At 43.7% G+C, this 251,903-nt stretch overlaps 1 protein-coding gene across 1 annotated transcript; it reads left to right on the forward strand.

Moving 5' to 3' along the window:
• Positions 1 to 44,946: 44,946 nt before the first annotated feature.
• Positions 44,947 to 237,232, forward strand: HS6ST1 (heparan sulfate 6-O-sulfotransferase 1). The gene is made up of 2 exons (XM_066193996.1): positions 44,947 to 45,787; positions 230,940 to 237,232. The coding sequence occupies exons 1-2, from the start codon at positions 45,270 to 45,272 to the stop codon at positions 231,646 to 231,648; spliced, it is 1,227 nt and encodes a 408-aa protein (XP_066050093.1). The 5' UTR covers positions 44,947 to 45,269; the 3' UTR covers positions 231,649 to 237,232.
• Positions 237,233 to 251,903: the final 14,671 nt, after the last annotated feature.

Genomic DNA, 251,903 nt, shown 5'->3' on the forward strand with positions numbered 1-251,903 from the left:
GCAAAATGTGTGTAATGTGTGCACAGTGGTTTGCCACATGTCACTGGCCACGTTTTCTAGAAACACTTTTCATTCTGCTTAATAAGATTACTCAGGCACAAAACAAAAAATACCTGTGCATCAACAAAATATTTTAGAAAATGGACTTTGTACTTTCTCACTACCCAAAGAATACAAACCCATATATTGGAGTGTCTGTAAAGTTATGCCTTTGTGCCTTGGCAACAAAATTTGTGACTCAAATGAAGTGAGGTGGCTAAATACAAATTAAAATCTTAGGGTAAACCTTGCAGTATATTACACTACATATAATATATTCAAATATTATATTTTCCACCATATCTCTACAAATATATATATATTATATTTCCAGCTAAGCAAGGCCCCCAGCAGCAGCTAAAAGTGAATTGGTGTGATAGGGATAAAAAGGATGCCTTCTTTAAGCCTGTCTTCACTACCAGGCCATGAATTTCATGGTAGAACTGAGACGTGATACTAAAACCAGTTGCTTTAGCTATAGAGAATTTTACAACTGTTTCTGGTTTTAACATCTTCATTCAGCCTTTCCAGCTACATATCTTAGTGAAAAACAGGAGTACCAAATAGAGTTTTGTTATTGTATTTAGCCATCTTAGGTTTCCTAATGATTATTATAATTTCTAATTTTAATGAGTTTTTTTAGAATTTTGCTTTTGATTCTGCTATCCACTGTATTTTTAGTTTTTAATCGATTTTTAGGTTTGACCCATTTTAAGGTTTGCTGTTAAGGATCCAATGGTTTCATGTAGAAAGGGAAAGAAAAGCATAAGAGTGCCACCTCACTGCCCTAGAAACAATTTTTTTTTAGTTCTCTACACACTGAGTCCTTAAATTATCTCAACAACCATGCTGACTTTGTACACTGAACTAATGAAACTCTGTTTAACCTGCAAATTTTATAACTGGCAAAGCCAGGTTTTATTTTCTTTGCCAACACAGAATTTCATTAAACTACTGTTCCATAATTCACTCTTAAGCCACAGTAGCTCAAATCCTGTGGAACTGTAAAATATGATATGACTTAGGTTCAATAAAACCAAGTGAATGAAGTGTTAATTTGATAACTGCGTGGTTCATCTGAGCACTAAAACACAATAAAGCACACTTTTGTTCCGTCACACCAGGCTACCTCAGGTGGGTTCTGATGGTCTCAGGCCTTTTACCACCCCAGCAGCATCACAACCTCCACCAAAGTGTGCCCAAAGGGCTGCACTGCAGCTGCAGGGCAGGTTTCTGACAGCTGCTTTCATTCTAAGAGATGGACCATGCTTTGAAAAGTATTTTCTGCAAACACAAATCTAGTTTAATGTAGCTGGATAAGTATATATGTAATATATGTAAGGACAGCATACATGTGATCAAATTTGAGACCTGTGGTTTGTGTTTAGCATTCTTTCTAAAGGTTCTGACTTTGTTCTGATACAAAGAAAAATGAAAAGAGGGGTTCAGGAATAAGGCCATGTGCTCTCCAGTGAATCAGGGAAAGGTGGATGACACAGGGATGATAGCATTCCCTCCTCTTTATGCCCAATGTCCTCATTGGGGTGAGAAGATACACAAGTCCAATATTCTCACATGAGACTTTTGTTGTACAGAGAAAGAGGGAGAAGGGTGTATCCAACAGTACCTGCAACTGTTTGGAATCCAGCCATGCACAGCTCCTGCTGTAAATGAGTCTTTGGCCTCAAAACCAGGCTAGAGTCTGAAACACGTGGCACCATCTCTTGTTTCAAGACCTCTCTTCTTCACCTACCTTAGTAGCTGTGCTGCTGCCAGCTGACCAAATGCCTTTTTCAATTACTTTAATAATTGTGAAGCCTGGTCTATCATGTTCTAACAGTTTGAGTTCTCAGCCATAATTACACCACTGTTACCATCAGGCTTGTTTCTTCAGTGCTGGAAATGGCATCTTCTAATTGCATAGCAAGGCTCAACAAGGCAACGTGTGTGCTGGCAAACTGTGAAAACTCTGATCTCGTGATTCCTCCAGTCCCAAGATGAATATCTTCTCTGAGATTGCTTTGATGCTGTTGTTGAAATATATAACTGTGAGAAATCTGGCAAGAGGAATTTAGTTTATGTTGCTAAGCAATGAAGTCAACCTTCGGCTGACGAATTTAGACTCTTGAGTATTTCCCCTCACAGTATTTTGTGGAGGCTACTAGTGTCTTTTGTAAGGCAGATTACTTGTCCTACAGCTCCCATCAGACAGAGAATTGCTCCAAAACTCAGAGTAATTGCTCCTTTTTCAGGAGACTGTTAATCCCAGTATGTAATGTCTTCACTGCACTTTTGGCAGAATTAGAATCTGATTTTGCAGCTGCTTTGATGCTACTGGAACTCTACTGTTCCTGAAATTGCATTGACTCTAACATTTATTTAAATTAATTATTTATTTTATTTATGCTATAATATCTAGAATCATCACTGTGGACAAGCCCATTGTGTCAGACACGTTGCAGACAGAATAAAAGGATTCTCCCCAAGGGTTCACTTTGGCTCTTATGGAACAAAACCCCTTGGAAAGATCCACAGACCCAACTCTGGCTGTTTTAACACTACTGAAGTAGTTCAATGTTTCATTGCTGCAAAAGGCTGAAAGGGCCTTTCTCGGCTGTGAAAAGGTGAAGAATACCCAGGCTGAATAATGTGTTTGAACTGGAAAGAATTGTTTTTGCACACTCAACAGAGTACGCAACAGAAGGCAGTGATAACACAAACACCCTGTGTTGTTTTCAGTATTTATAGGAGGCTGTGCACCTACACAGAAAATTATTTCCTTAGTGATGAGACCCTTGCAAGCCAAATGCCACCTACATACTATTGTATTAAAGTGACTGGCATGAAACTGTATTTACAGAGCAAGGAAGTGATTTGCTTGTCAAGTATCCATCTCTTCAACTAGAGGTTTCCTGGTGCACGGAATTGCCCCCAGGGCTGTAACCGTCACCAGGAATTCTAGCTGCAAGTAATTCTGGAAACAAGTGTTTAAGCTTTAAAATCCCAAGAGGCAACAAAACCTATGGTTTAGTCATTAGAGCTTCTACCAGTCACTGAGGCACCCAAACCATCTGTATTGTGATATACAGCACAACATGCATGGCCATCAGCTAATGCCTGTAACAAATTTTGTGTCAAAATCAGTCTGAGGCACTGACCAGATTGAGGGCAATGGGGGGAGAAAAAGAGAAAGCACCAGTTTGCTTTTAAAAGGAAACAACCCGGTTCGTTAAGATGCTGGACCAAAAAAAAAAACCAAAAAAAAAACCTAAATTAATTTGAAATTATTTCCAGCTCACCTGCAAGATGATTGAGCTTTTTCTGCACTCACTAGTGAGTCCTCTGTACTAGCTCGAAGTAGGATTTCTTTCCAGGGACGCTTTTAGGACCCTGCAGAGTGAGGCAGGGATGGCAGTCACAGTGCACCACGTGTGCACACCAACTGTGTCTGAGGTTTGTGGCTGTTCTGGGCAGGTGTGAGTTGAACCCTGACCTTTTTTGTTAGTGCTGGAAGCTTGTTCACTGATAATTTCTTGCTGGTTGACACACGTCTGTGTCAGGCGTTGTCAGGAAATAGTTCTGAGGAGTGCTTTGGAATATGTGCATATACACATTGTTCAACTGGGCCTTTCAAAAAGGGGAGGAAGTTGTGTTTAAGTTGTACATCAAACACAGGAAAAATAGAAGGAATGAGTTGGATGCTGGCCAGCCTGTTTCCTATTACCAACATCCACTTTCCAGTCTTCTGCAAGAAGTGAAGCAGAGGCATGAAACACTCCTAATTTTGTTCTTTAAGGCAATTCTTCTCAGGCGTTGCCAACAAACAAGGTCAGGCTGCAATCTCTTTAACGTTTGAATTATGTCAGCAGATAAAACAATTTATAACAGAACTTCTCAAATGAGAAGGCCTTTGTCCAAAGTCTATTCCAATGTGAAGTCTGTGGATTTGGGAACTCAGTGGGGTGGTTTTTTTAAAAAGCATGGGTTTACAGCTGCCTGAAGCAAACAGGAACCCATGGCACTGGTGCAACACTAGAATTTTTAAATCAGCTAAAAATTACTTGACATTTAACTTTAAAAATAGAGCAAAACCATTAGTTCTTTAATTGCTTTCTTAACATGATATGTTTGATATAAAGCTCATTGGCATTAGCATGTCCTTCTGTTAAAAAATTAGTTTCTGATTGGGAGTTAGAAGTATTTAAGCATAACTAAAATGGAATTAAAAGATAAAAGAAAGTCAGGAAAGATTTAGATTCTAGTCTTTTATTACTTATAATGTGGGATGGAGGTGTTAAAAAAAATCAGCATAGCAAGTAATAACAGGAATACAGAATCAGCCAAAACAAAATTATGAAAGTAGTCCTTTTTGGCATTTCCTTTTTATATTTTGATAGCAGAAATATTCTGTAGATTCTAAGTATAAGGAACAAAAAGGATGTTAAGGAGCTAGGACGTTACTACAAGTATTGCAAACTTGCAACAAATTTTATAAAAAACTTCTGAAACTGATTTTTAAATGTGAATTTGAAGGCAGCCAGCAGAGGTAGCACTTAATTTGTCAGCCTCTCTGTGGTCAATGGGAGTTACAGCACATAAGAGCAAATGGGCTGAAAAGTGATCCACACCTTGGGACACTTACCTCCTTTCCCAAAACAGATGGGGGAGTGATTGTTGTGAGAAGAATCATTCCTTTTATGCAGCCTTTTAGAATCAGTAGGCTAAGTATTTCATTAGAAAAGTTGAGTGGTACTTGGTTGCAATTTGCCTTTTTTTCCCCCCACAAATCTATAACAATATTCAATAATCTTAACTGAGATAGAAACACAGGAAAGAAATTTTTGCACAGTTGTGATATATTGTTTCACACTTTGCTTTACTCCAACCTAAGCTGTCAAAGAGCATGTCAATGACAAGTTCCATTGCACAGAGAACTCAGTTTCTGCTGTAAAGTATCATCAACCTTTTAATGCCTTACAAGAAAACCTTTTTGAAGAAGATCAAAGTAGGTATGTCTTGGGTTCTCTCCATAGTTTCACTGTGAATATCTGCAGTGAAATCTCATGGGTCACTTCACATGTTCTGGTCATTTCTCCTGCTGCGTATTGGTGAGGCTGATTCACACCCATTGTTTCTGCCTCTGTATCTGCACTGTTTCTGGTACTTTTCCTGGCCCTTCCCATGCTGAAATGATCTTGTGTTCATCCTAATTCCCACAAAATTCAAGTGTAAAATGGTGAAAACCAGCAATCCTGTTAAATGCACAGCTGTTTGTTCACTGGAGCACTGATGTATGTAGCCTTAAGCTGGTCTGAGGTACTAGTTCCTAATTAAATATTCTGTTGTCTTTGTAAGAAGTGCTGCTTGTAATGAATTGCATATAGAGGCAAACTTCTAATAACCTAAATTATCTGTAACAGCACTAGTTAACAAACAGCTTTACTCTGATATTCTATTATCTTTCCAAAGGAGCACCTTCTCTGGACTGCTGAATTTGAGATGGAGCATCTAATGGGACAACCTGAAAATCCATCCATATTAAATTTTGAGCATCTGTAGAGCACACTATGCCACATCACCAGGATTCTTCTCTGTGTTGCTTTCCTGCTCATCATGCTTTAGAGCCACAGCTCCAGCTTTGATGCTGCAGCGTTTGGATGAAATAACTGGGTGAAAGAGTGCAAGTATCATTTCCTTATCAAAGGAGACAATGTCAGCTTTAGACAAGATACCAAGTGGAGGTAAAATTCACCTTCCAACACTGACACGTTCTGGGAAGCATTTCCTGGGTTTTTTGGTTTTTTGTTTTTGTTTTTTTTTACTTCTTGTGTCATTTCCTCTCACATGAGCTTGAGAGATGTATCTGGCTGCTCAAACCTGTCAAACTGTCTCACCATGCCAGGAGAGAGACCTCAGGGTCTCTGCTGCAAGGGGAGCATCACACTTTCCTCAAACCCCGAGCCCTTTGTAAAACTGCACACAGCATTAGAAGAACCAAACTCCGCTCATTCCCCAGTCTTTAACAGGGACAGCTTTTAGGCTGCTGTTTTCTGTCAGAATATTTTGTGATGAACCTACATGAAATTAAACAGCTTTTTCATCGTTTAATCACTTTTTTAAAACATTATTCTGGTTAGAACTATATGAGTGAATTGCTCATGGTCTTTCAATTGGCAAATAGATAAGGGAGTTGATTATTCAAATTATGAAAATAATCTTTACAGCCTGTAGTATGAAATCTCATGTTGGTATTTCAAGACTTTGCTTTAAGGCTGTTTCACCGAATAGCTGAAGAAAAAACCTTTAAAAACAAAATGCAGACAGACAAGACTTAATTCATGCAGAAGGGTGAATTACTGTGATATCAAAAAATAAATGTAAGTACTGTGAGATATGAAAATTTAATTAGCATCTCAAACTGGTGATATAACAAAAATTAGAATAGATGGTCAAGTGATTGGTGTACAATGCAATGCTTGTGGTGAGAGCTGAGCTTCAAGGTGTGCAGCACAGCCACTGAAAAAAATTGAAAGAGGCCTTTTTGCAGCTGAAATAGATGAAACAAGTGTGATTTTTGTGTATCATATGTTCACCTTGGAATCATTTTGCCAAAGCCCTATAATTTCTCCAAAGGCCATCTTTCACCTAAGGCCTTGTTGCATTTCTTGGGAAGTTCTTGGAAAAACCTTGAGATGGCTTTAGAAGTCCAAGATTTCAAATAAGTGATTTATTTGCCTGACTTTTAAATTATACTGCATGTAAACTTCAACCTCTTTTCCAAAGCTACAAATGCTGGAAATGTACATAAAATAAAATGTAATCTGATTATGCCCTAGCTCTTGGCATCAAGGAATATCTCACAAAAAATTCAAGAATCCTTCTAGAACTGGGAAGTTACTGTTAATCTGATTAATTTTCCATCTCTATAACAGTAGAAATAGAAAGCCTAGATGAAGAGAAAAGACTTGGAAGTGTGTAGGGTAGACACAGGAAGAGCTGTGTAAGGATTCCTGCTTCTTTGGGCCACGCTCCTGATTTGTCAGGCACAGATGACTGATGCTGCATGGACAGCTCAGCTGTGATTTTGAATAACCTGATTTTCCTCTGCTATGGTAAAAGACTAAAAAAAACCAGATGCAATTGAAATAATTTGGAAATAGTTATCTACCGAATAGCGAAATCAGTGTAATTTCTTGTTTGGGTTCTGGCTGAGCACAAATCCTTTGTTCTGGGTCAATCAGTGGGAAGAGGAGCTTGTACAGTCTGCAGGAGCCGTGAATGCCCACACAAAATAGATGGGACACACTGGTAGAGTAAAACATTGAAATTAAACCACATACAGGAAGTATTGTGTTTTCATCTTAATGGTTACACATTATCCTGTGAATTTCAAGCTATTTTATCCAGGGAAAATAATAATAATCCTAAGCAAGCTTGGAAAGAGCTTAGAGAAACCAAAACTTGAGTATTGATCGAGATCTTTGAAGAAACACAAGAAGTAAAATGAAGTTTGTGACCTGGTCCTAAGAGCACTTAAGTATAGTTCAGCTCTTCTATGTAATCCCTTTGAAAGTCACTCTGAAATCACTGAGCTGGAACACAGCTTATTAGGCAATTAAATCCCACTTTTTAAGAGGATTAGAACATGCAAACTACGACTTGTGTTCTAGGCTGGTAACTGTGGGGTTTAGGTAGATTGTCCAAGTTTTGATTTCATGGCTCCTGAATGTGTGGGGTAATTGTCAATTCTAAATATGTTGTTGCCCTTATTGCAATTAAAACTCTCTTGCTAACTATCTTCCAGGTATTTTTAGCTTTCCTACCAATGCTTTTCAGAATAAATCAAGAAGAGGTTTTCAGGAGGAAAGACAGCAAGCAAAGTCCTCTTGGACAATCCTTTGGACAAGGTAACTCGTTGAAACCAAGGTAAAAGATTGTATTTAACATCTTGACAATTTGTGGAAGTTAATTAAAGCAAACAAAGCACATCCATTGAGAAGCAGCAAGCTAGATCAGATGAACTAAAGCACATTACAGCAAGCTGTGGGAAATTGTGAGCTGCTTCTCCAGGAGATTTTGCTCCTTGTACCTTTCTCAGTAATGCTTTCCTGGGTAGGAAGCATTCATTGGATTGTACGTGTACAAACACCCCTCAGTGGATGCTTCCCTACAGGCTGAGGTTCGTGGGGTTTTTTACAAAAAGAATTTTGTGTTTCTGTCCATACTCTGGTTATCTTTAAGTTTCCAGCCATTGCTGTGTCTTGTATTTTCAGTCCTTCTGTGTGCAGTTACCAGGATCCTGACACTGCAGTGACCCTCAGCCCCTTTTAGGGCTGTGGTGACTGGCCTGGCAGAGCCACGTGAAGAAACAAACCTTTTTTTTGTGTTTACAGGAGCAGAACTGGAAGCAGGCACCGCCCAGCCTCAGTGCAGCATGCTCCTAATGATGGGACTGCTCTCCAACACACTGCAGTAACTGACAGGAAAAGCTTTATCTTCTCTTTCACAAGAACCTTTAAACCTCCCTCTAAATAAAAGCTTATCTGCTAATTGTTTTGACCCCCAATTCACCTGTTCAATAAAGGAATTCATCACTTTTGCCCAATCTGATGGTTAAAGGTATTGGTAACTCTCACCTGGGAGTGTGAATGAGGTTTGGTTTTTTTATTCCAGCCACCCTGCTGTTAGTTTTATTGGGAAACCCCTACAATACCATTTATAAAGACTTTTTAAAGCCTCATAAATCAAACAGTGACTTATGTGATACTTAATGACAAGTCAAGGATATTAAAGTATCACTGAATATAGTCATTTAAAAAAGAAAAAAACAAAACCAGCTGTGCTTGCTGGAAGACTTGCAGAAAGGATTGATAATTATCCTGGCATTTTGACAGGTTTATTTCTACAAGGTTTGCATCTCTTCATTTTATATTACTTTGCATATATGACTTTGAGGTATTAGTTTTTGGCTAATTTTTTAAATAGATTTCAGAACCTCATACTACTTGATGACAAGACTGTACAAGCCTAAATAGGGTTGCAGTTCCCAAGGGGAGACCTGTTAAAAAAGAATTTATGAGGCACAATCTTAACTGGAATATTCACCTCATCTGCATCTTACAGAAACCTCTGGAGCCTGTCATGCACAAGCTGCACTCTTACCAATCCACAGGAATGATGCTTGACAGAATTAACTCTTTGGATTAAATTAATTCTCAAAAGATGAGACAATTTATGTTGACTGTGACACCGTATCAATAAAGACAGTAAACCTGGAAGAGCAGACCTCAGCTGCAATCAAAGGTCAGTGTCTTGCAACACTGGACAGTGACAGTTGGATAAAAAGAGAGAGATGGTGTCTGTGCATGTGTGTGAGGGTGTGTAGGCTCATAAAATGGAATCAAAATGAAAAATCAGTTAAGTGGCCTGGAAACAAAATCCCAATTTTTGTTTTCCATTGTCCTGTAGAAGTTCAGCTCTGTAGAGAAAATATATACCTACACCCTGCAGGGATAAATAGTGATGTTCACTTTACCCTGCCCAAGTCAGGACTGAAGACTAACACAGCTGGAAATGTTTTGTTTCTTCCTGAGAAGAAACAGCCTTCAATTTCAAAGTTCTGACAAGTCTGAAGGAAATGAGTGGAGATTCAGACTTACAGTTCTACAGAGCTTTTCAGATTAATGTTCATCTTCTCTGACCTTTGGTAAAGCTAAAAGTTCTCAAGGCTCCAGCTACTGTTCTTTAGCGCTCAGAGCTTTCCAGCCACTCTGAAATAAACTTGGTTTCTTGCTAAGTTGGTCCCAATTCTTTGCCCTGTATTGTCTCCATGGAGAATGGCAAATTTAACTGGCTGATAAATGCAGTAAACCCTTGCATGGCAATTCTTCAAATTACTGCTGAAAAATCTCCCTCATTAGAAGCCAACCATAGCAGTAAACAACCCTGGGAACCTTTTGTGTGAGGTGGTACAATGTTTTTGTACAGAAACACAGAGCAGGGCTGGCACTCCAGACCAGGACTGGAAAGCTTTCCCCATTACCTGTTACATCAAATCCCACATGAAAGCATTCATTAGCACAGCTGCAAGTCCAGCTCTCAGAGCTGTAGGAGCTCACACTGATGACAGAAATCTCATGCCGTTAATGCACAGCACAGGCTTACAACACTGCGTGAGGAAGTACAAGCACTCATTTAACTGCAGCAACCTTCCAGCTCCTAATGTCATCCACACCCTTTGGGATATCTTTCCTCTATATCAGCTGCTCCCAGAGCTGATGTAAGAAAAGCAAATTTCCCATAAACATGATTATTCAGGAATTTGGAGACAACTGGTCATGCCATTACAAGATGCCTTGTAATTCTCCCATAGTTTTGTTTTCATTTTTGTGCTTTGGGCATGAAATGACTCATTTTTCCAAGTTCTCTGAGCATGTTTTCAACCCCAAAGCAGGTGGAAGACTGGACAAGTGACATTTCCTAGGCTTGCAGCTACCAACACATGGACGCAAGCCCTTTGTGAGTTGAGATGTGAGTGAGAACTGCACCTACAATCTCCCGTGTGCTTCCTATAGTAGTGGATGCATCCCAGAGAGAGGAACAGGATTTGGTGTGTCAGGCCTTATCAGCTGCTGGGCAATTACAATGAGGATGAAGTTCATCTGACTTCCTTACCAGAGCAGGACAATGTAGTGTTTTCATAACCAAAAATGCCATTAAGGAGCCAAACCAGGGAAATGTGGAAGCTGCCTCAGTGCTCAGGGCATGCCCTGGAGCTGCCCCTTGTTGGAAAAACCCAGTTCCACAGAGACAGGGCAACTGAGAGGTGTTTTTAAAGATTTTATTCCATTATCAATCTCATAGAAGGGTGAGACACAAGAGATGTAAAACTCAACGCCATTCTATCAGAAGCCAAACTATTTCTTGTTTACAATACCTTTTAAATGCTTTTCAGCCTATCAGCTTTTGCCACACAATGCTGCTAATGCTTCTGACACCAACCACCGATTATTTTACCCCACATGGTCTTGCTACAATGCATCTTTCACAGTCTTAATTCTCCAAAATATCTGATCTGTTTGCAAGGCCAGTGTTTGAAATTTGTTTCCAGTTCAATTTCTCTCTCAACAATGTCTGTCCTACTCCATGGCCTTTCTAAATCAGCATATTTTATCTCAGAGTTTGCATACAGATGTACAAGACTATGTAAGCTTTCAGCCAGGCTTTGGGAATCCTCTACAAATCCATTTCTCACACCCCTGCAGAGCTGACAGTGGGGTCACAAACCTGCAGGGTGTCTCTTGCCGTGTTCTAGGAGCTTCTTTTTGTCCAATTCCCTGCACAGCTCTGGCATGTGCCAAGACTTTTCACTTGCTGAAGGAGCCTCTCCTGTCATTCCTACAGCTCCTCTCTTTCCTGATGAAAAAAAAGAAAAACTCAGGAGAGAGAAGAGCCTTGGGATCCTTCCAGGGGTGACTGCCTGTGTCTTTATGAGCCGGTTACTGAGGTTGGGCTGTTGTCAGAGTACTTTGGTGCTGGATTACTATGATGGCATCAAACACTTTCCAAGGAATTTTCAGTTCATTTTGCCCCATCGTGCTCATGTTCAGAACCCCAATGTCACAAAGTAATGGCACAAAGGAGGCAAAGTGCATGTTCAAGTGCAGTAAAACTCATGAGTTTGCTCCTCCTGGGTACAGGAACTCTCTCACAGCTAGGCTGTGCTTTGGCAGGACTCACAAACACCTAACCAAAGGTACCTGACTACGAGTTGCTTACACTGATAAATTATCCTAGATGGTGAAAGGATAAGTATTGCTGTTGAGGTCCTTCCTTTGTACTAGCCCTGCTCACTCCTTTTTAGCCAACTAATTCCTGTTTTTAAAAAGTGCCTCAGTCAGGAAACAAGAACTGTAGGATTTTTATAACCAAGGGGAAGTCATCCCAATCCTTCACCCACACTCAGTAAAGAGACAAGGAATTCAGGGCAGGGTATCTTTCCAGGAACACTGTCTGATCTTTTCTCCCATCTACTCTCCCTGCTTCTTGCTCCACCGCTGCTGCTGGGCTTACGATTGTCTGCCGTGTGAGGTTTGAATTCCGAGCTCATGGAACGCTCCGGGGTGTGGGAAGCAGGGCCGGGCCGCCCGCGGGCTGAGCCGGGGCTCTCTGCTGCCATCTCCTGCCTCCGCCTCCCCGCTGGCACCGGCACCCAGCCCGGAGAACCGCAGCAAAGAACTTCAGCCGCGATACCGAGCCGCCGGCGTCCTCACTTAGGACAGTAACCAGCAAAGGCACATTAATGTCGCTGAGCCAGAAAGGGGAATTTAAATTGTTTTTCCAGTGCTCCCTTAAGTTACCGGGCTGGAAGAGTCATTTCCAGCCGTACTCGCAGCTGTGTGTAAGAGCACAGGGAGTGATGCAGTGGCAGACGGAGGAGAAGCTGCTGTGTTTCCACAGCCTGGAGTGGTGCCTGGTTGCTGATGCCCTGGGCTGAGTGATGCAGGTGAGTGCTGGCAGCAAGCCCCGGGCGCAGCACTCGTGGCAGTACCAGGCGTGTGCCACCACTGGAGCATGTGAAAAAACAGGCCAAGGATTTTTCCAAAGACATTGCAGGGTTACATAAACATACAATATAAATATTTTTTTTTTTATCGTATTTACCCAGATTACCCAATAATATCCTTACTGTAACTTTGTAAATTGTATTTATTTACACTTGCATGCTGAACCAGCAGCAGAGGCTTGCAGCATCGCTGTGGTTACTGAAGGAGGATATTATGTTTCCTATGTTATTGGGAAAAAAGCCTGAATGTTTTCCCTGCCTTCTCCCCCCACAGTGTAGAGTTTCAGTAGACTTGAGTCCTCTCAATTGTTTACATTGACCAAATTGGTTGTATTCAGGGAAAAAAAAATTGTGTTCCAGCTTTAGGAGGAAAACTCTTTTACCAAGAAACTGCTCAGCAGAGTTAAGCAGCTGAAGATAAGTGAAAAACTGAAAAGCAACACCAAAGGACTGCTGTGAGAAAGAGGTTAACAGCAAGGAATGAAGAATGTTCAGAAGTATGAGAACCATGAAGTGAAATGAGTGTGGGGGTCCAGCAGCAGTGGAGCAAGAAGCAAAGAGAGGAGATGGGAGAAAAGATCAGACAGTGTTCCTGGAAAGATACCCTGCCCTGCATTCCTTCTCTCTTTACTGAGTGTGGGTGAAGGATTGGGATGACTTCCCCTTGGTTATAAAAATGCTACAGTTCTTGTTTCCTAACTGAGGCACTTTTTAAAAACAGGAATTAGTTGGCTAAAAAAGGAGTGAGCAGGGCTAGTACAAAGGAAGGACCTCAACAGCAATACTTATCCTTTTACCATCTAGGATAATTTATCAGTATAAGCAACTCATAGTCAGGTACCTTTGGTTAGGTGTTTGTGAGTCCTGTCAAAGCACAGCCTCATTGACAAGAAAAAACCAACCACTCTTTAGAATGTTTTCTTTCCTATCTGCTCAACACCCTTCATTATCCCAGTAACTCACACGGAAATCACTAAGGCTCCCACTGAGAACCTCCCTCCAACAGGTAACTAACATTTGAATTTCTAAACACAAATGAACTATTTAAATATGGTGAGTAGGCTATTTCCACCCAGTCCGCTGTGTGTCTATGCATTGCTGCACCTAAACCCTGGTCACCCTTTGGGAGAGAAAAATGTGAATACTATCTTTCTCTGCAGTGAGAAAAAAAGTATCTCACTATACAAAAACAGTGTATCTCACCAGATAGATAAAAAATAGTATCTCTGCAGTGAGAGAGTTCACTGTGCCCAGGAAGAGCAAACTTAGGAGTTTTACTGCACTTGAACATGCACTTTGCTTCCTCTGTGCCATTACTTTGTGACATCTGTCACTGTAGGGGTTCTGGACATGAGCATGATGTGGTAAACTTAACTGCAAGTTCTTTGGAAAGTGTTTTATGTCATCACAGTTTTAACTCTCAGTTGTAGTGGACAATTGTACTAAAACCCTTCTGTTAGGTCTTATGCTCTTACTTCCAGACTTGGGACATGGAAATCGTAGGACCTCAAATTCCTGTAAAACAGGAATACAAAACTAGTCAGGGAAGGAGCAATGGAGGCTTGGGACTTCAAACATATTTCTTGCATGTTCCTCTCTTATGGGAGGAGAGAAGTGGAAATAGCAGAATTTCTCCCTAAATTTGTTGGTTCTCATTGCACATACGTAAACTGGAAGTGGCTTTGTCATTAGGTACAGATTGGCTCAGCAGAATGTCCTTGTCAGGTGCAGAAGACAGCACTGACCCTCCAGATCTCCAACATGGAAACTGCTATTAGATGTCATGTCGGGATTTTGCTGGAGATACTTGCACCCCAAGCTCATCAGTAAACAAAACGGTACTTCAGTCTAAAGGATAAAATATAGGTAACTAATCACTGAGGCACTGAAAGATGCTGTGACCTGGAGTTGCTTCTCTAGGAACACAGTTAATGCCTTGTGTCCCTGCTGCAAAGGCCTGAGCTTTTTGTAAGATCAGTGTCCCAAGTGTGTTCTTCTTTTGGTATAAAGTCACAGAAGAGCATTAGATCTATTCTGGTGAAAGGTCTAAAGGACAAGTCTGAGGAGGAGCAGCTGAGGGAGCTGAGGAAAGAGCTGGAAGCTGTTTAGCCTCAAGAAAAGGAGGTTTGGGAAAACCTGCTCATCCTCTTACATCTGCCTGAAAGGAGGTTGCAGTGAGGGGACAGTCAGTCTCTTTTCCCAAATAAGTGATAGGACAAGAAGAAATTACCTCAAGTTGCACCTGGGGAAGTTTGGATTGGATATTAGGAAAAATTTCTTCACTGAAAGAATGGTCAGGCATTGGAAAAGGCTGCCCAGGACAGTGGTGGAGTCCCCATCCCCGAGGGGATTTAGAAGATGTGAGATGTGCCACTTGGGGGACACTTGAGGTTTATTGACAGACATGGCAGCGCTGGGGTAACTGTTGGACTTGATAATCTTAGAGGTCTTTATCAACCTAAACCATTCTATGATTCTTTTCAACAGCAATTGGACAGTTTTAAGCAAGTAAAATCACTCTGAATTTGCAGAATTAAATAGGACAGAAAATGTTGTATCTGGGAGAAGTTCAGCTTAATGGTGCAAAGAATACAAAGGGTTACCTGGTGGTATTTTGAGATTCGTTTCAGGTTCCCCCAAACCACCATATTTTGCCAAGACAAGAAGAAAGAAAATTCAATAGCATGAGAATTGGATAGGATTAATATTTTCTGTGTTTTTCTCTGGCTGCCCTGATTGCTGAGGGTACAGCTGGGCTTTTGATGGCACATGGGAACCTAACTTCGCATTTGAAGCTCAAGCAAATTTTGCCTAGCTAATAATTAAGTTTAAAGCTAAGCTCTGTAGGCACAAAATTTGGACTTGCCATTAGAAAACACTGTACCAGAAAAACCTTCCAAACAAGTTATAGCACTTTCTTCCTTGGTAAAGCTTACTGTGTGAACTGAAAGACAATCCTGTAATCTTTAAGAAATTGCATTTTTTTTGTGCTTTTGGATTACTGCTGCTGGGAGGTTTTAGCCCTGAAGACAGATTGGACATTCTAATCTATTCAAGCACTGAACTTGGGGGTTTGGTGGTCACTGGATTGTTGTGAATCAACCCTATGAGGAGATCACATCCACAGGAGGTGCATTCCAAGTGTGCTGCGCCATCTCAGACAACCTGAAACAAGGACGTGATTAGGACAATTAGGTTTGATGGTGATCATGTTTGATGATCAAGTTCTTCTACTTGCATTTTCTCTTTTCACCTTCTTTAGTCTCTGGGATATTGACTTGGAATTTAAACTTGTGTTTTTAGCAAAATATAGTCTGTATATGGAAAAAGCAACAATTTTACCCTTGTCTAGTGTAATTTTCTCTCTTTTTTTTTTTACTTTCTCTATCCTGCCCATTTTGTTTAATCGTCTTTCCTTTCTTGTTGGCGCATAAAATGCCTCCAGTGATTAATGAAGGGGTGCCAGGGCAACCAAACCCCTCTGCCAGGACACCAATCACTGGCATCTTCTAAGTCAGACAACCTTTCAAGGTCTGGGCAGATGTTTCCAAATTAAGTGGAAACTTGCTTCCACAAGAAAGACACAGTATTATTAGAAATGCAGTTGTAGGTACCTTTTATGGCTGCAGTAATGGACTTACAAATGGAAATGAGATTCGTGATGATTTATTGACTGAAGAAGTAGTGAAATAAAAGAAAAGCTGCCAAGAGCCTCAGGAAATACTCTGATGTAAAGTATAAAATGGGCACAGTTAGAAGGATATTTACATTTTCTTGAAAAAAAAAAAGCCTACTCCAGCATATGTTCAGGCACTTTTTACTGGGAGAAGATAGAAGTTTTTCCAAGGGCATTGCACCATTACTGTGACTTCAGCAAAGCTGATGGTGAGATACAGCTTCCCTTCTCTCAAAAAATAAGAAGCAGGAAATTGTTCCCTTACTGAGGCTAGGGCTATGTACAGAAAGGCCAAGCAGGACTAAGCAGACCCTATGCAGGAGAACAGTAGGGAAGAGGTAAAGACATCTGAAGGAAAAAACCCCAATCCTTTCCCCACCTTATTGGTGCCACTGTGATGTTCTCACCTCTCTACATTCACCACTCAGCATCTCTGATACTTTGAAAAGTTGTTGTGAAGGTGGTGTTCGTTTTCCATTGCTCCCCCAAGGATTCCAGTGTCCCCTGCCTCACAGCAGACACAGGAGTGTTCTCAGGAGAGCTCTCCACACCTGCAGGGAAATCCCTGTCTTCTGAGGTGAAAGGAACAGGATGCTCCTCTGAGCATTTTGCAGTCTTCAGTCTTTTCCAAACTCTCAAAAACTCGGTTTGAAATCTGTTTTCCCCACATCCTTATGACAATCCATCACCCCCCCCCCCCCCCATGATGCCGGGAAAGGCCTGCTTGTTCTCTGCTGAGCACAGTGCTGAAGTGCGCAGCACCAGCAGAAAGCATGGCAACGTGTCAGAAACAGCAGGAGCTGAGGAGATGTGCTCTCACTGAACAAGGACAGAACCTTCACACGACCTCTGTGCTCCCTGCAACCCCTGTGGCCAGTGCTACAACCTCCCTTTTCCTTTTTGAAGGCATTTGGTTGGAATAACAGTCCCCAGCTCTGGTCAGCTGACAAGTTTAGGTTCATGTCTGTGGTGCAGAACCGTGCAGGCGGAGGAAGAGATAACACAAATCTACAAGTCAAGCTTATAATGGAAAATCCATTTATCATGAATATAGCATCACAGTAAAAATGTCCTTCTGTCTCGTTTGCTTGCCTCACCTGACTCCTTTTCTCCTCTATTTTCTTTCTCGCTCTGCTCTTAACCATGCAAGAAGAAAGGTGGGTGCAGGCCCCAGAATCCTTAGTGGGCTGTTGAAATCAGCATCTCTAACTAAAGGGATTGCTTCTTTGAAGTGCTGCGACACCAACAGCTCCAGCAAAGCTACCCTTGCACTCTAGGAAATAATTCATCCATGCCCTGGAATTCAAGGAGGAAGGAAAAAGCAGTTCAGTTTCCCTTGACTGCACAGACATTATTGCACCAGATATGAAGACAAGGCTGGCTCCCACTATCCATTGTGTCATATGGATTTACTGCTAATGCCCTTCTTGCCTGCCCTCAGTAGTGGGATAAGACATTTGCAAATAGGGCATGATGGGTTAACAGGAATCTTTCCCAATTCCTGTAAAGAAAACCTTTTATCCTCTCATAAACTTTATAACCTTTATAACTTTATACTAACGTATCCTGTAGGAGAACTTGATGGCATCAGTTCCCAACAAATTCAGATGCTGAGTTACAGACATGTCAAGGCAAAATTAGATGGTACTCTGGTGCCATTTGTACTGCAGGTGAGGCTGCCAGTGAGTTTGAATCAGAACTTGAGAAATATGCTAAGAGCCATCATCTCTAAGAGGGTTTCCTGTTGCTAATTGCAACATTTTCCTGCGCAAGGTCCCCTTCAGCCTCTGAGACTGGTATTGCAAGCCTCTGAGTGGGGCTGGGCTGAGAATTTTTGTGGTCTGTGCAGGGAGTCCCAGAGAGAAGGTGGTGGATGCATTTCAGCTTTTGGCTGCTAAAACCATTAGCCTGGATGAAGGGTTTGTTTTTGTTGTGTACCTGCCAAATGTGGTAGCCAAGAGAAGTCAAAGGACACTAAGTTGGGGAATATCTTTAACCACACATCCATCACTGGTCTTTTTAATTGGATTATTGTTTATTCATCAAAAAACCTCTCAGAAATCACCTACCTCTTCCATAAGGTCGTGGTTTCACTTTTGTATTGCAGCAGCATGAGGCTGAATAGTTGGCAGAAACTCTGCTTTGTAGAGATGGAAAGGATGATTTTATATAGGAAAAATGTGTGTGGCACAGTGTGGTCACTTCATTGCTGCAAAATTTGCTGGCTGCAAAGATTCTGCTTGCGGTGGAAGGATTTTTCTGTCAGCAGACCTCTCAAATAAATATTCATTGCTTTGGTGGAGGGACCTTGCCTGCACATCTAGTCATTTGAAAATGAAAGAGCTGTCTTGCAAGTGCAGATGGTACCTCCCAGCACAGCTGCTTCCAATTGGATATTCCTTGGGCAGCACACCATCCAACACTGCTGAAGTATTTTCGTTTTCCTTCTTCAGGATATTGCGAAGGGCACGCAGTGGGTGACAGAGGAGGCTGGGTGGGCCCTTCCAGCGTGTAGCCTCAGAGACCGCTGTGGTCAGTGCCAAATGAGATTGGACAGGCTGTGCTGGAATGCACAGGCGTTGGAGGTTTCACAAGCCTCTGTCTTGAGCATCTCCTTTGCTACTCTGAGGCTCCACTCACAAGGGTCTGGGAAAGGGGCAACTCAGACATTTGAGATACTGTCCAGAAAAGTTCATGGAGAGTAGATTTGATTGTGTTCTCCTCGGAGAGAGTGGAGATATTGGAAGGAAGTTGCTCTGTGCTCTTCTTCCCTCTCACCACCGGGAGGAGCTGGGAGAACGGGCTCCCCAAATGCCCCGGTGCCTTCCCCCGGGCTGGCTCCAGAGGCAGGGGGAGCAGGGATGCCTGAGAAATGTGCCGGGGTAGGGGAGGGTCTGTGTGTGCAGGATAAGGAGAAGTTCCCTTGGTACATTAGGGGAAGATACTCCTTTCAGCTCAAGGCTCTGTTTAAATATTGCATTGGATTAGGTGCCATGGAACAGCCAGGAGCCAACCTACTCCAAGTGGTACGGAAATATCAGAGACATGGCAATGCCATCCAAAAGCAAAATTTTGTTTCCAATCAAGAGGCAAATGCCTCCAGCAAATGCCTCCAGCCTGATCAGGTTGGTACCTTGGGAAGGCTGACCTGAAATAGAGACGGGACAGAGCTGGAGAATAAAGTAGATAGGTATTGAAAGGCCTCCAGGATCCACCTTGGGCAGGACAAGAGCCTGGCCAGGGTTACACCCAAGGTGGACCCAAATGCTCACATTTTGGTCACAAAGTCTTACATTTTTATAAGTGTTGGTCCATTTGTATATTGGGGTTTAATTGTCCAATTACAGCTTCAGGTTGTGAGGTCCCATCTTTCTTGTTTTCTCTCTTCAGCCAACCCTTGTTTGTGCTTTTGGGCCTGAAAGTTGTCCTTGGTCTCCAGCAGGAAAAGGATTTGTTTTGTCTCCTTGCTCTGTGAAGAGAGCTCACCAGCACTGAATATGAGGCTGAGAACTACACACCTAGGCAGCACAGAATCTGAAATACATGAAAGGTCAAACTTAAGGCATCAAGATGCCTCAGGCAATGTTCCTGCCCACCTGGCAGGCACAACTGCACCCGGTAGAGTGGGCAAGAGCACCTCAGAGAAGGGAGCCAGAATATGGAGACCTTTTCCAAAATGTCATGGCTCAATTGTCTTCTCAGCTGAGGCAGTGAAGAGTTTCTGGGTCTAGAAGTTTAAAAAGCAAAATAAGGTTTGAAGAGTGTCGTAGATGTGGACTCTTACCTCTCAAGACAGGAACTGGCTGTAACAATGGGCTTGTCTGTGGCTCTGTAAATCAGTCCAGCAATTCTTCCTAGCTTGCATCTTTTTAAGTTTGCTGAATTATTTCTGTGCAGCACAAATGAAACACATGGTAATTTTGGTCTTTGGCTTGGGACACAGATGACAAACATTGTGCAGCCCCTCCAGAGCTGTCTGGGGATGAGGCAATCACATGCACCTCACTTCAGCATCTCCTGGAACAGGCCAAGGAACACGGATACCTTCAGCTGTGGGAAGAAAAAGGGGAGAGTGCCAAGAGCATTTTCCTGAGCTAGAATTTGAGACGATATTCTGATACAATTCTTACGGTATTACAGTGTCTTTTTGCCTTCCTGTTTGCCCTGAAGATTTTCAGGCTGCCCAGAGTAGGTGCTCCCCAGGAACAGCATGAATATATGCTACAACTCTGAAAGGCTAGAACAGGTCATGAACTTCCACCTCTGCTTAGACACTGAGAGACTGCAGGAGTTAATTTAAAGAGACCACATCGTAAGCCACACATCCTGACATTTAGCAGGGCATTTCACACATACTGTGTCATGTATGGATAGCTAATGGTGGGATAGGATTTGGTGAGCACCTCTCAAGCAAATACATGAGCTATTTGAGTGAAGCAAGAGCATGGAAGCAATTTGAATATTTTCCGTCTCAGATGATGAATTTGGGACTTTTAGCTAATCATTTAAACTGCAGAGTATCCAAAGTCCTTGAAAGTCTTTAAGATAAGAAGGAGAGGAAAAATAGGTAGCCATGAAGCATTTATTTTCTTGGCTCCTCACACATTGCCTTCTGCCAATTTTCACTGCTCCGCACACAGAAAGCTATTTGTCTCTTAATGCTAAATCCCATCCTGGGATTCACAAACAGTTCTTCCATGTGTCTGCAGGGATCAAGCAGATAGATAGAATTGCAATCAAGGAAGCTGAGTGCTTTGGAAGGAGAGAGAATGGGACCAAATGTTTGATGTTACTATTCTGCGTTCAGCTGTGGAAGTAATCCCAATATTAGGGCAGAAGTAGATCTGCAAATGGAGTCTGCAGTTCAGTGCTGTCTCTGCCCAAGAAAGCTTCAAAATTCAGCAGTGAGGCAATGTCATGGATGAGAACAGCCCAAAGAGCTTGAAAACCCAAATCACCTCCATAAGAAAGCAAGTACTGTTCCACAGTGGCTGTCACTGGAGGTTCAAGGCTGCTGAACTAGGCCAAGATATTTTTTTTTCATATGTCAATCTAATTTTTCCAATCCAATACCTCATAGCAGCCCTTTGCAGTAGGGCTCATACCATATCTCATAGAGCTGAACCCTTTGACAAACCAAAGGCATTTTCTCAAAAATAATGTAGGCAGAGTTGCAAACATCACCCAGGAACTCCTTGACACCTGGAGTCCTGCAGTTTGCTGTCCCTGGGAGGATCTGGGGTTATGACTTTTGGTTGTGGTTGCACTGATTGATATGTTTTCTATTTGGGTTTCATTGTTTGTTTTGTTTTCCATAAAGGAGTTGTATATTTCACTGCTACACCCATGAAACTTGACCAGATAGTAAAGGTTATCAATGAGTGTGATCTGGGAAAAAAGAATCTTCACAAAGTAAAAGGAGATGTAGATACACCAAAGCAAGTCTGAGTTTCTCATATGTTGAGAAGTTCCTTGTAAATGGTTCACATTTAAAGATTGCTAATAAATAAACCTTAATAAACAAGCTAAACTAAGCAAAATTGCAGGACACATTTCACATGCCCAATCATTTGAAAGGAGAGACATCAGTTTTGGAAACTTCTGGCTCCCCTTGTCCCTTCACACACTTATAAAAATATTAGCACTTCTGTATTCTGCTGCTGCTCCTACATTTTCAATAAATATCCAAAGCATGAGCTTGAGAATCTACCAGCAAATGTTTAAGAGGGATAATGTGCTTTTATACCAATCCATCAGAGTATCACAGGTTCTATGTTCCATGAAGTCTTTACTGTAGAGGTGGCAGTTGCTCACAAGATCCTCCAGAAGTGACTGAGGGTGTAGAGTAGCAAACCCAGCATGCTGAAATATTCACTGTGCTCACTTCAGGCTGCATGTTCAGCTCTGGTTAAAATCCTCTCAACAAACACCACGTCTTCAATTCTGGAAACCAGGATGAGCAGATTGCAGTATGGCAAACGGATACATCACAAAACACATGACACCATTCTGAGAAGTGACCCAAAAGGAAAAATTATTTAATTCCAGAATTAATGAAGGCTTGATTTTACATCTGACCAGCAATGCGAAAGTATCCCATAAGTGATATTCTAGTGTTTATTCTGGTTTGCCTTTTGCCACTTTAATGATCATTCTGGCAGAAAGTAAATTCTGGAAGAACACTAGAACCACACTGCAATTGAGCAGGACTTGCACCACAATTAAATGAATTTGGAGAAAGGTGTCTGCCTTCCTGAGCTCCCTTGTAGAAATAACAGTTAAGATAGTGAGATTTTTCTATTTTGCCCCTATGCTTTTATGTCTAAATATTCACAGCTGTGGGCCTGAGAGCTTTTAGCCTGCTAGCAGCTGATAACTTTTTCCCAAGGAAAAATTTCTCAAGAAAGTTTCTTCTCAAAACAATCTTGGCAAACAACTCTCCTTTCTCAAAACAATCTTTTTCCAGGTGGTGTCTTGTTGTTTCTCTGGTTTAACCAATAGCATTAGAGAGGTGTCGTTCCTATTCACCAATCATGTTAAGTCTGTATGGGAACATCTTATAAAAGGTAGTAAGAATTAGAAAACAAAGCCTTCTTTTTCTATGCTCTTTGCCTTCTGAAATATTTGGAGTCTTTCTTTCGTGTCCTACAGTGGCACACAGCCACCACACCAATGGACTTGCAATTGAGGAACAAACTGCATGACCCAGGAAGAATACCTCCAAGCAGGTTTAAAATCGGCCAAACAGGTATTTGTTATAAAGGAAGGAATGTGTCATCTCTTGCCTTTAAATTTGGACAATTCAAAAGGCCAGGAGAAGTTCTTCATGCCATTGTTCTGTGTCAGCCCTTTCTGATTGCCTTATATTGATTTAGGGTTTTAGGTTATATATACACTTTAGATCTAAGTTGAGGTTAGAAGAGGACAAGTGATCTTTTCTTTCTATTCAGTGTTTGGTAGAAGGAGGAATGAAATGTCTCTGTTTAATTGGAGAATACTTTATTTATGGAATGCATTGCAGTGCTACCATTATACTTAAGCAGAAATTCATTATGTGACTGTGTTTTCTTTCAGTCAAAATAGCTTCCATTTTTCTCTGTGATTGGTGGAAAATTTAAATCTTCAAAGTAATGGTCTAATCCACCTAAATTGCAAAAATGTTAATGTTTCCTGTCTCTTCCTTTTCCCACTGTGCCTCTTTTCCTCTCATTTTCTGTGAGCTTCCATCCTAAGTTATTTGCTACAGCCAGGAATGCTGCTTTTTCTTGGCCATGTTCTTTCCCTTTCTTCAGGGCTGCGTGCAGCATTAATCCAAAAAATGCCTGCCAACAGTGGCTTGGAGTACTGTAACTTCAACAAACCTTGGCCTTTCTTGTCCACGTACTGTTTAGTATAATTTGAGTTCAATGCTCTCTCACGTTTCTGCAACACAAGAAAAGCAGTGGTTTAGGAAATTGAAGTGTGAGGAAACTTTATTCTGCAAGTGACTCTCAGTAGTGATCAAGGCTGTGGTTTGGAGATGTTTGTTTTAAAAAATAAAAATTAAAGGAAAATAAAGCAGTGGCATGCACAGGGAGATGACCTAGAAAGCCTGAGCTGATAGCTTTGGGAATACATTACATGGAGGCAGAATGAATAGATATTAGTCACAAGTGGTAAAGGGAATAAAGACCCTTGTCTGTATCTCAAGAAAATTCTCTGTCTTAAGAACTGCTCAAGTTTACTAAGTGGCAGTTCTGTATTTATATCCCTCCCAAAGCTTAGGAACATGAAAGTAAAGAAACAAACAAGAATATCACAAATCTAAGCTTCACATGTAACAAATGCTTCTCCAGTCAAATAGGAAGAAATGTCCTTCGTGACAGCCTAAATATTACTGGTACATAACAAAAATATTAATTTTTTTTATGTACTTTAAATCTTCAACTACTTCCACTGTCAAATGTGAAGCTTGAGAGCCCTCTCTGTTCAGAGCACAGGAGGATGTGTGACATATGGAGGCCACAGCCTGGCCCGTTGTCCAGCTTTCTGAGGGTACCAGTTTGGAGTGTTAGCTGTGCAGAAACCACCAGATTTTCATAACACCTGAAAGCTGCTCTTAACTTATGGAGAAAATACAGGTTAAAAAGCTGATTCACGACAAGCAGAGAATTGATGTAGCAGGTATTTATGCTCTAAATCCATAAGATAGTGGTTTTTTTCCCCATAATCAAGGGACAAACCAGTGGACTCTTTAAAACCTTTAGATTCCTGTGTCCAGTGAAGAAGACCTCTCCTAGTGTGCCAAATTTTTTTACATTTGTTTTCAATTCTTCTGAACAAGAAAGACAGAATTACCCATCTTATTGACCCTCTGAAGTTGTCCTTTGGTCCTTGACATGATGAGAACCATCCAGCTCTCCTTGCAAGATACCTCCAATGAAACAACATGGAAATTATAGCAAAGGAAGGGAAAGGATGGTGAGCTGGTTGCTTCAGCGCCTTCATGTAGCAACCTGAGGATTTCAGTTGCTTCCCCTCATTCAAGGTACAGCTCTATAATTCAGGAGCTCTTCAAGTAAAGGAAATATCAGTGCCAATATCCAGGTAATGGCACAGAGCATTTATGGCCCAGCGTTGTGTAGCAGGTGCAGCAACCTCTTGTACCAGACGAGTTTGTGCAGGTTTGTGTCTGTTTTGAGACATGCCTCAGAATAAACCACCAATGTTACGGAAGTACCTCAAGCAGGGAGTTGACACCGGGCTGTTTCTTTTTGCCTCTGTTGCTGCCCTGTTAACTTTTAGAAATGAAGAATATTTTCAAAGGCATGGAGCTCCCGTGTTTTCTTTGAAAAATCCTCATGTGTACATAGGAAAGAAACGAGCTACCAAATTCCGTGAGAAAGCTGGGTGGGCTGAATCTTACTGTCCCAATATATGAAGATTTTTAAATAGGATATTAAATATTCTGATATATGCAGTTATATATAGATATATGCACACATATTCTTATCTATTCTGATATATTTAGTAGCTAAAGATGATGAGTCACCCCTGGAAGAGTTTGAGTGTTGTATAACTGCAGATCCAGGATGTGGGGGAGGCAGTGAGCATTGGGAGCGTGGTAAAAACATGGGAGTTCTGCAGAGCAGGGGGTGAATTCAGGAACACAGTGCACAAATCTGTGCAGACCGAGACTTTGGGAGTTTTGCTACTCACAGTACAAAAAAAAGTTGTTTTTTTCTCCAGGGAAATTTTCGCCTGGTATAGGAATATATGCAAACTGTGAGCGGAATAACACCAACCATTAGCTCCTGGTGACAAATTTAAAAGCAAACCTTCCTTTAGCTTTCATCACTTTTTTCGGGTCAGGCAGTTACTGTGAATCCATGGCAACTTTTCCTTTAGACTGTTAGATTAGTACTTAAGTGAGCAACTAAAGGGACCAACAAGAGACTTTATTATCAGTGCATCTTCAACAGGAACTGCACAAAGGTCAGAGGTAATAAAGGGAGTATTTTCTTAAGAAGCCATATCTGGGTTTTTCCTATTCCTTTCTAAAGCCACTAAACACGGCAGAGGTTCTCATCCTTGAGGAACAGAATGAACAAAGCCTTTTATTTTCACAGGTCATGGTTGAATCAGCAATGGTAACTTCTTGTCTTGTTGCCTGCCTTCAGCCAGTCAGTGGCAAAGTCAAATTCATGCACCTCACATCAAGATAACTGGGCAAGAAGGAAAAAGAGACAAAAGCCCTGTTCATATAGATTTACTCCTAATTGCTTTCTAATCAGTTTACATTCCATTTGTAATCAGAGAAGGCAGATCAATATTCAGCCAGGCAGGTGTGCCATGGGGGCAACATTCCCTGATGCCAAATATGAAAATAATGCCAGCTTGCAGTGTTACAGCCTTTCTAATCTCACTGTATTAACAATGCTGAATCTTCAGTTTCACAATTTCCAGGTTATTACAGCACCCCTCACGGTGAGGATGGTTTATCGTAACCTGACAGGACCTTACCTACCTCAATAATTTTGATAACATTTCTTCTTCATAATGCTTGCAACATTTTTTTTGAAGTAAGCAATTCCTATTTTACTAATAGTAAAACCAAGGAGTGAGAGAGAGAGAGAGGTTAAATTAGTTACTCATGGAAAAAATGTAACCAAGTTGCAAGAATTACAGTATGCTCTTCTTTTTTTTTATTACATTTATTGATTGATTGTTTCGGGGACAATGTGAATATTTTCCAGACAGTTTACTTTTCCATGAATGTGTTCATCTAAAGAAAAGGTCTTAGGAATCTTTGTTAATATTTTGTTTTTAATCATATTTATCATTATCTTTATTAATGTCTTAAGCCAAAATACTAACAGTCACAGTACTGATATATATGTATGTATATGTGATATACAATTTTTAATTCTTTAAGATTTGTGATGTATTAAAATATGGAAATTCTCCAAAGTTTTCCTAGTATAGGTCTGTCTAAAGTCCCAGAATTGATGAGCATATAAATAACTAATTTATGTTATATCTTTGGACCCAGAATCTGTATTATTTCAGGCATTTTTGGTCAGTAGTATAATATTTGTAGTTGCTAAACTTGCAAACCTACACCAAGGGGAAGCAAAGCTTACCCAGTGCATATTTACAACTAATACCATGGCCATGAAGTCCAGAAACAAAAGAAGATATTTGGGACAGGAGGCTGACAAAGTTGTAAACAACTGCATGAACCTACTCAGCCATTGCGTGATTTAATTTCATTTTTCTGCTCAGCCCCTTGGGGCTAGAATTGTTCTATTTTGAAGTAAAAAAATACATGTGTAGTGATGTAATTCAATATTGCATCCTTCACAGAAAAAAAAATAAATGGGGGCAAATTGAGATGAGACAAGCACCTTTACTTCTGGTATTTTTAAGTTTCAAATTTTTTTGACAAGTAAGCCCCTGTCCTCTCCCTTCCTCAAATTTCATCATCTGTGTACTGACATAACCAATGAGCAGGGTTAGAGCATTTATCACTCCAGCCTGAGCTTTATGAAGGGAAGGGAAGGGAAGGGAAGGGAAGGGAAGGGAAGGGAAGGGAAGGGAAGGGAAGGGAAGGGAAGGGAAGGGAAGGGAAGGGAAGGGAAGGGAAGGGAAGGGAAGGGAAGGGAAGGGAAGGGAAGGGAAGGGAAGGGAAGGGAAGGGAAGGGAAGGGAAGGGAAGGGAAGGGAAGGGAAGGGAAGGGAAGGGAAGGGAAGGGAAGGGAAGGGGGGTTGTCTTACCTTTAGAAATCTTTGCTTTCCTAAGAGAAATGATTATTTCAGAGAACACCATGTGTCGTTGCAGGCTGTGGAAGTGCTGCTCTGCTTTAGTGACCAGAGCCTTGTAAGCTGCAGCAACTTCTCCTTCATCTCCTCAGACCTGTTGTTGTCCAGGTTCCAATCTCTCAGACACTTTTGTCTCCAGGCTCCAGCTTGTGCTGTTCTGCTGCTTTGCCCCTCCTCAATCCCAGCCTTTTTCTGTGAGGGTGGCCCTCGAGGAAGATCAACAGAAAACTGAGAGTGGTTTGTGCATGAACAAGGAGGAAAAAAATCATCAAGACCCTTACCTGCTCTCCACTGACACCCAGGTGTTGTGACCTTCACACATTTCTGTGTTTTCCTTCCTTCTCCAGCAAAAATGTGATAATTTTAGGGGGCAGACAAGTGGCTTATTCCTCATAAGCCAGGAAGCACAAGGATATAATCATCACAACTAAGAAATGAGCTTTGGTAGATTGCAGTGCCTTTGATTAGCTGCAGTTAGCACAGGAGCAGAGACTCTTTTCTAAAGAGAATTACAAAACCACCAGATTGTGGTTTTGTAATTCTCTTTATTGAACTCTGGTAAATATAAAGATAACCTAGCTGCCTGCTTGCTGCAAAAATACAGTTACAAGTCAAAAGTATTACCTTTTTAAATTTAGGCTTTTCCATGCATTAGAAAGACACTCCCCAAAACTCCCATTCAAGAAATTGTCATGATGAAAACTGCATTTTTCCCTGCATCATAGCAAACTATGAAGAATGCTGTACTGGCCTTCTTTCTTGTCTTCCACCAAACCTTCAACATAAAAAATATTTCTTGAATTGCCTGCCATTACTCCTGAGGGTAACTCCCAACCCCAAGCACTAAAATGCAGTGTAACAAACCGTGGTACTGTGAGTTGGCTGTTCATAATTAGCTTGGGACAGGAGCCCAATAAAGTACCCCCCGTCCATGTAAAACACTTCTAGAATTCTAGCTAATATGAACCAAAAAACCTTTGACTGAAACCAAAAATAAACCCTTGAGGCGGGGCTGGGGGCAAGGAAGAAACCATGGATTATGGATAAGGAAATTCTGTGCTTTTAAAACTGCCATTAAATCAACAAAACTCCCATAAATAGACTGTTACCACCTTCTTTATGGCAGCAAGAGTTAAGATTAGAAGCTGTGCCAGGTGTAAGGAGAGGTTTGTTCCTCAAAAAAAAAAAAGTATTCTGTTTTGCCTTTTTAATTTTTTGGCAAGAGTATCTTTTGGGACAAGAAAATGGGAAAAAAAACATTGGAGAAAATAGGAGGGAATCCAAAATTGGCTGATCGCAGCAGGGATCACACCTCTGTGCCTTGGTTCCTCAGTCAGAGTGCACAACTATTTTTTTTCTGTGAAGTCCTTAAGGCCACGGTGCCAGCTCCTGTCCCAGGTACCCTCTGTGCCCACTGCAGTGCAGTTCAAAATGCAGAACAAGGAGTTAATTTTGCTTTCTACTGAGTAACATCATGGGCATGCCTTTCAGCTTCTCCTCTCTTCTGAAGGGCCTTTTCCATCTGCCATGTCTTGGTTACAGGTGTACTTCAGGCAGTTAAAGCACCAGGTTTAAATTGCGGGAGTTAGGATGCAGCCTGAAACACAACTGGTTGATGTGTGGGAGAGGTAATTTCTTTATCTGTTTTACGTTGTTGATGTATCTCAGCAGCAGCTGGCAGCGTCTCTGCTCAGACACCTAAGTTTATGATACAGTCAGAATAGAAATTCCAGAGCAACATGCCTACTGGATCTCTAGTCAGAGAGACTAAATGTCTCCTACTCTAGACTATTTCATTTGAAAACATTTTTAAAAGACAGGTAAATCAATCAATCATATTAATTATTATTATATATGCACAAAAAAACCCTGATGGGTTTGTATTATTTTAACAATAGAATAATACCATTTATTCTGGACATCCTTCCAGTTCAGCCTTGTCCCCAAAGCAGGGCCAACCTCACAGGTAGAGCTGTTTGTTCAGTGTCAGCCCAGTCAAGTTTTCTGCACCTCCAAGGACGGAGAGTCGACAATCACCAGCCTACTCCGGTGTTCCACCATGCTTGTTTCAGTTTTTACACAATATCCTGTTGGAAACTTTATCTTCAAAACCTACGCCTCAGTTTTATTCCCAGCTGTTGTTGTAGATCTATCAGAGCCTGCTTTAAATGAGCTGGGTTTGGTATCAGAGCAGCTGGTCACAGCAGTGTGGAGCTAAGAAGAGCCTGCAAAAACCACCTGAGAACCATGGAGCGAACATGGAAGCAAAGGACTGAAAAATCTCTTTATCAGGAGGGTATAATGGGACTAAATGGATACAATTCAATAATAAGGAATTGTAGGAGGACATTTGGTATTTCAAACACTGTGTTAATAGTCTCTGTTAAGTCACACCTAATTGGCATTTTATTGCCAAGTTTTCTACTTCCTCAAACTGCTGCCTCCCAAATTGCATGAAGTGTGAATGAAAGTCATATTCCATCCACCAAAGCGCTGCTAAAAGGCCAGCCTGGAAATGATTGCCCTTCCAAGTGAGCAAGGGATGGCTGAGGCTGAGCTGCCGCATTCAGATGTGGGCATGGAGGGAGTTTGGTAAATCAGCAATGCCGAGGCAAGGCTGAAGTGTTGTCTGGGGGAAGGGATGTAAGAGTCACACGTTTGTGGTAAAGAAATATGATTTGATTAGCAAAAACTCCCAAAGTATGGTGGCATCGGGAAAAGAAGGAGCTTCCAGTGTTGAAAACAAAGATGCAGTGCACTTTTCCAGCAGGACTCTGTTCAATGCTAGCAATACTGGAGAGCAGGAAGGAAGTAGCTGTGTGTAAATGAATGCAGGCAACAAGTGACCAACAGCTGCACAGGTTTAAATAAATGAATTTAAAAATTTGGCCAGCAAAGCGAAAGGGCACCCAGGATTTGAGAGGGCTCCGAAGTGGTGGAATTTTGGAGCCCTGTCAAATCCTGAGTGCCCTTTTTCTTTGCTGGTCAAATGTTCCTGAAGAGGTTGACAAAAACCCCCAGATGCTCACAGGCTGCAACCTCAGGAAACGGAGTTTTGAAGGTACTTCAGAGCAGCCCCTTGGCAGCAGGGTCCTGCTTCAGTGAGGGTAAGAAAAAGAGTGGTGCCAAGGATGCTCAGCAGGGTTTGCGGCCGAGCCTAGTGGCACAGCTGAAGAAAGTTGAAGGGCCCAAAAATCCAGTGTGATGAGTCCCAAAAACAGCTTGTTAAGAGCTCAGCTTTCTCAACAATACATAATATTTTGAAACAATTAAGTTGACACTTCTAGTTATCATCATTACATCTTTACCTGAGGTCTGTGACAGGAGGACTTATCGTTTTAATGAAACACAAGGCAGAGCATTAAAAGTAAGCAGCATATAAAAACTTGTCTCAGTGACTCAGACCAGTGTCCAAAATCACATGAGCCTCTGAGAAACCGTTGAGAACATTCAGATATTAACTGATTCATGAGATCAGCTTAATTATCTACAGGATGCACTGTGAAAAATTAGTTGTGATGCAAAATTCGAGATAACAAAACTCTGCAGTTTTAAGAGAGACTTGAAAAGAAATTTAGAACAAGGATGAGTTTTTAAAGAGTGAAACATAATTACTTACGAAGAAAAAATATTAAAAACTAAGTCAATAAATTTGCTGAAATTATATGATTGTCAAACAGCTTAATTTTTAGTTTGTTTTGGTTTATTTTTTGTGTGTTTTGTTTTTGTTGGGTTCTTTGGGGGGTTTTTTGGTTGGTTGGTTGGTTGGTTTTTTTTGTGGCTGTAGTCACACGGATCTGTTAATTTGGGATAGCTTCATTTTCCTTTTTTAGAAAAAAAATGGTTGGTATGATAATCTTAAGAACTGAAAGGGGACACAAGCTTTCTGCATCTTGAATTAGACACAGGAAAAATAAATTTGTCTTCAAGAACACGAGCTCAAAGAGCATTTGCCTCTAATGGTTTAGCTTAGCATACTGTAAAGATCAGGGCAATTTATAGAACACTGCTCTGTCTTGTTATAGCCTAAATTTCATGTGTGTTCAGTTTAGGCTCTGGCAAAGATACAATTCCATTTTGACCAGAGTTAATCCTCTTCAAAAGATGCCTGAGACTCCTCCACTCTCTCCATCTTCAGTGAATTACATTGTTGTCAACTCAAAAGATGGGATGAACTCAAATTTGAATGCACTGGATCATCTTACATATTTTTACTGCAGTAACAGATTTAGAGGTAGCTGTTTGCAGGGAAACAATAAACACAAATTAACCTTTCCCTTTTTCTCTCCCATTATAGTATCTGTAAGAAGATAAAAGTAAATTTGAGTAGAATATGGTCAAGATAGGGTATTCAAGTGTCCTAAGCCACATCTGTGTAGATGTGTCTGCATGTTCCATCCACACGGTGCAGGGAGCACAGGACTGTGCTTTGTGCAGAACTAGGGCAAGATGGCACAAATTCTGGGACTTAGGCGGTTGTTCGGACTAAATATTGTTCATGGCTCATGGCCTGAAGTTCACAGAATTTACCAAGTTAGTAAACTGAAGAGCACAAGGTCCAGTGATTATCAAACCTACCACAGTGCAAATAAACCATACAGGAGGTGGCAACGCACTGTGATACGGCTTTAGTTCAAATGTTTTTCTCAAAAACTTTCTCAAACTTCCCTGGCAGTGTGATTATCTTTCTTTATCTAAAGTCATCAGGCACTGATAAATAGATCTCTGTGCACAGGAACACAGATTTTTGATCTGGGAGATCAAAAGATCTTAGAGAGGGTGGTTTCACACTCTCCTATCAACAGCTTCAAAATGTTCCGTATCCACGTGACTCAAGCTGTAGATTTTTAAGAAGGCCACAAGTTGTTTACTGCTGAGAATTGTCTACAATGTGAATCTACAAGATTCACAAGCAAGATCATTTTTTATAGTTGAATGTATAGCTATCTCCCTCAGCAGTAGTGGACAAAGGGAAATGTGTTGCAGAGTATCAAAACCCTCATCCTGGTCTGGGGAAAGATAAAGTGGCACAGAACAGGCACAAGTTGTTCTTCCCACGGAGGTTAATGCCCAGAACCAAGACACTGTTTCTTCTTCCCTCCAGATCCACTGAAGTGGGAGGATGATGCTCATTTTCCTTTCCACTTCTTTTCTCCTGCATGCCCCAAAAGTTATCTCTGAACTCTTTTTCCCAGAGACAAATTACTGCAGGTTTTAGGCTTATTTTGGGGCTATAATTCTTAGGGGTGGCCTACATGGGGAGGTCTGGTATTTTCTACTCTCAGCTAGCCCACATTATCTTTTCTACTGAGGTGCCTGCCCCACTCCAGTGCAGGAAGGCTCACTTATCTGAAGATCTCCCAAATCATTGTAAATTATAGCTGACATAATGGGGAAAGCTAAAATCAATGCCAGTTTACCATTCTGTAAGTTCTTACGGTTCAGCTCATACTCTTTAAAATCTCAGGGAGCAGCAAGCCAGCTGTGCATGGAAACCATAACTGCTATTCCTCCCCCTCAGGTCTGTGTGTTTCCTGCGTCAGACCCTTTCCCAAAATGACAGTCATTCGTAGGAAGCAATCTTGAGGAACCTGAGCAGGGAGATAATGAAAGAATATTCTGCTTTTCCCATTCTGACCTCCCCCTCCACAGTGTTGTGCAGTTCAGCAGTGCAAGGGCACCACAAAATAGCCCATCTTCCTGCTGTGACTGCTGCCCGAGAGCTCTGCTGGTCAGGGTGCACACAAGCTGCACTCTGGTTGCTGCTCAGAGCTGCCCTTCCCAAGCTGTTGGCAGTGCAATTCCCATAAAACCTGCTCTGAGCTCAAGCCAGAGACACTCCAATGGTCAGGCTCCCACTGTGCCTGCATCAGTGCTAGTAAAGGTGGCATTTTTGTGATAAAACCAATATTCTTAGCAAAGAAACCACACTCATTTTGCTGATTTCCACTTACTGGTGCTGCTCTGCTGCTGGGATAGGTGCACCTTTAGCTACTTTTTGTAGAGTTGAGCATCTTTTCCAGAGGTTGTACTGGCAAAGCAGTCAGGCACTAGCAGTCCAGAGCTTACAGCTGCTGTGTTAACAGCAACCAGGAAAAGCTGTGGGAACAAAAATTTTCCTTCTCTGTAGATCAGAATATCCAAACAAACACAGCCTGCTGATACATATTCATTTGCCGTTTTGTTTCTACAGTTCGGCGTGTGGAATTGTTGACTTTCTTGAACTTATTTAAAGGAATTCTTGCCAGTCCAGTGGCAACAAATGTTAGACAGAGGCTTGACCTTATCAGAAGGTAGTTGTTTGCTCCTTGAAGCCATGAAGAGTGAAGTGCTAACCCCATTATACTTGAGGTTCTGCAAAATCAGCACAAAACCTTCTCCAGGATTTATCTCCAGGAATGATGTGGAATTTTTTCTAGTATATCTGGCTGGATTGTCTGAAGAACAACAATGAAGTTCCCATAACTTCTTTTGGTTTCAACTTTACTAGGGACATTCAGATCCTTTTCGTAGGTGGAAGCAAGAGATGCTGTAGTGTCTTGGTTTAGGAATACAGGTGTGTGCCAGGGAAAGCCAGAGCTTCCCTTGGAATTGAGAATGTAAACCCCCTCCCTCCAATTATTATAATTTTGAAATTAAGGGGCTCTCAGGCAAAGATATGGGAATAGGAAGAACAGTTCTTTACTAGGAATATTAAAAATTAAAAAAATGTAGTAGTACAAACAAAAAAAAGAAAACCCTGACAGGGTCAGAATACAACTGACACCCTGCTGGTCAGGGTGTTGGTGTCAGTCCGATCAAGTCCTCCTGCAGTGACAGATGTGGTTCTGTTGGAGCAGAGATGATCCTGTAGAAGGGTGCAGATTTCCTCTGAAGGTCCAGTGGTGATGAGATGGGTCCAGTCTTTCTCTGGGAATCCAGTGCAAACAGGCTGTGCTGCTGTTCTGAATCCCAGGTTTTATCCAGGTAAGAATGCTGGGCTCCTCCCCCTGGGTGGAGCCTCTCCCACTGGGATGATGGAATTGTATCAGCCCTGCAGTGAGCCTGTATGGCCCATGAACAGCAGATATGCCCTGGAGGGAGGATGGGTGGTGGAAGAGATAAAGAACACTGCCCCGCCTGGTTTTAACAGATGGTGATAGAATGCATACTGCTGGTTATGTCTTGCATTGCAACCCAAGACCTGTAGTTACCAGCAAGATTTGTGTACTCCTGCAAGGGATGTCATAGACTGCTTTGTTACAGCTTTTGTTTCAATGAAACATACATTTTTCCAATTTCAATTTCTCTTTCATGGACAAAGTCTAAACACCGTCCTTCCTACACCTTCTTCACTGAAGAAAATGCCCCCTCTTAACCCAGCAGCAGGAGCAGAGGAAACTCTGAATTAAGTCTCCAATGCATTACAATTACTCAGCCTGGCTTTTGCTTTTCAACAGTAATTTTCCTGTTATTTAATAACACAAGTATCTACCTAGCTGACACATCCGTCCTGAAATGATGCAACACTTCAACATTGATACAAAGCCCCAAATTCGGGGCTGTATTTCTTACAACAGAAGCCGTGTGTCACTCATACAGTCAGGTTCTCCCTTAAAAGAAAGACTTCCATAATCCCTTCCACAAGCTCACAGCATGTCTCTATTAGGTAGTAAATGACCTCAATAAGAATTCCAGAATAGTTCTCTGTACGGACACTGCTCTAGAAAATCGCCTCTGTGTGTGTATTATACTAAAAAACCTACATTACATTTGAATCAAACTTATTATTCCAAAATAAATAATTTTCATTATAGAACAGTGTCCACCCTGGGAACTATTATTATACATTTCACTATATTGTGAAGCACAAACTAGAAAGAATAATAGCTTTATTTTAAACAATATCCAGTCTGTGAGAACTCATTCTTTTTCAGGCTATTTCCATTGTAAAAATAGTATTAAACAGTCTGTTTCTGTTCAGAGATTCTTATCTCAGTGTTCTCAAAAGCTGTTTTTCAAAAGGTTACCAGCATGACAAATATGTGGGTTTGTTTAATATTCTGGCTGGAGAGAGAAATTTTTCTTCCTCCATTTCTTAGACAGTACAGCTTTCCCTTGAGTTTGTTCTGTGAAACAAACACTCGTGTCTGAGCCAGGGAAAATGATCTCTCACCTCTGGCTTCGGTAAGCAGCCTTGTCATGAAACTTCTCATCAAATCTAGGAGACAAAGTCTGAGATAATCATTATTCTTATAAATAATGTCCCATGAGCCCACAAATTCAGCATTTTTTCCATTTTTAACTAAGACTATTCCTCCAACAGTTTTCCAAGGAAGAAGAAATTATCAAGTAGGACTTTTCAGTTAGGGATAGCAACATTAGAGCCAGTTTTCATCACAGTATGGGCACATCAGCTCCACCTGAGGGGAGGGCAGAGACAAGGATTCTGTGTTCCAGCAGCATGTGGAATTCTGTGTCATTGGTACAGACCCGTTTCTGTCAGTGACAAAGCCTCAGCAAGGTGCCCTCTGTTACATTTCAACCCTCTCTGCAGTGTAAGTAAGGCAGACAATTGCTGATAAACAAAACTTTGCCAGCTTGGAGGAAAAAAAGGAGATAAAATGGCTAATTAAAAGAAAAAGCCCTGGTGATAATGAAATTTCAAGCGTTTTAACTGTGTAATAAATATTTCAGAGGGAGAGATGAAAACTTCTGAAATCAAGGGGAAGTTGCTGTCTGTACATTAAGTTTCCTTCCTTTCCTGTGATACATAATGTAAGGGAAATAAGTTGCTGGGCATCCTACAGCAGTGTGCATGTGTTCTGTGTTTTTCTTTAGAACGTGCAAAATCTGTCAGGGCTGGCTGGTCTTGCTTAGGTCCTATTTTATTATCAGTGATAAAGAATTCTTGGGATTCCTCTTGTTTCCACTCAGCATCATCCAGTGGTTAGAATGTGGTACAATAAGGGAGGTAACACTGCATCCTCCCAGGGAATGATGTGGAATTCTCTCTTGGAATTCTGGCTGTGAAGAGTTGTTAACCATAACCTCTCTTCCTCCTGACAGAGAACAGGGCAGGGGTTTTTCTTATTGCAGCAGATATAAATGGAAGTACAACCTGGATGAAGTGTAGGGGCAGAGAGAAGGGATCAGTTAACTGAAATTGTCAGTACCTAGGAATGAAACCTAGGTTGTTTTTTAACCATAGAGGGTTTTATGCTTACCTGGCTTGTGAGAGTAGGTGACAGGGTAGTTGGGATTTCTATGTTTACACCAAAATTAAAAATGAAATAATACATTTTAATGTGGGGGGTTTTAAGTTTAATCCTCTATTTCTGCTATGGATGGTCTAGTAGGCTCAAATTTATTTGTTTTTTCCTCTTATTGTTCTTATGAGTCCTTAATCCCAACTGACTGTAATACCAGTGTGCTTCATCTGTGCATATTAAGCCAATTTCTAGGACTTCATATCAAAATTGAAGAGGCAGGCAAGCCTGTGCCACCAGCTATCACTGATGGTCAGGGTAGAAATCAAGAAAAAGAATTAAGAGATTCACATACTATGGATAATGCCTTAAGTAGATCAAGCTTAAAATACATAAGCTCTCAGAGCAGAAACTGCTGGGTCTACATTTATTTTCCCTGTGCTCCCATATCAGGCTTAGCTGATGATCCCCTCTGGAGCTGGTCACTCCTTCATCTGGTGCAATTTTAAGTCACCACTAGGTATTGTTTGGGTCTTGTCTCTCTGCCAAGTCACCCTGTGGCAAGGGTCACAAAGGGACTGAAGTGCCACCTCTGACAGAACAGCCCAGGAAAAAATGTGAAATTCAGGCTGGGGAAGCAGCCTGGCCCTGCAGCCTGAATGTTCTACACAGAGCCCTCTGTTTTCATTGAACAGGCTTGCCTCGTGGCAGTTCGGCCTTTTCTCCCTATTTTCTTGTTGCTGTAGCCTAAAAATGTTCAACCCCCGAAAGCTCCTCTTTGCAGTAGTTCTCCCTTAGTTATAAATGTTGTGAATTTCATTTTAGTCTTGCTATCTCCAAGAGATTCCTTTTCCTTGCGCTCTCAAGTGTTGATTTGGTATCACTAGTAAGGACTGTTTTGATAAGATGCTGATAGTCACAATCCCTGTGATAAAACCAACTGTGGAAAATCCCTTCTGTTCACACCATCAGCAGGTCTGTGAGTGCCCAGATCCATGGCCTGGTGGGTGGGCAGCAGTGCAGGAAAATTCTCCATCTCTTGGTTCTGGCAGCTCCTACTACACAGAGGCAGCTGGAATGTGAACCTTTTGCTTTGCCTTTGAAATAATTTTACAGTGCTTCAAATATTGCAAAAATGAAGGGGGAAAGAGAGAAGGGGGCAATATATCCACAATATTTTCACTCTAAGGGATTTTTAAACCAGTGGCTTTTATTTGATGAGAAAATATTCAAATTTTCACTGGTCAACTCTACAGCTCCTCTGCTCCATTGCTGGTAGAAGCAACATAATTGAAAGAGCTGGTGCTGTGAACAAAAGGCAGAGGCTGTGATTATTCACAGTTTGGCTTTGCCAGTCAAATTCTTTTGTAAAAAATACATTAAACAGTGCACTTCGAATTCCTTGCACTTTTCAGGTGGTTGACTTCTGTCTAAAAGCCTTCTAAGGTCTGAATCGTGCACATTACCAGTTTAATTGCACATCTCTAAGCCTAATTGCTGCATAGCCAGTTTATTTTATAGCTTTCAGCTTATTCACTTTGTTACATAACTTCTTAATTTGAGGATTAAATGGGAAAGTGATTAGTCACTTTTTTGTGTGTAACTCCATTCTCATGAACTTTAGCATCCCTCCTTTGTCCGTTCACTAATTATCAGCAAGGAAGGATGAATGTAGGTTCAATTTTTTTTCCCAGAGAATCACACAGATATGGAAAGGCAAATTTCTGTAAGCACATATGCCTTAGAATGCAATTTCCAAACTGGGGTTTTTTACAAAAGGGTGGGGTTTTTTTACAAAGATCAAGGAAATGATGGTGTAAAACATTAAAACCCAGTGCATGTGCTAACAGGACATCCATATGTTTATGTAAGTCCCAATGGCAAAGAGACAAGGATCTTCCTCGTGCATTGCAGCATTTACTGAAGACTGTAAAGATAAAACAATTGTATTTCCAATAATATTTAGATTAATACAGATGATACAAAAAACCCATGACAGCCAGCTTGGGCAAAAAACAGTCTTATGCTTCAGGCCACTGCAGAAACTTACTAAACTGTTGTACAGAAACTTTCCAGCACCATTTTCTGACTGTAGAAATGCATGTTACACGTGTGGAGAGAGCCAAAAAACTTTGCTGCCAGCCTTCCGCGCCGAGGGTATCTTGGTGTTTCTAAACACATCACACTGCTGTCCCTGCCAGGAGCCAAGGATTTGTGTTCTGGGGGGTTTTACAGAGCAAGGCTGAAAGGGCTACACTTGTTCCCTGCTAACAGGCATGTCCTAGTGGACAGCTGCTGCATGAGAGAGACCAGGGGGAAGTGAAATCTTGTAGAAGCCAAGCTCCCTTTAGGTTTATTTAATACCCATGAACGGATGGGGAATAATGCTAATAATATGCCACTGCCAAATAGGCCTGTCCTTTCCATCAAGCCCAGACAGCATCATCTTGCAGCTGTTGTAGTACAAGTAAGAAAAAAGAGTCTGAATGGGGAACAGCTGGCACCTTGTGCCTTCTCTGTGGACACACAAACTCCTTCCTTACAAGGATTAATACCTCAGAAACTATATATGCTTCAGCTGCAGCTTTCTGCTTAAACTTGTAGGCATTTGAGAGATCAGTTAAGGTCTTTCCAACGTCACACAGTCAAATCTGGCATCTGCAGTCACTGCAGCAACACGTACTTGTGGCTTTGAGAAGTTCCACTGCTGCTTATCGTGTGAGGTCTCAGAGCACTGATCTGCACATGAAGGCTTTTGCAGTGGGTCTGTTTCAATCACCTTCCCTTTGCAAAAGAGAAAATACAATTTTCAGGTGACTGGCTCTGTCTCAGCAGTCACGAGCTGACATCCTGCTAAGTCAAGTGTGTATGGATCCACGGCATCCATGTGAAAGGAGGGAGCAGGATCATACCATAAACACGCAGTCTGTGAAGGAAGTCTGAAAACACAGATTTGATCTCTGTTCTTGTTGAAGCTACACTTTCCTTCATGTAGGGCAGCTGTTAGTGCCTTCACTGTCTTGGTTTCTGCCAGGGTTTCTGAGAGTGTCTCTGGTACCTTACAAACAGCAGAACTTTCCCAAAGGTCCCCAAAAGCAGTGCAGGAGTCTGAAATCAGAACCAGGTTTGCTGAGTTTAACAGATTTTGGCATCGTTCAATACCTGCTTCCCTTAATTAAGTGGAACCATGCTGTGCTCGGGCATCAGTGATCACCTTGCTGGCTGTGAGAGCTCTGTGGGGTTGTGACCAACCTACAGCATTAGTAGTGGAGCCACAGAGTATTTACACTAGAGTTTACAAACTGCTACAGGTTTCCAACTAGGAGTGCAAGTATCACAGGAAAATGGTGTGTGAGTGCTGCCACTCTGTGCAAATGTGCAGGGCTGGTAACTGCTGCTGATGCTGCAGCAGCAGTGGCCAAGCAAAACCAGTTTATATCAGAAAAACAAGAGTTCTACACTTTGCTGTAGGTCTGAATGTTGATATTACAGGTGAAGGGCTGCAATTCATGGCCCCTCACGATTCACTCAGTATATTGTGTACATACATCAGGAGAGTAAAGGGGTATCACAAGCCCACTCTTCATAAAGGAGCTGGGTTATAAACCCACACAGCTAAATTGGGGTAACAAGTGGTTTCTTTCAACCTATTTGGTTTAAGTGGGAGTTTATCCTCCAGAAACAAAGTAAACACTTTTTTTTTCTTAAAGATGAGTAGTAGAACTTTATTTCTTGAGGTATTTCTTGGGGTTTGCAAGTGTTTAGAGAGGATTTTTTGTAATGTTTTCGTTAACTAAGTTATATTAGCTCACAGCAAACTATTGTATCTTCAGAGTCAAGAAACCTTTAGACTTCTCTTGTCTAGTAAAGCCACTTTTTATTTATGAAGCTTTGAGATGAGTATTTCGTTGAGGTTTTGGTGGCAGAGGTGGTGTGTGGTTTACACATTTCTTACTGTTGTTTTCTCATGGGAGGTTTCCTGTAGTAAGCTGTACTTGGACATACCCGAGTTTGTCCTCCCCTCAGTGTCAACTCACGTGTTAATATTTTATTGGGTTAGGTTAGAATATTTTAGTAGATTTAACATAAATATTTAGGCATCCTATGGCCAGCAGCAAGCTATGATAAAATACTTTTCAACTGCTTGTTCAAAATTTGTGTCTGTTTATTGTTATCCCTAAGACCTCTAATCCTTTTACCTGACTCCTTGCAAGGCTTTACCGTGAATAAATCATGAGTGCTGGCTTACCTAGCTAGGACAGCCAGGAAAGGGGCTTAGGCAGACCAAGCTTAGGTCACTTAGCTAGTATAAACCTGACATCAGTCTGAATTATTTTGTAGTGAGAATTCAAAGGTAATTCCTTCACAAACACAGGTTAGTGTTGGGGCGTGTACAAAAACACCTTTCAAATGTACCTGAAGGAACTTAGTCATGTGAAAATCACTGAAAATCAATCCAGCTTATCCTCCAAGATCAACTAGATTCCTACAAAAGTGTCAAACATGATATTTCAGTTTGCTGGTGTAAGAGGGCTCTGCTCAGTCTGTCACGGTTCTGGAATGGAAGGATGCAAAGGATTGGATGGACGCTAAAATGTCAGAGACCTTTTTCAGTGGGCTATGGAGGGAGTCTTCTGTTTGCATTTGCCCAGGAGAATGTGGAGAGAAAATCTGAAATGCAGCTCCTCTAGTCCACAGGTTAGAGAGAAAAATACAACTTCCCCCCTGCCCCCAACATGCTTTTTACGTAAATATTTAGATTTTAGGCATCTCGATGATTGCAGATTGTCAGTCTCGCTGCTTCACAGGAAACAGAGCTTTGCCTTGGAGCTAGTCATACCTAGGGTGGTGAATTCCAGATAAGGTGTAGGAAAACCTAGGGAGTTCTGGCCTGAGAGTGGAAGATTCAGCTTGGAAAGATGGATAATGGCTAAATTCATGGTGGAGGTAAACTCAGAGAATAAACAGGCAGTTACAGTACCTAACAGGAGGCAGCAGGAACAACTTGCATTTGTCAGATTTCTCATCTCTTTGCATTGTTGTTTTCAATGCAGGAGCCAGGGGAAGTGTTGATCTTGCTATCCTAACTCTACTTGGATTTCTCTTGTCCAAGAAATGTGCTAATCTAAATTAGCACTGATCTGAACTAGCACTGATGTGGTACGTGATGTTTAACTCCCCATGCAGTGACAACCTATTCTAGCATTGTCTTCAGTGGAATTTTGAGTTTAAGTAGAGATTGATTTAAGTGTTTGCTTAAGTGATCATTTTAGGTGTCACACCTGTAAGGACCTTTAAAATACCAATATTTCAGAGCAGCATATAGAATTATCAGGGAAAGATTCCAAAGCACTTCATAAAAATAAAAGCATTGACCGCAGAGCTTTGGTTTTGCATTGTCTCCAAGGCAGGGTGGCAGGTAATTGTGTAAATCAGAAGGGAATAGGCCTTCCCTGTGCTTCCAGCACAACCCCCCGCTTTCAGATGAAGGTGCTGCAGTAAAGAAAACAGCACATTTTCAGCCATAACTCTGTATTTTCCTTTGTGGTCTGTTTATCTTACCTGAATTGAATTTTAGTATATTCTTTCACAAATCAACAGGCACTATATTTTCCACAAATATAAATCTGTAACAATGTATCTCCATCTGTATAACTAATGAAAAGGGCAAAAGATATATACTCTATATAGTTTAGAGTTTAAAACAATTCATTAGCAGTTGCTCATGTAACTGGAAAATAATTTAATGGCTGATTTCTCCACAGTTCTGGCATTTCTAAACACTTACACGTTTAGAACTGTAGGCAAACACATTGTATCAAAAAAATCTGCTCTGTGTTTTTCATCCTGCAATGTATAGTGCAACTATGTATGTAAACATCATGCATATGCTTGTATTTCCCAAATCATAACATAAATTTCAAACCTGTGAATTAGGTTTGTGCTATGCTTCTCAGTGTAGCTGAACTCTGTGCATAGGAATGACATCATTGTTTCTGGAGTAACTAACTTACATGAGAAGAGGGGAATTAGAAGCAGACTTTTAAGAGGAAAATATCAAACAGAATGAATGGTTTGAACACAACATATGATGCTTTTGGGCGCTATAAACATTTTATTGTTACTTGTTTAGGAAGAACTGCATAACTCACTGGGGCTCCATAACTTGTGAGTAATGCAGCCATCTCAAAATGTAGCAGATTTATCTGTCAGGCTGTTCAAATGAAAATCCAGGATCTCATTTCCTCTTTGGCCGTTATAAATTTGATCCATTTTAACAATGACCCATCAGCACGAATTCCTTTACATTTACATAAGGCATTTGAATTAAAATGTAACCTGATTTGAATTAAAATGTAACCTAAAGCTTGGATTTAAAAACATGTAACCTGACGGAATGTTTCAGTGCTAGAGCGTTAAAATCTAGTTGTAACTTCTATTTTTAAAAAAGCACCAGAAATTTAAGGAAACGTTCTCCAACAGCAGTAACGACAGGACAACAGGGTACTTCAGCTAGACTCTTTTTTTTTTTTTTTTTTTTTTTTGGCTAGAAATTAACAATATCATGTATCGTTTATTCCGCACAGACAACAACTCAGGTCTCGGTGGCAGCATGACTGCCGCTACATTTTGGCCTCACTCTTTGACATGGGGGCCACGTTTCATGCCCCGTTTACAGTCCGAGAGGCAGCAAATGGTGCTTTCCAGGGATTCCCTGGATACTCGGCGGCGGTGACGCCTTGCGGTCCGGGGCTGACCGAGGAGCCGCGGGTCCTGCCTGCCCCTCACTGCTCCGGGAAGGGGATGCCCGGCTCCGAGCACACCGGCCGGGCTCTGCGGGACAGGATCGCACCGATCCCCGCAGAAACATCCTCCCCTGCTGAGTGCTGCCCTGCAGAGATCGCTGTAAGCCGGCTCCGTGCCGGCCACTTCCTGGCGTCCCCAGCGCTTTGCTTCGTTTTGGGAGACTTAAGATTGCGAACAAACCCTGCAGCAGCCCCGCTGCCGGATGGAGTCCGCCTGGCTGAGCAGCACAAAGCATTTCGCTGGGGAAGTTTGCTATAAATAACACCCCTGCCGGGTTTTGCCTCAGCTTCACCTAGTACTATCGTTATCATTATTATTTACACATTCTGTGGCTGATGGTGTGCCCAGACTTCTTCCAGCTCACAACCACCATCACGCTCTGTGTGGCCGGAGCATTTTCCTCTTCCACCCAGTTGCGGCGTCGCAACCAGAGGCTTGCGGCGCCCCATGAGGCGGCCGCAGCGGGAGCAGACATGCGGGAAGACCCGCTCCTATTCCCATGCAAACGTCCTCGTTACTAATAACTAATAACCTTGCCTCAAAGCGGGAGCAGAAATCTAGCCCCCGAGGAGAGCCGAGCTCCTCTTTTCGGGATTAATTTTAAGGCGGCACATAAAGGAAGCGCTAAGAGCCGAGCGCTCCGGGGATCCGCAGCGGCGGTGCGGGGCCGGGCAGCGGAGCCCGGGGAAGGCTGGCCGGGGAAGGGTGCTGGGGAGCGGTGCCCGGAGCAGAGCTGGGGAGCAGAACCGGGGAGAGGAATCCGGGGAAGGGTGCCCGGGGAAGGGTGCCCGGAACAGAGCTGGGGAGAGGAGCCCGGGGAAGGGTGGCCGGGGAGGGTGCCCAGAGCGCGGAGCGGGGAACCAGTGCTCGGAGCGGGTTCGGGAAGCAAAGCCGGGGAGCAGAGCCCGGAGCGGCGCCGGGGACCGGTGCCCGAAGCGGTGCCCGGGGAACGGAGCTGGGGAGCAGAGCCAGGGAGCGGTGCCCGGGGCAGAGCCGGGGAGCGGTGTCCAGATCAGCGCGAAGCTGAGCCCGGAGCGGAGCCGGGGAGCGGTGCCCAGAGCAGTGCCCGGAGCGGAGCCGGGGAGCGGAGCCGGGGAGCGGAGCCCGGGCGGGGCCGCCGCCGGTGTGAGCGTGGCCGCGGGCGCGGGGCGGCGCGGGCGGCGCTGTGCATGCCGGGCGGGGCGGCGCGGCCAGGAAGCGCTCGCTGCCGGCCGAGCCGAGCCGAGCCGAGCCGAGCCGAGCCCGGGCGCAGCCGGCGGCGGGGGCGGGCGCAGCCGCGCCGGTGCCGCGGGGGCTGGGGCACGGCGGAGGCAGCGCCGGAATGGGGGTGGCTTCCTGAAGCGCGGGGAAGGGAGGGAGGGCGGGAGGAGGCTGGTTCTAGCCTTTCGGTCCCTCTCCGCCCCCCTCCTGCCCCTCTCTCTCTCTCGCAAGTTTGCCGCTGTGCCGCGGCGCCTCCGGAGCGGCTGGCTGCGGGCTGCTCCTGCCCCGCTCCCGGCGCTGCCCGCGGCCGGCCGGGCGGGCGGGGACGGCGGCGAGCCGAGGCGACCCAGGGAGCGGCCCGCCGCCCCCAGGGAAGGCTCTGCTCCGGGGAGCAGCGGGGGGAGGCGGCTGGCACAGACGCCGAAGCTCCGCCGCCCACCCCCCGGCACCGCCGCAGTCTGCCCAGCGCCGGCAGCCCCGGGAGATGGTGACACATGAAGCGTGCGGGAAGGACCATGGTTGAGAGGACCAGCAAGTTCTTGCTGATCGTGGCCGTCTCGGTGTGCTTCATGCTTATCCTGTACCAGTACGTGGGGCCGGGGCTGAGCCTGGGTTCCCCCAGCGGCCGCTCCTACTCGGAGGAGCTGGACCTCTTTCCCACGCCGGACCCGCACTACGTGAAGAAGTATTACTTCCCCGTGCGGGAGCTGGAGCGGGAGCTCGCGTTCGACATGAAGGGCGAGGACGTGATCGTCTTTCTGCACATCCAGAAGACCGGCGGCACCACCTTCGGCCGCCACCTGGTGCAGAACGTGCGGCTTGAGGTGCCCTGCGACTGCCGGCCCGGGCAGAAGAAGTGCACCTGCTACCGGCCCAACCGCAGGGAGACCTGGCTCTTCTCTCGCTTCTCCACGGGCTGGAGCTGCGGGCTGCACGCCGACTGGACCGAGCTCACCAACTGCGTGCCCGGCGTGCTGGACCGCCGGGAGAGCGCCGCGGCCAAGACGCCCAGGTAGGTGCCGGCCCTCGGCCCTGCGCCGTGCCCCGCCTGCCCCGGCCCTTGCCCTGCCGAGCCCCCGCCAAGCGCTGCCGGTGTGCTGTGCCTCAACCTGCCCCGAGCCTTCCCTCGGCGGGTTCACCTGTCCTCCCCTCCCGTCCTCCAGGCTGTGCCCTGCACCTTCCTCCTGCAAATTTCCTGCTCGTTGCCTCCCACGCACCTCGCACACTGCACCCTCAAGCCCGTGGTCTTCTGCTCCAGCAGCCTCTGTGGACCCTTTACCGAGAGCATCTTTGTGCTGTATGCTCTCTCTTCCAAACATTTAGCCTTTGCCTCAGACATCACTTGCCACCTTTTAAGAACCCTTTGTACCCTACCCCTAGTCTCGAGCTTGTCTTTGTAACCGGCTTTGCCCTAACCTGCGCACTCCTCTTCCTCCGGCTGAAATTGTTCTCCATGCAGCCGAGGAGAGGCACACGAGCCTACCAGCGCTCATGCTTCCCTCCTTGGTTTACCACCCCTAGTCTGCACGCAGTTTTCTGCTCATTGCAGGAAACACTCCTTAAACATCCTTTTTATGTTCCTTGCTGTTGGTCTGGATGGGAGACCTGAGGTGAACTCTTTTGGGGAAAGCAGCTGCCTTGTTCGTGTTCCTTGAGTGGCCTTCCTATGTGCACCAGGAGAGAGGGAGAGCCATCCTAAAGCACCCCTCGGTGCATCCAAGTGGAACACCCGATGTATTTCTGCCCTGTTAGCCCATCATTTCTCTGCCTTGGTCCCTTCATGAATTATAAGCTTCAGGGGAATATTCTGTTTGAAGCACTGTAGTAAAGACAGTGGTATATATTAAGACCTCCAAAAGACTGTGTTCTTTTAGCTCAATATATTGCTGTCTTTCATTTCACGAGGCAGTTTTTAAAATTATTGCTATTTTTTAACACTGTGTGCATGCCTTTGACATATTCGTCGTTCTATTACAACACTTTGTAATCTGTTTGCCTTAAAGTTTCATTCTTTAAAGTGATCTTATGCTAATATTTGCTTATGCCATATATTTTATTTGTGCATGTGTTGTTATTATCACACGTAATCCTTCCAATGAAAAGTGGCCTTTAAGAAAGTATGTTTGGGCATCACGACCGCGTTTTCCCTGCGTTTTTTAAAAGAGATTCTCCATGATTTTTCTTTCCTCGGAGCTGTGTGCGATTGCTGGGGCTCTTTATTGTCTCTGTCATGATTGCTGCTGTTTTCAGCCCGTTTCGGTGTTAGTCATCCAAGTCTGCTCAGACTGCTGTCGTGCTGCCTGACCCGGCACTGGCAAACTGAAATGTGCAACTGAGGGTTTGAGGCTTTCCTGTGCCCTCTTATTGATAAGGTGTTGGAGAACACCTCCGAGTAAAATATCCTCTGCCCATCTAGGCTGCTGCTGAGATTTTATTGAAGTGTTGTTAGGAGAAAATGCGCTAAGTTCAAACCTGATTTTAAAAAAAGAAACAAAAATTACCCGTTTTGTGAACCTTGGCACTTGGCTAGCAAACCATTAACCTTATATAAAGACCTGTGTGGGTTTATGAATTGTCTCAGAGTCTTGTGTGCTTCCGTTGGCAGTTTTGTATTTAAATCTGTCGCGTGTTCAGTATTCAGCTTTCCTCTATTCAGCAGCTGGGTTTTTGTACAGGTAGCTGAGAACGGGGCACGTCAGGTTGTGAGGTGGCAATTAAATTCCTTACAGCAGCTCATAGGAAGCTGAGAATCAGAAGTCTATTGCTTCATCCCACATGCTTGTAAATAAGATTTTCCTTGCCATTTGTTTTGGGACATCAGGAGCTGTATGCTTCTACATGCTTCTTAATTGTCTTGATTTTCAGATGTGCAGGAAAAATCATTAAGCCTGTCCCACTCCCTCATGTCTGTGTACATCAAGAAATAGTTGTGCCCAACGTTGTCACTTGACTTCCTTTAAATCTAAGTTGGAACTTATTTTCCAGGAGTTCAAGGACTATGATGTGGAAGCTTTAGATAATCCGTGGTTTATCACCTTGGTCTATTAAACAAAACTCAGAATTCACTGATCATTGTATCCTGGGGGTGGTTGTAGTGCAACCAGCTGCTGGCTTTTTTATAATACTGTCCTAGGGTCCAGCTCTGTTGTACTGCAGTCCAGTTCAGTTGGCACCTTATCCAAAACGTGTTTTATTTTGTTCTTAAGGAAATTGCAAGTAAGAGACAGGCAATGCTTGTTTAAAATAAACATTTGATGGGTTTTCTTTGTTGAAATACAGATAGTCTTGTACTATGTCCATTACAGTAAGAGCAATGTCACTTTGTTTGTCCACTGTGAGAGTTGGATCTCTTATGTTGAAACGGGACATGTTTTAGATAAGGTATATGCTAGAGAGGCTCCTGTTTTGTAATGGAACTGAACTATAAACATATCTCTCTCAAAGGGAGGAGAAAAAGGAGCAGCAAACAACCATTCTGTCCAGGTTCTCTCAGATTCTAATATTATCCAATCTGGATTTTGGAGTGTAGTCTTCAAATTCAGCCTTTAAAGCTAATGTATTGGCTTCTGCATTTGCTGCTTAATACCAAGTTTAAACCTTTGCTCTTCCAAATATACGCTTGTCCCCAAAAACAAAACAGCTGACTTGTGATTACAAATAAATCTGCCTTCTAGTGAATGCTGGAAAGCATGAAGGTCATTCAGGATTGCCCACATGCACAAATCATGAGGTTCAAACTGTTCCCTTTGTAAGGAATGCAGTTTTGTAGCTGCCCAGTGCCCTATTGCTCTGCATTCCATAACCTGGGCATGGAACATAAATTTGCAATGCAATTCAACTTTCTTCATTGTTCAGTTGTTCTGTGTTAGACTTAATGATTAGGAGCCCTAGATTGCCAAAGGCTGCATTTTTTTTCTCTCTATTTCTTTCTTTCTTACTTACTTTCCGTCTTTTTTTTCTGCATTGATGCAGTGTTAGGGATGGGTGTGTTAGCTCTTATGGGTCAGCACTCAAAAAAAGTACTGGTTCTCACCCCCTCCTGGTGACTTTCCTGTTTTGTATTCAAAAGGCTTCTGGACTTCTTGAAGCAAATGTTATGTTTTATACACAGCCAGTAAAAGAAAGATTGATTTGTTTGGGGGTTGTAAAACTTGGCACTCCAAGGAACTCTGAAGTTGGCTGTGCTTATCAGTTCAGTCACTTAGCTGCAGTTCCCTTCATGGCTTTAGGAGAAGGCAAATGCCAAGATTTGGGGAATGGAGGCCTAATTATTCCTTGTGCTGTTGGGCATAAATAATGGTTGCAAAAGACTTTTCTTAAAAAGAAGAAATATTGGGATGCATTACTTGAGTCACCACGCCGATATTTCAGCAGGCAGAAACTTTGAACTGCTCCCTCCAGTTTGTTTCACTTAAAACTTCAGAGATGAAATCTCTTCAGCTGATTCTGGGAAAAAAAAAAAAAAATTCAACTTCTTTAATTTGACTTTCTGAATTAGAAAAAAAATCTGTGAATTGACCCACTAGTGGCTTGTTTGTCCTCCCTGCCAAAGGAGGAGTGAATGCAAGCCCTTGGAGGGTTGGGAGCCTCTAGAGGAAATGTGTTCCAGTGCCCTTGTGCTGCCCTGCGCCCAACACAGCAGCACAGCCCTGGGTGTTCTGAACTTGCTCTTGGAGGACACTTCAGGCGTGAACTCGACTCTAATGTGCTGCAGAAGCAATAAAACAAATATATTACACCAAAGGAATTCTCTGTGTGTTTCCCCTCCTGCCTGTTCCCAAAAAAACCCCCCTGAATCAACCCCAGACAACCCAGGCTTTGTTGCTGTCCTGCTGGTTTCTGGTGAAAACAAGAGCATCGGAGCTGGCATTTTCCTGGAGCTGCATTATTCACGTGGAAAGGATTCAAGGCACACAGCTCCTTTAAAACTGCATTTCTGGAAGCTCCCTGTTGCTGGGGAGAACCCGTGGAAGTGGTGGAGTGTTGGTTGGGCATTGCTGGCTCTGTGCTCCCCCAGCTCACACACAAGCCCTACCTTCTGTTAGCACTGTGTAGATTTTTTAATTTATTTTTTTTATGAGCTGCCTCGAGACACGAGCTTAGCCTCAGCTTTCTGTATGGGTTTCTCTGCTAGTCTGTCATAGAAGTTTGGTTTCTGAGTTCATCTGTGGACAAAAATGGCAAAAGTTTGTGCGTGCTTCTGATTGCAGGATTTTTTCTCGAGGTTTCATACGTGTAGAAAGAAAAAGGAATTACAATCCACATGCTTTTATGTAAGAAATCCATGGCAGGTTTGTAAAACCTGCTGTTATGCAGATCAGTCAAGAATCTCTCTGATTAGCTATTTACAGCTTATGTTTTGGGTTGGGGTTTTTTTTAAAGAAACAATTAACAGGGCTCAGCAGTTTGTTAGTTTGATTTTTCTGAAGTGTGAACTTTCACAGCTTCCAACTACATATCTGTCCCATTGCAGGGATCTGTTCTTGATGAGGGTTTTATTATATGTGTGCTTGGGAGCTGCAGAGACACATTGTCAAGAAACCAACTGTTTGAGAATGAAAAGCTTTACCAAATCATTTTTTATAATATTAGCACTTTTTTAAAAGCTTGGGCTTGTCATTCTTTTTGGAGCTGTGTGTGTTGGGGGTTGAATAATACCTGTCTGCAGGGAGCAAGAGGCATATTTTTCCACTTACCAGTTCAACTCCGACTTGTTTATCGTCAAGACCAGTGGAAAAATATCAATACAAAGCTATTTTCAGTACCCTCGTTCATTTCTCAAACCTCTAGCATGTGCGCAGTATTTTAAACCCTACTAGTCTGATAGGCAACTTTTTGCACCTGGTTGTGCTCACCCACAAAGCCAGGCTGGTCTTTCACAGCCAAACAATCCGAAAGGGTCAGGTGGTTTTGTAGGGAAAATCTTTAAATTTGATACAGTTACCAAAAGTAGCTGAAAATTGGAACTCTTCAAATAGCTGCCTTAGGTTTGAGGTATTGTATTTATCTAAGCTTGAGACTTTTGGCTAGTTATGCCAGGTTTAATCACTCTTACTGGTTTTTGTTGCTGTTGTTGTCAAGGCAAAAGGATGTGCGTGTATTTGTACTGACCTGGTTTCTCAAAATGAGACATTTGGCTGTTTTGCATTAATCTTTAAACAAAAGTTGCATCATTACCTAGTAATTTTGTTTTGCTTGCTTAGAAGTTTGCAAATACTCTTTGCCTAGACCTCAGATTTTGCCTTTTTCTGGTTATCATTTCCTGCTCTACAAATAAAAGTGTACAGTATCCGGAGTAAACCCTTGGATAACCCTCTTCCCTTTTTTTTTTGTTTGTTTTGTTTTGTTTTGTTTTGTTTAATGATTTTGAAATAATTACTTTAGAAGAGTTGGCTTGAATTTTATTCGTATCTGAACTGGATGGTTTATTAGATACTCCCATTATCAGGGGAGTCATTAAGGGCTGGTCCTCTGTAGATGCACAGCTGATGGGTTCCACCATGCCAGTGCAGGCAAACATTTTGGCAGTTAATTACTTAGCTGTTAGTTTGTACCACTTTGTTTGACACTTCTTGGCCCAAGCGATGCCAAGCCAAGTTGCCAGGGCTCTGCTGAAGGGCCCTGGTTTGTCCGTGCCAGATGGGGAACATTCACCAAGAAACGAAAGAAGATGTGATCTCCACCAATGCCACTGTTGGAGCTTTATGCTGCACCTTGGAAGGAATCTGTGATGGAAGGAATTTGGATTTCATTGGGGTTGTAGGGGCTGTAGGTGAAAAATAGGGTGTGATCTACAAACATGTGAATTTGGTGTTGCCTGGTAGAATTACCTGCAAGAATTAGCTGCAGAACTACCTGGTGTGACTGGGGGAGTGTGGTGAGGACTCTTCCCTGCAGGAGGCTGGGGCAGGTCGTTAGTTGGGTATTAGAAGGTGAACTGGAGCAGGTCGTGGTACCCCTCGAGAAAGCACTGCTAGAGAAGATTAAGTTACAACTGGAGATCATTGCAATGCTGCCCTGTCCCTGGCCTCTGCTCCTTCTAGGAAGGAGGAGGAGATCAGCTCCTCTTGTGGCCCCTTCCCTCACTGATCTGCAAGGCAAGGCTTCATGGGCTTGTCCAGCAGTCAAGCAGAAGCTTTTGGCTGCCTGTTGTAGGAATTGAAGGAGCGTAATGTGGGACTCATTTACCAGAAAGTAACTGGGGACATGCAGGCCTGGAGTTACTTGAGAAAACTAAAACTTCCTCATGAGTTCCTCCCATGGATGGGATTGATGTGCCTTACCTGAGTCATGTTTGTCCACAGTGCCCACCCTTCTGGCTGGCACCAGAGCCCTTGATGACTCCTTGCCAGCGTGTTCCTACCCCAGATGTTACTCACGGCAGTGAAGAGCAGAGCCCCAGAAGAATCAAGATAAAGCTTAACAGGATAAAGCTAATCAAGAGGGGTTGTGGCTGTGCTCTTCTAGTTACTTTGGCCCGGAAGCAGAGTGACTGTAATGACAGAACACACCTGATATTACATTTGCTTAGAAATACCTGTCTTATCAAGTGTATGTCATCCATTTAGAGTGTCTCTACTCCACATCCGGCTGTCTTTTACAGATTATGGCTTTTGTAAATCTTGGGAAGCGGGGAAGCAGCATGGACACTTGCCTTCGGCCAGTCAGAGAACCAAAATCGCTGGTTTATGCCTCTTTATTTGAAACTTCCAGTTATTTGGAAGCAATTTTTCCTAATTTGTGGTAGGAATGCTTTAAATAGGTAGTATTTTGTCAGTGAACACTTGGGATTATGTTTGCTTTAGAAAGCCAAAGTGACATAGGCTAACTCCACAAAGCTTTATTTATGCTTATATTTCCACAGAGTACTAGAACAGAGAGGAATTTTCTGTTGTTGACTGAAATTATACTTTGTCAAGTAAAGAGAGGAAGCATAGTCTTTAATTCCTAATAATCATGATAGTGCTAGCTGCCAAGTCAAGATTTTTTGATGAAATTTTGCTTGATGTGGACAAAAGGGAATGATACTTATACATCAGAAGCAAAGACCTTCATAAACTGAGATGTTACTGTGCTTGGAGAATAAACAAAGTACAGGAAGAACACGGAGCTGAAGTAGCCCATTAGAAATTTGCTTATTTCCCCAGTGATGGTTGACCTTAAAAGCAAACAACCAAGCGAAAGAAAAACACCCTCTGCTTTTTCTAAAGGAATTGAAGTAGAATGATGAGGGAAATATACCCCCCAGCACACACCTGAGGCAGCACAGTTTCTGTAATCACTGTTTGATGTAGTTTTGTTTCCCTAACAGAGTACTCCGCAGGAAATCCAGGCTTGAGAATCTCTCTGAAGAGTCCTTTGGAGGTGGCTGTCACAAAGGCACGGAGAGCCTTACACACCCCTGTACTGTAGCATGTCAAGGCTGAGATCTGAACAGGATGCTTCAGCCAGTCCTGTGTGGGACTGCCAAAGGAGGAGCTGTTTCCCTGCATGTCTGGGAGAGCCTGAGATCTCCTGTGAGAGGGAAAAGGGATTTCAGGAGAGGTCCACGCAGGGAGAGGTCGGCAGGTGAAAAGCACGATGGATGTTAGTAGGGTTTCGTTGTTCCTACATCCATTAAAAGGTGTAAATCTGTGTCATTTTCCCTGCTTAGCCTCACAGTGTATTGTACTATTCTGGATGTGTTTCATCCCTTCAAACTGCTGAATAAGGCTAAGGATATGAGATATTCTGGGGCATCTCTTTTTCAGTGGTGTGTCCAGAAAGGGTTAAGAAGGTCTCGTTGTCCACCTTTAGCTGTAACCTGACCTTTTTAGCGGTACTAATTGTATCGTTCTTTCACCTGTGCATCTCAAAGCCTCTTCAAAATTTATGGTAAATAGCAGCTGGTGGTGTATTAATTTCAGACCTCAGGTCTGTGCCTTCATTTCTACCTAAAGACTCTTCAGGGGTCTGTCTTAAAGCTGGCTTTGACCATAAATCTCAGACTTTGATGCTAGTGTACAGACTTTCCTGCCCCATCACTTTGTCTATTTCAGAAGCAACTGGGTTCTTCACTTGTTGTTACTGTTTGGCTCTGTTTTTCCCTTTCTTCCAGCCTTTTAGTGGTAAATTCTACATTGTAGCTCACCTGTGTTTTTCTAAAGAAATTATTTCACAATTTCCTGCCAATTTAAACAAGAAAACAGTTATTTGCAATTAACTTTTTATGCTCTGACTCTGTGTTTTATTTCATGACTAATCTCCATCCTATTAAGCAGAGATTCTTTGATTAGACCTCACTGCAGATTGGAATACTATGATCACTTTTATGGAGCTGTTCTACATGGGGGGGGAACCTCAGAGCTTCCTGAGCAGCCTTTGCATTTTTGTTTTTAAAATAGACAAAATTTCCTTTTGCTTAATGCTAATCTTTAAGTACTAAGAAGATTTGAGATTTTTTTGCCAAGCAGCATTCCTTAGAGTTTGAGAATGCACGGTGACTTTGCGCTAATTTCAGATATGTTGAAATGGACCTTGTTTCTGGACAGGTGCTAAAGATTTAAAAGTGCTGCTTCTTCCACATATTGGAGTTACTCTACATTTTAGCCTTAGTTCTTGTGTTAATTATACACACATATAAGATACCTGATTACAGTGAAATGCTCAGTGACTTTTAAAAGGTTTTCTGAAAAGCACTGCTCATTCCTTTTTTTTTTTTTTAAATCTTAAACAGCTTAAATAGAAAAGAGGGGCTTGTATTTTTTCCTCTCAACTCTCTGGGAAAATTTAAACATCCAAACAAATTCTGTAAAGACAGAATCGACTTTTTTGTTTAAACTAACAGCTCTTGCTGCCGTGACCGCCTTGCTCTCATCAAAGATTTTAGTTCAGGTACCCGTGACCCTATATCAAAGCATCAGGAAAAAAATCAATGCCTCACAGCTAAGACAAACAGCAGCAGCATGCTGACTCACCAATTTCCTGACAGGTTTTGCTCTCCTGGTGGAGACAGACAAAAGTACAAGCAGAACAGGAATCGCCGAGCATAACCATAATCAGTAAACCATCCCTTCTGTTAACATGGCTTAAATCACAAAAGACAGGATTACCTTCTTCTGTTCTCTGCCTCTTTCTCTGCTCTTGCCACCTGTGCCTTTTTTTTAGGCCTTTGAAGGAGAAAAGACAGATGTGATGTGGGTAGTTGTGCGAGGAAGAAGATTGAACAGCTTTATTCTGGCTGCTGAGGCGAGTACAGCAGGGGTCATTTAGATTAAACCCCCCATTAAGGGGAATGCTTCATCCATGGTGTACTGCACAGGAAAGAGAGATACAAATGCATAGGAGCCCTTTCAGGTAAGGAAATGCCTTGGCATCTCTCCTAGGGGGGCAAAACTGGAACTTCTTGTTCTGACCACCTGAGTGAAATTTCCCCCATGGGTTATACTCCTCTGGCTGGTGTTAATATTTGCACCATATCCAAAATAAATAATCTAAAGTATTTTTTCCCCACTGAAGTTTTTTTTAATTATTATTATTTATTTGGCTGCGTTCACAAATGTGTTTAAAAATGCCACCATCTTTCTGTGTGTACATAACCTGACTCCAGTGGAGCCTCAGACCTGGCCAAAGGCAGCATAGTGAGGTCCTGTATTTTTAACAACCATATTGTGTTACACAGATCATGTCGCTGACTGCTGCTGCCGGTGGCTTTGATTTGGAAGTGTAATATTACACTGAATGCTAATGACTCAATATTGCCCTTCATTATTAAAACCATTATTTGGGCCCAGCATTTAATTGTGCTCTTTTGCTTGTACTTTGCAAATAGGCTTTTCTGAGTGATGTGTTTTTTCTTTATAATACCTGAGCAATTTTATTTTGCATTCCCTGAACTCTAATACTTTCTTCCAGGTTTTCATCCTCTTGTACCTTGATTGCTTCAATCTGTGTTTCTGAGCTTGATAAATTAAACCTTCTTTCCCTTTAGAGATCTTTCACTGCTTACCCTTCTCACTCTCATAAGTTACCAGATTTTTACTGGAGGGGCTATTTTTGTTCTGATTTTTGAAGAGCCCCTTTTGTAATAGGTCGGAAAGTTTTTGTCGTACAAAATATAACTGTGCCACCATCAGAAACAGCTGTTAATCTGAACAATCAAATTTAATACAGTCAATACACTTAAATATTTTTGGTGAGATACTTCTAACACTACTCAGAAAGGGTTGTTTTCATGACTTTGACTAAATTGGATGAAGCTGACACCTGTTTATGGGGTCAGCCATCCATAACAAACACATGCCTTATAGAAACCCTAAAGTAGCCAATTGCTATTTTCAGCAGTTCCACTTCACAGTTCCCAGTTCTCAACCCTGACTGTTCACAATTCAGGCAGGCTCCAGGCAGACAGTGTGCCAGCAGTTTATATGAGCTTCATTTTCTGTTTTTAAGAAGAAATGACACTCCAAATATTGAAAGGGTGCAACAAAAATCACTGAATGATACATGAGTTTGAATTTAGAAAATAACCCTGTAGCTGACTGTTTCTATTAACACAGGCTTGGCTGGAGGTGATCTCCTGTGTGTGACTTGGATGTGTCAAGGAGGGACTGAAAAACAGCTGCCACAATTGTATGAGAATGAGCTCTGGTTTGATTGTATGTCATGAGGACTAATGTGGCTCCCACCAAAAACGGAGTTTCAGGGAGTCACTCAATGACAGGAGGAGCTGTAGTTAACTTTGGGGTGTAAAAGGAGAGTCTGAGGTTTGGGATACAGGAAAAAAATATAAGAAGGGAATAAGAAGGAATCATACATGACTTGTGTTGACTAGGATTTTCAGGTATTAGATGGTTTGTTAGTTACCAATAAAGCTTTTTTTTTAAGTAACCATAAAGTCTTTGATCTTAGTGAAGACATAGTTTCAATCATAGTTTCAATTTCTTGCCTTGCTTTCCACCTAATTTCTTTGCCTTGGGACTTGCTGCCAAAACCGTGTGCAATTCTTTAAACAGATAATATTGGACTACAACATGCAAGAAAAATACTGGAAAAGTCTGGTGTGAATCAATACAGTTTGTGACACAACCAGCCTAGAGAATTTTCAAGACATTTGTCCCTCACTTCTAAAACATATTTAGATTTTCTAGCTGCTATCTGCAAAGAATGTATTTTTAAAATATGACTTAGGCAAGTCCTCGGAAGAATAATTTGGCAAGTTCTGTGTAACTTTCCAACCTTTTTTTCTTTGTGTTAGCTGCCTTGAGATGACTGAAGAGATCATGAATTTGCCTTCAGCTAGTCTGAATGTTTCCCATGCTGTGACATGCTGCTTGTAGCAGCTTCTCTGAACAGCAGTGCATGAAAAAGAGAGATGCCTTTCCCTGAAAACGCAATCAAAGCTCAAGGGAGCTCTCAAAAACCAGGATTAGTGCCTGGAAATGGATGAATTTGTGGTGGCTGATAGAGAAGCTTTGCACGTTCCTTTGAGCGGCTTCAGTTTGGGAAGCAGGTTCCTGTGTGGGGGCCACAGGTCTTCCTGGGACATCTCTTTCCCAGAAACATTACTGAAGATTTTTCTGGACTATGCTTGTGCCAGCAGTTCTTATCTAGATGTTAACCTGCCTAAGACAGCAGTTCCTGGGAAGAGATATTGCCAGAGCTGGCTGAAATGTTTCCACGGTGTGTGTAGCAGTAGCTGGCAGCAGCAGCAATACAATTGTTTGGAAGGGGCTGATGGAAATAGTTGTGCTTCCCAGGATTTCACTGGCTGGAAAGCAAACAGGAAATAGTCCATCCCATTTCCATCCCAGCAGAAGGCCCAGCCAGGGGTGTGGAAGCTGGGCATGACAAAAGCTGGATGGCTGCCCGTGTTGTGATGTTCTTTAGGGAAGTGAGCAGAGTGAGAAGTGAGACACCTGAGCCTGGTGTCTGTCCCAGCTTGCCCGAGCAAGTTTCATGTTTGTTTGACAATGCCAAAACTGGGTTATGCGCACTGTTTGCACAGCCAGCTTTGATGGGGCTGATGCCTTGGGAAGGCTGACCTGGAACAGAGACTGCACAGAGCTGAGAATGAAGTAGGTGTTTATTGGAAGGCCTTTAGGGTACACCTTGGGCAGGACAAGAGCCTGACCAGGGCTACACCCAAGGTGGACCCAAAATGGGCACAAAATGGACCACAGGTCACAAGATCTCACATTTTATAAGTGTTGGTCCATTTGCATATTGGGGTTAATTGTCCAATTACAGCTTCAGGTTGTGAGGTCCCATCCTTCTTGTTTCTCTCTTCAGTCCACTGTTGGTTTTGCTTTTGGGCCTGAAAGTTGTCCTTGGTCTCCAGCAGGAAAAAGGATTTGTTTTGTCTCCCTGCTCTGTGAAGTGAGCTGACTGGCACTTAAATGAGGGTCAGAACTGCACACCTAGGCAGCACAGAATCTGGAAAGCATGAAAGCTGAAACTTGAGGCATCAGTGCTAGGCTGTAAGGTGATCCTTCAGGTGAGGAGCTGCTGGGCCATGTTCAGCACAGGTTTTGTGCTCCTCCCAGACAGATGAGCTCACAGGTGCGGGGGTTGCTCCTCTCGTGGTGTCTGGGGCAGCCAGGCACTGCTCCCACCTTCTGTCACCAGAGCTCTTCAGAGGCATCTGCCCTGTGACTGAGCCAGCACAGCAGTGTGTGAAGGAAGCAGCAGCACCACCAAACTCGTTTGTTACACGAGGAGTGAAGATTCTTGCTCTACTTGTGAACCTGTATTTGTGAATAGCCCAGGTATCATCTCTGAAAGGCACCGGAGAACTTGGACTAGTTTTCATACTCAGGGAAAATGCTCCTTGCCGTCTGACCTGAAGTATTTCAGCAATGGTTATTTTGTATTGCCTGTTAAGTGGTGTCACCTTGGAGCTCTTCTGAAATAGTTTCCTGCACAAGAAATGGGGAAATGTTTGTATCCCAATCTTGAAACCACAAATGAAAACCTGGCAAAGGTGTGCAAGGGCTGTTGTTCTTGAGGACCATATTCACAGTATGTGAGTGTGGACACTCTGTTTCTTCAAATTCCTCTGCAGTGGAACTGGTAATCCATGTGCCACTCTGAGGGGGGATATTGTTGATATGATTTGTACCTTTTAGAAATGCAGAAACTGAGGCATAGGCTCGATTGCTCACCATGGGATGTGGCAGGACACCAAATCTATGGCAACGTGTGTTTGTTGAGTGCTCATCCATGTGCTGTTGTACAGCATGATGGACTTTCCTGTCTCAGGATCTGCTGGGGGAGTGAGCTTGCATTGCACTGTGTAACCAGGTAACTGAGGTTTAACCAGGTAACTGTGAGATTTCCTGTCGTTCAGTCAGACACTAGGACTAAAGATCTTCTAAATCAGTCTTCTCAATGCCTTGAAACAAATGCAGAAGTAAATCTTTCTGCAGATTGTCCATGGTATGACTGCTTCCATTTGGAAATAACTTTCCCCGAAGGCTTTCTGTCAGAAGGCCTTCTTGGGGAGAGCATTTTCTTCCTTGTGCTCTAGCTGGTATTGGAAGGGGATGACTTAACACTTGAGGTGTAGTTGGGCTGTAATGACAATATAAATCACAGCAGCAGGGGTGCAGCTGCAATTTATAAAATGTGCTGGATGATCAGCAGTCTGTCCTGACTGTGCATGGGTCGTGGTGAGCCGTGATGAAGCACTGCCTGTCAGGGTATCACTCAGCTGGAAACCTCGCCGAAATTGAAGGATGGATTCTTTGAACATTCTGGAGATGTGGGATGCTTGGTCTGCCAAATCCTTCAGGCAGGATGAATTGACCCCTTTCCTAATTTGGATATTTCCTGATTCTTCTGAACTTCTGAAGTTATTTGGGGATTGTCATGAAAAGTCTGTTTTCTGGATTGAAGCCCAGCCAATCCCAAATCTGGAAATAACTGCTCATGAGAACAGCAAGAACAGTTATATTTGTCAACTCTACCACTGTGGGTAAGCCAGACTTAGAGACTCTTGCCTAGTGCAGAAAGGATCTGAGAACAGTTTTCTCTTGGTGAAATAAGTAGAATTACTTGCACGCCAAGGAATTTATGTGGTACTTTACTCCTTTTCATGGGAATCTGCTCTTGTGTTGGCATGTTTGTGAAAGTTTAAACTAAACCAAGTTAAAATAGATGCATTAAACTCATGCTGGATGCTCTACCTGTATGAACCATGACATGTTGAATTATTCTGAGAATCATCATGTAACATGTGCAAAAAACACCCAAAATGGTATAGACAGGAGCCAGTGCGGGCAAATTCCAAAGGTGTCAGCTGTAAAGTTCTTGGATGCTTCAGGATTTACTGTACCATGTATACTGCTGTAGTATTCCTGTCTCGAGGAAAACTCTTTTTCATGTGCAGTGGTCCCTCTGGGGTCAGTGAGGAGAGAATACAAGGGGGAAACAACTGGGCGTTAACAGCTTCCCACAGGATAAGGCACAAATTGTCCTTCCTTCAGGCAAATCCAGTTACTGGGTGTGAGCAGGAACTCGGAGTCTTAGTGGATTTCTGCAGTTAAGAATACAGGCCTCTTGCTCCAGAAAATAGTTCAGCAGCTGTTTATAGTGGTGAGGGAGCTCAGAGGAGGAGCTGGTTATATTGATTCACTCTGGTTATTGGCTTTTCTTCCCCCTTCCTAGTTATAAGTAATTTAACTGTGACTAACGGCTAAAGCTGGGACCGCTCTGCATGTCACATAATCCTTTTTTATTTTCCACTCTGCTTGATGATGCAAGTTGAAACAAAGGCCTGGCTGTTTAAGCTCCCTTTAAGCTCTATAAAAAAAGTTCACGTGCTTCCAAGCCGTGCTTTTAAATCACACCTCCAAGCCTGTGTGGAAAAGCTACAGACAAGTTTGGAGCAATCCGTCCTTCATTCTGTTCAGCACACAGCTGATGGCATCACAGGAGGGGCAGGAGGAGTATCAGCATGCAGATGGTTCTTTTAAATGCTCTGCCTGGTTAGAGATGGAGGTGGGACCAGTGCTTGGAGGTCAGGTAAGGAGATACCTGGAGCTTTCACCCCCAAGGTCACAGGATGCATGCTTAGTGTGCTAAAAGCTCACATCCTCCTGGGCTGTATTTTCAGTGCTGCTCTTGGGTGACAGATGTTCTCTCTAAGATGTGACTATCCATCCATATGGGACCAAGCAGACCCCTGTTTCTTTTGAAGCCTTACTTGAGCAAAAGTAAGATGGGATGACATGGAGGAACTGAGCTATGCAAATGGCCAAGTCATTTGTGATGTTCTGACACTTCCACTGATGGGTTCTGATTTCTCCAGGTAGCCTCTCTGGCATGCCAGAGTGCTCCTCTGCTCTTTGGAAATAGAAGAGTGGTGGCAGAATGGGACACAGGTACAGAGCTTGTCACTGCTCTTGAAGCATATTTATAAGTGTCAAAACTGCCATCCTGACATCCATCAATCATCTCAGTTAATTCTGTGGTTCAAGGACTATCCAGACTTATATCCAAGCGCTCCTCGGACAAAAGGACCAAAAATGTTCTGCTTACTCAGGTTAGAAAAATTGTTTCAAAGGCACACAATATGGAAGGTAGGAGGAACCTGGCCTTTAAAATGAGATTTTTGGACATAGTCACAGTGGCCATCACCTCAGTGCCTTGGGCATGTACCGGATGTTCTTGTTCTTCCTTTCCTTTTTAATGGCGCTGGACAGCTCTGAAGAAGTTTTTAGAAAGACAGTGAATTGTAAGCTAACCCAGGAGACAGGAGCAGTTTTCCCATGGTGTGTGAAGGCAGAAAGAGACACAGTGTTAGTACCAGGAATAAACACGGATCCAGGCTTTAAATACAGAGTTCAGCTTTCTCAACATTTGTGTGGTTTCGTAGTTTTGATTCCTCCTATGGCTTCTCAGAGTTCTCTTTGCTTGTGAGGAGGGAGGTGTCTCAAGAACAAGCTGTTTTGGGGTATGGCTCCATCCTCTGCATTAACTCTCTTTTTCACACACAGGAGCAATCACAATTTTTCAATTTTTTTTTGTTTTAACCATTTTGTGCCACCATCCCTTACCTCCTTATGTCAGTTCCTCTACATGAGGAAAAAAAGAATTGTAGATGCCAGCACTCCCTGTCTCTCAATCTGAGAAAGATGAAATTAATTCTGAAAGCCACAGAATTAAGTGAACCTGTCACAGGATTCTGAGCCACTTCTGAAAAAAGGCTGGATTTAGTTTCAACACTTTAGTAATGAAATCAAATCATGAGTAACAGCCTCAGGAGAGGTTCACTAACTAAAGGTCTTGGTTTGCAGCTCTCTCCTGAGAGCTCAGAGCTGAAATGGGGATAAGGTGTCACACTGAAGATGTTATTGATCTAACCCGGAGTGGACAAAGAAGGGCTCATGTCTGACAGAAGGAAGGATTGGGCTGTCTGTGCAGACTTGTAGCTCAGCACAGTTGGTTTCAGTGGCAACCAGAGAGAGATTTTGGTGCTATTAATCCTCTTCTGGCCTTGCATGGCAGCACTCCTTGGGTTTATGTGCTGTGTCCAATTGCATCCTGCTGGGAAAGGAAGGCATGACGAGGACACTGGAAGGCACCTTAGCTTGCTGGCCAAGAATCCCCACTTGCCTTCAACCCTTTTCTGGCTTCAGGCTTTCTGGCATGCCTCCAGTGAGAGTGCACGTTTATTCAATTAATTTGTAGGGTGCAGCCTCAGACAGGTTGTTTTCTGGGCTGGACTAGTCCACATCCAACTTTTGGTTTCCATGAACAGAGAGATATGGGGGTGTTGTAATAGATTAGCTGAGACTTTATTATTTTTATGTAGGGAAAAGCTCATTTTTTTACTTTTACAACTCATTTTATATCGTTTTTACAGACCTTGTGTGTAACTTTAATTGGTTAATAGCTTTTTTGTTAATTACTTTATTGGTTAGTAACAGGTATTTTACTTGTTTATCAGATCTCTCTATTCTTGTATTGTTTACATATTTTCTTTACTGATTCTTATGGAACAAATTCCTTGTGGTTGCCAGGTGTATTTGTTTTTTAACTTAAGAATAGGTTGTTATGCTAATGAGTTTGTATACCAAGATTGTTTTTGTATGGGAACTTGCAAATTGCTTAACTACGCTTAGAAGAGATGACAGGCTGGCTATTAATTTAATAGAGCAGGCCTGATTTTATGAGGCCTTTCTTTTGTAATTCTTCTACCTGTCCACAGCACGGGAGGTTTAGGTTCTGGGAAGTTTTGTCAGGCACCACACACATGCCAGAGGTTCTGGAAAAGCAGGTTTGGATCAATGGCTTTGAAGGACAAGCATTGCCACTGCTTGATCTTTGAGAGCTGCTGTGTATGAGCAGACTGCTGCGCAGTTTCTAAGCTTTTCAGCCCTGTGGGTTTTATGGTATACAGGCAAAAGGTGTAATGTGATCAGGTTCAGCAGCTCTTACACCTCTATACCCGGGCAAAAGTCTTTGGCAAAAAACAACGAAGATGTCCATCAGACTTTAGGAGTTTGCTTTTCTGTAGATTGGGTTTTTGACTAAAGGAAGAGATAGTGATGCCCTCAATAGCAAGAAGGATTCCTGCTTTTTTTTTAATATTATTTGAGAAATATAACAGGATGGAGTACAAGAGCACTGTTTATTCTTTTGTTTTGTTCTCCCCTCCTTCAGAGAACAGATGTTGGAGTTACGCTTGGTCATTCCAGTAATAAACACTTGCCTCTAGCTGCAGCATCACTGAAAAAACTGAGAATGAAAAGTTGTATGTGGTGCCACAAAGCGCGTATGAATGAGGACTTGCATTTCTGAATTTTGGCAGGAAATGAGGTGGGAAATGCTTTATTAGAAACCTTGTCTGAAGAATCTGTAATGGCCCGATTTAATTATGTTGGCAGGGAGCTCTGGCAAGGTGCTTGAGCTTCCATCACATATGCACAGCCTGTCTCTGGGTTTTGCCTCTTGTCTCTTGCCCTGCACACTGATGTTTTAAGAGAACAGTGTTTGGTGAATGGGAGCGTGGAGGTGGAAATGAAATAGAGTAACATTTTCAACTCCAGCAGAGTCTACTCTGGCATGCAGCACGCTGCCTTTTTCACAGGGATTCGTGTGTTCTGTAGGGGGTACTGGACATGGGGAGTGTACCTGAGTCCTGTCCGCTGTGTAGAAATGTGTGTAATGGTGTTGTTCTGAAGGTTTTCCACGTGCTCTCCTCTAAGCCCAGCTCAAACTACGTGCAGAAGGTGTGCCCAGTGCTGTGAGAACGCTCTTGAGCTTCTGCTGAGCTCCCTTCCCATGTCAGCTGTCCTTTGGAGCCCAAGGGCATTAACAGCTTCAGGGCTCCCTCCAATTAAGTTGGCAGCAACTTCATAACTTTTGAGTATGGTCCTGACTACTCTGTTGTAAGCATTTCTTTCTAGTTTGCTACAAGGTTAACAAGAAGTGCAGAGCTAGGACTGAGTCTGAGTAAAGACCATTTGAACCCTCTGTGCAAACATGACAGATCCACCCACCAACCTCAGCAGAAATCAGGGATCGAGTTCCTCTCCTGGTGCCCAGATCCCTTGGTGTCACAGTTCTCAGAGCTGAGAGCTGAGTCCTTGCTTCCTGTCTTCCCCTGAAGGTTGTTTCTCCCCTTACCTGCGTTACACAATTTCATTTTTCAGCGCTGCTCTCCTACTTTCAAACACCTCTCTTGCTGCTGGTGGTAACTTCACTCTCAAAAATGTCATTCTGCAAGACTCTTGAGGGGCACTGTTCCAGCACCAGGAAGGATAATGTCACTCCTGGTTTCTCTCACTGTTGGAACCCTGGTCACTGATCATTTCAGACTTTCTGTGCTGACAGGCACTGGCCCCCAAGAAAACACTGCACTTGACCTCAGGCCTTGGAACAGGCTCCCAAAGTTGAATGACAGCGCTGGGATTATGCGTGTGGAGTTTGAATAGAAGTGTGTGATATCACATGGTGGAAAACTTAGAGTTTAAGGTTTTAGAATATAGTAATATATATATATATATATTACTATATATAAAGTATGATGGAGGTTTTAGGGTGGGTGCCGAGTCCTCCTTTTTCACCTTCTTCATGGGTCTGGGTGGTATTTTGTAATTGGGTAGAAAAATCTGCACTGCGGGCCACAGGTGGTTGGTTATTGGGTTAAAAGTAAGAATAATTTCGGTGTCGTTTCTTAATTGGACAGTTTATCCTTAAAATGCCTTGTAGAGAGAGAGATAGATAGGGCTCCATTTTTAGTTTTTTAGCTAGAAGCGCTGTGGAACTCATGGTTTGTGAGACTGTAACATAAATAAGAATTAATAAACATCTGAGTCCAAACAAGAAATACTGTCTTGAGCATTTAATCCCGACCCTGGAAAAAAAAGAAGATAAAATGCAACATCTCCCTATTATTTCAATACCTGTATTTTGATACTCGTGTTGGAAATAACTTCTCATTTTATGCAAACCTGGCCAACCAGCTCTGGTGGCTGAGGAGCTGCTTCTCTCACAAGTGTTTTACTGAGGTGTAGTTTGGGAGGATTGCAGAACCATTTGGCTGGCACCTGCTAAGCCATTAATTTTTCCAAAGCTGTGCCTAACAAAGTATTTTGTGACACCCAGCGATCAGTACAAGTAGACAGTAAAAATCTACAATGCGTATTTTTATTTCTTAGTAATAAAAATAGGCACATTATATACCATGCAGACATACAACATATATAAAATTGTTTTTTTAATGCAAAATGAGCAGCTTCCTCATCTTTTGTAGTGTGTTATAGATGTTCACTGACAGAGGCTCAGACAGATCTTTAATCTTAGAGGGATTAAGTTTGGTCCTGTCTCTTTTTGAAACTTTACATGCAATATTAAAATTTAATGTGTTTCATCTTGGTTTCTTAAAAAGTACACAAATCTAATTTCTAAAAAGAAACTGGTAGAGCTAAGAAATACCATTTTATAATGGCAATAAAGCAAGAAATTCTTGAAGCCTAAGAGGGACTATTGCTTATTGGCCCCTTTTTCAATATTATAATTGGGAACAGTAGTTTAAAATTCTCTTGAATTTGTCGTGTGCTTACTTTTTTGAGCATCCTGAACCATCTGCAGTTTGAAAACAGATACATTAATAGTGTGTTGCAAGGAACAATTTTATTTGTATTTTTCCTACATTTTGCTTGCCGTTCATAGAATATAATTAAATATGCTCTTTAACCTGCAGATGGTGTTTTTTACCAGTACTACTACTGAGAATAGGCTTAGACTTAGGCCACTAAAATCACAGTAAGCTCATATTTTTTCTTGCCTTGAATAACCTGCTGAATATCTCAGAGGGCCAAGCTCTTAATAATGGAATATTCCAGATACATTGGGTTGGTGGGGTTTTTTTTCCTCTTTTTCCTTGCCTTAATTTCCTATTCATTTTTGCAATCTGAAGTTGCCGTTTCTTATTGTCTGGTATCTTTCGGCATTTAAGTTTACATATGAAAGCGTAAATTACTTATTTTTATGTAGAATGCTCAGAAGGGAACAGGACCAGCGTCTTTCCTGTTTCAATCCCTGCTTAACCCTCGAGGTTTTTTGGCAAGTGCCCCCTAAGCAGTGAGAGATGCTAATAGGAAAGACTGGGGGCTCATCTGTGGAATGCCAGGGTAAGGAACTTGGAGGTGATTCTTCCTTTGCCTGCTGCATCTTCCCTACAGGCCTTTGCTCTTAAGACGTTGGATTTTCTAGTACCAAAAGCATCAAGGAGAAAAGTCCTTTTTGGCTTTTTTCGTTGGAGTTCCCAGACTGCTGGGGAAGATGGGAAGAGGAGAGGTTGGCGTTATTTCTGCTTTATAATTAGGTCAGTGATTTCAGTTTGTACCTAAAGTGTTTGAGCTGTAGGTGAGTCAGTGGCAGATCTGCAAAGGCAATTTTATTTTATTTTGCCTAATTTTGTTGTCCTGACAGATACATTAGTAGCTGCTAAAGAGAGAAAAGCACTTTGAGATGAAGCTGCTGTGCATTTCAGTGATTTGGCCCTGTTTGTCCCTGTCAAAGTCTTTATGTTTGACACTGTTGGATGTCTTTTTAAAGCTCTGTGTTTTGGGTGGATTCTTACAGTTCAGCAACGGTGAATGTAAGGCACTGAGTACAGACTGTGAACTATGACTGCCCTCCCTTTGGAATAAGGGGTTTGAGAATTAAATATGAAATGAGTTGGGGTAAGAAGTGGGAGGATGTCCAGAGAAAAGGGCTGGCAGAGCAAATAGAACCACTGTAAGCAAGTGCTTTACAGCTCACAACCAAAAGTTGGTATTTCTTCATCTGCCGTGGCAGCTGCCTCACCCTTTTACCCCTCTGTACCTGTGGGCACTGAGGAACTCTTTGTACTGAAGAGAAGTCGCCCAGCAACTCTAAAGCAAAGCTTCTTAAAGAAATAGATGAAGAATGTGTTTACTGCTCTGGTGAGAAGATTTATATCCATGGTTATTTCTCAGGAAGGTGGGGAGGAGCTGTGAGGTAAGGGGAAGTTTACAAGTGAGATGTTCTTTATTTCCCACTGATTCGCCACCTAAAAAAAAGGCAAAATGTGAGTGTCCCATACAGCTGCCTTGGGAAGGAAAGGCTCAGTGATTCATTTTGTTTGTTTTAATTGAAGAGTGATTGGAAAAACAACTTAATATCTTAATAAGCCTCTTCAATGTTGTATAGTAAAAGCCTTTACAACTACCATTATGTTTCCTCACCCCAGAGATATAAAACACAGATTTTTTTTTTTTTGCATCTGTGAAACATTGGAAATCACAGTTTTGTAGATTTTCAGGTTGGTATGTGAAAAATCAGAAACATTTAACAGTTCTCATTAAATGTGTTTTTGGGCTAATACGTTGAAAAGGTGATGTCTGCAGTTTGAGTTGCATTAGCAATTGTGTGTCCAGGGTGACTGATGTCACCTCAGGTGTGCAGGGACAAGGCAAAGGAGCAGGGTGGTTTGAGGGTTTTGGAAGTCTGTTTTATTTTCTGTTTTATTCCATCAGAGCCCATCTCACAAGCCAAAGGTAGGCAGAACTTGTTATTTTGTTGGCTATGTCCTTTTCTGTGCTGAAAGCACGTGTAGAGGAAGTGGAAATTTCATGTTTGGTTTTCCTCACTCCTCAGTCCCTGCCTGTTGAGTCAGCTTCCTTTCAAAGCCTGTGGCCGCATGGGAAGCTGTGTGATATAATTGCTGCTGTTTGGGTGGGTGTTTTAAAGGCGTTCTACTGCAGGTTATTGCTCCACTGTTGCGTGGTTCGTGTGGTTAAATTTGTTACATTTTTTGAAGTGATTTTTTTAGTGGACTGCTGGATCACTGCATGTAAGGCATGAGCAGAAGTAAATTGTATATTTGGGGTTAGAACTAACGTGGGGGATAGAGCTCTGTATTAGAGGGGGATTCTTTAATGAGAAAAGTCTACAATTGAATCACCCAACAAGAAATGCGAAGTTGAAATAACGCGCAGACAGCTGAAAAGCACAACAAGATCTTTTCTTTCTGGCAGTTATTTTGAAACAAAATCAAAGAGTTGGTATGATTTAGTGGCAGGTCAACACAGGAGATAGTGTTAGTGCAATTGTCAGTACCTTGTCAGAGGCGTTGGTGTTTTTCAAAACTCCTGCATGTGAAGGGTTGGAGTTTTGGTGGTTGTATTAGACTGCCACGAGCGCTATTACTACAGCACAGTAATTTCCAGTTGCTCTTGAAGCAGCAGATGTTCCATATAAAGGTTTCAGATTAAAGAGGGGGGGGAATAGAATAGTTATATAAATATACTCTGCTTCTGTTCCTGCAGAAAAAAACAAACTATAGTGGAGACTCATAAATCAAAGGGAAAAGGGAGCATGCCTTGTGTATGTTAAGTCAGTTATGTGGCCTGAGCTTGTCAGTCAAACATAATGAAATTCATATTTCTGCTGAAATTACTGTTTTCCACTGCAGAAGGAAACACAGCAGATTTCACAAGTTCATGAAATGCCATGAGTTATAAATATATGGGAATTCTGTGCCTGCAAAAAAAATTTACTGAGGCAGTACAAACTAAAGTTAATAATGTTCTTTTAATGCAAGGGGAATAGCATCATGGAACCTGGCAGATTCTAACCATGGTGTTTTTTAACATTTGATGGGCCACACAGTAATAATCCAGTTGTGAGAGAGAAAAACAATGGTCATGGGAGGAGATGTATTGTTGTTTTGGCATGTCATGATGATAAAAAAGGGTTGTTGCCAATTTTGGTGAAAGGAAGGGAAAATTCTTTCTAGTCTCTATGTTGTCCTGGGGGTGAAAAATGGAAAGCAAAACTTGGTGGGATAGAGGGTGATGAAGCACAGTAAAAATGGTTGAGACTTCTTACTAAAAACACCTCTCTGCAAAGTTATTAATAGTGACAGCTACTCCAATAAAAAAAAAGATTCTGTGATTCCAGAGGTGATGAAAAATACCTTTGTTGGTTTAGCCGAACTGCTAATAAAACACTGTTGGTGTGTTATTTTTCTTGTTACCTTCAGCAGATGATACTAAGCCAGTCTGTAGGCATGAGCTGGTAGACATGTCTGAGCAAGAAAATATGCATTCTTACTGTGTTACTCAGCGTTATAAGAGTTTGCCAAGACTCAGTCAGATTTATATTAATTCTTCATTTGTGGAATTTTCTTTTTGACTGACTAAAAACTGGTGCCCTTTGTACACATAAGTGTCTTTGTGGCCTTACAAAGACTTAAAACAAGTGTTGGCACTTAACACACACGCGGTTACTCATTCAGGACCCACAAGTGCCTGCCTGGAGAGTGCCCCTGTGTGCTTTGACGTGTGCATCATCATCCATCTGCATAACCATCAGCTTCCTCTGTGGACACAGTGGCATTTTCCAGCTCTGCAGGAGCAGTTACACCCTCACAGAGCTACAAAGAACACGATGACAAAATAGCAACCAGCCAGTAGCCACTCCAGTGTTCTTCCAGCCTCCCAGAAGTGTGATTTATACTCGATAACCATCCCACAGTGAGCTCAAGATGCTGGGCTTGGTCATTCCACCTGTTTAGTTATGCCAGTAAATGCCTGGGACTGGTGGATTCCTCACCTTCCCAAGGCATCGTTTGAACCTGAAGAACTGGACATCTTTAATTCTGTAAACATGATTTTTTTTTTTTTTTTTTGTGCCAAATTTAACTATACAGGAAAAGACCATCATGGAGAGAACTTCTGAGAATAGGTGTGTATGTGTTGATTGTCATCATAGTTATCCTATTTGTGCCTTGTCTACTTCAGTGTAGCCAACAGAGGTTTGACACAGCTGTCAAAGCAGTCTTCGTGGCTCAAACAAGAGGGGGAGATGTTGGAACCCTGGGCACTGAGAATTTCAGACTTTCTGTGCTGACAGGCACTGACCCCCAGTAAAACACTACATTTGACCTCAGGCCTTGGAACAGGCTTCCAAAACTGAGTGACAGCACTGGGATTATGGGTGTGGAGTTTGAATAGAAGTGTGTGATATCACAGGGTGGGAAACTTAGAGTTTAAGGTTTTAGAATATAGTTTTTTATATATATATAAAGCAAGATGGAGGTTTTAGGGCGGAGGCTGAGTCCTTCTTTTTCACCTTGTTCATGGGGTTAGGTGGTATCTTGTAATTGGATAGAAAAGTCTGCATTGTGGGCCACGGGTGGTTGGTTATTGGGTTAAAAGTAAAAATAATTTAGGTGTCAATTTAGGATAATTTAGCCTTAAAAGGCCTTGTAAAGAGATAGAGACAGAGCCATTTTTCACTTTGTTAGCTAGAACTCACAGCTTGTGAGACTGTAAGACAGATAAGAATTAATAAACATCTGAGTCTGAACACAAAACGTCTCTCAAGCATTTCATTCTGACTCTGACAGAAAAGAAGATAAAAAAGCAACAGAAATTCATTGTGTCGCTTAATTGTTGGGATGCATGTGAGTTTCTTGGCCAGCCACGTCTCTGACATAACATGAGTCTTGTTTCTTAGGTTGAACCTACGTTCTGTTGCTGTGGCTGTTCTCCCTTGCAGACATCACAGGACCTCATTGCCATTACGCTGTGCTTTCTCTCTGCCAGCAGCACTGGAAGGCATTCTTCCCAAAAGTACCCAGCAGCTGCTTTGTCAGTCAGGCAAAACCCATGACACTTTTCAGGTTGGGGTTTATAGGGACCTTAATGCAAACATGATTCCTCATTTCAATCTGACTGGTATTTTTGGAGGCTTTGGGTATTCAAGTCCAGACAGAGAAAAAATTGAAACTTTTTTGTAGTTATAGCAGGGGGGCCAGTGCTGAAACTCCCAGCAGATAGAGAGTGCTCATTCTCGGTGTGGTGGGCATGAGGGGAGCAGAGCTGCAAGACAGCATCCTGCTTTTGGAAATGGGTATTGCACCCTTAGACCTGTCATCTGCAGGGTGGCTGGAGCTGGAGGAAGGGTAAAAAAATAATCAGCCTGAGTAGAAATGCAAACAAACCATCAGGCTTTTTATCACAGGGACAGTGTGGGAATCCTGAATCAGGGAAAGGGCTCATGGAGTGGTTACAGGAAGCACAGGTGATTAGGAAGGGTTAGATTTTTCTTTCAAGATACTTTAGCTGCTCACTGACCCTGCACAAAGGGAAGTTTTGCATAGCAGATATGATAAATAGAAAACAGGATTATACAGGAAGAAATCAGCATTATGTAGATTTTCTCATGCACCCCTTTAATTGCATTTTCTGGACTCTGAAATATATATGCTTCTCTTTGGTAGCAAAACACTGCACCCTTCTGATGGCATGTACAACACAGAGTCATACTGTGTTCCTCCATTCCTGTTTCTTACCTAGTGGGGTTTGGGGTTTTTTCCATTGTTGCCTCTGAGGACTGGGGAAAAAAAAAAAAAAAAAAGGAATCCCATATAATACGATGGGGTTCTTTATCCAGAAAAGAAAACCAGTGAAGTTTGAAGAGACAGAAGAACATTGTAAAGTAGCTTTTCTGTTCATGTCAATCTTATTTTCATACTGGGGCCAGCAAGGACAAAGCTGGGAAAGCCATTGTTGTATTTCTGTGCCTTAGGCACAGCTTTGAGCCTGGAAACACAGCCATCAGAATTTTGTAGTCAAGGAATGCATCGCAACAATATTTAAATTTCAGAGAACTCACGTGCTCACCAACATATTTCTCCATGCACTATCAGTTATTTTAATCATAGATATTTAATCTTAAAAATCTTTTCTCCTTTGCTTTAATGACTCTTCCTTAATGCTTACAGTGATCTTGACCTTTCTCTCTTTTACAGCAGCCCAAAATTGGCGTACTACTATAATAGCACCTGGCAATTAAAGATTTCTAGGACATTTTTTCTGCTTTATTTTAGTTTTGCAAAGCCTTGGACTTCTGAAACAAACCTTAGATCTTAAAAAATGTCCTTATTTTTAGTATATCTATAATAGTCCCTGACTGTAGGCACCTTTGGCCTGATTTTGAGAATTTCCCAAGCGTCCAGCAGATGCATTGCAAGCTATATATGTCCAGAGATTTCAGTTTCCTAATTTTGTTCTAGTGAATTTCCTGAATGTTTTTCTTAGTTTTTCTCTCACTTTCCAGTCTTGCAAAATGTTTTGGTGACACCACTGCTGTCCTGCACTTCATGGTTCCTGGCATAAGCCTTTTCCTGCGCTTTTTTATACAAATGATACCATGGTAACACTTTGTTATCTTTTTAATGTGCAAAAAATTACTGTAACCAAGTTTAATCTTTTTGCAGGCAATTTGGTTGTGTCATTTGTTTTACATCATCGGGAGTCTGTGCAGGGTCTTGCCTTCAAGTCTGCATTTATCAATTTAAGAACTGCTTTGAGATCAGTCAGTGCCACTGAAGTCTGGCATGTTGAGTGTTTCTCCTTTCCAAAAAGAGGTGCCTCCTCTGCCTGTGTGTCATCTCACTGGCATTTCTATAAAATCCGCTGGTAGATTTCTCCAGATCAGGCAATTTCATGTAACAGCCTCTAGTCTTGTAAACACCCTGAAGTTCCAGGGGTTTTCCAGAGTCAGGGAGAGAATGCAAAGCTCCTTCAGCTCTGTATAACGAGCTTTGAGCAGTAAGAGATTGCAGAGTGTGGGAGCTGCAGGTACCCTGGGCACCAGATTTGTGTCTCGTGCTTGGTCCAGCACAGCTGAGGAGCTCAGGGAGCAAAGACAGATGTGTTCTGCTCATCCATGGAAAAACAGTGTGGGAGAGGCCAGAGACAGGTGTAGGTCAGGATTACAGGCTGGATCAGCCCTGTAGGCCAGGAGTGAGTAAAGAGGATCTCTGGGAACTAAAGAGTAAATTGCACCAGGTGACAGCAGTATTGGAGAATGGGATTCCAGCCCTGAAAGCCTTACAGCATCTTCTTTAGCAGTCTGACTTGCCTTGTGATGCAGCCTCTTGCATCCTGCAGGCTCAGGATTTAATTTCTGAGGGCTCACTAATACTGTGCAAGCTTGTTGATTAGCAGTGGCAGCATGAGGCTACACTTTGGTGAAAACAGAGTTGCTGTTGCAGAGTTCCTTCAGGCTTCTCTTCTCATTGTATTTGCTGAGTTAGTGGTCTGCAAGTGGTACTTGGATGAAGGGCTTTTTTTTTTCCTTACTGTTCAGTTTGAGGGCTCTGCCTTACAGCTGGTGGGTGATCAGCTAATGTCCTGCAAAGTGGTGGGTTGTTGTTTTTTTTTTTTTTTTTTAAAAAGGATTGATGCCTTCAACATTAAGAAAAAAATTCCTTTGCATTAGTCCATTTTAACAGCCAAGGCAATTTTCCACATGGTGGCTTTATGGAAATGGGTTGCAGCTCTTGCCAACCATGACCAGAACATTACAGGAAATGTATTTTCATGGAAGATTTGCTGCAATTGCCAACTGGAGAAAGGGAGGGAGGCAGGGGTTTGTTCTGTTAATGGACAACTGCGTGCCATGGTAGGAATCCCTCCTGTTAAATTAAATTGGTTTGCACTTTCCACTCTTGCTTGTTCCATGCTGAGAGAAATAGTTACTGATAAACCACTTTCCCCTGTAAGAACTGACGTGTTGGTGTAGCATGACACCTCATGCTGAAATGGGGTGTACAACAAACACATTTAGGTGTCTGACTGAGATAATTTAAGTGGTACAAACAATTGGAATATTTCCATGGAGTGGCTTGGTCAGAACCAGAACTAATGGAAATTGGCTTTGCAAGCCTTAGTGCTTATAGGTGGTAATAGCTTACATGATTTACACGAGTACTGAAGGAGATTTTAAATCTGCAGATTCTACTGCACATGCATGTCTTTAAGTATGTGAATGGTATTTTTAAATTAAAAGTTCAGCTTGGAAGTCTGAAAGTTTGGGTGGATTTTGATGCACTGTATTTTTTTTCCATAGCTGTTAAAGTTCAATACTTTCCAAGCAGAAGCAGGAATGATATGTGGCTTTATTTATATGTGAAAATGTTATCCATGCTGGGAATATATGATTGCTGGCAGGAAAAAGCACTGCTTGACTGATTCCCCTTTGGTAAATATTTGAATTCCAGTAGGTCCATTATCAATTCCATATGAGATATTTTCCAGTTGTTTCTGCATACACAGGAGATGAGAATAAAAGAGAAACAGAAGACAGAGAATAGGTGCAATCCCTAAGCTACTCTCCTTGTTTCTGTCAAAGTAGTTTGGAGCTCTGGGGCAGGGAGACCTCTGAAATACTCATGTAGGGTCTTACTGGCTTATGTTCTCATTTCATTTTTCTGCTGCTTGATTTCAGTCCTCTCTTGTAAGGAATTTAAACCTGGATTCTCTAAGTTTGTCTCAACCCTGACACTGGATGGGTCAGTCTGTTGAAACAGAGTTTAATAGAAATTTTACTTGAAATCAGCAAATGTCATTGTAAAGAAGTACATGAGGTAGGTTTTTCTCTGTAAGAGGAGAGTCTTGCCAGATTAGGGTGGGGGTGGTAAGACCATCCAGATGGTAAAAACAGTGTTTGTAAAAACAGTTTTGGACTGGTTGAGGTTTATATAGTGACACGTAGAATGTTCAGCAGTTGTGTTGGTTTGGCTTTGAATTTACTTTAGAAAGTTTTAGTGCCCACTGTGTGATGTTTGTAATTATATGAGTAGGGAAAGAGAAACCAGTGAAGTAAGACCCATTTGATAAAACTACCCTGCACACACAATAGATGCATTTCTCAACAAACTGCCAATCTGTTATAAAATTTTCATTATTAGTCCTTTAATTTCTCATTCCCAGCAAGAAGGGATTGGTTTAGCTATGTTTGCCTGCAGGAAAACTGGAATGACCAATTGAAGTTCGCTCGTTTGAGGAAGAACAGGTCCTGGATAGGTCTAGTTAATATAGTTCACGTGGCATATGATACATTTAAAGTCTGGTTTTAATCTTGATCCTATCAGCAGCATTATCATAATGTTGCACAGCTTATTCTGCTGTGGTTGTGCTTTAGCATTTGTTACACAGAGGGAAGCACTAGAGTAAACGGGAAGAAATTTGGAATTGGGAGCATGGTGGAAAGGCTGGGGCCCCAAAGGAGGTGACACTGCCCTGCTTCCTCTTTGTGACTGAGCCTAGGAGGTACAAGGTTCTTTACTTCCTTGTCAAGCCTGGTGATCATAGTGAGAGAATGATAAGGGTGGATGCTCTCCAACCATTTCTTCACCATCTTGAGTGCGAGATGTGGAAAACGCGCATAAAGCTCTTGAAACTGCAGAAGTGATTGGATCCAGAGCTGAGGTGGGGAATCAGTGCCTTGTTTTGCAGGGGAATGAGGCGACCTTTCTGTGCTGCCCCTGGTTGCTGCTCATCTTGTGAACACAGCAGTGGGCAATGAACCTCCTCCCCCAAATGGGCTGCTTCCATCCAGCCACCAAGGGCAGTGAAGGGGGAGAGGAAAGTGAAAACAAACCCCCAAGTCCTGTCTGTACAGTAAATACTGGGAGTTGTTGCAATAAGTCAGCCGAGACTCCGTTATCTTTGTGCGGGAAAAGCCAATTCTTTATTCACATCACTTATTTTATACAGTTTCCACAGACCTCGTGTGCAGCACCCATGGGCTGGTGATTCTCTTACCACTTCATTTGTTGGTCAGAAGGTGATTTGTGTGTACGTGCTAAGGTTCGGGTTGGTCACATTTTTTTCTTTATGGGTTCTCATGGAACAGATCTTATTGTTTATACAGAAGTTTAAACACTTATTTTTCAGCCCAAGAATAGGTTGTTGTGTTAACAAACCTTTCATACCAAGATTGTTTTTGGATGGAAACTTACCAATTGCTTAACTGCACTTAGAAGAGATGACAGGCTGGCCGTTAATTTAATAGAGCAGGCCTGATTTTATGAGGCCTTTCTTTTATAATTCTTCTACGTGTCCACGACAGGGAGTGAATCTCACTGTATGATTCCTGCTTTGTCTTTGCCTTTTTTAATTTTGTTGATGGGTAGCCTTAGCCTGAACTTCAACTATCATCTGTCCTCCTTGGGGGAAGGCCTGGAGTTCAATACAGCGGTCAAATGAGAGACAGAAAAATACTTCTACAAATCAGCACTCCCCCCTCACTGTTTCCACCTGACTGGAGTGGCTTCTGTGGTAGATTGAGTATGACAAGCCATCTCCTATGCCAAAGACATGATTAAACCAACATACCATGCATGATTTCTTACTGCAGCATCACCAGAGGAGTGTTAAATATCCACGGGGACAGGAAGAAACGCAGGCTTTTGAAGAAAATCAAGCTCTCACGTGCCAACTGGCTTTTGAAAACTTGATGAAAAATTATGGTTCCTCACAATTGTGCCCCATTGTGCTCTTGGAGCTCTCAGTGCAGCTTCTTCCCTCTCTGAATCCTGTTTGCAAGGCAGCCCCTGAAAGAGAACTGGGCTTTGCTGTGTACCGATGTGATGAAGGAAAAGAGTTCTTTGCAGATTAGTAGATGTGAAGGGTGCTTAGAAAAAAGTGGCTTCATAATTTGTGTGGTCTGTGCTCAGCTTTAAGGAAAGGACATAAATGTCACACGTGCTTGGTGCCTAGCAGCAGAAACAGTGTGAGCCAGTGATTTACCTGATGTGTGTTAATAGGTACATAGTGGCGTGGGTGAAAACGGTAATGCTTTTTGAGGGAAGAAACAATATATCTTGCAATGTCTGTTTCAGGAACAAGCATTAGATGTTTGCACCAGAAGTGAGTTAAAATCTTGATGTCAGCTCATAAAAGCTGAGAAATGCAGAGTTATCACTCAAGGGTTTTTTCTGCCTCGGACATTATAGCATCTAGAAATAAAATGTTTTAACTCTGTATCACTTGCCTATCAGTAAGAGTGAATGCACATAGCAGAAGCTGTGCAAGTGGGGGTAAATTACAGGGTCCATCCTTGATTTCTTTGTTCACTTGCAGTATGTCAAATGATGGAGCAGTGTGATTTTGCTTATGCAGGAGGTTTTCTCTTCAGCAGCTGATTATTCCACTGACATTTCTTGGGGTTTTTTTCTTTTTTTTTTTTTTTGTGGTTCATAGTAAAGAATGATGCTGGACTTGTGATTGAGATTTTCTGTATTTTGTTGTCTTGGCTTTTTCTTGTTGCCAGTTTTTCCCCCCAGATGGGGATGAGCATGCATTAACATGTTTTGGTAGTTCACTGACTGCTGTAATTCTGTGATGAGTCTTCCTGGCTGGACTGGAAACGGATTTCCTTGGAAGTGAAAAATAATAGGTTGCAGGCAGTTTTAGACATCGCTTCCTGTTTTTTAGCAGTGCTTTGCAAAGAGACTTGAGTTTATAAGAGACCTGCATTGATTTTAAAAAATCCCAGCTGGCTCCTTGCCGCTTTATTTCATTAGAACTAACTCCACAAGTGGATGCTTTAGTTATGAGACAGCCAGCCATTATGATCAGTGACTATCTGCTCTGAAAACATTGTGGCCTCAGACACACAGAAATGGCAGCAAGAAGGAGCAGTGGGGCTTGTGCCTGGAGCCCAAAGGCTGCCTGGCATTATCACCACACGTGGCTGATTTATTTCAAGCACATCCTTTTGTCACTTTGTGCAGTTGCGTTTGTTGAGAAGGAGCCTTGCAGAGAGAAGGGAGTCTCAAGATCAGAAAATCCGTGATGGTGAGGTTGAGATCATGAGCCATAAAAGCCAATTGTTTGTATTAGGGCCATTGGTTCTCTTTACAGGTTACCGAACACCTGTAAGGAAGTAAAGTTCAGTTCCCTGCAGTCTAAACCAAATCCTTCCCTTATCTTGGGTATAGGGGAAGTCCTGGAGGTTACAGTGGGATGGCACCAGGAAAATGCAGGGTCAGCTTCATCAAATACTAAATAGAACTGAAGGCACAAAAGAATTTAAACCCTTCATTCCAATCTGAGTCATTACTTGATCACAGATTGTCTCCTGTTGTTAATGTAAAGAGAAAAGTCTGCTTTTATGGAACAGCTGAGTGCAAGCTGGATTTGCACAGGGCTGTTTTATAGCTGGGCTGGTTTTCTGCTTTCTCTTCAACACTCTGCTTACTGGGTGTTTGTATCTGTAGCTGAACAGCTGATGCTTCCAAAACGAAAATGGGTAAGGAAGAAAAGAGAAGAACAGCTCTTTTCTGAGCTGCTGTAAATTGATGTCGATCTGCCACCATTACCCAGAGTTTCCTTTAGGGCTGAGCTGAGGGTTTCCAGCTGAAGACTGGGGCAGGGAGGTCCTGTGGCAGCCAAGAGCTACTCTGACAGGGTGAGCAGTGAGGCTCCCCAGGGCTTGGATCCTCTAAGTTCATGGGAAGTGGTAACACTGCAGTGCCTGGGCTCTTCCCTTTTTCCTAAAGAAAGAAGCTTTCATTGTCATCCAGCAAAATACTGTATAGCTTTACTGCTTTTTACTGTTTGTGCTAATTGTAGAGGCCATTTAAAGCTATTTAAAGGTATTTCTTTTGCCCCTGATTTCTGTGTTGCATGGGTAGGATCTGGGGCAGTATAGTCCACAGTAAATAAAGGAGTTTTGTGGACGTCCAACTAGAGCCAGGCACCTCTTCAGAATGGAGGAGGAAGACGCAAAGGGATCATTCATTCATTCTTTCTGCAAACAGCAAATGTAATAAAAAGCTTCATTGGGTTTTGTTTTCCTTCCTTCACACAGCAGCTAAATTGCAATTATACTTAGATTTTTTTCCCCACTGTTATTAGAAGGGGAAGAAAGCTATTATTCCAGCATTTACCAATTCAGACATGAAAATGAAAATGTTTATTTACTTTTGTTACAGAGGTTGAGTGCATGATCCTACTTGCGTTGCCATGAGTGGCAAAGCTCCTATTAATTTCAATGAGAACTGGGTTGTCCTCTTGTTGGGAACAGGAGATGCTATGATCAACTTAATTTGTGACAGCTCTGAGAGCGTTCAGAGCCAAGGAATTGAAAAACAAACCACAAAAAAGAGGAAAAGTGTATTAGAAAAACATCCAGCTATAGTATCTGTGGGCCTGGTAATAATTTTGGGGGAAGTAAACAATGGCAATGGACTCTGCAAACATGCAGTGATCAAGTGAAAAAGACCAGATTGTCGGAAAATTTTTCCCTGAGGGAAGAAGTCTTTCTTTTGAAAACGGTAAGTTCAAAACAAACAGAGCAGACGTGTTCAAGTCAAGATTTCTGAAGCACAAAATGGGAGGTGTGTGGATTTGGTTTAGCCCAGTTTGTCTCTAGATAAGCTTTGGGAAGTCCAGTTGTCTGTAGGTGTTCCCAGGCTTGCAGCAGGGTGGAGGGACAGGATGAAAAGATGCTCCCGCTGTTCTTTGCAGGTGTGGGGGTGCCCCAGTCTGAGCAATCCACCTGTGCTGCTTTGGGCCCAAAACTCCTGCTTTACATGGGGTTGGACAGCTGAAGGGCTGCCTGTGTGGAGCAGGAAGCTGAGAGTAAATAGTGAATTTAAATCTGTCTTTGCTTCTTCTTCTGCTGGCAGGCGTGAAGTAGAGCTAATTTTGTTTGAGTTTTTTGGTATCTGAGCCAAAGTTTATGGAGTCCGTGTCTCTTCTGTTTGGTGAATAATCACCAAAACAAAAGTAATCAGCCTGTGTCTTTCTTCTTAAAAAGCAACAAAAAGTCATTGTGGGAACCTTTGAAATAGAATATGTGTTAAGAAAGGAACACAGGGGTTTTAAATTTTCTTTTTGTAATTGTTAATGCCTTGCTCAAAGTCAAAAGCTTTTAAGTTTAAATAACAGTTTTAAAGTGCTGGAAAAGGAGTTAAATGTGTCCTTCACTCTACAGCTTTTGATGCATTTGCTTTCTCTTGGGAATAAATTTGAGCAGAGAATTCCTCAACGGATTCGACTTCTTGTCTTGTATTTATATTTACTAAGCGAAACCTTCAGTACTTAACTTGAGATTGGGTTATGGGTTAATGCATTTTGTCACTCCTGATTGTAAGCAGCCTGGTAGCTATTCAGTCTGCCTTCTCCACGCTCACCCTGTGCAGGTAGGAATGGAGTTACCGCCTGTTTGTTGCACATTTGGAGGTGCTGGAAAAGAGCATGAAGATGCTAGTGACCAGAAGGGGCAGAACTGGTTCATTTTGGGTGGGTTTTGGGGTTTTTTTGCTTTGGTGAAGTTTATTTTGGCTGTCTGTCCTCTCCCCTACACCACTCCCCCACACACACACCCAACACTGTGTGCGTGTTCTGAAGACATAGCATTTCACAGAGGGAAAATGTCATTATTGCTGATTTCAGTCTGGGTAGCTTATTTGATTGCTAACCAGATGGCAAATCCCTGTCTTAAATAAATAAAGTATCCAGCTAGGATAAACATCATGTAATTTGAACTGGTTTTTTGGGGAAAGGGGAAAAGGGGAATTGGTTAGCAAACACTAAAATTATGCTCTTCCTGGTCTTCCTTATCTCTAGCTGCTGTGGGAATCCGAGCGCTGCAATTTCAGATTCCTGCTCAGCTTCTTGGGTTTGGCAGTTTAAGTAGATTTGTACAGCTGCACCCAGCCCACAGGATTGGGCATTTGGGGTCTTAAAGACAAAGATTTGCTTCTGAAACTGTGTTTCACGTTCTTAAATTAATTATTGAGCTTCTGGTGACTGAACTTCCCCTTCAGTGCTGCAAGGGTTATCCCAGGCCCCGTATTTTATCAACTCTGCTTTTTATTTGATTCTGGTTTGGCCATGCCTATCTCACTATGAAGTTCTGCTGCCTGCCAGGTTTGATTCTTTCCCTGATCTCTTTTCCTCCATCCAGGGGAAAGGTGTAAGACAGGAATGTGCCTCATCCTGTGCAATCTCAGTCTCCAAAAGTGGTGCCAGAGGATGAGGCAGTGAAATTCTGACTGCTTGAATGCATCATCATGTGCTTTCCCCACACTGCCAGACTCCTTTGTGCCTTTCCCTAGACAAGGGGTGACCGTGGCTGCACAGACCGCAGAGTTCTCTCACTGAGAAGTGTCTCAGAATAAAATATACCACAATAAGGTAGACCAAACCTGGGCTGAAACTGGTTTGGTGGTTTTTTTCATCCACCCATGAATTTGTGGCATGGTGCTAGAAATCCCTTTCTGTTCTGAAGTAGATCTGATTTGAGGAATTTGGAATAAACCCTTCGTGACAGGGAGTTTCTTTTGGAAGGCTTTTGTCTCGCAGCCCTGTTATTTCCCAACTGATTTAAAGTGTTGGGAGAGGAGGAGGAGCCCTATGGTCTTTCAGCTTAGAAAACCAGTATTTGTGTAACTTAGTTTCCTTTTCACTGGGTTTTTCTAAAAACAAACAAACAAACAAAAACCCCTGGATCTCTAAAGGTTTCAAAGTTTCTGAGACATCAGAAAGAAGCCATGCAGGCCTGACATCTAACTGAGATCACAGAGCTGGAGAGATTTCAGGCCCCAGGTCCCTCGAGGTAATGTTGATGTGGTTTTAAAATGTGTGTTGTCCATCTTAGTCCACTGAAATCATGGCTCTACTTGTAACCACTGTTAGATTCTTTTCTTCATTTGCTTGCTTTTTCTATCTAATTATGTTCTCACATCACTTTCAGGTTGGATGAGTTAGTACCAGGGTGTGTTAATCTTTAGCATGCCAATGATAAGCCATTTCTTCTAAATTAGTAAAAGTTGCAAAATGTGCAAGTTCTGGGCTGGCATTCAGCATTCCTCCTCCTTTTCCATGCTCTTTGCACTGACAGCCCTGCAGGTGAGCGGGGTGAAGTGAAATGCTGCAGGTCCATCTGCACAGCCAGCACCATCCCATCTGCTCGGCCCAAAGCTGAGCTGCCTTTAGGCAGCACCTTGTTTTTGGTATCTGTGGTACCTCCTGTTGTCTGGCACAAAGCACCTGCATCTTATCTCGTAGCAAGAGTGGATTTTACAGCTCACGCTGAGGTGTCTGCAGTTAGAGTTGTGCTGTTACCAAGAACTTCTGCTTTACAGTTTACAGGTTGCTTTAACTGCAGACCAAGCAACGCTACATGTATTCATTAATTGATTTATTTACTTCTTGTACATTTTTTGTATCCCATGCCACATCACTGGTTGTACTTATGCAAGTGTTTGGTGACCAGACTTTCAAACGATATCCCTGAAAGCAGTTGATTCCAATAGGTTTTCTCTAATACAAGTAACTTTTGATTTCTGCACAGGGTGCTACAAATGTCTGCCTCAACACAGCTGAGAAAGACCAAAGTATAATGTTGAAGTATGGATGAAATACAGATTTTGGGTTTTTTTCTCATCCCATGCCCATGTTTTCAGGTGATGTAGAGTTGGTGTGTCACAAGACCACTGACACAGCTGATTATTCAAAAACAGTGCAAAGGAGTTAGTGCAAGGCCACACAAGCATTTGACTCTGCAAGAGCAGAGTGCACACAAGCCAAACAACCTCCCTGGATGTGCCATTTGCTGTTGTTACCAATCATCCCAGAAAATCTACAGCATTTAAAGTTTGCTTTGCCTTTCTCACCTGCACCCAGTTATTTTCTATAGCAAAACTGAGCTGGCCAACTCAGCAATGTCTGTAAAGCTCTGGGCTTTGTCACACTTGGTTATCAGTGCTTTATATCCAAAGCACTGATACTATATTGATTGCTGTGTTCCACAGTTTAAATTCTGCAATTTTAAGTGGATAAATTGTCTAAAGAGACCGTTTTGAGATAAGGTAATTTTTCTGCTGACTCTGTCATCTTTTTGGTCTTCCGCAGAGATTCTGTAGTATGAGAGCCATTTGTTTGTAGTTTAGTATTTAAAATTCTGTGAATTTTGGCATGTAGAATTTCTCTTTTGGTGCGTTTATTTGAGTTATTTCCCAGATTATCTTTGTTGTTAATCTATATATAAATAGTCTATTATAATGCTTAATCAGTTGTCAAAGGACACCTGGAGGGATCTACTGTGCTGTAAAAGAATAATTAGCTTTTTTTGTTGTTGTTGTTACCCCGAATTGAATTTTCACTCTGTGTCATATTGACTTTTAACAGTTTATTGAGAACCAGATTTGAGAAAGTCTGACTCTCACCCGACAGGCTAATCAGTCAATCTCTAATAGACCTGTGATGCTCCACAGCCACCAGCTAATAGATTTTCCATTGTTGTCCCTTCCTTGTTGATCAGATAATCTGTTGCAGTAGTTGAGCTATGGCATGCACAAATGGCACTTTGCAGAGCATGAGGACCCTAAAATTCCCTTGTACAAAGTTTCCATTCATTCTGACTTCCTAGTTTGCCAGATTCTACCTGCTCTCTTTTTTTCCCATTCCTCTTGTGATTCTGTTAAAAACTGCTGCTTGTTGGATGTAGAGATCCTGGAAGGGTGGAGACTGATGGTTCTGCAACTTTTTTTTCTCTTCATCCCCATGGAGCTGCTGTCCCTCAGAAATCAGGAGCTGGCTCTTTTACCTTTGGTTTAAGTTGAAACCCTGGAGGCTGAGAATTTCAGGCTTCCTGTTCTAAAAGGCGCTGACCCTCAAGCAAGCACTACATTTGACCTGAGGCCGTGGAACAGGCTTCCAAAATTGAGTGATAGCACCGGGGTTGTGGGTGTGTAGTTTGGATAGTATTGTGCGATACTAAAGGTGAAAAACTTAGAATTTAAGGTTTTAGTGTATAGTGATATATGTGAAGCAATATGGAGGATTTAGGGTGTTGGCTAAGTCCTTCTTCTTCACCTTCTTCTTCATGGTTTTGGTTGTTTTTTTTCTTATTGGGTGAAAGGGTCTGCATTGCAGAATTGGGTGGCCAGTTATTGGGTTAAAAGTATAAATAATATAGGTGTCATATCATTACTGGAGAGTTTATGCTTAAGAAGACCTTGGAAAGAGTTAGAAGCATCCATTTTCTACCTTGTTAGTCAGAGCTCGTGACTGGTGCGACTGTGCTATAGATAAGAATTAATAAACACTGAACGCAAAAACTGCATCCTGTGCATTAATCCCGGCTCCAACACAAAAAAAAGAAGATAAGAAACCCACATTTTAATGGTGCCCTGTGTGAGGATCGAGCTCATGAGACCTTCAGAGGTTTAGCTGTGCAGTGCCAGCTTCTCTGTGGCTGCGGGGTCACGGCTGCTCCTTTCTGCCTGGGACACACGGATGTAAAACAATCCCACCTGCTACAGCTTTCCCTGCTGGCAGGGCTCAAGGAATGGCAGGGCGTGGGTGAAGCTTTCCTCTGTGAGGGAGCTGATGTTTGGGGAGCTCTCTGAAAGCCTGTAATCTGCCGTGAAATTTATGAATATAAAAATGGGCCGTCGCAGATGGGCATTATTAACAAATGAGTTCATGCCGGCCAAGCGTGAAAGGAAAAGTAAAAACATAGCGAATGATATTGTTTCTCCTTAAGAATTAGACTCTAAAAATAAGATCTTGAGTTAATCTTGCATGCTGCTGGGCACTGTGGGTCCAGGTAGGAAGCAAGGCCTCCTTTCTTCTGCTAGAACTGCTCTTAAAATGGCATCAACATGAAAGATAAAGCCAAAATACTGTATAGAAAAGTATTTGAACTGTAAGAAGCATATCTGGGGTCTGTAGGTCTAATACGAGCAAGTGAAGATGTTTGGAGCTCCCAGCTTTGTTTCTGCACAGAACTTTGAGAGCAGTTTTTAACCAGGATCAGAAGTTAGCAGTTCCTCCTTTATTTATACATAGACTTAATGGGCCACTAAGATTGAGTTATTTATCCTCAGGGCAGGGGAAGAAGATTAATTAGGAAAAAAATTCTATTTGTGACTGTGCACTGTGCATTCTTTTGTGTCTGCACATCCCCACCCACCCTCCTGTCCTGACCATGGTCATTTTCAGAAATTTTAGCTTATTGAATAGTAAGTTGTGAGGATGGGGATGTGGATGGACACATGCAGCCCTTCCTTCCCTCTCCACCACCACCACCCACCTGCAGGGAATGCAGTTTTTCACAGTAATTGGTTATTGCATGGACAAATTACTTGTTCCTAGAAACAGCAAACATTTTGAAGGATAATTCCCAAGAAATGTATTCGGGAGAGGAAAAATACCACCTTTGTAGTCAGTTTTCACTTCTCTACTAGCACTGTAGAAGTAATTTTAAGAACGTGTTGCACATGGTAGACGTGGAATTTTGATGTAGCAACACATGCAGCTTTGAATGCAGCAATTAGTCACTGAAGGGTGGTTGTGCCATGAAGCTGACTTTTAGGAACTCAGTAGACTCCAAATGTAGTTTCATATTGTTGCCATGTTTTTGGGACTTTTGGCCCCCGAAAGTCAGGGTCTTTTAGACCTCTTAGGCTCTGGTTTTACAGTCTTCTGTGTAGCCTTCATTGCAGAATGTTTTTCCCCTACCCTGGAGTGGTGAGCTTTTTAAATTAAAGTGAAGTGAGGATGGGACTGATTTGGTTAAACTCTCTGTTTAAAATCAGCACATGGAGTTCAACAGCTCAGTTCCAAGTTCCGAGCTTCAAGCACATGATGAGGTCAGGCATGGGGAGAGCCCCTCCATAAGCCAGTGGCTTAGATCAAAAGGGAGAGAAAATTACCTGATCCCAATAGGTTTGCCAGGAGAAAGATGATAGATAGATAGATAGATAGATAGATAGATAGATAGATAGATAGATAGATAAGTGGAAAATAAGTAACAAAGGCTTCTAGGGATATTTTGGGGAAATAAGAGTTTTCTGGTTAAGAGATAACTTAGGTAAGCTCACAAATGCTTTTTCTTTCCACAAGATCTGTTTTTACTGGCTTAAGCTTTAAGTGTTAATGAGACAAAGATCTTTAGCTGATAATGTTCATCAGAGTGTTACACAGGCAGCCAAAACCTTTAAATTGTTCTGAAAGATAAAGAACTGGGCAACAAAAACAAGGAAGTGCCCTGAAGGAACAACCCTGACTTCACAATTTCTTTTATAACTCATTATCCCTTTTTAAAGTCACCATTTTCATGATGTGTACTTCTAGAAAAACTCTTGGGCCTAAACTTTCCTTGACTTTTGATTGAATTTTGGTGCGTTGCTGAGAGGCTTAACTCCTTGAGCTCCTGCCCAGGTACCCTCCATGGATGTGAGGTGTGGTCCTCCACTTCTCTAGCCAGAAGTGTTCCCTTGTAGTGCTTAAAGCTCTTATAGACCTTTTGGGAAAATAGGGTTCACTGTTTTGTCAGCAGCCTTCTGGAGAAGGAACTTAGACTTGTTGGACCCAGTCTTACATGCCATTTCAGGCTGTAGTAGAGCCTAGACAGTAGTGAAAATACCTTTTAAGAACTCAGGCCAGAATGACGGTGGAGCCTTCATCCTATGGTGTTTGCAGCTAAAGGCAGAAGATTTCCTTATTCTTAACTGCAGCTAAGAGTTGAGGTTTTTAAAAATGTCTAAGATTCCATTCACAGTAAAAGAGGAAAAAGAAGAGCAGCTGGCCACCACGGGCTGAGCCTTTCCCTCTGCCTCTCTGAGGAGCTGAACTCCAGCACTTGCACTTGGTAGTCATTTAAAGAAAAAAATCAAACCCCTGATTGGATTGCAATTATCTGCACTCTGTCTTGGTAGGGAAGTGGATGTATGTGTGGAATAAAAAAGGATTAGTGGTAACACTCTAGAGAAAGAGGTCACGGAGTGAAAACTACCCGAGCTGCATGTGACTCACTGCAAAGCTCCGCCACCCGTCTGGGGGGCCAGGTGCAACCTGCCCTTCTTGGTTTGAGCTGGGAACAGTTGGCAGTTTGTAATGGTCATTTCGGAGAGGAAAATTCCAGGTTCTGTTGGTTTTGCACAGCCTGTTTTTTGGTAGCCAGGGGGGCCACAGATGTGGCTGCTGTGAGAAGCTGCTGGAAGCTTCCACCATGTCCAGGCAGAGCCAGACCCTGATGGCTCTGAGGATGGACCTGCTGCTGGCCAAGCCTGGGCCAGTGAGAGAGATTGGAATTGCCTCTGTGATAGCAGATAAAAGAAGAAAATCAAAACAAAGGGTGGGGGGAGCACTGTTAATTCCAGCAAGAGAAGGTGTGAGAACCTGTGAGGGAAACAAAGCAGACACCAAGGTCAGTGGGGAAGGAGGGGCAGGAGGTGCTCCAGGGGCCAGAGCTGAGATTCCTCTGCAGGCCCTGGTGAGACCATGGGGAAGCTGCCGTGCCCCTGCAGCCCATGGGAATCCACGGGGGATGCAGAGATCCACCCACAGCCCATGGGGAATGCAGAGATCCACCCACAGCCCTTGGGGATCCACAGGGGATGCAGAGATCCATCACAGCCCATGGGTGGATGCCTGGAGGAGGCTGTGGTCCAGTGGGAGACCTGGAGAAGAGACAGGGCCCTGCTCCCAGGCTGGAGCAGCCTGTCCTTGGAGGACTGCACCCCGTGGAAGAGTGACCCACACTGCAGTGGTTTCGGGAGGACTGCTGCTTGTGAGTTCACAGAGAGCTGTCTCCTGTGGGAGGGATCCCCCAGTATCACAGGGGAAGGACTCCATTCTCTGAGCAGTGAGAGAAACCTCGAGTGATGAACTGACAAAAACCCCCACACCCTGTCCCCTGCACTGTCAGTGGGAAGGAGAGGGGCTGGGGGTGAAAAAGGTGTTTTTAAAAGCTTATTTTACTTCTCAGTTTTCCTGTTCTGATCTTGTTAGCAATAAATCTACTTTTTATCTCTGAGATGAGCCTGTTTTGCCCTTGGAGTGTCTTCTCCCAGTCCTTAACTCATTCACTCTTTGTTAAATATTTTCTCCTCTGTCCAGCTGTGGCAGGGGAGGGTAAGTGAGCAGCTCTTGTGCCTGGCATCTGGCCAGCACCTAACCACTACACAGGTTAAAAACAAACAAAAGCTAGAACGAGTCCTGTGTTTTGTGATAGCTTTCCCAGCAGAGAGCATATTCTCTACCCGTGTGTTTTAACTCTATTTCTTCAGGCATTTTTTCTCACTTGATTTGGTGATTTCTGAGCACCTTGGAAGACCAGGATGGTTTAATTCTTAGTTCATTTTTAAAAGTAAATCAAAGCATGTTTTGTGGGACAGCAGTATGGATTCTAAAAATGCTGAATAAAGGACAACAAAGAAAAGAATATTGAAACTTAGCAAGTGATTGCAAATAGAGTATGTGTTCAACACAGGAGTCATCTCAATGATGAGCTGTGGTTTATGAACACTTCTCCAAGTGTCAGATTACATGTTTTTGTTTGATTTTTATTGGCCAGTGTCTTAACATTCACCTGAGTGTTTATACAAAAAGCTAGATATTGCAAGCTGGCTGAGCTTCTGGCTTACTCTTTGGGAGCTTGATGCTTCAGAAACCACAATGGATTTTTAAGGAATTGCTCTTGTCAAAATCTATCTGTGGTAAACTTCCATAAGAAACAGTCAAGGTAAAATGCAGAGGGAATATTCTTGGATCTCTTTGGAGATCTCCATATACAACAGTGAAATGAGAAGGATTTATGTTCTCTAAACCATCTGTAAGCAGCTTCTGCTGAAATTATCACTCTGCCCATGAGGTATTTAAAAGAGGTTGGCCAGGCTGCTGGCCAGGCCCTCTGGAGGTCAGTCAGAGAGGGGCTGGGTGCTCTTGTAGTCCAGCTGAGAAGGGATTGGCTCTTGGGAGCCCTGGGTTTAGGTTTCATCTTTCAGGCTGGCAGACGAGGAGACTGTTATTTCATTAATGATCTATCCAAACATGGCTACTTATTATATGGACTCCTTTGTTTATAAAAGGAAATGATCCATTTAATGAGTAATAGCAAAAGAAGGGGAGAAGGGAGAGAAACCCACTCCTACATCCATTGGGACAAATTTCCTTGCAGAGAAAAGCCTTCTGTTTCTCAGAAGGAATTCCTCTGCAAATGGAAGCACATCTTGAGTGCTCCTGCTGTGCTAGTGTATATACATTGTGTATATTAACATAATTGTGCAATAGGTGTAGAATATGAGTAGATGACACTTGGATATAAATGCATAGGCTTTGCAAAAACGTGGGGGGCAAGTTTGTCATGAAATATGCTAGCTGGAATTTCTTCAACTTCATTAATTAGGTGAAAGACTCCACAATTCCTAGGGAGTCCCTTCATCCCTATGACATTCTTCCTCCTATTTCTGCTACCTATTATCTTTAATGTAATTATTTCTGAAATCGGTTAATGCAGATCTATTTGTGAGCATGTAAAGTAAGCAAGGTGGGAACACCCGAATCATTTGAAAGGTTTTGTGGCACCTTCCAGGGGAGACAGGGTGTCAGGGTGTTTATGAGAATAGTGGTTGCTTGTGACAGCAGGTTGCCTGATTACTGTAATAAGAAAGGACAGCAGTGCTAAATGGTTAGGCAAAAAGAAATTTGAGACCAGAACACAGCAGTTCAGCTCTCAGAGACAAATGAAGTGTAGAAAAGGGAGACCACCTTTCTTAGACACAAGGTCACTAATTCAAACGGTAGTGGAACCGTTGCAGTGACTCCTATGCATGCTTTGAAAATGTCAAAGCGCCCAATTAATACATCTGACTGATGCTGATCAGGAAAATACACTGTTTGCTTGCAGTCTGCATCTGTTACAGTTGCCTTGAAAAGTCACAGAGAGCAGGATCCAAAATCCTCCTTGGAGAAAGATGGGACAGAGGGATAAAAGACATGAGGAAAGCAAGAACAGTGGAACTGGTGTGAACGGCTCCATTTGTATCTGTGCATGATTTGTCATCTTTCTAAAACTGTCCCATTCCATTTGCCTGTTTGCAGGGTACAAACTGTCTCCTTCCCAAGCCTCTCTGTGCAGAAGCCAAATATTGCCAGAAGCTCTCTGGAGATTTAGCAGAGCCTTCCAAGGATTAGATTTTCTGCATGTTCACCTGGGGGGCGAAAGAAACGGGGTGAACTGGCACCTGCTGGGGGTGGCATTATTTATGCTGTACCATCCTGATGTACCATTTGGTGTCCCTGTGAGCTCCACAGCTGTAACAATGTGAAAATAAGGGATTTTTACATGGTTGGGTGTTGCAGCAGCCCTCTTGTTAGAGTGCAGAAAATAGCTGAGACACAGACTTCTTGTTTATCACAGCCCTGGTTTTTCCTCTGCACAGCTCAGCCATCCTGACGAACCATTCACTGACTGGCTGCAGCAAGCCCCCACTATGGTGTTTCCCTTGCAGCCTCTGACTGCTGGTTATTTCCTGATAAACCCTGACTGCAGGTATTGGTTTGCAGACTGTGACTGCAGACTTTTACCTAGCTTGACTGTGGCTGCAGGTTCCAACAACAGGCTCTAACTGCAGACCCAGACTGACCTCGCAGCAGGGATTCTCTGACCCAGACTGACCTCGCAGCAGGGATTCTCTCTCTCCTCAGGCTCCTTCTTCTTCATGATTCTCCCACCCATGATCCCCTCATCACCAGCTAACCCCTTCCCTTTTATCACACTTATCTCTGTTGGATATGGCTGTGCTTCATCAGGGGCAAGGCCACCTGTATTCCCTTCTCCTACACTTGGAGATACATTTTCAAGGGATATAATTTGCTTTTCGACTTCCGTACTTAGTTTTTTCAGTCCTGGATTGCTATTTCATTTGAATGTCTATGGGAAACTACAGTGTTAGGTGGAGTTAAACTTTCAGTCAGTTTTTATCCTAAAATTTGGTGGAGGGGCAGGGTAAATAGTATTTCCAGGTGCCTTCTTTGAATCTGTATTAAAATGCAGCATACAGCTTTTTCCAGAGTGATTTTTAAGCAGTTACACTCAGCTGTAGCAATGGAGAGTAAAAGGGGCAGTTGAGGAGGAGGAGGAGGTGACCTCTGTGCATTCACAGGCACTTGGTAACCTCTGGACCACCAGTTAAGGTTACACAGGTCTCAAATAACACTTTGTTACTTCTCCTATGTTTCTATCCATTTCTAGAAGAATATTATAGAAAATTAGAGATTTATTTAGGGGAGAAATAAAACAAGATACTGAAAACATTCGTACATTGAAACTGTGAGAGTTTAACTTTTTAACTTTGGGCAAAAGAAAAGATGACAATTTGAAAACAAACATCGCCATGGAAATGATCAAACAAGTATTTTTCTGCCTATTTTACCCTTTTCTAAGCATTTATTGCAGTTGCTTCATTGCACTTAGATCAATGTTTGCTGTCATTACCACACATATGCTGTAACTTAACCTTACACTTCACTGACCAACAGCAATCATTGCAAGCACAACCCAAACATTCTGACTTTTTAAAGGAAAATAAAAATATGATGGTGTTTATAATTAATGCATACATTTTCTGAATAGTGGAATAGCACCTAGAAGTCAGTATTTGCTTCTTTTAGGACAAGGAATTCTTTTGAGTCTAAACTGCTTGAATTTTTCCAAATACTTTTTTACCCAAAAATTCAGAAGTATTGAAATGATTAAACGCTGCAAAAATCTGCTACAGTTGATCTGTGGGTAATTACAAGTATTAAAAAGTTTTATTTATTGCATTATAGATTTGTTAGGGGGAACTTTTTCTAGTGTATCCCCAAGGTGGTAAATAGGACTCCAATTAAGGTTGTTTGAAATCACAGCACAAGTTCAGTGTGATGCACATTGCATTTTATTCCATCTCTCTTCCCCTGACTTCCCATAGCACTGGGCAAGCAACTTCATCCTCTTTCAGTGTTTTTCTTGCTGGCACATGTCTGTTCACTCTCACCTTCTGTTTCTTTTTGGGATTTTTACAAGTACTATAGGTGCCTTGGGCCAGGATGAGCCTTTGCTTTGTGCATGTCCTAACACAGTAGAATGGCAGATCTGGCTTAAAAACCTCTAGGTTCTACTGTAATAGTAATGACAATCCTAAATAGTAAATAACAACCCCATAAGCACTTCCTAGTTTACTGCAAACAACTTTTGTTCATAATATATACCTTTTTTTTTAACAAATTAGAACATTATCTTTAGTCAAGATAAAAATCCCAGAGTATTCAGTTACAATTAAAAATAAATTTCAGAAAGAAACACTGTACACTTGAGTCGCTTAAAAGAAGAAAGAAAGTGGGTAGAGATGCTGTATTGCTGTCTAGATGGAAAACATGTCAAATATGCATGAAACTCTTGGCCCAGGGGGTGGGGAGGTTGAAAAATGGAATGCGTTTTTTTCCCAGCTAAGAGAGACCATTTACTTTCAGCCTCACCTCTAATCCTGATAAAAGAGTTTCTTGAACTCAGATGCTTTTCAAGGAAAGTTGAAGGGCACGTTCTAATTTTATTTCTCAGAGAAAGTTGAAATGACAACCTTCTCTTCATAATCTCAGTGCTGCTTCAGAGCTGGGAAAAAGCAAGAACAAAGCAGAAAAGAACCCGCTCCGTCTGCTCCCTCTGCCCAGGGCTGGTGACAGAGTGTTTTATGAACACTGTTTGTATTTTCTTGCTCCCAGTAAAGCCACATGGAGCTCAGCACCAGGCAGGAACCATGGGGAGCAGCCCATCCTGCTCCTTTGGAGCTGCCACAGAACCTGGAAATCCAAGACCTCTGAAGGAAGGAACCACACTGGGGACTCTGCAACTTCCCCTTGCATCTGCAGTGGTGAATCTCAGGAAAACCTTGCCATAAGGGCTGTTTCAGCCTTTGCTTTCTCAGCTCCTCTGACTCTCATGGCCTGTTTCTAAAGGGCTCTGAAAGACCCAGGCCAAGTGAGTTTGAACAAGCTTGCCTATAGCTTAAAAAACAGTAAAAAGTCCTTAAGGCCATTTGCAGCTGCTTAAGGAAATTGTGCAGACTGGAAAAGGTGAAATGTCACACCTGCTTCTTTACCTAGGTTTCCTAGAAACCTGCCCCATAAAACCCTGGAAAAGTTGAAAACTACTTTGGAAAAGATGTGAGGTACTGTAGTGGTTGTTTTAAGGCAATGTTGAAGGACATCAGGTTGTATTCACCCAGTGAAGAGGTTTTTCTGCATATATTATGGTCACGTGGGGATTTATGTCATTGTAAGTCTTTAGCCTCTTCATTTTGGACCTCCACAATCAGCAGACAAAAGGAGTTTGGGATGTGAAGGTCATTCTTTTCTGCAGAGAAGGAGGTTTTCCTTCCCTGTTTCTCAGCTTGCTAAAGGAAGGCATGATACCTTCACATCTTTTATTTTTTCATGTGGTTGGCCTGTAACACAGCTTTACAGTCTGTCTGTAGGACACACTCGTGACATCTGCAACAGCCCCTGTTCTGTTTGAAATTTATCGTGTTCTTATTTGTTGAAGTTTAAAAAAAAAAAAAAAGTATTGCTTTGATACCTTCTCATTATAAGACTGGAATTGTGCTGATAAAGAATGAGCAGAAATGAGCAAACAGCCACTCAGGGAGAGGAAAGAATGGTGTGAACACCTTTATTTTGGCTTTTTGGCAGTCACTGGATCAGGTTCTGTATCATTCAGTATTCGGATGTAGGGAGCAGTGCCTGGTGATTTATCTGTTTTATGTTATATGTAATACTGAAGAATGGAGGGTTCCTCCATTGTATAAATTGCTTGCAATTACTTTTTAGTTTTTCCTAATCTCCTTGTAATTAAGAGGGGAGGGAACTTTTCTGTTAACTGCTGGTGGGAAAAGGTTAATTTAATTTGTTTGATCATTTATCAGCTAATAAATTGTAATAGGAAATGTCATTGGTCTGTCCAGCGTATGCTGGTTACAGGTTCTAGTATTTGGTTCTTGTCCAGTATTCATAATTTGTGAGCCACGGTTATTTTTTTAATGGCTTTTATGCCTCTTAGTTCATTTTGCCAGTGTGGTAAATTTGTCCTTTCACACAGCCAGTCCTGTCCCTGTATTATGCATGAATCTTCCTTCTTTTCAGGGCTCCCAGGTCTCCAGGTCCATAAATATTCCATGATTAGAAAGCCCCTTATGTTTCCCCTATGGACTGGAAGTGGTTTAGAAAGAGGAGAGGTTACAGAAGTAAGGGGGTGGGGCAAATGTTGAGCAATGATTTAGTTAATTCTTTAAAAAAAAAAAAAATCCTCCTGACTTTCTCCTTCTCACCTCTACTTACAGCATGTTTGGGCTGCTTTTTACACTGGAGTGGGGCAAGAAACTATTTTATTATTAGGTTCCTGATGTTTCAAATGTCCTTGGAACAATTTCAGTGTCAAATATCAGAGAATGGGAGGAGGAGAGATAACAAAGGTTTGAAGTCAACATGTTGTTAATAGGATGTTATTTGTGAAATTAACCAGTGAGGATGTAATGATATAGAACAGAATGTAGCTGTGGCATGCAGCATCAATAATAATAGGGCTGAAATATTTATTGTTTTCTTCTCCATGTAACAGTTGTAGTTTTAATTGTTCATTTTTCTGAATCCATATGATGTCTCTTTGTCTTCATGTGGTGCAGTTGTTTTTATGAAGCTTTTGTAACTCTAAACTTCCTATTGCCAGAGCAGCACCTGCTGGCTAGAATTGATAGAAATGTCATCTGAAATTCTTTGCTAATCTTCTTTCTTTCCTATTTATTCAGGCCATAACTATTTCTTTCCTTATATTTGAAGAGTTGTGCCAATTGTCAGTGCAGAGAAATCACCATCAGTATCTTTAAAAAGTCTTAATTTTCTCGCAGGAATTAAGAAACAGGCTGCAGAGATGGGGTTAACAGCACTTTTGTACTCTCTTTTCCCTAATACATAGATTTTTGCTCCTGGACATACTATTTCCGTTCCTATCACAGTTCTCATGCCAAAACAGAGTATCTTTGAGCTCTGATTGTCTCTTAAAATGTGTGTGCCAACTTTCAAAATGACCCCATGAGCTGATGTTTCAATCTGTTCAGGAGATGCCATTAGCTGGGAGAACAGTGGTGCAGACACTGGGATGGAAAGCAGTGGCTAAGTCTGTGTAGGGAATTTTTGACCTTGTTGAAACAAGGTCAGTATTGTGTTACCAGGGAAATGAATATGAATCCTTTAATACATGCTAAGAGAGGGAACAAGACCATGAGGGATATGCTCCCCCCTGCAATTCTCCCACTGCACATGGTCTGCTTTTTCAGTCATGTTTGTGAGTCTATGAAAAAATTCGTTTTAACTTTCAAAGTTATAAATAATTACGCAGAATGAAAGGTGTGGTGCCATCCAATGTCCAGCTGGGATTTATGTGAGGCACTGAGTGGATATTTTGTGACAGAGCTGAATTGGGCTTGCCTGAGGACTTGTGAAATGCTGGTAAAAGATATTCTTGGAAACATTTTTATGAGGTTATGAGGTTTTGCTCTAGCGAGTGTGATTTTTTGGTACCCACAGAAAAGGAGAAGGGAGAAGGAGGAGAAGGGGAAGGAGTAGAAGGAGAAGGAGAAAAGGAGAAGGAGAGGGAGAGGGTGAAGGGAGACCTCTGTCAGAGACTGGGAACCCTCTCGGGCAGCCTCAGGCCAAGAAACAAAACCTTAATGAGGGAAGAACATGAGTTGCCCAAGAGTCGTGCAGCACATCCCTGCCTCAGGAGTGGTGGCACTAAGGTATTTATTGTAAAGCAGGGAGTCACGAGCTGCATTTTTGAGGAGGTTGTTCCTTAGGTTGATGGGGAGTTGCACATGGCAGTAGGGTTTTGCTGGATGCTGTATTAACGGTGAGCTGTGGCACAAGCCCGGCAGGCTTCCCAAATTACATGGCTTGCACAGTGCTATGGAAGAAGCTGGTGGTGATCAAAGCCATGGTTTGGATCTGCGTTTTCTCCTCTTGCCCATGCTGTCTGTTTAAATCATGTGAAGACAAGGTACTGCTCTAAACAGTAATGGAAACAAATAAATGATTGTTAGGCCCACAGGAGCTAAATGCTCCCAGCTGTAAGCACTGCTCATGGTCTTCATTTTGGTGTCTTTTGTAGAATTACAGAAAGTACCAAAATGGTCTGAAAGAGACCCTTTACATTTAGAAACTCAAACTTTTCACCTTGTGATGGACTGCTGCTGGCTTCAGCTGTAGGTAACCACTTCCTGTTTTCTTCATTCGTGTGAAACCTCAGATGTGAAAAATGAACTTTGCCTATCTCTGCAGCCTGCACATCCCAACACAGCCACCTGCTACCCTCTGCTGTAGGAATGCATTTACCATTTCATATCAGAGATTGGTGAGTGATACATTAAACTATTTGAATATCTGAAATAAAAGCAAGCAGAGTGAACAGATAATTTGTTATGCTCTTCATAGTGATCTCAAGAAAGAAAAGCAGCTCGCTAGAGAAGCAAAAACTTCCTCTTTATGCACTTAACATACTTCTGGTGCTTTGCTTGCATATGAGATGACTTAATTGTGCAGTATAGTCTGGGAACTTAACTGCTCAGTGTTTCTGCTCACTGTCCTTTGTCACCTCGTGCTTCTGCTTCTAAAAGAAGTAGGAAGGGCCAGACTGGATTTTCAAAGCACATTTCTCATCACTGTCCAACTTCTAATTATTCCACTACCTCTGCTCCTGAAATACAGAGATTTTTCAGTGCTGGGGGCTGGAAGGAGGAAGGGAAAGAGTATTCTTAGCCAGGAATGTGTAAACCTTTTTCTTCCCTGCTTTGCCTGGTGCTGCCCTGACCTCTCATAAACTCGAGGGAATTTCAGGACTGATGTGGAATTTACTCACATTTTTATTTGAAAGCTTAGTATTTTGAGCTGAGAATAATTTACTGAGCCCACTTCTGCCTGCCAGTGAACGACTACGGTGGTGAAATTAAAAGGCAAAAAAGGAGTTGTAGAGAGAATTAACAGGAGAGGAGGGGAGAATTTTAAAACACTTCTGACACCCCCATTTACTCGGGAAATCCCGTGCCCAGCAGCCATGCACACGGCTCAGTCATGATGGAGGTCTTGTGAAGAGAATAGAACAACCTGACCCCAGTAACTAAACTGTTAATTAAGTTGTCATAGGGGTCATGTGAGTGGAAGCCCTGGCATTACAGGAGTGGTTTTACTATAATCCTCAGTTGTTCTTTGAGCAGTTGCCCAAATAGATTTCAATTTGCTCAAAATGTGAGCATGCCTGTGAGAATTCATTTATTTATTTGTAGAAATAGCAGTGTTGCAGCCTGCAGACCCTCTGTGTGTGCTGGGCAGCTGGAGCAGAGTGCTCACGTCTGGGCAGCTCAGGTGTGTGAGCTGCAGGAGAGTTATTTGAATTTCAGTTTCCAAAAATGTGAGCATGCCTGTGACAATTCATTCATTTATTTGTATAAATATCAGTTTCACAGCCTGCACATCCTCTGTCTGTGCTGGGCAGCTGGAGCAGCGAGAGTGCTCGCACCTGGGCAGCTCAGGTGTGTGAGCTGCAGGAGAGTTATTTGAATTTCCTGGTGTCTGCAGCACAGTGAGGACAAAACAAAGGTGTGTTCTGAGATCCTGATCTCTGCCCATCCCAGGACAGGGTGCTGCTGCTCATGCCATCACCATGGCCTGCACTGGGGAGAGGTGGGCAGGGGCTCAGTGCAGTGTTTGTCCTCCAGAGCACCAGGGGACTCTGAGATGGGCGTGAGTGTGGAGCAACCCCTCAGCATTCATCCCATGTTTCCAAGTTTGGCAGGGATGTTTTTACTTCAGATCCTGGCTCCACCAGCAGCAGTGTTATTCTGGCTGTGGGAAAGGAGAAGTAGGAAGTGTCAGTGAGGATTTCACAGTGTCTTTGACATGAGGCTCTTTGGTAGGAGAAGAGGGTGAAGAAAAGGGGAAGTCCAAAGGCAATACAACTTGAAGTGGACCCAGAGGAAGTTTTTGTATGGAAAGAAGCGGGTTATTTTACTGTGCACCATGAATGAGGGTAAAAAAAAATTCCAAGCAAAAGCTTGAACAAAAAACTATGTGAACCAAAAGGGGGTTTATTGACATATATGTTTTTAAATGCCTTGTATCACAGTCTTTTCATTAACTCTTTTTCTTCAGGTTTTTATTATGTGCTTATTCCAAAATGAGGACTTGACTTTTGTGCCTAGTGAGCACAAGATTTGTGAGTTTATAAGGTATTGGCTTCCCTTTTCTTTTTGGAAAAAAAGTCAGTTGGTTTCATAAGCCACTGCAATTCCTCATCTCACTTTTTAGGTGAGCTCAAACACTTTGAAGACAACCAGAGAATTTTTCAGTCAGACATAAATGAGCAGAAACTGAAATTCATAGCTCCATCTCTAGTATTTTCTCTAAGAGAAAAGGTAGAGCTGCAGGTGTTGTTGAAGTAAACAACAAATCTGTCAGGTAGTGGTTACATTTTAATGTGGTTTTTACGGAGAATTTATTTGAGCCCAGTTAGGTAAGGGCAGGTTAACAAGCTCTTTCTGTGCCCTGCTCTATTCTTTCTGTTCGAGCTCTGCTCAGATGCTGCCAGTTGTGCCAAAAGGTGGAGGGATTTTGCAGCAACCAAGGAGCAGGATGGGACTTGCCAAATACTTGTGTGCTTGCAGCTGATGCCAGAACTAAAAACCTCCTGTGGCTTTGGCTGCTTTATTGAAAATGTTGCTCTTTATTTTCCCTTCCTTTTTGTCCTGCTTTCTAACAACGTTGCACAGTTGCAATGGCAGCCTCCAGCTGTCCAAGTACCTGTGAGCTTTCTTAGGTGTGTGACTTAGAGCAGGAGAAAAACAAAACAGCTGTGCAGAAATTCTGTCCCTTCCCTACACCCATTCCCTTTTTCTTGGAAAAGGCTTGTAATTATTCCACTTGTAATTATTTCCGTCCAATGAAAAAAAAAATAGTTTAACAAAGAAAATAAGAGTTCCCTTCCACGGACAAGCAAAATAAGAAGTCATGTCAGTTCCTGTACAGTGCTACAGTGAAGGTGACAGAGTTTTTAATGCTGTGTTGAAATTGTCTTTACTTGTATCGTAGTAATACTGAACACATCAATTTAGGTTAAATGATGTCATTTCAGTGTTTGTTAGGGTAGTGATGAGAAAACCCAAGATTTGTGGGGGGAAAAAAAAGCTGAAGCAGGTAGAATATTTAGCAGTGTTTATATCTGTAATTTTTAAGCTGCAAGTGGAAGGAACCTGCCTAAATTAGCCCTCTTTGTTTGCCCTTTTCCTCTCCCTGGTTTCGGTGCGTCCTTTCCCACTGGATTCCTGTCAACGAGCTCCTGTAGGGTTTCGCTGCCTGCAGCCAGCTCTGCGCCTCCCAACCCACAGCCAGCACAGTCATAAATCACACCCCTGCCCTGCTCTGGGAAGAAGGATGCTTTTAGCCAGCTCGGGGCTTGTAATGCAGATGAATGTCTCAGCCTCTCCGGGGAGAGCAGGGGAGGGAGGAGGCAGAGCTGCGGCTCCATTCAGGGGCCGCGGAGCTGTTTGGAGCTTGGCTTTGTTGAGCCCCGGTCAGGTCTCCCTTAGGTCACACATTTGCACTTGTTTTGAAAGAGGCAGAAGAGCCCTTGAGAGGCTGCACAGGCTGAGAGGGCTGAGGGAGAGCACGGAATGCACCGGGGGCTTGGGAAAGCAAAAGGAGGGAGGACTAAAGCTCCTTCGGCGAGGCCAGTGAAGGTCAGAGGTCTCCTAGGACCTCGCGCTGCCTTTGTGACCTTTTTGAGGCTGTTGACTGGGACGATTCCCTGCCTGAGGGATCGCTGGCATCTGCAGGCATTCCAGCAGCCCTTAAACACCTGTGTGTTTGCTGCTGACATTTCATTAGGACGAGTAATGAGCCTGGATATTAAATGTCTGCCTTTCTGGCTGGTCAGGAGGGAACACGGGAGGGAAGCTGTGCTGTTTCTCAGCGCTGGTGAAATCCTCAGTTCTGTTCCAGCCCAGCTCTCTGCCCTGCTGCTGAGCAGAGCAGGGAGAGCAGACCCAGCATCACCATGGCCAGGAGCTGGAAGCTTCTCCCATTTTTACAGCCATGGCATAGCTCCCCTGCGGCCAGCTCAGGCCTGCCCTTCCTGGAAGGACAGAGAAATTCAGTCAGGATTCCCTAGGAAAAATGCCCACACCTGGGAGAAAGGTCATTCCGTAGCCTCCAGTTGCAGGTAATTCTCCTGCGTGGGGATGGATTGTGTCCCGCAGTGGCGTGTGGAGAGGGTGTGCAGGAATGCCTGCAGCAGCCTGGGCTGGGGAAAGCACTGCTGCCCTCTGACAGCAGCCTGAAGGGCTGGGGAGCAAGGTCAAACATGGGAGCTCCCTGCAGTTTAACTCAGCAAGGGAGATCCCCGGGGGTGAAATGCCTCTCTGCTCGGTTCGGTTGTCTGTGAGTTGGATGTGTTTTGAAGTTGCTTACACCACTGGTACACCTACAGCACAAACACGTACTTTTTCATACCTAATAAATGTCAGGCTTAAACAAACAAACAAAACCCCAGGAGTGGGTTAATGAAAATTTATTCTTTGCACAAGGACGTGTCTGCCTACAGCCTGATCTTGCAGCAAACTGCACCTCCAAATCTAAATCCTTTTTTTGCTTGTACGGGGGAGGGTGCTTAGACTTATCCTAACAGAAGCTAAAAGGGTCGGATTGCTGAGAAGGAAACGGCTACTGTGTACACCTACCGTGCCTGAAACCAAGGCATAATTTTTCTCTTGGAGTGCTTTTTCACAACAGAGATGGCAGCTGTCATTTTGCTGCTGCTTTGAGCCCTGCTGAAATAAAATCTAGTGACTTGTACCGATGTTCAGAAAAATTGATGTCGCTTTGTTTATGCAGTAACATAAAGATGTGCTGCTCTTTACAGACGGTTGGCAAGCTTCTGTGCTGAACAGCTGGGCTTGGGATGGTTTAGACAGGCTGGTGGAAGTGCCTTTGTAAATTTTAGGAGGTGTTAAAATTATACTCCAACAGGCAAAGATGGGCTCCCATAACCATTGCTGTCTTCTGATAAAAGCTTACTGAAATAAGAGGGCAGAGATACAGATGTGGACCTCTGAGTATTCTATTTGTGACTGTTGGCTGGAGGACAAGAGAGGTGTCCCTTAAGCTTGTAGTGAGTTTAATTGGAGGCGTGTTATGTTTCACTCGATCAATATGAATCAAAATGAGCTTACCATGGTGCAGAGAACAATTAGCTAAAGGGTTTTTTCCCCAGCCCTAGAAAAATTATTGCAAGATTGTTTTATTTCTTTTGTTGCTGATGCACAGGACAATACCTTCATGAGCAGCATTTTCAGCTCTGACAGTAGCTGGCCTATATATCACTTTGGCATAAAAGTATTGTTTGGAATGTGAAAACCACATGTACCTTACATAACTGTGCTGCTCCTGCCACCCAGGCAGGAGTGTATTCACAGAAAGTCTGAGGGCTGCTTAGACTTCTTTATATACACATGAAAGAAGCAGTGGGGGTTTTTTTCTTGTTCCCAGGTGTCCATGTGTTGGTTTGGTTGTGTGTCTGTTTTCCTGCCTTCACCGAACTGCAGGTATTGGTGTCTTTGTGGATTACTCCTGGAGGGCTGTGTGTTTCCCATTCCCCCACAGCTGTGCCTCACCCCATGAGGGCTCTGTTGTAGTTTAACCCCGGCAGCAGCTGAGCCCCACATGAGTGCTCACTCACTCCCCACTGATGGGGGAGAGAATCTGAAGTGAGAAACTCGGGGGTTGAGGTGAAGTCAGTTCAATAGGTGAAGCGAAAGCCACATGCACAAGCAAAGCAAAACAAGGAATACTCTTGACCCTTATCAGCAGGCAGGAGTTCAGCCATCTCCAGAAGAGCAGGGCTTCATCGCATGTGACAGGGACTTGGGAAGACAAATGCCATCCCACTGCACTTCTCCTCCTCACTGAGCACAATGCCATGTGGTGTGGAACAGCCCTTGGGTCAGCTGTCCTGGCTGTGTCCTCTCCTGACTCCTTGTGCACCCTCAGTCTCCTCTCTGCTGGGGTGAGGAACTGAAGAGGCCTTGACTCTGGGTAAGCACTGCTCAGCAATTACAAAACTATCCCTGGATTATCAACACTGTTTCCAGCACAAATGCAGAACGCAGTGACACAAAAAACATTATGGAAAATTTAACTCAAAACCAGATCCTTGGTGTTTTCGCCTTTGCTTGAAGATTCCTGTCCCTTTACTGTCCCTCTCCCTTGGCAGAGCTGATACTCACCCTGAATTGGTTCAGGGCTATGCTCAGTCTGAACAGAAAACTTCCTTGAGACTGCAGTTCAGTCATTTTTACAGACAGACCCTATAGACCATCAGATGCTGACTTCAGCTGAACTGTCCTGCCTGTTCCTTCAGCGGGTTGTGATCACTGTCCCTCAAGCTTCCAACTTCTCCTGGCTCTACCAGCAGTGATGTCTCCTGTGCCCCTGGGAGTTGAGTGACTTCCAAAAGGATTTTGGTTTTTAACTCCCTCTCCTCCTTTCCTGACATCACGAGTGTCTGGAGTGAAGCAGCCATGCTCATAACAGTGCAGATTTCTGGTGGGATTTGACACAAGAGCAGTGAGCTGCTTTGGCATACTCATCTTGGGATGGTGGCGTTTGGTCACTAGACCCTTCTCTGCTGCAGGATCAAGTGAACAGGATAATCATGTCACAACAGTCCTGTGGATTTTTGTTTTTACCAGGAAAGTGTGTGCTGGGCAAAGCCTTCTCTTGTGTTAGGGCTGAGGTGGTTTATTGAGGGAAGCAGTGGTAAGCAAAGGGGGCAGAATGTTTACTTTCTTAATACGAGTGATAAAATTCCTGGTTCTCGCTCTGATAAGATACCAGAGGACTTGTGAGTATCTGTTATTTCTCTAATTCCTAAGCACAAATGAGAGTGCAGCCTAGGAGAACCTGAGGAAGTTGTGCACTGACAATGTTAAGTCTTTCCCCCCTCTCTAAGTTTTAGACCTGAGTGCAAGTATCAGGATATGGAAGTTTAGATTTCCATACCTACTGGTCTCAAAACCTTCTATGCTTCTTTAGCTCTGCTTCTCTGTGTCTGAATGGAGGTTTCATAACCAAAAGAGTTTGTCCTATGAAGACTGAGGCCAGGGAGGAAAACTCAAGCAGACTTTTTGAAAGACTCCAGAAATGTAAGACTTCGGAAATGTTTTTGCAATCACAGGGAAAACACTTTTCAGGAGCTGACCCCCTTTTGTTGATAAAGACTTTTCTTTCTTTTGAAGTTGTCAAACAGAAAAAAAGAAAAGCTTTATTTTAATGCAGTTCATAGGGTTGGGGAAGAAGCCAAGCTGGGGTTCAAGCTGCCTTGCAAGCACAAGGAGTGAGAGCTGTGAGTAACTGGACAAGCCATTAGGGGGGAGGACACTCAGCACTGATTTCTTTGTTCTGACAATTGTGCCAAGATGCCACACACGTGTACTTGGTGTGCAGGTACCATGGAGCAGGGAAGAGCAAATAGATCATCTTTTCTTGAGCAGGTTAATCGGGTTTTTTGTCCCCAGCAGAAGTGGGGACAAAAAGTGGGGTTTTGTTTCTGTTTTTCATTGGCAGGTATGGCACAGGCAGCTCAGAGGGAAAGGCATTTGGCTGGCATGAGGAGTGGCTGTGCTGAGCTTTAAACCTGCTGGTGACAGGCAGGTGGGGTGGTGTGAGCAGACAGCCCAGAACCTCTACTGGGAGCTCAGCTTCACCCGTTCCAATCAGCACCCATTCCAATTTGGAAACTAGGAAAGACCATGTGTAACACACAGCTTTACTTGCCCTTGAGCTCAGATTATGATTTCATGGGCAGTGAGAAATTCTCTGAAACAAGGCAGCGTTTCGGTTCCTGAAGTGCTTCTTCACTCTGGCTGTGCCAAATCAAGTCTGCTGCTGTGGTCGGAGAGATTCTGAGGAGAAATACTGAGGGAAATCTGCAAAATCACTGTAATTTGGTGGAGCAGAGTGGCATAAATATGAGTGGGTTTTTTTGCTGCTGAGCATTAAATAGTAACAGCCAGTTCCTGCTTTCAGATTCCTGCAATCAAGGATCAGAAGAGGCCCGGGAGGTGAAATGGTGTTGTACAACAGGACAGGGGTCTGGGAACCCTTGTGCTTCATGATCCAGCACATTCTCAACTTCACAGGGATGCATTTGCCTCTCTGTGCCACTTTTCAGTCAAAGTAAACCTCTGGGTCTCCCTTTCCTCATAACCCCCCCCCCCCCCCCCCATGTCCCTAATACAAATATATACCTGAAAGGAAGAAAAACACTTTACAGGAAAAGTTGGTAAAAAATAGAACTTAATATGTTTTGGTTTGTAAAGTAAACATCTCTGCAATGAAGTAACCCTTTCAGAACCATGCTCTGTCCCGCTTCTCAAAAACAGCGCTGCTCTGAAGGCAGGTGGGATCCCAAGAACTGCAGGATGTTGATCTAATTCTGCTGTCACTGAAATCAGAGCTACTGATTTCAGTAAGAGCAGGTTTATATCCATGCTTGCTTTGTTTGAGGAAAACAAATTAAATTCCAGTGCCCCAAAACTGTCTGTTGGTTTCAAAGACAGTATGGAATGGTTGATGTGTCATTCAGTTGTGATGAATCCTTAGATTTTTCTTCTCAGTTCTGAAAAATGCTATTCAGTGCTTAGTGAAACAAATATTCCACTATAAAGGTATCACTTTTACTGCCTGAAAAGCTAACTTTTTTGGAGACGTCACTGGTTTTCAGTTCACTAAATAGGGTAGCTCCTAAAGTGAAATACTCAATGCTTTTTAAATGTGTATAGGGGAGAAAACTGTTGTTTCGCCAATGTCCAATATAAAATCAGCCCAGTTCAGACAGAAATAGAAAAAATCTTCAGTGACAGTTAAGAGGAATCAGTCTAATTTCATTCCACACAAACCTTTTCATGACTAATCTGAAAAGAAAAAAAAAAAAAGAAAACCCATAGCATTTACCATGTGGTTTTATTTCAGTGAAATGCTAGCTTATTCTAGAGAGCAGTAAAAGTCATCAAGGCTTTTGAAAAATGTGTTTTGAACAGAATTGGTTTTCATCTTCTTTTCAGCTTGCACAAGGGTTGCTGGGATAAAGTCCCAGCAGGTCCCTGTGCCAGCTGGCCTTGCACCGAGCTGTGCATCTGCGCCCGAGGCCATGTGAGATCTGACCCAGAGCCTTCCCCTTTCTGCTCTCTTCATCCCTGCCCATGGAGCTTCTTGGGTGTCTCCAAAAAAGAGGGGACACCTTTTTTTGTGTCGTTACTAGAAATGCCAAGCGATGATATTGTTTGAGTCTGAGCTACAGAATTATTTGAGCTGGTTTTCTCTGTCACTTCTGTGCCCAAGGCTTTGAACTAAAACCCTGCTTAAATATTGAAACAAGGAATTCTGCTGTCTTGCCACAGCCAGCCGAGGCCCAGGCTGGCTGTGGCAGAAAACATTGCCTTTTTATTTATTTTCCATAGGAAATTCCTTGTAGTGGAGGATGCTAACTGGGCTTTGTTCCCTTGTATTGTATTTGGCTGATGCCTGATCTGTGTGTGAGGACTCATTTGTCCTCATGGAAGTGGGAATTAGGATTAAAAACGCAAAAAGAGAGGGATTTAAGCTGAGTTTAAATCATGTTGTGTTAGTTTTGTGCTGTGCTGTAAATATTAGATTCTAAGATAGGGAGAAGTTCACATTGCAGATGTTTAATTTTGCTATCTCTTCATGTTACCAATAGCTTTGTCTCCATTTTTGCTCCCTGGCTGCTCCTGCAGCCTGCATTTTGCTCCCTGGCTGCATCTGTCAGCCTTGGAGAGCTGGCATCATTCCCCTGGCAATGCCATACGAGTCCAATCTTAATTCCTATTACTGTCTGGCTGTGGGACTGTATGTAGGTGTCTGTAATACCCTGCAGAAGGCAGCCGGCAACAGTTCTTCTTCTTTATATCTCTGCAGCTCAAATCCTGCAGAAGCCCTTGCTTGTAAAGATAAAGGTACATTTATCCTCATTAACGAGGCAGTGGGTCTGGAGCCCTGGATCAGGGCTGAGTTATGTCAGCAGAACCATGCAGTGACTAAAATGTTATTGCTAATAAAGACCAGGCAGTGCTGGAGGAGCACCTGCACTTTGCCTAGCCCAGCCTGCCATGTAGAGTTGTTCATTTGTAAGTTATGTTAAAATCAGGAAAAAATGCAAAGAAAATACTGGTTTAGCCAACATAGAGTGACACAGGATGACGTTTGCTGGTGATGAGGGAAGGAAGCCCTTCAGACTGGGGAGTGGAGGGTCATGACTTGCTTGGTTGATTTTAAGCCTCTGGCCCCAGAGGACACAGTGTGTGTTGTGCAAAAAGGCTGTTTTGGGAAGGCAGTGCCCTTCCCTGGCCAGTGCTGGGGCTGTGGGACGGAGCACTGAGCTTTCACTCCTGCCCCTGCCATTCGGGCAGGCTGAGCTCAACTTGACCCATGGCTCCAGTCCTCATTGTTGTGGTTACATAAAGGAAGCTTCCTACTTTGGGTTCTGGATTATCTCTCCTTCAAAATTCAAATATTACTGATTAAGCCAAAGGTGCAGAGAGTTTATTTAGTTGCTTTTGGATTGACTGGCTGTTTGTGTGCTTTTTTTCTGATTAATCTCATAGGGTAAGAGGAGCTGTTCTACTCTCCTCCCTAATTATTTTTATTCTTCCATTTTTTCTTCCATAGCATTTTTTGTCCTTATGAGCCTCTAGCCTGATTTCTAGCCACAGAGAGCCTGGAGAACAGCCAGGCTTCAGCCTTTGAATGCCAGGATATCACTGTCCTGGGACAGATTAAAGGCCCACCTTAACACACTGTCTTCAGTGCTGCTCAGAAAGAGAGATAACTGAAACAAGGCAGGGGTCTATGCTCCTTCCCCTGAGTAAAGACAAGAAATTGCCTGACCAAGATGCAGTTCCTACTCTATTTAGTAATCTTCAGTGTATTTTTCTTTGAGTTTGCCCAGTCTACCATTGGCTTGCCTGTCCAGGCAGAGCTTTCTGTAGGTGACTGTTTCTGTACTGCAAAGGGTTTAGGTACAGTTGTTTGGTTTGGATTATGCTCACACTTCCATCAGCTGCTGCCCCAGCTCTGAGAATGGACAAAACAGAAAACTGATGATTCTGCTTTGCTCACAGAAGGGCTGGAGGAATGCCCTGAGAGGTGGTGGCCAGTTTTTAAACGAGGATAAATTAGTTTGATCTAACAGCAAGGTTACAAGGAAGTTTTGTATAAAAACAATGGCAAGCCTCAAGATGAAATCACAGGAGTCAGAAGACAAAAATGAAAGACTCTGGGAAAGAAGACATTGGGGGAGCAATGGTATGGTCATTTGTAGTTGGAAGTGTCCATCCATGATTTAAGGAAAGAAAGCAGAAACTGAGATTTGTTGTTAAATGTTTGTAGTCAAGGTTAATAAAGCATATCCTATCACCTGCTGATGTCATTTGCAGCAGAAATGTAGGTTCTGAGTTACTGCTACTACTGGAAGTGAGAGTTCCACACAAAATCTTTGTTTAGAATTAAGACTTCTTGCAATGGAGTGAAAGAATAAAGTTATATTGTATCAAATAAATATCATTGTAACAGGAGCCTCAATAAGGAAAAAAAAGTCCAACAGTGCAAAAGAAAGATTATTTTTGAAAATTATTCATATTCCTGTTTTTTATTTTCCTTTTCTCCTAAAGCATTTTTTTTTCCCCTGATGATTGTCTGCTCTTGCAATTTGCTCCAGACTTAGCCCAGCTAAGAATTAATGGACTCAATAGGAATCAAGTTCCTAAAACTGCTCAACCACAGTCAGTGAGATGTGAAGGGAAAATCGGGCCTTTGTGTGCCCAGGGCACCTGTGTTGGGTCACAAACTGTAGGTGGGGAGCCTCTGTGGGCCTTGCAGGTGGAGCTGTGTTCCATCCATAGTGCACTGAGGATTTGGTTTTAATTCTCTGCTTTTTCATCTGCATGTGTCACACTACTGCTAAACTAACACACAGCAAAAAGGCAGCACTGGAGTAGAATTATTGTGTTAAACCTTGCTCACTTTAATAGAGGTTGTTTGTGATTTTGTGGGGTGCTCTTAGCTCCTATCATCAAGCCAATGGGAATTGCAACTAATTTGCTCCCTCTGTTTTTTCTTTTTTCATGTTTCCTTGATGTCTTCTGACCTGCACATGTTTCCTCATCTGATATGGTTTAGGTAAGTGTATGTGCTCTAAAGGAGTGTTGTTTTATTGTGGGATTTTATATCCTTTCCCTCTCCCCTTCTGTACACCACATGGCATTTGTGACTGTCCTGCAGTTTTTTGCCATCTGTCACATCACTGCTCCGTGGGCTGAGCTGTGAGGCTGCGCCCTCTGGGTTCCTTCAGCTCCAGATTTGGGAAGGAGGGTGAGACCTCACAGGCTCTTTGCGATGCCCTCAGTGATGCCCCAGCTCCCTGCTGGGGCCAGGGCAGTCTCCAGGTAAAATGGGTTTGAAAAAGTGAGACACATGTCTTGACACTGAGCAAGGTGTTTGCCACTTTGAGATTCATCCAGAAACCAGGCAAAAGACTCTGCTTGTATATATTGGTCAAGGCTGTGAATGTTTAAGAACTGCTTGTGTTTTTGTAAAAATAGATGATGACAATGTAACTTGGCCTGTTGAGAATCGTTCTAATTTTTGTATTTGTAATTTTGTTAAGATTGTTGGGTGTGGCTTTTTATATTTGGCACCAGTTGTGTCCCACCAGTTGATAAAGTCCAACAACACAATATATCCCAGATTATCACCTACACCTTTTGGGGTGAACCTTACGTTAGTAAAGCAATTAATTAAACACCAAGAGCTGATTGGAATTTTGAAAGAAATTGAGGAAAATGGAAAGAAAACTCTAATTACTGTTCATCCTGATACAAAGGAAGTAATCAGAGTTCTGCAAAGAATAAAACAAGATGCAAGCCATCACTGGTGGGATGTGCTCTTTGAGTGGCCTCCAACTGCAACTGGGAATTTAAATACATTGTGTCGCCCTATAATTGTTTTACTGGTTTACACTGGTGAAATGAGTGCTGATGAGACAAGCTTTATGATGTCATCTAAGTGACTGCTGAGTGAAAGCCACCTTTTCTTACCTAGAATACCGTTTTTGTCATTTTCCCCTTTCTTGTGCCTACTAATCAAAGGTGCAGTTGTTTTGTAGGGCACCTTCATGTGTATTCAGAGTCCACAGCAATTCCGAGCTCAACAGGAGCTGGAGATTTTTTTTAACTTCTCCAAAATTTCAGTGTTAAAAACAAACAGTGGTCCATGAAGCCTTCTTTGAAGGGCTGCTTGAAAAATCTCACCCTTTTAAGAAATGTATTTGTATACTTTCGAAGTGATAAATCCATATCACCGTAAATGCAGACAGAAATCATTTACCTATTGAGCAGTAGAGCTGCTACCATGTGATATTGACTCTAAAACATTATTAGACATAGCCATTATTTTTTAAATTCAAAATGAAGTGGGTTTTTTTTTTAAATATATTTTCAATGCATCTAGACTTAGAGACTAGGCTGGCATCAACTGAGAGTGTTAATATAGCTGTGTGGCTGAGACAAGTGAAGCACTTCCCATGGCTGGGGAGCTGACTTGTGGCCTTGTAATCTACTGGTGAGAGAAGCTTTAATTGCCATCACTCTGTGACTTTTTAATGGATTCCTTTTGTTAGAAAAATACAGAACATAGAGATGCTGATATTCCAGGGCAGCATTTTATTCTTGCATGATGTAAGAGAGTAGCTGCTGCCTTCACTGAACCACAGTGGGTTTCCACTGATAAAAATGAGGCATAATTTGAATTGCAGAATAAAGATGCATGGACTGTCTCTCCTTCATGAGTATTTATGTGTGAGAAACATGCAGCTTTACAAAGCCTGCATGCATAATGTGGGAGCCCATATGCTTGACAAAAGACAAAGTATAGAGGGCAGCCTACTTGTTAGATTTCCTGTGTAGGAAACAGATAGTTGGTGGATTTAACATTCAGAGCTTTTGTGCACAGCAGAGCTAGTTAGTTATCCTGCAAAGTTCTGTGAGGCTGCAAGGTGGGGAAACCAGGACTGAAACAGAAAATAATCCCCAGGGGCCTGAGTGTAAGTGTTGTCCCCATGGGCAAACCAGGACAGACCAGCTTGGAATTCCCATTCCAGAAATCCCAGCCCATCAGCAGAGTGGCTGCTCCCAGGAACAGATGGTCAGGCTGCCCCAGAGCTGGCAAGGTGTGACAGGGTGTGACAAGGCTGATGTGTCCTCATGTGCCTGTGCTGGTGTGGACACAGGGCTGGGGCAGGAGGGCAGAGGAGGGAAGCTCTGCTCTGGAGGCAGATGTGCACCTGCCTGTGGTGTCTTCCAAGGGACAAATGGGACACTCTGCCTCGATTAAACTGGAAAACCAAACACAAGCCAGCTGCCCGCAGAGGAGCAGGTGACTTTCAGCAGCTCTGTGACCATTGCTGCAGTTCCTTTCAGAAGTAGCTGTCCCAGCTAGGGAGTTCGGGAGTGGCACTAACCACGTCTGCCTTGCTGTGCTCAGAGAAACAGCAAAAGCAGAAGAATTTTGTCTTCAGCACATGAAGTTTGCCAGCTGGGCCCCAACACCTACACTGGCACATGGAGAAATGCATCCCTGACCTGCGTTGGTGCTTCTGCAGGGACCCTGCTTGCTTCAGCAGAGCCAAGTGCAGTGTCACATGCTGTCACACGCCATCCTGGCATTTCCCACCTGTGAAGGGGCAGCAGATTCAGCTCATTCTTTTCAGCTGTCCAATTCCCACAGTGCCACGTCCCCCAGCTACAGCCAGGGCAGCACAGCGTGTTGAATTTGTGTCCCCACAAGGTCTTGCAGCATTAAATGAGCAATATTCAATTACCTGGACTTTCTTGACAGCAGTCAACATATCTGTGATGCCTTAAGTTTGAGCTTTCTTGTTTTTCAGATTCTGTGCTGCCCAGGGGTGCAGTTCTGAGCCTCACATTCAATGTCACTCAGCTCTCCTCACAGAGTAGATAGATAAATCCTTTGTCTGCTGAAGACCAAGCACAGCTTTCAGGCCCAAAAGCACAAACAAGGGTGGGCTGAAGGGAGGAGAAAAAAGGATGAGACCTCAAAACCTGGAGCTGTAATTGAACAATTAAACCACAATATGAAAAGGGACCAAAATTTATGAAGGTGTGAGACCTCATTTTGTGACCATTCTTAGTTCACCTTGGGTGTAGCCCTGGCCAGGCCCTGTCCTGCCCAAGGTTTATCCTTTAAGGCCTTTTAATAAATATCTGCTTTATTCTCTAGCTCTGTCCAGTCTCTGTTCCAGGTCATCCTGCCCAAGGCATCACCTGTTGTTGTGTGCTCTTTTGGGAAGCCTCTTTGGGGCCCTTGTCTCAGAAGCTGCTTTGCAGGGAGGGATGGGGGGTTGGCTCCTTGCGAGCATATGGAGAGAAGGGGGATCCAGCAGAGCCACCTTCTGTCATTTGACACACTCTGCTCTGGGGCAGCTACACTGAATATCCATGTTCTAGGAGTCATTGCCAGGGAGGAAGATCTGTAATTCCTGTAAACAGGGTAGTTAGGATGAGCTGAAGCTACTGCAGGTTATTGAAGATACTTGCTTTCAGAATAACTGAACCAGCCCATTGCTGCCTGTCCCTTGTTTGAAGCAATTTTGAGGAGATGGGCACCAGTCTGGTGAGGGATCAGGATAAAGAGGTCATCAGCCACGCTGCCCAGTGTCAGAGCTCTTGTGCCTAAACCTGACCTGAGCCCTCCTAACCCTGCCCAGTGTTGCAGAGACAAAGAGAAGGAACATTTGAGCAGGAGACAGTTCTGAAGGGGGCTGTGCATCATTTGTGCTGTAGCAGTGCTGAAAAGTCTTGATTATTTTAGCTCCTGTGTTGAGCTAGCTTCAAACCATGTAATTAATGACTGCCTCTGTTTAAACTTGTCATCCCACTCAAAGAGGAGACAAACAGGCAAGGGCTGGGATTAAGGAGGAGAGGTAGATGCAGACCATCCCCTGACAGCAGCAGCTGTCAGCTCAATCACTGCAGCTTTTGCTGCTACTCTGAGGGGCTGGTGCTGCATGTTCTAGTACTTGGGAAACACGACCTGAGAAATAATGCTCCTAAATTTCGGCACAAGGAGTTTGTGCCTGTATTAGAAAAAGTGGTGAATTTATGCAGGGGAATAGGTTACTAGAGCCAGGTGGGGGGAAAGTTTGCTTTGAGTTTATGGATGGTCTGGGAAAATGAGTAATTCAGTAAAGTTTTAGGTGCAGTTGAATCTGTCTTGTTAGCAGGGTTTCGTCAGGGTCTTTAAACACAGTTCTGGTGAACTTAATCAGTTGTGATTTGAATCCATCTCTTTCTTTTATTTTGTTTTTAATTTTTGCAGGCCAGAGGAAATGTCAAATACTTGCTTAGCATAGAACACCTTTCCAGGGGCTCCAAGAATCCATCTTACCTGACAGAATAGAAGTAGGATTATGGTATTAGTGTGTTACCTTTTCTTTAAAACCTTCTCACTGAATTTCCCCACTGTTGCATGACTCCTTCTGTGGATTATCATGACACTTCACCAAGCTGATAAGTGATGCAAAGAAAACCAAGATTTCAGAACGCGTATTTCACTTCAACTGCCACACAGCGTGACAGACATTTTGCTTTGCAATTAGGCAGCATGCTTACGTAGTCTAATCTGCAGCAATTTTTGCTCTGTTAATAACCTATTAGTAGCCTGGAGCATGTTCTCTATACAAATAACTGAATTTCCCCTCACAAGTTCATATGAACTAAAAAAAAAAAAAAAAAAAAAAAAAAGGGTGAGAATGATTGCTTTCATAGAAAAGGTAAAATCTGACCTCAAGATCAAAAGTAATGACTCTTGAAAAATACAGATGCTGAATATGACCTGCTTCAGACCTTTGTACTTCCCACCTCCCTGTGCAGTGAAGCACACACTGCAGTTTGGGTCACTTGCCCAGTGCCAGCAGCAGCCAGGTAAATCACAGCCCCAGGCAGCATTGCTTGTCATTCCAGTTTCACTGCAAATCTTACGGCCCTTTGAGCCCAGGAACTGTTAAATACCTTGCCCTGGATTTTATAAGAGATGATGATACCTCTGCTGCTGATTGCACTGTCGTTGTGGGGAATTAATCTCCACTCTGCCTTTGCTCTGCATCTGCCTCCATGGGATCCAGGCTGGCCCTGCAAACCCTGCAGGTCTGGGGGAGCCAGGGGGGCTGCAGGGCTGATGGCAATCACGGCATGAACAGGATCCAGGAGTGTGTCTGCCCAGCTGTGGACATTTAGCTGCCTGGTGATTGTCCAAAGTGAGGAGTTTCCACGGAGTTCCTTACCATGATGAGCTGTTGTGTTTTTCAGCTGGGGCAATCACCACTGATTTTTGTGCTGTGGAGGAGACTCTTGGACTGGGACTTGAGTGCTCAGGCTGGAGCCTGGTCTAGATACACAGGAAATTCTGCCTTGCTTGAGGCTGTGTGGTTACATGAGCTCTGCCTGAGCTGCTCTGGGCAGCAGCTTGGTCGTAGCAGCCCATGGTCCTTGGATTGTGCTGCTGACAGACTCCATGGAGAGGGTTATCCCACAGTCTGGGACCCGGCCAAGGGCGTATTTCGGGCCTGGCACTGATCCCATTAGCTGCTGGCTTCGCCTGCAGTCTGTGGGCCGTTGGTTGGGCAGTCCCACCGCAGAGATTTTTGGCAGTGGCATTCCCAGGTTTCCGCAGGATGTGTGACCTGACCAGGGAAGGAGTTGGGGTTTTCCCTCCAGGCTCTGTTTGGAGACAGTCACAGAGGGAAGTTGGTGTGGTCCCCACTTCCCCCAGGACACTTGGAGAGGCCTTGGTGGCCGTGCTGCCTGTGCCACAAGGTGTGCCTGTGCTGGGAGGGGTGGAAGGATGGATGCTCACGGGATGGATTTCCCATGTTGGCTGAGCTAGGTATTCCCATGAGAAATAACCAGGGGGAGTGCATACCCACAGCCCAGCAGAACTGACTGTGGGTACGGAGTGGTTGACGGAAGATTGTTTCTTGGAACAGATTCAACTGAAAATTTGAGCCAGTGACTCTTTTCAGTAGCTCCTTCTCTGTTTCAGTATCAATACTTTCTTTTAGTTCTGAATATTTTGCCTTTTTATCGTATTTTCCCGTGTTTTTAGATAAAGAACTCAATTTATTTGGAAGATTTGAAATACTGTTTGTTCAGTTACTCTTACATCTAGCACCAGGGTTGTCCTTCCTACATTCCCACATAATTTTTTTTTTCTGTAGAGAGATGGCCTGAGTGTTTGAGGCAGGTCCAAATGCAAAATCAATAAAAGCTCATTGCTGTACATGTCATGGTATTAGAGCTCAGCAAGTGAGACTCTGCTGGGCCAGGAGCTTGCCTCCAGCCCCTTATCAGACACTCACCATGCTCTGGGCTTTGCAGCCACAGCACAAAGGGAGAACTGATGTTCTGCTGATCCTAAGCAGCACTGAAATTAACATTAACATTGCTCTGTAATTTAGGTGTTTTACCAGCAAGTCACAATACTAATCTTCCTCTTTTCCTTCTGAAAATTAAACAAACCAGACTTTGGGAACCTTTTCTGTTAGGATTTTGCTCATTGACTATGAGATGGGATACCTACCAAGATTATTCATTAATTATTATTATTAATGCAAGCATATGTTGCCTCTTCACAGTTCCTCAGTACCAAGTGCTTGAAGTTTGTGGGCTTTTTTCCTCTCTCTAGTTTGACAGTTTCTTTTGGAGAAATAATGTAAAAGAGATACTTCCTTGTGTTTGGATTGTTTTTCTCCATTCCTTAAGTCTGCAGGCTTTATTTCAGGGTCATTTTTGAGTCTAAGAGATGAATTTTGAAGGTTGTGAACTTTGCAGCTTACTAGGAAATCCTCTTCTGTAGCCACCAGAGCTGTGATTCATTATCTTTCCTGCAGTTCTTTCTGGAAGGGGAAAATACATACATTGGGTGGGGAAACTGGATCTGATGATGATGCATAAAGAATGAATGTCAGTTACAGAGCAAAAGTTGGATAAATAGGGTAGGGGGGGGTGGGTTGTTATGACACCAGCTGCCTCTGTGATCTGGAGCCTCAGTGTAAAACCGTGGCTTGAGCTCTGTACTAAAGGTTAACAAAAGCCTTTAAATAGGGTAACTAATGGGTCAAACATATCTTCACTTGTTAGGTTAAGACCCACAAGTCATCGTTTGTAAGAAGGTGGGGGGTGGATTGGTCACTGGAGAGGAAAGACATTAAATTAAATGTGCTGAAGCAGCCACATGGGACCCCTTAATAGTTTCTGAGTATTTTCTTAATGAAATGTAGCCTAATGCAATCCCACCCTCCCAGCCTGACAAACGTCAACTCTGGCCTTCTGAAGGCTCTCATGTCACTGCTGCCTTTTAAATGATTCTGTGCCCTCTCCACTCTCTGCTGCTTTCTGTCACTTACAGCCCCTGGTTTTTGACATAAACAAGGGAGTATGTTCGTGGGAGCTGGGACTGTCAGGCCTTTCAGTTTTGCTTTTCACCTTGTTGCTTGCTTATAACAAAAAGTAAGAAATATTCAAGTGGGGGTTGTTCAGAGACCAGTGGTACATTAAAACCAGGCAGCAAAAGTGGGTGGGGAAACATCTGTGGAGTATGAAATATGAATGGGGATGTGAGCCTCTGGAGGTCATGCTTGAATAGACAGTGTTGTAGGAGGTGGATCCATGGAGCCTCAGCACTGGGTTCATCTGCTGGTCAGGACTCAGAGACAGCATTGCTCTTTTGGGAACAGGGAGTAGAACTGGGTCAAACGTAGGCACCTGATTCATTTTAAGAGCCATTTTAGAAAAAACGTGGATCTTAGGCATGCCTTTTAGGCAAGATCAAAGGCCAAAAACCTTCCTAGTAATTTTTATGAGTGTGTGTTACAACACAGCCACAGCAACATTACAGCTGACCCTTCCTCATCCATAGCATCCTCAGGGATGAAACGCTAGACTCTGTCCTCTAACAGCTCAGGCCTGGTTTCTGTCAGGAAGGGGCTTTAGTAGGTACTTCTGAAACCTCCCCCAGAAGAGTTTGTCCTTCAACCCCTCTCAGTTTCTGTGCAGGAACTCTCTTTTTTCCTGCTTTCTGTTTGGTGGGGAAGGAGCAATCCTCCTCCTCCTCCTCTTCAGACCTAGAGATGGATTGGACTGGGGGTTCCTGCACACAGCTCATCCCAGAACCTGCTCATCATTTGGGGAACACTTAAATGTTAGTTTTAATACTTCTAGGTCTCACAGACATTGGAAAATATTTTTCTGCGAGTTGGCTCTTTCTGTAGGTGCCTTCAGCTTCTGTGAACGGTATGTTCAGCAGATGTTCCTCCTGTTGCCTGGACTAAATGCTAAAAGCTTCAAACACTTAGATCTCCTCATATTTTCTCCCTTCACACCAGTGAAGCACCTCTGCTTCTGGAGTCCCTGTGATAATTCCGGTCTCCACGGCAATGTTAGATGGAAGCATTGCTCTGCTCTGTGGGTCTGCCCATCACTGGCAGAGGAATTGGCAGGTTTTTGGGCAGAGCAGTCTGCTGTGGGTACCACAGAGGGAGCCCGCTGTTTTAACAGCTGAGCAGGCAAGGAGCAGGGGAGAGGGTGTATTATCACCATGCTTTGTTTCCGGCTGCTGAGGTGCAGAATTCAAATGGCTTGTCAAATGTCTGCAGCACTGAGGTAGTAGGTTTTCTGCTTTTCTCTCTAGTCAGTCTTTTCTCTCATTGAATTATAACTGTTTTGAGATAAAGATGCTTTTAGTTCTGACCAACAGGTTTTTAGGAAAAAGAAGCTTTTGACTTTCTTCTTAGAAGTATTTGGGAAGGAGACAGAATCTAATGGTGTTACTGAGGTAGGAGCTGAGCTCAATAGGAATGCAAGGCAAGCTGGATGCAATTGAGATGCGACAGGGAAAGTGGAGGTGACAAACGTAGTCTGAAGTATTGCTCAGTATCACATAAGGACATGTGGAAGAAGGTCAAAAAATCTGTTACCTCAACCTAAATGTGTCTGGAAGTGAATCTAGCAGATGTGTCCCACTACATCAGTCTCCATAGCTCCCCTCATGCTGTTGCTTTCCTGATCTACTTTAGTTTTATGTTAATTGTGCGTGTGCAAAATGAATGTATTTGCCTAGGCGAGTTCCTTTCTGGAAGCTAATCCTTACTAACATTGATAAGGATTGTCCAACAAAGCCTGCTGGGTCCTCAAACAATAAAGAGAGCACTTGCAAACCTATGAAATGGATGGGGAGGTTTAAAATAACTCTCCTGCCCTGCTGTGTGCTTCAGTTATTGTCTGACTTTAATTCTGGAGAGAACTGCTCAAAACCATCCCTTCCTTAAGGGCTCTGCTAATCAGCATAATCTGCTTTATGAGACAGGACTGGTAGTCAAATAGATGTGTCTGTATAAAAGAAAACTCTGGTAGTGGAAGAGAATTTCCTACCCCAGTTGGCATCTCAGCGAAGAGGTGTGAGAGTGACTTGGTGTGCAATCAAAGGTTTATATCCTGTGATGGTGCTTCTGTCCAGGCAGGGCCCTGTGGTGGTGGGGGATGCTCACAGTGCCCAGCTCACAGCAAAGCTGCCCGAGCTGGCACCATTTCAGAGTAAAAACAGCCTCTGGAGACACAGTCGATGCTGTGGTTGGTAGAAGGGAACACAGGTGACCCCACCCCTGATGAGTCACAGCTATATCTAATAAGCATAAGTGTGATTAAAGGGAGTGGGTTAGCTGGTGAATGCTCATGGTGGAAGAACCTTGAGGAAGAGGGAACAAGAGGATCATGAAGAAGAAGGACCCTGGGAAGAGAGAATCCTTGCTGTGAGGTCAGTCTTGGGCTGTAGTTAGAGCCTGCTGTTGGAACCTGCAGTCACAGTCTAGGCAGGTAAAAGCCTGCAGTCACAGTCTGCAAACCAATACCTGCAGTCAGAGTTTAGCAGGAAATAACCAGCAGTCAGAGGCTGCAAGGGAAACCCACAGTAGGAACTTGCTACAGCCAGTCAGTGAATGGTTGGAGTCAGGAGGGCTGAGCTGTGCAGAGGAATAAACCAGGAGCCTTTTCATGCTGTGATAAACAAGTCTGTGTCAGCTCATTTCTACCCTCTAACAAGAGGGCTGCTGCAACAGTGGTCCAGCAGAATTCCTGTGAATACTTCTTGGAAAGCTAAATGCCACTTGTTGAAAGACTTGGCCTCTACCGCAGTGGAAAGGATGTGTGTCAGTGCCTGGGCACTTTCTCACTGCAGTGCGTGTGTGCAGCACACAGGCTGCAGACGTAGCACAATCACCATGCTAAGGGCCTGTGCCCGGGAACCTGGCAAAGAGGAGCAGACTTGGCTCAGTTGCTTTAAAAGGTGGCTCCAAAGGTGGAGCTTCCCCCTGTGCTGCTGCTTTAAGGCTTTTGTGTCTTCTCCCACCTGTGAGAGTCCCTGCAACAGCTGCAGAATGTGGATTTCCATATCTCCCCATCAGACTCAGCTGTGTCCTGGAAAGATCCATCTCTGTCTTTTCCCTCAGGAGAAACTGATTCTTTGATTGCACGTGCTGTTCCACCCAGGGCTGGCTCTAGCTGGGGACATTAATAATAAATAATGTCTCTAGAGGGGCCTTTCAAGCTGGGCCCCCTCTGTTTGGTCCTGTTTTGGTGATGGAAAGGTGAAAGGCCAGGGAATTCATCCATTTAAGGATTATCTTAGGAAAGATAATATATCAGGTAATTAAATAACTGCCCCCACAAGGGTTTCATGGGTAACAAGCAGTGCTCAAAGCTGATGCTCCAGTAAAAATTACATGCAGGTATGCTGCACTCATAACCTGCTTAGGGCAGGTGAAAGCCCTTGAGGTCATGGAGAGGGAATGAAATTGTAATTCTGCCTCTTTTCTTCCGAAGTGTGGGTGGAATCATAGATCTGAGTGCAGTCATAACTGGGTACGTGTGCAAACCCCATCTTAAACCCTTGAGCTTGTTTTAAAGTTAATCCATTTGTGCTTAATTTACAAACAGCTGGTTGATTTAAAGGGATTTTCGTTCTGGAGTAAACAAGAAGGACATTTACACAGGGAGTAAACTATCGCACTGTAAATTCTCTTCGCAATTGTTGTAGCTATTTGTTTGTTTTAGATCTTAACTTTCTCAGTGCAAAGCTAATCCTTCTTGATCCTGTAATGAAGTCATGATCCTGTGTTTGATGTCACCATCTGTTGCCATAGAAGCAACTGTGATGTTGCAAATTAAACTTTGTGACTTCATGGCAAGATAAAAGCACGTCTTCAGCTGCTTGCAAAAGTGGTCAGGAATATTTCCATAAAGTGTATGGAAAATATGCCAGTTTAGATTTTGTCTAAATACAGTTCTTGTAAAGTTTATGAACAGGAAGAGGTTGGAATTATATACTGTATGAAAGCAGGAGAAAAAGAATCCAGGGTATCAGATTTGAGCTTTAAAAAAAAAAAATTCTGGCAAGTAATTCATCCTTGGCAGGAGCCCTGCTGTTAAAAGGTTAGTATGGGTACAAACAGAATCGAAATAGAAACAGTTTAAAACTCAAAGCACTGTACAAATATCTCCTGTCTGTAGAGAAAAGCTCTCATGATCTCACCTGGCTGTGTGCAACACTGAAATTGGCAGTTGAAGTCATTGTCACATAGAACATCCTGTCAAGCGTTACAGAAACTTGAACAGGAGTATGATGTTATTTTTTTTAAGTTGCTTAAGAAGTTAAGCCTTGATCACTTTTAGGTGTCTGACCCAATCTGAGAAAAATTTTCCTTTTCCTAAATTAGAAGGATTTTTTTTTTTTTTTTGCCTAAATGGCAAAAGGGGGAGGAAAGGTGTGAGTGAGTTCAGGGACAGCAAGAGTGACACAGCTTCACCTGCACAAGGAGATGCAAAGGGCTCCTCAGAGCCCCTGCTCAGCTCTTCTAACAGCAAGAAGAGGCTTCAGAGAATGCGAGGCTAAACGTAGAAGTTTTTGTTTTCCTTTTTATGTACAGAAGAGAGGGGGATAGTTTTTGTTTGTTTGTTTGTTTTCTGCTGAGGGAAGAAACCTGCCAAGTCCTGAATTAGGAACTTATTTATTTTTAATTGGAGCTTTCTCTTTCCTGGCATCAGTCATTTTCTTTAAATTTCCTAGTTGTTTCTCTCTTAAAAATGAACAGCCAGCTTCAGTATCTTTCACTAGTATATCTTTGAGTGATGAAGATTAAATATTATTTGAATAACTTCTTTAAGGAAAGACGCTAATTTTAGGTTCTCCTGCTGTGTCTCTCTCCATCTCTGAGTATCTCCAAGGGAGTAAAAAGTAACATCCAGGGACCCCCAGAAGAATTAGGTTCACTTTAAACGTGACACATGCTCTATGTCCCTGGGGCAGGCACTTCATTTTGCAGTGTTTCAGACTTTTATGACACGATGATTGATTTTGTAGAGGTGAAGTTGCTTAAGTCATTAGTTAAAAAGCCTGATAAAGCCGCACAAAGATATTAAGCTGTTATCAATCATCAGTGTCTCTTTGTTCTCCCCCAACCTTTACCCCACATTTCAAAGCGAGGGAGCGAGACAGGCAGGAGGCTGCCTCACTTTCAGCCTGTCAGGGTTTTTATGAGATCCTGGCTCTCTTGGCAGGCCCTCTGCTGAAGGCCAGGTTTGCACCAGATGATTAATGGGGAGCAGCGTGCTCCAGCTGACAGCTCCTGCTCTGCAGCTGGCAGCCTGAGCCCTGCAGCAGCCAGCCGGGCCCTGCTGGAGCCCTGTCCTGTCCCCTTGTCCTGTCCCCTTGCCCTGTCCCCACTGCCCTGCCCTGTCCCCTTGCCCCGTGGGGCCCTTTTCCCTGTCCCGCTCCCACCTGTGCGGGTGGGTGACAGCCTGCAGCTGGAAACTGGAAGGGTTTCAGGGCCTCTCCTCTCCTCTCCTCTCCTCTCCTCTCCTCTCCTCTCCTCTCCTCTCCTCTCCTCTCCTCTCCTCTCCTCTCCTCTCCTCTCCTCTCCTCTCCTCTCCTCTCCTCTCCTCTCCTCTCCTCTCCTCTCCTCTCCTCTCCTCTCCTCTCCTCTCCTCTCCTCTCCTCTCCTCTCCTCTCCTCTCCTCTCCTCTCCTCTCCTCTCCTCTCCTCTCCTCTCCTCTCCTCTCCTCTCCTCTCCTCTCCTCTCCTCTCCTCTCCTCTCCTCTCCTCTCCTCTCCTCTCCTCTCCTCTCCTCTCCTCTCCTCTCCTCTCCTCTCCTCTCCTCTCCTCTCCTCTCCTCTCCTCTCCTCTCCTCTCCTCTCCCCTCCCCTCCCCTCCCCTCCCCTCCCCTCCCCTCCCCTCCCCTCCCCTCCCCTCCCCTCCCCTCCAGTGGGGTTTAACTTGTTCTTGGAAACCTCTTCAGGGTGTGAATGGATGGCAGCTCAATCCTGTGGGGAATTCAGGGCTACCCAGTGCACACACAATTGGTTCTTGCCCTTGGTTGTATGGGGTTCTCCCAAATTATTTTTTTTCATTATGTGTTCTCTCTGAATCACAGAGGTATTTTTCCTGATTTCTAGTACTTGATTTCCTTTGTCATTTCTACCCAGGGGTTGGGACACTTTTCATTCTGAATGCCCTTTTTACCATTGCCATTTGCACTTCCAGACCAGGGGAAACCCTTTCATTACAAGCTTCATGCTGGATTGTGGTTGGGAGTATTGTTCAGGTTATCATCATAAGAACAGAGGTATGTTGTGTGGATGGGATTTTCCAGCCTGAATAACCTTGTGTCCTGATGAAGGGATAGTGCAAGGTACAGGTGGATAACAGCTTATGGAAAATTACCAGGTCACAGAGTTGAGAACAGTAAAACTGTGCTTGATGTCTCCTACATGTCTTAAGATTCCTGATTTTCAGCCAGCCAACCAAAGCTGCTAAATGCTTCAGACAGCTTACTCTGGCAATACTGTTGTAGTGCACTTAATTTAGAGTGTGGGGGAATATAGATTTTTTTTTTTCTCTAGGCTTATGTTGTGATTTTTCTTAGTTTTCATAATGTAAGAGCATTCTGAAAGTAAGGTCCTTTCTGTACACAAACATAACAGAACAGATCTATAAGTGTTGGAAGGACCTGTCATACTTTTTTCTTCTGGAGGCCTTTTCCTACATCAGCTCCACTGAATGGCTTCTTCAGTGGTACACAGATAACTGTACTAAAATCTAATGTAAATATGTTTTGACTAAGTTCTGTTTGGCTTTTTGGGGTGATTATTTATTATTTTAAAGAATGATGTATCGTGTCAGACCACAAGTCCACCTAGCCCCTGTATCCAATAGCAACTAGACTGAAATTCTGCAAAACAGCATCAGGATAGGGAAGAGTATAGTCACTATAATGATGTTCCATCCTCAAGGATTTCCCGGAGTCAGAGGTGACATCGTCAGCTATTACTTCCATTCATTTTTCCAGTTTCTTTCTGCACCTGTGTTCCTCTTAGCATTTCCAGCATTCTGTGAAGATGAGTTTCACAGTCTTAACTAAATACTGTGTGAAGAAACACTTCCTTGGCCACTTGGGAATTGCCCACCTGCAATTTCATGTGCTGCCCCCATTCCTGTCCTAGAAGGTGCAATGGACACCAGGTCTCCTGGAGTCTGCTCTGTGTCACAGCGTTCCATAGCCCCTGTCCATGTGTCTGCTTAATCATTTCTGTTTCAGGCTGAAGGGTTTTTTTCTAGTTCAGGTGCATCCTTTCTCCATACGGTAGGAAAACACAATCTTGTTCTGTCTGTACATCCATCATACTTGTCAATCTCCTATTTGCTTTTCTGTTCTTAATTCTTGTCACTCTCCTTGCTTTCAGACAGTTGGGGAGCTCTGAGCTGGCATTTTTTTTCAGCAGTCTCATTAACTCCCAAAGCTGGATTCTGAAATGATCAATTTATAGCCCATCACTGCATGTGTTCAGTTAGGATTACACTGTGGGTGCCTGATTTAATGTTTTTCTGCCGTGGTTTCATCTGCCTTTTTATTCCTCGCAGGTGTAGCAAGGTCTTTCTTCAACTCTTTGAAATACTTTGTCTTTCCTGTCTTGATACACAGGTACCTTTGAACTTGGTGTTTACAAATCCTGTATTTTCATATTGCCTGGGAATGTGTTGCCTGGGAGAGACCCCAGCACAGCTCTGTGTGCAGTTTCCTTGTGCCTTTGTGCTCCTAAGGAAAGCAACCATTTGTTGTCTGTGTGTAAAGCAGTTATCCTTCCTCTTCTCCACCCACTGAAACCTCTTTTTTGAGATGGATTTTCTTCTAGATCTGAACTTTTTTGCTTAGAAAACAGAGTTGCCCAGCAACACAGGTGAGACTCTCAGAGTTCACTGAATGGGTTGGGTTGGAAAGGACCTTAAAGCTCATCCAGTCCCACCACCTGCCATGGGAGGGACACCTCCCACCATCCCGGGTTGCTCAGAGCCCTGTCCAACCTGGCCTTGGACACTTCCAGGGATCCAGGGGCAGCCACAGCTTCTCTGGGCAACCTGTGCCAGGGCCTCACCTCCCTCACAGTGGAGAATTTCTTCCCTATCTACCTCTTTTCAGCTCCAGAATGAGTTATAATATTATTTTCCAGGCATGGAGGCAGAGAAAGGATTAACTTTGTTGCTCAAATGCTATTTTCAAATAGGGAATTTTTTAGTTTATCAAGCATGAAAGCAAGTCTAAAGAAGAGGTGAAAAGTATCTGTTTCTCCTACTGATGCTTTACAGGTTGCCTGTGCTTTATCTGCTGTTTGTACATCACATAAATCCATTTGCCACATAAGTAGATTGGAGAATGCCAACTTGGATCAAAATACTCCACGAAATTTAATTTCAACTCCCAGGGATGGATAATGTTCACTAAAGGTGCAGTAAAAAAAGCAAATACTTAGAGCTAAAAGTGTCGAGATTTTCTCAAGCTTCTCAAGGAGTTTATGATCCTCTTGATTTCAGCCCCAGTACCCACACACATGCTGGCTGGTGGTGCAGAGCTGCTCAGAAATAAAGCTGATCAGTAGCTCATGGCTAAAAAATAATGCCAGTGTTCACTGTGGACAGAGCTGTTTTCCAAGCCATTTTACTTCTGATTTCAGCAAACATGACATTGTTGATTCACAGAGTAGTTTGGATAAGCAGTTATTTAAAAATAGCCTATTTGAATTATTTTCTCTTTGGAATTGGGAGTGAGTGAGTTTCTTGCAAGTCAGGTGGTGGTGGTGCTCTGCTCTGATTGCATGATTTAAATTTCTAAAGGGAGGAAATGAACAACTGAGAATAATGACCATCAAGGTAATAATGGGGATTCTTGTTCTTACACAAACACCCTTTCAGCTCTGGAGAAAGGAGCCATTTCCCTAACATTTGTGGAAACAAAAAAGATGGTTCAGTTGAACATTCATGAATAATAATAAGGCATGAATATTGTCTGTACCAGCTGTTGGGTGAGCACTGACATGTAAAGCAGTGTTTTGAAGAGTTCACTTCTTTGTTCAAGAGCATGAAGTTTTTGAAAAAATAAAACCATTGAAATCATAAAGCTGTGGCGTCCAGCAGCAAAGACCAAAACTGGGGGAGCACTGGGGGGTTTTGAGATTTCCTTCATTTCTGCACTGTCTGCGACATGCCTGCACAGGTGCCTGGCTGGTGTCAGTAGCACACAGACCTCTGCACGGAGTCCTGCCAGTGAAGCTCTAAAAGCAAGGAGGAAGCTTTGTAAAATGCTTGCAGTTCCTAGCTGGTGGGCTCATTCTCGGAGAACAGCTGACCAAACTGGCTCTGGTTGTTGTTCCGGTAAAGGCACGGGGTCAAGAAATGCTCAAGCACTTCTGGATGGGGCGTAAGGAATGATACAAATCTGTGGATCATCAGTGGTCTTTTCATTGTTGGATTTTGGTTTGGTTTCTCATGAGCACCCTTTCAAAGGAGTGAGTAGCACAAGGGCAAACAAATGGGGCTTAGAGCCAGTTTCATTTAAGAGCACCTCCTGTCTGGAAAGCTGTGGTGAGTAATCAGTTTGGTTGCATGTGCATGTCATCCATCTACTCTCTTTCAATCTTTTTTTGGATGGCCCAAGTGAGAGCCCAGAGGATGCTCAACAGCTTCTCTGTCAGAAAAGGCAGCAGAACATGCAGGCCTCCAGCTTTTGATTCCATCAGGGCTCCATTTCTGGAGCACAAAGCAATCCTGCTCTTTGATGGCTGTCCAGTGCATGGATCAGGCTGGTTTTGTGAAGTTCAAGGAAGCTGAGGACTTGCAAATGGCTTATTTTCTGTTGGATAAGGCAAAAAGAGTTTACCTCTTACAGCCACCACCTCACTTTCAGAGCAAGGCTGCAGTGACGTGTCTAACTTCTCTTGCCAGAATATTTACTCAAAGGATTGGTACAAAACAAATAATTTGAGAGCACAAAGGCAGGCTGATTTCTCCCCTCCACGCCACCATTCATGGCATGGTGCAGTTCAAGCTTGTTACCTCCCCATGTAATCTGCTCATTTTCCCTTGTCAGAGGCGCTCGCAGCACTGTATTTACAGCGGGAGGATTAGGCTGGCAGCTCTCCAGTAATGCTGGAAACTGCCTCCATGAGCCCTGATTTGGCTGAGGCTGTCAGCACTGATTGATTTTCATGCTTGACAGCCTTTGAAATGCTTTCAGATCGTGATTTCTCACCGGGCCTGATGTGGGGGAGGTATTTTTATTATCATTATTAATAGCAGAAATAGTATTATCTGGATATTTATGCAAGTGGAGATTAGGGGCAAAGACTGGCATGAGCAGTTGGTGTCAAGCTTCATGTTGGCAAGGAATAATCTCATCAGGACTTGAATTTCAAAATGGAGCTTGTGGTCTTTCCAAGGTAAATGAAAATTCACCATAAATTTTCATAATTTTACTATTTTTTGCCATTTCAGCTTAATAACAGGCACGCTGGGATTTGGCTTCTCTGGGACAATCCACTGGGTTTTGTAACTTCTAAAATTGTATGTCATTAGTTTGATGTGTCACCGGAAACTGTGGGGAAAACAAAAACTCTCCAACATCATTTCAGTGTTAGAGAATTAAGGCATTGCTTTATTCTGGTCAGGATGTTGCTCTGGCCAGGATGTGCCATAGAAATCATTTAATCCACACATTGCCCGGGTTGTGCAATGAAAATCATTCCCTCGCACACGGCTCTTTACTGGATTTTTCACATATTTATACAGACAAACCCCAAAGGAATTCTCAAGTTCATTGGTCTTAAGTGACACAATTCTTAGTATTTGATCTCCTATTGGCTATTGACCCATTCACCATAGATGCTCATTTAGTCCTCATTCCTCAGTTCTCTTGTCAGTCTTTTCTCAGACCCGGCAAACCAGGGGATGATGTTTGGGGTTGGTGTTCATTAATGTTTGTTATCTGCTTACCCTGCTGTGTTTCTTCTGGCTACTCCCAACCTGTTGATGTTAAGGTCAGCAGGCCTTGACTGGTGAAACAGAGTCTTTTGGAAAGAAACTTCAATTCTTTTCACCTTGGGCAAGGATGAACAAACTCTTGACCAAAGTTAGTTAAAAAAACATTTTAGAAGTGGTATCATTTTCAACAGATGGAACAAAATCCTGTAGGTTTCAAAGGTGAGTGTTTCAGTGAGGTTTTGGAAGAGCGGTTTTTGAACTACTCTTGCTGAACAAAGGTTTTGCAGACTAACAAAAATTGCAAAATTGTTGTTGGAAGGCCCAGCATGTTTGTGCTTGTTTCCTGCCCATGAGCATCACAGGGTGGCTTGGGCTGGAAGGGATGTTAAACCACCTCCTCCCATGGACTGAGACACCTTCCACTCATCACCCGTCACATCTTCAGGCACACAGATGCAGGTTTTTTATTTGCCTTGTTTTTTGCTCAGTTTTCAGAGCCAGCAGGTGTTGCTGTCAAGTCACTGTGGATGTCACTTCATGTGACACGTGTCTGTCCAGCTCCTTTTTCAGCTGCTTGCTGATCCACTGCATTCACAGCAGTCCCAGCTCAGGAGCAGTCAGATAAACCTTGTAGAGACTGCAGAGGGTAAACAACTGTGCTGAATCCTCCAAACCTGCACCTCAACCCTGTATTTTCCCCTGCTATGAAAAATAAAAGCCAAAACTCATTGCAGGCAGCACAGGAGGCTTATTTCTAACATGTGAAACATCTGTCAGTTTTGTGCTACGAAGACAACATACCCTAATGCTTTGAAATTAGCTTTGTAACTGTTAAGGATAGCAAAAAAAAAAAAAAAAAAAAAATGCACACACACAAAAACCAAGCAAAAGGATGTCTGTTAATAGCATTGCTCTGAAAAACAGTCTCATCTCTGTGGGAAATAATACATTACTCATGAAAATAGGAAATCACAGTGGCTAATGAGAGGAAGTTGCAGAGTTGGATCAGTCTGCTCATCTTTGTTTGAAGGGATACCCCTAGAGCCAGAGAAAAAGGTCTTCTTAAGTTCAGGCCTGAAATATGCTACTGTTCATGCAATATTTCTTTTTTTCCTGCAGTAACAACAGTAAGGAAAAATAATTCCATATGAACATTGTATTTTAGGGACATTGTCTTGAGGATTTACATGTAATGTGTGCCTTGTACCACCCCCTGAGGCACACAAGTGGTAAACCTATGACCTTTACTTCAATAGATGTTTCCCAAAGAGCCTGTGCACCAAAAATCCCTTCTGTAAGTCACTGTGTAAATATATCCCAAAGACCAGCTGCCCCTTCCTCCGCGCTTTTACTGCTCCCTGGGCACTGAACTTGGCAGCAAGATCCTACCCATGGCTCTCAGGAATGGTGAAAAATCCTTGACGCAGCAAGGCAGGCAGAGTCCTTGGCAGCTACTGACTCCTTTTAAACCACGGAGATGAGCTATGGCCTGGAATTTCTTCCTTTTTCCCATGCTGCCAGGAAGCAGATTTAGTAATAATTTGGCTCCACTTATGCAGACAGTATTTCTGTTGACATCACAGCACATTTACGGAGATTTCTTACGTGTGGAGAATCACATTTTGGCTGCAGGTGGTTTCTTAATTTATATACTAATCTAATACTAATAAATATCAGGTGAACTATTCCATCTTCCTCCACGGGATGGTTTTGAGAGGCAACCCAGTGGTAGAGCAAGGTGCTTTCTTTATCAGTGCTTGCCTGTCAGGGACCAGTAGAAGCTATAATCTCAAGACTGTATTTCTTTAAAAGGGAAAAGTGTTTGTCTGTAGTGTGACATATGGTTAGAATCCAGCCAGTTCTTCCAAATATCCGTGATAACCTTTAGGCAGTTCCAACACACAGATTCTCTGATCCTGGATTGCTTTCCTCATTTAAAGAGAAGCAGAGCTGAGTGTAATAACCCTGCTGGGCACACAGAGGAGATGGGAAGATTGTTTGAGTGAAAACACACACTTGTCTTCTTTGGGGGCCACAAAGGATTGCTTGCAGGTAGTTGGACTGTCCTTTTTTCAAAGGTTATATGAAGGGACTCTGGTTATTTGTTCTTTATTGGATTTCACCAGCTCCCTGTGGTGGAGGTCTGCTGTGTGCTTTAGTCAAGGTATCCTGGAACTTTTGCACTTGAGCAAAAGTCAGTCCCAGCTCAGTCCAATTAGGTGGGCCAGGTTCTACTCTTGCGCACTGAGAAACTTCCCTCTACCAGATACAAGATTTAGTAAAAATATTGTTTTGACAAATTATGGTCGTGTCTGTGAAGGTGTCATACATTTACTGACCTGTGATTCTATGAGGTAGTTCATGAGTTCAAAGAAGGTGCCTGTCACGTCTCTAAACTGGATTTTTCTTCTTTGTAGAAGTAGTACTGCTTAAATAGTCAAATCCCTCCTCTGTCCTAGTATTCTGAGAGAGTAAATTAATTACTACTCTTTGTTTCTTTTATTAATTGAAATAAATGCTCCCTTTGAAAAAACCTTTTTAGCCCATAATTTTTGTAGTAACTCCACACACAAAACTGATCCCTTTTACCCTGCCTGTGCAACAGATAACAGAGAGGCTTTGTGTGGTAAACTCTTCTTAAATCTCAGTTGTTCCTGTGACATTTCACATACTTTTCCCTGAACTGTATGACTGTACATGAAAAGGCTGAGCCTGCTCTGCTTTGTTGCTGTAGAATCACAGAATCTACAAAAAGATTGGTAAGATCATCAAGCCCAGCCATTAACCCAGCCCTGCCAAGGCCACCTCTAAATGTCCCCAAGTGCCACATCCACACAGTTTTTTAAATCCCACCAGAGATGGGGACTCCACCACTGCCCTGGGGGGCTGAGCCACTGCTGGGACAGGGATTTCTTCCCTTTTGGGGAGGAAATTTTGTACTGTACTGCCGACAGCATTTGTTTATATAGATTGCAGGTCTTCACTAAAATCAATTTTGTCTTTCTCGTTGGTCTTTTCTACATGTTTTGGGTTTGTAGATGATGTCATCAGTAATCATCTAGGGGACTGACGTAGCCAGTGTAGCGCTTCCAGTGTTCATTGCTGTCTGTTTTGGTTGTGTTCACTCTGTCTGTGCACACTGAGCACAGTGCTGCCCATCGTGTTGCCCAGATCTTGTTTCTGGAAGGCTGATCCACCCCAGCATAACTCAGGAGTCACAGGTCCTTGTGGGCATTCCAGGGCTTGCCTGCCAGTCATGTCTTTTGGAGATGTCAGGTCTTGGGGAGTTTTGTTTAGCCAGCTCTTTTCCTGAAGCTCCTTGTTTAATTTTTCAGTTGGGAGGCTTTCTGTGTTGGTTGGTTGAAAGTAAAAGGATGCTGCTGTATTCCCCCTCACTTCCAGATCCTCAAATGCCAGGCAGAGTGCTATTGAGACCCATGGGAGTTGTGTCACTTACCTGGGATAATACAGGGGTTGAGCCCAGTGTCATTTCTGTGCTGTGGAAAGATCACTCCGGGTTTTTTTCTCTTCTGTTTATGCTTTCCATTACTTACTTGAGGACTGTATCTTCTCATTTGTAGTTCTGTGTTATTTTAATGGCCTCACAGCAGGGACTTTATGAACCTTTCATTGAAAATGTAGATATGTCTCTTCTTGTGTTTATTTATCTGCCATGCAACTAATACTGTTTAAAGTAAAATACTGTGGGTTTAAACCCGAAGAATATGTATGACTTGCAGCTGTAAAATAGAAGCAGATGATGATATACACATTTATATTTGCTTACTATCTAAAATCTGCCATACAGTTTATTCGTTATGATTATCACAGTAATACTCTGTACTCACCAGTTTTAAGTATCATAGGAACAGGAAGCAGGAAACCAAAGAGAGAATTTTATCTCTGGACTCCACCTAAACTCCATCACAAATACAAAAGTGTCAAGGTCAGTTGGACCGACATGAAGAAAAGTGCTTGAAATCTAAGGCTTCAGATGAAAACCAAATGAAATTCAGTTTGTCTGCTTTGTCCTTGTGTGAGTGGCCAATAAAGCATATGTATGCATTTTTGATTCCTCCAAAGAACAGTTTTGGCAGCAGTTATGCCTATCAAGTACCATTTGTGTTTCCCTGCTTGCTCAAGGGACATGAAGGGGAATGGTGAGAAATGAGCTCCTGTAGTGATCTCCACTGTCAGACCACTTTGTGTTTCAGGGGCAGTGCCAAATCTTTTGCAGGAGAGTTTTCTCCTGCCCCAGTCAGGGAACACATCCTGAGCTGTGAGCACAGGGAGTGGTGGAGTGGGGTTGGAACGTACCTAGAACCAGATCTGCCGTCTGCTTGCCGTCTGCAGGTCTCCATCCTGGAACCCCTTTTATTAATTTAATCATCTCTACCTTCTGCAGAGAATCCTCTCTGATGGACTAGCCACACTTCACAGGCTGCCACAGAGCTCAAATGGTTCTTCATGTGAGGAGTATCTATCCCATAGTGGACTGAAATTCAGCTGTTTTATTCAACAATCAAAACACTATTCCACCAGCATGGTGAGGTGTGTTGCAGAAGAATTTCTTTGGGCAGGTTGCTGGATCTCCACAGGTTTGGCTCCTAGTTAGTCACACAACTTTGATTTTTCGATTTGACTTGGCTTGAGGAACCTGGAAGACAACACTGCTCTGGTTTTGAGGGAAAGAACACATAGAGCTGAACGTGGTGCATGTGCTGCCAGCAGTTTGGTCCTAAATGAACAAAACAACCACAAACAGTCAACAGCCAGAGTTTATGCAGAGTAACTCTCACCAGAGAAATCCTATGGTTTTACTTGCTAATTTAAAAATTAGTGGCTGAGAGGAATGCAGTTTCAAGGCAAACACAGATATCCAAGAAGGAGAGTGATTTATATAGCTAGAACAGGAAATGGAGGAAGATGTAAGCTTGAGAGGATAGGAGGAGGAAGGAAGTCAAACAGCCTGACTATGAAATCGATTGATTTCTTAATAGTTCTCCCACTGGATTGCATAAAGCCCAACTGATACAAATAATACTGTGCTGCAGAGACAGATCTGTAATGGGAGAGACACAATATAAACTCATTTAGCCTCTTCAACATGTAACCTTGTTTTGCACAGGTTTGGGAGTATTTTTCCCAAAAACTTTTTGCTGACTAACTCTCAAACTGTGAAACCCCAGTTACTGACCAAAAACTGGGAGCTGTTTTCCTTTTTTTTGTTTTTTTTTTATCATAGCTTATTCAATCTGTCCTGCCAAGACAAGCACCCACTTAACTTGATGGGGTGACAATTTTCACACATTCCGAATCACTCTGTCTGTCCAACTGCACTGCAGGAGAACATGAACAACTCAGGATGGTTACGCAGCGCAGTAAGCACGTTTTTAAGCTAGGATGATGTTCAGGTCATGCCCAGAGCATGCATCACTCCTGATTGAATCTTAGAAGGAATTGCTACAAAGCTTACAGAAGGAACAAAACCAGCAGCTGCCTGGCCTAGCTTTGAACTTAAAAGTCCAAGCCTTACATTCCCGAGAGACTTCAGCCAGGTGCACTGCTAACCTGCCTCGGGGTGCTCTCTGTTACAGCATGAAAATGGGGCTGCGAGGGCTATGCTGAGAAGTGCATCCGTATTTCTTTCATGCCAGGGCGTGCCCTTTGAGAGGAGCACTTGCAGTATTGGACAGGCAAGATGGAAGTTGTACTTTAAAAGTCTGGGAGAAGCTTGCTAATATGCCCTTTTCTTTTGAAAATGCAACTCTTCTCTTTTTAAGTAGATAGATTTGCTAAAACACTTCACTGCTCTGCTGTTTTATTGGGTTGTTTTGCTTCATATTTTCCAAAAATGGGGCCTTCTCAAAATCATAAGCCTTGTTATGTTAGCTTTGTTATTTATTTTTCTCAGAATAACTAATGTCAGCTATAACAGTAAGTGAATAATCAAATGCAAGTTTGAGTTCTATGTGAAAACCATGACTGGATAAAACATGAGGTAGTGAACTTCACATAAATTGACACACTTGTCTTAGGGTAAAGGTCCATTTTATATGTGAGGGAGAAGACAAAAGAAGATGATCAGAAGATATTAAAGCCACACTTGGATTTAGTTAAAAAAACAAAATTTCATCTTTAAGAACTGTACAAGAGCTTTCATCTACTGTCTTGTTTTGAAGACCTAGTCCAGAGGGGTTCTGTTTTGGTTTGGTTTTTAAAATCACCATTTCCTATATTCTAAGTAGTTAAATGTTACCTCTTCTCTAAGAATCAGATGCACTGGTGTTTGCGAGGAGGTTGGAGCATATACTGCATTCCTGCTCTCTGGCCAGGGCACAATCAATAGCCACGCTGCAGACTTGGTCACTCAACTTCTCAGCTAATGTTGCAGTGAATTTTTTTTACACCTGAGAAGCAGACAGATGACGTATTAGATTAGTCTGCACTCACACAAGTGCCCTTTTCTAGGCAACTGGAAGAGACTATATTGAAACAGCAGCAGTGATGAAAGTCTAGGGGTATAATAGTTTCACAGACAGATGATACCTTTTGTTGCCCTGACTGATCTGCATGGGAAAGCAGGACAAGCTTTTGATGACAGTTATTTAATCAGCTGAAATATCAAAGCTCATTCTCTTATCTGTACCTTGTGGAGATCATGTTTTCTAAGATTTTCAAGATGATTCAGTAGTTCTTTAAATACTCATGTTTAAATCAGCCAGGGGGAATGAATAATTACCTTTCCTGCTACAGAAAGGGGAGTGTTAAGAACAGGCTCACCAAGTCTTGGAGGCTTGGGAGATGTCTGAGAGGTTTCTTTGGTGTGTGTTTTCTGAGCATTTCCGGAAGAACTGGTTGAAATTCAGCCACTCTTCATATGCTGGGCACTGCGGTGAGGTGCTGATTTTAAGTTGGTGAATGGAATCAACGAGAGCAACAAAACTGTGGGATCATGAACAGGGGAAAGAAACTGCTCACTCCAGGAAGAGCTCTCCTGCCTGCCCTCGGATGTTTGCCCTTCCTTCTCGTGGCAAACTGTAGGAGTCAGCTGCCAAATGCATTTCCCTGGTGTGGCAAGAGGATGTGTAGTGTATTCCCATCTCAGGCTGTATTTTTGTGTTATTATGAGAGCTCCCTGCTGCTACATCTATGGCAAAGAAGAGGCAGTGTGTCAGGCAGGAATGTTTAGCATTTGATAAAATAGTGGCACAATTAGCAGCAAATTGTAATGTGCCTTTTCTTGTTTTCAAATTTCGTTACTCCTAGGAACAAGCACTGAATGTTTAAGATGTTTGAAATATAAATGTGTGTGTATATATATATACATAAAACAATATATTTGAGCAGTATATTTCACTGCATACATTCATTTTTCTTTCAGTTCCTATGTTTGAAGGGCATATAAACACTGGATCCCATAAAGTGCTGTTTAAGCTAAGAAATTGAGTTGACTTATTGTCACTAAGATGAGAACTACAATAGGAAGTTTGTTATTAGCTCAGAGCAGTCTAACTTTGCTCAAATCCCAAAGCTCCTTGTCCTTCCCACCAATATTTTTAAGGAACAACGGCCACTTCGTACAGGTCTGTCTCAAAACTCTTGTACACCTTCTGTTTGTTAGTGTTTATGGGTTTGTACCTGTTTTCCCCTCTTAAAACCTGTTTCCCTGGTGCATAAACAACTGTACAAACAGCAAAGTGGACAGGCTGTAAAAACCAGAAACTGCTCAATGCACAATACCCCGAATTAGCAGGTGTGTAATGAGCCAGGTTCTGTGGAAGCTCCTCTTACAGTCTCTGACTGGTGCTGCAGTGGGGCTTTGCTGGTTCTCACCTAGATCTCTGCATTTTTACTTCATTTAGTGAGTAGGGGAAGAATAGATAAGTTTTGCCCTGATGTTTCATTCACAATAGTCCAAGGGAGCTGGAGTCACTTTTTTAATAAATGAAAAGATCATAATTCTATCCAAATTAACATGTGCTTTCATCTACATGCTGTTTCATCAGATGGTTGAATTGTTGTGCCCCCCACTTTGTCCTTTCCCCTCAATGTTACTTTACATCCTCCCCCTCCAAAAGAAATGTAGGATCTGGGTCCATCCCTGCTTGCTTGCCTGCAGTAGAGACAGAAAGGCAGGAGAAAGGCTGCTTGCCATGAAACCAGTCACTGTGAAAAACAAGCTGGGGAGAACTGCTGAGCTATTCCCAGTCTGTGCTAACAGTAGTAAGGTCCATGTCAAACAAAACCTGAAGTACTCCAGTGAACACTTTTCATCTCGCTCACACACAAGTCACTTTGGCCTGGTGAAGTGGATTTTTGCCAAAGGGTTTTTTTTCCTCAAGACCTTCCTCTGACGATTCTGGCAGATGAGACCTTGGAAGGGACTTTAAATAAAACCTTTGGCTTTGAGACTGGGCTGTAAGGAACAGGAGCTCTTGCAGCACCTGTGCACATCAGACAGCTCTGAAACAGGGGCTTTTGGGGGATGTCAAGGAAAGCATCAGGAAAAATATCAGTAACTCTCACCTAGACAGAGCTGCATTTCTTAAATCAAACTAGCATATGCAAAATGGATTGCATCAGATAAAAATCCTTGAGTTAGGATGCCTGAGCCAGACTTACCATAAGCTGATGCAGTGTGATTTCCTGGACAGAATCCATCTTCTCCAGCCTGGTGTCAAAGTAGTTCCTCTTCTTCCTCAGTTCTCTTAAATCTTGTACGTGGCAGCTTTTACTGTTTCCTTCAAAGTGGGCTCTTTCAGTTAAATTGCCTCATTTGATTCCTGGTGTGCTGGTCAGGAAGCTTTCTGCAAATACCATTTATTTCTTCCAGCGTGGAAAAGGAGTTTCATAAAGCTTGGAAGAATGAGGCATGTAAAGGGATCATTAAAATCAAGCAAATCAAACATTCTCTCTATTTCCTATCAGCATTAATCATGCTCAAAGACTTTTCTAATATTGTCACAGCAAGCAGAACTGATATAATTGGATTCCTATCATACAAGTGGTAGGAAATTAGTTGGAGGAGTTGAGTGCTGGGTGAGAGAACCGAAATCAAGTCTTTGTAGTCACCTTTGTGGGCAGGTGCAGCATTGTTCTGTCTGTGCAGTGCCTGGTGCACTGAGCTGGGCTCCATCCAGGTTAGCTGGAGAACTTGGTCCTGGCTGTCCTTGGTGAGAGGTGCTCCCTGGACAGGTTGTGAGTGTGACCCACAGAACCAGAATGATGCCTCAGGTTTCAGGTATCCAGCAAGTTTCTAAGTCAGTCATCTCAGCTAAATGTCTAAAACTTGGGTGGGACACTTCTGGGCTCTTTTCTCTCTCTCTCTCTCCCTCTCTCTGTGAGAAATGCTCTTTTATATATTTGTTTTGGTTTGCTCATACCGGGAACATAATTACATACTTTGTTTTCTTTTCAGGAAGAAAAATAAATGTAGAAATAAGGAAGCATTAAAAGGGCACAGTTCTGATGTAAACAACACTTTTAGATTAGGAAACTATCCCAGATTCATTTCAGTTTCCAAAAAGTGGACCTACCATATGAAAAACTCCCCTACTTGCCTTCCCCTTGCCCTTCTGTTTGGTTATTCTTTTCCCAATTGTTCCCTGCTTTCCTGGAATAAGAGTAATAATTTTGATGTCAGCAACAATTATATTATTTCCCTTTTGTAATGCTATGAATGACCCTATCTATCACATTCACAGTTTCCATGGAAAAGAATATGGAATTGGAACCAGTTTGTGTTACAGAGTGGGGAGGGAGATTTTCCCTTGGGCAGCTCCTATGCTTTTTCTAAATTAAATTTAATCTTATCAAATTAATTAAGGACAGTTTCTCTTAAACATGATCTGATCCAGCTGCTTAATGGAAAGGCAAGTTAGTTTTGTTAGACTAAAGGAAAGCAAACTGTTCTTTCCTGGCTCTGAGCCATGAAATGAACACCAGTACTGGCCTGGGTTGTAAGACACGAAAAGGGAGACATTGGACCTTTTGTACTACAGTGCTCAGATATAAAATGTGTGAGATTTTGTAGATTTTAAACGTTCAGGACACTGAACAAGGTAGGCTAACCTGTCAGATATTGCCAAATGTTGCCATTTATTGCCAGGGACAGCAGGCTGTGGGGGACAGTCACTGGTGGATGGGCACCAGTGCAGAGGTGGGTGCTCAGCAGTCTCAGTAAAAGAAGGTTCTCCACATCACTAAATTTATCATGCCACTTGGGACAGACAGGTGTGCTCAAGCATTAAATATGGTTTGGTTTCAGGGTTGCTTTGTGAAGTAGTGGTTGGCTCACTGTTGTGAAGTGGAAGCCCTGATGATTTAGGGCACTGCAATTCAGCGTGTGAAGTTTGGTGCTCCTGTGCTGTGGCATTCTATTCCTCCGACTTACGAGGGGTGGGGAAAAGGTTTTCCCCTTACCTTACTTACAGCGCAAGGAGCAAAACAGGAGTAGGAGAGCTCTCAGACTGTTTTATGAAATCATCCCTTAATCTCACGGCAATTAGCCCTTGAGGTTGAAAAGGAAGTTTTATCTGCTAGACTTCAGGCAGGATTTTGCATGTGATTCTTCCACGCCTCTGGAACACCCTCCTGCCCAGGCCTGCCAGGGAGGCAGCATTGTTATCAGAGGTATCTGAAGCCTCCTTGGAGTCCCCCGTGGCTGGACAGAGTGTTGTCATCCTGAGCTGGAAGTGATTCCCCCAGTGCTGTTTTTTTAAGTTTCCAAGCAAGCAAGATTTATGTCCGTGCGCTGTATTTCTCTTGAATTCCCTGACCAAAGTATCTGGAGCAGAGAAGTCTGGCAAATTCCAGCCAAAGAGGAGTAGTCATTTAAAGACAGGATGGCCTACAAATGAAAATGCAATAAAATGAAGGCCTACAAATGAGAGCAGGCAACAGTGTTAAAACAGAGGCAATAATCTTATCGGGGTAACGGCTATGATGTGCTACTATATAATAAAAAAAAATCAACATCACATTTAATTAGAAATTTACAGTTTCCAATGGGAGGAGTAACTTACGATCAATGGAATAATGCAAGAAAGTGGAAGTGCATGAATTATTTTATCAAGAAAAATTACTGCAGTCTTTTTGCAGCCTTACCATTGGGCTTAATGGAAGTCACACAAGAAGCTTAGTCCTAGACTATCACAGCTTGTACTGTTACTTAATTCACCATTATCTTTTTTGCTCAGAACTTCTCACCTGCTTTAAAACACAGAGAAGATGGAAGATTACTATGGACTTTCTCATGGATACACTGGGGTTTTTTTACAATTATTCTCAGTTTTAGAAGCAGCATCTGAATTAGCTGTCTCTTTAAAATCATTGCTGATGATTTTAAAATACGGGTGGGATGCTTGCTGGAGAGGGGAGAGAGGAAGACACTGGCATCTGCTGCCTGTTAAGTCCATTAATTGAAAAGAAAATACTGCTGGTGCCAGAATGTACAGCCCTGCTTCTAATTAAGCCTAGGGAAGCAATGGGCTGGTTTTAATTGAGAACAGCATTTCCCCTAATGGTGCCAGCAGCTAAAGAACGCAAATGGATTCAAAGCATGAAGCACATGCAAGACAGTGGTGACTCTTTATTTGTAGGGTCAGTCCTTGTGCCACACTTGGAAACCTGCAGCACAGCACAAGACCTGGAGGAATAATTGGGTCCCAGTTAGGAGCAGAGTCATGTAGACTTTCCTGGGTCTGAGAGAGGCTGTTTACAGTACAAATTAGCAGAAGTCATTAGTAGTGTCCTTTTAGAAACAGCCAAGGAAGCAAGAATTTCCTGGTGGCTTTGGTGGCAGGGGGAAGAGCTGCCTTGCCTTGCTTTGCTCGTGGCAGTGTGAGTCCAATTAGTGTGGTCTTCATATTCGAAATGTTTTGTGCCTGGGTCACCCACAGGCCCAGGCTTCCACTGCCTGCACCCCATTTCAATCCCTGGCCCCTTAGTCATTCCTATTTAGCATCACAGTACAGCAAAACATAATAAAAATCTTCATTCTGAAATGGTCAGCCGTTAGGAGTTCTGTGCTGAAAAGAGTCCTAAATGACTTTTAACCTGCTTTCTGAAGGGAATGAGGTGTATATGATTGTATCATCTAATTTCATGCTTGTCACTCCTGTTATAAAAGCTTTTGAACTCACTAGGCAATTTCAGCTGGGAAGTTCAGTGAAAATAGGTGGCCAGGCAAAGCAGAGAGACACACACAGATTAATTCCCTGCTTGAGGGGAGGTTTAGGGGTAAGCTCAGCTGCATTATTAGACATTAATGAACCCACACGGGACACATGCCTGTGCTTCGAGAGGAGCTCTGAATAGAGCTCCCACTTTTGTTAGACATGGGATAATCAAACCCCAAGCTCTGGGAAATCAGCCTTTGTAAGTTCCACTGCTCGCTTGCTTTCTTTGATAGATAAATTTGGCCTGATCAACTCTGGAAAATATCTCTTCCTTTCTCTGGAGCAGGGGGTTCATCTTTCCCCAGCCATGTCTTCCTCCAGCGCTGTGGAAAAACTGCAACAGGCTTATCCACCATTTCTGAGCAGCTTTTTGATCCACATTCACTGCCTTCAAGCCCAAGATTCCCTTGGATTGAATGTATCAGATGTATGTCGTCCCCTATTTTTTCAGAACCTGGCTCTTTATCTCCAACAAACCCAAGGCTCATGGCTCCAGGAGCTGCTTCTGTCCATTTTGTCAGCTGAAATGTTCCTCCATCACATCAGACTGCAGACATTTAACAGAAGCAAGGTTGGGGGCACAGAAATATCTCAAGTCCATCTGTTGCCTCGTGGGTGCTGGGCTAGTTAACAGATTGAGTAACACACTGAAATCTGAGATGCTTCTGGAGCTACAGATCGGATGAGAATGTTTACCTTGAGTGATGGGGGGCACTCTGTGAAGGGAAAACCACTGGCCTCCCAGTCCTGTCTGGCATAAATGTTGGCTCAGGGTGCCAGTTGCTTACACCTGAGTGCCTGAAACCAGCGTCTCAGGAAAGAATTCCCAGCCAGCACCAAAGTACTGTCTTGTTTTGGAAAGACAGGTGTCTGCTAAGGAAGGCAGGAATCTCCCTTGAAGATGTAAACCCCTTCCCTCTGAATTGTTATAATTTTGAAATTAAGGGGCTCTCAGGCAAAGATATGGGAATAGGAAGAACAGTTCTTTACTAGGAAAATTAAGATTAAAATGTAGCACAAAAAAGCAGTACAAGCAAAAAGAAAACCCTGAGAGAGTCAGAACACATCCTGACACCCTGCTGGTCAGGGTGCTGGTGTCAGTCCAATCAAGTCCTCCTGCAGTGACAGATGTGGTTCTGTTGGAGCAGAGATGATCCTGTAGAAGGGTGTAGTTTCCTCTAAAAGTGCAGTGGTGGTGAGCTGGGTCCGGTCTTCCTCTGGGAATCCAGTGCACACAGGCTGTGCTGCTGTTCTGAATCTCAGGTTTTATCCAGGTAGGAATGCTGGGCTCCTCCCCCTGGGTGGAGCATCTCCCACTGGGATGATGGAATTGTATCAGCCCTGCAGTGAGCCTTGATGGCCCATGAACAGCAGAGATCCCCTGGAGGGAGGATGGGTGGTGGAAGAGATAGAGAACACTGCCCTGCCTGGCTTTAACAGCTGGTGATAGAATACATACTGCTGGTTACATCTTGTATTGCAAACTAAGACAGCATCTTTCAGCTGAAGGGGGTTTGGATAGGACTTGCATCACCGTAGTTTCAAAAGTGCAGTCTGGAAGGCGGCTGAATCATATCTACTCGATCAGGAAGGTAGGAAGGAGTCAAGTGAGACTTTACTATCAGTCTGGGACTTCTGTCTGTCTGTTAAGCTTAAAGACTCATTTTGCTTCGCCATTAGTCCAGATCATGTAGTATCCTGGCTCATCTGATTCAGGTTATGTTTTAAGCTGCTGCTGTGAGCCTAACTGTGGATTTAAACATGGCTTATGTTTTCATGGCAGTGGTCACTAAGACCTATGTGCATGTTATAAGCCTTTTGTCGTCTGGATTTTTCTCTTGACTGAACTGCTTATTTGTATTGCTTCTTACACCTTTTTCCTGTAGAATTCCAGCCTGTGATTTGTTTTGAGGGGTGTATTTTCACTTTGACATCTCCTGTAGAGTGAGCTTCTACATTCGAGTTGTCCATACGCAAATGGCAGCAAAATAGTCAGTGAACAGTAAATTGGCCAAGAAATATGATTAAGGGTGGGGGGAATCAATATTATGTACAAATGGGTTGCGTGTTGCAAAGAGTTTCAGTCCAAAAAAATTAATTTAATTTAATTTTTTTAAAAATTAAAGGATTTTTTTTTCTATGTATATGGGGAAAGATCTAAGATCCGGAAAGTGAAATTGGTTTAGTGTAAGCAGAAATGAAACTTCTACATTAATTTGGTCACTGACCTCTCTGATGAGCTGGGGGATTTTCAGCCTGCAGAAGAGAAGGCTCCAGGGAGACCTTAGAGCCCCTTCCAGTGCCTAAAGAAGCTCCAAAAGAGCTGGAAAGGGACTTTGGACAGGGGTCTGGAATGACTGGACAAGGGAGAATGGCTTTAAACTTACAGAGAGCATGGTTAGATTGGGTATTAGGAAGAAATTCTTCCCTGTGAGGGAGGTGAGGCCCTGGCACAGGTTGCCCAGAGCAGCTGTGGCTGCCCCATCCCTGGAAGTGTCCAAGGCCACGCTGGACAGGACTTGGAGCAACCTGGGATAATGGAAGGTGTCCCTGCCTATGGCAGGGGGTGGAATAAGATCATCTTAAAGGTCTCTTCCAACCCAACCCATTTGATGATTCCTTGACTTAAAATATTTTATGTGGCTCAAAGTTTAAGTGTTCTTTGAGTTCAGCCTACGCTCTGCAGATTAGGGATACTCTCCACAGGCAAGACCTGGGATGCCTCAGGGTTTCTCTGTTTCTCAGGGTCCAGGCTGCAATGTTCTCTTACCCTTTGACTTCTCCAGCAATGTCTCTTGAGATTTTGTGGTTTATGTGGTTGTGCTGTTGCAATTTGTGCTTGGGCAATGACCTCTAAGCACAGTTTCAGTTTTTGAAGCAATGTCTTTGACCTCACAGGCAGAACAGTAGGTTGAACTTCGTGAACTGACCTGTGCTCCTGACTCAGTAATTCTTAACTCTTCAGGGACTGCCACCTGGGAGGCTGGAACACAGTCTGGGGCCTGCTGACCCGTGGCACTCTTTGTAAAGACAATCAGGAGGCAGACTGGCATTTAAAAAGCCTGGTTTGTAAGTGCCAGGGGATACAGCTCCCACAGCTGAGCCCTTGCAGAGCCTGAGCTGTGCCCTGGCCCTGCCTCATGTTTTATTTTCCCTTCACAGCATGGATGTTACCTGGCATGTGACACTAGATGGGCTGCTTACCCCTCCGTGGTTAGACACTGAGCCTGAGGTCAGGACATCTGGGGGCTTTCACAAGTCCTGCCCCTGGCCTGCTTTTGAGCCTTTGGGCAGCCCCTGTCGCTCAGTTTTCCATTCATCCTTTGTCTCAGACATTTAAATTTGTGAGCTCTCAAAGACCCTGCCTCTCCCTCTGTGCCTGTGTCCTACCTGCCTGCACCAAGCCCTGCTTGGAGCCTGGCTGCTGCTGTCACACACAGTGACAGCCTGGAACTGATGAATAGCTTTTGTTCCTCTGCAGTGAGGTTTGGCCCCATCCCATGTGCCTGCGGGCCCCCAGCGCTGTTCCTGGCAGCAGACCGTGCTGGGACTTTCCTGTGCTCTGTGATTCTGGGTAGAACAACAACCTGGTGGTTTGAAGGGGCATTCTTGAGTTAAAATGCCCAAATAATTATTTTTTTTTTCACCGATGTGGAGAACAGGAATATTCTTAGCAAAGTGGTTTGTAATTTCTAATGAAATTGTCTTGACATTAAAAAATAAAACGAGGGGGAAATCGCAAGTTTCCATAAGAATCCAAATCGTTGGTTAAACAGTTAAACAATTCAAAATTAAATTTATGCCTCCAGTAGTACTGACTCTTCATTTTCACTGTTGTTCCCTAAACACACATATTCAGGCAGCGTTCACAGGGAGAAAACAATGTGGCCAGCAGCTGGTAGAGAAACTTTTCCTTAGTGATGTTTCTTTAGAAGTGAAGGAGATTTGGAAGGTGGTGAACAAGTGGGCAGCACTGAGGTGTCTGTATTAGTTCTTTCCAAGTTGCCTCTCAGGCTTGTTTCTACCTGGTGCATTCTCCCTCCTGTTTCTGTCCTGCCAACACCTCTTTGTCTTTTGGGGGCCCTCACCTCTGCTGTGGGGTGCCTGGCAGGTAGCACAGTGCTTTGGGCAGCTTTTAGCTTCTGCTGAAATAGTTTCAGAAGGTGCTGTTTAAAAACATGGCCTGAATTCTTTTGGGTTGTGATTGCTGGTCTGGAAAACAAGCATGGGCAGTCAGCTCTTCCAGGTGTGGTGTGTTAGACTGGACAACACCATTCCTTCCAGTTGGCTCCTAAATATTCCTGGCTGACTTAAGCAGAGAGTCAATCTGCTGCCCTGAATTGCTGAGTGTCTTGCAGGGACAGTGAGGCAGCACCTTCCTCATCTGTTCTCCTCTTCCTCCTCTCTTCCAGGGCTGAAGCACACCTCTGCTCCTCTTTCCCCTGCTGTTGTAAATCCCTATTATATTATTGGCTTTTTGCAAATATTGAGATGAATGCTCTATGTATAATGTTGGAATAACTTTGCTGTATCAATATAGCTTTTATTTCTGCTATTAACAAAACTTAGAAATGCTAGTGGGATTGCTGATCTATAGTTAGGCTTGTAATCGAACTGACTGCTTGGTTGAGATAACATCCAGTGAAGATATGATGCGGACCCTGCTGCTGTCATGTTAACCATCAGCTGTCTGTGGAAAGTAGGGACCAAAGCCCAAACTAGAGGTGATGATAAAGGAGGACCAAAACACAGCCAGGAAATACCAAGCACGCTCTAAAAAGGCAGACCCATGGAAGGGCCATGCAAAATAGTTCCTAGAATATGTAAACGAGTTTGTGGGAAAGTATGAATCTGCATAATCGTCTATGAATATGCAACAGGATGATGTAATGGAGAAGGTATTTAAGGAATGTCTCCAAAGATGATAGGTGTGCTCTTGGCTGAATGCCAAGCACCCGGCCAACAACCCTTTGCTTTATCTGTCTCCTATTGTCTTTTATTAAACCTTTTAAATTTTACCAGGGAAGTGAACCTCATTTTTCACACCTCTCCAGTAAGCACCTTCCTCACGTGTTCTCCTCTTCCTCCTCTTGCCCAAGGTGAAGCACACCTCTGCTCCTCCTTTCCCTCCCCAGTGGGCACACCTGAGCCGTGTTGGAGCCTCCCTGGCTGGAATGGCTCTTAGCCCTTTAACAGAATGCCAAATCTCCCAGGCCTCCTCTGGGCTTTTTTAATGGAGCCCTCTGAAAGCAAATGCTTTATTTTGGGGGCTCTGCTAGACAATGGGCTCTCTGGATTCTCCTCCAGGGGACAAGCTTGTCAATCAAATTGTCACAGACAATAATTACCCCCTGCTTTATTTGCTCTGTCTGTCTTCAGAGCAGTCAATTAGAGCTATTGATACAGACAAGCCATTCTCACCAAGTCAGTTTTCAGCCTAATTAAAAGGAACCTGTCAGTGCCTTTCCCTGTAACCCTCGGGCTTCTAATGGCTTCTCTTTGTGTGCAGTGCAGGAACTGAAACTCAGCCTCACTCCTGCAGACAGAGGCTTAGTTAAGGTGCAGCCTTTCATCTCAGCCTTCTCCTCGGTGATGGTGAGAGGGCGGGATGGAGGGAGGGAAAGGAGGATTTTCTGGAAAAGACAGCCCTGTCTGCCTGGTTTTGTTCAGGGTTTTGAAAGTTCCTCGTGTGCAAAGAGAAGAAATCCACTGAACTTGAGAATCCTTGAAAGCACTCTGATGGTAAATAAGTGTTAATTCTCTCTGAGCACAGAAGCCTTTAAACAGAGAAGTAAGGGCCCTCTTCAAGGATAAAACAAAGTGCTTTTTCTTGCCAAAGTGTTTTGTTCTACCCCCCTTTTCTTAAAATGACTAGAACACACAAAAAGACACACCAAAAATCTCATCATCTTCAGGATACTGCTGATCTGAAGTGTATTCCGGAAAGTAAATACTTTGACCAGGCTTCCATTGTGCTGTAAGAAAGAAACTGCCACACTCCACAACTGAAGCTCGTTTCAACAAATTGTGTCCACGGCCATAAAACAAACTCTCTGTCCCAACCCAGAAGGGGAGTTCTGCCATGAATTTACACCTTCTGAGATCCAGTGTGTGTGATTTGGTTTGTGTAGGGACAGTGGGCAAGATCTTCAAGCCTGTGCTCTTACAGCACCAAGCTGTCTGTGTTATATAAACCTCATTTTCTGAACTAACAATGTATCTTTTCTCTCTTTTTTTTTTCTCTTCCATATTTCACTGCTGTTGGATCTTCTCTTCATTTTTGAACTGAAAAATGCAGGTAAGTGTAAAATCTTTTTTAATAAAAAAGATGAATATTTCTTTCTTCTTTGCCTTTCTGCCCCCTGAATGCTCTATTACAAGTAACTTTTGAGCAGTGTGTTGCATAGAGGGGAAATAGTTGTGGTATGACTCCCAATGGCTCTACAAATACACGTCCCAAAAAATGAGCCATTTCACAAAAAAGAAAAGAATATCCAAGTTTTCCGTTTAACCCAGAAACAGTCTGAAGTGAGGCAACACAAGTCTGTTGCCGGTGAAATTGCTAACCTCTCACTTTGTGCCAGTGTTGCAATGAAAAGCACTGGAATTCAGAACTCTGTAAGAGGAAACTCTTTGCTTTCCCTCAGTCAAAGTGTAACTCAAAATGGGAGTGGGATTTTCAATGTAAGAAAACTCACCAATACACTTAATCAGTGTAGCTTTGAGCTCAAGACCTCTCTGCCCACTCCCACAAAGTGTTTACTGGCAGTTTGCTGCAATATGTAAAGTCTGTTGAAACACAAAACCTGTCCCAAATCCTTTCCCCTGGCCCTCCTCTGATTATCAGCTACATAACAGGGAATGAGAAATATTTAATTGCTGGAGTCCTGGAAAACTTCCTCCCGTCTTTGATGATGTGTGGGGAGTCAGAAGGGTTTGTGAGATCTGAAAAAGGAGTTTTTATTGAAGTGCCTGAAGCCTGTCCCCTTCAGTAGCACGGGACAGCCCAAACTTCTCCCACCCTGTCTCTGTGTGCCCTGAGCTCCCTCCTGGAGCTTTGGAACTTGCTCTGGAACTCCCTGCTGATGACTGCATTATTTGGAGGGTGGTGCAGGTCTCCCCCACCAGTGCTACGGTTTATTTTCATGGCAACTGCAGAAAATTCAGTCCTGGTCCCAACCTTGTGTTTTCTACCTCTTTCCTCCCCTAAATATCTGTGACTCTGCTGAGGCAGACTAGCTGTCACTGTGCCGCCACTCCCATTCACCAGTCGTATTTTTTTTCTAAATTGGATTAAATCTTGTTTTAAATGTGTTTGGTTAATGCAGTACTGCAAAATGATGCTGCAATAGCCAAAACACCTGAAATTGCCGTTTCTTGGAAGCTGTTTTGCTGCATAAGTGAACTTCAAAGCAAAGGGTAGTTGCAATTGTAAAAGCCCCCATGTAAACTTTGTGCTTTAAAAGCTTTGTGTTACAGCTTTAAAATTTGAAAAGTAACAAAATGCCATCAATATTGCATGTAGCACAATATGGAGCTGTAGGTCTGAGCTGTGCCTGTGTAAGCAGTTTGAAGCCATCCAGCTCTGGAAGCTTGTGTGCACACGTGCATGTGTAATCTTGGTACACCTCCACAAGAATTTATTGACCCCAAATTGTGCTCATATGGGATGTTACCCTTTCTGAAAGAAAAAAAAGAGAATAAGAACAGCTGTACTGGAGTAGGAGAAAAATCCATCTAGTGTGATAGCTCCAGGAAGACTAAAACAGGGCAAGCAAATGTGATACTTCCCCTTAATAGTTCTCCAGCTTCCAATTATTTTCAGTTTAGTGATTTCCTGAGCACGCAGAAATAGGACATGGAGGCTGAAAATTAAACTTAGCAGACAAATGTGGGACAGAATAAGTTTTCTGACCTAAGTATTTAACCACTGCTTACAGCAATGTATTACTTTCTTCCCCAGGTGCCACATTCCCTAAAGTTCCCAGCCCTGTACTCCCTGTGCTCACCCACCACTGCTGGCTTTCTCCCAGAGGGCAAATGAATATTGTGCACTGGTGTCCAGGTTCCTTTGATGTAGCTCTCTTTAAACTATTTCAGTGTTCAGTGATAGTTATCCAGTGAAACTGTAGTTGGTGCTGGAAAATTCAAAGCAGTGGGTTGCTCTTCTGGGGGAGAGGGAGATTCGTCTCCTTCCCTTCCCAAAGGCACTGCTCAGGGCTGTGTGAGAGATCCTTCCTTTCCTTCTCTGTGGTTTTCACGTGCTCTTTTCCAGGCTTGCCAGCAATGAATGCTCTTCCTGGGTTTGTTTGGTTACATAGAACAGTTGGAATCTGTGTCTATGCCAAAGTCTTTGTGACTGTGAGTGGCTTACGCAGCACTGGAATTCAATCTCTTAGGAGCGTCTACCTGCTGTCCTTTGCAGTACATAAGGGATATTGTGAGCCTTTGAGATCAATCCCCCAGTGTCAGGGATGTTCTCAAGCACAAATAGCTGGCCTTTACTTTCCTTGCAGAAAAACAATCATTGGTCATCATTTTGAAATGATTTATTTCAGAAATAATGTCTGTCCTTCACTGAGAATGTTCAGTTTGGTTGCAAAAAGGGGTATTTTGAAATGTAGCTGGAGAAAAGTAACGTGCACATGTTGGAGGAGTAGCTCTGGATGTGTTTGTGGTATTACAGAAAATCTGGGAAATGAAACCACTGGATTTGCACTCAAAAGGAGGCTGCTCTCACATGCAGCTTTGCCTGCTGTGTACCGAGTCACAATGGCAATGTGGTAGGGGTTTTTGTTGTGGGTTTGGGTTTTTTTCCAAGTTCTTCTTACAAAAGACCAAGCTTTGAATGCAGTAGTGGAGAGGTGTATCCTTGAAAAGACTATGTTCAGTAAAGGCTTCTTCACAGAAACGGTGAAGACTTATTGAAGTGCAGGAAAGGGAAAGTAGCAGAATTATTAACCATACCCTTATTCTTTTTACGAACTGTGTGTGTATTTTTGTGCACAGGAATTTGGGAAGGTAGCATATTTGAGAGGAACAACACTTTTACTTTTGGTTGATGTCAGAGTAAGAATTCATTGCTGGGGGTTGAATGAGACATGAACTGTCAATTTGCCAGCTGCACATGTGGAAGATTTCCAGACATTTTGTCTACCATTTTTGGCAAACTGTGCCCTTGGGGTGTTGTGAGCTGCCATGGGAAGGTTTAAATACATGTAAGTCCTGTTTAGAAGGAACAGTCCCTATTCACAACAAACTTTTCCATTTAAAAAAATTCCAAACAGGTTCTCTTTTTATCTCACTGACTCTCAAATAGTTTAATGGCCTTGAAATTTTCCCTATCTTCCTTTTCTTCAGTTTCTGAACATTTTTCAGTCTCTGGTGTTGTAACACGCCTTATATTGAGACTTGGCAAACCAAAGCAAACTTTTCGCAGCTTAGCAGTGAGTAAGGAGCTGGAGGTCCTGAAACAATCAGAAATCTCATGGTGGACAAAATCAAGTCAGGTTTTAGCAGGATGAAGACAGCATACACGAATTCTGCAGATCTGAGTGAAATTTGGCATAAAAGAATGAAAATCTGTCAAAGGTGTTCTCTAACCTCAAAAATTTTAAAAATATAAGGTTTGTTTGGTTTTTTGTTGTGTTTTGTTTTTTTTTTAATGACCATCCCAGCTTACCCAGGCTGGTGTGTCACCTTGCTGATTCTGCAGTGCCCACAGTGACAGAGCAGTGCAGTGTCACCAGCTGGGGTTAAAGCCCTGTCAAAGGTACCAACACCTCTTTGGATTGAAGTATTAGCTGGTTTAGACACTAAACTTTGATAAATTCATGTAATTGTGTTTGAGGGCTCACATGAATGTTAAATAGTCCTGCAGAGCTACTTCACAGCCTTTCGTAGGAAAATTCTGCCGGAATTTGTATTTTACTGAACCTGGATATATGTCTGAAAGCTCAGCTGAAGGCTGCATGTATTCTCAAGTGAATTAAATGTAATCAGCATAAGTTTCTGGAATGAGGTGAGGAGTGAAGAGAAAGCATTTATCCAGTACAGAGAATCCTGGATTTTCTTGTGTGTCCTTCAAAAGGTGCATGAGAACCCCTGCCTTCACTGCAGCTGTGATACAGCTGAATCAGTAGCAGTCCTCTTGGTTAAAGTTGTTTTGTAGTTGCATTGTTTTCCTTTTTTTTCCTGTTGCTTGTAATATTCTGAGAATATTCCTCAGGTTAAGGCATTGCTGCTCAAAGCTGGCCTGTGTGGGAGGGAGGGGTGCCACGGTTCATCAGTTTGGGTGCAGCTCTGAGGTGGAAGGGAACTGGCATGCTGTTGTGATAACTGGAAAACAATTCCTGCAATTTCTTTTGATATATTATCATGTTGTTCAGCCCAATAATACACATGCATCATGTCTAGCAGAAGATAGGTTGTAATAGATGTTTGAGAAATGCAAGCATGTAATTAAATATTGTACCATAACATACTCAAGTGGGAATGCAGTTAACGTCATCCCTTAGCATAAATATTTTTCTTCTTTGGAACATTAATTATACAACAGTAACTCTTTCTTAATATGTTTTGGTTTATAGCTTTGCACTCAAAATACCGACATAACCAAAAAGATTTACTTCTGTAAATTGAATTGCCTTATCCTTAACGTGAAACTGTCTGAAAATTTATTGGCAGAGTTACTCCTGGGTTTTTTTTCATGTCTTACAGCATTGCTGCAAACAGATACAGAGCTGTGATTTTGATCACAAGGAGATAAGAATGACTAAGCTGGCCCCATGCTGTTGTATCACCTCTGTAGTTACTGTTCCCTGCTTTTATTTTGGCATTTAACTTGACTGCACGCGGCAGAAATAAAAGAACTCTTAGGGGGGACGAGCATGGGGGCTTTTAAAGCTTGTGATGATACAGGGTAAAGGGACAAAGAAATGGGATGTTAAGAAGATGCCTGAAAGTCAGAGCAGGCTTTTTTTGCTTCCCTGGAGACCCCTGTGGCTCGGTGTGAGGCCAGGTGTGCCTGCGAGTAGCCTTTTCTAGGCAGCCTGTAGAGAAACATGCCTTGCTCCCAGTCTGCTTTGGTCCTTTTATCCTGATGGAGATGCTGGGAGGAAAACGAGCTGCAAACACGTCTTTCCTGGGAAAGATGTCTGTGCATTGCTCAGGTACAGCTTGCAAATTTCAGTCACAGCACGTTTTGGTGGCCCAGGAATCAAGCTGACATCATCCCATGGGGAAGGGTACAGGTGTCACAGTTGCTTTATTTATAGGTATTTGTCAGAAAAATCCTTTTTCTGACTCAGAGATGGGGCTCCGGAGAGGCGTTTTAGAGACTTTTATTCCATTTTCAGTCTCATGAGAAGGGTGAGACAGTGCAGATGTTACAATTCATGCCATCACAATCAGAAGCCAAATTATTTCCTAATTACAATACATTGTAAGTGGTTTTTGGCCTGTCAGCTTTTGCCACACAATGCTGTTAATGCTTCTAAGCCAATCATCTATTAAAATACCCCTTGTGGGTCCTACTACAATGCATCTTTCATAGTTCTATTTCTCCAAAGTATCTGGTCTGTTTGCAAGGTCATCATTTGAAACTTGTTTCCGGTCCAATTTCTCTCTCAACAATGTCTGTTCTATTCCGTGGCCTTTCTAAGCCAGCACACCTTATCTCAGAGTTTGCATACAGATGCAGAAGACTATGTGAGCTCTCAGTCAGGCTTTGAGAATTCTCTACAAATCCATTTCCCACATCTCCCCCTCTTTCTTGAATGGAGAAAACTTCTTTGATGGCACAACCCAAAAGCCAAACTTCCCAAACTTCTCTGGTGGACAACCCAAAGTCCAAAATGAGTCTCAGTGAAGCTGAGCCTGGATGATGAAAAGTTTTGCCATATCTTATCCCATTGTTTCTCGGTTCTTCTGAGTTAAAAATAGGTGGAGATACAGTTTCACTTCCTTTTTCCCCTGCCATTTTTTTTTACTCCAAAATGATTTATGGTTTTAATTATTTTTTGGAGAGGCTTGAGCTGGCCTTGGATCTAGAGGGACCAGAAGATTTTAAGAGAAGAAAGCAAGAACTCTTCAGATTTGCATCAATGAATGGGGCACAGACACTGGTTTGCATATTTTTGTCTCTCAGAAATGCACAGTGAAATTTTTCCTTTACCCTGTGGGCTTTGTTGTCCTGAAGATAGTTACTGAGGTTGGGAAGTGCCTGGCAGTTCATTGGCTAAAACAAGGCATTCACATCTGGCATTGTTTAAATCTCCTACATCGCTCTGGAGTGCATTTTTGCAAGTCGTTATTTCCCAGGCTAAACCATGGCAATTATTCTGATTGAAATAAATTTTTTTAAAAAAATATCATTAGCCAGAATCAGAAAAGTATTTATGGCTTTCCCCTCTGAATATCAGTGGCTGACAGCATCATACTGAGAGCAGGCTAAACGAATTCACCTGGGTTCCTAAGCAAAAGTATTACATGAGTATATAGAGTTTATTAATACCAACACGTGTCCTCCTGCAATATCAGCACATGGTCCAGTCAGACAAGCAAAAGAGTAATCCATCTTTCCAGAGATCAAAGAAAAAGAAGAAAATAAAAACTCAAAATCTAGAGTTTGTGTTGGGAATTCAAATGTCCAGAGAGGACAAGTGAGCAATGTAAGCCGTCAGAATAAAACAGAGAACTCAGCATCTCCAGGATAACTCCTTTTTCACCAGGATAACTCCCCTGACATCAGCTGAGATAAACTAGACTAACTCACAGAAAATAACACCCATTACTTATATTTCTCAAAGGCTTAAATAATTCTGACAGTGCATCTCCAGCCCTAGTATTCTTCCCCTGGAGAGAGTGTCTCTGGGGAGATGCCAGACAAGTCAGGAGATGAAAGACCCCCCCCTCTGCCCCTGGGGTGTTACAGAGGTGGAAGGTTGTCAAAAGGTTGAAGAATGGCCATGCCAAGTACTGACCCACCCTCAAAATCTGTGCACAGAGCTGATCTTACCAATCTACACCTCATCGTATTTCCCAGTTCCCTGTAAAACCTCTCTTTCTTTTCTTGTTCCAGCCAGCATTATCAGGAAAATTGTCCTGAGCTCCAGTGCTGCAATTTTCCCAGGCTCTTATAGCCAGAGGTTGACAGGAATGTGACTGGTTTGTCTTGCTCCAGCCCCAGATACATTTTTCTCTTATTTTCCTGCTTCTCCTGCGTAGCATCTTACGAGTATTTTCTGCCTCAGGGAGTAATTTTGTCTTTCTAACCTAATACAAGTAAGTAATTTGATGAAGAAAGGAACTTGATTAGCAAATATAAACTAGCAAACATTTTCTGTGTTTAAGGATGCTGAAACTGATCTCACTGTGATTCTTAGAAAGAAATGTGACTGTCAGTGCAGCTGAGTCTCTATTATTTAATTTGCTTTTCCACTGTTTAAATCCATAAAGAATGAAAATCATTTTAAAAAAGAAATTGTAAAGCCACCCAATGAGTGACCTTGTTCAATTTTGCTGTGTGGTTGTTCTGTAAAGACTGATAATTACACATTTTTCAAGATGACACAAGCAAAGATACAGCACATCTGGGTACTACAGAAATATCTTCAGTTCCCGTAATGATTTACAGGTGCCATTGACCAACATGAAAATTAATTGTTGAACTTTCTGATTTTCAGTTTCATTTGTTTTCTGAGAAGTATCTTAACTGGTAAAAAACACGGAGGTGTGAGTTAATTTTTTTTTAAAGTTTTTAGGAAAGGTGAAATTTGGTAATCCTACTTGACGGAGTTTTTTGCATAGAGTGTGTCTGGTTTGATCATGGGCACAGAGGCCTGAACCTATTAGACCTCTCATTTTCCTGTAATCTTTCAGTGAATCCTTGACCTTATTGATGAGGGCAGATTCTTTCTTGTGTAGGGCCACTTCAGTTCTTGAAGGGACTCCTGACTTAAGCTTCTTACAGAAATGTTCTAACCAAGCATAAGCCACATCTGTTTCTCTAAGCATTTACCTGCCGGAGGGCAATAACAAAGGCAGCTCACGGAATATTTAGTTGGGGTTTTGTTGCAAAGGCTAAATAAAATTACTTTCATGAAGTATTTGCAACAGAATTGTAATTCATTCAAGTAACTTTCGGGAAAATTTTGACTGCTGATAGCAGGAGGAAATCCCATTGAAGGCTCTATATCTGGATGTCTAACAATGTCAAGGAGAAAGTGTGATACAAAATCAAACTAGTGGCAAATAGTGTAAGACATCCTGCATGGGGAATTATCTGCAACTGTTAAAGCTGAGTATGAAATCACAGATTAATTTCAGCTTATGTTGTCTGATTTGACATTTATAATACTAGTCATGAGGCACCAGCATCCACAGCCTTTATTCCCATTAGGAGAGGACACAACCTAATAGTCAGTTTCATGTATAGTAAGGAAATACAGGTTTCTAGTCACAGGCTTCAGTTCATGGGATGAAAATCCACTTAGGTAAGTGAAAAAGTGAACTGGAGAGCAAGCACTTCGCTTTGGCGTTTCTTAGCCATACCCTTAGCCCTGGCTTTGAGCTGTGTTGGACTGTGAGCCTCTGCATGCAAGTCACTGTGGCTATGGGATGTATCTGGGCACCAATGGTCTTTTGGGGCTTGCCCTATGGATTCCGTATTTATTGCTGGGACTGAAAGGATTAACAAACTGGGGTTTGAAAACACCCACAGCATTTCCGCTGTGGCCATCCTAAGGGAGTTGGCAGCCTTGTTTTTAATAATGTATACTTGATTGGGGAAGAGTATACAGAATTGCTTCTGTGATACAATTCTGCCTGAGGCCAGCGTGTTTTTAGCCCCAGGAAGGTGTATCCAGCTCTGAGGGCTGCCAGCAGCCTCCCAGAAATGGCTTAAGAATGATTAGTGAGACAGCATGATCAGAGGTGTTTGGAAAAGCAAAAAGGTTTTAATTAAAATGAAAAACAAGAGAAAAAGCCGTGCAAGGTGCAGGGAGGTCCCTTGCACCTGCTAAGACACCCTGAAAATGCCCCGAGAATCTCTGTGCTCTCTCTTAAGTATTCAACGATCCAGGAGGGGTTTTTGGCATGCTGCCCAACAGAAAACAGCCACATTTCTTGAGGAACAGCTCCAGGGTCCAACAGGTGCCTTTGTCCTGGCACTGGACCAATAATGGTGAGTGGAGCATCAAAGTTTCTGGTTCTTCTTCTTTAAAGGTTCAAGGATAGAGCTTGAACTCTTTCCTAATATGGAGACACCTGTTAAAGTGTGGGGGTGCACTGCAACGCTTCTGCCTCCTTGATTTATTTCTTTTTTAATCATATTGTCCTGACAGCCGTTTCTGAGAGGGGCTTTGTGCCAGCCTTGTCAGCTGCATCAATCACGCAGCTCATCCCAGGTCACAGCAGTCAGCAACTCCACCAGCATCAAAATCAGGAGCTTTCCACAACGAGCACATTCACCTTCTCCCAAGAACAGATGGCAGGATTGCTCCAGTGGAGGTGATGGCAGTGAGTGTGCTGAGTCACCTGAGCAGGCTCTGTGCTCTCTGCCATCACTGCAGCACAGCTACAGCTGCTGCCAGCCCCACTCCAGCCTGCCAGGGACACAGCTCAGGGCTTCCCTGAGAGGAAATTAGGAATTCACTCCAATTAACGAGTTGTTTCCATCAAGTGGATTCTTGAGCTTTCTTCCCAGTTTTGCCTGCCTCTGTGGCATGCAGCTGGAGTCAAACAGTGCATTAAAGGCAGTGGATAAGCAGCATGGAGCTCTGGTGGGAGGGAAGATGGTGTATTGATCTGCTTGTAAACTGCACAGCAAAGTTTCAGTGCTGATAATATTGGTAATGGCATATGGGAGCAGCTGTCTGCGAGGAAGCAGAAGGAACAGTGTGAAGGGCCCCATTATGGAGCTTTAGATGGTTTGGGGGTACACCCCAAAACTGTTCTGATTATTGTGGACTCAGTGAACCTGCTGATCTTGGGAACCAAGCTGTCTTAGGCTTATCCAACACAGGGGTGAGAGACTGTTTGGCAATCTCTGGTATTGTAGGCAAGAAGCAAGAAGTCCAGGCTGAAGAGCTGCTGCATGTTAAACACTAGAAATTAAATGAACTCCAGTAATTAATTCACTCCTTTCCCCACTGCTAAGCTGCAAATTGTGCAAAAGAAGATATTTCAGAGTGCTTTGTCCTGCTACCTCGTGGAGCTTTTTAGTAACTTTCCATTTGTCAGCTGGTGCCTACATTACTAAGATAGCTGATAGAATTTACTCCATAATGCACTTTCTGCATGGTGCTCCTGCTGTTACACTGAGACTGGCAGGAGCAACTGCAGTCCAGGTAAGAGGTGGTCCTGATGGTTGGGTGAACCAGATTTCTCTGCACAACCAACCTTCAGTGCAAACAAACAAACAAACAAAAAAAACCAAACCAAAACAAAAAAATTAGACCAGAGGCAGCAGGAGAAATACAGAGCTGGAGAGTGAGGGAGTGGGCTTTGCACGTGGCGCGTCAGTAAAGTGTTTGGGAAAATCAGATCTTCTGATTCCAACTTCCAGGGAGACAATAAAGCGTTAGAGCCTGCTGCTAGAGCTCCTGACTGACTGTTGGGGCTTGAATCATACACCTTCATTTTGAGTCCAGCAGGCAGAGCACTGCCTGCTCTTTTACAGGTTTTGAAGCAGAGGAGACTGCTGGAACATGTAATTATTTCCTTAAGGTGACAGACGTGCCTGGGTCCTGAAGGACAGGAGTAGTTGAAAGCTGGCAGCCACAGACCTGTTCTTGTTATATAGAGGCATCTCCCTGGGGTGATGAAACCAGGAAAAGCTGTGTGAGAGTTTGGAATAGTGCCTGTCCTCTCTGCCAGCCCATCTCTCTACGATGCTGCTGATGTGGCTGTTCCAAACAGAAACACTGCCTGGTGGTCTCGAAACTTGGTTACATAAATGGTGGATGCAGACTTCCTTTGGTCTCCTGTCCAACAGTAAAAAATATTGAGAACAGGATTGCTGAATTTTTATCCACATCTGCTTAGGCAGAAGTTCAGTAGTTCTAGTTCTCCTTGGCCAGTGACACTTTTGGAGCTGGTTTCTGAGACAGCTTTTGTCTTTACAGGATATTTTCTCTTCAGAATTACAGTGGTAATAGGTAATATTCTGCAGGAGCACAGGCAATGCCATATGTGAAGGAAACTACTGAACTTCTGATAACCTTGCAGTCTGATTTGATTACTCATTTCACCCTTAGAATGAAGTCTGATTCAGAGATAGGAACTGATCTAGTTTTTCATAAACTAGATTCATTTTTACACAATTTCTTGTATCTTTACGAGCTAAACTATCTAATCTTTTTCATGTGGGTTCTTTTAAGTTATCACACAGTGCTGTAGCTGCCCTTTTTTTTTTTTCTGTTTCTCTAAGCCGAATGTGCTGCTCTGCTGATCCTTCCAATTTCCTAAAAGCGGTCAAAAATCTAAAATCTAACAGATCTAACTTTTTTGAAGCAGTGGAAGCCTGTGTACGTTCTCCCTCCTCCCTCTTCTGCCTCATCTCCCTGTCTTTTACTGTGCTTTGCCCACTGTTTAGCCCTTTCCTTTTGATTGTCAGGTAGTAAATTCAGCATGAAGAGAGTCTGGGATGTACAGAATTCCCCCCTCTGGGCATGGTCTGTTGGGGTGGGCAGACAGCCTGCTCTTGACCCCTTTGCAGCATCCTCCAGGTAGCTGTGAGGGTAGAAGGAATGGAAAATATGCACAGTGGAACAGCAGCACCTTCTCCTGCAGAATTCTGAGTCCTTGATGTACTGAGGGAAGGTGTGTGTGTGTATTGTGCCAGTGCCCCAGGCAAAATGTTTACCTGTCTTCTCTTCGCCAAGATGCTGATTTCTAAATAAACACTCCAGTCTGCTTTCCCCTGTGCTGTGCATCTCCTGCCTTGCCATTTAGGTGTCTACTGGTAGGGAAGGTGATCATGGGAAGAGTGATGTGTGCTGGGTACAGCCCTATTCTGAATAAATGCCTCTGGTTACAAATGTTTTGTGAGAACGGGGAGAAAAAACATACAGAGAAACTTGCATGTGATGCGGGTTGTCAGTGATTTGGCTGTGACTCTTAAGTCCTCAAAAGAGTCTGCAAGAACAGGATAAAGGAAGTACCAGAGGTTTATAAAGTCTTGCTTGATGCATTGCCACTTGGAAGTGTAGCATGTCAGCTCATTCCTTTCTTGCTGGATACAGCCATGAAGTGGGACCACTCAAAGACTCTGAAGTCATACGTTTTTTATACACATGTGCTTTCCCAAGTGTCATTTTTTTGTGATGCTGTGTAAAACATTTTGATTTAACTTAATTTCATCTGATTTTATTGGATTGTGAAGAGCTGTTAGTTTCTCATTTAAACTGCCACATGGCATTTAAATTCATTAACTGACAATTATACAACAAGCAACAGGAATAGCTCTCTTGCTGGGCTGAAGCCTGAAAAGCCCATTTGAACCTTTACAAATGCTAGCACATTTAATGAGCTAACAGTGAATTTGAGTTTCTGCAGGTTCAGTGGGAACTCTTCCTAATTGATGGCCAATTGGATTTTTCCCTTCAGTCTGGGAGAGGTAATGAGACAGGGATGGTGTTCAGAGCAGTCCACAGAGAGTCTGTCTTCTGAAGTTGTTCCTTCTGTCTCCATCCTGAGGCTGGACTGAACATTGCCTCCCCCCCGTTTCAAAGGGTTAGCAGCTGATAGACATTGAGTTCCTGTAATTTTATTTACGAGGAAAATTGGGGGGTTATTATATTGCATTTCAGTGTCAACTCTAATACATTCTGTGGCCTAAAGTGCCTTCTGTTAGGGTGGGGAACTAGAAGTATGACTATAATTAGCACTGGCCAAGGCAGCACAGTGGTGTGGTTCAGTGCTTGCCCAGATACTCTCATCTGGAAAGGAGCTTTGATGTCTTGACAGCAGTCCATCCTTTGCCTCATTTATTTGCCTTTGGTACATACGTGACACAGATCCTCATGGGTTTAGGTTCTAGTTTGTCACTCTGTGTGTCTGAACGCTGAGTACTAATTACATCACACAGCTGCTGAACATCAGCCGGCACGTCCAAGATGCAGAGCTCGACCTGAAGGCAGAGTTGGTTGAGGTGGTTTGTTTTAAAGGAGCTTTTTCTACCTTTACAAATTCAAGTTCAAAGTGCTGGGCAAAAGCTGGAGTCAATGCTGAGGTTAACCTAAGAATTGCTAGGAGAGCTACACTGGGAGTGCTTTTCTCAGGGAAAAAGCCACCGTACAGATGAAGAGCTCTTGCTGTGGAATCAGCTGCACTGGCAGAGCTGTTCATTGTGCTGTTCTAGTCACATTTCTCCCTGGAGTGGAGCACACACATGGAATGAGCTTTCCAGCCAAAAGCATGTGCTGCCAGTACAAACAGGTCTGCACAAAGGAGGTTCAGCTGGCACAGAGCTGTCCTGCAGAGCCCCACCTTCTCCCACCTTCACACGTGTCAGTGACATGTGCGTGGCCTGATTTCAGGCTGGATTGCTCATTCATCCACGTTTCTGGAGGTCCTTGTGACATTGAGTGTGGGGTGGCACAGCCCTGTTCACAAACCCCAGCCTCTCAATGTCACTCTGCCTATTAATCCTTGCTAAACCTATTAATTCCTGCCTCTTGTGCACTTCCCACCTGCTTAACCCCACAGTGCACGTTCTTGTGGACACTGTGAGCACACAGATATCAGTAGATGAAATTTTCACAAGTGTCTCGAGTGAACTTTGGGACTTAGGCTCTGGAGAGCCTTACTCTGTGTAGCTCTGAGCCTCATTTAAGGTCTGCAGTCTTGTATTTGTATTGACTGATCACGTGTACAGGTAGGCAATGCTCATTACATTGCAGACAGAATAAAGCCAGGTCATCGCTGATGTGAATCAACATCACCCCTTCAATTTTGATGAAACAAGCCCATTTACACCACAGTGAGGATCTGGTGCTTTATGACTGTGCTCATCACAGAAAATGTTTGTGTGGGGCATCTGAGCCCCTAAATGCTGTTCAGAGAATCTGTCACACTGCCCCATACCAGAAACTGCAGCCTCCCCCCTTTATGGCTAAAGTGTATGTCATGTATTTGCAATACCAAGTATGTGTGGACTGTGAAGAGCAGCCTAATTTCATGTGTTTTCAAAGCAGCTGTAACACTGCTTGTAATTTGTTATTGGGAGTTGCTTGCTTTTCAGTCAGCTCCTAAGTGTGAGACAGAAAATAGATTGTTGTTATTGCATGTTCTGACAGGGACTATACAGACTCTCACACAGGTTCCCTCTTCCACCTCCATAACAGCACAAAATAAATTTTCCCAGTTCTCTCAAAGTAGTTATGGATCTTCCCAATTTCTGTCACTCTTTTTCTGTGTGCTGGAAATGTTACAAATGGCTGTATTTTCAGAATAATATCCTTTTGCTCCTATCTGTCCTGAATACAAAGAGGTCTGAGGACTTAGGCATCAGGTCTATTGAGCAGATCCAGTGCATTTCCAGCATCAAACAGCATTGTCAGTCCATCCAGAGAAAGCTGTGCTTTTCTGGGCCAGTGCAGAGTCATTCTCTCTGATCTGCATATTACATTTTTCATTTGTGTCAAGGAATATGCTGTGCTGGGGTTTTTGCAAATGTGTCTTGCCGGTGTCACAGGAACTTTGTCAAAACCATAGTGCTGAGGAAGTGGGGAAATCCAATCTGGGATTTGCTTAGGACTTGTCAGAGCTGCTGGTGCTTTGTATCAGTGTCAGGCAGGCAGCTGGGCAGCAGGAGGGAAGGAGACAAATCACTTGGTTTCTTTTCCTGCTTGTTAAGGAGCGACTTGTTTGCTAAAGTAAATCCTGAGGTTAGGTTGGGAACATCTTTTCTTCTCTGCTGTACTCTCCAGCTTTGGAATGGGCCTCGTGATGTCTAGTTAGGAAATCTACTACCATCATTAACCCCATGCTCAAGGCCACTGTCACTTAAGAGGTCCCGAAATCAGAGGTCTGACCCCATGTGAGAGGGGGAAGATCATGGGTAGTGGTCAGATGTTGGTGCTCTCCAGCTTTCAGAATTAAGTGGATCTGCCGTTCATGTAACAACTCAAATGACTTTCATGCCTTAGAGAAAGGTCTTATCCTTCACAGATTTCTAATGTGAAGAAATAAGGCTTTTCCATGGAGCTATTGCCCTTGAAGGATCTGATGCCTCTGTGCTCCAGCCCTCTCAGTCTCCCTCCACTGAAACTGAGGTGATCCTAATCAGAAAGAAAATCTTTAAGAAACAGGCGTGGGGTTTTCATTCCCTGCCCTCCCCCTGCTCTGCCATGACTTTCAGGAAGGCTCTGCACCCTTAACGTGCTGTTTTTCTTCCTGCCTTGTCTGTTTAGGAACCTAGAGCTGAAAGTTCTCTCTTCAGCTGTAGGTGCAGGCAGCCGTACCCTGCAAAGTGGGGGAAGAGGCTGTGACCCAGCTGCCTCGGATGTTCAGAAATCCACAGGCTGCCCAGGGCCTTCCAGTTCCCTGAGGAACCCAGCCTGAAACTCTGGGGAACACTGATGGTTTAGGTCCTCGAACAAGCAGAGGTTTGTCCAGTAAAACCTGAGGTCACTGTAAAAGGACACCATGCCCTGCTCTAGACAGGGCAGAACAAAGGAACAAGCCTCATCTCAGGCACAGAGCAGCTTTGTCCCTGCCCCCATCAGGGACCAGTGGGATGGGCATTATAAATTCCATTTGTGGCAGGGTTTTCTCTGTCTTGGTGCTAGCCTACGACAAATAAATGCTAATGGTTGTAGAGAAAGGGAATACAGGACTTTTTTGCATGATGGACTTGTACCTGTACAGCTCTGCTCTTCAGAGGTGCTGAGCCCAGGCAGCAGCTCTCACTATTTTCATGTGTTTGGTGCTTTTAAAAATAATTGGGCCTTCAATATTCCCTAGGCAGCACTGGAGTGGGAAAAAAAAAAAAAAAAAAAAAGTAAAGTAAGTTAATAATCCTCAAGAAAATGTACTTTTTCATCTTCCTTACCATTCTGTGCAGCATAAGGTGAGAGAATAAAAGTAGAAGAATTGAATTTTGAAGATGTTCAAATGCATTGATAATGTTAAGGTGTTGGGTTTGTGAGCATTGCCCTGCTGTCCCAAGTGTGTCCCCGACACACTGATGGCTGGATATGAAACGTAAGGGAGAGCTTTTACATAAATAATGCGTGAAAAGAGCTCCTCCAACCCAGTTTTTTATTCAGCAGGAGGATGGCTGTGAAGGAGGGGGGGGAGGGCCTGTTTCTGAGGCGAGTGATGATGAAAATACAGTCATTCAGATGTGAAGGGTTTTTAATTGGGGGAAAGGGAGGCTGAGAGCGGGCGGGACTGGGGCAGGGGAGGGAGCACGGAGGCGGCGGAGCAGGGGAGTGATAGAATGCCAATTCTTAAAGATGCATTAAACCGCAGGGAGCCTAAAGCAGGCTTAGAGATGAGCCTAAGTAACTGGGACAAAGTCTGCTCAGAAGCCACAGATGGGCCTTGGCTTTCGCTATTATCTGCTCGAACTCACAAAGGAAAGGAGAGGTAGAGGAGGGGGTTGAGGGTAAGGTGCTTTCTCGCCTGCCTCTCCCTGGCATTTGCATCCAGAGAAAAGTGCTGTTCATTTCCACTCGCAGGGAGCCGCGCAGAGGGTGGGAGAGAGCAGCAGCTCCGGGCAGCCCAGGGCATCAGACAGCCCCGGATTCCCCCGTGCTGCCGGGCGGGCTGGTAATGTGCCGTGAAAGCAGTTCCTAAAGGCCCGGGCCAGCGGGTGCCCGGGGCCGGCCAATGTCCCCGGTGGGTGGCTGTCACCGGCAGTCCGGTCCGTTTGGCAGACGTTTATTACTATTATATTTCCCCCCCCATTTTTTTTTTTTTTTTTGTTAGAGCGGTGGGGAGAAAGTGACAGCTGTATTAGGGGCTGAAATAGCTCCGAAGGGATCAGAAGACATCTGCAGGGAGGGCTTCTGACAAAACCCCCTTTCAGTACGCCTTAGCAGCAGCCTCCAAAGACACCGCAGAAAAGAAAAGAAGGGGAAGGTTTGCCGCTTCTGGAGGGCTCAGGCTCCCGCTTTTTCATTTCTCTGTTCGTTTCTCTGTTTCCTGATCCCTTTCCAGCCTTTCACAACGCAGGCATCCTTCCCTTTAGCCTGGGAGAATAACTGCTCGGTGCCCTCCGCTGGCACGCTCCTCTCCTGCTCTTTGTCTCATTCCCAAATAACCAAAGCGGAGGCTTTGAGGGAAAAGGTTGTCTGGGAGTCACATCTGAAGCAGGTGCCCCCGCCCGAAGGCAGGTCCTCCCGCAACCGCTGCTATCAGGCTTGCCAGAAATATTTTTTAAGCAGTCAGAATGGCTTTTGTACTTTTTAATCTCTCTGTCCCTAACCCAATCTGCCCCCTTCTCACATCCCATCCTGTTCAGCTGCCGAGCTTGGGAGGGGAGAGGGGAAAAAAAAAAAAAAAGAAAAAAAGAAAAAGAAAAAAAAAAAAAAGCCCGCGATGGCTTTTATCATTAACCCATTCATCTGCAAATCCCCCTCCCCAAAGAAAATGCACATGCTGATTTGCGTATGCAATCAGCTGCATTCTTCCTTTCTATAGCGCCTTTCTCATTAACCACCTCTCTCAAAGGAACTCTTCAGGAAATAAAATCGGTTGGAGATTAAGCACAAAAAGTCAGCCTTCCGTGTTAAAACAGTGCCATTTTTGTGAGGGAGGCAGCATTAGCTGGTCTTATCGTTCCACTTTCCCATCTGCTGCCCCTTGGCGATGGGCACTGCCACAGCCGGGCGGGGCTGTGCCGGGGAGCCGGGGGCAGCCCGCCTGTATTAGTGCGCTTAATCCTTCATTACCTTAACAGGTTTTACTGCCTGGGATTCTGATTCATTTGTATTTTCTTCCCCAGGCTTTGAAGCGCTCAGAGACTAAAACGCAACCCTGTTTGTTTGTTTGTTAATTGACATTCCAGAAGGTTTCGTTCAAACCTTCCCGGGTTCTGTTTGTTTCAGCTTATCTCACCTTCCCTGGGAGTGGGGAGAGCTGCAGCAAGAGCAGCAGTGCCTGCTGCGGGTCAGGAACCTGCACAGGTAGTGGGGCTGGGCTGCCAGGTTTGGCAGCTCTCCTGACTCGCATCCCCCCCAGCTTTGGCCAAATAGCCTGTGACAGTGATTGCTGGCAGTATAAATGTGACTTCTACTTTTTTTTTTTTTTTCTCCCCATTTAAAAGAATGCAAAAACTTTTCAGGGGATTAAAGGACTCGATGAAAAGAATAGTATCTTGAAATTTAAAAAAGAAAAAAAAAAAAGAGAAGGTCAACATTACTTTCTTATGTGTATAGAAAATAGAGTATGATACGTAGAGAAAGGTGTAACATCATCCATAGCACCTTTCTTTCTGATTGCAAATAAGCTACTGCTGAGCATCAAAGGAAATTCAGCAAGGAAGCATTTTCATGTTCATTAATCCTGTATGCTGTTGTTTCAAGTACTTTTCTTCATTTTCTGAGTTCTTGTTTTAAATCCGTGCTTCTTAAAGCAATGTTTGAAGCTGTAAGTGAAAATTTGTGTTATAGGATTTCCCAGCTGGAGGCTCCTGTGTCAGTTACAGCTGGACTGACGCTGAGTGCTTTACTGAGTACAAGCACAAAAGGCCAATTTTCCCGTAAGGAGTCGAGAAAGTGGAAGAAATTACTTTACAGATTCTATCAGCTGTAAGGAGTAGTACCAAATACTAATACTGTCATTTGGTTTAAAAAAAAAAAAAATAGGTAATTTTGAGTAGAGTCATTTACTATAAGAAAGATAAGAAATTCCAAAGCGATTGCCCGGGGTTACTGAAAAACATCAGTATTGTTTAACAATTTTGCATTCAAACTCCAAAAACGAAACTCAAATGGATGCCATTGTGTGCATAATCAGTATCCAGGGACATCTCATTCCTTCGTGATAGTTTGCTTTCTGTTAACTGTCATGACAAGAAGAAATTTTGCACTAGTGATTGTTCAGTCTTGTTTATAAATGGAGAATAAATCCACATTATAGTAACAGCAGTGCTCCCCAAGGCAAAGTGTTCACACTCCAGAAGGTGCTGGCGTTTTATTGTGAATCTTCTCTGCCTGTTTCTGTGGTTTCTTTAGTTATTCTTTAATAATTGAAAACTCTTAAAAACAAAAAAAGCTTTTGGTAATTTACAAATCTGAGGTAAAGCAACACTGAAGATGGATGGAAAAAGACATTGAGAGCTGGTCTACTTGGCATTTGGCAAGTTTCCTTTTAATAATGCATAACTCACCTGGCAGGTCTTTATAATCCCCGTCCTAAGAACAAACTGAGGCTGCAGCTGGAGCCCCTGTGGAAGGTGCCACCGCCTCCTTTCTGCTGTTTACAGTGAAACTCGGTGTTCCTGGATTTGAGTTAACAAAAGTACCAGACTGGAAGAGTAGCTTCAAGAGAAAAGCAGATACCTGCCCGTATCAGAGAAAGTTGAAACATCACTTGTTTTAAGTATTTGTAAGGGGTATTGTTTGCATTGTAATTAATGCAGAAAACTATGAAAATCCCCACTGAGTTGAAATAGTACAGAGAAAATTGAATCAGGAGGGATGCACAGGTAGTGAAGCTATTCCCTTGTTTGTCCCCATGTCCTGATGCTTTACATACCTTTTAAATCCCTCATTCATTCACTGTTCTCACAAAGGCTTCTGATTTTTGGGTTGCCCTTTGGCTGACCAAGATGCTGCTCCCTTATGCTCAGGCTGGGCTTGTGATGCTGTTTGTGATGACTCCTAAAGTCCCTGGATGTACTGGGAAGCAGGGGACAGGGGGACAGCACTCATCCAGGATGGAATGAGCAGAGGAAACAGCTTCTGAAGTTGTTTGGAGGCAGCTGCTTTTGTTGGAGTGCTAAACCTGGAGCTGCACCCAGTAAAGGGAAAGCTTAGCAACCTGCGTGCACCAGCAGAATCTTTGTTCAGGAGTGTCAATTCCCCAGAGCAAAATAATGAGTGCTCTGCTTCCACTTTTTCTCACCCAGCAATTGAATAACCCGTGCCTAAGGGTCAGAACCACAACAACAGTGCCCCTGCCCTGGTTTTCTCTGTAATCCTCAAATGCAGGCAGCCCTGGCCCAGAAACTCAAACCACACGTGGAGAAGATGACTGCAAGGAAGAACCTTTGATTTTGAAAACAGGAGAATAAAGAGAGGCAAGGCCGAGGATCTCACTGCACACACACAGCCTCACTCCTGGCTGATTCATTGCTCATTAAAAAAGCAGTGAAGGAGAAGTGCTCCATTTTGTAACAAATGGGGGATCAGATGCAGCTCCCCTGCCACTGCCACGCGCCCCACCGCCACTCTCATTGGGAGATCAAGGAACGAGCAAACAAAGAACACAAACCTCCTTTTCCCCTGATGAGACAGGAGCTGTAATGTTGCAGGAACAGTTGTAACAGTGAGAATATTAGGGCCATCGTGATCAAAAGATTTAAGAGAAGAAAGGACTGTAGGGGTAGTTAGTATGTTTTGTTGGGCTAATACAGCTGCAAAGAATGGGCAGGCTTTCACCTGCTCAAGTGAAGTTGTGGGGATGATCCTGTGCTGCTGTTCCTGCGTGAAAGAGGAGCACACATTGCTGTTGTCAGGCAGGGGTGTGGAATGAGCCCCTCAAAAAGCCTCTGCCTTAAAACACACCTGAACACACAGTCATGGCGTGACAGGCACCTGCATGTGTTCTCCCCGGAGCGTGACAAGCAGCCATGGGGCTGGTGCTGCTCCAGGAGGGATATAATCACAAGAGGAGAGGGGACAAAACCAAAAAAAAAAAAAGAAAAAATCATGCATGTGAACCGACTTGAGACAAGTTAAGCATGAATATCACTAGTTTAGTATGTTTTTGTTGGTCTTTCTGTGTAACTCGTACCATTTCTTAAAATAGGCAAACACAAGCTTCACCTTTGTTTTAATGCTATCCAAGAGAGATAATTACTGTGATTGTTGACAAGGGGTAGGAAGGAGGAGAAGTAGGGAATTGCCACGAGGATTTCTATAAATAGAACTTTGCTATAGCAATGCTTTTAGTAGAGAGTGTTCTTGCAGACAGGCTTGTAATGAAGAGGGAGCAGATTTATTGTGCAGGACTGTCAGGCTTTCTCTGAAAGATTTGTTGATGCTGTGCCAGTATGTTCAGTTTAATTCTGTGCTTCTGTCTAAGAATTCCCCCTCTCTGCTTCTTGCGTAAGATTTTCTTTATTTTGCTCTGTAGTCTGAACAAAGGAACAAAATATTCTAATTTTTTAGAGAGTTTTGATATAATTATTTAATGTATAATTATTTAATGATATAATTATTTCAGTCAATGTAATTGACTGAAACAATAGTGAATCCTTCATTATTGTGTGTAATTTAACACTTATTTCTATGAGGTTTCTTTTCCTCTCCTTCCCCACAAACACTCATTTCTAATTTCTCTGGATATGTTCTTTCCGTGGGAGGCAGCTGGACAATGCTCCTTGCTGCCAGAGTCAGTGGAAATGTTCATGTGAGTCAGCTTCGTTGGCTTTTGGCACTCACTCAAAAGCAGATATCAAACAGAAGCAGAGAATTTAATTTTGCTTGGTTTGTTCTTTCCGAAGTTGTTTCTACATTGGTCCCTGAATCTTTCTGAATTTAATGGTCATGTTTTAATGTTCTTTGGTCAGGAAGAACTCAAGCTTAGGCATACTCGTGCTGCTGTTTCTTTCTTTTTTTTCCCAGAGGAAACAGAAAGTTGAAAGTCCTCTCTGGACAGTGGGAGGCTGGGCAGAATCTGCATGCTGACCTCCCCATCAGCCTCATCCCAGCAGTCAGGGCTGAGCAGAGCAGAGCTAAGGGAGCAGAATCTCACTGCTGTCACCTGGATTCATCCCAGAATCATCCCTGAGGAGCAGCTCCTTTTCCCCATTTTAATCATAAAATGGTTCATTACTGTGTCCACTATGTTAGTGGCAATTGCTGAGGCCATTTGTGTTCAGAGGAGTTTCCTGTCCCGAGCTGTCTCTGGTCACCAGGCGTATCAAGACAATTGCATTAGAAATCAGGATGGATGCCAGCTGTGCAAATATTTCTTGAAAAGATGTGATTTTGTGGCTCAGCTATAAATCTCCCAAACATCCTGATATACCCCTGTTGAGGAGATAGAGATATCCTGCACTTGATGGTTAGAACTTCTGTGTAGCTGTTGCTGCCTTTCCCCTAGTGGAAGAAAAACCTGATAGAATGGGCAGGTTTACTGGTGCTGGTGATTATTCCATGGCCAGGCTCTTGTGGTTTGCTGGGGGTCAGAGCAAGGGGCCCTCCAATGGCAGCACCAAAACCTGTGTGAGAAGTGACACTAGAGTGTCAAATTCAGAGATGCCCATAAACAGGAAAATGGATGCACAGGGCGCCACCCTTTTTAGGAAAGTATTTTTTTATGTTCAGGAGTATCAAGTTCATTTCCTTAATTTTTTTTCTTTTTCTATCTAGCTTGTTTCTAAATGCCTGAAGAGATGTGAGTGGCTGTAAGGCTGGCTGCATTAGGCTGATGGTCATGGCAGGAGGCAGCTGTGTGCTATCTCAGGGTTTAGGGGAGGAAATCCCAAGTTCATCCCAGAGCAGACACTCCTGTCAGTCATAACGCATGGCTGAGCAGGAGGAACCTTCCCTCCTCCCTCCTGCTGGCAAACACCACAGAGGGGCCTGTTGTTGCAGAAGCTGGGATCAGAGCAGGCATGCCACGGTGGCATGTTTGATCCACAGGAGCTGCAGGTATTGATCCCAGCAGCCTCATCCAGGAGTGGCTGATGGATGGACACGTGGGTAACACATAAAAGGAGGCTGCTGGTTGGAACTGGAAGTGTCTTTGGATCAGATTTATAGGTCTGAGCTCATTACAGTTTCTCAGGCCCACGATAAGATGTCACAAATATAATTGTATTTGACACATCATCAAAAGAGACAAGGGCTGCTCCTTGCCCTAATGTTGACTTGCCTTGACAGTCCAATGGCCCATAACATCTGACCTGTAATCTCTGCAGAGTTACAGCGTTAAGTGGGATCAAATCCAGTCAAACCTTCTCAAGGCTGCTCCAGGAACGTACAGGAGTGTCTCAAGAGAGGACAGTCTGTCTGTCCTTGAGTTAGCACTGCAGGAAGATGCTGACAGCAGCACTGTGTGGTGCTTTGCAATTAGAAGCTCCTTTAGTTAGAGCCGTGTCTCAGCTCTAAGCACTTCTGACTTTGAAAGACTTTGACTTTTCTACTGTAGCCTGTCAAAAACAAAGAGTGGATGTATGTACAGATAGAAAATATGGTTGTAACACCGTTTTTGCCTGCCTGTTGGCTCTAGTAGGAGACTTTTTAAATAAAATCATCTTCCACTTGCAGGAAGGAGGGATGAGGTGCCTTAATCCAGGTAAGCTTCCTTTTTCAGGTTGCTCTGTATTGCAGTTGAGGCAAAGAGCACTCCTTTTTCTCAGAGCTTTCAATGCTCTGCAAGAGACAGCATTAGAGTTGCCATCTACACTACAGCAGGTCCATTATCACAGCTATATTTCCTCTCCCTCGTCTTTTTTTAGGAATACCATCTGTTTAGTCATTAGCCCCATCAGCTCTCATTAATTGAGTCATGTCTCATTTAGGTTTCTCTATTAGCTTCTCATTGTTCCCTAGACAAGGCTTTTTTTCCATATGCCTTGCTTCCTGTTGAGCTCTGTCCAAAGTCAGGTGTCAGCTGGGGAGCAAGGATGGGATCCAAAGCCAGGCTGTCTTTCAAAGCCTCATGCCAAACTGCCAGCCTGCTTCTTCAGGGCACCCAGTGCCAACTTGTCTGTGCTGGCCTGGCTTTGGAGAGTCATGAGGAATATGGAACAGCCCTGGCTGAAGAGAGAGAGCCTTCTGTCTCCCTTCCCCTTTGATTTCTCTGCTTTTCATCATCTCTGCTGCAGCTAATAGGGTTTTTTCCTCCCTCCCAATGGCACAGTGGGTGCATCTAAATATCAAAACCCTGATGCAGAGCAGATATTAAGAACAGATCACCTAGAAGGAAATGATGGGTTGCAGTTCAATTAGCACACTCTGGTTACACAGAATCAGTCCTGTCACAGAACTTTATCAAGAAAGCCCTTCAGAAAAGCAAGGAGGGAAAAGGAGCCCTCCTGTGTAGTTGGATTTCATCGCTGAGGGCTGAGGGTTTGTTATAAAACCTCCTGTCTAACTCAGTTGTTCCAGGCTTATGTTTTTTTACCATTAGTTTTATCGAGCTTGCTGATTTTTATTGTTGGAAGGGTAGAAGGATTAGTCACAGCAAAGCCCTTTGAATGATTCCTTATCCTTAAAAGAGCCCAACTGGAGTGGGAGAATGTGTTAGAAAGTACCCAGTTCACTGTGGAATGGATTATTGTTGGGACTACAAAATGTAGGTGTGAGTTTGCAAAAGATGCAGGAGAGCATGGTTTAGGAAGGTGTTGAAGCAATCAAAGCTTCTCAGAGTGATGTACAAAGAAATAAATTAGAAAAAAATTGTGAGTTCACAGTGACCTGCCTGGCTTATATGCTCTGGGCCCTTCAGACCATATACAAGCCCTAAATGTTTAAAGCACTTTGCCAAAAGAGCAAGAACAAAACATGAAGCTGCTGAAAGAAAAGTGTTTATTTTTGCAGACATTTAGATCAAGACCTGTTAAGTCTGTGTGGCTTTCCCAACCTACTTAGCTATCAAATAATTAAACATGAACAACAAATTCTTGTCCTGCTCCCATCGTTACATCCGCTTTCATTTTCATTTTGCTGCAATGAGGTGCCTACAGTTTCTTCCTGGGGCTTCTCTTTACACCTGTCAAGTGGAGGACACAGCTTCCTCCAAAGCTGTGGCTCCGTGGAGATGTCATATGTGCCACATCACCTAGAAAGACCGTCGTGATAAACCTTCCTCAGTGGGCAAAATCTGAGAAAACTCTTGACTCTGGAAGGAAATGATGCATAGACTCCAAATCAGGTGTTAGAGGCGATGCTGAGCAAAACTGTTACTTGCCACAGCAGACCTAAGTTACCTGTGCCTTTTAATTTCACCTGCCCTCCCAGAAATGCAGGGTTTGCTTTGACCTGTTTCACCAAGCATTTGAAGCCAAAGCTGGAGGAAGATTTACTAAGACTTAAGAGGACATAACTCCTTGGCCATCTGTTCTACTGTACAGCCTTGGGGCCTAGTGAGTGCATGGCAGGGCTGGACAAGTTACTTCTCCTTTCTGCATGATTATTTGTAGTTTCCACTGCCGTTTTCTTTCTATTGCTGCTCTAATTAACCTCTTCTTAATGTGAAGCAGCCACAGACTATGACATACTGTACATTGCGTGTGTTTTCTTGCCTGTCTTGTCCTTCTCCAGCCCCTTTTAATTCCAAGGAAAAATAAAATACTGAAAGACAATTTTCTTCCCACCAGAAGTTGCATATATTATCCACATAAGAAAAAATGTATGGTTTACTAGCTCCCTGTAGCATCTTGAATATTTTATTTTAAATACATTTTAAAAAATAAGCTTCATCATTCAAATGGTTTGAACTCTAAATAAGAACAAAAAAGTTGAAGTTTGTAGGATAAAGCATAATTGCATCAAAATGGAAAATCAAAAGAAAAAAAAAACTGGCAGCCAGTTCTTTCTTAAATGCTATGACTATCATGTTTCATGTCTTTATTCGCTCCTTTTCTTATCCTGGCAAAGACTAAACAAAATACTCTTTCTAAACCAAGGTTTGGCAAGATGAAGGTATTGATTTCTTTATAGGGGAAGCTTGAGCTGGCTCCTAACAAGCCATCCAGCTTCAGACTTGATTGTAAATATGGATTCTGGTCCACCAAGGTGCCAAGGTGTCCACAAACTCTCCACATCTGCCTGTCATTTTTCAAATCAGAAGAATGCATCAATAGGATGAAAAGGCTGAAGTCAAGCAGAGCAGCACCTGTGATTGTTCTGTCTGGGAGAAGGAAAGAGTTGAGGGATCACCAGCCCTTCCATGGGGGCACCTGCCCTGCTGGGATGTGCAGTGATCGGGGTTTGTGTAACCAGCTGGCATTAATTAACCCTTCCCCAGAGCACAGACACACAGTTGTTTAGGTTGGAAAAGGCCTCTGAGGAGACCTTGCTCTTCCCCAGGCTGCCAGGCTAAAGCCCAGGGACAAGCAGGGTTATCCCAGAGCCAAACAAGCTTGTGCTCCTTAGGAGGTTTCAAATCAGCTTGTCATAGTGAGCCAAATACAGACATTTTTCTGATTATCATCTGAGTGAGAGAATGAGTGGGGATAGTTGTTTGCCTGTAAGTATCGTTCCTAGGAGCTGAGAGGCTTAGTGGATTAATCTTGCTTCTGGGATGTGGATCAGGCTGAAGTGCAGGGCAGGATGATTATTAAGACTGAAATTCTCTGTCAATTTGTTGGCAGAGATAGTTTCTCTGCATCAGGGTGATGGTGGCAGGAGTGTCTCATCTCGGAGGCAGCACAGGGAAGGGCATATCTGAGCTGAGCCTGGGAACAGCAGGCCGCTTTCTGCAGGGGAGGGAGGCTGGGTTTGCCACACTGCATTTCTGTGAGTCTTTGTGCTGTGAGAATTACTTTCTTTCTCTTGCAGAGTTTTTTGTAAGAGCTACGAGCGTTGCAGAGGGCAGCATTCCTCAGTGGCCTGTTTCTGCTGCTGTTTTGGGGGCTGAACAGTCCTTTCTCTGTCCCACCAAGGCTGGAGGTGCTTCTTTGTTTTCCCCTCAAAGACCAGAAGGTCTTTTTCTGTCCCATTCAGAGTGGTGGTTGCACTCAAGCTGTGCTGAATGCTGCCTTGGTGCCATGCAGTTTCCCAGCAAGGAATGCTGCTTTGGAGGCTTCCTTCTTTCCCAGTCATTGCCTCCAGCTCCTCATTCTCATTGAGGAACAATGGTTTGGTCTGGAGCATTCATTGTACATTCCTAATGTCACAAATGCACAGAGCACATGACTTCTTCTTTTTCCCATATTCATTTTGCAGTGTGGGAGGTTCTGGATGAGGAGCTGAGATGTGAGTGTACATGAGCTGTGTGTCTTCAACATTGGCTTCAGTTCTCCACTGCAGTGCTGCACAGGAGCCCAGGGTGCAGAAGACTCTCACTGTGCTGGGAGCTGGACAACCACAGCAGAAAGACAATCCAGTATTTTTGGTCTGTCACACTTTCTGCTCTAAGTGTAAGATCAGCAGCTGGAGGCTGGCATGCAGGGACCCATGGAGCCCAAAGCAGTCAGTACTATATTCTTGCAGTGATTTTTCAATCTGAAGGCTGGTAAAAATGGAAGACAGTAAAACTGGTACCTCTTTTGTTCTGTAACATTTCAACAGTGCCCTTTTGATTTTGTTTATTTTGTGTCGTAGTGTATATTAATTTAGTTTTGAAGTAAGCCGTACGTTGTGTCCTCGTTCAGAAATGAGCCTGTATCTGAAATATTCTTAAGAAATGCGAATTTGCACTGGACTCTACAGTAGAAAAAGTGGCAAGTTCCAGCTTTGACAGTCACAGGAGCATGTAGGCAGGTGTGTTTGCAGCCTGAGGCAGAAAATAGCTTTGTGAATGCAAGATTTTGTCATTATATTTGTGTTAAATGTAGCCCCAGGAACTAGTTTCTGGAAAGGTCTTCTCCAAATGGGGCCTGTCTGAGCATGCTTGTCTTCTCTCTTAGGATGTTTTGTACTCAGGCTTCTCCTTTGGGCCAGTCCGAGTTTAGATATTGAAGCATGTGGTCAATTGATTCCAAATGTCCAGAGACATTTCCTTCCTGCCTGCATACTTTATTTTAATTTTCGTGCAAGTTTTGTTTTTAAAAGATTGAAAACAGATAACAACAGCCATGTTTTGGGCCATTCTCTTAATCTGCAGTTCATTTTTTTCCATTGGGCATTGTGGGAAAGAGATGTGTGTGCCTGACCTTGGATCAGTCCTTCCTCCAAAGCTTTCGAGTCAGGAGGCTTAATCCTCCTTTTCATGCCTCACCTCTGCACAATCGGGGCCAACCTTTGAGCAGAGCATAATTATGTAGTGTGGTAGGCTGGGCAGATGGCAGGGGAAAATGCATGTGAGGTATTCTGGTACTTCTGGGGAACAACCCCCATCAGTTAAAAGATGATTGTTATAATTTGAGCCGTGCCTTCAGAGCTTAGAAGGGACACTAGCTGGATGTGTGTCCGTGCCTCAAGGCTTTCCACAGTCTCAGTTGCCTTTTAAAAGACACTTTTTGAAAACTCTCTGGCACCAGAGCTTGGAAATGGCCAGATGGACCTGAAAGGGTCAAGTCAGGGCCTTGCCTGCAGCTCTAGGGCATCCTGCTCAGGCTGGGGCTTGTGTTTCTCTGTGAACTGACAGGGTTTTAATCCAAGCTACTTCTGTTTTAATGACCCATTAAAGACTGGAGACACGTGCAGAATGGAGGTGAGTAACTCTCCAGAGCAGTCCCTGTGCCAGAGCTGGGGCTGAGGGTGTCTGTGCCCTGTCCCCCCCCCCCGGTGCCTCTCACCCTGCTCCCAGCACAAGGAGGCTCTCCAGAACTCACACCCTACTCCAGGACAGCCTCATCCCTGTCACACCAGCTGCAGGCGGGTCAGAAAACACACTTCATCAGGGAGTGCTGGGAGTGGGAGCCAGCCCTTCAACCACTGCTCACTCAGGTGTGTGAACTGTTTCCACGCAGAAAAAGCCAACCACAAGCCAGGGATGATGATGCAGCTCAAGGTGCAAGATTCATGCCTGCTCATGCCCTTGAACAGAATGCACTGCCCCACTATAAATTTTGATTAAGCCCTCCTGAGGCAAAGAGCTGTTGAAACATATATCAGTATGCTGTAACCTGACAATCCCTCGAGGGCAGAGTGTTGTACCTGAAGCACAGCATGATTAAAATATTAGGCTGACACATGTGTAATATCTGAAAAGTTTTCTGCCACAGCCATTAAGCCCCTTGACGCTGTGCTTTGGAATGTGGCCACGAGCCATAAAAATGTCTGAGCAGACAGGAGGGTTGGTAGTGTCATAAATAATGGTGGCACAGCTCTCCAAACATGCATGAGCACAGAGAGAAAAGGAGGAATAAGGGGCAGAACAGGATAACACGGTGAGGTTTATTAACCTTAGCAGATGTAAGATTTAAGATTGGGAATTTTCTGACAAAAAGCAACCAAAATACTGTAAGTTCTCCTGAAGTAAAAAAGGGCAGACTCTGATTAGTGCTTGGTATGTCAGTAGCTGACATTTATTTTTAGCTGCAACTATTGTAAAAGATAGAAAAAAATTGAGCTGTGCTAGTTTAGTTTAGTTTGACACACCATACTGTCACTCTGCCTGATCTACAGTGTGTGCTAGGCAAAGGAAATTCAGATTCCAGGAACAGTGACTTCTGTGGAGGTTAATGTTTTTTCCTGTGTGGTGAAGGAGATGCAATGAAACACTGCCATTTCCAGCAGAAGCTGCCAGTGGCAGCATTTAGGGGATGTTGTGTGAGAAAAGAAGCCTTGTCCCAGACTATTGCCTTTGCACAGAAGTCACTTTGTGACCAGCAGAGCCAATGAACCCCAGTCTCTTTAAGAGTTGGGGCCTGTGGATTGATTTCTCAGTGTGGCAAGATTTGGAAAGCTGATCTTGCCTGAGAGCTGAGATGAAATCATCACCTCACCTCCTCTGGGCACTCTCTGTGTTGCACTTGGGGCTGTGTCCAACTTCCCAAGTATCAGGTGGTTCCTTCTTGGCTGCTTCAGTTTGCAGGGTTATAAACAGCCATCCACAGACACAGAGAGGTTTGGGCTTTGTGCTTATTCTTGTTTATTCAACGGGACCTCGATCTCTCTGTATCTTCCTGTGCTCTGTTACACATATGGATGCAGCTTGGAGACCAATACCTCGCTGACAGAGTCAGCCTGCACTAATTTAAGCCATTTCTATAAAACAATGTGACGGGATGGTTCATGAAATCCCTTGCCCCAGTACTGCTACTTCACATGCTTGAAAATACTTTGACTGCCCTGAATGATATGAAAAATGATGTTGACATTTAGCAACAAACTGTTATCTTCTCTTCTGCTCACAGGGATGGAGGCAGAGCCAACCTGCAGAGCCAGGAAGGCTGGTACAAAATCCAGAGAGCTTCTTGTAACGCCAATAAAGGTTGTACACCCTTTAGAAGGGTTTTGGATGCTTTATAAGGAAGTCACTTTTATACATTATAAATTGAAACCTTTAGGAAAAGTAGGTCAGAGAGAGTTGGAACTGGCCACAAGGGAGAAGTTTTAGAAATGGTGAACTCTTCACCTCTAGATAAACTGGTTTAAGCACATGGTACACAATCAGGCAGGGGTGAACTTCGCCACAGAACCACAACACCAGGCTAAAGGGAGGTCTGCTCCTTCTGAAGGCAAGGTAATAACGATAGGAATGTCCCTTTGTTGTACCTCATGCAGCAGCACTTCAGTCTTTCAGATGGTGAGAGAGGACATTTCTCTGACACAGAAATCTTTGGTTCTCAGCTGCACCCATAATAATGAGACTCTTCCAGCCTGAGTGACTTATTTTCTTAAACTTAGGTTTAGTTATTTGTAGCAAGCAAACCAATGATTAATGTTGCTTAAATTTTGAGGACTTCGACATTTTTGGTCTTACGTTTCCTTTCTTTCCACAAAGTTTATGAATACAGTGCTGCTTATATTGCTTGATGCAGAGTTTCAAATACATTTTTAATTATTCAATTGCTGTATTGTCTGCAGAGATTATTGTGTTCTTCTGATGCCTTGGGAAGGCTGACCTGAAACAGAGACTGAACAGAGCTAGAGAATAAAGTAGATATGTATTGAAAGGCCTCCAGGATCCACCTTGGGCAGGACAAGAGCTTGACCAGGGCTACACCCAAGGTGGACCCAAAATGGTCACAAAATGCCAAACCAGTCACGAGGTCTTACACTTGTATAAGTTTTGGTCTATTTGCATATCAGGGTTTCATTGTCCAATTACAGCTTCAGGCTGTGAGGTCTCATCCTCCTTATTTTCTCTCTTCAGTCCACTGTTGGTTTTGCTTTTGGGCCTGAAAGTTGTCCTTGGTCTTCAGCAGGAAAAGGATTTTTTTTGTCTCCCTACTCTGTGAAGAGAGCTCACCAGCACTGAATATGAGGCTCAGAATTACACACCTGGGCAGCACAGAATCTGAAAAACAAGAAAGCTAAATCTTAAGCCATCACTTCTTCAAAATCTTTATTTTCCCTGTGCCTGGCTCCTTGCACTTTCCTTGGCCCAAGTCAAGGTGCAGTTTGAGAGGCCGGATAACAGTGCAGTGTCAGATTAAAGTGTCCTCATTAAAGGGTACATTGGGAACCATTTTGGAATTTGTAGGTTTGAAATGCCAGCAGACAAAGGCCAAGTGACAAAGAAGAGTGAGGCTGGGCTTTGGGGAGATTACGAACTTTTCTGCATGGCAACATTGATGAAAGCCGCCTGCCCGCATCCCCGTTCCTGAGGGGGAGCGAACAAAGCCGCGCTTTTTAGCTCTGTCTCTGGGATAGAAATGGACATCAGAGGCCGCATGTAAAATAACCAAACCTATATACAATTGCAAACTTGGATAATCTCTTTAGGCTGCTTTCCTCCAGTAAGCGCCGGCGCTGTGAATCGCCATTGAGAGCCTCAGAAAGCACCCCCGGAGCTGTGCTGCGGGAAACCCGCTCCTCCTGACTTCCAGGCTGCATTTCCTTTTTTGTTTTTATTCTTTTCTCCCCATGCCTCCCGTCTTTGCCTCTTTTCTCTATTTTTGTCCGTGCAAACATTATAAAAGGCCTAAAAGTGGATAAGTGTCTGCTTCTAGTGTATTTAAGAGGGAGTACCATGCAGAGAATCCCCCAAGACAGCTGCTTTGGTTCCAGGCCAAGCCAGCATTAGTGCTACAGGGATTTAATTATCATATATTAATATACAAACATAGAGTATACGATGCGTTTATCTGTTGAAACGGACTTCAACTTGGTTTATAATTATTGTTCTTTGCATTCTTACACTTCCACCTGAGAATCTCAGTATACTTTGTCTGCCTTTAGGTACGTTCAGGATGCTGTGTGAACCTTTAGAAAGCCTCCGCTATGTATTTAAAACTTTGGGAACAGACTGGTTGGTGTGTGCACACAGTGTACAGCGGAGAGCTTGGGACACAGCTCTGGGGTATGGAATCACATTGCTGCGTGAGAACAGCCAGGGAAGCTCTGGTGGTATGCAGAAGCAGCATCTTTTAATTTCAGAATGCAAGACAGAAGAGATGTTAAGCTGTCATTAGAGAAACAGTTTATGGAACGTCCTCATTCTTAATTGCAGATTTCCTCTTGGATTTATTACGTTATCTGAGTGCTTCCGTAGCATGCACTCAGAGAGTTCCTGTCTCTCTCTGTTTTCTCCTTTTTGTTATCTAATTATGAATATTGATTTTAATGCAGCAACTAGACACTAAGTGTGTTTAGTGAATGCAAGTCACGGGAACAGTTTCTTACTCCCAATACAAACTACCAGTGACCTCTTCTCTGAACTATAAGTAGTTAGAAGAATCCTGGTTTTCCTTGTTTTCTACTGAGAAATTCCGGAATTTTATTCCATCCAACTGGCAGTGTGCACAGACCTCACCCAGCCCAAGGGCGTTTTAAAGGCCCATGAATCTCACAGATGTTCACATATGGTAAGTGCTCTGCTGTCACCTACCCTGTGGCAACGCGTGGCTCATTCCCTGTGCTGTCAGCAGCCTCTCCAAAGTGCCGCCCTAAAGCCATGAAGGGGAAGAAGGGGAAGGTTCCCTCAAGCCCTCCCTCCTCCAGCTCTGTTCCTCTGCTGCACCATTTCCACATAGATCCGCAGGAAAAATTGAAGTTTACAACCACAGATTCCAAGACAAAATAAATTCTTGGGGTAACGTGTGGGTGAGGTGGGCTTCCCCCCTTCCATAAGGGCTAGCGACCTTCCTCTTCTTCTGGGAAAGAGAAACAAATTCTTCGCACCCAGATTTCACCAGGTGCAGTGAGTTCACCAGTGTCTGGCTAGAGCAGAAGCCAAACAAAAAGCAAGGGATGCAAACTCCCTCGTCTCCTCACTTCTTCCCTGCTTGGCCCTGGTCAGGGCTGCAAGCACAGGGCAGGAGCAGTTTGTCCTGGCTGCTGCCCTGCTCTGCAGGAAGGATGGGGAGCAGGGGACCACACAGGCCAGCCTGGGTCATTTTATAAAGTAAACTGCGTACTCATATATTTTAATAAACTAAACTGCATTATTCATTTTATAAAGTATCTGCATATTCTCATCTGCAGTTACTGGGACTGCATTTATGGCAAAGTTTGGGACGAGTCTGCCATGGGGGAGCTGCTAGGGACCCCTTCCTGAGGGATTTGGTCACTTCAGGAGGTCTGAGCTGAAGTGACAACCAATGGCTTGCTGTCCAAGGGGCAGATGTGGCTTTCTGTCTTCCCCACTCTGTGCATGCCTGTTCCTTTGCACTGATTCGGGGCTGTGATTGGCATCTCAGTGAGTGGCTTTGCCTCACTAAACTTGGGAACAAGAACCCCAATATTGAAAAAACAACGGGGGTGCAAATTGTGCCCTGACTTGACGTGGGTTTGCACATAAAGCTTGATGTGCTGGCCTGGCTCAGGGGGACATCAGGGGTGTGCTGGTGCAGGAAGAGAGGGCACGACCTGCTGTGCCAAGGAGGGGAGGGCAGTGTGGGTCCTGCTGGCAGCCACGGGCACTTCAGGTGGCTCAGCTCCTCCCATCAGAAGATGCTCACAGGGTCCGTGCTGCCATCCAGTGCTGCTCTGGGAAAATGGAGTGAATCCCAAGCTCCTTGGACAGAAGTTACATCTCCCAAGGCATTAGTAAGGGCATGGCTTGGGGCTGAGCGCTCTTGTGTTCATACCTGTGGGTCTGTGAACATTCAGGACGCTCAGCTCAGGCACCTTCAGCTGTTATTTAGGATTTGTGTGGGCTTTCAGCAGCAGCTTGACCCTTCTCAAACTACCTTATTTGAAGTTTGTGTCAAACTTCAAAACTGTGTTTGTGGTCAGCCGTGCCTGTATCTAAGTAAGACTGACTTTTTTGAAGATTTTGGTGTTTGCAAAATCCAGCTTCAGTGTAAGGGAAGTTCCATCCTCTGAATGCTGTGTTTTTGCAGTGTTAGGGAAACAAAAGCCAAAGTAGTTGAGAATTCAGCCCTGTGTTTTTCCCAGCTCCCACTGGGAGGAAAACAGTTGTCCACACAGTATCTGCTAGGGGGTCATGGTTGCAAATGGCTGGCATTATTATAGGATTCTTTTCATTAAAAGCCAAAAGGATGGGATCTCTCTCCATCACCACCCCAAAGCTCTGCTTTCCCTAAAGAAGAAAACCCAAGACCCCAGGCAAGTCAATTAAGCTTTGTGTAGACCTGTCAGACAGATAAGAAAGGGACGCTTTGGCCACAGTGAGGCCAGAAGAGGGGAATGGATCCCAGAAAGTCTCTTGAGCAGATAATAAATAGCCTTTATCTGGGAGGTGTGTCTGTGTGTGTTTTTTGAGGAGATGAGATGTCAACCTCCCAGACTCGCCTTCTTTGTCGGGCAGACATTCGCTTTAATTAAAAACCTCCACGGGAATGTTAATTGGCCTGGGTTGAGGCTGGGAATCATTACTTCATCCTCTCTCTCCATCCAAGCCCATGCACACACACATGCAGGAACACACATGCTTTCTTTTACAGCGCAGAGAGGCAGCAGCAGCTGGTTCCTGGCAAAGGCCCCCTTCCCCAATGTGCCTATTTGCGTGTCACGGGTTGGGAAAGGAGCGACAAATACATGTGGGGCTCTACTTCCTTCTTCCTGAGAAGTGAGGGGGAGATCTGCCAGCTCCTTGTGTCCACCTGAGAGCCCTGTGCAGCTGGAACTTTGCTGGCCAGGGCAGCAGGCACAGCCAGCAGCTGGTTTCCCCAGGATATGGCATTATGTAAAGTGGAGCTGGACGCACTTGGCTAATGAACATTCTTTGGCTTTGTTCCTTTGGGCATTGTTCTCAACTGGTTGATTTTTTTTAATTGGGTCATTTTGTCCCATAGTTCAGAGTGGAAAGCCTCAAGTGAGCTTACAGAGACATGACAGGGTTCTCTGTCCCATGAAACCTTTGCTAAGTTTGCATTCTCTTCAACTTTTCCAAGATGTTTAAATGCTGGATCTGTACATTACCACAGGTAGACCAACCTCTCCCCATTATCTGTTCTTTTCTTTCCTGTTGTCACTCAGAGAAGTAAGGGCAGTTTCTTGGGAGTATCCTTTGGAAACAGAAGTGGTTGATGGTCCTGCTGTCTGAAATCTTGGGCTGATGTGAATCACAGTTTCAGTCCTGTCCTTTTTTCTTTCTAAGCTGTCATCTTGTTAGTACCAGTTATCCTTCTGACTATGGCTTTTCCTAAAGCTGTCTAGTTTCAAAATAGTGTGATATTTTTTTCCTCTGTGTCTCAAATATTACTATTTGTCACTATTGTGACAATTTGTAGAAATAAATTCCAAAATACAGGTAATAACTGAAATTTAAAAAAAAAAAAAAAACGCAGCTCCTCCCAAAGTCACTGTCATCTGCTACTGACAAAAGATGTGTTTTTCTTTCCTTGCCATAAGTGTAGATCCAGAGAAGTGGAAAGTGCAGCAGCAAGCTGATCCCTGCCCCTTGGTGCCTTGAAAAGTCCCATCCAGCCTTTGGTTACACTCAGGAGCAAATGAAAGGGTGAAAACCTCCAAACACACACACACACACAGGCTGTACCTGTGCATATATGAGCATAATGCACAGGAATGTACAATTTGTAAATCATAACTGAATTTTATCCAGCATTTTCCAGAATGGCCTTGGGTTTGAAGGTGCTTAAGCACAGGGATGTACATTCATACTAATTCACTCTAAATCAGAGCTAATGTGCAACTTCAGAGCATCACAGCTGTAACAGCAGCTCAGTATTGAACTTCAGGCTTTTTATATTGTTAGCAGAGAGAGAGGCTTCTGTTCTGACGTGCTTTTATCACCTTCTGGGAGAGTCTTTCTCTCCTTTGAGTGGCCAGGAAGGCTGTACCTGTACTCCCAGCACAGGCAATTAGAATAAATGTCAAAATTTGGATGCCATAAAACAGGAGTACCTGTGTTCCAAGGGCTAAGGTCTCTGCAAAGCCGAGGAGAAAAATGAAGGCTGTTCATTTCCCCAGAATTATATTTAAAGGGACTGAAAGCATGTCAGGCTCTTGGGGGAGGTAACACAGCTGCCTTGTATTACACCCTGGAATGTCTTTTAAAAGTGACCTTTTCAAAGGATGTTCTTGTGCTCGTGGCTTGTACCCATTTTTGCTCCTAGGTATTCAAGCATGAGTGTGATTTTACTTGATAATTGAAAGAGTAGAGCTATTGAATTCCTAACAAGGACATCCCTTCTCGAAAAATTGCTCATTAACTGTTGGAATTTTAAACTAAATACTAGAGCTTTTAAGGAGCCTAAATTGAAAGGTCTTCTCTGTTACACAGCTTTCATTCTCTTGATTCACGTGCTGTGGTCATTTTTGGCATTAGCACGACCCTTCAAAGTAAGCAAGGCATAAATCTGTATTACACATAAGAAGCAGGGGGGAAAAAAACTTAGCAAAACAAGAAAATCTCAGAATTCTGTGGCATTTAAGCTTTGTTTATTCATCCTACAAAGCCCGAGCCCCACGCAGTCCCTTTGGAACGTCTCGAGGTAAGAAAGAGAACACTTTGGTAAATCATACAAGGTTCCTTCGTGTCACTGACTGATCTTAAAAGATGGATGGCAAGGCTGAAAACCTTTTCGGTCTCTGGGAGAGCTGCAGGTTTGAACCTCCAGCAGAGCAACAGATTTGCACAGATGTGCTCCTCAGCTGATTACTGCTGAGTGCATCTGCTTGGCTGCCAAACCTCCCCTTCCTGGGCCACGTTTTAGCCCATCCCTCGTTTTAGTTGTAGCTTAGTCGCTTTTAGCACCTGGAGTAAATTACAAAACAAGGAGGAAGTGTCAGTATAGCTCATTTTCACAAAAGATTGGAATTAAATGACCACGTGGCTGTGGCTAGTGCTGCTCACGACAAATACAATTTGTTTGACACAGGTTTTTTAGCCAGTTCTCCTGTAGTGCCTGTATGAGCTGCAATAAACAGTTCAGTGAGAACGCAGCAGAGGTAGGCTGGGCTAACACCAGAGGCATTAACACCTTTCTGTTTGCAGGAGAACTTTAAAATCTGTGATGGCTTTCACCTTCCTTTGGACATACGAAACATTGACATTCTTTTACAAAATCTGGGGAAAGAAGATAAATCCTTTCAGTGGGCACAACAACAAACCATTTTTCAGGCTCACCAACAGATTAAGGGAAAGGAAAAACACTGTGAGAAGCTAGACTTGGGTTATTATTTCCTGGAATAATCAGTGACCTGAGACTCAGTCCCATATGTGCTGAAGACAAGCAGGTGGCTCAAAATCAGGTTTTGCAGGATGAGACACTTCGACTCTGGTTATTTCTCAAGCTGCATTTGTCAGTATCCTAGTGCAGAAGCAGCACTGGAGGCAAGTTAAAGAACATTTTTAAAGTATAAAACATAGGAGGTTTGCATAAAAGTAATTTTGAAAACTAATTACCTTGAAAACCACCAACTACTGCCTTGCCTACTCTGGGTATGTCTTTTTGTTGTAGACCTGCCTCAGAAATTGCTAGTTTTCTTCTTTTTTGGACTACAAGGTCAACATAAACATTTCTTTCCACAAACCTCTCAAATCACATCACTTCAGTCAATCGACAAATTGGGGCTGGGGATGCACAGTTAATGAAATGGGCTGGGGTGTTAATCTCTTGCCCAATAAAAACCCGAGATTAGGTCCTAGCTTGTAAATCATGTTGGCTGGAATGTTTGTGGTGCTTAACTAGAACCAGCATCATCCAAACAAGGGAGGTCTGGGAGGAGGGGAGCAGGCTCTGGGATGAGAAGAGCAGGGAAGATTTGCTGATTCCTTTGGAGCTGTGCTGTCAGATGCTCACAGGGAAGGTCTGCAGGCAGCCAGGAGAACTCTCCTGCATCCTGGCTGAAGTCAGAAAAGAAGAAGGGAGCCAGCTTGGTGGTTCGAAATAATAAAATAGCTGATTTGCAGCTCTGGAGGAGTTGCAGAGTGTTCACGTGGCAGGACAAAACAAAGTTGTCTGTAAAATGGATCTTTCAGCCTATGGGACGCGTCAACAAGAGTAAGGAAGAACACTTGTGGAGTGCAGGTGGTTTGCCTGGAAAAATGTGCTCACAGGGAGTGCAGATGGCCAGGAATCATGCTAGGTGGTAGGCAATTTGTCATCTATTTATGCTTTTTAAAGTATATTTTTGTAAAATACAGGAGTTAGCAGAAGATGATCCTAATGACTCCAGTCTGCGATTTTCTCCCTCTATTCCTTTTAGGAGAGCCCATCAAACACCAATAATTCTAATCTTTTACAAGTACCTAATGGCTCCCTGCCAAGAAAGGTTTTAAGAAATAAATAGGAGCTCTTAATGCAGTGAATTTCAGTTTTGCCTAATCTGCGCAAATTGATGAATTAAATCCCTTTGCATCTCAAACCCACTTTGGTGATTTGCATGGCGATTATTTCAGTTTTCATAAATTTTCCCCAGTCGTTTCCTGTCATTTCTCGAGAACAGACATCTAATCTCTGCAGAAATGTGCTTGTGTAGCGTGTGTGTGGTGTTCAAAACTTGTCTGTACGTATTCAGCTATTGCCTGGCCGCAGCTAATGTATGTAGATGCATGCAGGACAGCGGAAAGCTCAGCTGGCCCCCATGAATGTGCCTGCAATGTCTGTGTGTGCATCCTCTGCTCTTTGCAGAGGCAGATTTTGAGCTGCAATCAATGTGATTCAAGAAGCAGCAGCTAGGTTTGGCTGCCCTGTGTTTGCAGGGGTGGAGCCTGGTTGTTATGTATGAATCCTGTCTTGTGTTCCTGCAGAATGTATTTTGTAAACCACATTTTGTGTGTAAGATGCACGACTGTGTAGTGTAGTCCAGCTGCTGGCACGCTGAAGTGACAGCTGAACAGATAAGCCAAGAAAGATTCTTCTGTGTTCTGTTCCTTGGAGTGCTCTAATGAAGTTTAAATGCCTGCTCTGCTCAGGCGTTAATTGAAAAGCGTCCCTTAAAATGCAGCTTCTTTGCCTTCTGGGGCCTTCATGCAGAAGTTTTGTCACGTAAATCTGTCCCTCTCATACAGCCTCTCAGCATGGTGTGAGCTGGAGAATATTCCTTTCTCTTACAGCTTGGCTTGTCCTCCTTTTGGCACATACTGGCACAAAAGGGAATATTCCTGCTACCTGTGATGTTTTGGAATACGCAGCCTCCAGTGCACCACGGCAGTGGGTTATTTGTTCTGGTGTCAGGAGTTCTAATAACTCACTCGTTACCATCAGAAAAGTTTTCCTAGTCTGAGGTGGAGTGTCTCTGCTGCAAAAGTGGCAGTTCTAAGTACCAGCTATGGAATTATTGTTCTTGTATCCTTAGCCTTAATGCTTTTCCATTTTCTTTCTCATCTACGGTTTTCAGGTTTCTCTGGAATGACATTATAGGAGTAGTGGATGTGTTCTTTGTAGGTAAATGGTTACAGATACAGATGGAGCATGTACAGATACATCACGTTTGCATTTCTGTCTCTGTGCCTATGCACTTTACGTGTTCTTATGAATTAGGAAGTGCTTTAATCCCAGTTTTATGGCAAGGACAGCATTCTGAGGAGCTAATGGTGTAGTTGCAAGGATGAATGAAAAGCCAGTGTCAGAGACAGGATTGGAATGAGGCTTCCACTCTCTCTGCTTTCATCAGAATTCCAGAAGATCAACCAAGGAAGGACAGGCGGTCTGCTCCATTCTGGTGCCCCCAGGCAGGATCCATTCAAAATAAACTGCTCATGACAGATCTTCAGCTAACTTCTTCTTAAAGCCTCTGACAGTGGAGGTTCCCAGGGTCCTGCCAGTGGTCACTTTGGCTGCTGGCTGGATATTTGCCCACAGCAGACTGTCCTGTCACTGGGCCTTGCCTTGCCCTACACAGGATTGCACAGCAAAAAATACAGAACCAAGTGAGAGCCTGGGTTGGGTAGAAGACTGCCTGGAAGTTTGGTAGACCCTTTCTGCGTTGAGATGCACTGTGGTACTCCATGTTGTGGTATTTCTGAGTCTCCTCTGTTTAACAGAGCCTCTTGGGTATCTGTTTAAGAATTCTGAGCCTGTTTCTTAATCTAGCAAAGGGACTGTAGTACTGTAGAAGGTTCAGAGTGGTCTTGCTGGAAATTCTGCATTTTCTTGGTAAATGCTTAGGATGTGATTGTCCCATATATTTAGTTGGATCCGTGGAAAAACCATGTGCAGGGAAAGTACAGCTGAACTGCATGGAGGAGAAAGACCCAGTTTGTCTTACTCTGAAAACCTCAAAATGTAGTGGTAAGGAGGCTGGGGGTTCATATGATGTTTTTGGAGTTCTCTTCTGGTTAGTAACTAACTCATTCTTTTCTTAGTATATAAAGTGAGGCAAAAAATAGTGTGACTCCACAAGGTTGGAGGATGTAAAGATCAAATTAGGGCACAGTTTGAAAATCTAATTATTGGTGGCTTCGAGGGCTAACAGTTCCTTTGCTGCCTTCTCCTTTCTCCCTGCCTCCCACAGCTGCTGGCTCCAGGGCTGCATGCTGCACTGGATTGGGAGAGCAGTCAGGGCTCCCTCCCTTCCTTGCTGGGTTATTTTTAACTTGTCTCAGTTGCTCGACCGAGCCCAGCGTTTCGTCCCCGTGAAGCAGTTGTTGTGACACTGCTGAAGTGAATGCTTTGGGGGTGGAAAAGAACTGTGCAGGGCAAGGAGGGATGGCAGGAGCTGCTTCAGTTGACCTTGCTGCCAAAATAAATGTAGATCATTCTTCCAGTGGAATGCAGCACAGCAGAGAAGTGCTGCCTTGAGAGCGCCGGTGCACAGGCTCCCTCTTCACCGTTTAGATTCATGACGGAGAGAGGAAGAACAATTTTCCCTGCCGTCCCCAAGCAGAGTTTCCTCTTCATCATGAAGAAACCCTTTGAAGAACATTAGCTGAGCTATTACAATGATGAGGATGCATGTAGGTCAAAGTGGTCGTTCATTCACGTCCTCATTCCTCTGCCTCTGTCCTGCCTTTGGCAGTCACTGTCCACCAAGTTGTCAGGGTTTGTTTTTTAACATGGGTAGCTGTTGCCTAGGCACTGGATTAGGCGTGCCCCAGTTTGTGTCAGGCCTTGATCAATCTCTAGGTAGGAACATCCATCGAGGCTGAATGTGGAGCTGTGACCTTGGGAGGAGAGTGTGGCTGTTCATTATCTTGCCCCTGAGCTGAGTCTCTCTGCCCACGTGTGTAATCCTAGAGTTTGCGTATTTTCCACGGAAGGGATTCCAGCTGGCCTTTGATGTCACCTCACAAGTATTTATGGAGGACAAGCCAACTCTTTTATACAGTGAGTGTTGCATGTACTCGGAATCAGAGTGTAAATTATACCTTTCTAAATCCGTGCACCTACTCTTGAGTATCAGAGCTGCTCTTAAAATACATACTGCTCATGAAGCTCTTTATTGCCATTATGAAGGAACTAAATGTCAATTTAGAGTGAGATCTTGGTAAGTCTTATATATGAGAAGGCTTTTTCCACCTGTGATGTCCTTGCCAATGTTTATAATACCACGGTATCCAGCAGTTATACTGGATGATTGCAGTCTGCCCATTATTAATTTGCAATGCTGAGTGCTGTTACACCAGTTGGTGAATATTCCTAGGAAGGAGAATATTGTGTGCAGGGGCATTTTAAACTGGGCTTCTCAACTTGCAAGAAAGAAATGCTGTTACTCTAGCATAGTAACTATAGCTAACTGTAACTAAGTTAACCATTAACTTAACTTTCCACTGCAAATCTTTGCAGTATTTTAAAGCTCACCCTTCCCCATGGCTCCTACCCACCAGTCCAAGACAAAGACAAAAGAAGTTACAAAAATGTGATTTTGGCAGTCTTGGTGAAGAATTCTCTGTGTGCGTGTATGAGATCCATCAGAGTGTTGTGCATCCACCATGTGTTGTGTATTCCCAGCAAACCATAAAACTTGTGGTCTGAACATGAGGCGTACTTACCTTTCGTAGGCAATTATGTAAAAGGTGGCTTTTGAGCTGGGCCTTTTAGTGGGCCAGGCTGAATTTCCGCTCTCGTCATCTTGCTTTTGGAGATGAAAGCTTGTAGCCCTGAACAGTGGTTTGAGAGAGCACAAGTTAGGGGTGAGCAAGCCAGCAGAGGAGCACCAGCCCCAGAGCCTGGGGCTTTGGAGTCCTACTATCTGAGCCAGGATTGAGGCTGTTTGTATGCAGGTCTGTGTGCCTACAGTTATTATCTGGATTCGTAATTAGCCCAGCACAGCTTTAACTTGAGAGCAGAGTGGATTTTCTTCTGGCTGAAACAGGGCTCTGTCCTTCTGTGGGCACATCTCAACTGCAAGCTATTGCTGAGTTTCATCTGAGAGCTTTCCCCAGTTTAGCTGCTTAAAAGCATCTCTTTGGAGGCTGCAGGATTTCACAGAGCCATTTGTCTGGCATTTCTCAAACAGTTTGCTTCCTGTTGATAGTAAACCGATGTAAAAATGCCAGGGTTGTAATAAACTGTGTCCACTCCTGCACTGCAGACCAGCTCTAGGTTTGCCTGAAAGCTCCTGGAGCTGTGCACCAAGTACATATTTTTTCTTACTCTTTTTATTATTTTACAGAGCAAAGGGCAAAGCCAGGCTGAAGGTCAGTTTACTTCTTCCTGCAGAAAGGTGGTGTGTTCTTTTTGTGTTTGCCAGTATTTAGTTAAGGGATAAACAGACAAGAGAACTGGCTTGCCCCAGAGGCCTGTGGAGCTGACCCAAAGGCATTCAGATCCTGCAGAACTGTGTTGGCAAGAAGATGGCCAGTAGGGATTGAAGCAGAAGCACGCTTCTCCTGCTGGCATTTGCCTGGGACATAAACATGGGAGGCACTAAACTTGTCACAAAGGTCCATGTGCAAATGCCTGATGCTGGAAAATGCAGAAGTGACACAGATGAGGATGGATTAGAATTGTCCCTGACTTCTTTGGCCAAATGGTTTTATAAGGCCCAGCAAGACAGCCACAGAAAAAAAAAAAACTGGCCTGGGAGGACAGACAGCACAGCCATCTGTGGTGCTGTGCCTGGAGCCAGCCCTGAAGGTGCGTGAGGGAGTGATGCTCCTCATAGAAAAGTTTACCTCCAGCCATAGGAGTTTCCTGTGAATTTCACAGATACGGATGCAAAAGAGAAGGAGAAAATGGAATTAAAGCAACGTTGTTCCCAGGATGTATAATCACAGGTCACCCAAACAATCTTTCCATGAAGGAAAGAGGGTGAAATGTGAATAGACAGGTGGATAATTAGGCCCTTCTGGTAAAGTTTTGGCCACTAGAATTGTGCACCTTGAGTATTCACAGGAGCTGCTTGAGGTGGAAGCTGCCCATGAAGTCAGAAGCAAAAGAAAGCACACTGATGAAGGGCTGCCTGGAGGAGCAGCCAGCACCAGCTGGCCTGGGGACAGAAGCTTCTTTCTGACACATTCCAAAATGCTCTTGCTGTGCTGTGTTGCGAGTTAAGGTGAGATGTTCTCCAAGCAGGAACACCTGGGCATGGAGGAAGCCACGCAGTATTTGTCAAGGAGTAAAATGTTCCACAGGGATGTGGTTACACTGCTGCATTCCCGTTTTTCTGGGGGGGAAAAAAATATTTTGCAGTGGTGGAAGATAAAATTAGCCCTCAGTCACAGACCTGGCAAGCATCTATATGTATGGTAAGCATTCTGTGTTGAGGCTAAACAGTGAAGCCATTTAAATGCTCTTTTTTTGGTAATGATTTAATACCAGAAGATGCTGCCAACATTGCAGTCTGGCAAGGAAGGCCAGAGCCAAAGCTAAATCCCAAATGTTTTCTGTGGAAAAAGCCGGGCAGGGTCACTGTGTTAGAGAGTTCTCGGGTTCTCCTGAGCTCCTTCTGTGAAAGCAGCCATGAAGGAAAGGGTGGGAGGAAAGGGGCGAAGTTTGGTGCTGAGGAACACCAAGGCAGGCCTTCCTGAGACAGAACACCGGAGAAAAGGGAGGTGTGGGCAAGGTGGAAGGCAGCCACACTGCAGCAGGCCACCAAAGCCATCTTTTCCTAGCAGTAGTTAGAGATGGTGCTCAGGGATGGCCAGGAATATGTCAGGTGTGTAGGATACCTGCCCCTAACACCCTCCCAGCCTGCAAGAGTGGTTCTAGTCCTTCTTTTTACCCCTTGTGTGTTCAGAGGGGCAAAAAAAAATTTTTTTTGTAGTTTGTTGTGCAGTCCTCCCTTATTTACAAGAAGAGTATCGGAGCCATACCAGTTTTTTAGGGAAACAAGACAGGAAGCCTTTGAACTTTGCTTAATGGTTGGGCTAAAAGGGCAACAGATCTGATGCATTTTAATACGTGCCTTTTGAGTTTCTTTTAACGAAAAATATCAAATAAGCAAGATAAAAGGATGCCAGGGCTACTTCTGAAGCCTACAAGATAGTTAAAAGCAAAGAATTTAAAACATTTCATTAAAAATGAACCCAGAAGTTTTTTGAAGCTCAACATTTTGTTCTGCAAGCTCAGCATATTCATTAACCTCGCAATGAAGACTGCTGAACAGCTGGATCCAATTTTTGGAAAGATAATCATAAAGAAATTAGATTAATAGTCTGCAAGTGAAGCAGTTGGTGATCAGCTCTTTTAGGTGTAGCATGTTGTTAGCGGGTTTCCATGTGAAGATGGTTCCTGCAGTCCCAAGAGGAGCAAGGCCATTATCTCGATGGTACAGATCTCGGTTCTCCTGGACTGTGAGCACAGCCAGGCGCAGATAAGCAAGATTGCTGCTGTCTCCCTTTCCTCCTTTCCTATCTCCCTGTTCTGGACACGTGAGCTCCATGAAGTATTTGCATATTTGCTGCGAGGGAATCACTGTCCTTCCAGTATCAAAGACAGGACATTTCTGACATAGCAGTTAGTGCAAAAAGGGCTCCTGCTGGCCTAAACGAAGATTAAGTGCTTTTTTCTGGTGCTTTATTGCAATACGGGGAGGTAAATGTAAAGGATGAGCTGTCCCTCCAAAGGCACAGCCACAAATGAAGTCCCATTTAGTTATGGCTTCACTCTCCCTTGATCTAACTGATAAAACTCTGAGTTCAGGAGTAGCTGTTCCCCATCAGGCTGTCCTATCACCACCCTCATTTTTCACTTGCTTTCACTTTTCCACAAGAAAAGCTGAAAATTTCCTTGTGTTCTCTCTGTCAGTGCCAGCCACCTTTGTGGAAACCCAAAAAGCTCTCTGTCCCCAGCTTCCCACAGCATGTTCTTCCAACAAACTGCTCCAGCAGGGTTATTGCTGCGGAATTTCCCTGCACAGCCCACTGCTGCCCTCACAGCCCTGCAGTCAGTTTAAACAAGTGTAAGACAGCTCTGAGTCTTTCCCTGGCAGTCTCCAAATATTGCATCCTCTCTGAAAAGTGATTGGTCTTGCTTGGCATGCAGCAACTTCATTCAAAGGAAACAAATAATTGGCTTGAATGCAAATCTAGAGCTGATATCAGTGATTTCCCCACTCTATCCATTTTCTAGGAGCTTTCTCTCAGGTGTGGGACAACAAAAATGTAAAACTAAGGCAGAAATTAAAGCACATTCCCTTTTGCACAGGGATTGGCACATCCTGCAGCCACCTGGTTTTTCTCTGCTTTGCTTCTGAGCTCACTCATTCTCTGACCTGAGAATTTCCTTCCATTCAGGCAAAGAGATGCAGAATGACCTGGCAAACCTTAGGGCTTGATTTTCCTGACTAGGTGACCAGAAACAGCTTGCAGTTGTTTGCAGCGTGATTCTCAGGCAGTTTCTTTAAAAGGCTTTTTCTTGAAAGCTTTTCCTTTAAAAAGTCCATCATCACCAGCGTTCACTCATCTTTCTGCGTTCTACCGTCACCAAAATGATACACTAGTTCTTACCCACTGACATTCTTTTTTTGTTGTGTCCCCCATTCCAGAAGACCCCTCATTTTAAAGGAAATGTGGAGCAGAATAGGCCATGTCTGACTCCTGTCATGCTGGAAGCCAGCCAGATCTCTGGAAGTGTTAGTCTTTTTCTTTATGGCCTGAAAGGAGTATTTGAATTAAGTGACAGAGCTAGGTAAAGGGGCAGAAGGGGTTTTTTGTTTCCCTTTTTACTCAGACTTTCAGTACATGCTTAAAATGTGACATTCTTGTCTGGTATTTTCAGTTTAGACAGAAAGCGGTTGTTTGTTGGGTTGAGAAACTGAATTCCAGCAAGAAATAATGCTTCTGGCAGAGCAGCCTGCATTCCAAGGCATGATTTCCTCTGGTAACTAGTCCAAGAGAGTCAATACTGGCTGATATGACCATGACTGCATGTATTTCTCATTACTTTTCATTAAAACTTGCCAGAAAAGTCATGTTTTGGTGCCAACAGATCACTCTTCCCTTCCATATATTTTGACTGTCATCGCTCACTAACCGCAAAAGTGTCTCTAAGGAAAAGAAAAAGATGTAATGCAGCACACGCCTCTCCTCTCACTGCCCACTGCGGAGGGACAGAAAGTGGCAAATGGAAGGAAGCCCTATAGCAAAAAAAAATTTAAAAAATAAAAAAAAAAGGGAAGTTCTTCAGGAATGTGGGTTTGGGAGTCCCTTGCAGGATCAGTATTTTCTGGTGCATGAGAAAACGTGATTCTAAATGAGGTCATAAAGTACAGGCTAGCTTTGACCTTTTCTTTCTGTTATTTCTTTCTGCTTCAGCTCTGAGCAGAGCCTCACTCAGACATGGTCTCATTTTATATTATCACCCTAATTTTCTATATTATATACGTAGAATATATATATATATATATGAATATATATATCTCACCCTAATATCTATATTATCACCCTAATTTAATGTTTTAGGTGATATTTTAAAATATCACCCTATATTTTATATATATCACCCTAAATTACCTCAAAGTGTCTCTTGAAAATCCTCAGGCCTTCCTCACTCTCCTCCTGGGGTGTGTGATGGTCACTTCTGCTGCACTGCATCCCCCAGCAGCACCGCAGAGCTGCAGGTTGGAGGGCTGGCTGCCAGTCCCACAACACGTGGAAGAGGGGGATGCCTCTGTGCCTCTTCTGCCTGAGAGAGCCCTGAATTGGAACGAAGCATAACGTGACCACAGTTTGTCACAGAGGGAAGAATGCAGTTGCAGATCCCAGAACAATGGATGACAATAGATCCCAAATCCTGAACTCTCTCAGTGGTTAAGCACATTTCAGCACATGCCATCGAGGAGCCAAACAATTCCTGTGTCCTCTGCCTCTAAAAATTATATAATTTTATCTTTCTGCATGACCAGGTAGTGATGAAACTGCCAAAAAATTGACCCATGAGGGGCTTTTTGAAATTCCACCTGGGCGTTTGTCACTTCATCAGGTCCCATTCCTAAGCACATTGTCAGGACATACCCCAAACTTTGCTCTGTTACCTCAACAGGCCAATGTATTCCCTGCCTTTTGGATTTTCCTTCAGCACAGAGATTTTTCATTCTGAGGAAACTCCTGCCCTGGGAGTGTAGGTTGAGGCTGGAGAAAGAACTTGAAGAAACTCTGTACTGCAGGTCACAGCTCTGTCACCTTGTCCTGCCAGGGGATTTCTTCTGTCTCCTTTCTTCTACTGTGAATAAAAGAGCTGTGAGTGATCCATAAACCAAAATTGCATTCACAAGTATTTTACATATGACGGATGAGAGATGAATATATAAATACAAAAATGTATATAAATATAAGAAATTTAAATGTAGAAATGTCTATATTTGGTTAATTATTGACTACACTGAATTCACCTGTAAGAGGTAGTGCTTGTATTATTACATATTGTACGCAGAGGGGAGTTACAGCAAACTGAGTTGGATTAGTTGAAATACACACAAGAATCAGCAACTAGTGTTTGTGTTTATAGCAGCATTTCTAATTGGAGGCTTTTTAAATAGCACCACTGGAGGGTTTTTCCTTATATCTCTGCTGCTGAAATTGCACTTTCACCTTGGACTCCCCTTATGGAGCAGAAGGAACGTCTTTAAAATTTGGGATTTTCTGTCCAATAAAAGCTATGGCTGTGTGCAGGTGTGTGTGTAGGTGGAGGCTCCTAACTCGTTCCATACTTGGCCTGGCAGTGTTGTACATGAATGTGCAAAGAGGAGACAGTGGGGGAATCTGATCTGTTTAAATCCTCAATGAAATCGATGCAGCTGAGAAATCCGAAGGGAAAAGCTGCAGCCCCTGCTCAGGCACTGCTGTCCCCAGTGGTATGGGTACACCCATCCAGTTGATCAGATTTTATCATCTCGCTGATCTGTTATATTAAGAGGTTTTGAGAGCTAAGTGACAAAGCTCCTTAATTCCAAATCTGTTACCAGATTTTGTGCTGTCATCACCTGTACTGCGAGCTCAGCTCTGCCCTTCGTGAGGCCGGTGGGCAGCAGAGGCAGCAGCTGCAGGGCAGGCAGTTTGGGGGATGCTCTTCTGCCCCTCTCCCCTCCAGCTGCACACTTTGCTCTGCCTTTGGTAGGTTCCTGTCCTCTAACTGGGATTTCAGAGACAGGGACATAGAAGGGGGCTGATGTCTTTGGGAATCATGGAGCTGCAAGTGTTGAAGAAAGACTCCCAAGGAGAAAGAGACATACCACACTGCAGACCCAGGCAATTTGGACAGTGTTTAAAAAAACAGCCTTATTTCTCCCCCATTTTCTCCCTAACATTTCCACTTAGCAAGAGAAGACAAAGCTGCATCAAGTGAAGTGATTGTTCTGATTTATATGGCACCCTGGATGGACTAGGTGCTTGCCTGACAAGGTATGTAAAGTACCAGGGTCAGCTGCTGCCAGCCTGGGGAGATGCATGAGATGTGACAAGCTCTGCTGGCCCAGAGGATGTGCTGCAGGGATATTCCAGGTAGGGAAAGGAGGATAGCTTTTCAGTGCTGAATTCCTGCCTGCCACAAATTAATCCCTTGAGTGGGTGCTCACTGCAGCTGTCTGCAGGAGGTTAAGCTTGCAGGTGAGAAGAACAGAAGTAGGTGGAAGCCAGCTGCTTTTCCTCTCACTCAGGTGTGGTGCAGAATGGTTTGGCCTGACTCTCAGTGATGATGCTGAACCCAGAAGAGGATTACACAGCTCTCAAATCCCCATCCATTGTTTTTTTCAAAATGCAATTTCTTATTCTATGCCATGTTGGCAAAGCCACATCCATCCCACCAAGCTCCAGTCCCAAATTCTTGTCAGAAACCTACTTATTTATTGTAGCTTTTTTTGAAACCCTGTTGTGTGGCAGAACTCCCTGTGGTGGTGGCTGCTGTCAGAGTCCTGACAAAAGGCAAAGGTCAGACACCGCAGGGAGTGAGGTTTGTGTTTGATCTTTGCTGCACTGGTGCTACCTTGGGCTGAAAGCTGCAGAATTCTCTTAAAGACAATGTCCGTCTTTCTATCTCTCTAAATATAAGGGGTTTGGAGTATCAGCTTTGCTATGTGTAGATTGTGTAATGATGTGCTCTAGTGAAACACCAAAATTCCATGAGATCTCAAGTGAACAGTCCATCCCCTCTCAGGAAGGGGCCATGTGCCAGAACCAGTGCACGTGAGGCCCAAACTGAGCGTTAGCCCTGTCTGCTCTGTATCTGGTGGTACTTTTTTTTCCCCATTTATTTATCCTCATTCTGAAACTAATTTGGAAGGTAATGATTTAATACTGTCAGAAAGCACACAGAAGGGGAGGAAAGGCCTCCCTAATTGTGTTTTGACATCTTTTGACATCAGCGATTCTTTTGAAGGAAAGAGAAAAAAGAAACAAAACAAAATCTGTTCAGACAAGATTTTTCTGCTTTTTGTTTTCTTTGGCTAAGAAAAAATCAGGTTGCAGAGAAGCTTGGGCTGCAGAACCAAAGCTTGCCTCCCGAGCAGTAATTTTTCAGAGCTCTGTTTTCACCTAAAGGCAATTTTACAGAAATTTTGCACTCCTGTAAAGTGAGTGTTCACTTCATAAGTGATACAGCACTTCAGCCTTCCCAGCACCTCAGAGCTTGGCACTGTCCCAGTGACTTCATGGATGTGTTACTAAGGTTTGCTTAATACATGGCTCTGTCTAGATACAGTAGGATGTCAGCTCAGTGCCCAGGGTAAATCACCGAGCAATGGAATACCACGGTTTGTTGGGCTAAAACCCTGGCTGATAGAGGCTGTGGACCAGCTCTTGAGGGGAGCTGCTCCAAAGCTCACATGGCATCTTCAGCATGGAAGGCTTGCTAGGGAGTTGTTTCTTTTATTAGCATTTCAGATAGGTTTCATTGAGACTTTTTGGCCAAACTGTAACGATAAGATCCCCAGCTGATGACAGAATTTATCACTGGTGTCATCTCCCACACTTTGCAAGCATTCCCTGAAGTTTAACAGTGACTTCACACAGGAGACAGGGAAGGCCAACACCTAAAGCAGGATTCATTTTTAAATCCCCCTTTCTTGGTCTTTTTGTTGTTTCTTTTTTAATTTTGAAAGGAAAATAGAGCATTTCCAACCTTTTTTTTTACAGTTATGTACCAAACCTTAGGACCAATACTGTATTCGCGCCCTGTCACAGAGAAAATCCCGTTTTGCTAGCGTGAGACAAAAAGTGACAAAAATAGTTCAATCCCAAATCTCTGCGAGGAGAACAGCTTGTTCTTCTTCCTGCTGCCCTGCTGGGGTTGGTGGCCCAGTGCTGAAAGGATCCAAAGCCACAGTCTCTCTTCTCTCTGTATCAGTGGATACCTCTGGGCTCGTTGCAGGGAAGCATTACAGAAACCTCTGAGCCTGCCACAGGGACTCTTGATCGATGCCACTACAAAGCCCATTCTTCTCATCTCCCTGTAGCATGCCTAAAAGGCTCTCACCACAGATTTCTCTCCTATAGGTGTTCAGGATATTTTTTTTCAGCTGCCTGGTAAACTTTAGTACTACTTCTTTGTTGGGTTTGGCAGGTAAATGAGAGCACAAGCTTCCAAAGTGGTTTTTATGAATTACGTTAAAATGTCTAAATTTTCAAAAGATCAGTAAAACCTGAAATCTCCTGAGAGACCCAGGGCTTTTCCCTAGGATTAGCCCCAAGTGAAAAGGCCATTACTGTTTGAATATTTCCTAAGTATGTTCTAGATGTCTTTTAAAAATTTTTTGGAAAGTTGTGTACAAGTTGTTTTGAGAAGGGCCTTTGTGATCAGTTGTCAAGCAAGTGAGTTGAAAGGAATGAGTGACTGAATTTCAGCAAAATTGAAGACTTGTGGGATTTCCCACAAGTGAGTTCCGAAAGGAATCTGAACTCCTCCTCACCTGTTACTTGTGGGATGTGGTTATGGAAGAGACTCAAAAAATGATGTACAGACTGCCCTGCTTCTGGTGCTGCTGCATGGCAAACAACACCGAGAGTCAAGCATCATTCCAAAGGGGAATGAGAAGAAAAGAAAACAAGAGTTTTGTAATGAGCTGTCAGTAGTTTTCTGAACCCCAGGAAACACAGTCACACCCTATTTGCCCCCATGTCCCCCATGTCTTGTGGCAAGGCACCCCAATCCAGCCACTCCAAGTGAATGTGAGCACATTTTGCAACATGAACTTGCCAGTGAATCACATCATATGAATGAAGTTATTCAGCCGCGTGGCTGTTCACAGAGCACCGTCTGCATCTGTAAACTCTAAATGTCCGCAAAAGGAAGTGCATAACTCATTCAAGTGGCTCAGGTTTGTCCTTACAACTAAGTGAAGAGTCCACCATCTGAAAAACTGGATTAATACACAACATGACACAATTTCTTCATAATTTTGTGGTTGCTTAAAACCAAATGCATGAAGTACAGACAATACACTCTCAAGTCATTGCTTTGCTTTGGTTAAGGCAGAACATTAAAGCTGTATCCTGTCTTACTGCCATGAAACATACTGAGAACTCTGTCACTCATGGCAAAACTTCCTCCAGAAATCTGAATGCCTTTGTTGTTTGTTTTTTAGAGGTTGCTTGTTGTTGCTGTTTTTTAATGGTAGCCCTTCCATTTCCTTTATGTTTAAGAATTTGTACATCCGTGGTACCTTGCTGACAGGCCCACCAGTCTGTGAAGAGTTCACTTCAGACACGTGCAGCTTGTTCCTTGCTGAATACAAACAAACAATGCTTCAATACACTGCTGATGGAGGGGTATTTCAGGAAAAGGGGCTGGGGCAGGCTTCGGGTATGATAATCGAGCAGGAAGCTTGTCTTGCTTTACTCTCCTGTTCAGACACCTTACAAACAGTTTGCCTTTTGTAAGATTCCAGAAATCATTGTCCTGAGAGAGAGACAAAACTCTGGCTTGTTCAGCTGGCGTGCCGGGACACATCAGAGCGGTTTTGTCCCGCAGGCACATTCTTGAGCATTCTCCTCTCCCTACCCAAAGCCAAGACCCAGGATCCATCCTGCTGTAATTTCCAAGACCGTTCTTTCATGCTTCCGACTCCAGCCCTGAATGAGATGTCTCACGGAGCAATCCAGCCTTTGTAAGCTGGCATGCAGAAGCTTAGGAAGTAGTTCAGTTCTGCTTCCGTGCATGTCTTCACAAAATTAGGGACTGCAAAAGGCATTGTGACTCAGAGCTGTATTAACAGCCAGATGTAGGAACTTTGAAGAAAAGCATTCTGCAGATTGATCACAGCAATGCTATTACCATCAGTGGTGTGCAAAGTGTCAACTGCAGCTGTGTTGAATTATTCATTATTTCATAAATACAGTGAGGCTTCCAAGGGCAAGGTTTTTAAGATTCATTTGAAAAGTGAAATGAAAGCCCCTGTAATTAAAAATCATTATTAAACTTCATTTATTTAACTTCAACTGTTTCCTATGTGATTATTATTAAAGTTATTATATTTATTGATTTTCCTACTCCCTTCCCTTTCTCTGCCAGCTAATGAGAAAAAAGTGGTTTTGAATTAAGCAAATAATCTTGCTCTCCCTAGACAATTGTTCTGTACTCTCATGTTGACCTCTGGAAAGAGATTTAGTGGGTGATGCTCTTATTTTTGCTGATAGGAGACACTGTGCCCATCAGCATGAGATAAAAGGAAATAAATTAAAAGGAAATCTGAGTTTTGATGTGCTTGCATCTTAGACCCTTAAAACTGTCTGGAGCTTTGGAATGACTGGAATCTGCCCTGGGCTCAGCAGGGAGTGAAGTGCAGCAGACAGAGAGCAATGCTTTCTTGTTTAAGAGCAAGCACTGGAGACAGAGGGCATGTCCAATTCCATACAAACCACATTATCTTCAGCTCATCTCCAGCAACAGAACATATTTCCATCAATACTATGCCATTTGAGATAAAATAAAGTTACAAATCCCTTTGATACCTCAGCAGTCTTTATGGCCATGCTGCAGTGCTCTTGGGATCAAGGCTGGGGTATAAATAGCTGTGCTGGCTCGTGTGGCAGCACCAGAGGAGCAGTGAGGATGCCTAAAATATAGCCTGAACTGAGCTCCATCATGGCAAGGATTATTGTTTCCTACTCCTTTACAGCTGCTAGGGAGTGATTTAGACAGCAGCAAGGACACATTGAGAGCAGCACCCCTGTCCCAAGGGCTCCTGGCTCCCCAGCCCCTTCCAGCCTCTGCTGGCCATGGTCACAACGGTGGGAGCAACCAGAGGAAGCTGGATAGGGTGGGGACACAGGCAGCAGGGCGCTCACAGTGCCAGGTCCCAGCTGCCACCCTGTCTCACCCTTCCCTCCTTCCCCAGCCCCTTGCCACAGCCCTTCCCTGCCTGGCACGTGGCATCAGCACCAGCTGGCCCAGGAGCCTGGCCAGGGCTGTGCTGCTGACAGTGCAGCTGGACCTGCATCCACCTCCTGGGCATCTTTAATTACAGCTCTCTCAGGCTGCAGCTTTCTTGCCTGCCTTTCAGAATTGTTAGTCTTTGCCAGTTTCCCAAGGATCCTGCAGGGGCTTTTTACGGATGTTGTATCAAGGTTCCTCTGACCCTGCAGAAGGAGATGCTGTGAAGTGTCAAGGTGTTGTCATGTGTTGTTGTTGCCTTTGCAAGCATCCACGTTCACAGAGCTCGTTTAGTGCTTGGCCTGGGAATAAAGACCAGTAATTCCATTTTGCCTTTATGTGTAATCTTTCAATAGTGCGGCATTTTCCACAATTGGAAGCAAAACTGGAGAGACACAAAGCATTACATATCCACCTAGAAAATGGGATCTTTTTGTGGAGTTAGTTGTGTAGGACTCTTATTCTGCTGATTCTGTAGTGCAGCCTCAATATTGTACCTCCGAGCATCAGAGGATCTTTGAGAGAGTAAATCTCCTTGACTCCTGTGCTCTGTTCCAGGCCCCACGGCAGAGGACATGTGCTCCATAGTTCATTCCAGCTCCTCATGGGGAAGTTGAGCTCCAGAGCTCTGCTGACACAGAAGGAAAGATAAATAATCTTGTGAAAGAAGTTCTTACAAAACTCCCCGTCCCTTTCAGACACCAGCTGGTTTTCCCCCAGCCCAGAAAGAAACCAGCTGGGGACACATCTCAGTGGGAGGGAGGAGCTCTCAGACCAAATCTCTGCCCAAACTCCAGACCCTTTGGGTTCTCCTGCTTTACAGGGCTCGCTCTAACAATTGCTGTGGGGTTTTTTAACCACTTTCCTCCATTCTCACCGAACCCTTGTCAAAGATTGAATTCTCTGAGTGAATTCTGTACATGGATGAGTGTCAGGGCAATAACAGGCCGCCTGTGAAGGTTTTGGGGTGAAAGTCAGACACAGTTCATGTTCCCACTTACTTCTGTGACCATATGAAATGTATGTCTCATTACTCGTGCCCTTGCTTGTTTCTCATTCATCTTTGCTCAGTAGTTACTGAGGGGTGAGATCATAACTGGAATTCATTTAGAGCTCTGTTCTCTCCGCCCTGTTGGGTCCTTCAGCACAGTGACTTTATCCAAGATTTCATTTCCTCCTGTCTTTTTTCATAAACAGAAAAAAGGTGGATGGAAGAACACTCTGGCAGAAATGCTTTGGCAGAAGGCCCTGGTTTTCCTCACAGCCTCACACTGAGTGAGAGCCAGTATCATCTCTGAAGCTCATCTGCTGCCTCCCCACACGTGTGTATGGCTGCAGGGCCAGTTCCCAGCACCCAGCTCGGGCCCAGGGGAGGAGAGGAGGCTCCTTGCTGTCACAGGCTGTTCCTGCCCTGGGAACTGCAGCCAGGCACAGCGTGGAGGGCTGATTAGCTGAGAGGCAGCAGTCAGCAACCTGATCCAGCTGGGCCAAGGGTCTCCTTACATCCCTTCAAGGATGGGATGACCAGGTGTCTTGCTTTGGAAAGACAGGTGTCTGCCAGGGAAAAGCTGGAGCTTCCCTTGGAATGGAGAATGTAAAGCCCTTCCCTCTGAATTGTTATAATTTTGAAATTAAGGGGCTCTCAGGCAAAGATATGGGAATAGGAAGAACAGTTCTTTACTAGGAATATTAAAAATGTAGTAGTACAAAAAAGGCAAACTAACAAAAAAGAAAAACACTGACAGAGTCAGAACACAACCTGACACCCTGTTGCTCAGGGTGTTGGTGTCAGTCCAATCAAGTCCTCCTGCAGTGTCAGATGTGGTTCTGTTGGAGCAGAGATGATCCTGCAGAAGGGTGTAGGTTTCCTCTGAAGGTCCAGTGGAGGTGAGATGGGTCCAGTCTTCCTCTGGGAATGCAGTGCAAACAGGCTGTGCTGCTGTTCTGAATCTCAGGTTTTATCCAGGTGGGAATTCTGGGCTCCTCCCCCTGGGTGGAGCCTCTCCCACTGGGATGATGGAATTGTATCAGCCCTGCAGTGAGCCTGGATGGCCCATGAACAGCAGATATCCCTGGAGGGAGGGTGGGTGGTGGAAGAGATAAAGAACACTGCCCCACCTGGCTTTAACAGCTGGCCATTAACAGAAGATCCCCCCAGAGTTGTGAGGGATGGGTCACGGAAGAGACAAACACCTCCCCAACCAGTTTCAACAGATGGCAATAGAATACACACATTTGGTTACATCTTGCATTGCAACCCAAGACACCAGGGAGTGCATGTCTTCCTCCAGCCACCATGGCAGATACATTTGCTGTACTAAATGTACCCCAGCACATTTACAGTTGTTTTCTGTATTTGTTTGTAATTTTTTTTCTTGCATTATAACCTTAATATCTCTGGAGGAACAGCTCTTTAGCTGTGTGCCTTTTAGGGTCAAGCATTGTAGCTCAAGTAGAAAAAAATATAAATACTTAAAGTTTTTTCATATTCAAGCCAGCTTGATTTTGCTTTCCCAGAAAAGGTTCCTTTTAGGATTAAAAAAAAATCTTCTAATTTTTATCATGGCTGAAAATAGAACAAAAATTATAAAAAATACTTCAAACATGCCATGCCAAATTCATTACATTTATATGCAGGCATTGTGGAAGGGACACAGGTGTTGTGAGAAAGAATTTCCCATTTGCTTGAGTTTTTTCCTTTATTCACAGACACTCTGTGTCAAACCTTTTACAACAGCGTTGGAACACTGATGATGATGAGGCAGTTAAAGGACTTGAGCTTGCTTCCTGCTTGCTTCCTTCAGTATGCTGGAAACCTTTCAGTCTGATAAATTCCCCAGGAAATTCACAGATTTTCTGGCTTTAGAACAGTCTTTTGTTTCTTTTCTTGCAAGTAATCCTTCCCCTCCCTCTTCTGTACCTTCATTGCACCAAACTTGTGTTGTTTTTATGGATTTTTGCTTTAGTGTTAACAGGTCTCCAGAGCCTTTCCCATTGCTTATGCTGGAAGTAGCCTACGAATAGAGGGAAAAGGGGCTGGATGTTAGAACTGTGCCTGGGGCTCTGGGATAACCCGGCAAATGCAGTGGGCTGGGCTGGTACCACTGGGAACTGGAGCTTTGCCAAGGGCTTAATGCTGCTGAGTGTGAGCAGACAGATCTATTGATACCTGCCCTTCCTTTCCCTCTCTCTGCACCCAGGGCTTCTGGTGGAATGATGCGTGTCTGTGTTAAATTTCATAGTACAGAAAATATCTTCCTGTTACTCCTTTGATGATATGTCAGTGTCATGAAGGAATGCTGGTAAAAGATCATTTGCATAAATCTTTGTAATCTTTATCCACTGACAAAAGCACTTTGTGTCACCCTATTTCATTTGCCCCATTGTTTTTATTTTATCAGAGAAAGCAAACTAAATTGAATTAAAATGTCTTTTTTTTTTCTTTCCCTGCTTAGCTGTTGTACTCATAGTGAAATACAAATCTAACTGTGTCTTTTCTCTCTCTTTTTCTTTCCCTTTTCCCATTTGACCTGGATTTGTCTTTTGGTGGCTTTGATATCTCTGTGTGACGCTGTCTGCTTCATCATTTTAAAGGTAAGATTATTATTTCCCCAGTCAGTATTATACACGTTTCAGAGGTACAGAAATAAAACTTGAAAGCTCTTTGGGGAGGAGGTTGCTAAGGAGGCCATTTGGAGTGCAAGAACTCCAGTTAAGAAGAACATTTTATATTTTGTCCTCACTAACCGTTGTCTGCAAGTAGGGATGCTCCCAACAGAGGAGGCTGGGTCTCCTGGGCACAGAGGACACGGTGCCACTGTGCCAGCTGGGCTTTATCTCCTGCTGCCACCCAGCTCTGCCAGCTCACAGGGGGCATCAGAGCAGCCTCAAAACAGCAAATCTGCCCAGGACTGGAGGAGAGGCACAGTCACTTGATGTTTCCCTTTTCACAGGAGTTCCAGTGAACTGGGACTGTCAGAGGTGGCTCAGCAATTTAAAGATCACATATATCAGCCTGTTTAAAGGACAATAGAGAGAGAGGGGATGCCAGTCAAGGACAGAGTATGCAGAGAGAGGTGTCCAGAGACAGGCAGGGACATTGTCTGTCCCTGAAAGCTGGCCGTGTTTGCTTTCTATTGCTCTGTTACAAGTACGTCTTTGGTTCACACTGCATTTTCTGCCACTTGGGAGTATGCCAAAGCCTGAGGTGAAATATCTCCAAGCCTGTCCTTCCCAGAGCTTGCTGCCTTTTGATGCCTTTTCAGTCAGTGCCTTCTGTTCCTCTGGAGCCAGGACACTCAGGAAGAAGAATGTTTTGCAGGAGAAATTTAGAAATGTGCAGATGTTGAGAGGCAGGACCATGTATTTTCTGACAATTTCCAAGCACAGAATTCTACTAAAGACAAGCAACAGAAACTGCAGTGAGAAATTTCATTTTAATGAGAACTTTTACATGTAACCAGCAAGTGGCAAATAGTGAAGCCCTGATGCTTCCCAGCTTGTGCAGAGACAGTCCTGGTCCATGACGGATCTGGAAAGGACTGTTAGTTTTCCAAACTTTCTACTTCCCAGAGGTCCAGAAGTACACGCTGTTGTGTCTGGGTCATCTCCACAACCCTGCAAAGGCTTGGCTGTGTTCCAGAGCCTGACTGACAGAGGGTTGGACCCAGTAGCCTTGTGCCTCTCTCCACAATGTTAGGTTGCCTTCATTTACATAGTGACAGTGGAGTCACAGAAGACTCAATGAATTTAATTAGTAGGAACTGGAAAATGTGTGTACTCATTATGTAAAACATGTAAATTTAACCCTTGAAATGGAATTTTCAGTGACTCACCGCCGTGGCTGGATGCCAGCGCCAGAGGCAAAATGACAGAAACTGCAAGTGTGTCACAAGAAATTAAATCAGTTATATGAGGGGTCCTGGGTTTTGTTGAGGAGATGGTTGTTCATGCCCAGTAGAGACTAAAAACTTGTTGGGAATGTTGGGGTTTCTCCATTAAAATGGACTTTGAGGTGGAATATGTGTTTATTAGAAAGCTAACTGAGAGAAGACCAGAAAAACACGGTAGGAGTAGAGGAATCATATGCTGAATCTTTACCAAAGTGTGTGCACAGAATCAAAGGCCATAATAAACATTACACAGTGGTGGTACTGTAGGTATGCTCAAGGCTCTGATGAGTGTTGCAGTGCCAAAAAACAGCTGAGAAGAAAGTTTTTTACTTACCCAGTCCCTGCAAGTGTTAATTCACAGGCCCTCAGACAAGTTACATGTGGCTGGATTATCACTGTGGGTTGTCCTGGGGTCTCATTTGGCTTCATTGTAGAGGATATGGAACAAAGGATTTCCTGGGGAGCTTTAGACTATTGTTGTCAGTAAGAAGGGAAGGGACTTAACCCTGGGACTGTTGCTGACACTTCCAGATGCCCTCCAGGAGCGGGGCTGCGTAGCTGCAGCTCTTAGGACAGTGCACAAAAAAGAATCTCTAAGGGTCTCCTTGAACTGTTGCCACTGTTGAAAAGCAAAAGGAAGCTCTCTGAACAGCTCTGGAGGTTGCACCTGTCACATGGTAAATGATCCTCAAGGGCTCTCATTTTTCTGTGCTGTCTTGGACTCAGCATGGAGGAGGGTGAAGGATGGGAGCACAAAGGGGTGTCCTGGAGTCTCGCTCTCTGAGGGTCCCTGGGGTCCGTGCCCAGCTTTCCCACTCAGCATGTCCCTGGCTGACAGTGAGGGACATCCTAACCAAGGCTGGCAGGGCTGGAGCTGCTCTCAGAGGGGGGTTTTAATCTGCTGATGGTGTGCTGTAAAGAGGAGGAGCATGATCAGGGAAACATGCTCGCCACCGACAGGAAGTAGGGCCAGTTGTCATGAATTCTTTTCTGTCCTTGAGCATGGCCTCAGGTCATTTATTCATTTGCTCCAAATTCTTCCTTTTTCATTGTTCATTTCCGAGTTGCTGCTCTGAAGTTTTCCTGTGCTCTCTAGAGTGTGCACGTCAGTGTGATGTGTGGCATCGCTTTGCTTTGGAGGCTTTTGCTTATCCTGCACTTCTCTCCACGAAAGGTCTGGCTTCCAAAAAGGGCTGTGTGCTCCAAGACCTGCAGAGAACAGCCTTTCCTGACCCCCATTTTGAAATGTCACCATCCAGGGATTTCCTGTGCTTACTCCAGAGAAAAAATCCTTTCCATTTTTCTCAGAACCGGGCCGTTAGTGGAGCCTGGCAGGCCCGAGACAGAGCAGGACTGTCACCTTCAGCAGAGCCCAGCTCACCGAGCAGGGGAGCCGAGCTCACAGGGCAGGAGCCACACTCTGAAACCAAAGTGCTGAGAGCAGTAATTGTTTCCATTCAGAGACCAACTGCACCCTGATTTCTCTGGTGCTGGCCTGGCTATCCGTGCCCCCAGCTCTTCCTACCTGCCTGTTTGACCTGGCAGCTCAAGGTGAGCGGGTTATCAGCCAGGAACGACATCAGTAAGATTCCTTTGTATTGTGATGCTACTTTATTTTCCAAGGTTTGCAGCCTGACAGCCTGAGGCAGTTATTAGCCAAGGATGCTTGACTAGATCAGAGTCCAAGATTATTCCGGTCTGGGGTTACCATGTCAAGTGCTGCTGTTCGCTACAGTAGTTTGAAGGATTTAACTTCTTAATATCCCCAGCTACCTAGGGAGTGAGCTGCACTCCTTGTGGAAGTGCTTGCTCATGCAGAACTCTGTGTGATTTTATGTCTGTGATTTACACCACGCTTCAGACAGAGTGGAGAAGGTCATCAGGGAAAGTTTAACTAACGGGTGGAGAGAAAAGGTTATGAGGAGATTCTTACAACATTTTTGATACCTAGAAAAAGTTCTGCTCCTCTTCCCAAGCCTGTCCCAGTGCTCCAGCAGAGTTACACAGGCCACATGCGCTCTAGCATGCCAGGATTTCAGGTGTCTGGGTGGGATTCTGAGCCCAAAGAGCCTGCCTTAGCCAAGATGACACATTTGAAAGTGAACTCAAACAGTGTGAAAAGGACCACAACTGACAGCAGTGGAGATCAGGGACAAGGAAAATAATTTCATCAGCATTTTCGTTGACTTGAACACTGTAGATCTGACAGTTGTCATCTTCTTCAATATTACTGGGCTCACACTTCATGTAGGAAAGAAAAAATAGCTAAAGAGAAAAACACATTTAGGAAAAAAAGGGTGAAAACCTCTCAGGCAGTGAGACAGTGAGTGCAGAGCACAGTGGGGGAAAGAGAGGGGGACTTGGCCTCAGTCACAGCACTGCCAGAGCAGTCCACACTTGGAGGGAGAATGGGCACACTCATTTGTGTCACAGAGCTTCGAAAAAAACATTTGTTTATGGAGTGAAAGTCCTCCCTAAAAGTGAGAGTGCAATTATCTTTATGAGACTGTAGCCTGAGGGACAGCTGCATACTGACCTTCCCTCCTCCCAGCCAGCCAAATTAAAACCATCAAAGCTGATCGCTGCAAAGACCTGTGGGCTACTGGACTTCCTGACCCGGAGCAGCACCAGAAGCTGTGCCCCAGGTTTCCTCATTTCCACACTCTGCTGACCCAGTGCGGGCAGCTGGACACATCTACCCCTCTGTGGGTTTTGGGGAAACTGCTGCTCATGGCCTCTACCCTGAGTGTTTGCCCTCTGGACAGGCCAGTAAATGATTTACACACAGACAACTAACCATTAACTGCTTCCCCATACTCTTTTTTCTGGTTTATAAGCAAGTGACCTAGAAATAAAGTCACTGCCCCACACTTGCCATCTTGCAAGAATTTTGTAGCCAAGGAATACTTGGTTTCAGAATTTTGGCTCATTTTTCCAGACCTTCTTACAAACATAGCTCGTGCTAAAATAGGAGCTGCCACTGCTAGTCAGCAAAGTCCTGTATTCATCTCATTTCTGACACACATTAGTGGCTGCTAGATGATAATGAGGTTTTGTTCATTACCCTCCTCCATCTGATTAGAATTCCTGATCCAGAAGCCAAATGCTGCAACCTCTCATTTTCAGTCCTGAGCAATTTCAGGTCCTTGTTTCTCTGCGTTAGCAGAATGTGAAATTTGTCCAGAATATCCCTGTCAGTATTTGCATCATTATGGTTGCTTCATTTATAGTCTTTTTGAGAAGGTCAATCTGTTTGCTGAGATGGGATCAGTTTATGAACACTTTTTATACCCAGACAGCAGCATGACACCCATCCTAACAACGTCTGAAGGAGGCCAGGGGGTGTTAGTGGGGTCTGGTGCCGTGGTTCTCCTCTTGAGAGCAACACAAGTATCCACCCAGGAATTGTGACTCCATCCCCTGCAGCTCTGAGTGTGGCATTCACTCACCCTCTTCAGCTCTGGTACCCACAGCTGGAGAAGGCAGAAAATAAATAGGAGAGGATTCCTTGGGAAATTATGTGAAAGAAAAAGACTGGAAAGCAGGCCTCCAGAAGAAGCTTATAGAGCACAAATTGTTGGGTTCAACCCAAAGTCTAAAGGGCCATTGATTTGCAGTCTGGAAAGGGAACAACAGGCTGGCAGTGGACTAATAGACTAAAAACAGATGAAGCTGGAAAAACGGGGGCTGAAGATTGTAGAAAACTCACTGGATTGTACAGGGTTGAGCACTGCTGACAACTGTTCAATTGAAATAAGATTATTTTAGGAATACATGCTGAATTCAAGGAAAAATGAAACCACAGGAACCCATTGGCCCCTGTAATTCAGAAGTCAAAACTGCAATAATCTTTTGTGGCTTTACTTTCCATGAATGACAGTGAGATGGACAGGTTCCTGATTTTACAGTGATTTGGTCAGAAAACGAAAATCAGTGTGTCACTTGCTCCTGAAGAGATATCTCCCCTTGTTTTCCATGGCGGAAGGACCTTTTTGCCTTGATTGGTGAGTCTTCTTTCCTGCCACATGCACTGTATGAAAATATAAAACCAAAGCTTTTCATGAAAGGTCTGCCCAAGTTGCTGGTGTTTGCTTGGTTTAGCAATCAGGAGAATATAAGAGATTGGACGTGCATTTACTGATTTCATGTCAGTGAGCTCTCAGAGAGAAAAGTAAACTAGTTGACATAGTCAACATTGGCATTGAAGTAGAAGTAGACTAGTTAACATAAGAAAATTGTCTAAATCTTGATAGCTCTTCATTTATCTGATGAAAAAGTGATGGGGTAGCTGATCATTTCAGCGGGGCTGGTCTTGGCAAGGAAAGCAAGGAGATGAAAAAGCAAGAAAATGAGTCGCTGTTCTGGAACCCAGAGGTGCATGAACTTTAGCACAGCTTTGAGTTGCCTTGATTCACTACGACTCCTGGTGCTCACCCTTGTAACCAGCAGAAAGTACTTCTGGAATGCCAACGGGAATGTGAAAGGGCACAGTCCTGAAAGGGCAGCAAAATCTAGGAATTACGCAGTGACAGCATTTCAAGAAACAGGCAAGTAATTTGGGAGACCAAGCTTAAGTGAATAACATTTTTCTCATAGATGGTTTTATGGTGTTGCCATCTTTCTATTCCAAAAAAATTTGCTTTTTGTTCAAGCTGGTGCTTTCAGGAAGCCCACTGAAACATTCACCTCCTTCTTCAGCTGCGAAATCGGCACAAAGAAGGGGATTGAAACCCCCAAGCAGGCCCTCAGTTTATCAGTGTAAAGGCTGGGAGATACTACTGCATTATCTGAGCCAAGAAATACTTAGTAGAGCGTTACACCAGTAATCTAAGGCTGTTCTTAATGTGCACCATATCAAGGGTTAAATGAACTGGAAAGCTCATAGAAAAAAGCTCATACAGTGCAGGTTTTGTTTATACTGAAATGTTCCCATATGTTTCAGTTAATGCAGAACATAATTGGGTCTGCCTTGGGATGGAGACATTTTTCTTACACAATTTATCCATTAACCATGTGTGTGGGAGAGTCCACTTCACCAGAAATAGCTTCCTTTCCATTTTAGCCAAAAACCCACAGTGCAAATCTCCTCCCTTCTCTCTTCTCCTCGCCGTGCTCATCCTCATCTCCAAAATGTTCTGCCTTGCTGCAGAGAAATAACCTTGTGGAACAGTTTCAAACATGAGGTAAAATAGGTCTGCCCTAAATTAGCTTTCAGTTAATGTATTTCCTGGCTCAATTTGCTGAACAGCTCACATAGCACATGGACATTCCTAAATTAGAAAATCATACATATAAAATTTTTCTTGTGTTTTTCGTGTGGATGTTGTTTCAAGGTCAGGATTTCTGGTTTTGATTTTAGTACCTCAAAGTAACAGGAAAGAATTGTACTTGACATTAATTACATCCTTCTGCCTGCTTTATTATTATTTGGATAAACAAGCTACTGATTTGAGGCAGGGAAAAGTCTAGGTGTTTGAGGTCTTTATTTCCTTTTCCTTTGGTAAACTTCCAGTAATTTAGCTTGTCTAATTTGCTGCTAGAAACCTGCTTATGGGAGTGCTCATACCTGAGAGAGAACAAAATTAGTGAGCTGCAAGGAAAATTCCAGTAATGAGATGAGAGGCAGGGAAAATTTGGCTTTGTCTGTTTGCTTTTTGTGTGTGAGAGAATGTGAACAAAAAGCAGAAGGAATATTGATTGTCTGAAAGTAAGACAGTGAGCAGTGAATGGAGTGGGAGGCTCAGAGGTGTCTGTGGTGTGATCAGTGTGTCTCCATCACGCCGTGGTCCAGCACCTGGTGGGCTGTAGAGGATTGTACCCCCCACTGCCCTTCCAGGTGCAGACACCAGTCTCATGCTGCTCACTGTGACTCTCATTGGTGCTAGGGCAGGGATTTCCAGCAGTGCAATTGATCCCTGAATTACCATCCCAGCTGAGGGGAGCCCTGTTGCATCCCGGAGTCTGTGTTGTGGCAATTTAAGGGAGTTGGAGTGGGTTTCTCTGCACACTGCCACTGATCCCCTGGTGCTTTACTGCCCCACAGGAACCCCTGACAGCTTGTAAACTTAAGCCAATCTTTAAACTACTGCCAGTTACTACTGGCATGTCTTACTTTGGAAAGACAGGTATGCGCCAGGGAAAGCCAGAGCTTCCCTTGGAATGGAGAATGTAAAGCCCTTCCCTCCAAATTATTATAATTTTGAAATTAAGGGGCTTTCAGGCAAAGATATGGGAATAGGAATAACAATTCTTTACTTGGAATATTAAAAATGTAGTAGTACAAAAAAGGCAAACTAACAAAAAAGAAAAACACTGACAGAGTCAGAACACAACCTGACACCCTGCTGGTCAGGGTGTTGGTGTCAGTCCAATCAAGTCTTCCTGGAGTGACAGATGTGGTTCTGTTGGAGCAGAGATGATCCTGTAGAAGGGTGTAGGTTTCCTCTGAAGGTCCAGTGGAGGTGAGATGGGTCCAGTCTCCCTCTGGGAATCCAGTGCAAACAGGCTGTGCTGCTGTTCTGAATCTCAGGTTTTATCCAGATAGGAATTCTGGGCTCCTCCCCCTGGGTGGAGCCTCTCCCAATGGGATGATGGAATTGTATCAGCCATGCAGTGAGCCTGGATGGCCCATGGACAGCAGATATCCCCTGGAGGGAGGATGGGTCCTGGAAGAGATAAAGAACACTGCCCCAGCCGGTTTAACAGCTGCCCATTAACAGAAGACACCTTCCCCCTCTGCCTGGAGCCATGAGGAATGGGTCATAGAAGAGATAAAGAAAAACACCTCCCCAACCAGTTTCAACAGATGGGAATAGAATGCATCTTGCATTGCAACTCAAGACGTGGTATAAGGCAGATTTGGGTTCAGAGGCATTCAGCAGCTGCCTCTGGCCCTTTCTGGACCTGCAGTACACATTTCTTGCCTGTAGCCATGGACGTGCCGTAGTGCTTGGAGGCAGTGCAGGTTGGTGATGGGCTGAGACTCAGGCACACAAATGTTTTATACCCAATGACAGTCCCATGAGCAATTGCTTCCATGACATTTTGAGCCACTGGGTTATCAGTGAATGAAGCCTCATGCTGGTTGTGAGGAAAAGCCCCTGTTAGATTTGGAGAGAGAGCAATTTTCTTCAGTGGAATCCAACCACAGAAAGCGGTTGAGCCCTGGAAGAGGCTCTCTGAGTTCCTCCTCATGCTCATGCACGCAGGTAAATAGGTATTTGGTTGAGCTGTTTATGGAAAAGCTCAGTCACTTTAGCTGACATGTAGAAACACCCTAGTCTAGTTAGTTTCATGGTTTTGAAAGGCTTCCTTCTGTCCTGTACTAACTCCCTTTCCAGGTGCCTGCTCTTAGTTCCACGTCTTACTTGTAGTTAGTGTTTGGTTATCTTTAAAAACACTTATCATGAGATCTATCTGCAGACAAGTCAGCAGACATGACAGTGAATGCACTCTGAGTGTGAATTTACCACTAAATTGGTGATATCACTAAATTTCATAATTTAAGTTTCATAATTAACACTAAATTTCATAGCTCTGTTTCAAAGGATCAGAGGCCACAGGGAACTCTGTTACTTCTGGGGCTGGGAGGGCCTTCTGCTTGAGGATCTCTGCAGTTTTGTTTGTAGCTATTTACTGTTTCTTTTCCTTCTAATTAGCACAATTCCCCCCTGCCTAGCACTCCCAGTTGCTTCAGTCTTTCCCTGCCACTGTGTAGTCTGGTCCACTGCACCCATGTGCTTACAACCCCTTAGGGTCATCCAAAATTCATACCACAGGAGAGAAATTGCCAGCTAAGAGAGAGAGAACTGTAACTGTGCAGGAGGCAGAGTGATAAATGAGTTTCTAGAAAGAGGGAGTGAGAGGATATTAGTTTTTTAAAGCTTCTAGAAGTCCTAAAATAGAGCAGAACTGGGCCACAACTAACAGAAACTGAGGCTGCTCGCTGGTGAACAGAGGCATCACTGTTGGGAGGGAAGGAGCCTTGGCAGAGGACTCCTCCCACAGCTTTGCTGTAGTTACTGGAGTGAATGACTTGGAGCTGGAAGGATCCTGGGCTCCCCTGCCAGAGTACTTGGAGTTAAGCAGAATGAGGTCAGCTTAATGTGGTGGATTTTTTCAGCCAGTCTAGTGGTTTTCCAGGGGCCTGAGTCAAATTTCCTGAATGCATGACTCTGGCAATTTGTAAATTTTTTGGCCTTTATAACCATCAGCCACAAACAGCGTAAAACCCACTTTGCATGTACATGTGGACATGTGGGAATCACAGCCAGTAAATGCCACAAGAATCAATTGACAGGCTGGTGCTTCCATGGGAGGGCTCAGGCTGAACTGAGAGATATTTCTGCAAAGGCTTTTATTTTCTACCTTTTAGCTTCTTAGAGAATTAGCAAGGGAGAAGTTTGGTTTTCTTGGTGCTGCTGAACAGCTGGGAGACCCCAGTGCTCCTGCCAAAGGCAATGAGATCAGCAGAGTCCCAGGTGACAAACTGGGCACAGAAGTTTGACATTGTGATAATGGGAAATAAGACGTAATTCTGGGGAGAAAACAGTGTTTGACTCACTAAACAAGGCTTGAAAAGAATTATTTTTTTTTCCTCAGATTGTCCTTCCAAAGGATGTTTGACACTGCCTCTGTCCAGAGGATGAGATATGTGTGTTTTGTGGCCATTCCTTATACCCTGACCCATTTGTTCTGCCAACAAGGTACTGCCTGGAGCAGCCCACAGCTCTCCTCCAGCCCTTTGAAAACACAGCGCAGAGAGTGGCTGGGGCACCTCTGAACAAACTGGCTATCCTGCCTGGATAAAAGTCCTTGGATCTGATGGTGTGGGCGCAGCCTGAGGGAACTGGTGGGGATACAGAAAGCAAAGTAGCTCCAGCTGATTTTCGAAAGATTTCTTGGAACATGGGCTGGGTAGGGTCCACGTGTCCTCAGCTAAACATATCTGCCCTTTTTGCAGGGAGGTGGAGCCTACTGGGGTCCCAGCTGTCCCTTTCTGAGAAAGGCCCAGCACTAAAACAACATGGAGATCCAAGTTCCTACTTTGTCTAGGGAATATTCTTCTAAATAAGGGTTTGGGCATAAAAAGCAGGATCAAGTTGTAGGATCAATTGTTATAATGTGTAATGAGGAAATCATTTTTGGCTGCCCCTCTTCCATAGTTCTTAGTGGTTTTCTCTTTTCCTTTTCTTGTCACTGCTGCTCCCCAGCATGGGTCACCAGCAGGCTGCGTTTCCTTCTCCCCACACGTTTCCTCATGTGTCTTCCCCTAGCAGTTGTCACTCTTCCCTAGGAGAACTCATACACAGCATTTGCTTTGTCTTCAAGGAAAGGTTTTGGCAGACAGGCAGGTGAAGTATGATCCAAAATCCCTAAGAGCGAGTGCAGATCTTTCCTCTGAGTTCAGTGAGCTTTGGATTGTGCCCTAATGGAATGAAAACTTGGCAGCTACAGACTAGCTGTGACTTAAGTCAAGGAAAAAGATTTCAGCAAACCGATGGTGGCTGGAAAAGCTTGAGCTGAGTGCACGAGGCCAAACACAGGAAGGAACAGAGAGGTCGGCACTGGTGCCCAGAAAAACACTGCTAATGACAGTAGTTCTCTGTCAGAGTTATGGGCATGTTCAGTCAATTAAAAGTGACAATCGACCTCTAAGGTGTTCAGCTTTCAGCCTGCAAAAAGGCTGGGTGTGTTTGTAATTCACCTGTATTAATGGTAATCATTTGAAAAACTCATCATCACAGTTTCTCACTTTGGAATCAATGCAGCTTTTAAGTAAGACCTGTGAAAACCTTATCCACAGAAAGAAAAAGAAAAGGTCAGATTATAGTAAATACAGTTTTAAAGAGAAAGCTTTTGGATGATGATGTATGTAGCTAACCTCCCCCAAATATTCACCCCAAAGGAACCAATCGTGTCATTTGCAGCCTCACCTATCCCCTCCTGCACAAACTAGTGTTAAAAGAGAAAATGTCTTAATATTTTTGATTTCCCCTCTTCAAAAAGGAAGCCCTTTGTTTTACCATCAGATTGACCTGATGGTGTACTCAAGGCTGATATGTCTTAAGTAATTTTACGAATTTAATCTAACAAATCTAATCAAGTTTGAACTTAACAAATGTAATCACAATTCATCCCAAGCTCCTCTTTTCCTGTCTTCCTTCCTTGTCCTCCCTATCCTGTCATCTGGATGATTCTGAGTTTTTCTCCCAGAGTATTTTGCTGCTCCTAAAGGCTCAGACAGATGAGAGTCTGTGGTTGAAGAAAATCCGTGTATTCACTGGGGATAGATGAAAGCTTATATGGAGCTATCAGTTGTCAAGGATAACCGGTAACATTCTTGTGAGGGGAAAGGGTAGCAAAAGGTATTAAAGACTCTTTGGGTTAAAAAAATTGGAATGTGATTCATAAATCTGCCATCCATCATCTTCAGTTCCCTATCTCAAGACTCATAGCAGCTTTTACAGGCTCCTTGATGATGATGAGATCAAGACACAGTGCTGGGTATGGGACTTCGGCACCCAATTTCTGTTAGTGCCATCAGAAGCCTCATCTGTAAAGTTCTGTGTGTTCATGGTGATAATGGGCATTTTGCTCTTCTGTGGAAATAATCTCCATTTTCTCTGAGACTGAATGCTCAAGAAAGAGGAGAAAACATTCATGATTTCATGTCAATTCCTCACAAAATCAAATATCGTTATTTTCAAGGTTACATGCACAGCACAGGTATTGCGTGATGTATGTTGGAGTTTTGCTGTAAGTAACTTCAGCTCAGATTGAATTCCAGCTTCCCATTCAGGAAAGTGATCTCACTTTGTAATGGACTTGAGCACGTACTTTTTGGACTTTTGGAGCAGTATGAAGTTTGTCTCAAAAATACAGCAATAAGGGGAATCTTCCTTTGCATTTGAAACACAATGTAATATGTATGATGCATGTTCCCATAAATAACAAGAAAAAATGGAGTTCCTCTGAGTCAGAACAAAGATACGATACTTAGGAGATAGAAACACATCCAGAATCACATGTCTGGAGTTGAATTTCTAGAAACAGTTTGAGAATTTAAAGTTGAGTTTGAGTGTCTGCAATTTCTTATGTTTTCCCTATTTTTTCCCCACTGTTTTCTTGCTTTTGGTTACAATTACACTTCCTTTGATGGATCCTGTCCCCATGTGCTTGTTCACCAGAGGGATGTGGTCATTGTTGGAGCAGTGTCTTTCTCCAGCCCCTCAGCAGATCTCCCCCCATGCTCTCACCTGTGATGCATTCCTGGGCTAGTGCTTAAAAAGGGAACATTCTGAAGCTCTGATTTTGATACCTGAATGATCCTTGGCTTTAAAACTTTTTTTTTTATTATTATTATTTTCAAAATAAAATAGACCTCTCCAGTCCTTCAGTGCCAAAGGAGGACTAAATTTGAGTGGGACATTGCGCTGCTGGTGCAGCCACATCTCCACTGCCTTCATTGGAAGGATGAGACACAGAGAGCAGGAAACTGTTCCTGCTCCTGTGCGCATGGTCAGGGCTGCCTTGGCCATGTGGGAGGATGCTGGGCACTTCACATTTGCAGACAGTGAGGAACTAACATTCACATGACATAGAATCACAGAATTACAGAATCACTGGGTTGGAAGAGACCTCCAAGATCATCAGTCCAACCCAGCCCTAACACCTCAACTAAACCATGGCACCGAGTGCCACATCCAGTCTTTCCTTAAACACATCCAGGGATGGTGACTCCACACACCCCCAGGCAGACTATTCCAGTACTTTATTATTCTTTCAGTGAGAAGTTTTTTCCTAATACCCAACCTTCATTTCCCTTGGTGCAGCTTGAGGCTGTGTCCTCTCATTCTGTCAGTGCTGCCTGGAGAAAGACCAACCCCACCTGAGCACAGCCACCTTTCAGGAGGTTGTGGAGAGTGATAAGGTCATCCCTGAGTCTCTTCTTCTCCAGGCTAAACAACCCCAGCTCCCTCAGCCATTCCTCACAGGGTTTGTGTTCCAAGCTCCTCACCAGCCTCATTACCTCCTCTGGGGGCATTCAAGAATCTCGATGTCCTTCCTAAACTGAGGGGCCAGAACTGAGCCACTGCACCCATGTGCTTACAACCCCTTAGAGTCATCCAAAATTCATACCATAGGAGAGAAATTGCCAGCTAAGAGAGAGAGAATGACTCCAGACATCAAAGGCTGGGGTCTAAATCTGCTGGTTTCAAGTGAATTACAGCTCTTCAGCATTGCTGCAACTTCCCAGGGGTGCTCCCTGCTTCTCAGAGGAAGGGGAGCAGGCCCTTCCATGGTGCAGAGGTCTCTGCCGTGGATCATAACTAACTGACAAGAGGAAAATCCTGAAGTGGGTCCTGAAAATCTCTGAACTCACAGTTCAGACTCAGGCATAGCTGTCTTGTCTGATAGAGCAATTCTGTCCTTTGATGTTCTTGTGCTTGATTATGAAAGACTGTGCAGGAAGGACAGCAGAGACTCCAGCTGTCAGAAATATTTAAAGGATCTCTTGAGAAGGAAGGGTCATTATCCAGAGGAGGTGAGCCTTGCAGGATGGAGGAGACCAAAACCAGGCATAGCACCTGGAGGGAGACTTAAGAAGGACAGATACGTGTCGGATGCAACCAGAAACAGAAATTCCCGGTTGTCTTTAATTAAGCCTCTTCCTGTCCCATCAGAAGGAAATGGGTCCCTTGGCAGTAACAGAAAGGAAGTAAGTCAGTGCCTCTGCTGTTAATTTAGTGTCCTTCTGGGACAGAGAGAGATGTGCATGGTTTGATAACAGGCATCATCCCATGAGGAGGTTCTGGCTCTTCACAATATCTCTGAAAATGCCCTGAAGCTCATCCACAGGCCCTGGAGCATCCCCTGAGCAGAGAGACCAGGAATTAAGAGGATAGGAACTGGGAGAAGTACCTGCTCAGCCCCAGCTGGTACCTGCTACCAAACGGCTGTCATTCAGTGATGGAAAAACCATGCTGCATCTGTTTTCCAGAGGAGAGCTGTGCATGTGAGCCACAGTGCGCAAGGGCTGAAATCTCTTGATTAAAACATATGTTGCAAGAAATGAGCAAAACCTAAAGTAAACAGTTTACACAGAGGCAAAGCATCTGCTCATTGCTGCTATACACAGGCAAAATGAGGCTCTGTTTGAAAATGGCCTCATTTTGCCCTTGGTGCCTTTTTTAACACAGTGGAATAACTGACGCCTCAACAGGCAGAAAGCTCCATTACTTATGTTTCCACTGTGCATTTTCTTTCCCAAACAATGTTTGCTGCCCCTAGAGCCTAATTATCACCTAAGAGATGTTAACAGCCAGATCATTGGAACTTCGAAAAGGTTTTGATCAAGTACAAGGAAGATGTAGTTTGTATTTTGGTGCCCTGTATTCCAGGAGCAGCTGGTCTCCTGAGGTAGAAAAGTGTGGACTAAGTTAATGAATTTAAATATGCTTCTGTTAGATCTTTTAATCATGAATGTAATTGCATCTGGTAGTCTGTTTTAATTTTTAAATATAGATGATGTGATTGGATTTCTTTTTCCTTCTTTTTTTTTTTTTTTCTTTTTTTGGTCATTTTCAAATCTGTCACTGCTGTTCCTCCCTTCACTGAATTCTCCAGAAGGAACACCTTGTCTTTCCAGAGTGAACATTGTGAATCTTTTCTGTATTAATTATTTCACTATATAGTGTTTTGCATTAGCAGTCCCCCTTCTGTCCCTCTCCACAACTGCTTCTGCCTTCGTTGTGTCTGGCATGAGGAGCGCACACATGTAGTAACAGGTACACCAAGCCTGAGCCTGGAGTGGGAGGAATTCACCTTTGGAATTTACCTCTGATACATACCTTTTGTGCCAGCTCTGGCACTTGTCTCTAGGCTGACAGGAATAACAGGAAGCACAAGCATCAGCCCAGCTTTCAGAAAGATTAACAAGAGAAGTTTTAAGCCCAGTATTTGTGTCCCACTGGTGACTGAGAGTGTTTCTAGTGTTTGAGCTAACTGTTAATAAAAAACATCACCAGGTTAAATGGAGCAGACAAAGGAAGCAGTGCTGGCAGTTCTGTGATGCTGAAAGCTTTCCAGATCTCTTGCTTTTGCGCACATCCTCTCTTTAGGATGAAAAAAATGCAATACACCAAGCTGAGATCCCCCAGAGTATTGAAAGAAATGGATTGCAATGTTCCTGCTACCTTCCAGCTCCCATTGGCAAAATATTCAAAGAAAAGATAAATTATTATGTGAAGAGACAGGCAAGGGATTGAATGACTCAAAGCTGTAGGATATGGAGCCTCATAGAACAAGATCACCAGTTCTCATTCACCCCAGGTTGGTGGTGCCTGAAAGCCTCTCCAAGCTCAGCAGTTTGCCAGAGTCTCTGAAAGAGCTAATGGCCCCAGCCCAGCAGACCCCAGTGGGCAGAGACTTAGCACAGCATGCTCCAGGGATGTGGATTGCCACGCACTTATTTCAAAATTTACCAAACACAAGGAAGTTTTTCTCTGTGATAATTGTTCTTACCGGGAGACTAAGCACATGCCTGCATTCAGGCTGTGGTTATTTCAGTGGAGCTGTGCTGATAAAACCCTTTTTGGGAAGGAACTCACACTGGCAAGGATCCTCTGCTCCCTAATCTGACCCATTTCCCCAGACAGAAGAAGCCATACCCACAACCACACAGATATCGCTACCCACAACTTTTTGCTGGCATTGCTATTTGGCCGGTGACGTTCTTTTATTATTTACCTCTCACAGTAAAGCTATGCCAGCAAAACTCCTCTGTGTGTAACCTAAGCTTATGAGGGAGAAAACGCCTGTGTAAATTTTTTAAAGGTGGTGTTTCTCAGTCAAGCCTGAAGCAGAGGGCTAAGCCAAAGGCTCAGTAGGGCCAGAATTGCAGCCTCCCAAAGCAGAGGCCAGTGCTGCGTGTTCAGTGCCACATCACCCGCGGGCAGAGGACACTCCGCGGGCAGCGCTGCTGCGAGCAGGGCATAGCTGTCACACTGAAAATGGAAACATTTCCACCGGGAAGCATCGCCGGGGAAGGTGCTCCAGAGCCTCTGGGAGGAGGGCTGCGCAAGCCCAGAGTTGCCTTCGGAGGATGCTCCTGTGCCGGCCCGTCCCAGCAGGAGTGCGGGTGGTCCCCGAGCGGGTGACTTCGCGGGACTCCAGGGTGGCACACGGGCATCGCTGCGGAGAGGGAAACAGCCGCAGTTAGCAATCCCCGGCAATTCGATGAGATTGCACTCGCGGCCTCAGAGCGGCAAACCCCACGGGCGGGGAAATGCTGGCGGGAGGAGCGCTCCCTCCCCGCCAGAGCCGTGCACGGCGGGCCGGTGCCATCTAGTGGGAACGGGGCACAGCCGGGGCTTCCCCCTGCGCTGGGATGTCGCGGCATTCCCGGGCTGAAGCAGGAGCAGGAATAGTCCCACTGTGCACTTTCTGTGGGTTCCTCGGGCAGAAGGTTTTTGCGAGTAGAAAGCAGCGCGCTGGGAGATGGCAACATGCACTTTTAAGCACGTGGTTAGACTTAACTGCACTAGTGCTGCAGGGGGATTTGGCAGCCTTTTGGCCAGCTGGAACACCTCTGGAGTCCTTCACATGAAGGTGGGGGAATAATGTTGGCCGGTATTTAAATTTAAAAAAAGTCTCCCAAGGATCTATTAATCAAAAATCAGATTTTTAAAATCACATTTAACACATTGCTGCTTATCTGGTATTCACAAGTGCTCCTGCTAACCACAGGGCAAGGAATCCCATTAAGCACCCTTAGAAGAACCCAAGGTTTGCCAGGGCAAAATATCCCTTCTTCACAGTGCAGGGGTGCTGTCTCTGTGAAATAACCCTTTGATATTTCATAACTCTCTCAGCCTCGCAGTGGTCAGGTCTCAGGGATCACCTAGCAGAGAAATCCTGAGGCTGCTGAAGTTTTGTAGACTCAAATGTTCGTCTGAAGTCCCAAACCACGAGGCTGATTTGTGCTTCCTGTGAGTGCAGCTGAGGGGAAACAAGAGGATTCCTGTGATTAGAAATAACTTCGCTGTTCCTTGCACCTCTCTCAGCAGTGCCAGGGACAGGTCGCTGTCAGAGACAGGATGCTGGCTGGCCAGGACAGATCAGTGATGGATTTGGAGCAGCCCTTTCCAGTTAATGAATTCTGCAGTCTTTGCTAGCTTCCTCAGCATGGTGATTCACTTAGGAGAGAAATTGTTTCTGTGAGCTAGACCATCACTCTGACAATTCCTGTTGGGGATGTCTGTGTGTCTGCTTTAAATGAGCAGTGGCTGCTGAGGCTGGCAGGGAGCACTCGAGCTGTTTGGGATGAAATACGCACACTTTGTACTCTGCATGTTGCATGTTCTCCTTTTCTTTAGGAAGCAGTTTTAAGGAAAGTGTTAATTGCAGGCCAGCTAATTCTGCATTGTTTTCAGGCTCAAGCAAAAGGAGCCCAAACCGAGAATCAACCTACTGTTTTCAGACCAGTAATTTGTGAAAAATGACTTATGGTGCTGCCCATGCAGTCTCCCGTGGTCCTGTGGGGCAGGGCTGGTGTTGGTTACAAAGGACATAATGGGCAGCTCTCTCTCCATGGGGTTGAGCCCCTCCTGCCCAGCCTGGCTCTGGTGGTGATTTTAAGTGCAAAATCCCGGCAATTGTTTCCTTGGGGCTGACTGGAGGCAGTGCCACATGCAGAATGCACTGCAGCTTGGGCTTCTTGATGCTGGCGAGGCCTGAGATCAGCTGCTGTTCACTGCACACCCTTTGATGGATTTGTTGCATAGAGCTTTTAGTAACGTCTTGATTCCCCAGGAAATGATGTGTTTCAGACAGAAGCCAGGCAGCTTGTTACTCCTGCCAGCTGGTAGGGGGGTGGGTGTGTGCATATAGATATTTGGTGTTTAATAATTGAAACTGGATGTATCAAGGTTGGCAGCATGTCTTTCAGCTTTAAAGACAGGGTATTGTTAGAGGAAAATGGGATGTTTTCTTGTGCCAGAGACAAATTTTTCTCCCCCAGCTAATCTTGGTCTCTGCAGCTGCCGTGTCAATATCTCCTCCTGAAAGGCAGGGAATGAACTTCTGAACATCTGTATCAGCTACAGTAAGTGGTGTGGTTTATGGTAGAATTATGGATGATGATGGCTGGGTTACTAAACTGTAAATCAATCAAAGTATTTTGATGATATTCTAGATCATGAGAAAGAGACTCATGCAGGAAGAGACAGTGATTTATTGCACCAACTGGTAACACATTCGGCCCCAGTCATTTTTATTTATCATTACTTTGAAAAGATTTCAACCCTTCATTAAAGCACATTAGAAAAATCTGTAATGATGATGAAGTTTTGCTGTAATGAAAATTGACACTCCTGAGCTGTGATTTCTGGTGATAGGAAAGTGAAGAATAAGGAACTTAAGATACACAAACTTCACAGTAAATTAGTTGAACAATTGCCTTTGTTTAATTGTCTTTTACGAACAAATGAACGGAGCTTTTTCCTTTTCATCCTTAAATCTGTTCCTTTGAAAGCATCTAACACTATCTGTAGTTTTGAACCATGAAACCCGGGATTTTGAATGCTTTAGCAAGTCATCCATTTCCGAGGCATTAGCAACACAGCCGGGATTTATTTCAATCTCTGCATATGATTCTTTGATCTGGGGCTTACTTAAGTGCATTCCAGTGCAATTAATTAGGAAAACAGTACAAGACAGTGGCAACTCCAAGTGATCTTAAATATAAAAGTGACTGATTAGTAGCTCTGCTTTCTTGAGGATTTTCTTTAGCTGCTTAACAACATCTGCTATTCCTGAGCAAGGGAGAGTCGGTTAATTGGGGAGAGGGAGCTTTGGTACTCTTTGTAAGCCACTAGTATGACTATTCACAAGAAAAGAAGCCATGTGGGAACCTCCCCCAGCACTGGTTTTAAGAAGGAGCTTGTAAATGGAATTAGGAGCAGTCCCCTAGCTGATGCTGTGAGGTGTGTGGCAGGCTGCAGCTCAGGCTGATTGCTTTGCAGGGCAGCAGTTGTTCCCTTTTCCTGGCAGCCCTGTGTGGCTTGCAGAGCTCCTTGGAATCCAGTCCTTGCACGGGGCCTGCTTTCAGGGATGGGTTCTGCTGCTGTTTGTGTTTTCTTCCTTGGAATGTTTTGTTTCTGGATGTTGGCTGAAAGTTACAGTGTTTACTTGTATGTTCAGGACATGTCAGTCCAGTTTAACAATCCTCTGCATCTCGATTCTGTTTCCAGAGTCTTCCTACTCAGACCAATAAAAGTGGGATTTTGATTGGAGCAGGATTGATCAATAAGCAGCTCAGGGGTGCTGTGGTGCAGCTGCAGCTGCCTGACACAAATATTGCCTCCCTTTGCCAAGGAATTCAATTGTCCTGCATAAGCGATCAATATCTGCTCCTCTGACTGCTCTTGCTCCTTTAATCTTCCTCTATAGTTTTTTTTTATAATTTAATCTTCTTCCAGGAGCCATATTTCCCGTCTATCGTGCTGTTGCATTTTCCTTGGAACTTTTTTGAATCTCACAGCCAGTGGAGCTCCTGTGATTCACAAGAGAAGCTGACTTGCAGTTCAAAAGAAAATGCTAATTCCAGCCTATCTGCTTTATTTACAGCTGTTTCAAATAAAAAGTTATTAGTTAGTTACTTCAGCTCTGTATCAGCTTGCTTCTGGTTTTCTTTTTCCTGTTTGGCAATATTCTGCGTCCTGAAGTGTGCAGGCATCAGATGCAGAAATAATGCTTTATTAGTTAAAGTATTCACATGTTTTATTCATTGCATCCATCTTGACACCTGGGGAGGCTAAATCCCTGGCACTGTCTCTCATCCCAGGACAAAGCATGAAGCTGCACAGATTTCTGTGCAGAACCAGTGCAGCTCAGCCCCAGTGACACAGCAGAAAGCTCCCTGACTTGGCAGCCTGCACTGGCAGTGTGTTAGGGGAAAAGCACTTATTCCCTGGAGCTGGAATGAGGCCCCAAATGTTTTCCACTTACCTAGTGGTGGGGTGAAAACTGCCCTCCTGTGCTACATGTCCAGTGGACATTGATCTCTGACACAGAGAGATGAAAAGTTCAGTGGCTCACTGCAAATGTATCATTAGTCTAGGGATTGATTTGTTACTTGCTTGGTTCTAATGGGGCCGCACACAGGAAGATATTAAAAAAAAAATTATATAGAACCCTTCTAGCAAATATTTTATAGTAAATATGGGTATAATGTGTTACTATGTTTTGTAATGCCAAAATCAATGTAACTGAAAGTCTCTGTGACAGAACCGGTACGTGAAGGAAGTGAAAATTTTTCTTTCAGAGAATGGCCGTGTTTTTCCCTCCTGAAACTCCCTCCCTTGGTGACAGCGGGGGCAATAATAGAAGCAAAGGAATGCAAAGAGTAAGCACAGGTTGCAGTCCACCTTTCTGCCATCTGTTCCCTGCCAGCACTGATGTAATTCCTCTGGCACTGAAACTTCCCTCTGCCATCTGTCAGCATTCCGACGTGCTATTGATTAGGGGCTTTGCTGAGGTCACTTAGGAATCACAACAAGCCTCCCAAAACTCAGGAAAGGTACTCAATCAAAGCAATTTGATTTGTGACTTGCTGTCATTTTTGGTGCCTTGCTTCAGTAGAAGACAGCAGTCAACACTTCCTAAGCTCCTCACATGAGGAAAGTTATGCTGGCAAAAGAAAGCGCTTGTTTATAAATGGTGCAAGTAACATAAGCTTTTAATGGGTCCTAGAGGAGTCCAAGGCTCCGGAGGGCTCTGGAATGCCTTTCTCTCCACCCCCTTTTGCTCCCCTCACCCTGACCCCCACGTTTTTTTCCAAGCCTTTGTCCAATTTTCATCATATCTGTCATTTTGAAAAATGAGCTGGTGGTTCACTCCTAAGGTTCATAGTATGCCACGCATCTTTTTTTAGATTAACTTGTTTGCAAAGAGACAGTTCAACAGGAAATTCTTGTGCTTACACAGCGGTGCAATTTTTATGAAAAGCAGAGATGTTGTTAAAGCTCATTATCTGTGTCTATTCTGCTAATTGGATATAAAAAAGTCATGAGACACAAGGATGATAGGAGCACACTTGCTTCCTGGGTAAAAGCCTATTAGTGCATTGCTAACAAATCTGAACTGGAGCTGAGTGTGTAACAGTGCAGTGTGAGCACAGTGAGTCCCAGCATTGCACAACACCGAGATCTGAGGTGAAAGTGCACCTCATTTCATTTATGGAGATAAATGGAGATAGCGGACCTGAAAGTGTTCATTTCTGACGGTTTCAGAGAAATGATTGCCCAGCCAGAGCTACCTTGATGCTCCATTTGATTCCAGACATAAAATGCTCCCTTGCATTACCATACGTATCTATCAGGATGGAATAGCCTGTATCATTCTGCCTCTCCCTACATGGGTGTCAAGGCTCCACGTGCCCTCCCAACTTTGTGACAAACCCGGTCTCACCCCTTTTGGAGCTGACTTACATCCTTTGTGCATCCACTCCAGCTCTGCTGCCTTTGCCAGTATATTTCAGGAGGAATATCTGTCACAGGAACATAGACACAATACTATTCTAACTATTGCTTTGCACACCTACGTTTCTTTGTAGGTCAGCTTAAATAGAGACACGTCACACTGTGTTGCAGCCACCGTGTGTGCAGACACAGGGCATTGCTGCTCCTACAGACCCCGAAATCAAGGCTGTCCTGCTGCAGTGTGGCTGGATCAAGCACACAGATTGACCTTTTCCTGGCTTTCGTGTCTTCAGGTCTCTTCACCACCAGCCTGGAGAAGGCCTTGCAGTTGTGTTTGACTGTCTCTGGTGTTTTTTATGCTGTGACTCAGCCCGTGCATGGCTTGCAAACACCAAAAAGGAGCTTCTGTTTAAGATTTTTGAGTGGATCGAGGGGTGGGTGTTTCTCTTGTGAAATGTCTGAGCTCAGCTTGCTCTTTAGTCTCCTTTTTTGCTGTCAGACTCTGTTATGCCTGCACACAGCTCGTGGTGTTTGGTGCACACAGGTGCAACCACAGGAGCTCTGCTCTCCAGGCAGGCTCTGCAGCAGGATCATCAGGTTGTGATGACAGGCTGCATCACCAGGACTGCAAACCATTCCAAATTGCCCACGTTTTATGAACTACATGGGTGAAAAGAGCGAGGTGTGGCTCTTCTCGTCTGCCTCAACCTCCTGGGGCAGCCTGAGCATTGCTCTGAGTTGGCCCATGGTGAAATCAGCCCCCAGGATGACTCCCTGAGTGAGGATGTGGATGGTGAGCAGTGGCCGTGTGAGGCTGTTGCTACATTTCCAAATGTCCTCTCTTTTAATATAGCCAAGTCCCAAGAGCAGAGAGCATCAGGCAAAACAAACACAATTATGCAAAACAAACCTGGTTCCCAAAGTGAGCACTGACACCCCCTCCTTTCCTGGCAAAGAAAATCACTGCTCTAGGTGTTTACCCAGTCTGAGAGCTGCAAGATTGGGTTTGCTATTCAGTTTCTTGGCTTTGGGGGTTTTGTGTTGCAATCTTTATTTAAACACAGAGGACAGAAAAGAGGTTTGTTTTGTTTGTTTGTTTGGGGTTTTCTTTCTGTTTCTATGACTTTTAAAGGACCGAAGAGCTTATTGTGTGTGAAATGCAGGAAGAGTCTAAATGAACAACAGATGAGAGGAAATAGACTGGGGAAAATTAGGGCTATTTGCTACCGAAGGAAGTAATCATTGTACATATATTAAATTCCAATCTCTAACTGAGAATGTGCTTGTTATGCAAGAAATCTGACTGTAGAGGAAAACAGGGAAATATGTGGAGTCTTTCCAAGGTTGGGCTTTAAAAGCTGTTCGTATGGGTTTGGTAAATAAGCCAGGAGGCAGCTTTGACTGAAGAGAGTGGTGGCTGGAGAGTCAGCCAGAGTCTCCCTTGGTAGCAGAAGGCTATTCTCTGTGCAGAAGGGGGAAACTGTTCTTCATACACCTGCTATTTGTAGGTAACATTTAGGATGACTTTATAATGACAATATCAATTCTTTATGGACTTTTCATCTGCCCCTTTCTCAGCTCATCCATCGTGACTCACCTATACTTATTACTTACCTGTAGGTCCTTGCTGGGCCTGTTCCTTGAGGATACCCTGCTCATTTTCAGTGGAGATAACTCTTACCTGGCAATCCCCTTCAGTGTTCCGGCCAAGGGAGGGTTTAGGTGGTGGCAGTGGGGGTGCTGAGTGCTCTGGTTCTTCTTCCCTTGGTCCCTGCAGACTAACAGCAGGGCAGCTGCACGAGTGCATTTCACTGCTGGGAGGCAAAACCGGTGGTTGTTTCAGTGATAAACTACTTGTTACAGTGAGAGCCAGCATAAATGCAATAAGGACCCTCACCAGGGATTTGTGGAGTGTGCAATACACGGGCTTGACTTACAAGGATGCCTTAAATCAGCCACAAATTTGACATTACTGCATCTTTAAACAAAACAGTGTTCCTCATTATTGCAAGATGGCAGACCCCCTGCTCAGTTAATTCAGCAAAGATACAGAATGATTTTTTAAATTTTTTTTTCTTTCTTTCTTTTAGCTCTAGAAAATTTGTCGCCTGAGGGAATGTTGCTTTGACAGATTGAGGTTATATGGCTGAAGCTGACCTATGCAGCTTCCTTTCCCTTCCCCCTCCTGGCAGGCAGATGAAGCATTTATGATTGAAAGTGGCTAGCTGTATTTTGTTCTTTATCTGATGGAAGGCCACCACAGTAGTCAAAAAGGACTTGTTCAATATTATGCTTTTCCTGCAAGGAATGCTTGAAAGCTCAGTAAAGAACTTGTAAAAAAAAATTTATTTTTTTTTTTTTTAAGTGGCTATGTGGGAGGAAGCATTTAAGCACAGGAAAGAATAGGGAATTGCACAGTCAAATAAGCAGTTCTTGGCAGAATTTAGAGACCAGCAGCAGTAAGAAGGATGCATTGGCATGTAGAAAAGAGTGGAAATGAACTGAAGAGAAATGATAGCATCATATTTAGAATCTGTCACTTTATCAGAATAATCTTGACTGGTTATTAGCAAAAGAGAAGGAATTGAGTTTTTAGAGGAAGAAGGGTTTCATTTCCCCTTCATTAGCTGGGGAACCTGCTGACAGGAATTAAGACAGAACATTGCTAAATGGCAGCCTCAGCCATGGAAGAAAGGGTTATTTTTAACCCTGGGCTGCTCAGTGACTGCATTTGGAGCATGGCCCTGCTTTAAAAAAACCCCCAAAACTCTGCTGGCAAAACTAAGGCTGCTTTGTGCTGCTGTGTGAGAATGGGAAGGAGAGATCTGGATGGGAATCCTGTAGGGCAGTGGTGCCTCTGACGCCTGTGTCATGAAAATATGCCTGCAGTTAACTATTGTCCTCTGACCTCAATCCATGCTGAAACAGGGGCTTTGCATAATCATGCCAGGAGACGGCTCCTGCTCCAAAAGATGTTATGTTTTGAATTTCCAAAACAGACAAAGGAGACATTGTCAGCCCTTCACACATGGGAAACAGAGGCAGGGAGAGAGAGATTTGTCTGGGGCAAGCAGGCTAATTTTGACAGAATGGGCACTTCAAGTGAAGTTTCCTGAATTCATTTGTATGTTATGACCACAGGATTGGCCTTCCTTTCTAATACTGGATTTTGTTCTTCCTGAAACTTCAGTTCAGTTACAGGGTTGTTGATCAGAAACATTCTTTTATTCTGTTCTGTTTAATAAATATGCTGGGGATTCCTTCCTTGGACACTCTGCAGCTTGCATGCAGGTCTGAGTTGCAATTCTGCAAACACCTCATAGAGCTTCAGGTGGATTTTCCTGTTGGGACTGCCAGGAGGAGTAATGCAAGAAAAGGCAGAGGTGTGACTTTGTCTTCTGCTTGTCTTTGTGCCCTTGGTGTTCACAGCCCCATAGGTGTGTAGAAGGGGAGCCTCCAAAAGCAGTAATGCTGTTCTGCTCAGCTTCATGTGGGAAGAAAACTCAGCATTACTAACTCCAGCATCCATTTGTCTTCCTCAAGCTTGTTAAGTCCGGAAAGGCCAGTGAGATATGATGCTGCATGACCAAACTGGGGCTGCTTGGGCTTTTTATGAGGCACTACCGAGTGGAACCATCTGGGCTAGGAGAAGACCACGCTTCTGAAATGAGCTTTTAGGAACACCAAAGTTAAGTGGCTGTCTGGGACACCATGCTGAATGAAGGGTACTCACAGCTGTGTGGGGTTTATGGGTTTATCTCCGATGACCAAAAAAAAAAAAAAAAAAAGAATGCTAGTCATGTGGTTCCTCATGAATTTCAAGCCGCTGTTGACAAGTGGCATTGCCTGAGTTCTCAGCCATGTTCCCCCAGCCTTCTGACTGCTAATGGACAATATTTTACAGTTACCTAATTTTTCTCTACGCTTAAAGGCAAGCCCAAGTTACACTTCAAGAACAGAAACTTCAGTATCTTAAGTGCCTTGGGTGAGCATCTGCATGGTCATCCCTCCGATATCCAAGTGGCTCACCTCTCTGGCTCCTGAGGTCTCAGTCTCTTGGAAGGTGTACTGCTCACTTGCCTGAGGACTGAGGGAATCTGCTCCTTGGAAACTAATACCTTTCTAGAAAGCTAAATACAAATTTGGGAGCATAACTTCCACTGTGTCAGTGGTGCATCTCAGCCAGTTAAAACGATTCTTTTGCTTTAAAGTCTCTGTTTTAGTTTTGTTTGTTAGGGGTTTTGTGGGTTTTGGGGTTTTTTGGTTGGTTTTGGGTTTGGTTTTATTCAATCATTATTTGTGCCCCATTGGGGCAGCTTCCTTAAGTACTTCCAGGGGCCTGGTTCCAGTTTCCAGAGATAAATCTGATTTCTGTGTTAGGAGGCAAGCTCTTTCCTTCAAGCACTTTTCTTGAAGTGTGACAGACCTGAAAAGGGGAAAATTGGATTCAGTAGAATTTCAAAAACTGTAACTTACTTTCCTGTGCTCTCTATTCATTGAGATGAATCTTTGAGAAAGATCACTCGTGATAAAATATTTACCAGGGTGTTGCATCAATTAAGGTAATAGCTCTTATAGTGCAGGTGTGAAGAAAGAAGTACTTACTCCTGAAACTTTTTCCCATCCATGTCCTGTTTCAATGGACTCCAGAAGCTTTGCATGACATTTATTAGTCTGATTTACTAACAGTCTCCTAAAGTGTAAACAGAGAGAGAGAAGATAAGCTGGGCTCAGGCTTGCAGGAATCAGGTTCATGCCAACTCTGACACTTGTATTTGACTTTTTGCACATCGTTTAATATTTGTGGTTCCTCTGTCTGCCAAATGCAGATACCAATTCTTCCCTTTTTTCCCCCATCCTTACTTGTGGCATGTTTGGACAGGGATCATCTCCTCCTTTGTCTCTGGATACCTCGCACACAAATGAATCCCTGATCTTAGGGATCAGGGAGAAGCAACCTTCTAGTTGCTTCTGTAGCCACAGAATAATAAACGGCTTTGACCCGCTCAGTGAAAAATGCAACCTTTGGATTACATTGGTGAAAATGAAAAGTCCACTGCAGTTCACAAGTCAAAAGCTGCTGATGGTGTTTAGCACCAATGGCTGTCATTGAACATCTGGCATTCATCACTGCTTTCCCTTCCTTTCCACTGCTGTATTTTATCCCATCTACTGGAGGTTTCTTGGCTCAGTCTGTATAAATTACAGCTGCCTCCCTCTCAGTCAGGGCAGTGGAATCACTACAGGCTGCAAGGGAAAGGAAGGAAAAAGAGGTGGACTGAAGGAAAGTGTCTGCTCCCCTTTTCATCCCCTCTCCCTGTACACAGACAGTATTACTAGGCAGCAAGATACTCTTGCTATTGAAGGGAGATGGAATAGTTTCCAAAAATAACAAATGTCTGTACCAGCCCTAGTTACGAAGGCAGAAATCAGGAGAGGAATTGGAGCTGGAGTGGACACCCGTTGCCATTGTTGGAAAGATCAAAATTGACTGCTTTGCAACAGCCCTTCAGCAAGTTTATAATTAATTAGGAAAGTAAACATTACTTAATATGAGACTTCCTGGACAATGGCTTTGATGTATGATTTTAAAATTAAATTGCCCTTGTTGCAGAAATTTAAGTTGCTACCAGGAAGAATAATACTGAAGGTGCTAGGAGAACATGAGCGTGTTAAAATTAGCCAAAACAGAATATTTTACTATTTTTTTCCTCAAAAAACTGTTCACTGCATCTCAATGTCCATTCCACTCAGTGTTCCTGAACCATGGCAATGAGCCCTAGCAGTGTTCTGAAGATGCATTTCTGATGGGGACATGAATCCTCCAGCACCCCTGTGTGAAACACTTCCAGCTGCGTGTGTGTGTGTGTTCCCTGCCAAAGCCAGGTGCTTCTGTGTGTGCACAGTGTCACACAGCCCCATGCCCTGCAAGAACATGCCAGCTTTAGGAAACAGAAGGTATTTCCTCCTTCCAGACACACAAAGACCCCTCAGTCCCACGCTGCTGGCAGTTAGGGAAGAAAAGGCCCGTTTCCCTCTGCATGGAGAGGGCTGTTACAGGCTGCCGTCTCTGTCAATCCCAGAACTTCATGGGCTGAAGCCAGAGGGTCTCTGTTAGAGACAGCTGTCATGTTTTCAGTTCTAGGGACAGCTTGTATTGTTGGGGACTTCATTATACTTAGAACAGCAAGAATGCCCCGTGTCATTATGTGTGTTCTTCCTGGCTGCCTTGCTTTTCCCTTCTATTTAGTCTCGTGTCAAGAGTGTGTCTGAAGTTTGTTTGATTTAATACCAGGTTGACTGAAATGGGAATAAATTATTGCTGGTTGTCAGCTCAGCCTTCTCTTCCTGCAAAGCATATTGCATTCCTGATTTCCTATTGTTTTTCATTTATGTTCCTGTGGTTTTATCCTGCAACTCACTGCAGACTCCCAGATTTCAGCTCGGCAGCCAGATCAATCAAGCAGTGGGTGTCGTGGTCAGCATCTGCATGGAGTGGAAGTGAGATAGGCCCAGCTCACAGACAGAGGGGCTGCTGGGCTGTCCTTCAGAGCAGGTTCTGGCAGGCACAGCGGGTACACAGTGCCTGGTGGGAAAGGCCTGGCACTGCCAGGAGCCACAGCTGCTCTCTGAAGTCAATAGACAGGTTCAGTCCAGGTGATTTGTTCTGACTTTGTGGTCTGTTGCTGGGAATGGACATCCTGGTGAAGGTGCTACTACTTGGCAAGGCTAAAACGAGAAAGAGAAACGCAGGTCTAATGTTGCACAAACTGCTTTGCGTGAGATATTGCAAGAAAAAAGAGAACCCACAAGTACAGTGGAATGGATGATGTGGTGTTGGTTTAGTCTTGGTCTTTTGCTGTCTGCACTAGATCCCTGCCTGCCTAGCATCTGTCCTGTTACTAGCAGAATATTCATTCTGTTTTCTCTTCTCCTTGTAGAAAATTTTACTACATCACACTGCTGAGAGACCCCGTGTCTCGTTACCTCAGCGAATGGCGTCACGTCCAGCGAGGAGCTACTTGGAAGACCTCCTTGCACATGTGTGATGGCAGGACACCAACTCCTGAAGAGCTGCCTTCGTGCTACGAGGGCACAGACTGGTCGGGCTGCACGCTGCAGGAGTTCATGGACTGCCCCTACAATTTGGCCAACAACCGCCAGGTGAGGATGTTGGCCGACTTGAGCTTGGTGGGCTGCTACAACATGTCCTTCATCCCAGAGAACAAACGGGCGCAGATCCTGCTGGAGAGCGCCAAAAAAAACCTCAAAGACATGGCCTTCTTCGGCCTGACAGAGTTCCAGAGAAAGACTCAGTACCTGTTTGAGAGGACTTTCAACCTGAAGTTCATCCGGCCCTTCATGCAGTACAACAGCACGCGGGCGGGCGGGGTGGAGGTGGACAACGACACCATCCGCAGGATCGAGGAGCTCAATGACTTGGACATGCAGCTCTATGACTATGCAAAGGACCTCTTCCAACAGCGCTACCAGTACAAAAGGCAGCTGGAGAGGATGGAGCAGAGGATAAAGAACCGGGAGGAGAGGCTCCTCCACCGCTCCAACGAAGCGCTTCCCAAGGAAGAGACCGAGGAGCAAGGACGTTTGCCCACTGAGGACTACATGAGCCATATTATAGAGAAGTGGTAGCCTAGGCAGACTTTTGTATTAATGACGTTCTAGGGTTTCCATATTAAGAGGTCGTGGAAGTAAAATTGCAGAAAAAAAAAAAAACAAACAACAACAACAACAAAAAAAATAATAATAAAAAAAAAAAGACAAAAAATATTTTATTTAAAAACAAGTCTGTAAAACAGAAGATAGATTGCTTCCTTAAGCATAGGGTCTTTTTACTGTTTCTTACAAGACCGATGAGATTCTTAAAAAAAAACCAATAAATGCATAAAAATAAAAAAAGGGTCAACATTCTAAAGCAGAGATAAAAAATGCACAAATGCAGGAACCCACTCATAAGGCCAAATAGAGAGGAATGTTTCTTATCCTCGCAATTTGAACCCAAATGCCAGAAGAAGGATTTTTTAAAATCTCTTTATCCCCTGAGCGTAATGATCTAAAGATGCATAATTAAAAAACAAGGAAACAGAGTTTTTCTTTTGTGGGGGAGGTGGGATGAAAATTGCATTGTTTGTCAGTAACTGTTACTGGTGACTATGTTGAGGATGGGCCATCCTGTCAGGCAGGGATCTGAGCACACAGGCAGTCACAGCATTTCAGCTGCCAGCCACTGCCAGAAAGTAGAGCACCATAAAGAAAAAAAAAAAAAAAGAAGAAAACCAGTCAGAGGATGAGAAACGTTGAAGCAAATTGACTATGGCCTGGGAAATGTACTTAGCACAGTGGTTCTGATTCATTGCACTGGTATCACATATACACACATAGCTTCATCACAAAAATAATAGGGAGTTCATACACAAAACTCCCAGATTTGTTTCCCAGACAGGTCCCAAAATAAGTTGAAAGCCAACATAGACTCAAACCTTCACTCACATGTCAGCTTACACCGCTACCACACAAGCCACCATCAATACTGTGTGTTGACAGCACACAAAAACCCTATCCTACATACTACAAAAAAAAAAAGGGAGAAAAATTTAAATAGTCCTTCATAAATCTGCACAAAATTCAGACCCTGCAAATGAGAAGTCATTAATGGGAATGTGGCGAGGGGGTGATTTTGTTTTGTTTGTTGCTATGTGAAATAGTGACCCAGAATAAGCATACAGACGTACTCTAGCTGTATTATTTCAGTTATTTTTACTTGCTTTTATCAAGAGATAATGGGCATCAGCCTGCTTCCATTGAAGTCACTAGAACTGATTTAAGTGGGAACAGGATGGGGCTCTCTTCCAGAGCTGTGAAAATTTCTGACTATGGGTCTGAATTAATTATGAGACAGTGCACATTGTCTTTTGGCACGGTGCCTGTTCTGCAGCCCTTACTTTAAATGAACAAGCTGTGTTCATAAAAGTGGAAAGGGGAATCATGGATAGTGTTTTTTTAGTCTCAGACCACTCTCAAAGCAGAAGTCTTTCTCTTTCAATGCTGGTTTTTAGGGCCTCATGTAGGTTTAATCCTCCAGTGTGGGGACAGTCTAACCAGGTTCTGCTTACTGACTTGTGAGTCACAGAACAACAATGACTTCTCTAATTCCTCTTCCCACTTGCCAAATTAAAATATGGCGCTTTTTTTCTTTTTTTTTTTTTCCTTTTTTTTTTGCTGTTGCAAGCACTTCTTTGTTTGGCTGGAAGCGTGGAAATGAAGTAGTTTTTGCCTGGTTCATGTCTCCCTCAGCCTGTAAGACCTGAACCAGCTATTGTTTAGGGTAAACGCTGAACCAAATGCAATATGATTTGATTTTCAAAGGCCATGTTAACTGCAAATCAAATACGGCATTGAAATCACTGGAGGAGAGGCAGAGAGCTGATGCACTCAACTTCAGCATGTCATTTTTACAGCACCCCTTTCCCATCACACAAATCCACTGATGTGCTGCTTGGTTTGTATTTTAATTCCTTCTCTGCCTCTGTGCACTGTTTCCAGCAGTTTCAAGTTCAGACTGAGTTTTTGCAAAGGAGGGGCTTCTCTCTTGTCCTGTGCACACCCTGGAGCATACACCTTGCTTTTGGAGACATTCTTCTCCTGAAGAGCAAAGGCAGCTAAAAACTTGAGAAAATACAAAGAGCACTTAGTTCTCAGATAAAATCCTGTTACAGCCCTGAGCCAAAGTCCACCAGAGTCAGAGGATGTCCTTCCTGTTGATTTCAGGTGGATTTTGGTCAGGTCTGCATCCTGCTGCTGCAAAGTGCACAGCACACACCTGTCTGCAGGCACAGCAGGACATTGTCACCCACACACTTGGCTGGTACCAGTATGTGCTGGGGGTGTCCATGTCTTCAAGGCTGTGTCAGTGCATCTGCCGCACAATGGCTCCTCTTCCCAGAAAAGTGTAGCCTGGCCCTAAGCATTTCCTCCTGGCTGAAAATTGGGAAGCAAAATGAAGCAGTGTTTGGTGGTTGGCTTGGGGGCAGAGAAGGTATTACAAGTGCATTTGCTCATCTCTGAATTCCAAAACTATATTTTAAAAATGCAGCTTCACAGGCTGTTTACGCACAAAACCAGCACACCAGAGATAAAAAGCAACCGTTGTACATGCACAGTTCCCACCTTTCCCCGAAAGCTTTTCAGGGTGAGTCCTGTGCCATGGATCCATAACGCGCAAGTGGTTCCTGCAGCTAATCCCTGTTTGCGTCGCACTGCTGGGACTGTGTGAGATTCAGACCAGTATTGTGATTAGGCTGTGTCTGCCTGAGCTGTTCCTGTGTTACAGGCTCTGAGTAACCAGCTGGATGTTAATGAATCTGTCTGCAGGGTTGTCTAAATCAGAAGCAGCCTCTGACCTTAGAAGCACGTCAGTAAAAGACCTTGTTCCAGCATTTTTTTTTTTTTTTGTAATGTATTGCAGTAACAAGCAGAAGAAATGAAATTATATTGAAAACTGTCTTTGGTTAACAGTTTCATTTCGACCACAAAAGGAGGGCTGACCTCATTTAGTACTGAGGCAGAAGTTTCTAGATTTAAATCCTGCACCCAGGAAACGCCTCAGTTTTTCCACCTCTACACTGGGAGTAACAAATTTACGGACTCTAAAGGGGGTACTCCAAGGTATGAAAAGTATAGGGCACTTTGAAACAGATTCTGAGTAATGGGAGTGAACAGGATCACCCAAAAGCCATCCCTCACCCTGGCTGCTGTGCTGGTCTGCTTCTGGCTGTAAGCCATGTGTTAATTTATTTGAAGTGCTGTGTACCAGAACATGGGTTGCAGGACATACCTGGCACTATCTTCTTCCTTTAGTGGGTGCAAGGGAACTTTTTTAACATAATGTGAATGTAGTTTTTTGTGATTTCTATGTACCACACTTTGAAGTGGTACTATTTCTTTTCTTTTTAGGACTGATATTTTGATGCTACGATAACATGAGAAGTGTGTGTGTAGTTTTAAAATGAATGGAGAGCAGTGGCTTTAAGGCACTCTGGCAGAAGTAGTGGCCAGATAGTAGATTCTTGTTTAATATCTGCCCCTTTCTTCCAAAATGTTTTTCCCGTGACTTCCAGGCACACCAAGACCTTTTTCAGTACGTGAAGTGTTTCTTCAGGGGGTCTGTCAAAGCATCATGATCCAACTCTGGTTAGGAGAGTGCTGGGAGCAGTGCAGGCAGGTGCAAGATTTGACTTGCTTCTTAGGGACTTGGTGACTTCTTAGGGCTAAGAATTTGCTTTTAGTCACCTAAACAGTGTAAACAACACTGCTTGGTGGGTGTTTTTGCTGAAGAGAACATTTTCTTGCTGGTTTGTCTCATCCTAGTTAGATCTGTTGAAGGAGTTTGCTTTCCAGACAGTCAGGTGCCACCTTGTGCCCCATCCAGGTCACAAAATGCAGGATTGACTGGTAAGGTTGCCAGCCCAGGCTGTCACAGGGTTCCAAGTCATAAACAAAAAAAAGGAAAAGTCAGCAAAGGATCCATGTGAATTTCTGGCTTGTCTGAATTTCTCCCTTTATGCCCAACATTTTGGAATAAATGAGGAGCACTTCAGTTGATGTTTTTGCACTCCACAGTCCTTTACTTGCTTACAAAACTGGGATGACAATGAAAGCACCATAAGAAAGATTCCAATAAGGTTTTGAGTCCTCTCTCCCGGGGCTGTCCTGTTAGAGCAGTTGCTGAGAGTGTGACCAAGGCAGGATTCCCCAGAGGCGGTACAATTAGGAGGTTTTCCCTCTGAGCCCACCAAGTCACTTCACAGAGGGCAGTGGACAGAAGGTGATGATAACAGTGCAGGGCCAGACTGAGCTTCATATCTTGGGCTTAAAAGCATCTCCAGTTCTGTACTGGTGTTCAGAGTTACCCAGACCCCCCTCTTATCCCATGGACATGCCAGTCATCACAAGAAAGGGGTAGCAGTGCAGGAATAAATCACCCAAACTGTGCTTGACACTGTATTCCCAGTGCTATAGCTCGGCATGCAGCTGATGCTGCTGGATTCAAATCACAGGGCTGGCTGCCTTCTCTCTTTATTCTTGTTTTCACTTTCATTAATATTAGCAGATCATGTTCCAGAGGCAGAAGTGACCAGGGGATTCACTGCCTGATCAGGAGTATTCCAAGCCTTTATAGCACAGGTCAGTGAGCAGCAGCTCAGGTGAGCCAGAGCACACAATCCTAGCTATCCAAAAGAATTCTGCCAAGGTGAATGCAGCCCTGATAAGTGCATGGGTGTTAAAGCCTGTGTTGTCCCAGCTCTGTCGTTCTTAGCCATGCAAGCTGAAAAAAACCAAGATGTGCAGATGAGTCTCTCCTCAGAGCCCCACAATTTCCCCTCCCTGTTCAATTCCCCCAGGTGTCAATTCTGGAGACTGGATTGAGAGAGTTGTACTATAATGAATAATTTTATATTCAAAAGGTTTACTGAGCATGATTTGTTTTGTACATATTGGAATATGATTTAACTTATTTTTATTGCCCCTCTTAATCTCTTTTTTTTCCATAAGGAGAAGACAAAATCCCCATCCTCTCTCAATGTGAAGTTCCTCTGTGTTTATGTGTAGTCTGCCAGTCAAACACGCAACAGGCAGAGGATTTCTCACTGTCCTCACAGCTATCTGATTTTGGTTTTCATTGTCATTTCTATTCATCTGGGACTTTGCTTATGTTGTCTCTTCTTTCCTCTCTGCTGCACAGTCTGCACAGAGCAGGGAGAGGGCAATGCAGGCAGGATTTTCTTTTTCTTCCTCTCCCCTTTCCTGAGTGCTTAACTTACCAAGGAACTCAGTTCCTCTAGGAGTTGTGTGACTGAAGGTAAAAAAATACAACTGTCCCCCCCCCCACCTGCCTTCCATCCTCCATGTTGTAGATCAGACAGATTCAGCTTCTCTGAAAGTGATTGTGGCTGGACTCATTCCATTGGGCTGAATGTGTATGGTTTGCACTTCCCCCCCCCACTTCAGGAACTTAAAAACAACAAAAAATAAAAGGCAACTGTTTAACTTGAGCCGAGTAACACTTAAAGCTTTATATATTTATTTATAGCATCTTACAAAAAGTGTTAAAAGGTTTTTTCTTCCACAAGAAAAATAAAATTTTAAAAAATCATCTAATTGTTTTTTGTCTAGATCAAGGATGAATGTTAGCAGATGAAATAAACCCTAAAACTGAGCATCTGTTGTGCGTGTTGTCCTTGCATTAGCCTTTGGATGCTGTTTCAGTGTAATATGTCTTGCCTGTTTATTACAGAGAGATAAAGCTGCCAGTGCAGTTGATGGAGAGTATTTGTTTTCTGTTACAAAAACAGACTCCTGGACAAGAAATATTCAGGCAGAGACTGCAGCCTGTTCTTTCCTATTGTTACATTTGAGCCAACATTGCAAAAAGCCCTTAAACCTCATGGAACCTGTCATCTTCTAAAAATTATCTTTGATACTGTTCAGTCTTCTTAGTTTTCTTTTTCAGAGTCACTGCAACGAACACATTTGCAGGCAATAAATAGAGGTTGTTACACCAAATATTACAGAATCATTAACAGGATTTACTTTTGTTTGTTTCATGCTCAGAAGTACTTTGCTGTGTGAAAACCTTCTGCAGTTACTGAACTAAGCCACGTGCTTGTTTTGCACGGTGAAAGTGAGCTGGGGTTAAGAGGGCGATGATACAAGAGTGGTGATACAAACATCCTGAGTGAGAACAGCAAGACATTCATTAATGCAGGTGTAGTGAGTAACAAAGCTGTGATTTTACCAAAGCATTCTCCCACCTGGAGGGAGGGAGGGAGGGGCTGTGCAGGTGCTGCTGGAGGGCTCAGGTGAGTGATGGGGTGAGGGGAACACCCGTGAGGGGAGGGGACAGGCACAGACCTCGGCTCAGCCACTCTCTCGTGCTGCTGCCACTGCCCAGCGACTCTCACATCCTGCTGAGCTGCAGGAGAGTTCTCTGGACAGAGCGGTGGTCAAGGTGCAGGCGCAGATTCTCTTGCTGTGTGGGAGCTCTGCTGTTCCTGTTTCAAAGCCCTGCTTGTCTCCTCCTTGACCTCCCTAAAAGCCAAGAGGGTGCTCTGCCACCAGAAGTCTGGGCAGGTAAAATGTTTTAATTTGCTCGTGGTCTTCCTACAGCACCTTTGAAATGGTTCTTGCTCTCCGTGCTAGAGCCTCCAGGAAAAGGAGAGGAGGAAGGAAGAGGGAGCATAGCTAGCCAGCAGGTGGAAGGGAGGCTTCTGCTGTTGCAGAATGGGAAAGGAGCAAGAATGGGTGCTTGAAGGAGGGTCAAAAGAAGCAGAGGAATTACGGAGGGAACAACCTCCAGAGTTTTGGGGTTTTTTTTTCTTGGTACACTGATGACTACTCAGTTTCTTTATTCTTGTGTGCAAAATGTTCCCGTTTCTATTCTATCTGGTTATTTTACACTATCCAGCACTGCCTCTGGGGGATGTGCTGCCTCAGGTGAGTTGGAAAGTGCCCTCCTTTGCATCCTGCTGTTACCCTAACAATGAGAGCCCCTGGCTGTTCTGCTGCCCTAGGTGACAGCCTGCTCTTGCTGAATGGAAAAGCTGATCCCGACTCTACTGCATCAGAGGAGGTGGTGCTGAGATCCTGTCAGAGGTTGTGTTTTGTTCCTCTGGCTCACAAACTCACACAGAGCTACTTTAACTCTTTAATAATCCCTTTCTTGCCACTGTCCAAAGGGTAAGGAAAAGCAAAGCACATCTGCTTTAACACTGTAATGCCAAAGCTTTTCCACATTGATCTTTGTGTTGTACAGGTTCCCGTTTTTCTTTCTGAGGATCCATGCGTGGATCCCTGTAAAGCTGAACTTCTTCCTTGTCACAGAGCAGAAAGAGGGACGTAGGTCCTTGCGTAGTTAAATGTGGACCTGGTGGTGACTGCGTGTTTCTGTGGATTTTGCAAAAGGGGACAGATTTTAGGAGAGTCCCGAGCCTTGCAGTTTGTGATGCAGTACTTCAGTGGCACGTGGAGTAGGGATATAAATAAACTTATACACAGATAAAATCATGGGCTTTCTGCGGCTGGAAATGTTCATGGCTGACTTGGGCATATCAGCTCCCCTCTTTGCTGTGGGGGGAAACCAAGGCACGTTCATGCATGAAGTCATGAGAATATATTGTAGGCTTAACAGCAAAGCAGTCTGAGTTTTACTTTAGCAGTTATTTAATATACTTCAATAAAGGGGGTGTAGTCATTGAAATATTCATTAATTGAGCAGGATTTAATAGATCATTGCTATGTATCTCTTAAAGCAATCAGAGGTTCAAGTGGGGGAAGTTTCTCTAGCAAGGCCCTGTCTGCTTAAATTGATCTGGGAAGTAAGTGGCTTGGAAAAGAAACCATGCACGTTCAGATTTTGCAAACATCTCTAAGCCTAAAAGGAGTAAGTCTCTGTTTATTGGTCAGAGCACACTGTAGCACAAGCAGGAATTTTGTATGTGGTACTGTTAGTTAGGGCTTAGAAATTCTTTGTCTGAAGTGAATTTACTCATTTCTCTCTTTCTGGTGATGCTCTTCTCATAAGCTTTTTTACTCCTGAGTGCTTTCATGTTCTTGCCTTACTCTGGCCCACTCCTGTTCATGCTTCACGGAAGGCTTGTCCCCAGAGATGGAGGACATGCAGTATCTCACTCAGGACTCTTGTGACCTTTGTACAGGGAGCTGCAGAACTGAGATGCTTCTTAAACGACACAAGGGAAAAGTTGAACACTTATCCTCTAGGAGCTGGGAATGGAGGAGGGGTAGCAGTGCTTTGCAAATGTTTAATGACCTAAATCTTATTTATATATTTATTTTGTTCTTCCCCACTAATGTATTCTATCAGATTATGGTCGTGGAATCCAGATGTTTGTGCAATATTGAATGAATAATATTGATAGTTAATGAGCATTTAATTCCAGTGGCTTTAACATAGTCTGGTTATTACTGGATTCCATTTAAAAGTTCCTTATTGACTTAAACCAAATGTTATACTCAGTTGTGCTGTAAACGGTAAAGAAATTCCACATGGCCTAATCCAGTTAATTGAGGCTGGATACCTGAGCCTCAAATGAATATGTGGTAATCACTCATCAGTTTTCTGGCATGGGCAGTGACAACACATATAAATCATACAGCCTTTGTGAGATGGTAAATAGCTTTCCTGTAGAGCCCTTTCTGTGGGATTGGGTTGTTAGTGCCAGACTGTTTTCTGAGCAAGAGCTCACAGCCAAATTGGTGAATGCTAATAAGTTTTGCATTCTACAGCAGCCCCCTTCAGGACTGGTTTCTACTGATCATTTTTCTTTTCTTTCCTTAATATCAAATATTTATATGCTAAGTGAGAATTTATAAACTGAACCCAATTAGCCGCAACTTCATTTAAACTTTTAAATTTTACTAGGTTAGTGAAAGATCATTCCTTTTGTGTTACTGGAAATGCTAAAGCCATGCTGCTGCTGGAGTTCATTAATGGAGGCTTTGCTCCCTGGCTGGAGAACCTGGGTCTTGGAAAGCTGTGCTTCTGGGAGAGGTGTGCAACCTTCTGGACTCAGGGATCTGCTGCCTTTTAGGTTTTTCCTCAAGAAATACAAGAATTAAGGGTATGTCGTGTTCTGTTTTGAGAGCAGTCTGGCCTTCTGAAGCAGCTAAAATGACCTACGTTCAACTGTTTTAGAGCTGAACATGGAGACAGGAGTCCTGTTGGAGGAGAAACCTTCTGACAGGAGCAGCCTGGCTGATGTTACCAAGGGACCCTTCATCACAACTGCTCCCCATGCCAGGCACAGGACCTTACACAGGAAGGGTGCCCCTTTTCCATGGGAAACTAAACTCACCCCCCCACCAGGTTCCTCATGTCAATTTGTAGGAGATGTTTGGCACTCCAGGGGCAGCCAGGGTTCCAGCTTTTGGCATCTGGGAGAAATCCTGCTCCCTTCAGAATTTTTTCAGGCAGAACAGCTACACAGCTTTTCATGTGTTTATTCTGAATACTGTTGTTTTCTCTCCACCGCCAATGCTTCTCAAAGGTAAGTGCAAAATCCAAGTCCTGGCCCTCATGGGCACGGCCTCATCTCTGTTCCTGTTGCCCTTAGAGAAAGACACCCATAACCTTTTGGGAACAGTGTTTAATCTGAGGGCAGAGGCAGGCTTTTTGGGTTTTCTTTGCTGTGCCTTTATTTAGAGGTAATTTTACTTATTTATTATATATTATGTAAATGTATATTTTTTTATATTTAATATATAAAATATATACAATATAATACATATATATATCCTATATTATTATACATTTTATTGTATTTATTATATATTTATTTAGAGGTATTAATTGAGTGGTCATTTGTGCTGTCTGTGTGCCTGTCTGCCCTGGTGAGTGCAGTGTGCTGTGCCACGCCACAGGCAGTGAAAGGCACGAGTTCGCCCCAAGGACAGACGAAGGCAGGATCAGCTCCGCCAAGGCAGCACACAGAGACAGGGACAGGGCTCGGTGGACAAAACCTCTGGCCAGGCTGAGCTTTGTGGTGTGGGGTTTTTTTTGGGGACAGCAATGTCCTCCAGCAGGGATGGCTGCTGGCCTGCCAGTCAAGCTCTGGAGATGTGTGCGTGCTGTCTGGGGTTTGAAATGCACATTTAAGGACTTCCACAAGAGAATCAAACCATACACCCACAGGGGCCGTGTGGGGAGGAACAATTACAGCAATAAATAAAGATTTCTGCTTGCATGCCAACCTAACAGGCTTTACTGTCTCCTGATCAAGTGATCTGCCATTTGTTAGCAATTGCTCGTTAGGGCCTTTCTGCTCTAGGCCTGTTCTTGCTTTTGTGTATATTTTACTCATCTTGACAAGAGAAAAGAACTCTCTATTAAGGAAAGGCACTTGCAATTCACAGTGCCTGTAACATCCGTGGCAGGGCTAGCATTACAAACCACATCAGCATATTTCTTTTCCTTGTTTGTTTTCTCTCTGTTCGGGAATTTCATTAGCTGTCTTACATTTTTTGGTTGTGGGTTATTTCTTCCCCGCTCTCCTGTGGCTTCTTTGTGAGAAGCGTTTGTTTCCTTCCTCGTTCTTTGTGAAGGGGCCTGCAGGTCTCGGCTGGCAAAGCCCACGGGAGCTGGCCATGAAAGGATTGGAGTGTTCTAGGGTGACTTTATGATGCTTGTATCCCCAGTCATCTCTTCTGATTGTGCTGCATATTGAGTTCTCTGCCTTTAAGATTGGTTCTACCAATGAAGCAGGCAAAGAAGAAGCGTGGAGTTTGTTTTAAAAACAGCCTTCCCTCCTCTGCATTTTTTTCTCAGGACGGTGTTGTTCGGCTGAGGGACAGACAGCAGCAGGACAGAAATCTTTTTTGCTTTTGGTGAGTTTAGCTAGCTGAGGCAAAGAAGCTTCCTGGACTGGGGTTTTTTTTCCTTTTCTTAGGACTGTTTAACCTGCTCTGGACTGGAAAACCCGGAGGAGCGCCGAGGGCTCGCACCTGCGGCCCACCGGGGCCTGACCGAGTCACCTACACCCACGGCAAGGGCTTTCTCAATTTGCCGTCTCACTCCAGAACGAGAGGTTCTTTTGTTTCATATTATTCATTCTTTCTGCTTGTGGGCACTTTGCTTGTTAAAGAAATAGTTTCCATCACTTTTCTCCAAAGAAGTTCTTTTCCCGGCCCGACTGTGGGGAAGGGCCGTTTAGATCTGCTTCCCAGAAGGACATTATTCCGGGGTTTTCTCCCAAATATGCCCTAAACCAGGACAGTGAGGCAGTTGCCTTCTTGAATGGGAAGGTGGTGTGTTCCTTACAGCCTCTATCATTCATTTCTCATTTTTGTACATTAAAAGCACTTAGGTGTGTTTCTCACCCTCCAAAATCTGGGTTTGAGTTGTCTGTGTTTTCCCCTCCAGCCTTCCTCTCCTTCTTATATTCAATTTCTTTTTTTTACTGGCACAGACGCCTCATAGGAATAACTTTGTAAGGTGTCTGATGCTTTCTGCACTTCCATTTATTCACTTACGTACTATTTTCAGTAATTAAGGCACAATTTTCTGTGGCTGAAATGTCTGGAAAACTGGAAGGTGAGTGTTGGAGAGGATGAGCATAAAGGGATAAAGACAGACAAGCTGGTAGTCACCAAACTGTGTCACACTTTTCAAGAGTAGGATGGAACCTAAAGCTCTCGTGCTGGCAGAGAAGATGCTCCAGGATAAAATAAATGGAAAGATCACCTTGATTAACTGCCCATCTCTCCTTTCCCTTACTCTGTCTTGAGCTCTCTGCCACCTTGATAACCACAGGCATGTCTGACTTGTCAGCCATGTCAGGCAGCTTCCATTTAAACATTGAGCATCAGCCAAATTATCCTTCCTGTCATATTTAAGGCCCTTCGTATTGTTAAGTGCTGGTGTGTAGTAAAAAAGAATTGCATCAAAATATGCTCGAAACGTTGACCTAGGAGATCAGTGTGCTATTTTCATTTGTTTTAGAACTCGGTTGCTTCCCCTTGCTAGGGGTGTTTCACTCTTAAACAAAACAAAACAAAAATCCCAAACTAACAAACCAAAAAAACCCTTCATTTTCTGGGGTTTTGAGGCATAATAAATGCTGCAGGTTTTCATTCAGGTAGCATTTGTATCCTGGTTCATCAAATGTGCCCTCTTTGTGTCATAAAAACACAGAACACAGTGAGGCCCTGCCTCAGGGCCCTGTAACAGGGACCATGAGAAAGAAGAATTGGTTTTGCCTTGCCCCTGGGCTCTGGCATTATCTGTGGTTTTATTGGGAAGGTAAGGTGGAAGTTTCTCACAGTCAACACTGTAAAGACCTGTGGTCTTGTCTCATTGAGGATAAGTAAAAGCTGCCTCTCGTCAGATTTACATTAGTCCCCCCCCCCAAAAGTGAATGTTACTAACTACAAAAGATTTTCCTTGAAGTATTTTTGAAACTGGCCTATTTGGGGCATGTAAAAATACAGAATTCCTCCTTAACATTATTGTCATCCTATTTAAATGCCCAGTTACCCTGTCAGGCTTTTCTTATCTACAGAGCAGGCAATGAGCCATGATTTTGAGGGGACAATGATTTGATGACACTGATGGGGCTCTCAAACTCCATTAGGGTGCATGAATCACAAGTTAATTAGTCATTTTTCCTAATGTAGTGAAGATCTATCTTTAATCCTACAATTTCTGTCTCTTGTCAGATTTATTATTATCTCCAGATGGACTGCTCTGCTTCTTCCCTCAGAACTTTCTCATGCTGTGAGGTAAAGTCTTTACAGGCGTACGAAATACTGGTTTCTTTTCTTTGAGTAAAAACTTTCCAAGGTTCTACTTTATTCCACAAAAGTAAAGATTTGAAACTACAGCTTCAGGAGTTTCAACTACTACAGAGTTCCATAGGCAATTAGACCCAGAAAATTATGGGGTCTGATTGGCACTCTAGACAGAGGATGTGAAAACCTGACTGAATCCTAGTTACTCGGATTAGAAGACAATTAGAAGATAGTGTAGAAGATAATTTCGAGCACCACTAATTGCTGCTCTCGGAGTGGAAGTACCAAACCAGTGCTGCAGTGCAGGAGCTGTGGGGTTTTAGGATCACACATTTTACTCACCCATCCTTGCAGGTGAGGAGCATGGGGCTTAACACAGAGGGAAGGGAATTTGGGTATTTAGTGGAGTGCCCCAATGCCCTCGCCTTGCTGGAGCTGCTGTCTCCTGCCTGCTGTTGTGCACTGCAGCTTTGCTGGGACTGATGCGGGATCTCCTCTACAGGCACAATTTGGCAGGTTTTCTCCTTTGGGAGGTGGGGGTTGATGGTTTGGTTTGGGGTTTTTTTTTTCTTGATCCCTAGCAGAGAATTTCCTCTACCCTAAGGATAGAAAGCTTAGAGGGCTGGTGAAGAATGTGGGTATTTCAATTTTGTATTTTCACATCATTTTGAAATCCTGAAATGGAAGGTAACAGGTATAGCATAGTTGGACAATTACCCCAAATCCAGCTGTCTGTTTTATAAACATTATGGTGTGATTATAGTAAGTTGGTAGAAAGAAATCTGTGGACCAGCTCTTAAAATGTGAATTTGAGTTGCTTTTTTGCAAGGCAGGAGGAAACGAGTGACTTCAAAGAAGGTGCATGTTGTTAGCTGGGAAGAGGGTGGGATGTGACAGGGGACAGTTTGAGGGAAACAAATTTGAATACCATGCAGAACAAGAGGAAGAGTTGAGGAAAGAGAGGAAGAAAAGGTGGGAGCCTGAGGAAGCTGAGAGCTGCAGCTCTCCCTATGGATGTGGGTACAAGAGGACAGCATGACTGGGGGAGAGCTGGAGAGGAGAGGCTCTAGAAATCAAACTGAGAAGTTGGGGCTGCCCCAGCAGCAAGAGCTTTAATTGTAAGACTGCAAAAAGATAGACTGCTTCCACGTTTTTGTTGGAGAATTCAAGCCCATGTGCATGTCTGGACTGTTTTCAGTGGTCATGCTCTTTGGTGGCTGCTGACAGAAGGTGTGGGGAGCCAGACCTGGGTTCCTTTTGAATTGCAAGAGGAGAGACGAGAGATTGGCCACGATCCTGCTCTGTTACACAAACTTTGCAGCCACCACCATGTCCAGCACAGTGACCAGTGTACTCAAGAGCACGTTATCCTGCTGCAAGCTACCTGCTCATTTTGAGGTTTTTATCACAGCACAGCTTCTTGCAAATGAATCCTTCCCTGCTCCCTTCAAAGCTCATATTTTGTCACCTTTCAGTCAAAATTATCTACTCCTTTTAATTACCCCCCTGCTCTACTGTTTGAGACTTGGCACAGCATGCAGGACTGAAGGAATTTCCAGTCCAGATTGACTCTTCTGGAAAAAGTTCATACAGAAATCAGGGAAATGAGTGAATTTTCTGAATAGCAGAATGAGCCTCTCTTGTGGGAGAGAAAGGGAGTCAGGGTTTAAGAAAGGGTTAGACAGTTCCTGCTTTCAAAAGTGACAGCTGAGTAGGAACTACTCCTTCCACACACAGTGATGAGCAAGTGCTCATGTGTTTTGTGGAATATATAATTATGGCTCATTGCCTGCTCTGTAGATCAGGTAAGCCATAATGTGGAATGCATTTGAGAGCATTTCCACCAGCTTCTTGTGAGGCTGTTCCTGCTGAAGGCTCACAAGTGTAATTCAGGGCTTCCCCCTGGAAGGCCTGAGGAAGTATTTATTAGTGCCTGCTGTTTGTTGCCAGACTTGAAAACACAGAGGCTTGTGTTCAGTCCTCAAAAGCATTCTGCTCAACTGCAAGCATGCTTAAAAAGGAAAAGAGTGATGAGAAATTGCTCATGCTTCTCTGTTCAGAAGTGTGCTGGTGAGAGGGAAAGTGATCTGCTCTGGTTTGAACCCCGAGGAGTAATCTCCTTTCCAGGTCAGGGAATTTCCCACAGGAGGAGTTTGTAGACTGCTGCTCGGAGAGAGCATCATGATAAACTGTGTTTTCTGAGGCCAGGGAGAGGTGATCCACTTTGCTGAAGGACTTTGAATTTTTTTTTTTTTCATTTTTTCAGAAATCTTCAGGAACCGTGCATGTGTTGCTGTGGAAGACCACAGCCAACTTTATCTTGGGTTCCTCTCAAAAAAAGAAAGAAAATCAGCCAGGATGAGAATTGAAATGAAAAGACTTTTGGGTTGTAACGAGTATTTCTTGGTTGTGAATTCTGAAGGGGCTTGGAACAGGTGTAAGAACCTTTCCCAGAGTGACATCTCATGGATGCAAACACCAGAGTCCTGACAGGACTGCCAGAGGGAATCACGCACAGTTAGCTGTTGGATGTGTGCATGCATGGCTGCCTCCCTGCCCTTCAGCCCCACAGGCAGAAAAACAACTCTGCTCTGAAAAAAAGAGGGAGGAGGAAGAAGGAAAAGAGTGTTTAAAGGTAGCTGGAGTAAGTGACCTGTCTGGAAGGCTGTCTGCCCATCTGTGAGCTGCTGAGAAACTGTGACACTGCTCCTGTGATGCCTTTTAGGGCTACCTGAAAACAGAGGCCAGACAGAATCAAGGGAATAAAATGCAGTTCTCTTTACTGAAGGGCCTTCAGGTACATTTAGGGTAGACAAAGCCTTCTCAGGGGCAACATCCAAAAATGAACAGCGGGTCACAGGTTTTCACACTTTTATAAGTCTGGTTCATTTGCATATTGGGGGTTAATCTTCCAATTACAGCTTCAGGTAATGAGGTCATCTACCCCAAGTTTGCTCCCCCCAACTCACTTTTGTTTCCATCTCTCAGGCCCTGAGGCAGTGATTTGTCCTTGATTCCCAGGCCTGGAGAGGAATTGTTTTTTCTGACCAAAATGTGAGGACAGCAGCTAACAGTGTGTGTGGAGTCTGGAGTTGTACACTAAAGAATTGCAGGATTACAAACATATGAAAAATATAACAGCAAAATCCTAAGACATCACCTGAATCAGGTGCACAGAGCCATGGGAACCTGGCCTGCCAGGGAGGGAAGAGAAAGCAGGTCAGAACTGAGGATGAGATCTTGAATCCATCTACATATTGAAGCTGTCTGAAAAACTTGGTCAGTGTGGTCTGATGCAGAGCACCTGGCATAAAGCCTGAGTAAAGTGTATGGATTTCATGGTCTGCATAGGAAGACAGAGCTTTGGGTCAGCTCCATAAAGGGGCCTCAGATCCTGTGCACAGAGCACTGCAGAATTAGGTGGTGTTCTCTGCAGCTCTGTTGGAAAGGTCACTGTCTCTGCACACCCAGCGAGCACTGTCAGGTCTCATGGACTGGGTTTCATGAAGCTCTTCTTGCCCATTCGTGTCATTCTGAGTTTTGCTTTTCTAACCAGTATGAGACAAGCATTTCTGTTCCCTAGAATTTAGGGTCCTGATCCAAAAGCTATTTAAATTTTCAGGAATGGTTTCACTCTATGCCAAACCTGCCTCTCCATAGCTCTGGATGAAACAGGACAGTTCACAGACATTTCTTCCTAGGCTGGCAGGAGCAGCTGTTTGAGCACCACCCAAGGCAGGGGATGCAAATCTCCATGGCCTTCCATATTCCAGGCTAGGTTTGAAAACCTGGATCTTGCATTCACTACTTCTGCCACTGGAGCCAAATCCCATAGTGAGATTGTAGCACTTGCAAGCAATTTGCCCATCTTGGATGGGTGAGAAGAGGCTGGAATCAGCATCCCCTCTCTCTTAGCTCGAGTCTGGGGTTTTCTCTGGTGCCCACAATTCCCTGACCTCTCTCAGATGCTGATGCCCACAGGAGCCTGACCAGACTTGTGGCTTTGGACTTCCTGCACCACATTAAGAGGTAATAGAGGTGCCATTGTTACAGAGACAAGCTGGAGCTGCAGCCAGTTTTCAGGGAATTTACTGTCCATCTTTTTTTCTGGATATTCTCTACTGGTTTTAGATACGAATGGAAGCAAAGCCACTGCTTGGCTAGTGCCTTTGGTATGGAAACAGTCTGAAGCAGCAGGATTCAATTTTTATTTTTGAAGCCTAATAATTTGGATTTTTTAAGATCATTGTGTGCCACCATATGGCATGCCCTAACTGCACAAGGAACAGGCTTGTTGAGTTATTGTGAATCTTGGAGTCTGTGGAATTCTCACCAGACTGGGGTGTCAGAATAACCAGGGCAGGGTGTTTTGATGTCAGCACAGCTGCTGATGTGGTGGCACTGCTGGGTGGCTTTACCATGACTGAGCTGCTCCTTGCAGTATTGGACTTCTTATAATTTGCACCTTCATGGGTGAGTTTGTCGCTTTAAGTGTGACTGGTTTAGATTGAAAAACATAAAAACAAGATCACTGCTGAGGGCTGCAGGGATCCCAGAGGTGCAATGATTGTATTGAAGGCTGGGCTAACCCAGCTGTGCTCAGATCAGGCTGCACCTCCTCGTGCAGTTTGCCAAGGGAGGGGTTGCAGGAGCTGGTGTCCCTACAGTTCACAGAGGTTGGCATGGAGTTTCCTAACCTGCCTCTGCCTTAACAGAGGGATGCAGACCTCCAAGCCAGACAGGCTTTGGCTGAAGTATTTGATGGGAGCATCTTTCTGCTGGCTGGATTGTAGGAAAAGTCACCACAAGATGGGAAGGGTTCAGGGAGATCTGTGAGGTGTCCCTGTGCCGGCAGGGTGAGGTCCAGGCTGTCAGAGGTAACCTGGCCTTTCTGTCTGCTGTGTTACGGCTGAACACATTCTCCATTTATTGCACACAGACCGTGTCTATGGCCTGCATTAAGAACACATATATATGCACAGGCTTCACACATAATGTCGTATATCCAAGTCTTGGCAAGCACTGAGGAGTGAAAGTGAGAATTTGTGATCACTGGTCAGTGTGAGAGTTGAGCTCTGTGATGAAATCTCTTCCTGTGCATGGCTTCTACACTAAACAGGCCTCCAATAATACCTGCTGACAGGGGGGTTGATGGTATCTTCACTAGGGGAAAAGAAACTAATTTAGGACAAAAGTGATTTTTCCACTTGTTACCTAATGAGCTGTGAAGTTCTGCTTCAGCCAAGTGGTGTGAAATTATTACCTTGAAACTGTTGATTAGACTGGGCTCTGGTTTTTGCTACAGGCTGTATGATAACAGAGAAAATGGACACCTGTTCTGGATCTGCTCTCAGGAGATGCTTGAAAAGCTGATGCCTGGTGGTGTAGCACTCAGCTCCTTGCAGATAAGTAATGGTTATCACAGTCAAAATTGTTTTTCTATTGACCTTAAAGCAGGGTCAGGTCCCTGGATTTCTGTTAAGTTACTTTGCTTTGCCTTTAAACTGTCCAAATAAACATTGTTTCTGCACACTGATGCAGCTGTGTCATAATTGTTAAGTTTAAAGTTTGTTGGCAGTCTCGTGCTTGCTGTTACCATTTGCTCCCCTCCTCGTTAATTAGCTCAGAGTTCAGTGACAGCTTAGGAGTCTTTCTGCATTTCCTATCAGAGAGCTGATGCAGCTCTGGATTGTGATCATACTTACCATACTTTACTGTACTATATTCAAATGTGTTTAAATAATAGGTAGGTGCTGAGTAAATACTTAGAATGTGAATATATTGGATGACAGCAGAGAGCATGACATGTAAAGGGAGTTTTTCCCTTAGACTGCTTATTTACAGCTTCAATGGAAGTATGAGTTGTTAGTGCAGTGACTTGGATCAGGCACCAGAAAGTTCATTTGTATTCTCACTATCAACTACAGGACTGCTTCATTGAATTCCTTGCTTTTACTTTAAAGGTTTGCTTCTACGATGCATCTAATTTTATGTAATTTTCAGTGAAAAATGAGCTTAATCCCATCTCACCACCCCATCTCTGCCCTTCCACTAAATGCTTTTTTGTTTGTTTTTTGGGTTTGTTTGTTTGTTTTCATTCATGTGCTCCCACTTTTTTTGTACATAGTGATGATGTGGCCTTAGAATCAGCATGTTTGGAAAGCTGGACTGGCAAAAACAACCCCACCAAAAAAAAAAAGAGTTCCAAACATTTGTTCTCATCAGACCAGCTTTGTGAACCTGTTTGCTTTCCAGGTGTGTAGTTAATGCGGTGGGTGAAAGAAAAGAGGCTGGGACGAGCTCTCTCTGGAACTATACTTGGAGCAGATGCAGCTCAGACTGTACCTGTGTTACCCACAGGTAACCATTCTGCAGTTTACTCACAGTGTGATGTTCAGAAGGGATTGATTTTTATTTTACTACTTTGCTAATAACAATAAAAAGCATTAGTACAGTGCAGGGTTGGTTGTTTCGGAGGTTGTTTTTTGTTTCAAAATCCAAATTTCACCTTTCTAAAGCTAGAATGCCTCTATTTTGTGTTTCTGTTGTATGCTGAGCTTCTCTTGGTTCTATACACCTAAGTATGGTCACTTGTTGCTTTTACCTGAATGGAAATGGTGCTCTCCATAGTGGCTTTACCTTTTCCTATCCAAATGCTGAGGAGTCCTGAGCTGCTCAGGAGTTCACTCTGTGCTGTTATGGGTCACTCACCAGCAGAACCTTAGGTTGTGTTTTGGGCTGGTTCTTTTTTCCCCCAGGCATCACAAGGAAGCTGGATGCTGTTGTGTGGAGTACGGCTTTGAATGAATGGCCCTTCCTACATTCCAGGGAACCTCTTGTGCCCCATGAAACTCCATTTCAAGTGCAGGAGGAGATGCGAGTTGATGGATTTTATGGTTCTTGTGGGAGTCCTTTTTTTTTGGTGACAAACTCCAGCAGTTGAAAATGTTCTTGTGAGCTGTGGATCCAAAAGGCTGGTTGAAGGATAGAGGAGGTGTTTTGTATGGAACTGTCTAGGCAAAGTTCTGGTGCCTCAGTTCATGCCTCCTGCCAGCTGTCTGGGCTGAAACCAACAACTGAGTACTGCCAGGTCTGCTTTTTCTCCAGAGTTTAGCTCAAAATGTTGTTGTTGTTTTCTAGGTTTGAACTAGTCTGTGTGTGGGGGAGTTGGCCAAGCTGAAGCAACTCTAAACTTAAGGCTGTGAGAAACCCATTTTTAGTTGTGGCAAGTAGCAAAGGTTCATGGGAGTTTGCATGTTAATGAAGTTGTTCCATATAAGGTTATGTTTTTATGATTGGTTGATTATGCTGTACAAATATGGTTCTGTTCCCAGCTGGAGTTTCTGATTGGACCCTTGCCCTCAGACCTACCCTAAATATTGTCATGTTTTCCTCAGTTCCAGCTCTTCACTTGGTTACCCCCATGGAGTTCTTCTGGGCACGCTTTTGGGGCACCGTCCCTATTTTCTTTTATCCCTTATTAGAGTGTTCTTTTTCTAGTGCCAACCCTCGTTCCCACTCCTAATTATTTTCTCACCACCCTCTGCCCTGAATTCAGGGCACCTAGAGGTTTCTTGCAGCCACCC

This window comes from Chamaea fasciata, unplaced genomic scaffold (genome assembly GCF_029207755.1).
Source record: "Chamaea fasciata isolate MVZ Bird 193981 ecotype frontalis unplaced genomic scaffold, bChaFas1.0.hap1 SCAF_11, whole genome shotgun sequence".
NCBI lineage: Eukaryota > Metazoa > Chordata > Aves > Passeriformes > Sylviidae > Chamaea > Chamaea fasciata.

Bases quoted from the DNA above. Each gene is read 5' to 3' on its own strand.
- HS6ST1 (XM_066193996.1), top strand. From the start codon at position 45,270: ATGAAGCGTGCGGGAAGGACCATGGTTGAGAGGACCAGCAAGTTCTTG. The intron at 45,788-230,939 runs GTAGGTGCCGGC...TTCTCCTTGTAG, and splicing joins GCCGCGGCCAAGACGCCCAG to AAAATTTTACTACATCACAC.